The 268,579-nt window shown below is 38.6% G+C and overlaps 2 protein-coding genes and 1 pseudogene across 4 annotated transcripts; all 3 read right to left on the bottom strand.

Annotated features, from left to right (window-relative positions):
• Window positions 1-31,484: 31,484 nt before the first annotated feature.
• LOC150078381 (SNF2 related chromatin remodeling annealing helicase 1 pseudogene) lies at window positions 31,485-33,844 on the bottom strand (annotated as a pseudogene).
• Window positions 33,845-71,330: 37,486 nt separating this feature from the next.
• On the bottom strand, window positions 71,331-73,211 carry LOC150078380 (SNF2 related chromatin remodeling annealing helicase 1-like). Its single transcript, XM_090384856.1, has one exon. The coding sequence runs from the start codon at window positions 73,155-73,157 to the stop codon at window positions 71,373-71,375; it is 1,785 nt and encodes a 594-aa protein (XP_090240982.1). The 5' UTR covers window positions 73,158-73,211; the 3' UTR covers window positions 71,331-71,372.
• Window positions 73,212-120,271: 47,060 nt separating this feature from the next.
• LOC150078379 (alanine aminotransferase 2-like) lies at window positions 120,272-227,475 on the bottom strand. Of its 3 annotated transcripts, XM_090385398.1 has the most exons (13): window positions 227,333-227,475; window positions 207,579-207,671; window positions 200,800-200,908; window positions 188,064-188,194; window positions 184,256-184,369; window positions 183,366-183,495; window positions 180,949-181,028; window positions 175,137-175,270; window positions 166,197-166,305; window positions 158,439-158,504; window positions 155,425-155,580; window positions 141,873-141,985; window positions 120,272-120,447 (listed from the first exon to the last, which is right to left on the bottom strand). In XM_090385398.1, the coding sequence occupies exons 1-13, from the start codon at window positions 227,447-227,449 to the stop codon at window positions 120,357-120,359; spliced, it is 1,443 nt and encodes a 480-aa protein (XP_090241524.1). In that variant the 5' UTR covers window positions 227,450-227,475; the 3' UTR covers window positions 120,272-120,356. The 3 variants fall into 3 exon arrangements, with proteins under 3 accessions (XP_090241524.1, XP_090241523.1, XP_090241525.1); XM_090385397.1 differs by lacking the exons at window positions 120,272-120,447; window positions 141,873-141,985 and adding an exon at window positions 145,069-145,672; XM_090385399.1 differs by lacking the exons at window positions 120,272-120,447; window positions 141,873-141,985; window positions 184,256-184,369 and adding an exon at window positions 145,069-145,672.
• Window positions 227,476-268,579: the final 41,104 nt, after the last annotated feature.

Here is a 268,579-nt window from a genome sequence, read left to right as displayed (position 1 = left end):
CTATGATATCGTCACAAAGGAACTGGATGCAGGATATCTTTTATATCATATATTTGGATCTTAGAAAGGGTTTTGATACTGTTGCACATGGAAAACTGATGCACAAATTGGAGCAGTATGGCATTGGAGGCAAATTGCTGCTATGGATAAAGGGATGGTTGAGTGGGAGAAGACAGAGAGTGATAATCAATGGACACTGCTCTATGTGGACTAATTTTATAAGTGTTGGGTCCATTGCTGTTTTCTATATTTATTAATGATATTGATGATGGTATATCAGGCTTAATGTCCAAGTTAGTGTGAAAATTCTGTTTAACGTGGAAACTTTCAGAGACTTTTGGATTCCACCAGGCCTTTGAATACTCTGTGATGGTTAGTTTCTTCATTGCAGCATAGAAACAGTGGCTATCCATCTTGTCAGCAGGTCAATCCCGAGTTTGGGATCACATTCCCCGAGGACATCCCATGGGATTGCTTGAGCCGTATAAACACACTTTTCAGGATTAAGGTATTTGGGCGCTGTAATTGTTTTGGTTGTGACTTTCCTTCTTCCAGAAGTGATGGGCATTTCTATTTGCACAGAGAGAATGATGGGGTTATGATCAGATTGTATGTTGCTTGTAGGGTTTTGAATAGCCACACAATTTGCTGACACGAACGCAAGGTCTAATGTGCTTTCGCCCCTCGTTTGTGGTGTGCTAACCAGTTTGAGATCTAATATACCTAGACGCTGACTCAGTCTCCTCTTGAGGTTTCCCTGAGTATTCGGGAGATTGAAATCCCCACACACGACGTATTTCAGTGATGAATCGAAATGGTTAAGCAGCCAATTGAGGAGTTCATCAACTACTTGTGCTCCTGGAACCGGTGGGATATACACTGCGACAATGTCGAGAGAATTGTTCTGGCTGTTATTGTTTTTAGATTTTAGCGTAATTAGAACTGCCTCGAAAGAGTCAGACTGGCTCGATACTGAGTGGAAGATAGAAAATACCTGCTCATTGAAAAAAATCGCAACTCCTCCTCCCCTCCGGTTTTCTCTAGACGTGCACACCATCTGATACCTTGCAGGCCAAGTAGAGGAAAGTGTTTCTTCATTGGGGTCAAGCCAGGTTTCTGCAAAGCAAACCACGTCCATTGAACTGGACAGCAAGAGCTCCTCAACTTCATTCACTTTATTCCTCACGGATCGCACATTTTGGAATAGGAGTTGGAATGAAGCTGTTCTCTTTATCGTGGCGAGGGATGTACGCGGTGTGATCCGTCTGTGATGCGTCGCTGGTCTTTGATATGTTGAAACCATGAGAGGGATCGCAAAATTCGGGGAGAGAGATGACAGAGATTTTGGGTAACTTTCAATCTCATCATTTTCAATGACCGTTGGGAGCCCCTTTTCCGTGGGTATGTTAAGGGCGAAGCATGGATTTACCTTGTTTTTCATATGGCTATTCCCGTGAGGAGCAGTTGGGTTGTTAGTGGAGAATAGAGATACATCGCATAGTCAGAGTCTGGACTGTTGTGGACACATCTCAGGAGCGTTTATGGATATCACTTCTTTTCTACTTCGTGCTTCACAAAATGGCCTGATGATGGTGCTGAGGGGCCATTTGGTGCACGTTCCAATCATTTCAAACTGATTTCTATCACAATAGATGCGAAATGAAGCATATGCTGTGCTTCAAGTGTTCAATCTCTGAATCTTTAATTCTAATTGCAGTTCTTCAATCAGTACATCTGTTACGAGTTGCGCTGACGTGTCTGGGGCCAAACGTGAGACAAACGAACTGCTGGAGGGTGGGGGGGGAGTCTGGGTGGTGAACCATCCCGTTTGAAAGGCCGAAGCTTCGAGACTAGTGCGGTACCCGTCGAAGTGGTTTTCTTCCTGTTCAAACTGTTTCTACTGGCCGTCTTGCACTTGGTAGTCTGGTTATTTCCCGGTTCGGCACCCATCACCGAGTTGGCCGCAGGCCTGGCAGTGGTCCGGTCTTGTTTAGGACTACCTGATGAGTGACTTCCTGGGTGCAGTTGAAGGGCGTTTAATGTGCCATTTTTATTTATGTACTGATCGTAGCTAACTTCGTCGGGTGGCACATCACCACCTATTGTTTCCTTGGGCAGGTTTAGTTCGAGCGCGTTTAGATATGATTTATTTCTCTCAGAACAGTGTTCAATGAAATCTTCTGTTTCTCTATTACGTTCATAGAGAGTAATGGGCGGCTTGTTCTGGTCGGTTATCAGCTTTAATGCGAGAGCTAATCGTCAACACAACCTTTTTCAAATTGAGAAGATACGGTATCCAGATTTCTGGAAGCTGGTTTTGAGGTCTGAGGACCCCGCAGAGACGATTGATATGAGGATCCTCCGATAGTATAATATTGCTCTTCAGGTTTTTCAAAAAGCTCATTTCCTTTCTAATTCTGTGCACAAAGTTCTTGATTTATACTGAGTAGAGCAGATAAACATTCAAAAATTTTTGGAAATTTCTCCTCTAAATTGTGCATATACTCTTCATCCTACACAGTAACAGGGTAAACAAATTATGTGAATGTTTCCGCTATTATGCTGCTAAGGCTATTACTGAGGTTTCTGAGATGTAGGGCGTATGACTGTTCACTCACGGAGCTGCGACGACTGGCAGTTTGGCAGTTGTCAGGAGAGATCCAACAACACGATTTGTTTTCATTGATTGCATTGGGTTGCGTTTGTGAACTCCCAGCGGTTTCCCTTAACATCGTTTGGTGGGTCATTTGCCCGGTCTCGCTCATATTCCAAATGATGTGTAACTTCTTTATCAAAATTGCTTTCTTTATTCTCCAAGTCATTGTTTTGCATATCTGTGCAGCTGTGAGGGGTTACGGAATTGCCCTCTTCCAAAGTATGAAGTACTTCTACCGATGAATTTACTTCTTTTCATGGAGGGGGGGGGTATCACCTTTCCTAATCGCCGTTGCCGTGGTGCCTATTTGTTTACTCTTTAGACATTTCCCAAAGAACCTTTTCCTTTTGCTCAGTGACAAGCGAGAGAGGCTTGAATACCCTGAGCATAACAGGCATATTCTGTGCTTTGACTTGCTAGAGATTGTTTCGTCTGCCGAGGTGTGGCAAAGTTCGCATGTCCCAGCAGTTACTGCGAGTGCCGTGTTCTTAGTCTGAGTCATTATTGCCGTTAGCAAGCGGCTTTGTATTTTTGCTGAATTAAGAGATTAGAGTTCCAAGATGTGGGACAGCGGCCGTTTTTGACTCCTGAGGCTATCCAGTCAAATACCTCTCTTCATGGAGATTAACAATCACCTTGAAACGAGGTCAGGCGGTATTATGGCCCACATCCATAGTTCAATTACTATTAATAAAAATATTAATAAATAATTACCTGATTAACACACAGGTCAAAGATGAATGTCACCATGTACCTGGTATCCTAAGGATCATGCAGATACTACACATGGAACAGTTCATAGGGAATATCATTCACTATTAAACGTACACACGGAGCACATAGAATTTGCGTCCGCACTGACCTTTCTTGTTTGGGGTCTTCATAAAAAAAAATAACTACAGGGTTGTCTTGCTTTGCTCGCCAACCCCTGCTCACGCTTTTCTATGTAAAATGTAGAGGTATGATGTAGTAAGTCAAATCTAATCAGCTTATGTAATTATTTACATGTGCATTTGTAGTGAGGTAATTGGCCGCCAACTTGTACCACGTGACCTGCGTCCCTCTTCTCCCATTGGCTACCCCACCAAGCAACATTCTCAAGGTCGAATAAATATCACTATGTAATTATTTACCTGCGTTTACATAGGCCACTTAGGAAAAGGCCTTTTGTTCGGGTTCCATAATGCATGAATCCGAAAGAGCAGGACTAAAATATTTACAAACTATACAAATATTTAAAATATGAAGGGACCCATTGTCCTGATATAGTTTATATATTTGTAAACAGTTTGGGTCAATGAGAGGTCCATCATAAGTGGTTTGTTTAGGTGCCGAAGCAATTATAGCTAGTAGGCATCAACGCATTGTCTAAATTACACGTTCTATGTGGGTGTATGATAGCCATTAAGGGATGCAGATGGTCTGCAAGGATGGACACATAACCTGGACAGTTCAGAGATGCATCTAGATGTACCAGAGGTCCCATGTGCTGTGACGCCCCAGACCATTACCGACCTGCCTGCAGTTCCTTGTGGACATGACGGGTGCATAGCTTTGTGCAGTTTCTGCCAGATACGAACCCCCCACGTCCACTCGAAATAATTGAAAACGAGACTCATCGGACCAGGAGAACCATCTCCAATCATCCAAGTCCATTGCCGATGTTCTTTTGTCCAGTTGAGGCATAGAGTTCTGTGTTGTAGTATTAGCAATGGGACTCTGGTGGGTTGGCGACTCCCATAACCTATTGGGGCTAATGATTGCCTGATGGTCTTGGTGGAGACGTTTATGGCACCTCTCTTGTTGAAATCAGCAGTGATTTGTGCCACTGTCGCTCTCTGGTTGGCTGAAACAATGCGAAACAGATCGCATCGATGTCTGTCTGTCTGGTATTGTCTAGTGAGACAGACGTCGACGTTCATCCACGGTGCTGTCCACGATGACATGTTATTCTAGAAATGGTGTATTCCTGACACACTCTTGATACTGTGTGAAAGGGTATAGTGCAATTTCTGTACCACCTCCATGATAGTAACTCAAGCGTCAGGCACCCACTATCATCCCTCTTTCAAAGTCGGTTAACTCACGACATTTATCTATACTGACATCAAATTACCGTCTACGTGAATGCAGTGATGCAGCATACCTATATATCTCGCTAGTGGACAAACCAAGTGGTGGGTTTGTCCACTAGCGAGGTTGGTTGGTTGGGTGGTTTTTATTGGTGCATTAGCAACTAAGGCTATGCCACTAGTGAGAGGTGTGACCACGTCACGGTGCCTAGGAACCAGGTATCCCATGAATTCTGTCCTTTCCGTGTACATTGAATAGACATGAAATTTGAAAGTACCGATGTTTCACAAATTATAATACAAATTCTTATCGACATTCTGCGTTGAAAATAATGCACTCATTTTTGAATTAGCTGGCCAGTATTATACAAGGAGAGTATTTTCATTTTTAATAACTAGCCAGTGAGAATTTGGAGGAATCAAAGCATGCTTGAAATAAGCATTCTTGACTTGAGCTTTATTCAATTTGTCATTTCTTTCATTGTTAATTCTAATAGTTACAAAAAATGTCGTTAACAGCTAACCCAGGGGATCACATCTAGTGAGTATTGGCTTAGCACACCTAGTGTCCTGAGCTGGATATCATCATTCTTCTTTCATGGTGATTCCCTTCTACTTCTGACTCACTCACTCACTCACTCACTCTCTCTCTCTCTCTCTCTCTCTCTCAGGGTAACTCAATTTTTTTTTTGGCTGGTGCAGCAAAAGCCTCAAGCATCCTTGCACCGTATGGCTAATAATAATAACATTAAATTGTATTGTATTGTTATCACACCTAAAATTAATGACAAAAATAGCATATTGTCAGGTCTGCCACAACAGGAGAGGAAGGGCTGTACACCCAGGTGGATTGGCAGTTACATTGGTATGGCTGTTAAAGATCATGTGGGAATCACTTGGTAACCTTGCAGAGGGCCCAGATTTTATAGTTTCACTAGTGCCTAAATTAATCATGGAAAGTCACCTTCACGTTTATTTGTCGTATTGCCCAATTATGAACTCCACTTTTACCATCATTACAAAACTAGAGCAGTGTATGAAGGCCAGTTAATAAATATTTACTCTCATCTAGAAATTACTTTTCTAGATGTTTTGTAATGATGGTAAATCACTTTTACCATCATTACAAAACTAGAGCAGTGTATGAAGGCCAGTTAATAAATATTTACTCTCATCTAGAAATATTCCAGCTAGTGATTTGGTGTTATGTTTATATTCGTAAGCGTCATAAGTTAGTCTATGCCCTCGTGAGTAGCAGAGTTACTATAATCACAGCCCACCTCGCAGTAGGCAGAAAGACCTTAGCTCAATTCCCAAAACGCGAGGAATATTTATGGGTCTTTTTTTCACAATGCGGCTGAGATAGTCGGTCTGAGGTGAGGGGAGCATGGTTTCTTTCTCTACCTGAACTCGGTTGTTATTGTAGGGTTTTAGGAGCATCAGCGACTAAGGCCATGTTGCTCTGTGTATATTGTCAATAAATTGTGTGTTCTGTGGTCGATTTTGTTAATGGATGAAAAACGAGATTTCATCGAGTAAATGGAGAAAAACATACAGCACTTTCCTGAGATTGACTAACTCAGCCACGTTGTGAAAAAGTCCCATAAAAACTCATGTCACTGACGGGACTCGAACTCTGGTCTTTTCCTTCCGGTGTGGGGAGAACGGCTATTTTACCAATTGTGCTGCAGGCCTTTAAATTTGGATTTTTCGTACAGAAAACACAAAATCTACAGACATTATATGGCGCAGTATGGTCTGTTGATGATGCATCTAAAAAACTCTACAAGTTAGTGTACACTGAAAGTGTATATTTATTTTTGTAGATCCATCAGTCACTGAACTAGAGCCACGAATGCAGCGAGAGGTTGTATGCTGGAGAAGGTTGAAGTCTTTTCATCTAGTAAATGGAGTTTACTAGATAAAGTTTTTAGTTTTTCATCTAGTAAATAGAGGAAAAACATACAGCACTTGCCTGAGACTGACCAACTCGCCATGTGACTGCCCTTATCTGGGTGAAAGGTGGGCTTCCCCATTAGTAGGTAGGCATCCCATGATTTCTGTCCACTCCTGTGTATATTTATTTGTTTTTGTAGATCCATCAGTCACTGAACTAGAGCTATGAATACAGCGAGAGGTTGTATGCTGGAGAAGGTTGAAGTCTCTTCAGTTGGAAGGCAAAGCAGCAAAACAAATCCATGAAAGGAAAGTTGTATATGGGAGGATTTCCCATCATATGAGACTGAAATATTGGAAAAGACAGGTTCCGTGTGGGCGAAGCAGTGTTCACGATGACCCAGAGAAGTAAGACCTATTTGACCACCCTTGTGGGTAGCACAGTTGATAGGATTTCCGTCCTTCCCACAACAGGTGGAAAACAGCTGAGTTCAAATTCCGTCGATAACGGTAGGAATTTTATGGGTATTTGTCACCACGTGGCCGAGTAGCATGGTTTTTCTCATGAAATGTCCATTTTTTCGTACAGCAAACAGAAAATTGACCTCAGAACACATACATCCAATTTTTTACAGACAATATACAAGAAGCAACATGGCCTTAGTTGCTGATGTTCCTAAAACTCAACAACCACCAACCCATCTGATCCACAGACTATCATTGTGACTAACATGGAACAGCTACTCCTTGAAGACAGATGTGTGACTATAAATTTTATAGCAAATGAAGTGAAGATGACATGGGTGTGTTTGCACCATAATGTATGATTTCCTGCATGTTTATGGTTACAGTCTGATGGGTTCTGAGATTGTTGATACTTCCTGCACAATTGTTGAAGCTTGTGAGAGCGAGAGAGAGAGAGAGATTATGATGTTTTAACCAGATTGTGATGATGAATGAATGCTGGTACACTGCTATAATCCAGAAACAAAAATGACCAAACAACGGAAACGCTCATTTTCACCAATCTCCAAAAGAAAGCCAAGGACTAATTGTCTGCCAACAAGGTCAGATTGTCAGTCTTCCAAGACTCTAAGGCAGTGGTTTTCAATCAGGGTGCTGCAACAACATACCAGGGGGTGCCATGTAATTTGGGTTTAAGTTACTTAAACTTTTTTTTTTTTTTTAAATTTATATATTTATTTCATTATAAAAAGGTGTACAGTATCCATTGTACAGAATCTTTTTAATTTTGTAGTGATCTATAATTGATGTTTATTTAGTACCTCTATATAAAGAATAAATTATATAAGTATATATAATTTGTATTATGAATTGTAATTTTATTCATAATTATATCATTGTTATAACTATCATATAACTTTTTTTAATCTTATATATACACACACACACACACACACACACACAGAATCGGATTATTAAAAGGTCGTAAACCACTGTGTTAGGTATTTATTTTGGCTCAGGGGTGCTGTGAAAAAATTACCGGGACACTAAGGGCATCGTGAACTGAGAAAGTTTGGGAACCTCTGCTCTAACAGTATCATCCTTGCAGATTATCTCCCAAAAGACAACAGCATCACCATAGAGTATTACAAATACCGTACCTCCTGAGAAAGTTAAGAGAGGCTATTAAGTTGAAGAGACACAGGAAGTTATCCAAAGGTGTTTGCCTCGTAGCTGACAATGTTCCTGCTCTCAAGGCTGCTCCACAGTGGACTTTACAATCAGGTTTGGCTTTGAAAATCGGCAACACCCATCTTATTCTCCTGACCTCTCACCTTTAGACATCCTCTTCCCTAAAATGGAGAAATCATTATGGAGTCCCAGATTTCACTGATGAGGAGGCAATCAATGAAGTGGAAGCTTGGTTTTTTGTTCAAGAGACGTTGAAAGTGCTTATCCACAAGAGAACTTGAAGTTGTTGACAAATACTAAGTATGAAGAACATGGTTGGTTGATCTGTGTTGACTTTAAAGTGATAGGCATGCTACTTAGACAGCAATCTGGCTACACAAAAATGCCTTGCTTTTTGTAAGTGGGACAGTTGGGTAAGGAGTATGCATTGAAATGTCAAGGTCTGGCCAAAGAGGGCAAGTTTGTTGCCTGGATCAAAGAACATAGTTCATAAACCACTGGTAGACCCCAAAACACCCATACACATCGAACCGGGTTTGATGAAACAGTTTGTGAACGCTTTACCTCAGGAAGGTCTCTGTTTCAACTACATTTGTACTAAATTCCTGTCATTCACCCAGAGAAGCTAAAACAAGGTATTTTTGTTAGACCTCAAATTTGAAAACTGACGATGGACTGAGATTTTGAAGGAACTATAAAGAAAAGAGAAAAACAGGCATGGATTAGCTTCAGGTCTGTTGTTTGTTGAGAACTTCTTAGGGAATAACAAAGATTCAAATTACAAGAATATGGTAGCAAACTTAAAAGAAGCTGAGAGTGCACCATGAGTGTCAAGGTACATATTTTGAACTCCCACATCTACTACTTTCTAGAAAATCTAGGAAGTGTTAGTGAAGAACAGGGTAAGAGGTTTCATCAGTACATTAAAGACATGGAGATAAGGTAACGGGGAAGTGGAATTAACACAATCACTTACTATTGCTGGATGCTGAAGAGGGACTGTAAAGTAGAAGGATCTAGAAGAAAATCAAATAAATGAAAATTTGACGAATCATAGATCAGTTTTTAAAATGAGAGGTGCCATGTTTAATGGGTTATTTACCACACTGCCCTTTTTATAGTGTTTTCAACATATATTTTTAAATATAAAAGTCTGGTAAAAGTAGCATGTTGTTAGCCGACCGGGCTAGCCGGGTGGGTAAAGTGCCTGCCCGGCAACCCAAAGGTCGTGGGTTCGATTCCCGCCTTGGGCTTGGATCAAAGTACTGCAAAAACCTTGGGAGGTGCACTATGGCCACAGAAGCCTATGCGCCAACAACTACCAAAAAAAAAAAAAAAGCATGTTGTTATAATTTCAGTGCACAAATTCTGCCAAAATTAATAAAAATTTTTGAAAAATCAAATTTTCTTTTAATAGTTTTTGAAGAAACCTGATGTGATGGAAACAAACGGAAGTAATTTCTGAAATGAGCATTGGAAAATTATTCAGAAACACCCTTTTCTATGAATCATCAGTTTTCTAAGAAAGATCACTGGATTTTTTTAAAAATGCGGAGTACTGTTATTTATCAAACATGCTCTTGTAGAGATAGGGAAGTCGTCATCCCACCATATGAGCCAATTTGTAAGACTATTTGGAATATTGCATCCAAGTATGGCAACTGCATTAAAAAAAAACAAAAAAAAAAAACCCAACCCTTCTTGAAAAGGTCAATAGATATTCAACCCCAATTGATTAAAAGGGAAGAAAAGACTGAACTGGCTCTCGGGGCTGGAGCTTGGTAACCCAGGCACCTTAAAGGGCACCGGATGAAGATCTAAAGGCTCTTAGAGGAGATAAGTTAAATTAAAAATGAAAGTACATTAAATATAGTAAAACTTTCATTGTTATAAGTGATTCCTAAAGGGAGAGACATAAATGGATGGGATACACTTAAATAGAAAGGGTGCAACAATATTTGCTCATGCTATTGAAACAGTATTAGGTGGGTTGGAAAACTGCTAGCTTGAGGGGGATTCACAGACTAATAGATTAACAGTAGCTACAGGCAGAGGTGGAAAGTGATTCTTACACTACTTCTATTGGAATGAGCAGCAGCCTGGAAAGTAAGGTGCTCGGGATTTCAAAGACTGCTGGGAGTCATCATGTAACAAGTAAATACATGGATTGTGTTAGGGTAATTAAGAGTAAGAATAGGTGCATGTATACTTGCATGTACACCAGTGCTAGGAGTATACTAAATAAATTTAATGAATTTGAGGTGCTGGCGAAGACATGACATCAAAGGCGTATATTGTCGGGATATCAGAGACATGGTGTCACATAGAGATAAGGAATATAGAATTGGAATTTGGAGAGTACAATTTGTACAGAAAGGATAGACAGGAGAAGGGATCATGCTGTTAAGAAACACACAAAATCTAAGGAAGTACATCCAGTTGACATCGGTGGACAGTGAAGTGTTGAGTCATTTTGGTGTGCCCTAAGCACTGGGAAATGTGTTATATGCCTAATGACTCTGATAAGTACAAAGAACAACTCTAAAGAGAAATAGAGTGGGCCAGTAAATTAGATTGTCTTATAAAGGGGGATTTTCACTTCCCAGATATAAACTGGAACTTGTGCAGTCACTCACACATTAGCAAGGCTTTTCTGGATTTATTGGATGATTGTTTTCTACAGTAGCATGTCTGAGAGGCAACCAGAGGGAGTAATACACTTGATCTCATTATTAACAGTGATTATTCATGCATTAAGAATATGAGGTTTAAAGGAACTACTAGATGGCAGTTATCACAGTGTACTGATGTGGCATTAACTCAAAGATGTAACTACCATCGGGGTAAAGGGAAGGGTTTTTGCTTTCATAAAGGTAATCAACAGTGGGCCCAACTGATGATGTTACCAATAGCAAATTCTAAATGGGAAGCATTCAAGGAATTAATCTTGGAAGTACTAGGCTTTTCATACCATCTAAGAAATACTCTTCAAGTTTAGAATGGATGTCTAAACTTTGCAGAATGGATGTCTAGAATGGATGTCTAAAAGGCCTAAATGGATGTCAGATGAAGTAATGAGACTTGTGGCAGAGAAGAAAAATGCATGGGACATATTTAAATTTTTAGGAGACACAAATGCCTATGGTAGATATAAAATAGTCTGTAATCAAGTCACAAATTACATTTGGCAAGCAAAGGCACATTTCGAGAAATGTTTGGCAAAGGAGGGAAAGAAAAACAGTAAAGACTTTTTCACTTTTGTAAATTCTTGAAGGAAGGGGATGAATCAGATTGGTCCACTTGATATCAATGGTTTGACTGATGATGATTGTGCTCAGCTAGCTGACAAACTGAATGAGTATTTTGCATCTACATTCACACATGAGTAGGCCTGTAGGGAAATGGAGGCCAGAAGCTTATCAGACTCTGGTAGGGAGCTAAGTGATTTTATAATAACTGAGAGCAAAGCGAGGAGAAATTGCTAAAGTATTGAAATAAGAAATTGCTAAAATAAGGAAGGCACCTGGGAAGGATGGGATCTATCCAGTTATATTAAAGGAAGCAGCAAAGGAAGTAAGTAGGCCCTTAGGTATGATTATGAGGCCTTGGACTCAGGGGAAGTCCCTATGTACTGGAAATGTGCAAATGTGTCTCTAATTCACAAAGGGAGATCCAATAGGTGACATGAATTATAGACCTGTTAGTTTAACTTCTGTTGCAGGGAAAATAATAGAGTCCTGATTAAAGAAGAAATGCTGGATAATCTAGAAAAGACTGCAGTTATAGTTCAGATACAGTGTGGATTTGCTACGTGGAAATTCTGTCTGACCAATTTGATTGGATACTCTGATGGGGTCACAAAAGAACTGGTTGCAAAAAATAAATAATTTTCATCACATACTTGGATTTCAGGAAAGCTTTTGATACTGTTGCACATAAAAGACTGCTGTAAAAATTGGACCAGTGTCTTTAAGGGCAAGTTGCTGCTTTAGATAAAAGAGTAGTTGAGTGGGAGAAAACAGAGTGTGGTAATCAATGGATATTGCTCTTTGTGGACTAATTTTATTAGTGAAGTTCCCCAGGGGTCTGTGTTGGGCCCATTGTTGTTTTCTGTATTTATCAATGATACTGATGAAGGTATATCATGCTTAATGTCCAAGTTTGCTGATGATATGAAGGTTGGTAGGGTTGATAATGACTGTAAGGACAGTACAGTACTGCAACATGATCTGGAAAAGTTGAGCAGATGGGCTGAGATGTGGTAACTGAAGTTTAACATTGACAGATGCAAAGTACTGCATATCAGTAGCAGTAACTCCAGAGTAACATATCAACTTTGCAGTACTACACTCAGGGTAGTGGAGAATGAAAAAGACCTGGGGGTATTGTGCAGTCATATGAAGTTTTCTGAACAGTGCAGACAGGATGCAAGAGTAGCTCATGGTGTTTTGTCAATGATATACAGGAACTTTACTAGCAGGGATAAGGTGATTATTCCCTTGTATAAGGCAATGGCCATGCCACACGCCTTGAGTACTGCATACAGGTCTGGAGGCCTCATTTTGGGACAGATGTTGAGCTACTAGAACGAGTACAGAAGGGCAACAAGATCAGTTAGTGAAACAAAGGGTTGCTGTTACAAAGATAAGCTTAAGTTCTGCAAATTGCACCTGGAGACTAGGCACCTGCGAGGTGATCTAATTGAGGGTATAAGGCCTTGAATAGTTTGAGCAAGCTCAATGCTGATGGGATTCTCCCTCTTGCTGAGATTCCGCACCTGAGGGAGCATAAATTCAAATTGAGGAAAGATGGTTGTAGAATAGATGTGTGGAAATTTGCCTTTAGCTGATTTCTGGAACAAACTTACATCTTTCATTCATTGTGGATGTTGATAGTTTAAATAAATTCAAGGCTGAACTAGACAAACTTTTGGAGTGAACGGATGGGGGAAACGGGAAGGGTTTTTTTTTTTTTTTTTTTTTGGGTTATGCCAAAAATAAGCTTGCTTTCTTGCATCATATGCCAATGCTAATTCTCATGCTAAAAATACAGGGAAAGAGATTCAGAATGGATTTCATGGAAGATTTTTGTTCAGTGAATTGTTATTTACTGGAATAAATTACTTCTGTGAGCAGTTGAGACTGAGTTGAAAGCTTCGAGAAATTCAAAAATCATCTGGATAGTTACCTAAGTGCACAGGGGAAAGCATATAAGTAGGTTTTTTTTTTTTTTTTTTTTTAGTTTTTTTAATTTATTTTGTATATAATTTATTATTATTATTTATTATTTTTTTTTGGCTGGTACAGCAATACCTGGGGTTTCCTTTAACTATATGGCTAATACTAATTCAAATAATACAATACTACTGATTTGTAAGATTAGTAATACTCAAAAATCTGTGTTTGACCAAAACCTAAAGCAAAATAAAAAAAAATATATATATACACACTGGGGTTCAAAGAAAGTGCATTACCTAGGAATTTCATATTTCTAACCCTTTTTCATGATGGCATGTTACATCAATGACTAGCATCTGTTATTGTTGTTATTTGGATTTTAGGAGCATTAGCAACTAAGGCCATATTGCTCCGGGATATGCGGTGGTCATTCCCTGACCTTCCCGCATCCCCCCCTATTTGGTGGTGACGGGCTCGAACCCCGGTCTAATCAAGAAGCGTGTGCTGCGCACTGCTGCTCCTTCCCACCTGGCTACGGAGGTGCCAATGACTAGTATCACAAACAGAAATATAAACAAAAGATATTTATTAATAGTTAAGACAAAGTTAAGTAATATTTGACAGGTGCTCTCAAAATATTCCAAAATCAGCATTTGCAACCTTTATACAACAATTTTGGTAAACATGACAATTATGGCTCAAATGCTATCAGAAGCCCTCAATTTGCTTCAGTTTATCATTTTAAATGGAAAACAAAATGAAAAGTTTACCTGGTGCAAACTAATATTTAGTTGAACCGCCACTGGCCCTGACAACAGCACACCGTCAAGGCATTGACAAGATCAATTTCTGAAGATAATCAACTGATAGTTCGTGGTTCCAAACACAAATTATGGCTTCCTGAAGTTCACAAAGTATCTTTGGTTTCTTTCTGGCAACTGCAGATTCCACACGATGCCAACAGTTCTCGTAGGATTCACGTCCGGGCTGTTTCCTGGCCAGCTAACAGTCTGACAGTCTAACAGAAAAAATGGACCATTTTTTCACCTGTAACAAAAGTAATCACATTACTGTCGAACCTCTAATGCAGAAATGAAGCTAAAGTAACTAAAGAAGTGCCTACTTACACTTTTTGCCCGATAACAAGGAGCAGAGTTGTCCTGAAAGATGCAGTTACTTGACAGGTGAAATGGTCTCTAATGGTTGGCAGAAATTTGCCTTCCAATACAGCCTGGTATCCATTGGCATTTACAGAACCTTTTATAAACTGCAGGTGACCTACTCTGCAATACACCCCCATATCATTTGGCTGGTATGGAATTTCACTGTAGACACCATACAGTCTGGATGGTATTCTTCACCACGTCTACGGCGAATTGTTTGTCTCCCATTAGAGCCATGCAGGTTGAATTTCTTCTCATCCAAGGAAATAACTGAGTTCCACTGCTCGGGGATCCATTTGACATGCTTCTTACACCAAATTAATTGGGCCGTTTTCCTTTTTTGTGTGAGGAACGATGGGCTACAATTCCATTTTTGAAGAGGCATCTTCTGACTGTTACTGCACTTACTAACACTCATATATGTTCTTCCCATTATCTTTTCAGCTCAGACAAAGAAGCTTTATGGTTTTTAAGGTATAAGTGCTTCAAAACGTGGTCCTGTTTTGGCGTAGAGAGTGTTTGCATCTGGTACCTTTTTTCCTATCAGCAGAACCAGTATTCTTGAGTTTGGAAAGAAATCTACTCACTGTTGACTGATTACAAGACACTCTATAAGCAATATGACGGGAAGAACATCCCTCCTCACATAAAGCAACAATAGCACTTTTACTTCGTGGTATCAACTGCATGTAACTCGCCATCCTGACACAAGCAAGGAATGACTGCAACTGTTGCAGAACGTGTTTATATAGCTGAAAGTAACAGCTGATGCAATATTACGTCATTACCTGTGTGTATCAATCTTATCTGATGCAATCTGTAAGAAATATTGCCATATACTTATGTTATTATTATTATTATTATTATTAGCTTTATGGTGCAAGGAAGCCTGAGGCTTATGCTGCACCAGCCAAAAAAAAATTCCTGAGTTACCCTAAGAGAGAGAGAGAGAGAGAGAGAGAGAGAAAGTCAAAAGGGAATCACCAAGAAAGAGAAGAATTATGACATCCAGCTCAGGACCCTGAGCTGGATGTCGTCCGTGTTATTCGCACAACAATTACAGTTTTAAGGGGTGATGCACTTTCTTTGAACCCCAGTGTATGTATACAGTTGGACTCTCTTTAACGAAATTCTATATAGCAATTTTTTCTATTTAGGAAGTTTTTTTTATTTCCCCTTGGTCATTATGTTGAAAATATTTCCGTATAACAAAGAAAATTTACATATAACAAACTGATGCATTGTTTGCACCTCTGGCCTTTAGGCAATAGAGCTGATACGGTAGAAAGCATGAATTAAGGGCTAAAAGGATTGAGAATTAATCCCTTTAGCTTTTAAGAGCTAAAGGGATTAATTCTTAAGAGCACAAATTAAAAGTTAAAACATTCCACAATTTAGTGGTGCCTGTAAAACCTATACAACAGCATCTACTGTTCCTAGAAGTTGTGCTGGTCAACTGCTACCTATGTGTCCTCAGCCATTGGCAAAGATTAAGGCATATTAAGACATTGACTCTGGTCAACCTGTTTTCTACTGTAAGCACCTAATTAGAGAATTAGGAGAGAGCCATTTTCCTTTATCCGAGAAATTCATCTGTTGTATTACAGAAATGAGTCATCCACACTTTCACTAAATTTCACCTATCTGTTTACATGGTAGGTACAAGTGGTACTTAAATCAGTATTGTTTTAGCTGCTGTGCAAGTAACCTTAATATGTCTAAGAGGAAATCCTTGAGCGTAGTGGAAAAAGTGGTTAATAATACTTAATAGTGTAGACTGGGGCATTAAAAAAAAAAAGAAGAAATAACTTTAAAATTTGGTATCCCTGTCAGTAGTGTGTCAACCATTATGAAAAACTGTGTTTTGATTCTCAAACTTTGTGGAAATAGAACCCAGTCAGAAGCATGCAAAATTATGCCTTTATGAAGCAGTTTTTAAGTGGATGAAGTTGATTCTAGACCAAAACATGTCGATATCAGGGCCAACATTCCCTCTCATTTTTTTTACAGCTGCATGGACCTGCCAATGCTCTGAGTAAAAAATCTTTACACGACCTGACTTCTGGTTAAACACTTTAAAAGTTTTCTGTAATATATATAATAAGAATATTTACAATGAAAATTGAAAAACTTCATATTTTGTATTTTATTTATTAATTGAATGGTACAATAAAATCAGCACAACAAAGAAAATTATTACATGTTTTGAGAACTTTTTCTCATCTGTCTTTATTAGAAATCCATTGACTATAAACACTATGTAGATTAATTTCGCACCCAGATGAAAGATAAGTCTTAATCATCATCTGATCATCCAAATGTTCAACTTCCAGTCTATTTCTAGATTTACATTTGATGGAATTCATGACACTGAATCCACGTTTGCATTCAGCACTAGAAGCTTGAAATGTTCCAAAAATGTCAACAAGGATTGACAGTTCATTTCTGAGCATGTAGTTCAACATATCAGTGAATGACTTAATTGAATCACTCAACCTTCTCAAAAATGAAGCATTTCAAATCACAGTGCTGATATTATTGTAGCACGGCTTTCATTTATTGTAATGGTAGCTGAGTATTTTTTTTTATTAGTTGTTTAACATTCTTTTTTCCAAATTCAAAATTGGTTGCATTTGCCCTATCTATTGGGTCAAAAGCTTGCCATTCTCTTAACGCATCATCGGGAAATCTATTGTCCAAGCGATTACACACGTTTAATGAATAGAATAATAGGCGTAGAATGAACATCAGAACTTATAGATGAAAGCAAATCTTTTACTTTGTCACTCCAAAGTATGGCCAAGATACTGTGACCGTATCTTGTTAATTATTGCTTTTGCATACAGCAGTGCTTCAATTGTATTCAAACAACTTTTCTAAAGGAATTTACACAGAGATGCCAGGTCTTTTAAAATATCGTTAAGAACAGTTAATGCTACTCGATATTGTTGATTAGTCAAAATCTTCAGGCAGTACTTACTGATTGGATTGTTACATTCGTTAACATGCTCTTTACAATACTGAATTAAAACTTCGTAATTTCTCATTAAAGCGGTTACAGAAAAATGTCTTGACAGCCATCTCACTTTGTTTAGTGGTTGAAATGACAAAACAGCACATTCTGTGACATTGGCTAATTCTTCTAGCTTTCCTTTTTTAATAGATGATCACTGAACATTGTATATACTGTTCATAACAGTGTTTATATATCCCACATGACTGACACTTTTCCATGCATCATCTAATCCCAGGTCTTCTCTGTGGACAACGCAATGTTGTTCAGGCAGGTGCTTTATTTCTCGTCGAAGAATTGCTGCCACACCATTATTCTTTCCAAGCATAGCATGTGCTCCGTCTGATGTAAACATCACCATCTTTTGAAGATCAAGGTTGTTCTTGATATAAAATGTTCTAATTGCTTCAACAATAGTTATAATGTCACATGCAGTTAATTTCTACGCTTCTATGTTATTATCATCCATTTTTGTATGCATTCTTTGCGAATGTTGACGGTGCTTCCAGCAGCATTTTTAAAAGAAAATTTCAGCTGTGCAGCAACAATTTAGCATTGCATGGTAGCATTTCAGTAATTGTGTGCCACACACCCGGGCACACAACAGCTTAGAGGGAACATTGATCAGGGCCATTAATAAAAGAAAGGGCTATGGAATATGCATCTTTTTTGGGGCAAAAAACATTCCAAGCTAGTTCTGGCTGGCTGGACTAATTTAAAAAGCACCATGGATTACTCAAAAAAGTTATTTATAGTGAAAGTGGAGTTGTAATCAAAGAAGACTGTATCCATTGGAAAGAAACAGTTTTGAAAAAAATTATGGTGGATGACGAGACCAAAGACATATTCAACATTGATGAAACAGGTCTATTATTTAAATATTTGCTGAATGAGACAGACTTTTAAAGGTGATAAATGTTTAGGTGGTAAAAATATTAAGGAGAGAATTGCGGTCTTGGATGGTGCAAATATGTCTAGTAATGAAAAACTGAAGCATTAGTAGAGGCACATGATGCAAGAAAGCAAGTTTATACAGCATCAGCAAAAAAAAAAAAAAAAACCCTTCCCATTTCACTGATCCATTCATTCCAAATGTTTATCTAGTTCAGCCTTGAATTTATTTAAGCTATCAATTTCCACAACAACAGATGGAAGTTTGTTCCAGCAATCAACTACCCGCTGGCTAAAGGCAAACTTCCACACAATCTATTCTACAACTGTCTTTCCTCGATTTGAATCTATGTCCCCTCAGGTTTGTAATCTGGGCAAGAGGAAAAATCCCCTCAGCATTGAGCCTGCTCAATCCATTCAAGGCCTTATACACCTCAATCAGATCGCCTCGCAGGTGCCTAGTCTCCAGAAGCTGTAATTTGCATAACTTAAGTCTTTCTTCGTAAGAGCACCCCTTTGTTCCCTTCACCAGTCTTGTTGCCCTTCTCTGTACTTGTTCTAGCAACTCTACTTCCTTCCTAAAATGAGGCTTCCAGAACTGTATGTAGTTCTCAAGGTGTGGCTTGACCATGGCCTTATACAAGGGGATAATCTCCTTAGCCCTGCTTGCAAAATTCCTGTATATCATTGAAAAGACCCCATGACCTACTCCGGCAGCCTGTCTGCACTGCTCAGAAAACTTCATATTTGACTGCACAATTACCCCCAGGTCTCTTTCAATCCCCTGAGTGTAACATCACCCAGTTGGTACATTTCTCTGGGGTTACTGCTATTGGTTACAGGCAAAAGTAAACAACTCCGATGGTTCAAATTAGTAAAGCATTAGAGTTAGTCTACAACTACAACAAAAAAAGCTTGGATGACAAGTGAAATTTTTTAACGGTGCATTTTGATAGAAAAATGGCAAAACAAAACAGAAAAATCGCGTTGATTGTCGACAACTGCCCTGACCACCTTCACTGTAATTTCAAAACTTACAAGTGTGAAGCTTGAGGCAATATTAAACCTTCCAAACATGAAATGTTAGTAGCATTTGAAACTTTGCATTGAGGACTTCATTGTGAAGAAAATGTGCCAGAAAATATACTTGGGTGTTTAAAACAAAGGCAAACATTTTTATGAACAATGTACAGTAGAATCCAGTGTACAACAAAACATAACAAAATAATTCTTAAAAGTGTACTAATATATTGTGCACATCATGTAAGTGCCATTTTTAATATGTAGTAATAAATTAATTGTTTTAAGACGTTAGAAAATTTATTCATTCCCACTTATTTCTGATTTATTTCCAATCTACTATTTTTCTGAATGTTGAATTACAATCTTTTTAATTGCTGAAAAGGTCATATTTCTTATAATGAAATTTCTGTTTAATGAATTTTTTCAAGCGAATGATCAATTTCGTCATATAGAGGTCCGACTGTATATTCCTGGGGGGGGGGAAGGGGACTGCAACCTGCAGGCTGAGAACCTACCCCCCCCTGCATTAAGTAATGTCAGTAATCTACCAAGTAGCACTGCACAGTATCAGAGGCCCGGCCATTTCTTTGTATTGTATGATAGCAATATCTATTTATATTGGTTTACTCCTGTTTGGTCACCTCTAGAATACTTGGCATGGTATTTTGCCCTTGCACGTGGAGGATATATCCTAGTCTAATAATGGTCTGTAAGCATGAAGGTATAAGAAGATGGTCTGGCTGTTGTAGAACAACCAGACTGAAACAACCTTCTCTGTGTACTTGACTCAAAGTGGGATCTAAATAACAGCTCCATCAGTGTACTTCCAGTGATGGAAATATCTTTTTCCTTTTTTTTGTCTTAGCTATTAATACTGGAAGAATGTCCATAACATACCTCAGGGACTGAGCCATTGGTCAAATTCTGAAACACCAATTTTGACTTTCTTGCTATTAAGCAAGTGTGGTGTCTAACTTTGTTGCTGATGGAGTTTTTAGATGCTTACATTAATTTATATCATAAACTTCTCTAGATTTTTACTCATTGTAAACTTGGCGGAATCAATGACCAGTCAATATCATCATTCTTCTCTTTCTTGGTGATTCCCTTCTACTTCTGACTCTCTCTCTTTCTCAGGGTAACTTAGAAATTTTTTTTTAGATGGTGCAGCATAAGTCTCGGGCTTCCTTGGACTATATGGCTAATAATAATAATACGTTGTCTTGCGTGTTGTTCAGTATCATTGTTGATGCTGAGTAGGATGGATGTTATTGCTTATATCACTTCGTTTGCGTACTTCTTTATATGTATATATGTACATAAGTTAATATATTTTATATAATTATGGGTTCTAAAGAATTGAAAAGTGGAATAAAAAGAAAACGTGTACTTTAACTATCATTAACAAGCTCAAAGTGATAGAACAACATGAAAATGGTGTTCCTGGAAAAAAAAAATTGCTGAAGAATTTGGTATTAACCAATAGACTGCGTCAGATATTAAAAAACAAAAAGAATCTATAAAGGCATTTGCTTTAAAATTTGATGTGGGGAGTGTATTAAAAGCAGTGTATTAAGTAGACAGCCACTAAAAAAGTCAAAAGAAGTGTTGCTGGAAGAAGCTGTATTTAAGTGTTCACAGCAATGATCAAGTGGTGCTGGTGTGCAATGCCAACTGAAAAATGTATAAAAAAAGTCAACTGAAACGCCAACTGAAAAATGTATAAAAAGACAATATGATGGATAAATGTATTGTCTTTTTATAGTTTTTAAATAAAGGCTCTACAGTGATATATTTTTATTTATTTTCATCAGCACTACCTATATCATTAAATTTTCCATTTATTTGTGTTCTAAGTCTCTTTTTGTCTCTTGCTTCACTAATCCAGATTATTGCTTAATCCAGATGACTTCTCCCTCCAATTAATTCTGACTAGCAATGGTTTATTGTATATTGAAAAATGCAGCTGAAAGGCCAGTGATTGTAAACAGGACAATTATAATATATACATCATATAGCAATAAAAAGATCCCATATTATTTTCTTTATAGGGGAAACTATAGTTCCTTCAGCCCCTACTTTTCCTGTATTCTAGGAGCAAGGCCCCTAGAATACAGGAAACCGTGTTTCCCAGCAATGGTACATATGGGGAACAACCTTTCAAATTTAGGTTTTCCAAGAAAATACAGGAAGCTTCATAACCTTATTCTAGGAGCAAGGCTATGTAGTGGTAAAGTACCCAAGGGCTTCAACATTAAAAGGCCATCACATCTAAAAATCTGTCGCACTGTTATAACATAAAATGGTGTGGGGCTGGAGTTCCCAAAACAATCCGAGCAATTCCACCCCAGAGGCTCACATCTGGTGAGTATGGGCTTGGCAACAGGGTCCTGAGCTGGATATATAATCATTCTTCTCTTTCTTAGTGATTCCTCTTGCTCTCTCTCTCTCTCTGGAATTTTTTTTGGCTGGTACAACATAAGCCTCAGGCTTCCTTGCACCATATGGCTAATAATAATAAATAATAATGGAATCCAAAGATAACTTATCATCATTAGAGGAGGGCAGTGTTTTTTTTTTTTTTTGCTTATATCACTTTGTTTTGTTACTGAACAAAGGAACACACTGGCTAAGATGCTCTGTTAGCTAATGAAAATTATGGTTACAAGAACTTAAATAAAACTGATAAGGCATTTCCATCTTATTATCCCAAATTCATCTTCAACATGAATTGAAAAACAAACTGAACCAAATCACATACACATAAACAAGAATACACACAATTGAAGAGAACCTTCACTATATATATTAAATACTCAAAGAATACACAGGGCACCAAAATGAAGAGAAACTTTTGTTATCCTGTGCATTCTAGAATTAAATCTAGTGGATAACTATGTTTGTGTGATTAAGAAATTAAATACTTACTGCATAAGAACTATAAAGAATTTTAGGTATATTCATGATCAAAGATTTGACTAAAAGAATTTTTTAAAAATGAATGTAGTATTATCACATTTCATAACCATTAGACCTTTTAATAATTAATAACAACACCAAACATATTATTATTCAGTGAGCAATTCTTTTTTTTTTTTTTTTTTGGTAGTTGTTGGCGCATTGGCTTCTGTGGCCATAATGCGCCTCCCAAGGTTTTTGCAGTACTTTGATCCAAGCCCGAGGCGGGATTCGAACCCACGACCTTTGGGTTGCCAGGCAGGCACTTGACTCACCCAGCTAGCCCGGTCGGCAACTATTCTTTTGAAAATTTTTTTTTAATAAAAAGTACTGAATAAAAGAATTGTAAACTTCATTTTAATATTTCAATTTTTAAATTGTTTTATTGATTTTTTATATGGTAAATTACAGAATTTAGGATAGCACACTTTTAACGTTCAAAACCAAAGCTCACTCTTATTATGCCAATGAAAGCAGCATCCCAAAACAACTATTAAAAATCATAAATGCTATATTTAATTTTTATAACAATAAATCATAATGAAAAGAATAAAAATACATGGAATAAATGCAGCATCCAATTTTTTTAAGTAAATTACATTTTGTTTTATTGATAAATTGAAGATTATCTTGTCCCTCTATGTATTTCCTGGCCAGAAGGATTTCAGCTGTCATGAGTTAATGCTAATACTAAATCTTAATGCAACAGAACAAACTAATGCATCCACTTTTAAACAAATAATTTCACCAATTTGGCAGATTGTTTTAAAGACTTGGCAGTCTCTCATCAAATAGCAGGTTTTCTGAATTAGCAAATCTCTGACAGCTTAAGAATATTAAAGTAGTTCTATGTACCGATATTATAAAAAAAAAACAAAAAAAACAGAACTTCCAGAATGCCGAAGAAGTCTCCCTACAAAAGAGGGGTCTGGGGCCACGAGAAAACTTTAGAAAATCATGGTGCCACATATATATATATATTTTTAATGAAAACCCCATCACGAGAGATACTAGAACCTATAATACTTAGTACTGTGCTTGGGTTGGAGGTTGAGAAGATGAAAGAAGGTATTTCTTGACATTAGACTTGAACTTCTGTAGACTAATTTTCAGGAAATACGTATGAAGGAAGGTTGTTCCAGAAAATGGCAGTTGAATGAATAAACGAGGAAGATGAAAAGTTGGTTCTGTGAGTTTGAAGTTGGACAGTAAATGGATGTTGGTGGCACGTGTTCGGACTGTTTTGAAAGAGAGAGCGGGAATTATAGAAGCCAATTCAGAAGAACAGTGCCCATGGAAGTACTGTATCTGTAGAAAAGGCATGCCTCAGTACGTCTATGAGAAAGCGAGTGGAGAGACTCTGTTAGAGATGAATCATTAATTAACCTAACTGCCCTCTTCTGAATGGAATCAAGAAGACTAAGAGAGGTTTTAGGGGCACCACCCCAGATGTGGGAACAATATTCCATAGCAGAGCGGATTTGTGATTTATACAGAGTGAGCAGCTGTTTGGAAGAAAAGTAACGCCGAGAGCGAAAGAGAAAACCAAGTTTTTTAGATGCAGAGGAAGTAATATTTGTAATGTGCTTGTGCCAAGAGAGATTAGAAGTCATGGTAATCCCCAAAAGAGATATATCATTTTGCCTAGAAATTGGAGTGTCACTAAAGATAAGCATAGGAGCAGAAGAATCCTTTTTGCGAGATATAAGACAAGACTGAGTTTTAGAAGGGTTGAAATCTACTAAGTTTTTCTACTAAGTTTTCTTTGCCCCACTGGAGAATTACCTGAAGATCGGCATTTAAGGAATTGGTAGCGGCTTTTCGAGAAGTTGAAGCTGATTGAGCAGGACAAGGTTTCTCAAAATGAAAAGTGGAATACAATGTGCTATCATCGGCAAAACTATGGATAGGATTTCCAGTCAATGGAAGAAGGTCATTAATATACAAGAGGAAAAGAGTGGGGGAAAGAACTGAACCTTGGGGGACACCGGCATTAGTGGAGAAGTTAGAAGACAGAGAGCCATCTACCATCACCCTCAGTGAGCGATCAGAGAGAAAACTGGATAACCAATTACTAAAAACAGTTGGTAAACCATAAGATGGAAGCTTGTTTAGAAGACCTTTATGCCAAACACGATCAAAAGCCTTTGAGATGTCAAGAGCAACTGCTTGCGTTTCACCAAACCTTTCCATTGAATTTATCCATAAATGAGTAACATAAGCCAGAATATCACCAGTGAATCGACACTGACGGAATCCATACTGGCGATCGTTGATCAGACGGAAGGTTTCTAGGTAGTTTAAGAGTTGGCGGTTAATTGATTTCTCCATTACTTTAGAAAGAGTAGAAGTAATTTCAATAGGATGATAATTGGATGGGAGGGATTTGTCACCCTTTTTAGGAACTGGCTGAATATGAGCAAATTTCCAAGCAGAAGGAAAAACACCTTTGGAATAAGAAAGTGAAAAAAGGCGGCAAAGAACAGGAGTAAGTTCAGGAGCACAGGTTTTGAGAACAAGTGGAGAAATACCATCGGGACCTGGAGCTTTCTTAGCATCAAGATTTGTCAAAATCCTTCTGACATCCTTTTGACAGAAGACCACAGGAGGCATTGAATGGAGCGTGTTGGGAATGGTGGGAGGTGTTTTGCCAAGATCATTAATACATGAGTTGGAAGAAAAATGGGATGCTAGCAGGTCAGCTTTATCCTTGGCTGAAGTGACAGCAGAACCATCTAGTTTGGACTGAGGTGGGAGCAGAGATGGGCAAAAGTTGCGGCCAATAGCTTTGGCAAGAGACCAGAATGGTCTCTTGCCAAAGCTATTGGCAAGCGACCATTCTCTCGGCTACAATTCGGGCAAGAAGCAAGTTTTCTACTCTTAGTCTGTTCAAAATCTAGTTTGGACTGATCAATAACTGCTTTGCAATTGTTGTTGCGAGCTTTGGTGAAGGTAGAAAATGAAACTGAAGAATTGGAAACAAGCCAATTACGATATGCAACGTTCTTCTCTTGAACAGTCTTAGCACATTTAGAACAAAATTGGAAAACCAAGGTTTACATAAAGGATGAGATTTTAAAGTGGAGTGTGGAATAAAGGATTCCATTCTTACAAGAATAATTTCACTGACTCGATTTGAGCAAATGTTAACATCAGAAGTTTTGAAACAGTAATCCGACCAAGGAAAAGAAATCTAGCAGGTCATCGCATTTTGCATTCTTGTAATGCCAAACAATATGATGTTGGGAATAGCCATGAGATAATGGCTCCATTGGAGAAAAGACAATCACCAAGTTGTGATCTGAGGTGCCTAAAGGACCACTCACTTCGACCGTGTACTTAGAAGGGTTGTTTGTGAGAAAAAGATCAAGGGTGTTGGCTGTATGGTTAGGACTGTTCACTATCCTTGTAGGTAAATGAACAATCTGTGCAAGGTCATTAGTAATTGCCAGAGCCTCAGCATCTCTACCAGCTGGGTCAGTGTGACTAGAAAACGGAAGCCAGCTGGAGTGGTGAACATTAAAATCACCAAGGAAAATTACTTCACTGTTAGAAAAGTTGGACTGGAGAAAGTCAAGTTGCAAAGAGAGTAAGTCAAAGAGCTTCAAGTGATTAGTGGAGTTGGGAGAATGGTAGAGACAACAGATGAATTTGACACAATGAGGTAGAGGGATTTTAAGCCAGAGAAGATCGAAAAGAGGAGATTTGAAATTACCAAGTCTCTGACAGGGAATATCGGAACAGACATATGCAAAAGTACCACCTTTGAGGCGAAAGGAATTATACAGCAAATAATTTGGGCAACAGATAAGCGGTAGTTGAATCAACTGATAACTGAGATTCTGTCAGAAAAAGTACATGGGGTGAAAGTACAGACTACAAGTGAAAATGGACGTCGTTGAGATTAGAATTGAGACCATGTATATTTGTGAAATGAACTAGGAAGTGTTTCGGAGGTTTAGATCATTTCGCAGATAAGCTTACTCTATTAGTTTGACAATTCATAGTGTATTCAATAGTAAGAAAAAGTAGGGGGGGGGGGACATGCTGTATGAAGTAATACAATTTTTGGATATGGCCTACACATGATAAGAATATACCCAGATCCTTGACATAACGTGGCCTCGACAATGCCCCCACATACACACTACTCAGACTCCCTCCAGTCACTATCTAGCAGAGTAGAGGTAACAAGATTATACACTAGCTGATCTGGAGGCCTCCTAAAGAGTTACCAATAGGTTCGGTCTTGTGTACTAACTAGCGGCTGGCTTGCAAACACTGTTTTAGAGCTGTACTCTTGAAATGTAAGGAAGATTGGATCTCGCCACGATGTTCATCTTAACCTCAAAAGTCATCAGTCATACTGCATAATGGAAGAGGTGGGGAAGGGTTGACTAGAACTTAGCTCTGGAGACTAAACACGGGTTCGACCACTTCAAGCCTCCAATAAGCAAAGTGGTGGTACAGCACCGGTTCATGAGAGTCATCTACCATCTAGTATTGCCTGGTAACCCAGAGGGGTGGCATTCCTCCATGTGGTGTGGGTGCCACACCTCGACCCCTGCTTATGTTGGTTCACACCTGGGTGGTCACCCACAGTGTGCTTGTGTATGGAGGTTATACCCAGGATTACTAACAGTCCCACCATTGTGAAGGTACAAGCAGAGGATCTGGCTGTCACAGACCGTCCAGACTTCACCGAAATTGGGTCCCCTTGACTTGAATATCACCCGAATATCAGTTTTAGACTCCTGGGTAGCAAGTACAGCATGTCTGGCATATCTGAGAGAATGTTTGTGACAACCTCATAGAAAAATTTTCAAATTTGGAGGTTTTTACAAAGTCTTAAACAGTTAGTTTTGAATGATATTTTTTAAGATCTGAAGAAAAAAGTATTTTATCATTTTGGCTACTCACCATGCATTCTCACTTCTTTGTTGCAATGTGTTAATAAAGTCACCTTTTCCTTTGATACTTCAATAATATCACACTTACAAATGAACAGTACACATTCTCATTCCCCAGTGATGCTTTTAAATAATGCATCATAAGTGCTAATTTGGCATTTTAAATTACAAAATTATAGTAAACTGGACAAAAACAATTAATAAAACTAATTTAATAGGTATTCTTTTTTTATTTATTATTCAACATGTTTTTATAAAGATTTCTACAGTAAATGTTATCATATTTTATCATGTTATCATATTTCTTATTGTGATCTCTTTTTTTTTACTGTTTATATCTATCACTGCATGATGGCCGTGAACAAGCCACGGTTTAATTAAGTGTTTTAATTATTAATTAAGCATTGTGACTGGCAAATGTTTCAATAGATGAGTCACAGAGTCAAACTGTGCATATAGCTTAACTCTCTGCCAATGCACAAACAGCATTAGTAATAATAAAAACATTTTATTTAAAAATAACTTTTTTTTTTTGTTTTAAATATATGATTTAGATTTTATTAAACTTCTGGAACATGGTTCTGGTGTGTTCTGGCAGAAAAAAAAACTCCTGCATATATATATATATGCATAAATATAAACTGTAAAACTATAATGAAGAAGTGCGAAAATAAAGAAGTGACTGTGAATGTAAGCGGCTACATATGCAACCACCGTATTGTATCATATTTCAAATCTTTTTTGCCTCGGTATGGTCAGATGGGACAGGTTTAAATTTATTATTTATTGGATTATAAAGTTTGGCTATACATGTATTTGCTTTATATTACTATTTTCAAAAATTTTTTGATATTCCTTTGACTTGGCAGAAAAAAAAAAAACTTTGTTTTTTTGTTTCTTCACTCTTTTTTTCTGCACTTATTCCATATTGCCTCTATATTACCTATTATATTGTCTATATAATATTTGTGTAAATACACCATAGTTTACCCATAAGTTTAACTACATACATAGTGTAACAGCATCGTTTAGATTTTATCTCATATTGTGGCTACCTTCACGAGATACCAGGTATTGCACTACCTCAAATAAATAATGCTTCTCTAGTAGAGGAGACTACTGTTATTTAATCTCAGTAGGCACATCACCCAGATGCGTTTCGGAGCTTGTTGGCTCACTCATCAGTGGGCAGCCAGGTACCCTGGTAATGCATATATGCCATCACGGTTGCAAAGTTAATTCCACAATGAGAGATGCCAAATGGTGAAGATAATGATAATATTTAAGACTAAATGCTCAAGGTATATTAAGTTATGGGTTGAAATTAACTATATAATATCGGTGTATTATATAGTTAATAGTTTACCCATAAGTTTTTAACTACATATGTAGTGTAACGGCATCGTTTAGATTTTTATCTCATATTGTGGCTCCCTTCACGAGATACAAGATATTGCACTACTTCAAATAAATAACGCTTCTCTAGTAGAGGAGACTACTATTATTTATTCTCAGTGGGCACCACCACCCAGATGCGTTTTGGAGCTTATTGTATATGTGTGGGATAATAACTCTACTATCCACTTGTCCCTATTAGACTTAGAAAAGAAAAAAAGTAGAGGGAAATTAATAGTAGGAGAGGAAGAAGAAACAAAATGGTGTAGAAGAATGAAAGGGACTAACTACTTCAACTCACACCACTCGAAAACTCATAGACTCCTTGAATAGGCAACGCTTCCATAGTGGGGAAGACTTGTTACCTATTCTCGGATACTCCGGGCAGCATAAACTACTCCCATACAGCACTGTTTCGAAACTTACTGGCTCATCAGTGGGTGGGTGGGCAAGTACCCTGGTAAAGCAGACATGCCATCACAGTTGCGAAGTTAATTCCACAATATGAGAGATGCCAAATGGTGAAGATAATGATAATATTTTGAAGACTAAATACTCAAGGCATAATATGTTCTGGGTTGAAATTAACTATATAATATCAGTGAAATACACCACAGTTTGCCAATAAGTTTAACTACGCACTTTGCATTTGTAGTGTAATGGCATCGTTTAGATTTTATCTCGTATTGTGGCTACCTTCACAATGAGATACCAGGTATTGCACTACTTCAAATAAATAACACTTCTCTAGTAGAGGACACTACTGTTATTTATTCTCAGTGGGCACCACCACCCAGACGCTGTTTGTTGTTTGTTATTTGGTTTTTAGGAGCATTAGCAACTAAGGCCATATTGCTCTGGGATACGCGGTGGTCATTCCCTGACCTTTCCGCATCCTCCGTATTTGGTGGTGATGGGCTCGAACAAGCGTGTGCTACGCATGGCTGCTCCTTCCCACCTGGCTAAGAGGTGCTCCCACCAAGACGTGTTTCGGATCTTGTTGGCTCGCTCATCAGTGGGCGGGCTGGTACCCTGGTAATGCAGACATGCCATCACAGTTGCAAAGTTTATAGGTGTATTTACACCGATATTATATAGTTAATTTCAACCTATAATGCATTATGCCTTGAGCATTTAGTCTTCAAAATATTATAAGTATCAATGAAACAATAATAAAATTTGTCACTGATTAGGTTACCTATTAATAAATTATATAAACACATTGTTATTCATAACAATATTTTTAAAACCCGTCTAATAAGTAGCAATATTTTGTTATTTAAACATTTAATTTCATGGGTAGATAGTATATATTTCATTATACTGGTGCTAGATGTTTGTTTAACTGGAGTCCTGCTACAGAGCCTTTTTCAAAAAAATAACATTATGGCATTTACAGGTTATGTTCTCAGAATGCTGTAACCAGTCTTACTACTGAAATGATGCAAGAAAGCAAACTAATACAGTATCAGCCAAAAAAAAAAAAAAAAAAAAAAAATCACATTTCACCTATCCATCCCCTTCAATAGTTTGTCTAGTTCTTCCTTAAAGTCATTCAAAATATAAATTTCCACAACATATGGAAGTTTATTCCAGCAATCAACCACTTGCTCGCTAAAGGCAACCTTCACACATCTATCCTGTAACCGCAACCTTCACACATCTATTCTGTCCCCTCATGTGCATGGTTAGTCTGAGAAGAGAAAGAATCCTATCAGCATTGGGCTTGCTCAATCCATTCAAAGCCTTAATAAACACCACAAACACCACCTTAAGTAAGTAAAGTGCTGAAGGCATCAGTATATTGTGCCTATAAATTACGTGTGCTCTGCGACCAATTTGCCTGTTTGATGGACTAAAAAGCAGAGTTGACAAGAGAGCCGATGAGATCTGTAATGAATGGCAAAAAAATTTATGCTGATGAGATCTGTAATGAATGGCAAAAAAATTTATGCCGATAAGATCTGTAACAAATGGCAAAAAATTTATCTGAAATTCTTACTGAATATTTTAAAGTGAGTGCATAAGCTTACATTTATATTTTTGAATACAGTACGACACAATGCACAGTACAATTCTGTAGATGTAAAACTATATTTTTAAAATTGTTTTAAGAATTTAAATGGTAAACCAAAGCATCAATAAAGCCTTGCAGTTTTGCTTATACAGTAACTTAGTTTAGATAAAAAAAAAAAAAAAAAGGCACAAAAATTTAATAAGTTGAATTTTTGATAAATTGAAGTGTTTTTTGTCTCCAACTTCGAGCACCTACTGTATTAAGTTACTAATACTGTATCATAATATTAACAGGTAAAAAAATATACAAAACTTATCAATGAATTACAACTGCATCACACTCAATCTAATGCTAATATAATTTTATAAATAATGCCAATATTGTATGTTTTATAGTAAAAGAACCATGCCCTATGTCTTAATTTGTGATGATTTCTACATATGGCAGGAGAGGAAAAAGAATGAATGAAATTATATATGCAAACTATTTTTATTAGCAGAAATGAGTTCATATATCAATTATTAATACACAATTTTCGGCATGCCAGAAATATTAAAAATAAACCAGTAAATCCTTTCTATAAAACTTAACTATGAACAATAGGCAAGAATTTACAAAAAACAAAAAAGTTTTTAAAAATGATTTCTTAAAATATTATTAACCATCCTGTTTGTCTTCTTCAGACTTAACTCGTTTAATTCCTGGTTGTTCACATTCAAAATTTTGGATTTGATGCACCCAAAAATCATTGTCCTCATTTAAATCTTGAAAAAAATCAGCTATACTTAACTGAGTTGAATTCTTTACCGTAATTACATCTGCATCAGCAAAGTTATCTTTGCTAAGTCCAGCTTTGTTTAAGGTGTCTAATTTTTGTTGTATAAGTGGCCAGATATAATCATCAGCAGTATTTTTAGCCACAAGATACTGAATAACTACTGAATCCTGTTGTCCAATGCGATGGACTCTATCTTCAGCTTGAGTTAGAATTCCAGGATTCCAGAAAAGTTCAGCAAATATAACAAGCTGTGCTGCAGTTAACGTGATACCTGCATTAGCTGCAGTAATACTGAGCACAGCAACTCTGCAGTTGTCATTGAATTGAAATTTATCACATAAACGTTTTCTCATTTGAGAAGATGTGGATCCATCAATTCTCATGTATTCAGAGTTGTTCTGTTCCAGAATGTTACATACTGCATCTAAAACTATATGGTGATGTGCATAGCAAAGAAATTTTCTGTCTGCTTCAAGTAAATCTTTAATATAGGTGCATATTGCAGGCAGTTTGGAAAGCCCAGTTTCATGAAAGTATTCGAGCAGAACTCCTCTTCTTTCCATTCCCTTTAAACGGATATTAAGTAGTTTCTGAGACATGGTATGTAATACTTTGTTTTTGGTATTCACAAGAGAAGGATCAAGAAAAACTGCTTGTCGCTGCTTTGCTGGTAACTGAGTTATAACACTGGACTTCAAACGACGAATCATAACAGTTTCTTCTAACAACAATTGCAGTTCACTCATGTTAGATGATCCTGAAAAATCCCAGCCCCACGGTTGTTTTTTACCATTACAGTACCTAACTCCAAATTCTGTATATGCTGGAAAATATTTGGGCTTTAGTGAAGACACCTGTGTAAAAAGTTCAATAGGACGAGATAATGCTGGTGTACCAGTCAACAAAATTATTCGTTTTGCACATTTCATTACAGACTGAGCAGCTTTTGTTCGAGCTGACTTTGGATTTTTTAAAAAATGACTTTCATCCATTATAATAACTAGGAACCTTTTCTCTACCAAATCAGTAACAATTCTACTTAGCAAATCATAACTTAACAAAACAACATTCCCTGATACTCTATCTTTACTTGTGTTAAGGATATTAAGTTCTTGTGGGTCTAATGATGGTAACCATTTTAAAAATGCTTCTTGCCATGAGTATCTCACAGAAGAGGGTGTCACAACTAATAAGGGCCATTCTTTTCTGTAGAATGCAGCTATGGCAATTGCTTGAATTGTTTTTCCCAAACCCATATCATCTGCAATTAATATTCTTCCATTCCTGTTAATACCAAAACTAACACCCTCCTTCTGAAATGGCATAAGTGAATCTTGCATTACTGGATCCAGAAATGAAATATCAACATCAGGAATTTCTTTTTTCACTGTAGAATTTTTAAATATCTTTATCAAATATGCAGGAAGAGGTGCTATTGTAGGAGCAGATTTCAGAGATTTAAGATCACTAATTAATCTATCATGGTCTTCAATAGCAAAGCTCCACCTTTTCTCTTTGGCATCATACATTCGACTTGGAACAGACTGAAATACTTTAATCATTTCCTGGTGATAACCAACATTCACTTGAAATCTTTTACAAGAAATCATAAAACACATTCCATGTGTACTAGGATTACCACATGATTTAGAAGGGGAGTGTGTTTTCTGAAATGATGAACCAGTCTTTAGATTTAGACAAGTGGATTCATTCTTATTTTCCGCATTAATAGTAAAGTTAGGTTTTGAAAATGTAGTTGTAAATACAGAGGACGACTTTTTTTCCTCAATCCTATTTGAGGGCAAAACTGTGTTGTTCAGCGTACCACTGTTGAGTTCCACTACAGAACTAACATCACATAATACTTTGTGAGTCACAGGATTTATCCTCGTGGCACGCTTCTCCAAAGCTTTTTTTCTATTCTCTTCAATTCGGCGCCGTTGTTCTTCCGTTATGACTGATGACATTTTAGGGAAAAAAAATCAGCACTGCTTGGGCATACACAATATTAGTGTTTCACAAAAAATGTTAAATTTACATAATATGACATCCTCTCATTTTTAAAAGCTGAGAACTTTCTTTTCAATTCATCTAACTTTCAGATGATTCAAATTAACAATTGTTCTTTCAATTATGTGACCTCCATATGAATTTTCCTGTCTATAGAGGTGAGGGAAAAAAAAACTGATTGGAAAAACCAACCAGTATTCTGTTGGATCTACTGTATCATACTTCTGTTGAAAACAGTCCTGCAAAAAAAAAAAAAAAATAATAAATGACCTATGTATACACATTTCTGTGGAAATCAAAATGCATATTTTTAGAAAATTTCGATTTTGTGCATTCAAAATACTATAATATGGTAAGGGCGGAAAGGGATTTACTCATGATTCATATAAGACAAAACAATTATATATCTTATACTCCATTCTAAATGTTCGGTAGTTGACTAAGTAAAACAATTGGCACTTTTCTATCAGATCAGTTAACTGAAAGCAATTGATGATGGTAATGTTGCAAAAATAGGTCAAAAAATGTTTTCAATATTATATTAAGGAGTGTAAAAAGTGATTGCTTAATAGGCCATGTTAATAATCACAGCTCTACTGGAATGAGCAGTAGAGCAGTAGCCTGGAGAGCAAGGTACTGGGGATGTCATGAACTGCTGGGAATCATCATGGAACAAGTAAATACACAGGCTGTGTTAGGGTAACTACAAGTAAGAATAGGTGCATGTATACTTGCATGCACACCAATGCTGGGAGTATAATAAATAAATTTGATGAATTTGAAGTACTTGTCATGACATTAAAGATGGATATTGTTGAGATATCAGAGACATGGTGTCATACAGATATAAGGAATGCAGAATTGGAATTTGGAGAGTACAATGTGTACAGAAGGACAAACATGATAGGAAGGGAGGAGGGATTATGCTATTAGTTAAGAAACACAAAATCTAAGGCAGCGCATCCAGTTGACATGGGTGCACAGTGCAATGTTGAATCAGTTTGGTGTGACATAAGCACTGGGAAAGCAGAAAAAAAAAAAAAAAAAAAAAAAAGAGTAGGAGTGTGTTATAGGCCTAATGACTCTGATAAGTAGTAGCAGTAGTAGTAGTGGCACATGATGCAAGAAAGCAAGTGTAGGAGCTTATGCAGCATCAGCCAAAAAAAAAAAAAAAAAAAAAAAAATCACACCATTCCCTCCAAATGCCTGTCCAGTTCCTCCTTAAATTTATTTAACCTATCAAGTTCCACAACGACAGATGGAAGTTTGTTCCAGCAATTAACCACCCGCTGGCTAAAGGCAAATTTCCGCACATCTATTCTACATCTGTCCTTTCTTAATTTGAACCTATGTCCCCGGAGGTTGGTAATCTGAACAAGTGGAAGGATCCCATCAGAATTCAGCGTGCTCAACCCATTCAAGGCCTTATAGACCTCAATCAGATCACCGCGCAGGTGCCTAGTCTCCAGCCACTGCAATTTGCAGAACTTAAGCCTCTCTTGGTAAGAGAATCCCTTCATTCCCCTCACCAATCGTGTTGCTCTTCTCTGTACACGCTGAAGCAAATCTACATCCTTCCTAAAATGAGGCCTCCAGACCTGTACGCAGTACTCAAGGCGTGGCCTGACCATTGCCTTATACAGAGGGACAATCACCTCCTTTTCCCTGCTAGCAAAATTCCTATATATCATTGACAAAACCCCATGACCCGCCCTAGCAGCCTGTCTGCACTGCTCAGAAAACTTCATATCTGACTGCACAATTACTCCCAGGTCTTTTTCATTTTTTACCACCTTAAGTGTAGTACCACACAGTTGGTACGTTTCTCTGGGGTTACTTCTACCCATATGCAGTACTTTGCATTTGTCAAGGTTGAACTTCAGTTGCCACTTCTTAGCCCATCTGCCCAAATTATCTAGATCCTGTTGCAGTAGCACACTGCCATTACTGTCATTAACAACCCTGCCAACCTTCGTGTCATCTGCAAACTTCGACATTAAGCCTGATATACCTTCATCAATATCATTGATAAATACACAAAACAACAGTGGACCCAACACCGAACCCTGTGGGACTCCACTAATAACATTAGTCCACGAAGAGCAGCACCCATTGATTACCACCCTCTGTCTTCTCCCACTTAACCATCCTTTTATCCATTGTAGCAACTTACCCTTAATACCATTCTGCTCCAATTTGTACAGTAGTCTTCCATGCGCAACAGTGTCAAAAGCTTTCCTGAAATCCAAGTATATGATATCAAAATTATTTTTTGCATCCAGTTCCTTTGTGACCACATCATAATAACCAATCAAATTTGTCAGACAAGACTTTCCCTTAACAAACCCATGCTGTGTTTGAATTATTGCTGCAGTCTTGTCTAGATGATCCTGCAATGCATCTTTAACCAGTGACTCCATTATTTTACCCGGAACAGAAGTTAAACTAACTTGTCTGTAATTACTCGTGTCACCCTTCGATCCACCTTTGTGAATTGGGGACACATTTGCACATCTCCAGTCCGTGGGAACCTCCCCTGAGTCCAAGGATGCTCTCATAATTATGGCTAAGGGTTTGCTTAGTTGCTTTGCCGCCTCCTTTAAAATAACTGGATAGATCCCATCCACCCCAGGTGCCTTTCTTATGTTTAACTTCAACAATTTCTCCTCCACTTTGCTCTCAGTTATTACAAAATCATTAAGCACACTGCTACAATTTGATAACCTTCTTCCATTTTCAAACTGTAATAATTCCTCATGTGTGAATGTAGATAAGTAAAACAAACAACTGTACAAAGAAACAGAGTAGGCCAATAAATCAGAATGTCTTTTAATGGGGGGGGGGTCTTTTAACTCCCCAGCTATTGACCAGAACTTGTGGATCGATCAGTCGCACACTAGCAAAACTTTTGTGGACTTATTGGATGATGTGGATTTATTGATCTGATTATCAGCAGTGATTATTCATGCATTAAGTATCTGCAGATAAAAGAACAACTAGGTGGCAGTGATAACAGTGCATTGATTATGAATATACTTAAAGATGTAACTACCATCAAGGATAAAGGGAGGGGTTTATACTTTAGTAAAGATGACTAGAATGGTCTCAGACAGTTTTTAAATTCTATACAGTGGGACCAACTGATAATGTTACCAACAGCAAATTCTAAATGGGAGGGATTCAAAAAAGTAATCTTGGAAACTACTAGGCTTTTTGTCCCAAATAAGAAATATTGTTCATGGTTTAAGCCTAAATGGAGGTCAGATGAACTAATAAGACTCATGGCAAAGAAGAAAAATGCATGGGATGCACATAAATTATCAGGTAAAACAGAAGACTACGGCAAGTATAAGCTAGTCTGTAATCAAGTCACAAAGGAGATTAGGCAGGAAAAGGCAGATTATGAGAAATCTTTGGCAAAGGATGCAAAGAAAAACAGCAAAGACTTCTTTACTTATGTAAACTCTAGAAGGAAGTGGATGAATCAGATTGGTCCACTTGATATTGACGGTTTGATTGTTGATGAACCTGCTGAAGTAGCTGACAAATTGAATGAGTATTTTGCATCTACATTCACACACGAGGAACGTCTGTAGGGAAGTGGAGGCCAGACGTTTATCAAACTGTAGCAGGGAGCTAAATGATTTTGTAATACCTGAGAGCAAATTGGAGGAGAAATTGTTGAAGATAAACATAAGGAAGGCTCCTGGGGTGGATGGAATCTATCCAGTTATATTAAGGGAGGCATCAAAGGAAGAAAGAAAATCCTTAGCGATAATTATGAGAGCATCTTTGAATATAGGGGAGGTCTTTGTGGACTGAAGGTGTGCAAATGTATCCCCAACTCACAAAGGGAGAGCAATGGTTGACACGAATAATTACAGACCTGTTAGTTTAACCTCTGTTCCAGGGAAAATAATGGAGTCACTGGTTAAAGAAGCATTGCAGGATCATCTAGACAAGACTGCAGTTATAGTTTAAACACAGCATGGGTTTGTTAAGGGGAAGTCTTGTCTGACCAATTTGTTTGGATACTACAATGTGGTCAGGTAAAAAAGGAACTGGATGCAATAAATAATTTTGATATCATATTCTTGGGTTTCAAAAAAGACTTTCATACTATTGCACATAAGAGACTGCTGCACAAATTGGAGCCGTGTGGCATTAAAGGCAAATTGCTATGGATAAAGGGATGGTTCAGTCAGAAAAGACAGTGGTAATCAATCAGTGGACATTACTCTTTATGGTCTAATGTTATTAGTGGAGTCCCCCAAGATTCAGTGTGGGACCCATTGTTGTTTTCTATATTTATCAATGATATTGACAAAGGCATATCAGGCTTAATGTCCAATTTTGGAGATGATACAAAGGGTGGCCAGGTGGTTAACAGCATGCTACTGCAACAGTATTTAGAAGTGGTTCACAGATGGACTGAGAGGTGGCAACTGAAGTTTAACATTGACAAATGCAAAGTACTGCATATGGGTAGCACTAACCCTAGAGTGATATATCAATTTTAGGAATGAAAAACTTCTGGGGATAATTGTGCAGTCAGATATGAAGTTTTCTGAGCTGTGCAGACAAGCTGTCAAAGCAGCTCATGGGATCTTGTAAATAATAAGGAATTTTGCCAGCATTGATAAGGAGGTGATTATTCCTTTGTATAAGGCAATGGTCAGGCCACACCTTGAGTATTGCATACAGGTCTGCAGGCCTCATTTTAGGAAGAATGTACAGCTGCTGGAACAAGTACAGAGAGGGGGAATAAAGGTTTGTTTGTTTGTTATTTGGTTTTTAGGAGCATTAGCAACTAAGGCCATATTGCTCCGGGGATATGCAGTGGTCATTCCCTGACCTTTCTGCATCCTCCGTAATTGGTGGTCACGGGCTCGAATCCCGGTCTAATCAAGAAGCATGTGCTACGCACTGCTGCTCCTGTCCACCTGGCTACGGAAGTGCCAAGGAGGGAACAAAGGGTTGCTCTTATCAAATTGCAGCATCCGGAGACTAGGCGCTTCTGAGGTATCTGATTGAGGTGTGTAAGGCCTTGAATATTTTGAGCAAGCTCAATGCTGATGGGATTCTTCCTATTGCTGAGATTATACAGCTGTGGGGGCATAAATTCAAATTGAGGAAAGACAGTTGTAGAACAGATGTGCAGAAATTTGCCTTTAGCTAGCAGGTGGTTGATTGCTGGAACAAACTGCCATCTGTCGTTGTGGGAGTTGATAGCTTAAATAAATTCAAGGAAGAACTAGACAAATTTTGGAGTGAATAGATGGGTGAAATAGGAAGTTTTTTTTTTTTGTTTTTTTGGTTGATGCTGTATAAGCTTGCTTTTTTTTTTTTTTTTTTTGCATCAAATGTCTCTACTAATGCTAATGTGCTTTATGATATTACATTGTTGGGTAGTAATTATTCATGTTGATGTACAGCATTTAAATTCTGGTTAAAATTTCAAGATAAATTTTGTCAAATGCGTGCTTAATTTTGATTGCTTTCAACCATATATCATCATCATTATACTGTAATACCCACCACCCAACAAAAAATATATCACCATCATTATATTGCCTACTCTGGAAAAACAGTGTGGTTCTGACCCTGCTTTAAACAGTTAATTTAGAATACTGTATAAGCTACAACCACTATATCATTTTTTTATATGAAAAATAGCTTGAAATTTGTGGCTTCGAGCATCATTATCTGTAAGTTGACATACAAGTCAATCTTGTACTAAAATATAATCATTAAAATAAAAAAATAAACACTAAAAATAATGGTCAATTTTTGAGGTTGATGTATATTATACCCCAGGGGTTCACATCTGGTGAGTATGGGCTTGGCAAACCCAGAGTCCTGAGCTGGATATCACCATTCTTGGTGATTCCTTTCTACTTCTCTCTCTCTCTCTCTCTCTCTCAAGGTAACTTGTGAATTTTTTTTTGGTTGGTGCAGCATAAGCCTCAGGCTTCCTTGCATCACATGGCTAATAATAATGCCAGGTGTAAAATCCTAAACATGAATTTAAGGCATGTGTTCTGGGTTCGAAAGACATAAATTAAAACCAATATAGTTACAATTAATATGTATATGTGCATACATATATTTACACAAATGTTCATTGTACTCTTGCTCACTTTTTAAAACCCAAGAATCGGTTACTTCACCAGACGAAACAGTTAATTAAATTTGCCATGAATTCTGTATTCAAGTACACTTTCCGTTTTTTCCAATATATATATATATATATTGGAAAAAAAATATATATATATTCCAATATATATATATATATATATATATATATATATATATATATATATTGGAAAAACAAAAACAAAAGGAAAAACAAAACAGTCCAATACTGAACAAACTAAAGCCTAAATAAGAACTGGGTTACACCGTCAAGCATGTAGGTTTTGGTTTCTTAACCTCCTACAGGTACCGAATATGCAGATCAGTATAATATACCACTACACACAATACAAAAGATGACTTGTGAAAAAAAAAAAAAACAGAGTGGGGATTGATATACCCAGTGTAGGATTAATTAAACAAGGATCGACTTTAAGCTGGAAAAAAAAAAAACATATGAAAACGTTCTCGGTACCCGGATATTTTCTCCTATTTTTAATGAATTCGACCGGTTTTGGAACTTATTTTGATATGCTGTGATACTCACTTCATTATAAAAATCTTTCCATTATTTTTTTCGCATCTGCCTATACTTCTTACGTTTTCCTAAAACTAACTTAAACATGAAAATAAAAAAAAACAAGCTTGTTACATGACAACTCAAAACATATACAATTTCTTACTCACATGTTTAATGTATGCAGTATTTTGTTTACTACACAGAAAGTTTTTTTTAAATCTTTTTTTTTTTTTTTTTTGAAAGACACATGGTATTTATGAAGGGAGTTTACTTTACAAATAATAAAGAACTTTCTCTACGTTAACTAACGGGAGAGAAAATTCAGCCACATTGTTATCAGTGAGTTAGAGTTCACCAAAGAAAACTATGCTGGATACTACGCAAAAAACAAACCTGTCAAGTTATTCAAAAATTCGACTTACTCAATTTTACTAATTTTCCATTTAAAATCATCTACTCTACAAAAAATCTTGAAAAATGCCCTTGGACTTACTAATACAGTACATTGCTTTTATTTAAATTAATTTAATTTATTATTTAAAAATATCAAATACTCACCTCATTTAAAAGATTCAGTAAAAAAGTGTCGGGAATTTAATTCATCTCTTTCGTTTCCGTTCCACAATCTCAATACTACGATTTATTGCAAAGACCTCGTTTTCTATTACGGTTTGAAATCCTTCAATAAATCTTTACCAGACAATATGCCTTCAGAGCTTTCCGCCAGAAAGGCACATTAATTAATTTCACATCTTCTTCCGTTTTCTACTCTTGGCCTTTGTATTTCGGAAATTATCTCTAAATTAGTTAAACGTAATTCACGCCCTCATGGCTAGCACAGTTGGTTGACTCACCGTCCTCCTCCACACCGGGTGTGGGGAGGACGGTGATTAAAAATTTGTATGGCCTTTTCTCCCGGAAACTCGAGTTTTCGTCCAGAAAACACCCCAGAGCATACGCAATTTACAGATAATATACCCGGAGCAACATGGCCTTAGTTGCTGATGCGCCTAAAATCTCTCTACAAAAACAAAAAGATAATTCACCTTAAGTGCAGTGAGGAGGGTGAGGAGATCAGATCCGCGTCAACAAGAACCCTTTTTTACTATTATTGATAGTAGTTACATACACCGATGAGTCAAAACATTATGACCATCTACCTAATATGATGTTGGTCCTTCACGTGCAGCCAAAACAGCTCGTACCCGGCATGGACGCTACAAGATTTCTAAATGTGTCTTGTGGTACCTGGTACGGTGGTACCAAGATGTAACCAGCAGATCCTTTAATTCCTGTAAGGTCCGTGGTTGAGGCGCCGCAGATCGGAGTTGCTATTCCAACACAAACCACAGATGCTCGATAGGACTGATGTCTGAGGAATTTGGAGGCCAGTGCAATACCTGGAAGTCTTCCTCATGTTCCGCGAGCCAGTCTTGAACATTCCGGGCGGTGTGGCATAGCGCATTATCCTGCTGAAAGATGGCATCGCCAGAGGGGAAGACCGTTGCCATGAAAGGGTGTACCTGGTCAGCAATGATGTTTAGGTAAGTGTAAAGTGTGTTTAGGGTGTAACGGCACCAGGGGTTCCCCCCATCTCCGCATGATGTTTAGGTAAAATGTATTTAGGGTCAGACGGCACCAGGGGTTCCCCCCCATCTCCGTGTAGTTTACATTGTGGTGTGATACAGTTCGCTGTAAAGGCCAGAGATTTAAAAGTGTGTGGATCTTGGAATGTATGGTGTCATGTACCGTTATTCTGGCCATTTAGCCGCCAGACCTCTACTGAGGCCCGACGTTGCCCGCACTTCGCCCCGTGGAGGCAGACCAGGTACATAATAGTTTATATTTACTCTGGCAGGTCCTGTCAACTAATTTCCCGAGATTTCAGTGGCTAGGACCTTTAAAAAATAATAAAAAATAAAATAAACAAATAAATCTATATATATATATATAATGATTAATAATTGATCGATTGCGTGGGGAGAGCGCTTGAAGTCTGAGAGGCCAAAATGTGAACGAAAAGTAATTTGGACAAAGTTAAATTTTGACGTGTGGGGCGTACGCTAGCGTGAAGATAGACAGGAAAGGGAGCCTGAAGGCTGGGGGAAAAAGACAAAAAGATGGGGTCAATAGTGAAGACGACCCCAATCAGATGTCAGTGGGGCATGCCCATGTCCCACCAAAGGGAAAAAGAAGGGTGGCGAGGAGGGGACAGGAGGTCTGTCAACTTCCCCACCACCAGGGAAGCTAAAGTGGGCCAGGCAAGGTAGCTGGCACAGGAGCTGATGTTTAGGTGTGTGGGAGTTGGGTTGCCTGAGCAGAGCTCGTAGTTTCCCCCATTAGCTGCTTCATTTCTTCTTGTAATATGGCATCTCTCTTCCGGCCATTGTTCTGTTGTGTGTAGTGGCCGGATCAGCAACCTAGCAGGTGGGGGGGGGAAGAGACACAGAGTCATCGCCTTCACCTCTGCCACGTGAAGGCGTGCAGGGTTCTACTATCATCATGCTGAGCACTTCTAAAGAACTTTTTTATTAAAGAACTTTAGGAGTGCTCTAGGTAGAGGAAGGAGAAGAAAGGGGAAGGTCTAAGGAAAGATCGGCCCTAGTTAGAAGGAATAAGTGTTAAGCAAGTAGAAAGATTCCCCTACTCAGGATGGTGGGGGGAGTAGAGGAAAAGGTGAGATTTGGTGTTGTCGTCGTTTAATTATTGTCCATAGGCTTGCCGCATATTATTGTCATCATTCTGAACACTCCTAGAGAACTTTAGGAGGGCTCAAGGTAGAGGAAGGAGGAGGGGGGATAGAAAGGGGACAGGTATAAGGGAAGATCTGCCCTAGATAGAAGAAATAAGTGTTAAGCAAGTAGAAAGGTTCCCCCACTCAGGATGGTGGAGGAGTAGGGGAAAGGTGAGTTTTGATGTTGTCCTCGCTTAATTATTGTGCATGAGTTGGTGATTGTCAGGTCCAGTTCGGGCGTCTTCTCCTCTTTTGAAGGCCTTGGTGGCAAACGTGTTAAAGGCCTTGAAGTTACTTTCTGTTGCAATCAGGTTTTCTTTATTCATTGGCGGTGTGGCATCCTCGAAGGAAGAGAGTTCCTGTCTGAGGTCTTGATAGTAATAACATTCATTGAGGATATGGTCAGCTGTTTCTATTTCACCACAATGGCAGTGCAGTCCTTGAGCCAGTCCTAGTTGGTGGTTTGGCATTTATGCTACCATGTCCCGTCATAAGGAATGTATGTTGCATGCCATCCGTAGCTTTTCTTTCTTGGTCAATTCTCTTGGTTCTGGGATGTAGCGCCTAATATGTCCTCCACTTCAGCAGTGGGCCAGATTTCCTGCCATCTCTCCTTCAGTTTATTTCTTATCCTTGTTGGTTCCTCTTTCTTTTCTGTTTGTAGGTTGATGGTGATGTCATCCAAGGTGGTGGGTATATTCTTTCTTAGCCTGTATTTAAGATACCGATATTGTATTTCCAGATGGGCTGGCATCTCCCAAAGCAGTGCCTGTAGGGCTATAGTAGAAGTTGTCTGGCAAACTCTGGACATGGTTAGTAGAGCTAGCCGTTGCACTTGATTCAGCTGCTTAATCAGAGCCACCTTGTTCGCTCTATAACCCCAAGCCCACCGAAGGAGAGAGTTGTGAGAAAAATGCAGTTGTAATAGAGCCTTAGTGTGTGAGCTTTTAAGGGCCCCACTCTCGTCTGGTTATGTTTTATAGCAAACAAGAAAGTTTCGGTTTTTCTTTTATATATTTGATATGAGGGAGGAAGCTGAGTGTCTCATTTATTATTATTCCCAAGTATCTGTTTGTTTGAGTATACTTAACCCTTTGATCCATATATTTAATTGCTGGCGGTTGTCCCGTCAAGCTTTCCTTTGATGAGCATTTGTGCTGTCTTCTTTTCTGACACCTTTAGTTTGTTGTTTTCTGTCCATGTAGCGAGTTCCTTGAGAATTAAGTTTGTCCTCTTCTCAATTTCTCTCCTAGAGTTACCAGCCATGAGTATTGTGAGATCATTTGTGTAGGCAATGAAGGTAGATGATTGGTTTTTCCCTGCCAGGAGTCGAACACCAGGTTCCAGCATAAGGGGCCCAATATCGAACCCTGTGGGCAGCCCCTTGTGACTTTCCTCCTGATTTCATGAACTCCACTTCTCACGATAACTTCGCGGTCTTTAAAGTAGTCAGACAGCAGGGAGTAGAGATCTCGGCTGATGTTTAGGTGTGTGTGTGTGTGTTTGTGTTGCCTGAGCAAAGCCCGGAGTTTCCCCCATTAGCCGCTTCATGTCTTCTTGTTCTTGTTTATAAGACTTCTTTCTAACCGGCAACTTAGCAAGTGGGGGGCAGAGACACGAGGTATCTGCCCCCCACTCCTTCCACGAGGAGGCATACTGGATTCCACTATTCATCTGGCTGAGTGTCCCTGAGAGATTCAGGGGCACTCAATAGAAAGGGGCAAATCCAAGAGTAGGACCGCCCTAAGAAGTGAGGAGAGTTTTATTAACAGGGTCAAGGTTGGCAGTTATGTTGCCTGGAGTTTTCCCCATTAGCCGCTTCATGTCTTCTTGTTTATAGGACTCTTTTTTTTTTTTTTAACTGGCAACTTAGCGAGTGGGGGGAAGACTCGAGATCTCCGCCCCCCACAAGGAGGCGTGCCAGGTTCTACTCTCATCTGGCTGAGTGCCCTTGAAAGATTCAGGGGCACTCAATTTAGGGGGAAGCAAGGAAGAGTGATAGAAAGGGGGCAAATCCAAGAGTAGGATCGCCCTAAGAAGTGATGAGAGTTTTAGTAAGGATAAAATATCTCTCACTCAGGGTGGTGAGAGAGAGAGAGGAAAGTTTGTTGTCTTCAGTCAAGTTCAAGGTTGGTAGTTATTTGTCAAGTTCGGTTGTCCTCTCTCCTAATGTCCTTTCTTCTCTTAAAGACATTAGTCGTGAAGGTGTTGAATGCTTTGAAATTGTTCTCGCTTTTTGTGAGCTTTGCCTTGTCAATTGGTGGTGTGGAGTCTACTAAGGAGAGCTCCTGCCTTAGATCCTGGTAACAATGACAATTGTTGTTTCCCTAGGTCAGCAGTTTCAGGCTCGCCGCAGTGACATTGTGGTGTCTCTGTTAGGCCCAGTTGGTATAGTTTGGTGTTTATACTGCCATGGCCTGTCATTAGGAAGGAGGCATATAGGCCAGGCGCTAGCCATAATTTTTCCTTCTTGATTAGCACTTGTACATTCGGGATGTATTGTCTTGTTGCTCCCTTTTCCGTGGTTGTCCAAGTGTTGTACCATTTCTCCCTCATCACATTCCTTATTCTTGCTATTTCCGTTTTCTTTTCAGTCTGCAGGTCAACAGTGATGTCACCAATAGTCGTGGGTATTCCTTTGTCTATTCTGTACTTCAGGTATCTGAATTGTACTTCTAGATTTGCTAGCATTTTCCATAGATATTGTAATGCCATTGTTGAAGTTGTTCAACATGCCCTTGACATGGTTAAGAGTGCCAATCTTTGTGCCTGTTTCAGATGTTTGGTTATCACCTTGTTTGCTCTATATCCCCACGCACCCGTTCTGTAAGAATAGAAAGGAAAACACAGTTATAATATAACCTTAGCATGTTAGCTTTTAGGCCCCATTCTCTTCTGGTTATTTGCTTGAGGGCCATCAGGAAGGTCTTGGTCTTCTCTCTTAAGTATTTCGTGCGTGGGAGGAAGCTGAGAGTTTCATCCAACATGACGCCTAGGTATCTAGTTGTGTATATTTGATTTTTGATCTTTGTACTGGACGAGTGGTGCTCTCTATTGAGTTTCCCCTTGATCAGCATATGCATCATTTTTTTTGTGAATACATTCAATTTGTGTTTATCTGCCCATGTGGCAAGCTCTTCTAGGATTTGGTTTGCATTATTTTCTATCTCCCTCCTGGAGTTGCCGGCCGTGACAATAGTGAGGGCGTCTGCCAGAGCTATTCATTTTGTTGATTGGAAGGTCTTATATAACCAGATGTCAAAAACAAGGTTCCAACAGAGTGGGCCCAAGACCGAGCCTTGTGATTTTTCTTCTGATTTCCTGAACACCGCCCCCGAACCATCACCTCCCGGTCACAGAAATAATCAGATCAGAAAGCAAGGAGAAGAGTGGAGCAGAAATGGAGGCTTCCCTGAACCTCGCAAGGATGCTCTGCCCCCAGAGTGTCAAAGCCCCCACAAAGATGGCCAGGAGGTACTTGCTGTTAGTTATCTCTTGTGGCAATCAATTCTGAGACGGCGTCTTCTGTGCTGCCCGAGGGTGAATCCATACTGTTTTGATAAGTATAGGCCTTTTGTTTTATAGGTGTGAATCAATCTTGCTGCAATGATCTTTTCCGGAACTTTGTCCATGACTGGGAGGAGGGCGATCGGACGGTATGAAGTAGGGTCTTGCTGAGGTTTGCCGGGACTTTCCAGATGATTTTCCCCTTCCAGGTCCTGGGGAAGGTGCCAGTAGTTGAGGGCACTTTTGATGGTGCAGGGGCCACTTACCATGCCCTCCACCTCCAAGGCATCATGCCTCACGCATTTCTCATTCCTCATAGTGGCTATGGCTTGACCTATCTCCTCCAAGGTGAATGGCAGTTCCTCTGGGGGTCCTTGATATGCTGTTTTCTCGTCTCATTTCTTTTTGGTGTGATGTCTCTTCCAGTATGTTGTTCTGTGTTCAGTCTGTAGGGCAGCTACTTGTTCCTGTTCATTCCTCCTTTAGGGAGGTATAAAATTTTTCTGTTTGCTGTTTTTGCGTGGAATCTGTATTGATCTGTTCTTGTATGCCTTGTCTGCTGAAGTACAGAGGTTATGGCATTGTGGTCACTTGTTGAGATTGCCGGTTGTACCTTCCAGTTTTGCACCTTCTGTCCCACAGCTGGGGTAGCTAAGGAGACATCAATGTATTAGGTACCGAGTGACGTGACACAGATTGGGGGATGTCCTTGCATATTAAGTACCTGCAGTCTGTGCGTATGATTTTCTTCTATGGTCTGTCCTTTTTCATCCGTTTGCAGACTGTTCCAGAGGGTCGAGTTAGCATTGACATCAGCCAGGATAAGCATGCTTTTTTTTCCCTAAGCTTCTTGAGTACTACCTCCAAATAGTCAGCGTATGGCTGTATTGGATAAGCTGATTGTGAGCACTGACAGCAAAGGGATATTGACAAAGAGCTGGCCAAAACTGCCTTCCAGGCAGGCACAAGGAGCATGCGTCGTGAAGTGAGGTAACCTTCGTTACTGTGATGGTGGGATCTGCTGACAATGGCAGCCCAGATCCATCTTCTGGCATTGCCACCATGTCCCACTGTTATTGGATTAGTCGATACGACAGGGGTATCCCCTTGACCAGCCCTTTGTGTATGGCTCTTGAATTGCTGCAATGTGTATGGTTTGCTCTATGATGGTTTTTGTTAGATCATTAATGACAGCTATTGACTACTGGCAGTTTAGTTGAAGAATTTTTAGGTTTTTGAGATTGCTTTGGTTTCCTCTTCTTGTGTTATTTTTATTAATTGGCATGTTATTATTATCTATTTTTGATCTGATGAATTCAACTGCTTTGGTATATTCTGGGCATTTGGGATCTTTAAAGTGATTATTATTTCGTGATGTTTAGGTAGGTGGTAGATGTCAGAGTGCCTGGCACATGGATGACTGGACCCACAGTATCCCAACAGAACATTGCCCTAAGCATGATACCGCTACCACTGGCTTGTTTTCATCCCATGGTGCATCCAGGTGCATCACTTCCCCAGGTAAACGACACACACTGCTTTCGTAAAGGCGACTATGGTGGTCTAAGACAGTATTTAAATTCTATACAGTGGGACCAACTGATGATGTTATCAACAGCAAATCAAAATGGGAAGCATTCAAAGAACTTACCTTGGAAGCTACTAGGCTTTACATACCAACTAAGAAATGTTGTTCAAGGTTTAGGCCTAAATGGATGCCAGATGAACTAATGAGACATGGCAGAGAAGAAAAATGCATGGGATACATATAAATTAATGGGTGACATGGAAGCCTATGATAGATATAAGCTGGTCTGTAACCAAGTCACAAAGGAGATTAGGCAGGCAAAGGCAGATTATGAGAAATCCTTGGCAAAGGCTGCAAAGAAAAACAGAAAAGAGTTCTTTACCTATGTAAACTCTAGAAGGAAAGGGATGAATCAGATTGGTCCACTGGATATTGATGGTTCAACAGTTGAGGATCCTGCGTAGGATCCTAACAAACTAAACAAGTATTTTGCATCTACATTCACACATGAGGAGTTATTCAGGAAGGGGAATGCCAAAGGTGAAGTAAATGTGAGCTGGATGATTTTGTAATAACTGAGAGGAAAGTGGAGGAGAAATTGTTGAGGATAAACATAAAAATGGCACCTGGGGTGGATGGGATCTATCCAGTTATATTAAAGGAGGCAGCAAAGTAAGCAAGCAAACCCTTAGCCATAATTATGAGAGCTTCTTTGGACTCAGGGGGGGTATCCATAGACTGGAGATGCGCAAATGTGACCCCAATTCACAAAGGAGGATCGAAGGCTGACACAAGTAATTACAGACCTGTGAGTTTAACTTCTGTTCCAGGAAAATTAATGGAGGGACTGGTTAAAAAAGCACTGCAGGATCATCTAGACAAGACTTCAGTTATAGCTTGGACACAGCATGCTTTTGTTAAGGGAAAGTCTTGCCTGACCAATTTGATTGGATACTATGATGCAGTCACAAAAGAACTGGATGCAGGGAATAACTGATATTATATATTTGCATCTTAGAAAGGCTTTTCATACTGTTGCATATGGAAAACTGCTGCACAAATTGGAGGCAAATTTCTGATATGGATAAAGGGATGGTTGAGGGGGAGATGACAGAGAGTGATAATCAATGGACACTGCTTATCGTGGACTAATGTTATTAGGGGAGTCCCTCAGGGTTCAGTGTTGGGTCCACTATTGTTTTCTGTATTTATAAATGATATTGATGATGGTATATCAAGCTTAATGCCCAAGTTTGCAGACGGTACAAAGGTTGGCAGGGTTGTTAAGGACACTATTGACAGTATGCTGCTGCAACAGAATCTGTGAAGGTCAAGCAGATGGGCTGAGAGGTGGCAAATGAAGTTTAACATTGGCAAATGTAAAGTACTACATATGGGAAACAAACCCCAGAGCAATGTATCAACCTGTGGTACTACACTGACAGTGGTAGAGAATGAAAAGGACCTGCAGGTAATTGTGCAGGCAGATATGAAGTTCTCTGAGCAGTGCAGACAGGCTGCAAGGGTAGCTCATGGTGTCTTGTCAATGATATACAGGAATTTTTCTAGCCGGGATATGGAGGTGATTATTCCATTATTATACAGTACTCAAGGTGTGGCTTCACCATTGCTTTGTATAAGGCAATGGTGAAGCCACACCTTGAGTACTGTATACAGGTCTGGAAGCCTCATTTCAAGAAGGACGTAGAGCTGCTGGAATGAGTATAGAAGGGCAACAAGATTAGTGAATGGAACAAAGGGTTGCTCTTACGAAGTAAGGCTCAAGTTTTGCAAATTACAGTGTCTGGAGACTAGGCACTGACGAGGTGTATAAAGCCTTGAATAATTTGAGCATGCTCAATGCCGATGGGACTCTTCCTCTTGCTCAGAATAATCACCTGAGAGGGCATAAATTCAGATTGAGGAAAGACAGATGTAGGATAGATGTGCGGAAATTTGCCTTTAGCCAGCGGGTAGTTGTTTGGTGGAACAGACTTCCATCCCTTGTTGCGGAGGTTGATAGCCTAAACAAATCTAAGGCTCAGCTGGACAGGTATTTCGAACGAACGGAGGGGTGAAATGGAAGTGGTTTTTGTTTTGGGTGATGCTGCATAAGCTTGCTTTCTCTGCATCATATGCTTCCACTAATGCTAATGTTCCCAGCCGTCCATGTGGTGCAACATGAAACGTGATTCATCGGACCAGACGACCTTCTTCCAATCGTCCAAGGTCCAATTTCGATGCTCGCATGCCCACTGTAGGCAGTTGCTAGTGAAATGTGGTTAGTATGGGCACTCTGAGTGGGCTGCGGGTACGGAGCCCCATTTTCAGCAGGGTTCGATGTAGTGTGTTGTGACCCATTATTCCACTCACCAGCATTCTAATTTCCGGCCAGTTACACCAGTTACCCTTCTGTTGCCATGTGCCATCTTGGAGAGCCTTCGCTGACCGTGAGCTTTGATGAGCCATGTCATCCAACACCTTAGCGGGTTTGTGGGTTTTCCCTCCTCAGATCACTTTCGGTAGGTACTAATTACAGCTGACCATGAGCATCCCACAAGCCGTGCCATTTCAGATATGTTCTGAACCAGTCATTTGGCCATTGTCAAACTTGCTAAGTCCACTGCCATTCCCATCTGAAGAAGAAGAGCAACACTGATTAACAGGGATCAGTATCAGGTGTTTTTTATACTGTGTCCTGACTCGTGCCGTAATTCACCTGCAGTTGCTTTGATTTGCATAACGACTCGCTTTGGCTCATCAGTGTATAATTAATGAAAGTGACAGCAAGCTTATAAAGCTTTAGCAAAAAAAAACCCATTACCTATCTGCCCCATCAATAATTGGTCTAATTCATCCTTAAATTTATTCAGACTATCCACGTCCACAACAGAAGAAACTTGGTTCAACAATCGACAACCCAATGGCTAAATGCAAACCCTAAACATCTATCTTGCAACCATCCAGCCTCAATTTCAATTTAAGCCCCCTCATGTGTATAGTCTGAGAAAGAGGACAAAACCAATCAGCACTGAGTTTGTGCAAGCCATTCAAAGCCTTAACCACTTCAATCAGATCACTTCTCAGGTGTCTAGTCTCCAAATGTTGCAATCTGCAGACTTCAAGCCTTCTTGTGAAGCGCACTCCTTTCTTCCTCTCAACAGTTTCTTTGCCCTTTCTGTACCCGTTCCAGCAGATCAATATCCCTCCTATAATGAGGCCTCCAGACTTGTATGCAGTATTCAAGATGTGGCCTGACTATTGCTATTGGATTTTAGGAGCATCAGAAACTAAGACCATGTTACACCATGTATATTGTGTATTAACTATTATTTTTAGGCCACTCGAATTATGAAATTCATCTGCAGTGCCGTGTATCTTATGTCTGTTAATTGCATGTGTTCTATGGTCGATTTGTCTGTTTTGCTGGATAAAAAACCCCAGTTTGTGTATATTGTCTGTAAATTGTGTTTTTTCTGAGGTCGATTTTCTGTTTTTCTGGAAGAAAAAAACATGCTACCCTCGCCAGAGACTGATTAACTCAGCCACGTTGTGAAAAAGACCCATAAAAATTCCTCCCGTCACTGACGGGATTCGAACCTGAGCTCGATTCCCGTCAAAATGTGGTGTGGGGAGAGCTTGTTAGTTTGTTATTTGGTTTTTAGGAGCATTAGCAACTAAGGCCATATTGCTCCGGGAATATGCGGTGATCATTCCCTGATCTTTCCGCATCCCCGTATTTGGTGGTGACGGGATCGAACCCCGGTCTAATCAAGAAGCGTGCGTTACACACTGCTGCTTCTTCCCACCTGGCTACGGAGGCGCCAAGTGTGGGGAGAGCAGCGATCCTGCCAACGGTGCTTCCAATAAGGGCCTGACCATTACCTTATACAGTGGAATCATCACCTCCTTATCACTGCCAGCAAAATTCCTGTATATCATGGATGTTCGTGGGTCTTGTCAATATTTTGTCTATACAGTTGGTACATTATTCGGATTACAGCTACCCAAATGAGGTACCTTGAATTTGTCAATGTTCAACTTCAATAGCCATTTCTTAGCCCATCTGCCAACCTTTTGTACATCAGTATTCTTTAATTACAGTCATTTAACCACGCTGCTAACCATTGCATCAAAAAACCAAACTATTACAATAGGATCACCCGGAAAGTTACTTCATATTATTATTATTATTATTAGCTATATGGTGCAAGGAAGCCGAAGCTTTTGCTGCACAAGAAAAAAAAAAAAAAAAAAACAATTTACCTAGAGAGAGAAAAGTGGAAGGGAATCACCAAGAAAAAGAAGAATGATGATATCCAGCTTAGGACCCTGGGTGTGCCAAGCCCATACTCATACCCATGTGTATCGTGTCTTGTAAATTGCATGTATTCTCTGGTTGATTTTTCAGTTTTGATGGACAAAAAACTCAGTATCTGGGGAAAAAACTTTGTTATTTATGCCTGAGACTGACTAATTCAGCCAAGGAGTGAAAATTTCCCACAAACATTCCACACGTCATCGACAAGAATCAAACCCGCGCCTTTTTTCGCCCAGTGAGGATACCACTGTGCTACTGCGCAGACCAACCTTTGTATCATCTGCAAACTTAAATATTAAGCCTGATATACCGCATCAATATAACAAAATAAAAACAGAAAAGGATGGGCCCAGCACTGAACTCCTGGAGACTACACTAATAACATTAGTCAATGAACAACTATTCTCTGTCTTCTCCCACTTTACCAAGTCTTTATTCAGAGCAGTACCTTGCCCTTAATTGCGGACTGCTCCGATTTGTACAGCAGTCTTTTAAGTACAATATAAAAGTTTTCCTGAAATCCAAATAGTAGCAGTAATGGCAAATGATGCAAGGAAGCAAGCTTATATTGCGTCAGCCCCCCAAAAAAAAACAAAAAAGAGTACACTCATCCATACACTCAAAGAATTTGTCTAGTTCTCCGTCGAATTTCTTCAATCCATCCATTTTCACAACAGATGGAAGCCTGTTGCACAGGATCTGTGAAAGTTGAGCAGATGGGCTGAGAGGTGGCAACTGAAGTTTAACATCGACAAATGTAGGTGGTTGATAATTGGAACAAACTTCCATCTGTTGTAGTGGAGGTCAATGACTTAAATAAGTTCAAGGCAGAACTAGACAAACATTTGGAGTGAATGGATGGGTGAAATGGGAGGGTTTTTTTTTTTTTTTTTTGGCTGATGCTATATAAGCTTGCTTCCTTGCATCATATGCCTCTACTAATGCTAATCTGATGGCTTTGAAAATAAATACGAACTAGAAAACAAAAAAAAATAGGCAAGAAGTGTACAATTAGCCAATTTGCACTCAGATAAACTGTATAAGGTTCATAATACTCAGATAAACCATATAAGGCCTTGAAAAAGTCTATCATTGCATAATACATAATATATTAATTGAAAGTAAAAACCGAAAGTGCAGAGAGAATATAACGGCAATTGTATATTTGGCTGAAAATGCTGCAACTTGCCATCGTAATGTCCCCTAGGCATGTCAAATGCCAAAGATGACATCATTTATCTTGTTACAGTGCCATTAGTGCTGTATATGTTATGAGGATTAGTAGTGGCACATGATGAAAGAAAGACAGCTTATAGAGCATTAGCCAAAAAGAAAAAAAAAAGGAAAAAAAAAAAATTTTCCCCCCATTTCACCTATCCATTCTCTTCAGAAATTTGTCTATTTCTTCTATGAATTTATTTAAGCTATCAACTTCCACAACAACAAATGTTTGTTCCAGCAATCAACTACTTGCTGGCTAAAGGCATTTTTCCACTGATCTATTCTGCAACCATCTTTCCTCAATTTGAATTTATGCTCCCTCAAGTGTGTAATCTGAGCAAGAGAAAGAATCTCTTCAGCAGTGACCTTGCTCAAACCATTCAAATCCTTGAACAGCTCAATCAGCTACCTAGTCTCCAGATGGTACAATTGGCAGAAATGAAGCCTTTCTTGGAAAGAGCACCCTTTATCCCCCTCACCAATCCCAGAAATGAAGTTTTCTGAGCAGTGCAGACAGGTGCAAGAGTAGCTCATGGTAGTATTAGTTCCAGCAGCTCTACATCTTTCCTAAAATGAGGCCTCCAGAGTATATTCACTATTCAAGGTATACAGGTCTTCAGACCTGTATACCTTGAATACTGTATACAGGTTTTCAGACCTGTATACAGTACTCAAGGTGTGGCCTGACCATTGCCAATACAATGGGATAATCACCTCCTTATTCCTGCGAGCAAAATTCATCTATATCATTGACAAAACCCCATGAGCTGTCCTGTCAGCTTGTCTGCACTGCTCAACACAACTTTATATCTGACTGCACAATTATCCCCATGTCTTTTTCATTCTCTACTACCACATAGTTGGCATGTTACTCTGAGGTTACTGATGACCTGCAGTATTTTGCATTTGTCAATGTTAAATTTCAGTTGACACTTCTCAGCCAGTCTGCCTAACTTTTTTCATCCTGTTGCAGTAGCACACTGTCATTAACAACCCTGCCAACCTTTGTATCATCTGCAAACTTGGACATTAAGCCTTATATTACTTCATCAATATCATTGATAAATATAGAAAACGACGACGGGCCCAGCTCCAAACGCTGGGAGACTGCACTAACATGAGTCCATGAAGAGCAATATCCATTGATTACCACTCTGTCTTCTCCCACTCAACCACCCCTTTATCTAAAGCAGAAAGTTGCCCTTAATGCCACACTGCTCCAATTTGTACAGCAGTCTTTTATGTTCAACAGTATCAAAAGCATTCCTGAAATCTAAGTATGTAACATCGAAATTATTTTTTGCATCCAGTTCTTTTGTAACCACAGTGCAGTATCCAATCAAATTGGTCAGACAAGATTTCCATTTAACAAATCCATGCTGTATCTGAACTATAACTACAGTCTTCTCTAGATTATCCAGCATTTCTTCTTTAACCAGTGACTCCATTATTTTACCAGGAACAGAAGTTAAACTAACAGGTGTCTAATTACTCGTGTTACCCTTTGAATCCCTTTGTGAATAGAGGATACATTCGCACTCCTCCAGCCAGTGGGAACTTCCCCCGAATCCAAAGATGCTCTCATAATTATGGCAAAGAGTTTGCATACTTCCTTTGCTGCCTCCTTTAATATAATTGGATAGATCCCATCCACCCCAAGTGTCTTTCTTATGCATAACTTCAACAATTTCTCCTCCACTTTGCTCTCAATATTACAAAATCATTAAGCAATCCCTGTTAGAGAATAATAGGTTGACCTCCACTTCCCAACAGAATTCCTCATGTGTGAATGTACAAGCAAAATACTCATTCAGTTTGTCAGCTATCTGTGCAGGATCATCAACAGTTGCACTATCGATATAGTGGAACAACCTGATTCAGCCCCTTCCTTCTAGGGTTTATATAAGTAAAGCCTTTGCTGTTTCATTTGCATCATTTGCGAAAAGTTTCTCGTAATCTGCCTTTGCTTGCCTAACCTCCTTTGTGACATGATTACAGACTAATTTATATCTACCATAGGCTTCTGTTTCTTCTGATTATTTATATCCATCACATGCATTTTTCTTCTCTACCACGAGTCTCATTAGTTCATCTGACATCCATTTAGGCCTAAACCTTGAACGGTATTTCTTAGTTGGTATGAAAAGTCTAGTCACTTTCAAGGTTAATTGCTTCAATGCTTCTCATTTAGAATGCTGTTGGTAACATCATCAGTTGGTCCCACTGTACAGAATTGTAAAACTGTCTGAGACCACTGTAGTTACCTTTATGAAAGCAAAATCCCTTCACTTTACCCTTGATAGTAGTTACATCTTTAAGTAAATCCCACACATCAGTACACTGGGATCACTGCCACCTAGTGGTTCCTTTATCAGCAAATTCTTAATTCATGAATAATTCCCTTGTATAAGGCAATGGTCAGACCACACCTTGAGTACTGTATACAGGTCTGGAGGCCTCATTTTAAGAAGGATGTAGAGCTGTTGGAACGAGTACAGAGAAGGGCAACAAGATTAGTGAATGGAACAAAGGGTTGCTCTTACGAAGAAAGGCTTCCTAAGTTTTGCAAATTACAGTGTCTAGAGACTAGGCACCTGCGAGGTGATCTGATTGAGGTGTATAAAGCCTTGAATGGTTTGAGCATGCTCAATGCTGATGGGATTCTTCCTCTTGCTCAGAATAATTGCCTGAGAGGGCACAAATTCAAATTGAGGAAAGACGGTTGTAGCATAGATGTGTAGAAGTTTGCCTTTAGCCAGCGGGTGGTTGATTGCTGGAACAAACTTTCATCTGTCATTGTAGAAGTTGATAGCTTAAATAGATTCAAGGCAGAACTTGACAAACATTTGGAGCGAGTGGATGGGTGAAATAAGGTTTTTTTGGCCAATGCTATATAAGCTTCATTTCTTGCATCATGTGCCTTTGCTAATGCTAATCACTGCTGATAATCAGATCAATATTACTCCCTCTAGTTGCTTCTCAAATATGCTGCTAAAGAAAACAATCATCCAATAAATCCACAAACATCTTGCTAGTTTGCAAGTGACAAAACCCACAAGTTCCAGTCAATATCTGGGAAGTTAAAATCCCCTCCACCCTTATAAGACATTCTGATTTACTAGCTCACTCTATTTCTCTGTAGAATTCTTCATTGTATTTTTTATCAGAGTCACTAGACCTATAACACACTCCTACTCTTAGTTTTGCTTTCCCGGTGCTTATGTCACACCAAACTGACTCAACATTGCACTGACCATCTATGTCAACTGGATGCACTTCCTTAAATTTTGTGTTTCTTAACTAACAGCATAACCCCCCCTCCTGCCTTCCTATCATTTCTGTACTCTCCATATTCCAATTGTTCATTGCTTACAGTGGCGGACAAAAAAACTGCATCACCTTAAAAAAAGTAACATTTCTAGTGAAACGTATAAGATATTATTATTAGTCAATATGGTGGAAGGAAGGCTTATGCTGCACCAGCCAAAAAAAAAAAAAATTCTGTGTTACCCTGAGAGAGAGAGAGAGAGAGAGAGAGAGAGAGAGAGAGAGAGAGAGAGAGAGAGAGAGAGAGAGGAATCACCAAGAAAGAGAAGAATGATGATATCCAGCTCAGGTCAAGCCCATATTCACCAGATGTGAGCCCCTGGGTTATTATTTGATTGCAGTCATTTTGTTTGTCGTAAACAAAGGTATTACGCCAGATAACACTTCTATTGCATCAGACAGTAATTATAAGGTATTGCATCAGCAGTTTATATAAATACGGCAGTGTTTCTAAATTAACAGCATAACCCCATCCTACCTTCCTATCCTTTCTGTACATATTGTACTCCACATATTCCAATTGTTCATTGCTTACAGTGGCAGACAAAAAAACTGCATCAACTTAAAAAAAAGTAATTCGCCAGTCACTAGACCTATAACACAATCCTACTCTTAGTTTTGCTTTCCCAGTGCTTATGTCACTCCCAAACTGACTCAACGTTGCACTGACCATGTATGTCAACTGGATGAACTTCCTTAAATTTTGTGTTTCTTAACTAACAGCATAACCGCTCCTCCCTTCCCATCCTTTTTGTACACGTTGTACTCGCCATATTCCAATTGTTCATTGCCTACAGTGGCAGACAAAAAAACTGCATCAACTAAAAAAAAATAAGATTTGTAGTGAAACGTATAAGATATTGTTTGATTACAGTCATTTTGTTTGTCGCAAAGCAAAGGTATTGCATCAGATAACACTTCTATTCCATCAGACAGTAATTGCAAGGTATTGCATTAGCCATTTCTATAAATATGGCAGTGGAAGGATATACACGCTCATTAGTATCCTGTTTTGAGGAAGGTGTAAGCATGGCTACATGTGTTCAGTTGAACCCAAGACAAACAAGGGTAGCTGCTGCTCTGTTCCAGGAAGAGTTTTCTACACGTGCTATCACTGATAAAATAGGTTGCCACCAGTCAACAGTATCCCGGGTGCTGAAATTAAAGTGTGAAACCAGTAATGTGAAGAGAAGACCTGGATCAGGCCGAAGGAGAGTGGCTACACCTTCCCAAGGTCCACATTTGAAATGGCCATGCCTTCATAATCACCATGCTAGTGCTCCTGATCTAAAACTGGATTTTGAGATGGCATCTGGTGTTGAAACAAGTGCATGAACTATCCAAAGACAGCTTTCAGAATGTGCTCTGCATTCCTATCAGCCCAAGAAGAAGCTTTTGTTGACCCAACAAATGAGGAAGAAGTGAGTTGCTTGGGCTAAAACATTTTATGGACAGGAGAGCAATGGGACACTGTCATAATTTTCTGACGAATCGAAATTCAACCTGCATGGCTTGGATGGGAAGCGATATGTCAGAAGACAAAATTTGGAGGCATACCATCCTGACTGTAATGTTCATAGCCAGTCAGATGGTCTGGGGATGCATAACAAGCAAAGGGGTGAGGCAAATTAAGTTTATTAACGGAACAGTGAGTACAGAAACCTACTCTGCCATCTTGGAGGAGTGCCTGAAACCCGTTATTAGGGATCATCACACAGATGTTCAAAACTGCATTTTTCAACAGGACTCAGCACCTTGCCACAGCAAAACTGGCAAGTTTTATGCCAGTTAGATTTAATGATGAGTTTGTCTTCTTGTCTAACAAGTCTTAAAACATACTTACACCAATGTTTTCCCTTAAGGTGTAGTCATACCTCAGAAATGCTGGAATTAGTGCTGGACTGGCCTGGCAACAGTGCAGATTTGAACCCTACTGAAAATTGCTGATACATAATGTCATCTAAAATTGCTCAGGAGCCAACAAGTAAGATTCAGCTGCAAGAGAGCATTGTAAGGGAGTGGTATCACGAAATTGGGCAACCATATATCCAGAGTTGATTAACTCTATGCCAGATTGTTGCAAAGCTGTAATTGCAGCTTGACGAGGAACAACAAAACATTAACAACTTATTTTGCTGATTTATAGTACATAATACTATTATGTTAACTTGTAATTTCAGTTTGTACATGGAAATACAATAAAATGTATGTTTGGTTGACATGATTGGCATTTGCATGATTTCTCATATTTCCATTAATTACGCATTTTACCCTTTGGGAAGATATTTATGGCAATTAAGTATATCAGGTGGAGTCTTTTTATTGGATTTCATTCAGAGAGATATATATCCCATCTAACAAATGCATTTTGAATATTTTTGCAACCCACAATGCAGCACAAAACACATTATTTGAAAAATTCACAAGTGATACAGTGATTTTGTCTGCCGCTGTATTTCAGTGTGTAACTATGTCTCTCATATCCCAACGATATCTACCTTTGACGTCTTCACCAGCACTTCAAATTCATCTTTTATATTCCTGGTACTGGTGTACATGCACATGTTCTTACTCTTAGTTACCCTAACACAGCCCATCATGTATTTACTTGTTCCATGATAACTTCCACCAATCCCTGAAATTTAGACAAGACTTCAGTTATATTCAGACACAGTATGGGTGTGTTAAGGGGAAGTCTTGTCTGACCAATTTGATTGGTTACTATGATGTGGTCACAAAGGAACTGGATGCAAAGAATAGTTTTGATGTCTTATACTTAGATCTTAAGAAGGCTTTTGATACTGTTGCACATGGAAGACTGCTGTACAAATTTGAAAACAGTGTGGCATTGGGGACAAATTGCTGCTATGGATAAAGGGATGGTTGACTGGGAGAAGTCAGAGTTTGGTAATCAATGGACACTGCTTCTTCGTGGACTAATGTTATTAGTGGAGTATCCCAGGGTTCAGTGTTGGGTCCATTGTTGTTTTCTGTATTTATTAATGATATTGATGAAGGTATATTAGGCTTAACATCTAAGTTCGCAGATGATACGAAGGTTGGCAGGGTTGTTAATGACACTAATGACAGTACACTACTGCAACAGGATCTAGAAAAGATGAGCAGATGGGCTGAGAGGTGGCAACTGAAGTTTAATGTTGACAAATGTAAAGTACTGTATATGGGTAGCAGTAACGTATGAACTGTATGGTACTACCTATACTCAGGGTGGTAGAGAATGAAAAGGACCCAGGGGTAATTTTGCAGTCAGATATGAAGTTTTCTGAGCAGTGCAGACAGTCTGCAAGGGTAGCTCATGGTGTCTTGTCGATGATATACAGGAATTTTTCTAGCAGGGAAAAGGAGGTGATTATCCTGTTGTCTAATTAATGTACAAGTTAGTGCATTTGCATCATTTCTGTACATAGCCAACTACATAAGTAGTTATAAATTGGCATCATTAAGTATATCTCATATTGTGAATACCTTCACAACGAGCAACATATGACCTGTTGTCTAATGCAATGGTCAGACCACACCTTGAGTACTGTATACAGGTCTAGAGGCTTCATTTTAGGAAGGATGTAGAGCTGCTGGAACAAGTACAGACAAGGGCAGCAAGATTAATAAATGGAACAATGGGTTTCTCTTATGAAGAAAGGCTTAAGTTATGCAAATGACAGTGTCTGGAGAGAGGGCACCTGTGAAGTGATCTGATTGAGATGTATAAGGCTTTGAATGTTTCTATGCATCTACCACATTGTCCAATTCATTCCTACAAAGAGTGCAACAAACAATATTTGATTTGTATGGAGAGAAAAAAAAAAAAAAAAAAAGCTGAAAATTTCTATAGATACAATTAAATTTTAATGAAATTTGTAATGGCTTAATAGTCTTTCTAAAAAATCCCAATATAAAATTTTACAAATATCCATCCACTGGGAGTTGAGTTATTACAAGCGAGTGATGGACAGACATGGTGAAGACAATAGGCACTTCATGCATGTATGCTAATGGGCCTAAAAACGATATTGATCTGAACTCAAAAGCCATAGCAAAGTGTCTTTATGACTTCTGACTGCAGATCAACAGATTTCACTGCTGCCAAAACAAAACATATGCTTTAACTTGAAGATCTCAGTGGACTATGACTATTTTTGTGAGAAAAGGATCTCAGAAGGTTGGTGAAGGGAAGGAGAGTTTCCAAACTGGTGAAGAAATAATTCTTTCTCAACTAAAAATACACTATAGAAAAATATCACAAAAGTATTTAAAAATGATATTTGTAACTGAACATATGATAACGCTGAAAGTGTAGTGCATTTTAATGATTTGAATTGGTTTTTTGAAATTAAAGTGACTGATTTCACTAACCAATGATCATGTTAACCGGTGCTTACGATGGGATGGGATCACAATTATCTCTGACCAGCCAGACCACATGGTCCTTCCTCTCAGCCAATAGCAGCATTTGTGAACGTGTTGGCAGGGTGTTTTGTTTTTGCATCTTTGTTGTCCTTTTCTGCACCCATCCTGCAACTCTACATCCTTCCTAAAACGAAGCCTCCAGACCTGTATGCAGTACTCAAGATTCTGAAAATTTATTTGTTTTTTATATGACTGAAGATTTCAGTGAAGGGGAAACATTTCACCATAATAAAGTAAAACCCCACAAAATTCCAGCTATCGGTGCTATCGTAAATACAATAAGATTGAGTTTACTAGCTGTTTACAATATCAAGGTGTAGCCTGACCACTGCCTTAATTGCCTTATACAAGGGGATAATCACCTCCTTATCCCAGCTGGCAAAATCCCTGTATATCATTGACAAGACCCCCATGACCTGCTCTGGCAGCCTGTCTTCATATCTGACTGCACAATTACACAGTTAGTTGTGAAAAATAGGGGGAAATCAAAGCTGCAACCAAGTATTAATGGAAAGGGGTTAAAAAAATTAAAAACCTTAATATATGATTTGTGAATGGCCTCTTAGTAATTAATTGAACAGCAAAAAGTTCACTTTCAACATTATGGAAAACAATCTGTAATCTTTTTATTGGTCTGTAATGTAAACAGGAGGGGGCCTGGCCCAGGCAACAATCATCCTTGGGAGCAAACAGCTAAATTGGGTTATCAACCAATAGTCATGACATAAGTGATTCAGATGGGTCCAAAATTTGCCAGTTTGACCCTAGGCATGAAAATATATAAGTAGGGAGACTAAATATCTGTCACCACTCTCAGTATGGCATTAAGGGCAAGTTGCTACAATGGATAAAAGGGTGATTGAGTGGTAGAAGACAGAGAGTGATAATCAATGTACTAATGTTATTAGTGGAGTTCCCCAGGGTTTGGTGTTAGACTCGTTGTTTTGTATATTTATCAATGATATTGATGAAGGTATATCAGACATAATGTCTAAATTTGCAGATGATACAAAGGTTGGCTGGGTTAGTAATGACAGTATGCTACTGCAATAGGATCTAGAAAAGTTGGGCAGATGGGCTGAGAAGTGGCAACTTCTCAGCTTATCTGCCCAACATATGATACATATGCAGCACTTTGCATTGACAAATGCAAAGTGCTGCATATATTAACCCCGGGGGCTCACATCTAGTGAGTATGGGCTTGGCACACCCAGGGTCCTGAGCTGGATATCATCATTCTTCTCTTTCTTGGTGATTCCTTTTTGACTCTCTCTCTCTCTCTCTCTCTCTCTATCTCTATTAGGGTAACTCGGGAATTTTTTTTTTGGCTGGTGCAGCATAAGCCTCTGGCTTCCTTGCACTATATGGCTAATAATAATAATAATAATAATAATAATAATAATATGGGTAGAAGTAACCCCAGGGAAACATACAAACTGTGTGGTACTACTCTCATGGTGGTAGAGAGTGAAAGAGACCTAGGGGTAATTGTGCAGTCAGATATGAAGTTTTCTGAGCACTGCAGATGGGTTGCCAGAGCATGGGGTATTGTCAATGATATACAGGAATTTTGTTAGCATTGATAAGGAGTTGATTATTCCTTTGTATAAACAATGATCAGGCCATGCCTTGAGTACTGCTTACAGGTCTGGAGGCCTCATTTTAGGAAGGATGTAAAGTTGCTTGAGCGAGTACAGAGAAGGGCAACAAGATTGGTGAAGGGAATGAAGGAGTGGTCTTACTAAGAAAGGCTTAAGTTCTGCAAATTGCAACATCTGGAGACTAGGCACGTGCAAGGTGATCTGATTGAGGTGTATAAGGCTTTAATTGGGTTGAGCAGGCTCATTTCTGATGGGATTCTTCCTCTGGCTCAGATTACGAACCTGAGGGGGCATAAATTCAAATTGAGGAAGGACAGTTGTAGAATAGACATTTGGAAATTTTTCTTTAGCCAGCAGGTAGCTGATTGCTGAAACAAACTTCCATCTGTCGTGGAAGTTCATAGCTTAAATAAATTCAAGGAAAAACTGGACAAACTTTTAGAGTGAATGGTTTTGTGAAATGGGAATTTTTTTTTGGCTGATGCTGCATAAGCTTGCTTTCTTGGATCATTGCCTCTGCTAATGCTAAGAAGAATATAAGTGATCTCCTATAACAACACAAGTACACCAGATATATGGGTGCCAAAATCACCAGCAAATTAAATAACTTTTTGTTTTTAAGAATTATAGGTAAAACATCTGAAATCTGGTTGTCCAAAAACCAGAATGATGCAAAATCGAGAAATTAATTGTGTCCCCCCAAATCTGAGTCATTTCAGTTTGATGCAAACGTATTCTTTGAATCTGACAAACTGGTTCTTCAAATTTAATTTTATTAAAGTAAAGAATATTTAACTTAATTTCTAAAACTCTATTAGTAGCTTTGAATCTATACATTTATTTTCAATGATCAACACTTTTAATTTCTATAAGTAAACAGGTCTGCTGGCCACCAAATAAAGTCTGCAATTTACCAAATTTATTTATTTATTTTATTTTTTTGAAAAATTACATTTGCATATAAACACAACTGTACCTTTACTTTACATAAAAGTACATGTGAAATGTGCTATGATCAGTACTGTCATCTATGAACCTAAATGATGTTCTGATGTTTCTTTGCACTCCTCACAGGTCTTTAATAAATGTTGTTCACAGAGAGGGCAATCTTTACTAAACTGATAACAAGGGAGGGTGGCGGTTTGTTTCATATTTTTGAACTCTGATTCTTTTGGCAGTGCAAGTTAGAGTTGTCATTCTTTGTATTTACTTGCTTTGAAAATTAATCATTAAATTTTTACTGCTTTCTAAAGTGAGAGAGTTTACCATCTCTGAGACATACAGTTTATGCTGCACGGAAATAAAAAACCTGTAGAACAAAATTTGCTTGATAGCTTATGGCAAGCTATTTCCAGTTATAGCCATATTTGTTATGCTTGACTCTCTAATTATGTACTTGTATTAAAGGTATTTGAACACAGCTAAGGTGAATTTTTTCAGCATTCCCACTTTCACCCAATGTTCAAGAGCAGCCAGACAATACTGTATACGTGTATCATTCAGAAAACTGGAAACTCTGCAAGATGACTCATCTCTTATCTGAATTTGCAAGATAAACTGACACTTACATTACCCGCTGAAAGATTATCATCCAGAATTCACATTTCTTCTCTGAAGTGATTGTGTTTTTTTTGCATTGATTTCAAGGCAATTGAAGACGTTACAACAGTTGCAGGAGAACTTGCCTGCAGCTGCCAAAGCTGTAGGAAAGTGTTCAATGTCAATCGCATGAAGGGAGGGGAGTTCAGAAACTTTATGGCACCAACTTTCTCATTTCCAAATTTTGATTAATGGCTCAAGAGATAAAAGAATGAAATGTTAATAAAAATAGTTAATCATGGAGAAAAATTATCAAAAAAGTAGATAAATGTGCTGCCAATGCATTCTATGTTCATTCATGTTTAGTTAGATTTATTACCCAAAAAAGCTGACAAATTTCCAGGTCATGAGGTTACTGGATTTTAGACACTCCACCTATATAAGGACACAAAGATGTAAAATAAATAGGAACATACGCCCAGTCTCAGTCTCTCTCTTATTTTGTCAAATGTAGCAGTCCCCGTTTTTTTTCATATAATAACTGTTTGGCCTAAAGGCAGGATTCCACATAGGATCCAGAAATAGTGTTCCATAATTTGGTTATTTATTTGAAGGATAGCACTTAGTACTGAGATCCAGAACCAATGCATTTGTACCTAACATACCTTGTCAAAAAACTGAATACTGATTTATATTAGTAAATGTGGCATAAAGAGTGTTATATACAAGGTGTGATTTTAGTTTGTGGACTAGGTTTGTGGGCTGTAAATAACTAATGAGGATATGTGGTATAGCAGATGTCACCCTCAAAGCATCCCCCCCCCCTCCAGTCCTCAATATGATCCAGTAAATTTTCCACTTGCAGAAACATTCCTGGAAGTCTTTTTTTTCAAGGTCTACAGAACATTTTGTGCACTTCAAAAGTGTCAAATTTTCCCCATTTTAGCAGCAATCTCATTTTTAAGAATAAACAGAAATCACAAGGAGATAGATCTAAAAAATGGGAGGGGGGGTTGTAGAAGCATGAGGACCTAACATTTAGTCAAAAATTTGGCCTTTGGCCACCCGAGTGCATAGAGGACTATCACAGTACAGAATCCATTTCTCGTCATGCCAAAGTTCAGGCCATTTTTCAGTCATTTTTTAGGAGGTCACACCAACAAACCTATGTAGAACTGCTGATTCACTGGCTGAAGTGGATGAGCAAATTCATAGTGAATGATGCCTGCGGAATCAGAGAAAATGATAAACACTATTTTAACATTCCCTTTTTGATGTGAAAACATCTTTAGCGGCACCTACTAATTTTTCGGACTGAAGTAAAACCGTTTGGTCACAAAAATGTGACAAGGAAATGACGCCCCTTCCTAAATGACGCCAAAATGCAAAATGGAAAAGAAATTGTTGACAAATAATTGTATTGTTGCAATCATACTATTCAACAAATGGCTACAATCAAATGGGTAATTAGGCCATTGGCTTGGATTTCGCTAACCTCTTCCAAGCCAAGGATATTTTCACATAAATTTATTTATGTGAAAATAAATAAATACCTTGTATACCATGCATACAAAGGTATGCACAGTTTTTTTTTTTTTTTTTTTTTTGACTGTGGTGAATGTAGATGAAATTGGGCCTTTGTTTCAAGATCATAATCACAGACCCCACGTCTTTTCACCTGTATGACTCTATTCATGAAATTAAAATCATTTTCAGCTCACTACAGCAGTTCCTGATTTGCATCAGCACAGGCTCTTCTGGTTCTCAGAAGAAATTTGGCAGATATACACCACACTTGCAAATCTTCATTTAAGATGAACCAAACTGCATAAAATGCCAATTGAAGGCATTGGCTATCTCCTTATTTGCCTTATTGCTATACAGTCTGTCCTCGTATAGCACGATAGTTGTGTTCCTAGAAACCCTCGTGCAATGTGGATTTATTGGATGATTGTTTTCTACATCAGCATGTTCGGGAGGCAACTAGAGGGAGTAATATTCTTGATTTGATTATCAGCAGTGATTCTTCATGCATTAAGAATCTGCAGATAAATGAACCACTAGGTGGCAGTGATCACAGTGTGCTGAAGTGGGATTTACTCAAAGAGGTAACTACCATTAGGGGTAAAGGGAAGGGTTATTGCTTCCGTAAAGGCGACTACGATGGACTGAGACAGTATTTAAATTCTATACAGTGGGACCAACTGATGATGTTACCAACAGCAAATTCAAAATGGGAAGCATTCAAAGAACTTATCTTGGAAGCTACTAGGCTTTACATACCAACTAAGAAATATTGTTCAAGGTTTAGGCCAAAATGGATGTCAGATGAACTAATGAGGCATATGGCAGAGAAGAAAAATGCATGAGATACATACAAATTAACACATGACACAGAAGCCTATGATAGATACAAGTTGATATGCAACCAAGTTACAAAGGAGGTCAGGCAGGCGAAGGCAGATTACGAGAAATCCTTGGCAAGGGATGCAAAGAAAAACAGCAAAGAGTTCTTTACTTATGTAAACTCTAGAAGGAAGGGGATGAATCAGATTGGTCCACTTGATATTGATGGGTCAAGTGTTGATGATCCTGCTCAGGTAGCTAACAAACTAAATGAATATTTTGCATCGACATTCACACGAGGAGTTATTCAGTGAGGGGAATGCCAGAGGTGTATTCAACTCTAGCAGTAAGCTACAGAATCTTGAAATAACTGGGAGTAAAGTGGAGGAGAAACTGTTGAAGATAAACACAAGAAAGGCACCCGGGGTGGATGGGATCTATCCAGTTATATTAAAGGAGGCAGCAAAGGAAGTAAGCAAACCCTTAGCCATAATTATGAGAGCTTCCTTGGACTCAGGGGAGGTACCCATAGACTGGAAATGTGCAAATGTGACCCCAATTCACAAAGGAGGATCAAAGGCTGACACAAGTAATTATAGACCTGTGAGCTTAACTTCTGTTCCAGGAAAATTAATGGAGGCACTGGTTAAAGAAGCACTGCAGGATCATTTAGACAAGACTTCAGTTATAGCTCAGACACAGCATGGTTTTGTTAAGGGGAAGTCTTGCCTGACCAACTTGATTGGATACTATGATGCAGTCACAAAAGAACTGGATGCAGGGAATAACTTTGATATTATATACTTGGATCTTAGAAAGGCTTTTGATACTGTTGCACATGGAAGACTGCTACACAAATTGGAGCAGTGTGACATTAGAGGCAAATTGCTGCTATGGATAAAGGGGTGGTTGAGGGGGAGAAGACAGAGAGTGGTAATCAATGGACACTGCTCATCGTGGACTGATGTTATTAGTGGAGTCCCTCAGGGCTCAGTGTTGGGTCCATTATTGTTTTCTGTATTTATAAATGATACTGATGATGGTATATCGGGCTTAATGTCCAAGTTTGCAGACGATACAAAGGTTGGCAGGGTTGTCAAGGACACTACTGACACTATGCTGCTGCAACAGGATCTGGAAAGGTTGAGCAGATGGGCTGAGAGGTGGCAAATGACGTTTAATATTGACAAATGTAAAGTACTACACATGGGAAACAGCAACCCCAGAGCAACGTATCAACTCTGTGGTACTACACTGACAGTGGTAGAGAATGAAAGGGACTTGGGGGTGGTTGTGCAGGCAGATATGAAGTTCTCTGAGCAGTGCAGACGGGCTGCAACAGAAGCTCATGGAGTATTGTCAATGATATACAGGAATTTTTCCAGCAGGGATAAGGAGGTGATTATTACATTGTATAAGGCGATGGTCAGGCCACACCTAGAGTACTGTATACAGGTCTGGAGGCCTCATTACAAGAAGGATGTAGAGCTGCTGGAACGAGTACAGAGAAGGGCAGCAAGATTAGTGAATGGAACAAAGGGGTGCTCTTACGAAGAAAGGCTTAAGTTTTGCAAATTACAGTGTCTGGAGACTAGGCACCAGCGAGGTGATCTGATAGAGGTGTATAAAGCCTTGAATGGTTTAAGCATGCTCAATGCTGATGGGATTCTTCCTCTAGCTCAGAAAAATCACCTGAGAGGGCATAAATTCAAATTGAGGAAAGACAGATGTAGGATAGACGTGCGGAAATTTGCCTTTAGCCAGCGGGTGGTTGGTTGGTGGAACAGACTTCCATCCCTTGTGGTGGAGGTTGATAGCCTAAATAAGTTTAAGGCTCAGCTGGACAGGTATTTTGAACGAACAGAGGGGTGAAGTGGAAGTGGGTTTTTTTTTTTTTTTTTTTTTTGGCTGATGCTGCATAAGCTTGCTTTCTTGCATCAAATGCCTCTACTAATGCTAATGCTAATGCAAAATTGTGCAATATAAACAACAGGCCCTATGGGAAAAGTGGGGTTAGGTGCCGACCTCCCAAGATTGAACACACATTTGGAACCAAAACATTACCAAACACAATAAATAATCGGGTAATTTTAATCGTATACTTACGTATTTTATAACGATTAAAATACGTAATAAAAAATATAATATATTTTTTATTATAATATAATAAAAAATAAATATTTTTTTTATTTATTATATTATAATAAAGTATTTTTAGTATTTTTTACGAATAAAATACGTATTTTATTAGTAAAAAATTTATATTAAATAAAATAGTCGTAATAAAATGCTTACGTATTTTATTACGACTATTACGTAATAAAATATTGCTAATGCTTTTGCTTCTATCGTAAGCAAACTTGTTTTTTGTTTGATTTTCTATCCAAACAGATGACAGCCGTTCCATCTCTTCCAATTCTTGTGTTTTAATCTAATGGATTTTAATTACACTTTGAGTTGTTCCCGCTATGAAAGTTGTTTTTATTTTCTCCGCATTCTTTGTAATTCTCGGCGTTGCCTCATTTAGGTCTGTAGCACGTGCAATATCACATGGTCTTTCATTTCGCTCAAAGCGTTTCACAATTTCATATTTTTTTCTCTATCGACAGAGGCGGACTGGCCATAAGCCTTACCCGGGAAATCCCGGTGGGCCGGAGGCCGGTGTGATTTTGGCAATAAACCGTAGTATGGGGCCACTATAAATTTTCCCGGGTAAGAATTTTTGATCCAGTCCGCCTCTGTTTATCGATGTTTTGCTTTTATTTTTCTCTCGGAATATGCAGTGTCTTCACCAGGACGCTTCCTTTTCACACCTTTTAAGTATTTTACTGATTTTTAGGGAATAAAGCGCAATTACAAAACGAGGAGGCACGCTTGATACACATAAACAAAGCTGAGCGCATGTAGCAACTGAATAAACAACACCGTAAAGGCCGAGATACATTAACACCCCACATTTTACTAAAGCACATTTCTGGGGGTTACTACCATAAAACAATAAAAACAATTTCCAGTTTCGTTTCTGCTAGTGGAATCTGTTATAAACTGGTAGTAAACTCCATCTAATTGCATTTGCGATTATATCGATAGCTGGAATTGTGTTGGTTTTCACGTTATTATGGTGAAATGTGTTTCCCCTTCACGGATATAAATCACATAAATACATTTTCAGAATCTTCTTCATTCCTATCGTGTTGCGTTCATTTGGGGTGATTCCGCGTTCGACTGTCATTTCTTGTAAACACAAAGGCGAATCGTGCATAAGCGAATTCGGTTCGTGTTATATAAGATAACGTTCCCCTATTTATAAATCGTGTATGATCGAATTCGTGTAATGTAAACACGTGTTATACGAGGACCGACTGTACTTAGCTCCGTATTGCTATACATGAGATCTTTCACTTGTGCAATGCTGTTGGCAATTCTTAAAGTGGATGGACATCCAGCACACGGGTCACCTTGGACCAATTCCCAGTCATCCCTGAATTTTGCATACCATTTACAAATTTTATTTTTGCCAAAGCAAGATCCTCAGATACTTCTTTTGAAGCCTCTGAGGCTGCATAAACAATTGAATTGTTAAGCAATAATAAACAAATAAGCAACGTAAACAAATGAATTGAAGTGCCATAAATTACTGAACTGTTAGAAAAGAGCTCAACAGTTTATATATTTCCAAATTTCCCAACAATCAATGCAAATTCTTTGATCATTTTTTTTCTGTCAAAAAAAAAAAAAAAAAAAAAAATCAGCACTCTATAATTGACTAAGCAACATTTGGAGATGGGATAAGGGGAATGGAGTGCAAGATTAAACAGGCACGTGTGGTGGTTCAAATGTTTTTCAATCCCACCTCACATTTTCACCATTTTCAGCTTCTTAAATTCTTAATTGAAAGTTTCCAAGTAATGTCCTTCTCACATAGTGTACTCACAATAAATTAAGTGATTTAAATTCTCCAAAGCAAAATATAGTATATATAGGCTTTATTCAATACATTAATTTAGGCAAATTTCCAAACCTGGCCACACTTCCATGCATAGATGAGGAGTCTAAACAGTCTTGTTATGCTATTTATATGAAAGTGCTTTATTGTTGTTAGTATTAGTGTTCAATATTCCCTACATCTTGATACAACAAATGTATTAAAATTATCACAAGCAACTGGCATCAGATTGTCATTTTGAACAGTGATTACCTAAATATATCTTATATTCATTGGTAAACCTTTTGATTATTTGTAATGATAAGAATAGAGGAAAAATAATTTAAATACAATTTATAAGAAATGAATACAAATCTCCTGAATAAAAATGATTAAAAAAAAAAAATAAATAAATAATAATAGTGATATATCAATTCAATGATATCTAATAACATCAAAAATGAACTCTTCTTGTTAAATAAAAAAAAATACAATACAAATGCTGAATGAAGGTATTATAAAACTGCCTAAAACGTTTCGTATAAGTATTAACCATTCTGTTTAATTCCAACATGTTGCCTGTCTGGTTGCTGGTCATTCATTATTTATCATTATTTTGAAGTTGTTACTCCCCAAAATCATCATCATCACTTAAATCTTGAAATAAATCAACTATCTTTAACTGGCTCAAATCCTTTACCATTATTACATCAGCCTCAGCAAAGTTATCCTTGCTAAGTCCAGCTTTGTTTAGAAAATCTAATTTTTTCTGAATAAGTGGCCAGATATAATCATCAGCAGTACCTTCACCTACAAGATACTGAATAAGCACTGAATCCTGCTGTCCAATGCGATGGACTCTATCTTCACCTTGTGTCAGAGTTCCAGGATTCCAGAAAAGTTCAGCAAACACAACAAGATGTGCTGCAGTTAATGTAATACCTGTATTAGCTGCAGTAATGCTAAGCACTGCAACTCTACACTTGTCACTGTATTGAAATTTATCACATAAATCTTTCCTTGCTTGAGAAGATGTGGACCCATCAATTCTTATATATTCACAGCCTTTCTGTTCCAAAGTGTTGCAGATTCCATCCATAACCACATGGTGATGGGCATAACAGAGAAATTTTCTGTCTGCCTCAAGTAAATCCTTAATATAGACACAAACTGCTGGCAGTTTAGATATGCCACTTTCATGAAAATAATGCAACAACACTCCTCTTCTTTCTGTTGCTGTTAAATTTCCATTAATTAATTTCTTAGACATAGCTTGTAACACTTTCTTTTTGCTATCAACAAGAGAAGGATCAAGAAAAATTGCTTGTCGTTGTTTAGCCGGTAACTGAGTTATTACTTCTGATTTCAGTCTACGAATCATCACAGTTTCTTCCAAGAGTAGCTGTAGTTCAGTCAAGTTAGAAGATCCTGTAAAATCCCAGCCCCAAGGTTGCTCTTTCCCATTACAGTACCTAATTCCAAACTCTATGTATGTAGGAAAAGATTTCATCAGTGAAGATATTTGGGTGTAAAGTTCAATAGGACGAGACAACACTGGTGTGCCCGTTAGCATAATTATTCGTTTTGCAGATTTCATCACAGACTTGGCAGCTTTTGTTCGGGCTGTCTTCGGATTCTTTAGAAAGTGGCTTTCGTCCATTATAACAACTTTGAACTTTTTCTTTATCACATCACAAACTTTTCTACTCAACAAATCATAACTTAAAACAACAACATCTCCCAACAGAGCATCTTTACTCTTGTTGAGTACATTAATTTCCTGTGGATCTAGTGATGGAAACCATTTGGAAAAAGCTGCTTTCCATGAGTATCTCACAGAGGAGGGTGTGACAACTAATAAAGGCCATTCTCCTTTGTAGAATGCTGCTATAGCTATTGCCTGGATGGTTTTACCCAACCCCATATCATCTGCAATTAATACCCTTCCACTATTATTAATACCAAAATTAACACCTTCCTTCTGGAATGGCATAAGTGAGTCTTGCAGTACCGAATCTAGACATGATATATCAACATCGGGAATTTCTCTATTTCCTTTTGACTTTTTAAATGGCTTTATCACATAGGCAGGAAGAGGAGTTATTGTAAGAGTAGGCTGAAGAGGTTTAACGGCTTTAACTAACTTATCATGGTCTTCAACAGCAAAATTCCACCTTTTCTCTTTGGCATCATATATTCCACTAGGAATAGACTGAAATATCTTAATCATTTCTTGGTGATAACCAATATTTACTTTAAATCTTTTGTGAGATATCAGAACACACATTCCTTGCGTGTTAAATTTACCAGATGGTTTATATGCACAAGGAATGTTTTGAAATGATGCACTGGCATTTACGTTTGCATACCAGCGTTTATTCTCCTTCCCACATTTCAAAGACTTCTCCATATCTGCAGCTATATAGTTTTTAGTAGTTGAGCACAGTTTTAATATTTCATAAGTCAAGAAATGGGAATTTATAATACCTGTTTAACACTGATTTTAAGAACTGTAAACAGCCTTCATTCAGTAGGTTTTGCATATGGTTTAAATAAATGGCCTCAAAGATGGACTTGCATCCCTATGGAAGAAACAAAAAATTAATTTTAGAAATCACACGTTATATTCTGCAGCATTGGCCAAACATCTCACTCCTCATATTTTTATGTTTTGTTATTTTTTCGTTTGGCAAATGAATTAGTCAAATGATACAAGGAAACAAGCTTATACAACATCAGAAAAAAAAAAAAAAAGCCCCACCACCTACCTTATTTCTGTATTTCTTCTAACAATTTGACTAATTCTTCCTTAAACTTATTCAAACTACCCACCTCCATAACACTGGATGGAAGTTTGCTCCAACAATCAATCATCCTCTAGCTAAAACAAATTTTCTCAACTCAAAATTATCCTCACATATTTTCCAACAGGCTAAAAGCAAACATTTATGCATGCTCTGGAAAAGCCATGAATTATCAGTTGCCTAATGAGACAACTGATTAAACATTAAAATCAAACAAATTTTAATAAGATATAAAAGAATGAAGAATAATGCATATATAAATTATAAAATAATTACACCAACTAACAATGAATTAATAAAAATAAATAAACAAGAGTATTAAAGTAAATAAACAAAGTAGCTTTCAGGCAAGGCACATCTTCATCAACTTAAGTAGTAGTAGAAGACATGTGATGCAAAACAGCAAGCTTATGTAGCATCAGGGGAAAAAAAAAAAAAACACCCATTTCACACATCCAATCCCTCTACATATTTGACCAGTTCCTTCTTGAATTTATTTAAGGTATCAACTTCGACAGATGGAAGTTTGTTCCAGCAATCAACTACCTGCTGGCTAAAGGCAAATTTCTGCACATCTATTCTATAACCGTCTTAAAATTTCTCCTCCACTTTCCTCTCAGTTATTACAAAATAATTTACCTCTCTGTTAGAGTTTGATAAATATCTGCCTACACTTCCTAACAGAATTCCTAATGTGTGAATGCAGATGCAAAATATTCATTCAGTTTTTCAGCCACCTGAGCAGGATCATAAACAGCAGAACCATTGATATCAAGTGGACCAATCTGATTCTTTCTCTTCCTTCTAGAGTTTACATAAGTAAAGAAGTCTTTTTTTTGCATCTGTTGGCAAAGGTTTCTTGAAATTTGCCTTCGCTTGACTAACCCCTTTTGTGACTTGATTACACAATAACTTATATCTAACATAGGCTTCTGTGTCATCTGATAATTTATATACATCTTATGCATTTTTTTTCGCTGCCACAAGTCTCATTAGTTAATCTGACATTCATGTAGGCCTAAGCCTAAACACTATTTCTTAGGTGGTATGAAATATCTAGTAGCTTCCAAGATTAATTCCTTGAATGCTTCCCATTTAGAATTTGCTGTTGGTAACATCATCAGTTGGTCCCACTGCACACAATATAAAAATTGTCTGAGACCACCAATGTCACCTTTACAAAAGCAAAAACCCTTCCATTTACCCCTGATGGTAGTTACATCTTCAAATAAATCCCACATCAGTACACTGTGATCACTGCCACCTAGTGGTTCCTTTATCTGTAGATTCTTAATGCATGAATAATCACTGCTGGTTTGTTTTGTTTGTTATTTGGTTTTTAGAAGCATTAGCCACTAAGGCCATATTGCTCAGGGGATATGCAGTGGTCATTCCCTGACCTTTCTGCATCCTCTGTATTTGGTGGTCACGGGCTCGAACCCCGGTCTAATCAAGAAGTGTGTGCTACACACTGCTGCTCCTGCCCACCTGGCTACAGGAGGCGCCCCTCACTGGTGGTAATTAGATCAAGAGTATTTTCCCTCTTGTTGCCTCTCTAACATGGTGTAGAAATCAGTCATCCAAGAAATACACAAAAATCTTGCTAGTGTGCAACCAACCAACCTATAGGTTCCAGTCAATATCTGGAAAATTAAAATCCCCTATTAAGATATCATTATTATTATTAGCAATATGGTGCAAGGAAGCCATAATATAATATAACTTAAGAGAAATTTTTGACATTTACATATTTTTGGCATTTATAGTGGTGGACAAAAAAACTGCGTCATCTTAAAAAAAGTAACATTTGTAGTGAAACATATAAGATATTGTTTGATTACAGTAATTTTGTTTGTCACAAAGCAGAGGTAATGCATCAGATAATGCTTCTTTTGCATCAGCCATTTCTATAAATACGGTGTTGGAAGGGTATACACGTTCATTAGTATCCTGTTTTGCGGACATGTAAGAATGGCTCCATATGTTCAGGTGACACCAAGAAAAAAGTGTAGCTGTTGCCAGTGGCGGATTCAAGGTAGGTACTGCATCAGCCATATGTTCAGTTGGCACCAAGGAAAAAATTGCAGCTGTTGCCAGTGGTGGATTCAGGATAGGGGCATGTCCCCCCCCCCCCCCGTCGTTTTTCAGAGAATATTAGCATTAGCATTAGTAGAGACATTTGATGCAAGAAAGCAAGCTTATGCAGCATCAGCCAAAAAAAAAAAAAAAAAAACCCACTTCCACTTCACCCCTCTGTTCGTTCAAAATACCTGTCCAGCTGAGCTGGACAGGTATTTTGAATATACACCAATAGTTTAAATTCCCCTTCGCTACAAAAAATTTTGTTCATTGTTAACATAGGATTTTTATCTACTTTTGCATTCTGGCTCAATTATTTTCAACTGACTACTGTAAGATGAAAAATCTTACATGTTAATATTTTAGAAATGAGTGAGATTTATTTAAAATAAAGCTTAGGAAATAGCAAAATAGGACAGTAAACATTTCCAGTCACTAATATTATTCTAGGTCACTCACACAAGGAATTGAAAATTAGACAAGGTTGAATTAGAGAAGGGAGCGGTAAGCTATTAGCAATTAGGGATACATTTCAGTTCCCACCATGGCACAGAACAAACAATAACAACGGGAATGGTGGCAGGGACTAATGACGTGCAGGCGTGAATATCTATGGCTCTGAGGAACAAAAGGGCTGTAGACTGAACATTGTGGGACATCCCTTTGTCCGGTGACACCGAGATATCGGCCAGGTATTTCAGTCTGACTGTCGGCGATGGCAAGGTCGTTAGAGCATGTAAAATAAATCTGCTACGTTTAACGAGGGGTGGCGAAGGTGACGGCGTACTTCAAAGCAGCGGATTGCCTGGGAAAAATTTGGAAATTTATTAAAATGAGCTCTGAATATACAGCTTGAGAAATTTTAAAGGACGAATAGGAAATGATGAAAGTTTGACAAAATGAGAAGATTGGGTAAATCTGAGAAAAAAGGCAGGCCCGACATAAGGAGGCGGTACGTAATTGAGATGACAAAAGTGAGTGAACGGGGAGAGACAAGAGACACACAGTTGAGATTTCGTTGGTGTTTGTGGAAATGGGTTAGTAAAAACAGAGTTGAGTTTTTGACGGTGTTAGGGAAAGAATGAGTTAAAAGTTACTGAGTTGAGTTTTTGTTAGTGTTTTGTGAAAATGGGTTAAAAAGAACACAGAGTTGGGCTTTTGTTGGCGGTTTGTGGAGATGAGTTAGGAAAGACAGACGTGAGTTTTTTGACAGTGTTAGTGGGAAAATTGAGTAATAAGTTGTGTGGGGTTAGATAAGTCCTGTCCTGTCCTGTCAGTCAGCTGGGAAAGATCTGACAAAGTTAAGATGGAGTAGTGAAGGGTTAGATAAGTTTAGTGCAGTCAGTAAGTTAAGAAAAGTTAGTGGAGTTTAATAATAGAAGAGAACAGTCGAGTAGTCCATTATCGGAAGGCAAGGGTAGTGGCCCGTATGCAGATGAATGAAGTGTAAGGAGAATAAGCCTGTCCGTTGTCTAAAGGCAAGGGTAGTGGTCCATATGCAAATAAGTCTGTCCGTTATAAGAAGGCAAGGGTAGTGGCCCGTATGCAAATAAGTCTGTCCGTTATAGGAAGGCAAGGGTAGTGGCCCGTATGCAAATAAGTCAGTCCGTCGTCAGAAGGCAAGGGTAGTGGCCCGTATGCAGATGAATGAAGTGTAAGGAGAATAAGCCTGTCCGTCGTCTAAAGGCAAGGGTAGTAGCCCGTATGCAAACGACTGAAAAGTGTATGGAGAAATAAACCTGTCCGTTATAGGAAGGTAGTGAAAGTGGCCAGCGTGAAAATAAGTAGTGTAAGGAGAAAAATAACCCTAGTCGACCATCTGAAGGCAGTGATAAAGGCAAGGCGCAGATAAGTGAGCTGAGAAGATAAAGTTGTAATTCCTAGTCCACCAGAATAGCTGAACCGAAGGTTAAGTAGCAGTATCGAAGACGAGCCCATAAATTCCTAAAAGACACAATGATGCCCTATCCAGACGTAGACTACAGACCATGGAGAAACTTGAAGTTCTGAGATGAATGCAGTTGGTAAACGATGATGCCATTCCCAGACAAGGAGCTGAAGGCACCAAAACGGAGAAATCCGATTCGTAAAATTAAGTAAGTGACTAGTTATATAGTATTCTCCCTCACAAATAAAGGACTGTTGGAACTCTAATATCAGATTAGTATAATGTTTAGAAAGATGTTAAGGGAAGGATGTATAAAGGTATAATTATATATACATAATTATAGAGATAAATCAGATAGTGGTTTTGATTAATGTATAATTAGACATATGTAGAAAGGCAAAGGAGAGAAATTTGATATTTGTTATTAGTTATTGTTTAACATATAGGTATGATATATTTTGGAAGGCAAGGGTAGAGAATAGAGAGAAAGAAATAGCCTTATGAATGTAGCTAACACTTGGGACCAGCATTAGCCCAGAAATTGATGTCAAATGTACTATCTGTCTTGATTAGAGAAAGTTGTGAAATTATATTCTCCAAGACAAAATGGGGTACTAATTAAACGGAAGTAGAGAGTGAAATTCCTAAATCAATACATAAGGTACGAATCTGATTTAGAGTGGAGAAAGGGTGTACCTAATCCTCTTAAGTAATTATTGTTCATGTGTGAAGAAGAAGCTATAGCAGTTTTGTAAAGATATTAAGTTTGTTGTGTATAAAGAAATAATCTTTCTAGTGTAAAACCAATGTATTTAATTGCCATATATAACTGATAATACATAGGCAAATTTGAGTAATAATAATATGTGCTTGAGAATTGTTAATTTTTATATTGTGTATATAAGTGTAAATAAAATGTTATGTTATATATTAATGAGTGTGTTGTTTGTCATTCTTGAACACTCAGCCTGTCCGAGGGGAATTATAAATAATTAAGAAGTTCCCTCGAATTTGGAATTCTCCTGTAAAGTAAAGTCAGATGTGTAAGTGGGGAAATTAAAATAAGGTGGACAACACCATATAAGGGAACAACAAATAATAAATAATAATAAAATTAAATAAAAAAATATATAAAGAATCATTCATTTTTTCCACCCCCCACACTACATTTGGCAACACTGATGCTGATGTGATCGCCATTACAGTTTGAGGTGTCATGCAGTTTGGTCATGTGCAATGTTTACTTCAAAGTAATTCAGCCTTTAGCTGTGTGCCAGTGTCTGCTAGTCGCATTATATTTGAGTGTCATATTTGTTTTGTTCTGTTCATTATTTGTGCACAAATGGTGTCACCCTGTCACAAATGGTGCCCCTGCAGTCATTTTTTTCTGGATCCACCACTGGCTGTTACTCTGTGCCAGGAAGGGCTTTCTATGCATGCTACTGCTAAAATAGGCTATCACCAGTCAACAGTAATTATGTCACACCAAACTGACTCAACATTGCACTGACCATCTATGTCATCAACTGGATGCACTTCCTTAAATTTTCTGTTTCTTAACTAACAGCATAACCTCTCCTTTCTGTACACATTGTACTCTCCATATTCCAATTGTTCACTGCTTACACTGGCGGACAAAAAAACTGCATCATCTTTAAAAAAGTAACATTTGTAGTAAAACAAGAGATATTATTTGTCACAAAGCAAAAGGTATTGGGTTAGATAACGCTTCTATTGCAGCAGACAGTAATTGCATCAGCCATTTCTATAAATATGGCGTTGGAAGGGTATACATGCTAATTAGTATCCTGTTTTGCAGAGGTGTAAGCATGGCTCCATATATTCAGTTGACCCCAAGAAAAAAAGAGGTGTAGCTGTTGCTCTCTCCCAGGAAGGGACAGAGCAACAGCTAACACTACACATGCTAACACTGATAAAATAGTTCGCCACTAGGCAACAGTAAAATTAAAATTAATTTTACTGTTGTCTAAACTTAAAGTGTGAAACTGGTGATGTGAAGAGAAGACCTGGATCAGGCCGAAAGAGAGTGACTACTCCTTCCCAAGATTGATATATGAAACAGCCATGCCTTCGTAATCACCATGCTAGTGCTCCTGATCTAAAACTGCTTGTTTTAGATCAGGATGCACTTGTTTCAACACCTCTGTTGTTAAAACAAGTGCATTGACCCAACAAATGAGGAAAAAGCAACTTGCTTAGGCTAAAACACGTTTCATGGACAAAAGAGCAATGGGATACTGTCATCTTTTCTGACGAATTGAAATTAGTATTAGTAGTATTAGTAACGGCCGTATGGTGCAAGAAAGCCTATGGCTTATGCTGCACCAGCCAGAAAAAAAAAAAAAAAAAAATTCCGAACAAAACAATGATAAAAACAAAAATTAAATAAATAAATAATAATAATAATTAATAAATAATTAAAAATAATAAAATGAAATTAAAAATTAAATAAAAAGGAAATTAATCCTATCATCCTATGCGCTTCCCTTACCCGAAAGTACTATCCAGATGACCTTTGAATTTCCCCAAACTGTCGGCCTCTACCACCCATGAAGGCAACTTATTCCAGTAATTTATAACTCGCTGGCTAAAATAAAACTTCCTGCAGTCCAATCTAAACATTTCCCCGCGTAACTTGAATTTATGTCCCCTAGTTCTAGCATCATTTATAATCTTGAAAATTTTGTCCTCATTCATTTTACTGATGCCTCTCAGAGCCTTAAACACCTCAATCAAATCTCCTCTAAGGTGTCTAGTTTCCAAACTCTGCAACCCACATATTCGAAGTCTTTCTTCATAAGGACGCCCTTTTGCCGATCTCACCAGGCGAGTTACCCTTCTTTGCACCCTTTCAAGAAGCTCGATGTCTTTCTTTAGGTGCGGTCTCCATACTTGAACACAGTATTCCAAGTGTGGTCTAACATAGGCCTTATATAATGGGATTATCACGTCCCTATCTCTACTTGCAAAAGTTCGATAGATCATCGATAGGACACCATGGGCCTTCCTTGCAACCTGTTTACAATGCTCAGAGAATTTCATGTCTGACCGTATCGTAACACCCAAGTCCCTTTCCTCCAGTACTGGGTTTAGTTGAACTCCACCAAGTGAATAAGTTATTTTGGGATTACTGTTTCCCAGGTGTAATACCTTACACTTTGTTGGATTAAAGCACAGCTGCCATTTTTCTGACCATTCTTGAAGTCTATCTAGGTCTCTCTGAAGAAGCTCAGCTTGACAGTGATCATTAACTACTCTACCAATTTTAACATCATCTGCAAATTTAGACATCACGCCCTCTATCCCTTCATCAATGTCGTTTATGAAAATTAAAAACAACAGTGGTCCTAATACTGATCCTTGGGGAACCCCACTTCTTACATCAACCCAATCTGAGGAATAGCCATTTATCACAACCCTCTGCCTCCTGCCCTGAAGCCATCCTTCTAAGGATTTTCCCAGTGATTCCAACCTGTTCCAGCTTATAAAGCAACCGCTCATGTGGGACTGAGTCAAAAGCTTTGCTGAAATCTAAATAAACAATGTCGAAATTATTCCCTAAATACAGCTCGTGAGTGACCCTTTCGAAATAGCGAACCAGATTTGTTAAACATGATTTTCCCTTTACAAAACCATGCTGAGTATCCTTGAGAATTTCAATTCGATCCAAATGATCCTGAATTCCACCCTTGATCAATGCCTCCATGATTTTCCCTACTACTGAAGTCAGACTGACAGGTCGATAATTTCCCACTTCACTTTTAGAGTCACCCTTATGTATGGGAGATACATTTGCACTTTTCCAATCCAAGGGAATCTCCCCAGAGTCTAGTGGTGCTCGCATAACCAGCCTCAGTGGTTCAATGCACTCGCTTGCCGCCTCTCTCAAGAATATAGGGTATATTCCATCAACTCCAGGAGCCTTACTAGTCTGTAGGCTTGAAAGTTTTTTCATTAAATAATCTTGCGAAATTTCAATATCATTAATTACATATTTTTTAACTTCGCTCCCACAATTTCCCATTGCCACAAAAGGCTTTTCATTTGTAAATATCGATGCAAAATAACTGTTGAGTTCATCTGCAACGGCAGCTGGTGTATTTATTACTATCCCCTTTCCCTTACGTAAAGGTCCGATCTGGTTTGTCCTGCTCTTCTTGGCATTTATATATGTGAAGAATTCTTTATCCCCCCTCTTTGCTCTGTTTGCTAGTGATTTCTCATAAACTGCCTTTGCCTGTCGAACCTTTTCTGTGGCTCTATTACACATCACCTTGTAGCTGTTATAGGCTTCAGTACTTTTTATTGCTCTGTAACGTTTCCATGCCACCTTTTTCTGCTCAAGTAATGTGGCAACTTCACTATTCATCCAACTTGGAACCCTTCTCGTGGAGTATTTTTTTAATGGTATATACGCATTCAAGGCATCTGTGATTAATGTTTTAAAAGCGTACCACAGTTCAATTGTATTCATTCTCTGCGCGATATCTACCCAGTTAATAGAGGCCATGTAGTACCTTAAGGCATCGTAATTTCCTTTTCTGAAATTAAAACCCATTCCTTTGCCTTTTACTTCTGCTGTCTCTCTCGTCATCATCCACCGTAGAACTCCGTGATCACTTCCTGCTACTGGTTCCTCTACTGTCAGCCCTGTTATGTCATCTGATTCATGTGTGATGATGAGGTCTAGGATATTCTTTTCTCTAGTACTTTCCCTGACATGTTGATACAAATAACAGTCATCTAGTTGATTTAAAAATTTTGTTCCCCATGTTGAGTTTCCTTCCCATTTACTCCAATCAATTAGAGGCAAATTGAAATCACCCATAATAAGGCATTGACGCTTACTTGCCCATTCCATTTGCATGCAGAGGCTTTTGTCATAGTCTTCACAATCACCTGGTCTGTAGATTACGCCTACTCGCATTGTACCTTTGTTTCCAACTATCTCACACCATACAGACTCTATACTAGCATGTGAAATGTCTGAATCTGGGAAAGCTATCGTCGCACTCAGGCTGCTTCTGATAAGAAGCATTACCCCACCACCCCTTCTATCTACTCTATCCTTCCTAAATACATTATACAAGCCGTACTGAAACTCATCACCCCCAATTTCCGGGTGGCACCACGTCTCCGTAAGCCCTATTATGTCCGCGTTACTTGTTTTAACCAGCAGTTCGAATTCGCTCATTTTATTGACGACACTTCTAACGTTACTGTATAAACAATTAAGATTTACTGTTCTTGTATATTTAACCTGCATAGTTCGGATGGGAAGCAATATGTCAGAAGGCAAAAATCAGAGGCATACCATCCTGACTGCATAACACAGACTGTAAAGTTCCCCGCCAATCAGATTGCCTGGGGACACAAAACAAGCAAAGGGGTGGGGCAAATTAAGTTTATTAAGGGAATGGTGAATGCAGAAACCTACACTGCTATCTTGGAAGAGTGCTTGAAACTCATTATTAGGGATCATCACACAGACGTCCAAAACTGCATTTTTCAACAGGACTCAGCACCTTGCCACATTGGTAAGTTTTATGCTATTTAGATTTAATGACGAGTTTACCTTTTATCTCACATTATGTCTCACAAGGCTTAAAACATACCTACACCAATGTTTTCCCTCGTTTTTCTCCCTTAAGGTGTAGTCATACCTCAGAAATGCTGGAATTAGTGCTGGACTGGCCTGGCAACAGTGCAGATTTGAACCCTATTGAAAATTGTAAGGGAGTGGTATCACAAAATTGGGCAACCGTATATCCAGGAGTTAACCCTATGCCAGATCGTTGCAAGGCTGTAATTGCAGCTCGAGGAGGAACAACAAAATATTAACAACTTATTTTGCTGATTTACAGTACATGATACTATTACGTTAACTTGTAATTTCAGTTTGTACATGGAAATGCAATAAAATGTATGTTTGGTTGTCATGATTGACATTTGCATGATTTCTCATATTTCCATTAATCACGTATTTTACTCTTTGGGAAGATATTTATGGCAATTAAGTATATCAGGTGGAGTCTTTTTTTATTGGATTTCATTCACAGAGACATATATCCCATCTAACAAATGCATTTCGAGTATTTCTGCAACCCACAATGCCGCGCAAAACACATTTGCGCTGCATTGTGGATTGCAGAAATACAGATGCAGTTTTTTTTGTAACTTATCGTTGTGAAAACAGATTATGTATTAGTATAAGCAGTGGAAAATGATGCAAGTATAACTGAAGCTTATACAGCATTGGTCAAAAAAAAAAAAACTTTTAATTTTACATAATCTGCTCCAATAGTTTATCTAGCTCTCCCTTAAATTTATTCAAACTAACCACCTCTACAATCACAGATGGAAGCTTGTTCCAACAATCAACCACATGATGCCTGAATGCAAATTTCCAAACATCTGTTCTGAAACCATACTTCAATTTGAATTTGCTCCTCATGTGCACAGTAAGAGCAAGAGGAAGAATCTCACCAGCATTATTTGCTCAAGCCATTCAAACAAGCCTTAAACACCTCAATCAGATCACCTTGCAGATTCCTAGTGTCCAGATGATGCAATTTGCAGAACTGAAGCTTTTCTTGGTATGAATCCCCCTCACCAATCTCATTTCCTTCTCTCTGTACTCGTTCCAGACACTCCATATTCTTCCAAAAATAAGGCCTCAAGTCCTATATGCAGTACTCAAGATGTGGCTTGACCATTGCCTTATACAATGGGATAATTACCTCCTTATCTCTTCTTGTAAAATTCCTCTATATCATTAACAAATTATCATGAGCTGTCTTGAAGGCCTGTCTGCACTGCTCAGAGAACTTCACATCAGACTGCAGAATTATCTCCAGGTCTTTTTCATTTTCCACTACCCCGATTGTAGTACAACATAGTTGGTACATTACTCTGGGATTACTGCTACTCCATGTGCAGTATCTTGTATTTGTCAATGTTAAATCTCAATTGCCTAATTTTTCTAGATCTTGTTGCAGCAGCATATCTTTATTACAGTCATTAACCACCCTGCCATGCTTTTCATCATCTGCAAACTTAGACATTAAGCCTGACATACCTTCATAAATATCATTAATAAATACAGAAACCAATGGGCCCAACATCCTGAAGAATTCCATTAATAACATTAGACCACAAAGAGCAGTGGACATTGATAACCATCCTGTCTTCTCCAACTCAACTATTTCTTTGTCTAAAGCAGTAATTTTCCTTAATGCCACACTCTTCCAATTTGTAGAGCAGTATTTCATGTGGAACAGTATAAAAACCTTTTCTGAAATCCAAGTATAGTATACGATATCAAAATTATTTTTTGCATCTAGTTATTTTGTTACTGCATCATTGTATCCAATCAAATTGGTCAGACATGATCTCCAGTTAACAAACCCATGCTGTGACTGAAGTATAACTGTACTCCTGTCAAGATGGTCCTGCATTACTTCTTTAACCAGTGACTCCATTTATTTACACTGGAACAGAAGTTAAGCCAATGGACCTGTAATTACTCATGTCACCTTTTGATCCCCCTTTGTGAAACGGGGATACATTTGCACATCTCTAGTCCACAGGAACCTCCAATGAATCCAAGGATGCTCTCATAATTATTGCAAAGGGTTTGCTTACTTCCTTTGTGCCTCCCTTAATATAACTGGATAGTTCCATCCACCCCAGGTGACTTTCTATGTTTAACTTCAACAATTTCTCTTCCAATTTGCTCTCAGTTATTACAAAATCATTTTGCTCCCTGTTAGAGATGATAAACGTCTGGCATTCACTTCCCTAAAGAATTCCTCACATATGAATGCAGATGTAGAATACCTATTTGGGTTGTCAGTAACCTGAGCAGGATTAACATTAGATAAACCATTGTTATCAAGTGGACCAATGCAGTTCACCCCCTTCCTTCTAATATTCAGGTAAGTAAAGAACTCTTTGCATTCTTTGCTAAAGATTTCTCATAATCTTCCTTGGTTTTCCTAACCTTGTTTGTGACTCAACTGCAAATGTCTATATCACCTGATAATTTATGTACATCCCATGCATTTTTTTTTTCTCCGCCACATCTCATTATTTCATCTGACAACCGTTTGGGTATCATCATCAGTTGGTCCCACTGTACAGAATTTAAAAACTGAGACCACTGTAGTCTCCTTTACGAAAGCAAAAACCTTTCCCTTTATCCTTGACGGTACTTACATCTTTAAGTAAATCCCACATCAATACACTGTGACCACTGCCATTACTGCTGATAATCAGATCAAGAGTACTGCTCTCTCTAATGTAGTGCTTTAGGAAACAGTTATCCAATAAATCAAGAAAAGTCTTGCTAGCATGTGAGCGACCAATGTACAAATTCTGAACATCATCTGGAAAGTTAAAATCCCCTGTTATAAGATATTTTGATTTACTGGCATACTATTTCTTTGTATAGCTATTTGTTGTACTCAATTGTATTTAAGCCTATAACACACTCCTACTATCATTTTTGTTTGTCCAATGTTTACATCCCGCCAAACTGTCTCATCATTGCACTGGCTATCCATGTCAACTGGATGCACTGCTTAGAGTTTATGCTGTTTTTAACTAAGAGCATAATCCGCCCCCTCCTGCCCAGTCTGTACACATTGTACTCCCCATATTCAAATTCTGCATCTTTATATCTAAGTAATACCACATGTCTGATATCCCCAAAATGCCTGCTTTTGATTAGTTGACAAGCACCTCAGATTCATCAATAGGCCTTGAAATCGTCTTTATCTCGCTTTCCGATATGCTGCATATCGTTAATATATTTGTACGTGTATCCCCCAACTTGGCAGTTTTCCTAACACTGCCTCGATAGCATCAGCATATGTCATGGAAAAAAATATATAATAATAAACATCGCAGAAATAGTGGAAGTTTTTTTTTTTTTTTTTTGGACCTTACACTCTCAAGAGCAATATTTTACAAAACTAGCAGTGTTGAATATACACAAATATCGTTATTATGCACGTTTGTAATATTATTAAAACTTGGTTTATCAGCGCGTTATCTTTTTTGTCCTCATTCTCCGCTGATAAATACTCTTTTTGTCGTTTTTTAATCCGATTTTTGGAAATGTCACTTTTATAGTAAGGTTTTATAGTAGATAGGCAAACGAACAGTACTCCGAATTCGTTTAGAAAATTTTCGCTCTGGTATGAACAAAACACATTGGTCACAATCAATAAAACTGAGTTTGTCAAAGAAAAACGCTCAGAACAAAACAGTCCTGCTATTATAACTTTACGAATTTTTAAAAAACCTTAAAAGAAAAACTACAGAAAACTGCTGACTCACCTTCTAATTACCGATCTCACACAATTTTATTTCTCCCGCTCTCAACAATTTGACCAATAAGCGCCACTTTAATATTAAACTACTTGTTTCGATCAAATACGAAAACCGCCAATTATTATTATTGCTCGTATATTATTTCTCCCTGATTGGGGTTTTCACCTCGTAACGGGTATTGCTACCAAGTACACAGAATGGTTGTTATTATGTCAGGTGTTACTGTTGGTCGAGGAACTCTCTGACTATCCTACATGTGTTCAAGATTGCGACATTTTGGAGTTCCTTGTAGGTGTTCGCTGGGAGACCTATTGCTGTAGGCTGTTATGCAAGGTCTTTGGCACTATACCTGTGATTGACACGATGATCGGGATGGTCCTTACTTATTCCATATGCCACATCTCTTTGATCTCCTGTCTTAGGTTCGTGTACTTCCTGATTTTTTCCTCATGGGTTTCCTGCAGGTTGCCAGTGTTGGGTACCGCTATGCCAATCAGATAGGTAGCCTTTTCCTTCTTGCCACAAGGGTTATGTCCGGTCTGTTGTGCGGGATTGTCCTATCCGTTTTTATGGCGCGGTCAAGGCACAGATTGTGGGTTCGGGTCTCTAGTACTGCCTGCGGTTCGTACTTGTAGTATGGTACACTTTCTTTGATCAACTGGTATTTCCTTGCTAGCTTCTGATATATTATTCTGGCTACCTGGTCGTGTCTATGGGTGTACTCAGTCTGGGTGATCACCTTGCATCCCGCGGTAATGTGTTGGATCGTTTCTGAGGCCAGGAGGCATCGAATACTCCGGGCTTCTTGACGACGTATTTTCTATCGTTCTTGGTATTGATTACCTTGTCTTGGATGGCGAGCATGAATCCTTTAGTCTCGGGGAAAAACGTCCCGCTCGTGAGCCATGCATTGGAAGAAATTTTATCTATGTGATCTTGATGGAGATCATTGTAGTGTCTGCAAGGAAATGTCTTCTCTGCCAATCTTTCTAGCTTCATTTGTGCCCCCTGGTTGGGGGAGGAGTCCTCGCTTAGGTTGAGTGGGGTATACCACTTCCACTTGTTTATCTTCCATATGGCCTGATGGCCTGCTGGAGTCCTACTATGTGTTCCTGGAAGTAATCCTTTAGGTTAACTATTGATGTTTTCTGTTGCTCAATGAGGCCTATCAGGCCAATTCCTCCTTCTTTTCGGGCAATTGTCAGTCCCTGCACGGCAGATTTCGGGTTATGTCGGCGGCTCATGATCATCATTGTCTTCCTGATGATATCTTCCAGCTCGGTATTAGTCCCATCTATGAAACCGGAGGAGTATGTTAGCACTGGGACTGCATAGGTGTTTATGTCTTTAACTGTGTTCCTTCTGTTCAGCTTTGCTTTCAGCAGGCTCCTGAGTCTCTGATGGTATTTTCGGTCAGGCAGGCCTTAATTTCCTTGTGCTGTAACTGCTGAACCTGCATCGATGTACGCTGTGTACGTGTTGCGGCACTTCTTGTAGGCTTGCTCCATAGCTTCTGCATCTAAGGTTAATTGCTCCTTGCAGCCTTTGCTCAGCCGTTGCATTCTTTCTGCTGTTCGGCCATTACGTTCTGGCTCTCCAAATGGTCTCATATCTTCCCGGTTATGCACCTGTAAGGATCTTGTACATTGTTGGGAGGAAGGTGATTGGCCTATATTTTGCGGGGTTTCTTGTATCTTCGTCTTTAGGCTTCAGATATGTGATTCTTTGAGTAAGGAACTTCGGGAGTGTCTCTGGGTGCCTTATCATGATCTTCCAGGTGCTTGTGTGTGCAAGTGAGTTTCTTGTACAAGTAGTTGTGGACGTTATCTATTCCTGGAGTTCGCCAGTTGTGAGATTTCTTGATCGTCTGTTTTACTTAATGATTTTGTAATAACTGAGAGCAAAGTGGAGGAGAAATTGTTCAAGTTAAACATAAGAAAAGCACCTGGGGTGGATGGGATCTATCCAGTTATATTAAAGGAGACGGCAAAGAAACTAAGCAAACCCTTAGCCATAATTATGAGAGCATCATTTGACTCAGGGGAGGTTCCCACGAACTGGAGATGTGCAAATGTATCCCCAATTCACAAAGGGGGATCGAAGGGTGACACGAGTAATTACAGACAAGTTAGTTTAACCTCTGTTCCGGATAAAATAATGGAGTCACTAGTTAAAGATGCATTGCAGGATCATCTAGACAAGACTGCAGCAATAATTCAGACACAGCATGGGTTCGTTAAGGGAAAGTCTTGTCTGACAAATTTGATAGGATATTATGATGTGGTTACAAAGGAACTGGATGCAAAAAATAATTTTGATATCATATATTGGGATTTCAGGAAAGCTTTTGACACTGTTGCGCATGGAAGACTATTGTACAAATTGGAGCAGAATGGTATTAAGGGTAAGTTGCTACAATGGATAAAAGGATGGTTAAGTGGGAGAAGACAGAGGGTGGTAATCAACGGGTGCTGCTCTTCGTGGACTAATGATATTAGTGGAGTCCCACAGGGTTCGGTGTTGGATCCACTGTTGTTTTGTATATATATCAATGATATTGATGAAGGTATATCAGGCTTAATGTCGAAGTTTGCAGATGATACAAAGGTTGGCAGGGTTGTTAATGACAGTAATGGCAGTGTGCTACTGTAACAGGGATCTAGATAATTTGGGCAGATGGGCTAAGAAGTGGCAACTGAAGTTTAACCTTGACAAATGCAAAATACTGCATATGGGTAGAAGTAACCCCAGAGAAACGTACCAACTGTGTGGTTACTACACTTAAGGTGGTAGAAAATGAAAAAAACCTGGGAGTAGTTGTGCAGTCAGATATGAAGTTTTCTGAGTAATGCAGACAGGCTGCCAGGGCAAGTCATGGGGTTTTGTCAATGATATACAGGAATTTTGCTAGCAGGAAGAAGGAGGTGATTGTCCCTGTGTATAAGGCAATGGTCAGGCCACGCCTTGAGTACTGCATACAGGTCTGCAGGCCTTTTTTTAGGAATGATGTAGATTTACTTGAGGTGTACAGAGAAGGGCAACAAGATTGGTGAGGGGAATGAAGGGATCCTCTTACCAAGAGAGGCTTAAGTTCTGCAAATTGCAGTGGCTGGAGACTAGGCACCTATGCGGTGATCTGATTGAGGTGTATAAGGCCTTGAATGGGTTGAGCACGCTGAATTCTGATGGGATCCTTCCACTTGTTCAGATTACGAATCTAAGGGGGCATAAATTCAAATTGAGAAAAGACAGATGTAGAATACATGTGCGGAAATTTGCCTTTAGCCAGCGGGTGATTAATTGCTATAACAAACTTCCATCTGTCATTGTGGAAATTGATAGGTTGAATAAATTTAAAGAGGAACTGGACAGGCATTTGGAGGGAATGGTGTGATTTTTTTTTTTTTTTTTTTTTTTTGGCTAATGCTGCATAAGCTCATACACTTGCTTTCTTGCATCACATGCCACTACTACTATTACTACTACTACTTCGTCTTCCCGAATATCCCACTCTCTCATTTATGGTGTGTCCTTCGTTTTCTTGCATTCTAATTCTATCCAGGAAGCTTGGCTGTTATGTCTTACTTCCCTGCTCCATATGTTTCCCCAGTACTCTTCAATCGTCTTGTCCTCGGGTCGTCCGTTCCCTTCTTTCACGTCTTCTCCGAGATTCCTGTAGAAACCTCTTTGGTCCTCATCGAAGATTCGGTTGTTTATTTTCCTCTGGCAGCTCTCTTTGTATCGATGTAGTCTCTTGCTGAGTGCAAGGAGGTTCTGCTTCAATGTGTCCAAGTACGCTGCTATTCTCTGATTTTTTTCTCATGTTTTCTGTGGACGCTGTCTCTCTTGAGGATGCTCTTTACTTTTCCAATTAATTTCTTACCCCTATTGCCCCGTTGGGTATTGGATCAATTGGCCTATCTTGACGCTTAATTCTTCTATCTTCTGCTGAAGTCTTCTTTCCCAAAAATATGTAAAAGATATGTCAATGAGCATTCCTCCCTCATTGTAATTTTATTTTTTTTATTTTCAGTCAATAAAAATTTTTCTTTTTTGCAAATATTATCTGTCTGTGTGATTCCTTAGTATTATAGAGAAAAATTACCTTTTAAGTGTTTAACAACTGCTTAATATTAAATTTTGCCTTGGAATAGTTTTACACATCAAGTATACACAGAGGTTTGAGGAAAAAACATAATCATTGCAGATAAACGTGATAAGACTTCAAGCACACACACACACACACACACACACACACACACACACACAGGTTTAATTTTCAGCTTTTCAAGAACTGGTGGAGCTTTGGTCAAGAAAAAACTAAGAATAGAGATAATTTAATTAATGTGGATAGAGATATGTGTAAAAATAAACTGTTGACAATAGAAATATATATTCTGTATAGCTGTTTCAAGGCGAAAATATCCATTTTAATTCCGAAAAATTGTCTAGTTCTCGATATTCACAAATTACAGTTTTTGAGAAAATAACATAACCATTGCAGATAAACTTGATAAGACTTCAAGCACACACACAGGTTTAATTTTTCAGGTTTTCAAGAACAGGTGGAACTTTGGTCAAGAAAAACTAATACAATTTTATTTTCAGGTCTCAGCAAACAGATGGATACAGTAAGGACTTTAAGGGCAGCCCTGCCCACATAAAAAACACTCCAAAATAAACTTCCCAGAAGACGACCCTCCCCCACAGCATAACCCCCCCCCCCCAAAATACACCTTCATAATTAAGACCCACAATGCACTGCAACAAAATTAACGTTAAAATTATTCACAAAAATTCACTATGACGTCACAATCAATACATTCATGTATTGACTATATATATACAAGGCTCGACGTAGCCGAATGGTTAGGAGCGCGAGTGCAGTAGCATACGCTCTTTGAGTGGACGGGGTTCAAGCCCGTGACCGTTGAATACGGTGCTGTTTCTTGTATTCTGGCTATCTTGTGAACTCCTCCGACCGTTTGGTTGTCCCGGAGTATAAACAGAAAATTCATTTATATCTAATTTAAATGTATAAGTCAATCCATAAGTGTATGTAGGAAAGGCCCAATCGGATTAAATTTAAACGTTCTTGACCTATATAGAAACAGTAGGGAATCTCACGGACACTAATTCTGTTTTTAATTTTCGCACATTAGTTTGAAAAAAAAAAAAAATAAAATAATAAATAAATAATAAGTTAGTGAGGAAATACCAGTTAACCAAACAAAGTGTACCATACTACAAGTACGAACCCCAGGCAGTACTAGAACTCGAACCCACAAGCTGTACTGGGACCGCGCCATAATAATGCATAAGACCATCCCGCACAACAGACCGGACTTAACCCTTGTGGACAAGATGGAAAAGGCTACCTACCTGATTGACATAGCGGTACCAACACTGGCAACCTGCAGAAAACCCATGAGGAAAAAATCAAGAAGTACACGAACCCAAGACATGAAGTCAAGGAGATGTGGCATATGCAAGAAGTATCGACCATCCCGATCATAGTGTCAACCACCGGTATGGTTATTGTTATTGTTGTTATTGTTATTTGGTTTTTAGGAGCATTAGCAACTAAGGCCATGTTGCTGCGGGGATATGAAGTGGTCATTCCCTGACCTTTCCGCATCCTCCGTATTTGGTGGTCACTGGCTTGAATCCCGGTCTAATCAAGAAGCGTATGCTACGCACTGCTGCTCCTGCTCACCTGGCTACGGAGGCGCCATCGGTATGGTGCCAAAGACCTTATATAGCAGCCTAGCAGCAATAGGTATCCCAAAGAACACCTACAAGGAACTCCAGAAAGTCGCAATCCTGAACACCTGTAGGATCGTCAGAGATTTCCTCGACCAACAGTAACACCAGACATTACAACCACCCTGTGTATTTTGTAGCAGTACCTATCACGGAGTGGAATTCCCCAATCAGGGAGAAATAATATAAGAGCAATAATAATAATAATAATAATAATGGATAAGACAAGCCCGCACAACAGACGGGACATAAACTTTGTGGACAAGAAGGAAAAGGCTACCTATCTGATTGACATTGCGGGACCCAACACTGGCAACCTGCAGAAAACCCATAGCGAAAAAATCAGAAAGTACACGAACCTAAGACAGGAGATCAAAGAGATATGGCATATGCAACGTTACGACCATCCCGATCGTGTCAGCGACAGACATAACAAACACCCTGTGCACTTGGTAAAAAAAAAAAAAAAAAACAATAATAATAATGGTATGTGTAAGCCCTTAATTCTGGCACTTTATTCGTTTTAATTGGTTTATGTGCACAGCAACCTACCGATTTCTCCCAAAAATACTCTGTAGGCTTTTTTTTTTTTTTTTAACAGGACTATTTTTTCTGAGTTCCGTTATCTCGATTAGTACCTTTTCAAAGACTTTTCAGACTTTTTATTGTCTTGACTGCTAAATCTAATATCAATTAAAAATAAATATTCATAATATACTTCTTTATCACAAGCGCCAATGCAAGTGCTGAATAAACTAATTTCATAATGTAACAAAATAGCAATTTTATTATGATAACATGCAAAAACTGAGAGCATATCCATCAGTAACAAATTAACATTTTGAGAGAATCTTTTTATATCAATTATTATTTATTATTTTTTTTCCTGATAGGCAAAGAAATTTTTTTCATAATCAACGTATTCAGCTAATTCTTCGTTCTCGAAAAACTGTTCTTCGATTTCTGCAATCAGAAATATAAATTTAATCGAGAAACTTGCATTACTTGAATGTACGCATATATGAATACGATATTCATAAAATATTGCAATATTTAATATTTATTATAAAATTCTAAACATACTACATAATATTTATCTCATAAAACAATAGAAATTATATGAAAACATTTCTGTACAATTTCTGACTGCATCATATACAATTACTATAAGAGGTGGGGTTATTAGGCATTTTTATTATTATTATTATTATTATTATTATTAGCGACATGGTACAAGGAAGCCTGAGGCTTATGCTGCACCAGCCAAAAAAAAAAAATTCCCCAGTTACCCTGAGAGAGAGAGAGAGAGAGAGAGAGAGAGAGAGAGAGAGAGAGAGAAAAGTAGAAAAGAATCACCAAGAAAGAGAAGAATGATGATATCCAGCTCAGGACCCTGGGTTTGCCAAGCCCATACTCACCAGATGTGAGCTTACCGTTTATCATGCTGCAACCCCTAAAATCAAAGAAAGGGAGGGTTTTACGAGCATCGGCAACTAAGGCCATGTTACTCTGTGTATATTGTTGTGTAAATTGCGTGTGCTCTGAGGTCGATTTTCTGTTTGCTGGAAGAAAAACCATGCTACCCTCGCGTGAGACCGACTAACTCAGCTACCTTGTGAAAAAAAACCCATAAAAATTCCTCCCTTCATCGATGGGATTCGAACTCAGGTCTTTTCCATCCGGTGTGGAGAGGACAGCGATCCTACCAACTGTGCTACCCACGAAGGCATAGAAGGGGTGTAAGAATATTTGTTGATACTATCGAGGTAGTGTCAGGTGAGTTGGAAACTGCTAGCCTTATGGGGGAAGGTATATTCAGACTACTAGATTAGCAGTAGCCGCAGGTAGAGGTGAAAGTGGTTCTCGCACTCTTCTGTTGGAGCGAGCACGACTTGGTGGGTGGGATGTCGGGTTTTTGCAGCCTGATGAGGGCCCTCGTGGGACGTGAGGCTGTGTTGGGGTTGCTATCAGTAAAAGCGATTGCCGTTATAGTTGTAAGTACGTTAATGCTGGGTGCATGGACAGGAGGGGCAATTAAGCTCTTAGTTAAGAGGCACATAAAACACAGGCATTTTATTCTCACATAGGCATTGTGAGAATAAAAATGAGGATAGGAGAGAGTGTAGCTTTAGACTATAGTAACGAGCAACAGCGAATGTGACTATAGTGAGTAAACTTAATTACTGCAATAAATGTAACAAATAACTTTGGAGACGTGTTAAGTGGGCCACTAAATCAAAATGTCTTATAATGGGGGACTTTAAAACTTTCCAGATGTTGACTGGACTTTGCTGATGGGTCACTCAGACAGTAGAAAAACTTTGACGGGTTTATTGGATGATTGTTTCCTACACCAGCATGTTAGGGAGGAAACAAGAGAAAACAATACCCTTGCTCTGATCATCAGCAGTAACCCATCATGCATTAACATTTACTAGGTGGTGGTAGATGACGATCGTCAACTGGTGCAATACTACCACTTTGCTTATTGAAGGCATGAAGTGGAAAAACCCATGTTTAATCTCCACAACAAAGCTTCGGCACCACACTCACTCTTCCATTATGGATTACGACTGATGTCTTTCGAGGTCATGGTGGGCATCGTGCCGAGTTTCAATGTTCCTTACATTTCGAGGGTACGGCTCTAAAACGTTCTTTGCAGACTGGCCACTAGAAAGTCCACCAGAGCGAAACCTATTGGTAACGCTCTAGTAGGCATCCAATCAGCTGGTGTATAACCTCACTGCATCTACTCTGCCAAGTAGTGACTGTAGTGTGTCCGAGTAGTGTGGAAGCGGTTGAGGGGAGCATTGTCGAAGCCGCGTTATATCAAGGAGCTCGGTATATTCTTGCTGTGTGACGCAATACCCCAAAATTTAATTACTTCATGTAACGTGTTCTACCTACTACTTTTTATAAAAATACTGAAAATATTTAAACCTACCAAACACTTCCCTTTCATTTCACATATATATGTGGTGTCAGTTCCAATCTCCATGGTAGTAGTAGTAGTAGTAGTAGTAGTAGTAGTGGCACTTGATGCAAGAAAGCAAGTGTAGGAGCTTATGCAGCATCAGCCAAAAAAAAAAAAAATAAATAAATAAAAAAAAATAAATAAATAAAAATAAATAAAAAAAAAAAAATAAAATAAAAAAAAAATCAAAAAAAAAAAAAAAAATCACACCATTCCCTCGAAATGCCTGTCCAGTTCCTCCTTAAATTTATTTAATCTATCAACTTCCACAACGACAGATGGAAGTTTGTTCCAGCAATTAACCACCCGCTGGCTAAAGGCAAATTTCCGCACATCTATTCTACATCTATCCTTTCTTAATTTGAACTTATGTCCCCGTAGGTTCGTATTCTGAACAAGTGGGAGGATCCCATCAGAATTCAGCGTGCTCAACCCATTCAAGGCCTTATAGACCTCAATCAGATCACCGCCCAGGTGCCTAGTCTCCAGCCACTGCAATTTGCAGAACTTAAGCCTCTCTTGGTAAGAGGATCCCTTCATTCCCCTCACCAATCGTGTTGCTCTTCTCTGTACACGCTCAAGCAAATCTACATCCTTCCTAAAATGAGGCCTCCAGACCTGTACGCAGTACTCAAGGCGTGACCTGACCATTGCCTTATACAGAGGGACAATCACCTCCTTTTCCCTGCTAGCAAAATTCCTATATATCATTGACAAAACCCCATGACCTGCCCTAGCAGCCTGTCTACATTGCTCAGAAAACTTCATATCTGACTGCACAATTACTCCAGGTCTTTTTCATTTTCTACCACCTTAAGTGTAGTACCACACAGTTGGTACGTTTCTCTGGGGTTACTTCTACCCATATGCAGTACTTTGCATTTGTCAAGGTTAAACTTCAGTTGCCACTTCTTAGCCCATCTGCCCAAATTATCTAGATCCTGTTGCAGTAGCACACTGCCATTACTGTCATTAACAACCCTGCCAACCTTCGTGTCATCTGCAAACTTCGACATTAAGCCTGATATACCTTTATCAATATCATTGATAAATATACAAAACAACAGTGGACCCAACACCGAACCCTGTGGGACTCCACTAATAACATTAGTCCACGAAGAGCAGCACCCATTGATTACCACCCTCTGTCTTCTCCCACTTAACCATCCTTTTATCTATTGTAGCAACTTACCCTTAATACCATTCTGCTCCAATTTGTACAGTAGTCTTCCATGCGCAACAGTGTCAAAAGCTTTCCTGAAATCCAAGTATATGATATCAAAATTATTTTTTGCATCCAGTTCCTTTGTGACCACATCATAATAACCAATCAAATTTGTCAGACAAGACTTTCCCTTAACAAACCCATGCTGTGTCTGAATTATTGCTGCAGTCTTGTCTAGATGATCCTGCAATGCATCTTTAACCAGTGACTCCATTATTTTACCCGGAACAGAAGTTAAACTAACTGGTCTGTAATTATTCGTGTCACCCTTCGAACCTCCTTTGTGAATTGGGGATACATTTGCACATCTGCAGTCCGTGGGAACCTCCCCTGAATCCAAGGATGCTCTCATAATTATGGCTAAGGGTTTGCTTAGTTGCTTTGCCGCCTCCTTTAATATAACTGGATAGATCCCATCCGCACCCAGGTGCCTTTCTTATGTTTAACTTCAACAATTTCTCCTCCACTTTGCTCTCAGTTATTACAAAATCATTAAGCACACTGCTACAATTTGATAACCTTCTTCCATTTTCAAACTGTAATGATTCCTCACGTGTGAATGTAGATGCAAAATACTCATTCAGTTTGTTTGCTATCTGAGCAGGATCATCAACAGTCGAACCATCGATGTCAAGTGGACCAATCATATTCAGCCCCTTCCTTTTAGAGTTGATATAAGTAAAGAAATCCTTGCTGTTTTTCTTAGCATCTTTTGCCAAAGATTTCTCGTAATCCGCCTTTGCCTGCCGAACCTCCTTTGTGACCTGATTACAGACTAACTTATATCTGCTACAGGCTTCTGAGTCGCCTGATAATTTATATGCATCCCATGCATTTTTCTTCTCTGTCACGAGTCTCATTAGTTCATTTGATAACCATTTAGGCCTAAACCTTGAACAATATTTCTTCATCGGTATGAAAAGTCTAGTAGCTTCCACGATTAATTCCTTGAATGCTTCCCACTTAGCATTTACTGTTTGTAACATCGTCAGTCGATCCCACTGTACAGAATTTAAAAACTGTCTGAGACCACTGTACTCACCTTTACGGAAGCAAAAACCCTTTCCTTTACCCCTGACGGTAGTTACCTCTTTGAGTAAATCCCACTTCAGCACACTGTGATCACTGCCACCTAGTGGTTCCTTTATCTGCAAATTCTTAATACACGAATGATCACTGCTGATAACCAGATCAAGAGTATTACTTTCTCTGGTTGCCTCTCGAACATGCTGCTGCAGAAAACAATCATCCAATAAATCCACAAAAGTCTGACTAGTGTGTGAGTGACCAACCCACAAGTTCCAGTCAATATCTGGGAAGTTAAAATCCCCCATTATAAGACATTCTGATTTACTGGCCCACTCTATTTCTCTGTACAATTGTTCATTGTACTCATTCGAGTCATTAGGCCTATAACACACTCCTACTCTTATTTTTGCTTTTGCAGTGCTTATGTCACACCAAACTGACTCAACAGTGCACTGTCCATCTATATCAACTGGATGCACTTCTTTTGATTTTATGTTTTTCTTAATTAACAGCATAACACCTCCTCCCTTTCTGTCCTGTCTATCCTTTCTGTACACATTGTACTCCCCAAATTCCAGTTCTGCATTCCTTATATCTTTGTGACACCACGTCTCTGCTATCCCAACAATATCCGCCTTTGATGTCTTGACCAACACTTCAAATTCATCAAATTTATTTACTATACTTCTAGCATTGGTATACATGCAAGCATACATGCTCCAATGCCTATTCCTTGTTACCCTAACACATCCCATATACCCAACTATTCCAGGATGACTGCCATCCGTCCCTGAAACCCCCAACACCCCTCGCTCCAGGTCGCTTCTTATTCTAATAGAAGTTGTGCAAGAATCACCTTCACCTCTGCCTGCGGTTACTGTTAAACTATTAGTCTTTGTATCCCCCAAGCTAGCAGTTTTCCGACCCACCTAACACTGCCTCGATAGCATCAGCAAATATTCTTGCACCCTTTCTATTTAAGTGTATCCCATCCCTGTAGAAGCAATCTCTCCTGTTAACAAGTACAGTCCAGGCTGAAAAAAATTCTACCCCTTGAGCCTTGCACAATCTTTCCAGGGCCGAACTGATCGACAAGGCTCTCATCATATACTCCCTCCTATCGTGTCTGGGCAGAATTGCAGACACTTTCAAATTCAACCCTAATTCTCGGCTTTTTTTCAACAGTGACCTGTACTTGTTGAGTAATTCTGCCGGTCTCCTACTCTTAATATCATTAGTGCCAACGTGTACAACTATATCACCTTTTGTGCCCTTGAAAGATGATATCCGCTCTACAACGTCATCAACCTTTGCCCCTGGCAGACATACCCTGGTCCTGTTCCACCTATCCTTTTTACATAGCATGTTCCCCGTTTCCCTGACAATAGAGTCACCAACAACTAATAGTTCCTGTGGGACCAGCGCATTCTGCCTTGGGGGTTGCCGCTGTGTTGCGTGATGACCAAGTGCAAGCTCTGGCGTTGATGTGGGCAGCTGAGAGCTTGATGGGCCCCTCAATTTATTTCCTTCGAGGGCATCCACCCTGTCCTTCAAACTCTCATATAGGCCCATAACAACGCTGAGTTGTCGCCTGATTTCCTTACACTCCTTACATCGCGCACACACAAAGACATCCCCCATGGCAATATCATGTTCCGTTCCAGAGAGTTCGGCAAACATTTCACAAGTTGCACATTTTTTTAGGCTGTGACGCGTTGGAGAATCGCCCCCCTCAGTTCTCCCCCGAGTCACAACACTCCTGCCACTTTGTGCCCGTTGCTTTGCTGCTCTAGTTCGGGGCATGGTAGTTTAAATTAATAAAATCAATAAATTAAATGTCAGTAGTATTTGAATAGAAACTATGAAATAGAAACAGTGAAGCGTATTACTATATAATTATGCGTTAGAGCTACCTCAATTAAAAATTTGAATTCCCTACAAAAACTTTGAATTCCCTATATACAAAAACAATGGCTACAAAAATCGAACAAAAAATAACGGTTTTACCTATCGTAAGTAAAATCCACAAAAACTCTTTATCTAAATTAAAATAAGAAATAACCAGCGTAACTATAACTATATGACTACGTATTAAGTACAATATAAAACAACACTACAATCTACTTCCACTTACAGTCCACCAAGCCCACTTACTTTTTCTGACAGAATCCAAATTATCGGTTAATTCAGCCACTGCTCATCTCAGTTGTGCTAATTATTTGCTGCAATTCCTTTAGTTTCAAGGTGGTATTTGTGCACATGTCTGCTCTGATATTCTCTGTCTATGAATTATTAATTTGAAACCTCCAATTTTCGATCTTCTCTGGCTTAACATCTCTCTGTCCCATTCTGTAAAATTCATCCGTTGCCACTATTGTTCTCCCAAATCCACTAATCACAGGAAATATTTTACTTTCTTTGAATCTTGACTTTTTCCAGTCTACCTTTCCCAGTAGCAAGATAATTTCGATGTTCACAACTCTAGCTGGCTTGAGTTTTTTATTAGAGCCAATTTTTAGTCTCGTGTGCATTTGTTGGTTTTTAATAAATTTTCTTATTCAAAACGAATAAGAGAATTTATTAAAATGATAAAAGAAAAACTTTTCCGCGCTCTTATAAGATAATTAGCTTAAAATTAAATTATTACGCGTCTCTACCTGATTGTCGAAAAGCAATGTTCTAATGATTATTATTATTATTTATTTATTATTTTTTTTTTACTTTGACTTTAGTTGAAATCACCAGTGGCCGCTACCGAAGTACTGATCGTATGTTGACAGTCTTCCACAGTGTTTGTGTAGAACTAGAATAGTTCAAATGTATCACCTTTTGTGAGTATGTACATGTACTTTGTATTTAGTGTAATTGTTACCTATAGAATTGCCTTACGATAAGGATAGCAAAACGGTTTAAGGCGAGGAAAACTTCATTATTTACAAGAAGCTGGATTCCAAAATTGGCTGTATCATAACATCTGTACAAAAAATCTGAGTAAAACTTACCTCCGTCGAAATAGAAGTCTGACTGGAGCATCCACTTGCTTTGCGTGTCACAATGTTCAATGGCTCCCCGGTAGGTGGTAATTGTTCGCGAGGCAGCATGAAGTTGCTATCCTATTAAACAGATTTGTAAATTACCAGATATAACAGTAACAGCATTCCAATTTTTTTGGTTAGGCTTCTCAATCTGGTACCCCTTCCGATTGATCGTTGTGAGTAGCAGTGATTGAATGGTCCGCTAAGATTAGTCTTAGTTAGGATGTTTATCTCCTCCCCCTATTTTAAATTTGGGAACTCATTTTCCGATTTTAAAACAGCGGCATGGGGGGAGGGGGATAAACAACCTAAGACTAACCATACCGGGCCAGGCACGTCAATCACTGCAACTCGCAAAAGGGATACCAGATTGTAAAGACTAACCATTTTTTTTTTCTAGACTGTTATTTTTGTTCTTTTCCAACAAGGTTATCAGATTTTTAACTGAATTATACAAAAATATTCTTATTTATATATGGTTACTTGGACTGCAATTTCTGCTGTTTAATATAATTAATATTAGTAAAATATAAAATATTAAGTGGTTAGATAGACAAGGATATTGGAGAACAGATGTCCTTAATTTGGAACAATTGATCAGCTGGACGGTAACCAACCACTGGCCACTGCTTTGCAGCGCATATTTCTTGGTTTTGTACGGACGCAAAAAGGGAAGGGAAAAGTTATTTCGAATTTAGGTTTGAATTAAGCGCCAAAGCAATTAAGGCTATGAGAAGTCGGTATATGGCGTCTAATTGCTTGATTCTTCAGTCGGCTCGCAGTTTGTTAAAAAAAACCGAGTTTCAAACAAGAAATCAGTAACCCTCGCCGGAGGCCGACTAAATCAGCCACTTTGTAAAAAACCCATAAAAACTCTTCGCCATTAATAGAATTTGAATTCAAGCATCTTCCACTCTATTGGGGAATGAAGGACACTGATTATAATCAGAGTGCTACGCACAAGCGCTTTATGCCTTTGAACAGTAAGGTGGCGCACTAAAATGTGGTCACATCATTCATCATGACGGTTTCCCAGACGTTCGAGGAATGGAAGAGTGTTTCATGCTCTTTGCAGTGAACATGTTTAGCATCAGTTTGAAGACTGATTCTTGACTCATCCGTAAAGAGAACTTTGGGTCCATTGGTCTTGGCCCCAGAGACACTTATTGAAGAAACCTGCAAGAGGTCAAATGGCTCAGCTATAGAAGGGGGGTTGGAAAACGTCAGTCATTCATGGAGTTTCCTTTTATGAAGCGTAATACTGCTTTAGTTTACTGAGCTTTTAATTTTCTACTGCTTTTCATTTGCTTTTGATTTGTCATTTCCGTGGCCTCCAAGATGTTAGAGAGAGAGCTGTTTGGACAGGATAACAATTATACTGAGATATTTTAAATCTCCCCTGACCCTGAATAACGAGCTACCTCTTTAACAAATTGCCTACCGTTAAGCTGCAAATGCAGATAACACTCCAAATATCCCAAAAGTCTCTGTTACATACCACAGGAGAAAATATAATCAGATGCCTTCTCAAGTGTATTAGATGAGAAATGAGGTGGTGTTGTTGTGAGCGCTTTTAACGTTCTTCTGCCCCATCCAGATATTGCGCTTTCTAGAGCTCAAAATCAAAATTTTTATTTTTATTTTATTACAGTTTGCCTCACCTCTAAATTTTAACGCCATATTTCCATTTGTAACCTTAAATTATACACTGAGTGGACAGAAATCATGGGATACCTATCTAGTAACGGGTATTCCCACCTTTTGCAAGGATAAGGGCAGTCACATGGCGAGGCATTGAGTCCTCTAGTTCACAAAAGCGTTCCTCAGGTATTTCCATCCATGCTTGCTGCACCGCTGTCCTTAATTCCTTCGCATTCCTGGTTGGAGGATCCAAAGCTTGAACGGATTTTTCCATTGCATACCAAAGATGCTCCACAGGGTTCATGTCTGGTGGATGGGAAGGCCATTCCATGGTGGTAAAATCTGCGGAATGCTCTTCAAACCATGTTTTAGTCACCACGGCTCTGTGAGGAAGCGTATTCCTGCTCAAAGAGTCCATTGCCCTGTGGGTGCATGATGATCATGAAGGGATGCATATGGTCCGCAAGGATGGACACGTAACCTGGACCGTTCAGAGATGCATCTAGACGTACCAGAGGTCCTAACATGTGCCAGTTGAACACTCCCCAGACCATTACTGACTGTCCACCTGCCTGAACAGTTCCTTGTTGACATGACGAGTGCATAGCTTTGTGCGGTTTCCTCCAGATACATACACTGCCGTCCGCTGGAAATAACTAGAAACGGGACTCATCGGACCAGGAGACTGGTCTCCAATCACCCAAGATCCAATGCCGATGTTCTTTCGGCCAGTTGAGGCATTATAGAGTCCTGTGTTGCGGTGTTAGCAATGGGACTCTGGTGGATCGGCGGCTGTCATAACCTATTACGGTTAATGATCGCCTGATGGTATTGGTGGAGACGTTTCTGGCACCTCCCTCGTTGAAGTCGGCGGTGATTTATTCCACTGTCGACAGCTCTCTGGTTGGCTGAAACAATGCTAGACAGACGTCGACGGCCACGTTCATCCACCATCTTTCTCCGTCCACAGCACTGTCCACGATTAGATGTTATTCCGGAAATGGCGTATTCCCGATAAACTCTTGATACTGTCGAACAGGGATAGTGCAATTTCTGTACCACCTCCGCGATAGAGTGACCCATTCCTTGGGCACCCACTATCATCCCTCTTTCAAAGTCGGTTAACTCACGACGTTTATCCAAACTGACATCGAATTACCGTCTACGTGAATGCAGTGATGCAGCATGCCTATATATCTCGCTAGTGGACAAACCAAGTGGTGGGTTTGTCCACTAGCGAGGTTGGTTGGTTGGTTGGTTGGTTGTTGGGTTTTATTGGCGCATTAGCAACTAAGGCTATGCCACTAGTGAGAGGTGTGACCACGTCACAGTGCCTAGGAACCAGGTATCCCATGAATTCTGTCCTTTCCGTGTACATTGAATAGACATGAAATTTGAAAGTACCGATGTTTCACAAATTATATACCTGCCAAACGGTGGGTTCATCCATTGGTAAGAGGGGTTACAGCGTCACGTTGCCCATCAATCAGATAACCCATAAATTTTATCCTTTTAGTGTATTAGCACGTGTGATTTATTGTAAAAATTGTCGCATTTAGAAAAAAGAAAAGGAAAAAAAAAAAAAAACATGCAGATAGACTGGACAATATTTTAGCAGCTTGCAGAATTTTGAAAATTATTTGTTCACTAATGAAATGAAAACTAAAAATGGCATGAAAACAACCATACAGAACTGAATAAACTTTTCATAACTTCGTTTTATATTTCAAATAAAAATAATCAGAATGACCTGATTCTCAATTTTTGACTTGTCTGACTTCAGAATATTAATTAGCCCTCAATTAAAAAGGTTTCTACCTAGTGATATTTATTCGAGCGAATGGGAGAAGAGAGCGGGGCAATTACGTCACTAGAAATGCGCAGGTAAAGAATTACATTGATGTGCCATTGAAAGACAACTGCCTCCATAACGTTCACCAACCTCGTGCACATGCTTCACTGTCTAATACATGACCACGCCCGGCATCATTTTATGTTCCATTGTAATGTCAGCTGATGGGACTCGATATAGTTTGTATATTTGTAAATAGTTTAGTATTTTGTAAATATTTTAAATATTTGTATAGCTTGTAAATATTTTAAATATTTGTATAGCTTGTAAATATTTTAAATATTTGTATAGCTTGTAAATATTTTAATTAAATATTTTAGTCCTGCTCTTTCGGATGTAACAGTAATCCTCATGCATTATGGAACCTGAAGCAAAAGGCCTTTTCCTAAGTGATCTATGTAAGTGCAGGTAAATAATTACATAGTGGTATTTATTCTATCTTGAGAATGCTGCTTGGTGGGAGGGTGGGGTAGGCAATGGGAGAAGAGGGATGAGGATCACGTGGTACAAGTGAGCGGGGAAATTACGTCACTACAAATGCACAAGTCAATAAATACATAGGTCATTTCCTGATTAGATATCGATCAGTGCATTTCGACAGTTGTGTCTTTTACATAGAAAAGATTCGACTTACTCCATTGTACCTTTACATTTTACGTAGAAAAGCGTGAGTGGGGGGGGGGGGTTGGAGAGCAAAGCGAGCAGGGGTCGAAGCCCCCTGGCGCAAGGAAGTCTGAGGATTATGATGCACCAGCCAAAAAAATTTTGAGTGCCCTGAGAGAGAGAGAGAGAGAGAGAGAGAGAGAGAGAGAGAGAGAGAGAAAAGTAAGAGGGAATCGCCAAAAAAGAGAAGGATGATATCCGGCTCAGGACCCTGGGTGTGCCAAGCCCATACTCATAAGATGTGAGTCCCTGGGGTACTTAATTCTAACGGCTCCACAAACCTCAGCCTTCTTTGTTAGGTAGGAAAGGCTTTCGCTCTTGTTAAGTATGTTCCTTCGTGGCCTTCGTTCGGGAGATTCATCGCTGTCGAAAACTGTTGGAATATAACGAAGAGTGGACCTTTCGATTGGTGATTCATCAATTGTTATAAGGCGAGACGACTCCCCAGCTTCTTTAAAATCATTAGTAACATGGGAACAAACATATGCAGGGATCCGTAGAGAGGCATGTCCTGTTGATCTGTCTTCTTCAGTTAATGGTACAGTTACCCTTGATGGCCTTTTGTGACGGACGATATCTGCAATGCTAAAGAACGAAAATCTGATTATAATGAAAGTATACGGACTGCTTGGCACAAGTAGATGTTCATTTTAAAAGTCCGTAAAGAGAAAAACAAATACCTAATTAGATCTGATACATTACACCTACTAAAATATTTTGTAGATAATTTTTTTTTTTTTTTGAGAAAATCCTTCTAATGGTCATGTGGCTACAACGAGGAGTTGCTACAAAAAGGTGTTATCACAAAAATATATTTCAGAAACACCTGCAAATATTTCAGGAAACCGACACAGAACTTACATGTATTCTGGCAAGGTCTAACAGAACAAATCAGAAGGGCAGTGTGGCTTTCTATTTATTGTTCTTGCTGTTGAGTAAGAATGGCATATTTAGTTAAATGAAGTTGCCTTCTTTCGTAAGATATATAATTACCATTTCTAGTCTGCTGGTGATTTTGTCTAAAGAATTGTCTCCACATTGTTAAGAGCCGTACAACTAACGGCTGGAACAAATACCAATTAACCATTTGATTTTATTTTTTAAACTTACAGCATTTTGATAAAAACAAGCCAAGGTAAAGAAACTTACTGGTCTAATGAGATTAAGGCGTGCAAGGGAACGGCACTTAAACATACTTTATATTGCCTTCGTTTGCATCTCTTATCCCACTTAACTTTCCTTAAAATTTCAAATTTTTTAAGCTGAGAATGAAATTCTGATAAAAGAATTATACATGTATCTAATAGAAGAAAGTAATTTGGCCTTCGGCAACAGTTTACACACACACACACCTAACTTTAACAGATAATGTAATAAATGGAACAGATGCTGGACTAGGAGTTGTCACGCATCTTGCCATATAATGAGACCCTAGACAAATACCATGTTTTTGGTCAGGCATAAATTCAGTCCTTGAAGGGAGGAGTCTGGGTTTGAGCAAAGGCAAACCGTGAAGTATCCTTTAACCTTTTCGAAATAAAAGTGAGTAGTACTCCTTTTGTTCTTTCAAAGAGTATCCAAATTTAAGGTTTGTTTGGGGATCGCCCAACAATCACAGTGAATAAAACTGAAGGAAAGGTTAATCACGAACTAAATCTCAGCACATCTACTTAACAACTTACAGTAAAAAAGGCCGACATATGTCTCTGTCAAATTGTAATGCGTAGCTCGAAATTTTAGCCTCATTCTTGTACTTCATTGTGGCCTATCGGAACACTCGTTAGACCTTTCTTCACAGAAAAAAGTCAGGTTGGGCCAGATCTACAAAACTTGCATTAAGGAGCTGTTTCCAACCACAGAAAAGCCATTGGATGGATGAATTGTATTTGTTATTGTGCCAATTTCTAAACATTCGAGAAACAGTTGTAAGTGAAACCCCAGCTTGGTTGCAGTTTCCAATCCATTCATATCGGCGTGTCCGGCGTTGCAGTCACTTAAATCTTTGTTTTGCCCATTTTGGCAGACTCACACACACATACAAAATCACTGCGTATCTGCCAACCTGCTCTGTATTGCATGAACGAATACGTGATGCCCTACCTAAGGTGCATTCCAGTTCTTGAAAAGGACAGCTGTACCTATAGAGCGGGCCAGCGACTCACCCAATGACAGAACGTATCTCGATTTGTTGGATAGCTGTTTTCTACACCACGATGTTAGAGAGAGCGACAAGAGAAAGCAGTATTCTTGAGCTGGTTATCAGAAGCGATTCACCATGTATTAAGAATAGCCAAATAAAGGAACCTTTAAGATGCTCTCGTAGGTAGCGCAGTTGGTATAATCATCACCTCCCTACACCGGATGGAAAGGGCTCGAGTTCGAATCTGAGGTCTTTCAATGACGCAAGGAATTTTTATAGGTGTTTTTCACAACGTGGTTGAGTTACGTCAGACTCAGGCGAGAGTAGCATGGCTTTTTTCTTCCGGAAAATCGGGTTTTTCGTCCAGCAAACAGCAAATCGGCAACAGAACACACGCAGTTTACAAACATATCGTATACGGCGCAATATGGTCTAAGTTGCTGATGGACCTAAAACCCTACAACAACACCAATCATCAAGACACCTGGATCTACAGGTTGTGGTAGATGTGTGCTACATGAAATTTAAAGCTCAGTTTTGAGTCAAAATTTCCATTGCATTCTTCTTCCTTTCTCTCTGATTTATAGTACCTGCACCATTTTTCATCCAAAGTTCCTTTGCGATTTAGCCTTGTCTTCCTTCCTTCCTTCCTCGCCATATCATATCATGCTGTTATCGTATCATTCACTAACAGTTGTTCTCTTGAGGCAATTGGAAATCCATTTCGCGCAGACCTTCCTGCACTGCAATTTTAATTGCATTCACAGGAAGTCTCATAGGAAAGGCATAGATTTGAAGACGGGAGGAATTTTTATGGGCTTTCTCACTCGGTGACCGAGTTAGTTATCTGGCGAGGATAACATATTTTCTTTTCGGAAACTCCAGTTTTATGTCTAGAAAAACAGGCGAGCTGACCATAGAATAAAATTTACAGACACAATTAAGAGTGTAGGATCTTCGGCTCAAGTAATCCCTAACGTGACAATATCTTTCTCTTGTATTGCATTTTGACACAGCTGGTATGGGCAAACTGATATCCAGCACCCTTGCATCAGGATAGATCGTTGCACGACAACGATCTATCCTGATGATATTTCTATCCAGACGTCTGTCCTGGATAATCTCTAGTGGTTTCTTCAGCCACGGTAATGATTTGTTCATTCGTATGCTAGAAAGAATGGGTCTCGTAGGTAGCACAGTTCGTAGAATCGCCGTCCTACATACACCGAGCGGAAGAGACCTGAGTTTGAGTCCTGTCGATGACGTGAGGAATTTTTATGAGCCATTTTCACAGCGTGGCTGAGTTAGTCGGTCTCAGAGGAGGGTAGAATGGTTATTTTTTCCTGGAAACTCGGTTTTTTCGTCCAGTAAACAGAAAACACGCAATTTACAGACACCATATACGGAGCAATATGTCCTTAGTCGCTAATGCTCCTAAAACCCAACTACAACAACAACGACTGATAAGAATGACATAGAGTTGTTACCGCACACCCTTTCATGTACATGTACTGATTAATTTCTGCTGGACAGGCCTCCTGCCGTGTAAGAAACTGACAGCGCATTATCGTATTTGGATGCATCTATCACTGTAAATGCCATATTGCCTCTGCTGCTGCTGCTCATCTCTCCACCCGCATATACAGTAGCCAAATTACCCTGTTGTTCAGTTTAAGCATTAGTATCAATTTCTAATTTTTTACACTCATAGCGGTGAGTAGTTTAAATTTAGAGAATCGAAAAATCGTTTTCATTTGATTCATCTTCGTATTTGAAATTGAATGCAAATGAATGAGAAGTATTCGTTACTTTCAGTTTAAGAGAGAAATTTACCTTGGGAGCTCCTCAGCTGATGGCTCTTCCATTAATGGCATTTGTGAAAGCACTGCTATTTTTGGTGGAGTTCGAACCTTGTATCCTGGGCTATTGGGTTGTTTGTTGGATGTATGGTCCATGCCGAACGAATGAGAATTAGCTAAAAATAAGAAATTATTTTCACATTTCAAAAGCATTTTAAAATAGTATAAGCTTCTTCTGTGCTATTTAATTGTGCTAACGGGTGATCTCCCCCTCCTAAATTAATCTCAGTATCAAAAGTAAATTGAATTTTTTTTTGTTCGGAAATTTATGGAAAAAAATAAATCACATTTTAATGATGTGATTCTATTTCGTAATTGCTTTCTTTCAAATATAAATTTGAATTAACAAAATTCAGTTTTGTTTTAAAAATTAATTATACAAAAATTTGTATAAGTGTGAATTTGGTAAACTTTATATTAATGACTCCACCTTCAACCTGTTTAGATACTTTCAAAACAAATAAAGCATCTTAAAATTTAAACTGTGTTAAAGTTACTTGTTAGTGCTTCGTGGCCTATTCAGTTTAAGACGCGAGAAATTTTTATGGGCCTTTTTTTTACAATGTGACTAGATTAGTCGGTCTCATGCGAGAGAACCGTAGTTTGTTCCTCCCGGGTGCACGTGTTTTTTGTCCAGCATGTAGCAAACAACCAGAGAAATACAGACACAATACAGTGATGCTCCACAGTCTTAGTTGCTTTGGCAGTTAACGCACACACTTTGAACAGTAAACCCATTAGTCCATGAGGCGCCAGCATATCGTGTCTGTAAAGTGTGTTTGTTCTAAGATCAGAATGTGTGTTTTGTGAGATTAAATCTCTTTCTCATAAAATGAAACCTGCTAACTTAGCTCTCCTTCCCTTGAAAAGGATTCAATAAGCTTCTCGCATCATCAGGAACGTTTACAATCTAATGGCAAATGACTTATCCATAGCCCTTTTCTTACATATCACATGTATTCGGATAGACAAATGTACGAAATTAAGTCCAATGATAACAATATTTAGATAGCCAAAATATAAATTGCGTTCTGCCACTAATTTAAAATTTCGGATTGATGTTAATGGATTTACAGAACAATAAGGCAGGTTGGTTGTCGTGGATGTGCAGGGAATGATGCACTGCAGCGGATTCAATTTGGTTCAAAGCAACATGCATGTTAAAACATAGCTCAATGGATTTAATAGATCATATAAGTCATCGCATTTTCGTCCACAGCAGCAGCACTTCTTGCTCAGTAATGTAAGAATGGACAAATTTTTACCATGGAGGAATAACTGCGGAAAAAAAAGAAGAAAAAACTGAAAAAGAAAAAAATAAATATATAAAACAAGCTCAAACAACTGTCAAAGAAAAAAAAATATATATCTTGGCGGACATCATTAGGCCAACGGTGTAAAACAGCTGATGTGGTGAGGAAGCTGAATATTAGTCATGGGTTTGCCATTGCCAAAACAATAAATTTTTTGTTTATACTCCGTCTTTCTAAATGTCTTTCTTTCTGTCCCAGAAAGAAAGACATTTAGCTTTCTTTCTGGGAGAGAAAGCTTTCTATTTAGCTTTCTGTCCCAGTTTCTTGCTTTATTTTTTATATGCTTTATTTACTTTCCGTATGAACTGCTTCTGGCGTTTTATTCCCGCACATTTTATCTGAAATCTATTTCAGAACAAGTAAAATCTTTTTAGTTCCCCAGTTTTTTGGTCAGTCTCCTTTAAATCTTTCCAAACTGAGAATTTAACCACGCAGATATCGGAGGTGAGTTACAGTATAGAAGCTATTTATTTTATTTATGTCCAATATAGAATGATCTTTGCATTTTTTTCTAAATTTGTTCCTGACCAACATTACAAGATCGATAAACTGTCGATCTTGAAAATGTACAAGTAGGCTGTGGCATTCAAAACGCTGATCCAGAAATATCAGGGGAACCTGATACTTGTGGATCAGACAGACAGCTTTTAAATTCTGTACAGTGGGGTCACTGATGATGTTACCAACAGCAAATTTTAAGTGGGAAGCATTCAAGGAATTAATCATGGAAGCTACTAAAAGTTTCCTACCCATTAAGAAATATTGTTCAAGATTTACGCCTAAATGGTTGTCAATGAACTAATGAGACTCGTGGCAGAGAAATAAAATGCATGGAATGCATATAAATTATCAGGCGACACAGAAGCCTATGGCAGATATAAGCTAGTCTGTAATCAAGTCACAAAGGAGGTTAGGCAAGCGAAGTCAGATTACGAAAAATCTTTGGCAAAGGATGCTAAGAAAAACAGCAAGGATTTCTTTACTTATACAAATTCTAAAAGGAAGGGGATGAATCTGATTGGTCCATTTCGTATCGATGGTTCGACTGTTAATGATCCTGCTCAGATAGCAAACAAACTGAATGGGCATTTTGCATCTACATTCACACATGATTTATTAAGGACTGAAAATACCAGAAGATTATCAAATTGTAGCAGGGCACTTAATGATTTTGTAATAACTCAGAGCAAAGTGGAGGAGAAAATGTTGAAGCTAAACATAAGAAAGGCACCTGGGGTGGATGGGATCTATCCAGTTATATTAAAGGAGGCAGCAAAGGAAGCAAGCAAACCCTTAGCCATAATTATGAGAGCATCCTTGGACTCAGGGGAGGTCCCCATGAAGATGTGCAAATGTCTCCCCAATTGACAAAGGGGGATCGAATTGTGTCACGAGTAATTACAGACCAGTTAGTTTAACTTCAGTTCCGGGTAAAATAATGGAGTCACTGGTTAAAGATGCATTGCAGGATCATCTAGACAAGACTGCAGCAATAATTCCGACACTTCATGGGTTTGTTAAGGGAAAGTCTTGTCTGACAAATTTGATAGGATATTATGATGTGGTTACAAAGGAACTGGATGCAAAAAATAATTTTGATATTATATATTTGGATTTCAGGAAAGCTTTTGACACTGTGCGCATGGAAGACTATTGTACAAATTGGAGCAGAATGGTATTAAGGGTAAGTTGCTACAGTGGATAAAAGGATGGTTGAGTCGGAGAAGACAGAGGGTGTAATTAATGGGTGCTGCTCTTCGTGGACTAATGTTATTAGTGGAGTCTCACAGGGTTCAGTGTTGGGTCCTCTGTTGTTTTGTATATTTATCGATGATATTGATAAAGGTATATCAGGCTTAGTGTCGAAGTTTGCAGATGATACAAAGATTGGCAGGATTGTTAATGACAATAATGGCAGTGTGCTACTGCAACAGGATCTAGAAAATTTGGGAAGATGAGCTGAGAAGTGGCAACTGAAGTTTAACATTGACAAATGCAAAGTACTGCATATGGGTAGAAGTGTGTGGTACTACACTTAGGGTGGTAGAAAATGAAAAAGACCTGGGAGTATTTGTGCAATCAGATATGAAGTTTTCTGCGCAATGAACACAGGCTTCCAGGGCAGATCATGGGGTTTTGTCAATGACATACAGCTGGAGACTAGGCACCTGCGCGGTGATCTGATTGAGGTGTACAAGGCCTTGAATGGGTCGAGCACGCTGAATCTGAGCTGGATATCATCATTCTTCTCTTCCTTGGTGATTCCCTTTAATCTCTCTCTCTCTCTCTCTCGGGTAGTTCAGAAATTTTTTTTTGGCTGGTGCAGCATAAGCCTCAGGCTTCCTTGCACCATATGGCTAATAATAATAATAATAATTCTGATGGGATTCTTCCACTTGTTCAGATTACGAACCTAAGGGGGCATAAATTGATATTGAGGAAAGACAGATGTAGAATAGATGTGCGGATATTTGCCTTTAGCCAGCGGGTGGTTAATTGCTGGAACAAACTTCCATCCGTCGTTGTGGAAATTGATAGGTTAAATAAATTTAAGGAGAATTGGACAAACATTTAGAGGGAATGGTTGTTTGAATTTTTTTTTTTTTTTTTGGCTGATGCTGCCTAAGCTCACACACTTGCTTTCTTGCATCCCATGCCACTATTACTACTACTGCCTAACGAAAAAAAAAAAAAAAAAAAAAACTATTATTTTTAGGCCACCCGAATAATTAAATTCATCTGCCGTGCATTTTGTATTATGTCTGTAAATTGCGTGTATTATCTGGTCGATTTGCATGTTTTGCTGGAAGAAAAATCGGAGTTGCCGAGGGGAAAAAGCTTTGCTATCTACGTCTGAGTCCGACTAACTCAGCCACGGAGTGAAAAAAGCCCATTAAAGTTCCTCGCGTCATCGACGGGATTCGAAACCGGGCCTTTTCCACCCGGTGTGAGGAGAACGGTGACGATACCACTGTGTTACCCGCGCAGACAAATATAACGAAAACATCCTTCACACCATGACACTTTCACCAATAGCCTACAGTGATTACACACCTGGTATGATAGATCCATTGATAATTAACTGTTGCCAAATCCTGATTCTGCTTGGAACGCAAAAAAAAATTCTTATTGGTGCCACTTGAATCCTAACTTATAAGTCTATTCGTATTATGTCCGCAAATTGGGTGTTCTATGTTGATTAGTTTGTTTTTCTGGAAAAAAACTTTGCAATCCACACCTGAGACAGACTAACTCAGCCATTGAGTAAAAACAGCCCATAACAGTTCTTGTGTCATTGACAGGATTCGAACTCCAGCGTTTTCCAACCAGTGCGAGGTGAACGATGATTATAACCACTGTACCACTTTACAGACCTTCAGCGTGAAACAAATGGAAGCAACATTCATCAGATAACACTACCCTTTCTCACCTCCCAAATGTCTAGTGTATGTTCATGTGCCTACTGTACATATAGTGGTCTGCGAACGTAGCAAAGTGGTATTGTCACCGTCCTCTCCACACCGGGTGGAAAAGACCCGGGTTCGAATCCCGTCGATGACGTGAGGATTCCCAGGGGCTCACATCTGGTGAGTATGGGCTTGGCACACTCAGGGTCCCCAGCTGGATATCACCATTCTTCTCTTTCTTGTTGATTCCCCTCTCTCTCTCTCTATCAGGGTAATTCAGAATTTTTTTTTTTTTTTTTTTTTTTGGCTGGTGCAGCATAAGCCTCAGGCTACCTTGCACCATATGGCTAATAATAATAATAACTTTAATGGGCTCTTTTCACTCCGCGGCTGAGTTAGTCAGTCTGAGGCGTAGCTAGCAAGGTTTTATCCCAAGAAACTGGGGTTTTTCGTCCAGGAAAACAGGCAAATTGACCAGAGAACACAAGCAATTTACAGACACAAAACACATCGGTAGATGTAATCAATTACGGGTCACCCTAATAAACATTTTGATTTTGTACATATAGTGACAAAGTGTTTTTTGACAAGCGGCATCTGTGCTTTCGCACAACTCCGCATTTGTATCTCTTGTGAAGTAAGACAGTACTGTCAAGAGAGACAGCATATGTTAGTGTATGTTCATGTTTGCTTAGTGTGGGTTATGTTGTTCGTCTGGCCGCTTACGTAGTCCACGGAGTACCACAGACCGCTAGTTACCGTCAGTGGCTTTGTTATGTTGTTATTTGGTTTTTTAGGAGCATTAGCAACTAAGGCCATATTGCTCCAGGGATATTAAGGTGGTCATTCCCTGACCTTTCCGCATCCTCCGTATTTGGTGGTCACGGGCTCGAACCCTGGTCTAATCAAGAAGCGTGTGCTATGCACTGCTGCTCCTGCTCACCTGGCTACGGAGACGCCATCGTCAGTGGCACTGGGAGCGGGACCACGTAAGTAGGAAGAGAACTCTGGTTGGCCAACCCTGGGGTAAGCCTGAGCTTCCCAGGAAGAGCCCAAAAAATTTATTTTTTTTGAAATAGGATCCATTTTTGCAGTATCTACTGTACATAGTAGCATAGTGTTTAGGGTAAGGCGCCACCTGCGGTCTCCCATAACTGCACCATCTGTACTCTTGTGACGCTGTGATACAGGACGCTGTAAATGCCAGCAATGTGTGTGTGGCATGCTGTATGTATATAGATGGTATTGTGTTAGGTTCTGTCGTTTCTCTGGCTTCTTGGCCGTAGGGCCCCTACGTTGCCCACCACCACTGGGAGGTGAGACAGGCGGCTCATCATACTCTGGCTGGCCTCTGCCAGAGTCGCTTGAGCTTCCTAACAGAGACCACAAAAAAAAAAAATAATAATAATAATATTTTGTTGAAGAGAGTTCACAGGTAATAGAGGAGGTGGTCAGAGTGCAGTGTGAAAGAAAGTTGGACTAATAGTGAAGACAGTCCATCATGGATTTAGGCGAAGTAAGGGGATTAAAAGTTGCAGGAGCATGTGCCCCTGTGTATTGATTTAGCACCCAGTTGAATGCCAGCAGTGATCCCATACCCTAAATTGGGTGCCAGCATGAATCCTACCCATAAAAGGGTTTGCAGTAGTTTCTGTAGCACAGATTTACATTTATCCTACCCCCGAAGGGGTTAGTAGGGAGGTGGGAGTATTCTGGACTGTCCTAGCAGTGGTGCGCTTGGCATGCCTTGTGGCAAAGACAGCCTGGGCAAATTGAGTGAACTTAATATGGTATTTATTTCCGTCATTTAGTAGATTTTGCTCCTGATCGTAGGGAGATCTTCGGATTACTGCAAACAGTTGTAACCGGTGGTTTTCATAGGAGGGGCACTCATACATAACGTGGGCCCAACACTCCTCATCTCCATATTTCCTCACTCACCTTTGAGCTACTTATCATCACAATTAAAACTTTACTGTTCCTCTGCCAACATTGTATTTCAACGTAGATTATTGTTGTACTGTGTTGTCATTTGACCGACTTCGGCCAGTCTGTTTGACTACATTGATTCTTTTCATCCTGTCATACCAACAAGCTGTTTGTCCATAGAACCGCCACTGGCTGAATGTTTTCTTGTTGTTAGACCATTTCCGGTGCATTACAAGATGGCAGCATCCATGACATTTCCACCTACTACCATTTGGGGAGGTATGGGTTTGATTTCCGTTGACTGGAGGAATTCAAAAGTCTTGAAAAGAGGCTGTGGTTAGCCAATCTCAGGTGGAGTGGGTAGTGTATCCCCCCTCCGTGAGTATTACGGGTTTTTCATTCTGCAAAACACGTACTCGGCTTGTGAATACCAGCTTCTACACACATAATACACTTATACGAATATCAGTTACATTAACCCCGGGGGCTCACATCTGGTGAGTATGGGCTTGGCACACCCAGGGTCCTGAGCTGGATATCATCATTCTTCTCTTTCTTGGTGATTCCCTTCTAATTTTGACACACACAAACACTCACTCTCTCTCTCTCTCTCTCAGGGTTACTCGGGAACTGTTTTTTTTTTTTTTTTTTTTTCCTGGTGCAGCATAAGCCTCAGGCTTCCTTGCATCATATGGATATTAATAATAAAAATAACTTGGGGAGCCGTCGAACAACATAAACAAAATAATAATAATAATAATTTTATATCTAGGTTGTGAGTTGCTTTTATTTTGGTTATAAGAGTAAATAGTCGGAAAAACAGGATTTGATAAATATTGCCGTGATTTTGTCAAATATAAATTTTTGAATATTCTCATATGATCAGAGGGGAAATTTGTTTATTATTTTTAAGATTCCTAGTACGACTCGCTTCCACTTACCTTTTTCTCGAAAAGGGGGATACGCAGAAGAAGTCCCTCTAGAACAGGAAGCGATGTGGTGACTTGAATGAATTGGTGGCAGTGAACGACACCGACCTTTGTTATTTTCAAATATTTCCTCACTCACCATGTGCGCGAAACAGTGATGGAATGTTACCATCCGTGTGGTTTTAAAAATAGGATGATTAAATTAAATTGTATGCAACTGCCTAACCTATTCTAAAGTCATAAACCCAAAAATAAAATCTCTAATTTAGATTCCCTAACAGTCCCTAATTTGTTGAAAGTGGCTTGGTTAATGAGAAGAGAGAACTGGCCCATATACATTGTCAGCTGCAGCAAGTACATTGTAATGTTGCTAAGAATCTGTTTCACTGGTTATTCAAGTGAAACAATAAATTGATTGTCATTTAGGAAGTTTGTGCTTCACATACCTAGCCCCTATATCCTGATAACAATGCAGGAACATATGCAGAAATGTGATTCTCGAGGAAAGGGAATAATAACCCAGTAAAAATTCTCTTTCAATTTTGGAGAGGAGATATTTACATTGATTTCCTCTGTGTTGGCTCCTATACGAATATAATGCTACTATTTCATATTAGGAATGTTATATCAAAGCTGATTTAACTGAAGGTAACAACTCATTTTAAGAATTAGAATCAGAGGGAAGGCAGCTGGCTATTATAGTTAGTCTTGGTGCCAAGAGACGCGTGTTTCGTGTCCATAAATGCGCGTTCTAAGGCTAATGTGTTTGGCCAAGGGACCAAAAAACTTGGGGAAGTCTCGCATATCCGCTTGCAATAATAATTTATTACTATTATTTTTACAGTAAAGTTTGGTTTTAGTGTTAGTATTAATAGTGGCAAACGATACAAGAAAGCAAGCTTATACAGCATCAGCCAAAAAAAAAAAAAAAACATTTCACCTATCCATCTCCTCCATTAGTTTGTCTAATTCTTCCTTGAATTTATTCAGACTATCCACTTCCACAACGTATACTATCCCAACAATCAACCACCACCGGTTGGCCGAAGGAAAATTTCTACACATCTATTCTGCAATCATCCTGCCTCAAAATGAATTTATGTCCCCTCATGTGCATAGTCTGAGAAAGAGGAAGCATCCCATCAGCACTGAGTTTACTTAAACTATTCAAGGCCTTAAACGCCTCAATCAGATCACCTCTCAGGTGACTAGTCTCCAGATGCTGCAATTTGCAGACTCGAAGCCTTTCTTGGCAAGAACATCCCTTTTCTGTACACGTTCCAACAACTCACCAGAACAAGAAAAAGTCAGCCACAGGAAACTTACAAACCTACGTTGGCACCGAATAAAACTGCGGAAAAGTTTCAGGAAATTAACTCAAATTTTTTTTTTTTTTTCATACTTACCAACGGCAGTGCATGTGAGCAGAGGCGGATTTAACGGCAGCGCACCGGGCCCCGACTTCTGAAGGGCCCACGCAAAACTCCAACAAATTAGTTGAACATATTAGTTCAAAACTTTGTGATTATTATTATGCTATTATTAATTATATTATACATATATTATGTTCAAATTTTATTGGAAATAAAACATTAATAGTACATAATATTTTTTTATTTATTTAAAAAATTGGTTAACATGTATTTTTATTTTCCCTGTCTCTCTCTTTTTTTTAAGGGGCCCAATATTTTCTTCCGCGCCCAGGGCCTCAACCGACCTTAATCCGCTCTTGCATGTGAGTGCTTATGGTGATCATCCTATTTTGTAATATCATATCAGGGCGTATGACAGCTTTGAGGATCAGCCGCTATCCACATGCCTAAGGGTGTCGGAATATAATTTCACCTCTGCCTTCACCAATCCCTGGCTCAGAGTTTGTTTTCATTATCTTTCATATTGAAATGACACGGCAAAAGAGTAAGTAAATGTTTTCATTCAATAAATACGACTTCAGGGAATCAACCCCTGGCTTGCAGCCGTGAAAGGAGTTATATACAGCAATGTGCCTTCTGTATATAATAAAGAGTTCTTCATATGAAAGTACTTATATATATATATTAACCCCAGGGGCTCACATCTGGTGAGTATGGGCTTGGCACACCCAGGGTCCGGAGCTGGTTATCATCATTCTTCTCTTTCTTGGTTATTCCCTTCTCTCTCTGTCTGTCTGTCTGTCTGGGTAACAATTTTTTTTTTGGCTGGTGCAGAATAAGCCTCAAGCTTCCTTGCACCATATGGCTAATAATAATACTAATAATAATAATATACGGTGTAGTAAGACAACAGAAATTATTGAGCATAAATAGTCTAAATGGACTACACTGGACAGTGTAGTCCATTTACACTATTTCATTTATTCCACTTGAAGCATGGCTACGGTTACAATATATTGGAATCTGGCATCGTTGTGCAAATAGCTATTTGCACAACTGGCATCGCACAACTGGAATCTGGCATCACTGTGCAAATAGCTATTTGCACAGCGATGCCAGATTCCAATTATTTTCTGTGCAAATAGATATTTGCACGGAAAAGTTCGCTGTCTTCAAGAGCTTATGGCACTTGCAGCTTTGAATATGATCAGAATCGATTAGCAACTTGTTCTGTCAAATGGATATGCCGAAATGGTTTACTATGTAAATAATAATGAACAACAAGCTACAGTACTTACCGTAAACCAGTTTATTGAACACTACAGAACATCCGAGATTTTTTGAAATCCCTTAGCCTAGTTGTTGATTTTACGGCATATCCATCGGCGAGCACTTGACCCAAGATCATGTTGAATGGTCGCAGAAGTGGAATACACGCCTATCTCACATAAATTAAATACCAAATCTATTTCTTATTAAAATTATAACAAAATAGTTATTCTGATGTTATCCAGCACATAAAGGAATTAATGGCCGCGTCTAATTTCATTTGAAAGTCTGAAACGATTTAAATTAAAGTGAAAAAAGATCCTTTTCATAAAAGTGAGTTTTTCTTGTTAAGCCGGCAGGCAGTCAAAACCGACTTTAGAGTGTAAAACTCGCTAAGTCTTATTTTCTTTTTTAGTAATTTTTATTTGTAAGTAAGGATCCCCCCCCCTTTCGTTTTAAATATCGTGTATCGTGAAAATGATTAATTTCTATAAGAAAAATGCATTAATGTCATAAATATCTTCCACTTCACTGTTTCATTTTTGAAGAAACAACGTAATTTGTTGTTTCTCTCAGTTAAAATTGATCACCCGAGGAAGTAATTGATTCGCTTTTACTGCTGAAAAGTGAAACTAAATTTCTACTAACCCGGGTTGAATTCATTAGCTGAAATCTCTCCATAATCGGTGAGACGGATGAGAAACTACCCAAACAGTGTCAAAAATTCTTTACACCAACGATTCAATCATTTTTATAATCAAATTTAATGTTCTGACGTGGGTGACCCAATTTGCAGCTTACAATCTCGGAAAGCGCGTCATGACATTCCTTGAGTTTGTTGGCGTATGTCTCGAAGTAGCAGCCATAAATGCTAACAGCTATTCCAATAAGGAAGATTTCGGTTGGTGAGTTGTTAGATTAAAAAAAAAAGTTATATAGAGAAACTGGTTATGGCTGCTGCAAACGTATTTCGATATTTCAATTTTTTTTTTTTTTTTTGTTTTAGTACTGATTCATGCTCTACCGAATTCTTTATCTCATTCTAGTTTTAAAGAGCTAGGAGGTTTTTCACTGTATTCATTATTTGTATTTCTCCATGAACTGGATCTGAAACTGTTTGATACGGTCCAAAATTATTTTCAATTTGTCCATCTGAGGTAAGAAGGTCAACCTGCAAAATATCATTGACATGTGAGTAAAAATCATTTGCAAAGAATATTTTATATTAACATTAATTAGAGGCATAAATATAATTAAAGGATACCCATATTGTACTGGAAGAAGGGATACAAAATGAGAAGAATACGAAAACACACACACACAATTTTCGTTTCGATCGGGGAAGTACAGAAAATCTTTTGTCATTAGAAACTTGGGGCCATTTTAATTGGAAAATATAGGCACTCCCCGGTAATACTCGACTTACGGAAATTCCACTTTACATTAGCATTAGTAGAGGCATATGATGCAAGAAAGCAAGCTTATGCAGCATCAGCCAAAAAAAAAAAAAAATAAAAAAAACCACTCCCATTTCACCCCTCCATTCGTTCGAAATACCTGTCCAGCTGAGCCTTAAATTTATTTAGGCTATCAACTTCCACAACAAGGGGAATTCTGTTCCATCAACCAACTACCCGCTGGTTAAAGGCAAATTTCTGCACATCTATCCTACATCTGTCTTTCCTCAATTTGAATTTATGCCCTCTCAGGTGATTATTCTGAGCAAGAGAAAGAATCCCATCGGCATTGAGCATGCTCAAACCATTCAAGGCTTTATACACCTCTATCAGATCACCTCGCCGGCAGAGCAGATTCCCTCTGAATGCAGCATATTTACTGCAGAGCTGCACGCTGTAGAGTTAGCCTTGGATCACATTAGTGAATGCCAATTCCAACGGTTCATTTTCTATTCCGACTCTCTTAGCATGTTACAGGCTTTAATTTCTGTGAGATATAATCCTCATCCAGTTCTGTCTAGCATTCAGCAGAAGATTCACGTTCTCCATGAACGCGAATATGACATCCGCTTCTGCTGGATTCCCAGCCACATTGGGATTAGGGGAAATGATTTGGCTGATGCCGCAGCCAAATCAGCAATTCCCAATAATAACCGCTGCCTGTTAGTCCCCTATACAGACTACAGGCAAATAGTACATCAAAAGGTACATTCCCAATGGCAGGATTCGTGGAATAGACAGACTGCGAATAAATTATATCGTATAAAGCCTGTAATTGAACCGTGGCAGTCTAGTCTGCGCAGGAATCGTAAGGAGGAAGTTGTTCTTGCCCGGACCCGCATAGGACACAGTCATTTGACTCATTCGTTTTTGCTGAGGGCTGATGACCCTCCTATGTGTGTGTCCTGTGGCATAGTTTTAACTATCAGACACCTTTTAATTGACTGTCCAGATTTTAGCAATATCCGTTTTACCGCTTTTAACCATCTGACTGAGCTCTATACACTCCGTCAGATTTTATCTGACAATGACAATGTGTCTGCTGTTTTTAGCTTTTTTAAATCAATAAAGGTTTTTACACGTATTTAAAATTTATACGTTATTGTTATCTCTTTTATTGATAAGCTTTTATTATATATCTGGACATGGTGACCTAATTACTTAGGTCACTGAAAGGATAAATGTTTAAATTTTTATATGTTACCTGGTCTTGGCGCATTATAGCCTTAGATGCTAATGCGCCAATAAAATCTAAACAAACCAAACAAACCAAACCAAACCTCGCCGGTGCCTAGTCTCCAGACACTGTAATTAGCAAAACTTAAGCCTTTCTTCGTAAGAGCAACCCTTTGTTAAATTCACTAATCTCGTTGCTCTTCTCTGTACTCATTCCAGCAGCTCTACATCCTTCTTGAAATGAGGCCTCCAGACCTGTATACAAAGTGTCTCAAAAATATTGGTACAATCATTTAGGGGTGGTAGCTAACATCTAAAGGAATGTGAATTGCATAGGTATCCATAACTGGAAAAGTCACCGTAAGTCGGTACACGGCGCTGTACATCACTTCGCGAGAGGCAAAATTTCTGGTTTATTCATTCATTCAAGCAGTAGTCGCTGCACGAAGAGCATGCATCAATATATGCGAACTGTGAGCTGGCAGACATGCACCTAGTGTATGGATTAGCAGAGGGCCCACATGGTGTGTGCCCCCATGCGGCACAACATCGCTTCGCAATAAATGTGTGGGCAGGCAAGGTCGGTGACTGCTTAGTCGGCCCATACTTGTTACCACCCCGCATGAACTCCGCTAAATATCGGGTCTTTCTTGATTATGTTCTACCAGGGTTACTTGACGATGTTCCAGCAAATGTGAGATGCAACATTTGGTTTCAACATGACGGGGTGCCTGCCCATTATGGAAGGGGTGTTTGTGACAATTTGAACAGGCGTTTTTGGCGTCGATGGATTGGCCGTTGTGGACCCGTTGACTGGCCCCCACACTCGCCTGATTTATCGAGACTTGATTTCTTTCTGTGGGGGGGGGGGTTACCAGTCTATCGTGTATGAATCGCCTGTAGAGATGGAAAGGGATCTCTTGGCAAGACTCGTTTGCGTTGCTGCTACTGTCAAAGAAACTCCAGGTGTCCGCCAATCCATGCTGCGTCTCGTGGTGGAACCTTCAAGCATCTGTTGTAATATCATGAAATGCATCCATTTCATACTCCATTGTTAATATTATGTCAAATAAATGTTTGCCACTAATTACTGTCTTGTATCACTGCTACTACTACTTTTTTGACGTTTCCGGTTATGCGTTCCTATGCGATTCACATTCCTTTAGATGTTACCTACCTCCCCTAAACATTTGTACCAATATTTTTAAGACACCCTGTACAGTACTCAATGTGTGGCCTGACCATTGCCTTATACAAGGGAATAATCACCTCCTTATCCCTGCTAGAAAAATTCCTGTATATCATTGACAAGACACCATGAGCTACTCTTGCAGCCCGTCTACACTGCTCAGAGAACTTCATATCTGCCTGCAAAATTAACCCCAGGTCCTTTTCATTCTCTACCACTGTCAGTGTAGTACCACAGAGTTGATACGTTGCTCTGGGGTTACTGTTTCCCATATGTAGTACTTTACATTTGTCAATGTTAAACTTCATTTGCAACTTCTCAACCCATCTACTCAACCTTTCCAGATCCTGTTGCAGCAGCATAGCGTCAGTAGTGGCCTTAACAACCCTGCCAACCTTTGTATCATCTGCAAAGTTGGACATTAAGCTTGATATATCAATATCATTTATAAATACAGAAAACAACAATGGACCCAACACTGAACCCTGAGGAACTCCACTAACAACATTAGTCCACGATGAGCAGTGTCCATTGATTACCACTCTCTGTCTACTCCCCCGCAACCATCCCTTTATCCATAGCAGCAATTTGCCTCCAATGCCACACTGCTCCAATTTGTGCAGCAGTCTTCCGTATGCAACAGTATCAAAAGCCTTTCTAAGATCCAAATATATAATATCAAAATTATTCCCTGCATCCAGTTCTTTTTGTGACTGCATCATAGTATCCCACCATATTGGTCAGGCAAGATTTTCTCTTAACAAAACGATGCTGTGTCTGAGCTATAACTGAAGTCTTGTCTAAATGATCCTGCAGTGCTTCTTTAACCAGTACCTCCAATAATTTTCCTGGAACAGAGGTTAAACTCACAGGTCTATAATTACTTGTGTCAGCCTTTGATCCTCCTTTGTGAATCGGGGTCACATTTGCACATTTCCAGTCTATGGGTGTCTCCCCTGAGTCCAAAGAAGCTCTCATAATTATGGCTAAGGGTTTGCTTAATTCCTTTGCTGCCTCCTTTACTATAACTGGATAGATCCCATCAACGCTGGGTGCCTTTTTTATGTTTATCCTCAACAATGTCTCCACTTTACTCTCAGTTATTACAAGATTCTCTAGCTCACTGCCAGAGTTTGCTTCACCTCTGGCATTCCCCTTCCTGAATAACTCCTCACGTGTGAATGTAGATGCAAAACACCCGTTTAGTTTGTTAGCCACCTGAGCAGGATCCTCAACTGTTGAATCATCAATATCCAGTGTACCAATCTGATTCATCCCGTTCCTTCTAGAGTTTAAGTAGGAAGAACTCTTTTCTGTTTTTCTTTGCATCCTTTGCCAAGGATTTCTCATAATCTGCCTTTGCATGCCTAATCTCCTTTGTGACTTTGTTACAGACCAGCTTATATCTATCATAGGTTTCCATGTCACCCATTAATTTATATGTATCGCATGCATTTTTCTTCTCTGCCATATGTCTGATTAGTTCATCTGACATCCATTTAGGCCTAAACCTTGAACAATATTTCTTAGTTGGTATGTAAAGCCTAGTAGCTTCCAAGATAAGTTCTTTGAATGCTTCCCATTTTGAATTTGCTGTTGGTAACATCATCAGTTGGTCCCACTGTATAGAATTTAAATACTGTCTCAGACCATCATAGTCGCCTTTATGAAACCAAAACCCTTCCCTTTACCCCTGATGGTAGTTACTTCTTTGAGTAAATCCTACTTCAGCACACTGTGATCACTGCCACCTAGTGGTTCCTTTATCTGCAGATTCTTAATGCATGAAGAATCATTACTGATAATATAATCAAGAGTATTACTCCCTCTAGTTGCCTTCTGAACATGCTGATGTAGAAAACAATCATCCAATAAATCCACAAAAGTCTTGCTAGTGTGTGAATGACCAACCCACAAATTCCCGTCAATATCTAGGAAATTAAAATCCCCCATTATAAGACTCTCTACTTTACTGGCCCACTCTATTTCCCTGTACAGTTTCTTATTATACTCATCAGAGTCATTAGGCCTATAGCACACTCCTACTCTCAATTTTGTTTTACCTATGCTTATGTCATACCAAACTGACTTGACACTGCCCTGTCCATCGATGTCGACTGGCTTCACTTCCTTGGATTTTATATGTCTCTTAACTAATAGCATAACCCCTCCTCCCTTCCTGTCCTGTCTATCCTTTCTGTAGACGTTGTACTCCCCAAATTGCAGTTCTGCATCCCTTATATCTGTGTGACACCACGTCTCTGATATCCCAACAATATCTGCCTTTGATGTTTTGAGCAATACCTCAAATTCATCAAATTTATTTACTAAACTCCTAGCATTGGTGTACACGCAAGTATACCTGCACCTGTTTCTATTCTTAGCTACCCTAACACAACCCATGTGTTTACTTGTACCGCAATTAGCATTAGCATTAGTAGAGGCATTTGATGCAAGAAAGCAAGCTTATGCAGCATCAGCCAAAAAAAAAAAAAAAAAAAAAAAAACCCACTTCCACTTGACCCCTCTGTTCGTTCAAAATACCTGTCCAGCTGAGCCTTAAACTTATTTAGGCTATCAACCTCCACCAGAAGGGATGGAAGTCTGTTCCACCAACCAACCCACCCGCTGGCTAAAGGCAAATTTCCACACGTCTATCCTACATCTGTCTTTTCTCAATTTGAATTTATGCCCTCTCAGGTGATTTTTCTGAGCTAGAGGAAGAATCCCATCAGCATTGAGCATGCTTAAACCATTCAAGGCTTTATACACCTCTATCAGATCACCTCGCTGGTGCCTAGTCTCCAGACACTGTAATTTGCAAAACTTAAGCCTTTCTTCGTAAGAGCACCCCTTTGTTCCATTCACTAATCTTGTTGCCCTTCTCTGTACTCGTTCCAGCAGCTCTACATCCTTCTTGAATTGAGGCCTCCAGACCTGTATACAGTACTCTAGGTGTGGCCTGACCATCGCCTTATACAATGGAATAATCACCTCCTTATCCCTGCTGGAAAAAGTCCTGTATATCATTGACAATACTCCATGAGCTACTCTTGCAGCCCGTCTGCACTGCTCAGAGAACTTCATATCTGCCTGCACAACCACCGCCAAGTCCCTTTCATTCTCTACCACTGTCAGTGTAGTACCACAGAGTTGATACGTTGCTCTGGGGTTGCTGTTTCCCATGTGTAGTACTTTACATTTGTCAATGTTAAACTTCATTTGCCACCTCTCAGCCCATCTGCTCAACCTTTCCAGATCCTGTTGCAGCAGCATAGTGTCAGTAGTGTCCTTGACAACCCTGCCAACCTTTGTATCGTCTGCAAACTTGGACATTAAGCCCGATATACCATCATCAATATCATTTATAAATACAGAAAACAATAATGGACCCAACACTGAGCCCTGAGGGACTCCACTAATAACATCAGTCCACGATGAGCAGTGTCCATTGATTACCACTCTCTGTCTTCTCCCCCTCAACCACCCCTTTATCCATAGCAGCAATTTGCCTCCAATGTCACACTGCTCCAATTTGTGTAGCAGTCTTCCATGTGCAACAGTATCAAAAGCCTTTCTAAGATCCAAGTATATAATATCAAAGTTATTCCCTGCATCCAGTTCTTTTGTGACTGCATCATAGTATCCAATCAAGTTGGTCAGGCAAGACTTCCCCTTAACAAAACCATGCTGTGTCTGAGCTATAACTGAAGTCTTGTCTAAATGATCCTGCAGTGCTTCTTTAACCAGTGCCTCCATTAATTTTCCTGGAACAGAAGTTAAGCTCACAGGTCTATAATTTCTTGTATCAGCCTTTGATCCTCCTTTGTGAATTGGGGTCACATTTGCACATTTCCAGTCTATGGGGGTTTCCATAGACTGCTGGGAGCAATGGCTCCCAGCAGTCTCTGAAATACCATGCATCTTGTTTTCCAGGCTTTTGCTCATTCTAATAGAAGCAGTGCAAGAATCTCTTTCACCTCTGCCAGTGGCTACTGTCAATCTATTGGTCTTTGTCTCCCCGCAAGCTAGCAGTTTTCCGACCCACCTAACACTGCCTCGATAGCATCAGCAAATATTCTTGCACCCTTTCTATTTAAGTGTATCCCATCCCTGTAGAAGCAATCTCTACTGTTAACAAGTACAGTCCAGGCTGAAAAAAATTCTATCCCTTGAGCCTTGCACAATCTTTCCAGGGCCGAATTGATCGACAAGGCTCTCATCATATACTCCCTCCTATCGTGTCTGGGCAGAATTGCAGACACTTTCAAATTCATCCCTAATTCACGGCTTTTTTTCAACAGTGACCTGTACTTGTTAAGTAATTCTGCCGGTCTCCTACTCTTAATATCATTAGTGTCAACGTGTACAACTATATCACCTTTTGTGCCCTTAAAAGATGATAGCTCTATAGCATCATCAGCCTTTGCTCCTGGCAAACATATCCTGGTCCTGTTCCACCTATCCTTTTTACAAAGCATGTTCCCCGCTTCCCTGATAATAGAGTCACCAACAACTACTAGTTCCTGTGAAACCAGTGCATTCTGCCTTGGGGGTGGCCGCTGTGTCGCATGATGACCAAGTGCAAGCTCTGATGTTGATATGGGCAGCTGAGAGCTTGATGGGCCCCTCAATTTAGATCCTTCGAAGGCATCCACCCTGTCCTTCAAACTCATATAGGCCCATAACAATGATGAGTTGTCGCCTGATTTCCTTACATCGCGCACACACAAAGACATCCTGCATGGCAATATCATGTCCCGTACCCGATTGCTCCACAAACATCAAGCAAACAATTTTACGTAAGCTTTTGCTGGCCGATGCAAACTAAAAAAAAATTGTGGAGACGTATTTTGCATCCCGTAGGAATATATGGAAGTAACGTGAAAATATCGTAATGTGAACCGAATAACAATGTGTTATTGGGTTCATATTACGATATGTTAAGTGTTGTGTTCCGTGCAATAGATAACAAACTTTGTCCTGCTTCGTACTTCTTAATTAATCATCTTCATTTCTAAATCAATTTTATTATTGTAGATTATTCTGTGACACAGAGCAAAATGGAAGATAGAATAAATAATTACAAATTTAATACTAATTGTAAAACACATATATTAAATACATACAAAAACTTTCAGTTATTATGGTAACCTTCATCAGTCAAACTGACAGTTAAGAGTGGAACACGAGGGTGTATACTGCCATCATGTATATGAAACTGCGTGATGCAATAGTTAATTGCTTGATGTTGAAGCCTGCAGTTGTGATGTGTGTGAACGTTGCTAACGTTTGTTATTCATCAGAATGGTTGCTTCAATAATAGGGTGGACACGACATCCACTGCTTCTGTTGACTGAGGTAGTAGAGCATGTGATGTTCAACGACTCTAACCAGGTGCGTCGCCTGTAGTGGCGGGACCTATTTACAATCACGACATTGCTGTGTGGGTCAACATCGTGGTGGGTTGACCAGAAGTGTTCGGCAATGGCCAAGCTCCGCCTTGACCTTAGCAATCTTGGTGCACCTCACATCTACAGAACTAGAGTGGGTCCGGGCACGGGCTAAGGTCACTCCAGTGCCAAGATGGCTGCGTGTGTGTGCCGACCAAAAGTTAGTAAATTTAGGCCAGCACACATTGGTTTACAGTAGACAGTTGTCTTCGAGCACGTGCCCTCGTGTCGGACAAGGATGTCTAAGTATGGCAGGACATTGTCCAAATCTAGTTCAGTAGTGATTTTATGAAAGGCAACAGAGAATTGAGGTAGTCTAAGGGTCGGTCACCCGAATCTCTGGGGATAACCACAAACACATCATCCACGTAGCGACACCAAAAGGTAATGGGATTCAGTACATTCATAAATGCACGACCCTCTAATTCTTTCATCGCGATATTTGCCGTGATTGAACTAACTGGGGAACCCATGGCTGTGCGTACACCTGTTGGTAAATGGAGTTGTTGAACATAATTGTGCCGCCTGATAAGCACAGCCTGGGGTGGTGGAGATATCATCTGGTATCAGTTCGGTCCTGCTGCTAAGGGTCTGGTCATTATCCAAGAGTTCCTTTGCACATGTGATGGCAAGTTCCACTGGGATTGAGGTGAAAAGTGACACTACATCAAATGATGCCATGATTTGATCTTCTGAGATAGATAGGGTTCAGATCTGTTCTATAAACTCACTACTGTTGGAGACTGTATTGGTGGTCTTGCCTACTAGAGGAAAAAGGAGCCCCAAGACAAACTTCGCCAACTCATAACTCGGTGAGCCACAACAGGAGATACTTTGGAAATTTCGGTAGTCTGTAGAAATCTGGGTGCTTCCGTGCCGGAAGCACGGAAGTGGCTATGTGTGGATTCTGTTTAAACCAACTGCTAACAGTATACCAAAGAAGGTATGCTGTTAAACCAACTCCCATCGTTCCAAGGCTTTGATGGGAGGAACGGTTAAGGATTGATAAACAGAAGTGTCCTGGAGGAGCAACAGGGCTTTTGTCACGTAATCTGTGCGGTTCAATGTCCTTTATCCATTGGCAGGATGACGATGGGTGAGTCTTGTTCAAAGGTTTTGAGGACGAGAGTTTCCTGTGTGGACGTGCCTTTCTGCCGCTACTGGAACAGAGAAGTTTTTCTGATTTATTTTCTGCTTTATTAGTTTAAATTGACATATTAACTTATTTCTAGAGTAGCTTTATATTCCTATTTACGGTACTTAAAGTTAAAGTAACTTAGATAGAGATTTATAGGTATTACTTAGTATCGGAAAGGGTATCAAATACACGTGTTTACCGTTCATAAACAGCCGCCATTGTTACGTGAAAATTAATCAGTAAATCTATTAATCTTGTCGAACTTCATTGGCAATTAAATTGTACTTTTAATTATACATATAACCACTTAGGTTACGGAACATAAATAATTAGTAAAAATAAATAATTAATACATAACTTGATACGGAAGTTATATAAAGGGATTTCGTAGATAACACTCGTTACTGAAACGCGATACAGCATATCCGGAATTCGATAGCATTAGCTTTGTATAGTATAGTCAATTAATCAGTAGATCTATTAATCTTGTTAAACTTCATTGTCAATTAAATTGTTCTTTTAACTATATATATATAACGACTTAGAGTACAAACGTAACAAATAATTAATACATACTTGATACGGAAGTTATATAAAGGGAACTCGTAGATAACACTCGATACTGAAAAATAAATATAGCGTTATAACTGTGTTAAGATACAAGTTTAAGGTTTTAATTTTGTTCTGAAATTGTAATTTTACTGACATTTATATCGAAATCATGACTCTGACCAGAGCAGCAAAGCAAAAGGCTCAAGCTAATGGGAGTGCTGTGACTCAGGGGAGAACTGAGGGGGGTAGTTGCCCTCTGAATCACAGCCTTTTAAGATGCACTGTTTGCTTGATGTTTGCGGAGCAATCGGGTACGGGACATGATACTGCCATGGGAGATGTCTTTGTGTGTGCACGATGCAAGGAGTGCAAGGAAATTAGGCGACAACTCGGCGTTGTTATGGGCCTATATGAGACCTTGAAGGACAGGATGGATGCCCTCGAAGGAAATAAATTGAGGGGCCCATCAAGCTCTCAGCTGCCCACATCAACGCCAGAGCTTGCACTTGGTCATCTTGCAACACAGAGGCAGCCCCCAAGGCAGAATGCGCTGGTCCCACAGGAACTAGTAGTTGTTGGTGACTCTATTGTCAGGAAAATGGGGAACATGCTTTGTAAAAAGGATAGGTGGAACAGGACCAGGGTATGTCTGCCAGGGGCAAGGGTTGATGACGTTGTAGAGCAGATATCATCTTTTAAGGGCACAAAAGGTGATATAGTTGTACACGTTGGCACTAATGACATTAAGAGTAGGAGACCAGAGGAATTACTTAACAAGTACAGGTCACTGTTGAAAAAAAGCCGTGAAGTAGGGTTAAATTTGAAAGTGTCTGCAATTCTGCCCAGACACGATAGGAGGGAGTATATGATGAGAGCCTTGTGGACAATTCGGCCCTGGAAAGATTGTGTAAGGCTCAAGGGGTAGAATTTTTTTCAGCCTGGAATGTACTTGTTAACAGGAGAGATTGCTTCTACAGGAATGGGATACACTTAAATAGAAAGGGTGCAAGAATATTTGCTGATGCTATCGAGGCAGTGTTAGGTGGGTCGGAAAACTGCTAGCTTGGGGGGAGACAAAGACTAATGGATTAACAGTAGCCACTGGCAGAGGTGAAAGAGATTCTTGCACTGCTTCTATTGGAATGAGCAGAAGCCTGAAAAACAAGATGCAGGATATTTCAGAGACTGCTGGAAGTCATTGTGATACAAGTAAACACATGGGTTGTGTTAGGGTAGCTAAGAATAGAAACAGGTGCAGGTATACTTGCGTGTACACCAATGCTAGGAGTTTAGTAAATAAATTTGATGAATTTGAGGTATTGCTCAAAACATCAAAGGCAGATATTGTTGGGATATCAGAGACGTGGTGTCACACAGATATAAGGAATGCAGAACTGGAATTTGGGGAGTACAATGTGTATAGAAAGGATAGACAGGACAGGCGGGGAGGAGGGGTTATGCTATTAGTTAAAAAACACATAAAATCCAAGGAAGTGAAGCCAGTCGACATTGATGGACAGGGCAGTGTCGAGTCAGTTTGGTGTGACATAAGCATAGGTAAATCAAAATTGAGAGTAGGAGTGTGCTATAGGCCTAATGACTCTGATGAGTATAATAAGATATTGTACAGGGAAATAGAATGGGCCAGTAAATTAGAGAGTCTTATAATGGGGGATTTTAATTTCCCAGATATTGACTGGAATTTGTGGGTTGGTCACTCACACACTAGCAGGGCTTTTGTGGATTTATTGGATGATTGTTTTCTACACCAGCATGTTCGGGAGGCAACTAGAGGGAGTAATACTCTTGATCTGATTATCAGTAGTGATTCTTCATGCATTAGGAATCTGCAGATAAAGGAACCACTGGGTGGCAGTGATCACAGTGTGCTGAAGTGGGATTTACTCAAGGAGGTAACTACCATCAGAGGCAAAGGGAAGGGTTTTTGCTTTCGTAAATGATTTTTTGATTTTTTGATTTGGTAGTTGTTGGCGCATCGGCTTCTGTGGCCATATTGCACCTCCCAAGGTTTTTGCAGTACTTTGATCCAAGCCCGAGGCGGGAATCGAACCCGCGACCTTTGGGTTGCCGGGCAGGCACTTTACCCACTCGGCTAGCCCGGTCGGCCTTTGCTTTCGTAAAGGCGACTATGATGGTCTGAGACAGTATTTAAATTCTATACAGTGGGACCAACTGATGATGTTACCAACAGCAAATTCAAAATGGGAAGCATTCAAGGAACTAATCTTGGAAGCTACCAGGCTTTACATACCAACCAAGAAATATTGTTCAAGGTTCAGGCCTAAATGGTTGTCAGATGAACTAATGAGACATATGGCAGAGAAGAAAAATGCAATGGATACATACAAATTAATGGGTGACATGGAAGCCTATGATAGATATAAGTTGGTCTGTAACCAAGTCACAAAGGAGATTAGGCAGGCAAAGGCAGATTATGAGAAATCCTTGGCAAAGGACGCAAAGAAAAACAGAAAAGAGTTCTTTACCTATTTAAACTCAAGAAGGAAAGGGACGAATCAGATTGGTCCACTGGATGTTGATGGTTTAACAGTTGAGAATTCTGCTCAGGTGGCTAACAATCTAAACGAGTATTTTGCATCTACATTCACACATGAGGAGTTATTCAGGAAGGGGAATGTCGTAGGTGAAGTAAACATTGGCAGTGAGCTAGATTATTTTCTAATAACTGAGAGGAAAGTGGAGGAGAAATTGCTGAGGGTAAACATAAAAAAGGCACCAGGGGTGGATGGGATCTATCCAGTTATATTAAAGGAGGCAGCAAAGGAAGTAAGCAAACCCCCTAGCCATAATTATGAGAGCTTCTTTGGACTCAGGGGAGGTACCCATGGACTGGAGATGTGCAAATGTAACCCCAATTCACAAAGGAGGATCAAAGGCCGACACAAGTAATTATAGACTTGTTAGTTTAACTTCAGTTCCAGGAAAATTAATGGAGGCACTGGTTAAAGAAGCACTGCAGGATCATCTGGACAAGAATTCAGTTATAGCTCAGACACAGCATGGTTTTGTTAAGGGCAGGTCTTGTCTGACCAATTTGATTGGATACTATGATGTAGTCACAAAAGAACTGGATGCAGGGAATAACTTTGATATTATATACTTGGATCTTAGAAAGGCTTTTGATACTGTTGCACATGGAAGACTGCTGCACAAATTGGAGCAGTGTGGCATTGGAGGCAAATTGCTGCTATGGATAAAGGGATGGTTGAGTGGCAGAAGACAGAGAGTGGTAATCAATGGACACTGCTCAACGTGGACTAATGTTATTAGTGGAGTTCCTCAGGGTTCAGTGTTGGGTCCATTGTTGTTTTCTGTATTTATAAATGATATTGATGATGGTGTATCAGGCTTAATGTCCAAGTTTGCAGACGATACCAAGGTTGGCAGGGTTGTTAAGGACACTACTGATACTATGCTGCTGCAACAGGATCTGGAAAGGTTGAGCAGATGGGCTGAGAGGTGGCAAATGAAGTTTAACATTGACAAATGTAAAGTACTACATATGGGAAACAGTAACCCCAGATCAGGGGTTACTGTTTCCCATATGTAGTAACTTAAGAAAGGCTTAAGTTTTGCAAATTACAGAGCCTGGAGACTAGGCATCGGCGAGGTGATCTGATAGAGGTGTATAAGGCTTTGAATGGCTTGAGCATGCTCAATGCCGATGGGATTCTTCCTCTTGCTCAGAATAATCACATGAGAGGGCATAAAATCAAATTGAGGAAGGACGGATGTCGGATAGATGTGCGGAAATTTGCCTTTAGCCAGCGGGAAGTTGATTTGTGGAATAGACTCCCATCGCTTGTTGTTGAAGTTGATAGCCTAAATAAATTTAAGGCTCAGCTGGACAGGTATTTCGAACGAACGGAGGGGTGAAATGGGAGTAGTGGTGGTTTTTTTTATTTTTTTTGGCTGATGCTGAATAAGCTTGCTTTCTTGCATCATATGCCTCTACTAATGCTAAATGCTAATGCTAATGCTTTAAGGGCAGAGATTGGAAGAAGCAGGGCGAGCATGATGCAAAGTCGCTGCAGTTTTTAAGGTGAATTGTTTTTGCCACTTCTTCAGGGAAATGTGTTAATCATGCTTCTACACCTAAAGCAATATCAGTGATTGGTGGCTTTTGTGGGAGAACAGCAAATTTCATACCCAGAGTCAACAGATCTATTTGTTCTGTAGATAACCGTTTCTTGCTTATGTGCAATTTGTGGAAGTGGTACTATGCCGATGACAAAATTCAAGGGACTCACCAATTAAAACTGCAAACTGACATTTTTGGCATGTACAGTAGCGTTCAGATTCTCTGACAGCCTGGGAGCACAAAGTATGGTGATATTGGAATAAACAGGATCAGGAACCAAACTTCTGAGTTTGACTAGCAGGGCTGCTTTACCTGTTGAAGCATTTTGTAAATCCTGATGAAGGCAGCTGATTCAAATGTTGAGGGTCTTGCAGCTGAAGTTTTGACAGGCACATTGCATACATTCGCGAGGTGTGGCTATCCCATCAGTACCCTTGACAGGTGTGATCTACAGACACATAACCACATAGCGACCGACAGGAACATCAAAGGTAATGACTCAACCGCGAATGCCTTTATCTTGTACTACCCAAACCTATCACAACAGGTTTCTAGGGTCCTAAAATCGTATGGGATAAAATGTGTACAACTCCCAGGCAGAAAGTTGTGATCCCTCATCTCTAGAGTTAACACGCCAGTTCTCACCTTACTACACAATAGCCTGGTCTACCGTATCTCTTGCCACGACTGCACTAGCTGCTATATCGAAGAAACTGGGAACGGCTTGGCAAATGTCTTTCGGAGTAAGAAAGAGCCATTCGCTTAGCGGACATAGAACACTTGGCCATCACTGAACATGTCTGGTCAACCCACCACGACATTGACCCACACCGCGATGTCGTGATTGTAGATAGGTCCCGCCACTACCGGCGACACGACTGGTTGGAGTCATTGAACATCACATGCTCTACTACCTCAGTCAACAAAAGCAATGGATGTCGTGTCCACCCTATTACTGAAGCAACAATTTTGTTGAATGGAAAATGTTGGCAACGTTTACACATGTCACAACTGCAGGCTTCAACATCAAGCAATTAACTATTGCATGATGCAGTTTCATATACGTGACTGGCAGTACACGCCCTCATGTTCCACTCTTAACTGTCAGTTTGACCGATGAAGGTTACCATAATAACCGAAAGCTTTTGTATGTATTTAATATATGTGTGTTTTACAATTAGTACTGCTGTTGTTGTTGTTGTTTGTTATTTTAGGAGCATTAGCAACTAAGGCCATATTGCTCCGGGATATGCGGTGGTCATTCCCTGACCTTTCCGTATCCTCCGTATTTGGCGGTGACGGGCTCGAACCCCGGTCTAATCAAGAAGCGTGTGCTACGCACTACTGCTCCTTCCCACCTGGCTACGGAGGCGCCTACAATTAGTATTAAACTTGTCATTATTTATTCTGTCTTCCGTTTTGCTCTGTGTTGCACAATAATGCACAGTAATAATGAATCCAGAGCGCACAGGCCTCTTTAATTATAAATCAGAGAAGTTTTTTCTGATTTATTTTCTGCTTTATTAGTTTAAATTGGCATATTAACTTATTTTCTAGAGTAGCTTTATATTCCTATTTACGGTACTTAAGTTTAAAGTAACTTAGATAGAGATTTTGTAGGTATTACTTAGTATCGGAAAGGGTATCAAATCCACGTGTTTACCGTTCGTAAATAGCCGCCATTGTTACGGGAAAATTAATCAGTAAAATCTATTAATCTTGTCGAACTTCACTGGCAATTAAATTGTACTTTTAACTATAACATATAACCACTTAGGTTACGTAACATAAATAATTAGTAAAAATAAATAATTAATACATAACTTGATACGGAAGCTATGTAAAGGGATTTCGTAGATAACACCCGTTACTGAAACAAATATTTCGTAGATAACACTCGTTATTGAAACATAAATATTTCGTAGATAACACTCGTAGATTTCGTAGATAACACTCGTTACTAAAACATAAATATAGCATTATAACTGTGTTGGGATACAAGTTTAGGATTTAATTTTATACTGAAATTGAAATTTTATTGAAAGTAAATTGAAATCATGACTCAAACCAGAGCAGCAAAGCAAAAGGCTCAAGCTAATGGGAATGCTGTGGCTCAGGGGAGAACTGAGGGGGGACAGTTGCCCTCTGAATCACAGCCTTTTAAGATGCAATATTTGCTTGATGTTTGCGGACAGTCAGGTATGGGACATGATACTGCCATGGGGGATGTCTTTGTATGTGTGCGATGCAAGGAGTGTAAGGAAATCAGGCGACAACTCAGCGTTGTTATGGGCCTATATGAGAGTTTGAAGGACAGGGTGGATGCCCTCGAAGGATTACAAGTGAGGGCCCATCAAGCTCTCAGCTGCCCACACCAATGCCAGAGCTTGCACTTGGTCATCGCGCAACACAGCGACAACCCCCAAGGCAGAATGTGCTGGTCCCAAAGGAACTAGTAGTTGTTGGTGACTCTATTGTCAGGGAAACGGGAAACATGCTTTGTAAAAAGGATAGGTGGAACAGGACCAGGGTATGTCTGCCAGGGGCAAAGGTTGATGATGTTGTAGAGCGGATATCATCTTTTAAGAGCACAAAAGGTGATATAGTTGTACACGTTGGCACTAATGATATTAAGAGTAGGAGACCGGCGGAATAACTTAACAAGTACAGGTCACTGTTGAAAAAAAGCCGTGAATTAGGGTTGAATTTGAAAGTGTCTGCAATTCTGCCCAGACACGATAGGAGGGAGTATATGATGAGAGCCCTGTCGATCAATTCGGCCCTGGAAAGATTGTGCAGAGTTCAAGGGGTAGAATTTTTTTCAGCTGGTCTGTACTTGTTAACAGGAGAGACTGCTTCTACAGGGATGGGATACACTTAAATAGAAAGGGTGCAAGAATGTTTGCTGATGCTATCGAGGCAGTGTTAGGTGGGTCGGAAAACTGCTAGATTGGGGGATACAAGGACTAATAGATTAACAGTAGCCACTGGCAGAGGAGAAAGTGATTCTTGCACTGCTTCTATTTGAATGAGCAGCAGCCGGGAAAACAAGATGCAGGATATTTCAGAGACTGCTGGAAATCATGGGGGTACAAGTAAACACATGGGTTGTGTTAAGGTGGCTAAGAGGAAGAGCAGGTGCATGTATACTTGCGTGTACACCAATGCTAGGAGTTTAGTAAATAATGATGAATTTGAGGTATTGCTCAAAACATCAAAGGCAGATATTGTTGGGATTGCAGAGACGTGGTGTCACACAGATATAAGGAATGCAGAACTGGAATTTTGGGAGTACAATGTCTACAGAAAGGATAGACAGGATAGGAAGGGAGGAGGGGTTATGCTATTAGTTCAGAAACACATAAAATCCAAGGAAGTGAAGCCAGTCGACATCGCTGGACAGTGCAGTTTCGAGTCAGTTTGGTGTGACATAAGTATTGGGAGATCAAAATTGAGAGGTGTGTGTGTATAGGCTTAATGACTCTGATGAATATAATAAGAAACTGTACAGGGAAATAGAGTGGGCCAGTAAATCGGAGAGTCTTACAACGGGGCTTTTTTAATTTCCCAGATATTGACTGGAATTTGGGGGCTGGTCACTCAGACACTAGCAAGGCTTTTGTGGATTTATTGGATGATTGTTTTCTACATCAGCATGTTCGGGAGGCAACTAGAGGGAGTAATACTCTTGATTTGATTATCAGTAGTGATTCTTCATGGATTAAGAATCTGCAGATAAATGAACCACTAGGTGGCAGTGATCACAGTGTGCTGAAGTGGGATTTACTCAAAGAGGTAACTACCAATAGGGGTAAAGGGAAGGGGTATTGCTTACGTAAAGGCGACTACGATGGACTGAGAAAGTATTTAAATTCTATACAGTGGGATCAACTGATGATGTTACCAACAGCAAATTCAAAATGGGAAGCATTCAAAGAACTTATCTTGGAAGCTACTAGGCTTTACATACCAACTAAGAAATATTGTTCAAGGTTTAGGCCTAAATGGATGTTAGATGAACTAATGAGACATATGGCAGAGAAGAAAAATGCATGGGATACATACAAATTAACACGTGACACAGAAGCCTATGATAGATACAAGTTGATATGTAACCAAGTTACAAAGGAGGTTAGGCAGGCGAAGGCAGTTTACGAGAGATCCTTGGCAAGGGATGCGAAGAAAAACAGCAAAGAGTTCTTTACTTATGTAAACTCTAGAAGGAAGGGGATGAATCAGATTGGTCCACTTGATATCGATGGGTTGATGACCTGTTGGTGGGAACTGTTGATGACCCTGCTCAGGTAGCTAACAAACTAAATGAATATTTTGCATTGAAATTCACACATGAGGAGTTATTCAGAGAGGGGAATGCCAGAGGTGTATTCAACTCTAGCAGTAAGCTAGAGAATCTTGTAATAACTGAGAGTAAAGTGGAGGAGAAATTGTTGAAGATAAACACAAGAAAGGCACCTGGGGTGGATGGGATCTATCCAGTTATATTAAAGGAGACAGCAAAGGAAGTAAGCAAACCCTTAGCCATAATTATGAGAGCTTCCTTGGACTCAGGGGAGATACCCATGGACTGGTGATGTGCAAATGTGACCCCAATTTACAAGGGAGGATCAAAGGCTGACACAAGTAATTATAGACCTGTGAGTTTAACTTCTGTTCCCGGAAAATTAATGGAGGCACTGGTTAAAGAAGCACTGAAGGATCATCTAGACAAGACTTCAGTTATAGCTCAGACACAGCATGGTTTTGTTAAGGGGACGTCTTGCCTGACCAATTTGATTGGATACTATGATGCGGTCACAAAAGAACTGGATGCAGGGAATAACTTTGATATTATATACTTGGATCTTAGAAAGGCTTTTGATACTGTTGCACAAATTGGAGCAGTGTGGCACTGGAGGCAAATTGCTGCTATGGATAAAGGGGTGGTTGAGTGGGAGAAGACAGAGAGTGATAATCAATGGACACTGCTCTATGTGGACTAATTTTATTAGTGGAGTCCCTCAGGGTTCAGTATTGGGTCCTTTATTGTTCTCTGTTTATGAATGATATTGATGATGGTATATCAAGCTTAATGTCCAAGTTTGCAGACGATACGAAGGTTGGCAGGGTTGTCAAGGGCACTACTGACACTATGCTGCTGCAACAGGATCTGGAAAGGTTGAGCAGATGGGCTGAGAGGTGGCAAATGAAGTTTAACATTGACAAATGTAAAGTACTACATATGGGAAACAGCAACCCCAGAGCAACGTATCAACTCTGTGGTACTACACTGACAGTGGTAGAGAATGAAAGGGACCTGGGGGTAGTTGTGCAGGCAGATATGAAGTTCTCTGAGCAGTGCAGACGGGCTGCAAGAGTAGCTCATGGTGTATTGTCAATGATATATAGGGAGGCAATGGTCAGGCCACAACTAGAGTACTGTATACAGGTCTGGAGGCCTCATTTCAAGAAGGATGTAGAGCTGCTGGAACGAGTACAGAGAAGGGCAACAAGATTAGTGAATGGAACAAAGGGGTGCTCTTACGAAGAAAGCTTAGGTTTTGCGAATTACAGTGTCTGGAGGCGCCTCGGTAGCCAGGTGGGAAGGAGCAGCAGTGCGTAGCACACGCTTCTTGATTAGACCGGGGTTCGAGCCCGTCACCACCAAATATGGAGGATGCGGAAAGGTCAGGAAATGACCACCGCATATCCCGGAGCAATATGGCCTTAGTTGCTAATGCTCCCAAATAACAAACAAACAAACAAACAAACAATGTGTCTGGAGACTAGGCACCAGCGAGGTGATCTGATAGAGGTGTACAAAGCCTTGAATGGTTTGAGCATGCTCAATGCTGATGGGATTTTTCCTCTTGCTCAGAATAATCACCTGAGAGGGCATAAATTCAAAGTGAGGAAAGATAGATGTAGGATAGATGTGCGGAAATTTGCCTTTAGCCAGCGAGTGGTTGGTAGGTGGAACAGACTTCCATCCCTTGTCGTGGAAGTTGATAGCCTAAATAAGTTGAAGGCTCAGCTGGACAGGTATTTCGAATGAACTGAGGGGTGGAAGTGGTTATTTTTTATTTATTTTTTTTACTTTATTTATTTTTTTTTTTTGGCTGATGCTGCATCAGCTTGCTTTCTTGCATCAAATGCCTCTACTAATGCTAATGCTAAATCAATTTTGTTTCGTTTCCTAGCACTGCCAGCACTTGCACTTTCAGTTGGTCCCTTCACCATGTAATAAGTAAATAGGAATGAAGAGAAGATTCTGAAAATTTGTTTGTTATATGATTGAAGATTTCAGTGATGGGGAGCCATAATACCGTAACGTAAAAACCCACAGAATTCCAGTTATCGATATTATTGCAAATGCAATAAGATCAGAAAGTGCAAATTGTTTTATGGTAGTGACCTGCAGAAATGTGTTTTAGAAAAATATCACAAAGGTGTTCAAAAATTGATTCTTATAACAGAACATAAGATAATAATGAAAGTGTAGCACAATTTCCATCATAAAAGTGATATTTTAGAGAGATAAATGGCTTAGTTATATAGCGAAAATTTCAACTTTCAAGGTCTTGGGAATGAATTACCAAAAAAAAACACCAATGTATTATTGGTTTCACATTTTGATATTTTCACAATACCTCCATTTGTTCCAAGGGATGCAAATTACATTTCCACGTTTTTTTAAGATTGCACCGGCCTGGTAAAAAATTATGTAAAGTTGAATTTCCGTAAGTCAAGTATTACATAAGCCAGGAAGTGGCTGTAATTAAAGTGCTCAGCGTGAGTGGAAAGTGAGTGGCGTTATGTTGGTTAAAGGCCTGATTTTTAATTAAATAACAGAAATTTTATTGTGCATATAAAAGCATATCCAGCTTTTTTAAAATAATGAATAATGCTTACTTACAGAACAAAAAACAATGTTTATGAATGTAGCCATTCATAAACATTGTTTGTGAATGTAGTTTTACCTATTTCATAACACACCAGCGATACTAAATTTAAAAGTAACCGTTACCGTTTTCTTCACATGTTATGCAAAATATGTGATGTAAAATTGATTTTCTTAAAGTTAATATAACTGAGTTGCTAAAGTTTGTTTAATTTTTTATATATCGTATTTCCATATACAGCATTTTTTAAAAATTTTACAGCATATATCTATAGGAGAAGTACTTGACAATTTTAAAGAAAATATAAGATGATAATTTAATATTTTAATATATTTTTGACATTAAACTGATCAAAATAATTTACTGTTCAAGCACAAATCAATCCATTGCATTCACAAAGAATAAAAAAAACACAGTTTGCGAAGGGCAAAATCAAAAAGTAAAAGGAAAATGGGAATAAGGAAGACCGCAGTCGTAACGGAAACTTGTATTATATTTTAATTTTTCATCAATTACCAAATAAATTCATAATGTAGCAAGCAAACATGCAGTTCTTTCATCAATTACCAAATAAATTCATAATGTAGCAAGCAAACATGCAGTTCTTACCGGAAGTGATAGGTATCCGGTCTCTGTCCGAAAAGACATCCTGGAACAACACATATTCCAACGGACTCTAGGAGTTCCATAGCATAGAACTCATCTGGTTCTTCATCCCGAGCCTGATTAAGATCATACTTCATTAATTTGGTTGGCAACGTCATTAAAGTTTCATTCAAATATGCCATTCAAAAATACAAGGTATGTGCAAGTGTATGTTTTAAGAGCCAGTATGCAGACAATAATAATGCTGGCCCGCCCTCCAAAATATGGAAAGGTCTGAGAGCTGGCTGTTTGAATGTGTCTGCTTTCAAACACGGCTATGTATAGGCACAATTACTGTTGTACTAATATGCAGGGCACCTCCGCAGCCAGGTGGGCAGGAGCAGCAGTGCATAGCACACACTTCTTGATTAGGCCGGGATTCGAGCCCATGACCATTAAATACGGAGGATGCGGAAAGGTCAGGGAATGACCACCGCATATCCCCGGAGCAATATGGCCTTAGTTGCTTATGCTCCTAAAAACCAAATAACAACTAATGCACAGATATTTCTGGGAAAGAAAATAGTTCCGCATTACACTATTATACCACAAATTTTTGTGAGAGGAGTTCGCTTTTGCTAATTTTTTGAAAACAGTAGTTTTCTATATCTATATAATATATAGGGTTGTTCTGAAGTCTGACAATTTTTAAATAATAATAACTAAAAAGTGAAGTCCCATATAAAAATAATTTTCACATACCATATATTTCTATGGTGCTTACCATTCACCAAACTGTAATGGAACTTTTTGAAATAAAAAAAAAAATAGTAGTCTGCAAAGCAAAGAAATGTTTTCATCATAACGTGGTGCTTGGAACTTACACTTTCACGTTGAGAAGTTTCTACAACACAAGGCAGGGCCATGCAAATGGGGATGCATTTGATGTGCTGCACCTGGTTCCCTAATCTAGGGGGTCACAACCTAGGGAGCCATCAAAGTCTCAATATAAATAAACTAGGCCCCTTAACCCCTTTTGCATCTGGGTTCCCAAGTATCTTTGCACAGCCTTGAAACAAAGCATAACTAGTTTGTCTAAACTATGAAAACAATCATATAATAACAATTGTGCATTCACCTTGTCAGCTGGGGGATAGGAAACTATGGATTCCACCCCTATGTGACTGCGACATGGCACTCTGATCAAGTCAATTTTTCTTGTGTCTATGAAAAGCATCAGTTGTGTGCCATTTCCATGTTGTGCGTGCTGAAAAATCCTACTCCCTCCGCCTGAGGTCAGCTAACTGCAGCCTTGACTGAAGAGGAATTTATATTTTCCTCCAGTCATTGATGGGAATCGAACCAAGATGCCAACTTATCATGTTGACTAAGTTGCCACGGAGGACAAAACATAGTCACTAGTATCCAATGTGCTCCGTATGACATTCGCAGAAGAAAAGATAACTGCCAGATTTTTGTTTCATTTTTTTAAAAGGGCACATTTATAGAATAGCCCTGTTTCTTTGCATTCTGAAATCAAACATTCAACGCGAGGTTTATGCAATCACTTCTGGTGTAATTCAGGTGAAAACAGAATTTCACCCAAGAAAGAGGCACTGGAAATTATCTCCAACACAAAGGAGATTTGATAAAAAAAAAACAAAAAAAAAAAAAAACTGAAGAGTCTATTATCAGTGGTTCTCAACCTTTTTTGCCCCATGCACCCTGTTCACCATATGTTAGAATGTCATTCCCCTCCCTTTCCAAGATTGTCTGACTCAAAAGGTGCATTCCAAATAATATGCATATAATATTGAAAAAGTCTTATTTTTTCTATATTAGTACATATACATTTATTGTATTAATTTTATAGTGGAGTTTTACAAATTCAATAGCAATAGAAAATGTTGATGGATTTTAAAACTTGAATAAAAGCAGTTTTTTTATATTCATAACTAATTACTTAACAGACTAAAAACAAAAGGTTCAATAGAATGCTGTGGTATTGTAATTCAGTTTATTCAGATGAAGATTACAGTCAATGAGAAACCTGTGATTGTTTTTTCTTCGCCAATTCTTGGATACGCAGAGGAGTGCTTGAAAGGGCACAACACAGGTAATTTTCAACCTCCAATCTACTTTGCTGCTTCATTTTCATTTGCAACAGAGTTGAAAAGCCTGACTCACAAAGCTATGTCGACACAAATAGAAGCAATGCATAGATAGCTCTTTCTGCCACCTTTTGGTAGGAATCGCACATCAAGGGCCAAAATTTTGTGATTGATTTCTCATCTCTTGTTCCTGAATCAGTCTTCAGCTCCAGAAATTCATCTTCACAATCAGGAACTTTTTCAACTGACAATTTGAATGGATTTCGCACTAAATCCAACTCCTCATCACTGAGTTCAGGAAAATATCAGTTGAATTCATTTTCCAGTGCTGTCAAATGCTGCAAAATTTTATTTTTTGCAAATTCTGGAGGCACTTGGTCATCACCACTAGCAACAAGAACTGACGAGTTTCTCAAACATTGCAACATTTTTTATCTTGACCTGTCTCTTACAATTTTCCAGCTTGCTCATGAAGGTGTTCAAGGAATCAATGAATTTTATGATGTTTGTATTCCTTCCTTGCATCTGAAGATTCAGTTTATTCAGCTGATCAAAAATGTCAAACAAATAGGCAATGCGCATGATCCATTCCTCATCATCCACCAATGAGGCAAAAAATTCCATCTTACCCTGAACTTCAAAAAATAATTTGAGCTCATCTCTAAGCTCAGATACTTGCTCAGTTACATTTCCTCTTGAAAGCCATCTAACATTTGTGTGGAAAATAAGCAAATGGCCTGCATCCATGTCAATACATAACTGCTTGAAAAGTTGAGAGCTCCTCCTTTGACAAAATTCACAATTTGAATTGTTTGATCCAAAACCTTTCCTAGTGGAGCTGGAAGTGTTTTTGAGGCCAGTGCATGACATTAGATCATACAATGAATGTCTTTCGTTTTTGGAGCTTGCTTTTTCATACTAACTTGAAATCCAGATTTTGTCCCCAACATAGCTGGTGCTCCATCTGTACAGCACCCACAGACATTATCCCACAAAAGATTTTCTGATTCAAAGAAAGATGAAACCTTTTCCAAAATATATGAGGCCTTGGTTGTTGTTTCAAGAGGAGAACAAAAAAGAAACTCCTCTTAAATTATGAACCTGAGTGAACATATCCTGCAAACACCAGCAACTTTGAGCACGATGCCACATCAATTGATTCATCAAGTTGAATTGAAAATAAGCCAAATGCTGCAGACTTGATCTCCTGCACAACTTGATCCTTGATGTCAGTGGCCATGTTGCTGATTCTCCTTTGAACAGTACTGTTTGATAGTGAAACTGCTGCAAGTTTTTTCTCCAATCCATTTCCCAACACAATTTCCACCATTTCGAGATTGCAAGGTTTGATCAAAGTTTCCCCAATTGTATGTGGTTTTTTCTGTTTTGCTATCTCTAGTGCTACAACATAAGAAGCTTCACCAACCTTGTGGTTCACTTCTTGGAATGGCCCTGTTGAATCCAGCTTCATCTCATTTTGAGAGCATTCCCATGATGTTCAAAAAAGCATTTGTCCTTGTCTTTGTGTTGAGGATGAACATTCTGCAAATGTTGCTTCAACTTCGTTGGTTTCATAGAATCATTTGACAAAGCTTTGCTACAAATAACACTTTGAGGCCTTTCTGCTCTATTAATGATGATGGATGTGAATCCATATTGAATATATGAATCATCATACCCTCTTTTTTTGACACTCATGATAGGCTTCAAAATCTGTGCATAAAAAACAAGAAAAAGTCAAATATAACTATAAATGGAATATTTCCACAGATAAAAAAGTGAAATATTTATCTTTATTTTTAATTTAATATATGACATCCAATAAAGTGTGATGTCCTGTAGATTATGTACAATCTGTAGAATTGTAGTTTGTAGAAAGATCAATTAAATGAACCCAACAGTTTGAGTCTGTCAATCTGTGGTCCCAATCCCCCCCCCCCCCCCCCCCCCCGAAACCCTAAAATTCTCCCCTAGCTGAGAATCCCTTATCTAGATCAACGCAGCAGTTCCTCAGCCCCTAACCCCACTTTCTTCAAAAAAAAAAATTCTTGAGGCGCTACTGATCTCAACAATGTTATGCCAGTCTTATAATAGTTATAGACTGGCATATGGGCACACTGAACACTTTAAAATGCCAAAAGGTGTATCAGATTTAATAAATAAAAATAATTTTGGCCTGTGATGATGAAAGCAATAACAACTGTTTTTTTTTTGTCTTCAAAAAAAAAAAAAAAAAAAAATCCATTACAGATTATACTGGTCTGCATCAATTTCTCCCCTGAAAAAATTTCTGACAGATTCTCGTAGGAAATATATTCAAAAATTCAGATATGTGCTTGAAAGGTTCTCATCACCCTCAGTTTTCAAATATCATAGGTTTATGACTGAAAACCAAGACCAGTAGTTGGTTTAATCATCTTTTCCATCTATTTTATCTATTTTTTTTCTAGAACATTTGGGAGATTTCTACAACATTCAAGAATGTTCTAGAATATTGTTATGTATGGAAGAAAAGTCAGGATGTTTCTGAAAGGCTCTAGGGCAGTGCTACTCCAAGTGTGGTCCCCGAACTGTCTGTTACCGGTCTGCAACTAATTGGAAATTGGTCGTGTATGTTACCAGTCCCCAATGATTCATCTGTTACTGGTCCATGACAGTTTGTATTTTACAAAAGTACTGGCCCATGACAGATTGGAAATAAAAGAAACTGATCCTTCACCACAGATAGTTTGAGAAGCACTGTTCCAGAGGTTCTAGAAACTTCTCTACTGGTGTTAGTAGTTTGGCCAAAATGTTTTATGTGCATGCACACACAATTTGTACATAGTTTATACAAGTTTATATATGTAGTCCATGCAAGTACTGGATATATAGTTTATTATATACAAGTGTCAGCCCATAAATTATTCTAAAGTGGGCGACAAATTTTTTAGTATTGAATTAACATCATAAAGCTTTATATTGTTAATGTAGATATTAAGGTGTAAACATGCTAAAATAAAAGTTTGTCGATTGCAGTCTGGGGTTATGAACATCAGGTGGAAATGGACATTAGATTGACGTCCATTTCTGCCAAAGGTCAGTGAAAGAGTTCCTTTTCAAGTCAGGAAAAAACTCAGATGTCCAGATTCTGAAAACTCGAGGAAGGAATATTCAATAAGAAACTATTGATATTAGCAATGTTTGTAGATGGCTTGCATGTTTTACTATAGGAGTTACTGACATTTGTGACCAGCAGAGAAACAGACGACCAAAGTCTGTATGCACTGAAGAAAATACTTAAGATTTTGGATGAAATGACTCAAAAAAGAAAGAACAATACCACATATGCAATACAAGCAGTAGTGTGTTCAAGGAGAAGTGTATTAACAATTTTTGACACTTTAAATTATATGAAAATATGCTGCAAATGGGTACCGAGCTATTAACAAGAGAAATGAAATTCTCCAGGCAAGAAGGAAGGAAGACCTGTTGCAAGAATGCAATAATTTTCAAGGAGATTTTTTAAAGTCTGATGAGAAGGTGATTTGAAGGTGATCAGACCTGGATCTGTTATTTCAGATGTCTATTTCTCCTCCCACTGGGCATGGCCCAAACATCCTCAATGGGAGGAGAAATGCAAGGACCTGGCTGGCCAAGACAGTATGTGCACAACACTCAGAGGAAACCCCTGCTGTATGTGTTTGGGTGTTGTCCTGCTGAAAAATGGTATTAGGCAGCCCAGTAAGAAAGGGGAGACAGATAGGTTCCAGAATCTTGGCGACACAGTTGCAAGCAGTCAGACTGTTGTTGACAAACACCAATGATGACCATCAAAACTGATCACTCCCAATGCCATAACATCAGAAGGGCATGCAATATGGCATTCAACAATGACTTTAGGATCATTGTGTTCGTGACATCATTGCCACACATGTATACAGCAATCATCGGACCCCAAGAAGAAGTGGGATTCGATCCTGATGATCACTCGATGCCATTCTCTATCCCAGTGGCCCATGCACAGTACCATTCCACATGTTGTTGATGGTGGGCAGCAGTCAGGGGTAATCAGTGCAAAGGGAGGTATGCACAGTGGTCCATTCTGCCAGTCAGCATGTAGTGATTTAATGGGTGATGGGGAGTGACAGCCAGCTGATGTCACAGCTCATTGGATGGTAGCCATTGTGGCTGTAGGTGCGGTGTAAACCAGTTTACAGATAACACGATTTTCCCATTTGTAGTCCTCTGTCGTGCTCCACTACCCATTCGACTAGTGGCCGTACCTTCCTGCAGCTACTGTTGCCAACATCTGGGCCCTGTGGTACTGTTGTGGCCCACATGTTCCACTACATACATAACAAGGTGACCACTCAGCCTGTCAAAGGCTGATAATCTGCCCTATGCCGAAGTCGTTGTGTTTCTGATATTGGTGCCGAACGTGTTGTCTCATCATTCTCTATAATCTCCTTTCACTATAAAGGTGATTTCTGCAAGAAAGAAGTGTATTAACTGTGTCACATCAGTGCCTGATTAAGGTATGGACTAGCAGGGCTCTTATTCTGGGTGCCATTCTTTAAGGGAAGCCAAATTGTACAAATCATTAAAAAAAAAAAAGAGTGCCAAAAAATCTGCTCGGGGTGCTGAAATACTTTGATCCAGCCCTGCATCACAAGCATTGTTTTGAACTCCATGATCTTTACATTTTTATATCAACCAATGCTTGAGCCTGATCGGTTCCACATTTTAATTATTTGTATATCTCAGCACAACTCATCTGCCTGCCGATTTGCATGGACTTCCAATCATTCCTTCTGGGTGCAGCAATTTCAAGCTCACAGAGTATATTTCCAAACACTTGATAAGCTTAATAAGGCTATAAAACAAAAGAGAACAATCTAACAGAAGACCAGATCACACTACATCATGATAATGCCACACACACTGCCTATATGACTCAGATGAAAATCACAGACCCAGTGAAGAGAATCTTGCCTCATTCTTCAAAACGTTCAGACTTGGCTCCATCTGATTTTTTTCCTATTTGGACATACAAAGAGATATCTTCACGGAAAAACACTTTTTTGAGTGATGAGGAGCTGAAAGAAACACTGATAAGTTGATTTTCCTTTTACCAACATGCATATGTGAGTTGGAAAGAACGATGGCAAAAATGTATTGATAAACAAATGATATACACTGAGTGATCACTGAATTATGACCACTTATCTAATATTTCATAGGTCCTTCTTTTGCCCTCGGTACAGCAACTATCTGATGTGGCATCGATTCAACAAGATGTTGGAAGTGTTTGGCCAACCGAGCTGTGTGTAATGCAGTCAGCAATGAAGGTATGGAGGTGATTGGTATATCCAGACGCCTGATATGTCTTTCAATAGTGTCCCACAAGTGCTCTATGGGATTGATATCGGGGGGAGTTCGGAGGCCAATCGATATGCTGGAAGTCAGAACTGTGTTCCTCAAACCATTCCTGCACAACAAGTTGTTGTTGTTGTTGTTATTTGGTTTTTTAGGAGCATTAGCAACTAAGGCCATATTGCTCCAGGGATATGTGGTGGTCATTCCCTGACCTTTCCGCATCCTCTGTATTTGGTGGTCATGGGCTCGAACCCCGGTCTAATCAAGAAGCGTGTGCTACGCACTGCTGTGCACAACAAGTGCCAAAATACCATCGCCATTCAGGAAAAAGTGTAACATAGCAAGGTGTACACAGTCAGCAAGCAGCTGATGATAGCGGAGACCAGTGATACGTTGTTCCACATGCACCAGGGGTCCAAGTTCCTGCCAGTGAAACATGCCCCACACCATACAACCGCCTCCACCAGCCTGCACTTTTGATACCATGCATGATGGATCAAGAGCCTCATGCTGTTGATGCCAAATCCATACATGACCATCCACGGTGTGGAGTAAATAATGTGACATATCCGACCAGCACACCTTCTTCCAGTCTTCTAATGTGTAACTTGCATGCTCTTTGCACCAGGTGAGTCTTTTATGCCAATGAACCTTGGTTAGGAGAGGATGCCGCAGGGGTCATCTGCTGGTATAGCCCATACATATGAGTGTGCAATGCATGGTCATGCCAGATATTGTTTCGGGTTGGCACATGTTGTATTGGGTAGTCAACTCTTTAACAGTGCTGCGCCTGTACGAGTTGTTGGACCCGGCGCTCACCTCTAACCCTTTATTGATCTTTGCAGTTTTGCTGGCGGGTCGTTGTTTGGCCATTTTGACGTCAGTCCCGGTACACTTTAACTACAGTGGCTCTCAAACACTCCACCAGTTCAGCGATTTGGGGAATCAAGGCGCCAGCTCGTCGAGCACCCACAATTTATCCTTTATCAAAGTCTGATAAATCCTTCCTTTTACCCATCATGCTCAGAATTTTACTACCTACCGAACCACTGACACGTTATCTATGCTATGTAGATTGACTAACTCTGCACTCTTGTATCTTACATGGTCAACAGGTCGCATTCAGTTTTCATAGGGGTGGTCATAATTCAGTGATCACTCAATGTAAATTTTAACTTTATTATTATTATTATTATTAGCCATATGGTGCATGGAAGCCCGAGGGTTTAGCTGCATCATAAAAAAGAATAAATTTTAGTTATCCTGAGAGAGAGAGGGAGATTGGGTGTGCCAAGCTCATACTCACCAGATGTGAGTCCCTGTATCTGTTCTCTTTATAGTTTTATGAACAAAGAGGCATTATGTATGGGTAGATGCTTGTATGTATGTGTATATCTACAGGGTGTTTCAAAAACAGCTTTACAACTTTGAAAGCATATATAAATTTATTTAGAGGATGTACACAATATTTTGGTATGACAGAATGTAGCAAAACACTTCAAGTTTTACCTTGGATAGTTATGGTTCAATGTGACTTCCATTTGTAATGGAAGTCACATTGAAATTTGTAATTTGAAAATTACAGAGTCCAGAAATCCCTCATTGTCTTCTATCCGATGTAACATTTGCATACAGAATTCTATATGAACCAGCTTATCTGCATTCATAAGGTGTTGCATGATGGATAATTTGTACGCCTTTAAGTGTAAACGTTTTCGTAACACTCGCCACACAGTCACATGTGAAATACCACTTTCCCGAGACGCACGTCGCATTGACTTTGAATGAAGCTATCCCTAACCCTTTCCACGATATCGTCAGGAACACGTGGCTGACCAGGTGACTTGGCATGGTGCACAGAACATCTGTTCTCAAAAAAATTCTTGTGCCACGTGTACATTGTAGGCCTACTGGGAGGTTCCTTGTGATACTGTGTGCGAAACTTCCTTTGAACTTGCATTGCAGACTTGGTTTCTTCAGACCAAAATGCACAATGAGCCCACTCTGCACCTGTGAAAGTTGCCATCCTGATCTCAACTGTCCTGGAGCGCTTGTGATGGTGGTAGTAGTAGTAGGTTCTACAGTCAATGTGCATTACACTTGAAGTGTATTGCTACATTCTGACATTTCAAAATATTATGTATGTCCTCTGAATAAATTTATATACTCTTTCAAAGTTGTAAAGCTGTTTCTGAAACACCCTGTACGTGTGTGTACACACACACGTACAACACACGTTCTGTACACACACACACACAGTATTTATAAGATTTTTCTGCATACATATATATACACTGCCCTACCATTAATATCCGGACACCACTCCATGAATGGGGAAACAGATCCTATGCATGTAACACGTCACAGAACCTGCTATAAATATGCACACTGGGCTTTGAACAGACAATTGCAAATGTGGGCATGCAAGATGACACGTTCAACAGAATTAATAGACTTCCAATGTGGAATGATAGTAGGATGCCACATAAGCAAGTGTTCTGTACGAGACATCGCAGTCACTCTGGGGATCCCTACGCTCGAGCCTGATCGGTTCAAGGGAACCGATCAGGCTCAAGGTTAGTGAGGTCATATGCAAATGGAAGAGAAATGGGACCGAATCTGCCAAAAAACAGACTGGTAAACCCCGAAAACTAATGGGACAAGAGAATTCTGCGAAGAACTGTGCACCAAATCGTAATTTGCCATTGTCTCAAGTCACACAAATCCTCTGTAAGAGTATTGGGACTAATGTCAGCACTAGTACAATACGAAGGACACTCCATGATATGGGTTACAATGGCCATGCAGCTTTTCACAAGCCATTGATCACCTTAACAAATGCTAGATTCCAATTAACAGGTTCGCACTCTACCAGTCTGATGGGTGTTCCTGGGTGTAGCAAATGCCAGGGGAACAGTTCCTTCCTGATTGTATCCTCCCAGCAATGAAGTTTGGTGGAGGCAGTGTCATGGTATGGGGCGCCTTTCATGGTTTGGCTTAGGCCCATTAGTCATTATCGACAAAAGTATGAATGCTGTGTAATACCAGAACATCCTGGACAATTATACACTTCCAACATTATGGCAATACTTCTGGGAAGGCCCATACCTGTATCGGCAAGACAACATGCCATGCCATACTGCTCGAGTCGTAACAGAGTGATTTGAGGACATGGGTGTGAAAATGTGGGGTTGGCAAGCCCAGAGTCCCACTCTGAACCCTATTGAGCATCTTTGGGATGTATTGGATTCTCGGATATGTACATGTTGAAATCGCCAAAAGAACAAGGCCGAACTAGTGGCTGCATTAAGGGCGAAGTGGAGGAACATATCACCTGACATTTATAAAAAGCTAATTGAGAGTATGCCGCGAAGATTGAAGGCCGTCATAAAAGTAAAAAGGTTTTCGCACAAAATATTAAATGACACAATAAAAGCTTTTTTTTTGTCTAAAGGTAAGAAGTGTCCGGATGTTAATGGTAGGGCAGTGTGCATGTGTGCACATGCACACAGTAGAGCATCGAAAATCCAAACATTAATTCGAAACATCAATAATCCAAACGAGCCAGCATTTGTTTATTTTTAATGCTGGTGCCACAAAATAATTGCAGTAAGTGCTGGTTATTGTGATGATGCAAACTGAATTTTCATTCTATTAAATGGCAATGCTAATAAGCAAAAATCAGAGGAATATTATCCACAGGCTACAAAAATGACGATATAAAGCACAAACATACACATTTATTACCTTATGAATTAACGAAATTAAATGATACATGAAAATCAGAAGAATATTATCCAGAGTTTAGCAAAATAAGAATAAATTTACGCTTACATACATAGCTTAATTAATATAGATACTAACTAAACATAACACTTTGTAAACTGATATTATTATTATTTCACACACTTTGTAATCTAATATGGTTTACCAACGATTTTATTCCGAATGTCAAGAAGTATAAAAGGAAAGACATGAATAGATGTGCAGAAGTTTGCCTTTAGCCAGCGGGTAGTTGATTGTTGGAACAGACCTCCATCTGTTGTTGTGGAAGTTGATAGTTTAAATAAATTTAAGGCTGAACTAGACAAACATTTAGAGTGACTGGATGGATGAAATGGGAAGGTTTTTTTTTTTGGCTGATGCTCTATAAGCTTGCTTTCTTGCATCATATGCCTCAACCTTGCAAAATGGGCAAGGTCTTGCTTATCCTAGACAATGTGCCATCACATTCTTCAGTAGAAACATTAAACAAAATAGAAGAGAGATTGGAGGTCATGTTTCTTCCATCAAACATTACAGTACTCCTCCAACTGATGGACCAGGGAGTCATCGAAAAGTTGAAGAGAATCTACAAAAAAATGAAGTCTTGCATCATTTACTTTTAACAGAAAGCATCGTAGCTTTTTTGAAAACGCTCAGTCTCAAGGACAGTTGCTATATGTTAGCAGAAAAGTGGGAATCACTCACTGTGCAGAATTTAAAAAATTCTTGAAAAAACTGTGGCCTACTGCAAAAGAAACTGTAGAAGTTAAGCAGAATCGAACTGAAGGAAATGAGGGACAAGTACTGAATGAGATGATCAACTTGTTTCAGTCAACCCCTGGGTTTGAAGATTGCAATGAAGGTGATGCAAGGGCATGGATGGAAAATGATACTGGTGCTACAGGGTTTCCTGTTTTAAAGGAAAACAAAACTGCGAATGTAAAAGAAACTAGAACTCCTGAAAATGATATGGACGAAGAAGACTATGAAGAAAATGACATGAATACTGGGCCTAAGCATGCTGAGGCATTTGCCGCACTAGAGACTGCAATGGTTTGGTATGAGCAATAAACTGAATGCTGTCCAACTCAACTACTCTTGCTGAACAGGGTGAGAGAGCAAAGAAACAAAGTTCGAAAATGGTGCAACAAAAAATAAGTAATTATTTTCATTAAAGCCTATATATATTATATGTTATTGTGGCTGAAAGTTCCATTTGTTTTGTTATCTATGAAAAAAAATACATAAGTACAACTTGGTGATTTTATTTCTAAACTCACTAAACCTTTTTTTTTTTTTTTTAGTTTCCAGAACAGTATTTTTGATAAGTTTGAAAATCCAAATGAATCAGAAGTCTGAACTACTCCCGGTCCCAATTAGTTCAGATTACCAACACTACTGTATGTGGCTTTTGTTATTGAGCAGATCTACTCGTCTATTTTGCATCATGATGCAAAGATAACTTGTTAGTATTAATCTTATACAAGTATACTCATTTTGTGTACATGTTCATTGTGGTCACAGGTGATGGGTACAGCAGTTTTGCTAACAGGAGGCAAAATCAGGTAAGGAATTAGGGTTGAAATAGACACTCCTACCCTTGTATAACCTAATATACCAGAGTGTGGAAAAAAATTATGTGGAGGAAAGTAAAAAGTGTATGAATAAAGAATATAAAGTTAGTGCTCGGATTATTCAGGGGTGCAATTTCCTGTTCATGCTAATTACAGGCCCTGGACATTGGAGATATATGGATCTGTAAATGGTTGCATGTTTACCAATATTTTTAGTTGTTCGATTAATAAACTTAATATTAATTTATAATAATCTTTTACTTTAATATCATCTTGTAATTATCTTACAATTACAGTTTTATATATAATTATCTTAATATTATCCTATAATTATCTAACAATCATAGGTAACTGGCTGATATATGGGAAATGGTATCTCATCAGGATGCCATACCATTTGACTATTTCAGAATATTATATACTGAGATAGTCCATATATGCAGCCAATAAAGGTTCAATAGTTTCCTGTGTATATATCATTACTGAATTCTCATGGGTCACATGCACAGGTAACTCTGGTATCTACATTATGTTACCTTTAAATTACCTTTGTATTTATAATTATGTTACCACATACCTTTTCATTAACTCTAAAAATATCATGGAGATATTTTATGTAACCATGGTCAGTTAGCATTAAAATGTTAAGTAATTATGATACAATATATTAAGTTATGTTGCCTTTAAATTACCTTTAAATTTATAATTATGTTATGATGTATCATATATTAACTCTATATATATAACAAAATATGGTAGAAAACTTACTTTGGCTGCCTCAATAGCTTTTGGAGGAAGTAGGATCTCTGGATATACGTACATTGCACCTACAACTCTATTGCATTTCAGGCCTGATACACTGTTTAGCACTTCATAGCACACGTCTGCTCTCTCCTTTAGGGACTGAAGGATTGCTGTTTTCTCCTTTAAATAAAAAAATATAGAGAATGCATGTGTTGTGAACATCATTCGGTACTTGACAAATTTGGAGAATAACCAAGTTTTTGATAATTTAATTATGTTAACATTTATTAATATTAAGAGGAGGAAAGTCCTAATACGTAGATTCCAAGATCAAGCAGAAACATAATTGTGCATAAAAGTAACTTTTACAAAACAATGCCTTCTCATGTAACTTTTTTGAAAAATTCTTAAAAATATATATTTCACAACAGATCATCTCAAATTCTTGTTTATCCTCCAGCACAACCACCAAGTCAGAGGAGTTTATAATAAATCACAAATACAATAATTAAGCATATTTAGCAATCACGGGCTTGAACCATGGCCCATCAGAGAGTGGGTGCTACTGCACTGATGCCAATGACCACAGCTACGTCAGGCCTAAAATTTTCTGTTTATATCCCAAAATGAACATGGCTCAGGAGTTCACAAGATAGAGAAAATACAAGAAATTTAGTAATCATGAAAGCTCAAACCAGTCACTCAAATCACGTGTACTTATGTACCCTTGTGCCTGACTACGGTGGCCTTAAGTATTTTTATTAATAAAAAAAAAAAAAAAATACTCATTAGAGGCCTCTTCGGTTTTCAGAATCAAGAAAAAAAAAAAAAATGTGCATTTTGTAACCAGCTCTGACCAAAGCCATATTTACACTATCGGAATATCACCACCTGGAAAAAAAAATGAAAAGATGTCCAGAATGATACATGTAGGCTTAAAATTAAGGGAAACAAATGTACATTTTATTTACATATAATTAATTGCAGAATTCAAAACCCATTTTTATAAAAATCATCAATTAAAGGCTTTTGTTTTTTTTTCCCTTCCCTATGCAAGCCTGATACAGTACTCCTTTTTTAGTATTAAAAGAAACTATACACTTTGAACCACCTATGACTGCTGACAAATTTCCCCAGCTTTTGGGAATACAGTATACCCAGTGTTTTTAACCTACAAAATTATAGGGGTAGGTCTATATACCAAGTAAAAAAAGTTCATATAAATGTGTCAAGAAATTCATTCTGTTCAAATTACAGCCATTTATATGGGTTTAAAAAGTGAAATACATATTTCTTTTAATAATTTATTTTCAAACTCCTAAGAAGGCAAAACTGTATGCTTTGGCAGTTGAGTTACAATTTCAACAGACTGCCAAAGAATAATGTATGACCTACAAACTTCACTCATTTAAGCTTAATTTGACTTGTGTTCAACATGCAAGTAAAAACATTTTCTTTTGCATAATATTCATCTTGTTTAATTTAATGAACCAGATGATTTTAAACAGACATGCATTCAGGATTCTTCTTTGGGGGTTGAAGCAGCTGAATCCTGGCAATTCCCATGGATGCTTCCCTCCCTAGTTGTAAACTTAACTCATTAAAATCCTTAGTAATTATTTATTTTCTTTCCCAATAAACTTTAAAAGATAATAAGTCTTATTCCTCTTTATGTGTACTTTTCATTGTGTTTACTGCTATGGTTTTATGTGTTGGCACAAAAAAGTCATTTGGTCAGTTTGCTTTTTTGCAGGAAACAACAAACCTGAGTATCTGAAAGAAACCTGCCCAACCCTTGCATGAGAAACTCAGCCAAATTACAGAGACCTTAAAAATTCCTTGCATCACTGACAGGATTCGGACCTTTTTCACCCAGTGTGAGAGGACAGTGATTATAACCACTGTGCTAGCACAAGGGCATTTATTGATATGTACCCTTTATTGATGTCTTTTTTTTTGTGGTACAGATTATGCACATACATGAGTAGTAGTAGTTCAGCCTGTGTATTGTATAAAATCGATTATAAAGAAATGATATTGACAAGGATGTTCAAGGTAAGTAGTCAAAGTTTGCTGATGATTGAAGAGGAGAAGGGTGGTTAAAAATTCAAGCCAGGCCATGATGCTCTGGACAGGCTTAGATCGGTTGCATATACGGTCTGAAATGTGGCAACTAAAATGTAAGGTTTGAGGCAAAAAAGACTTAGGCATTACGATTCGATCTGGCACAAAATTTTCGATGCAATGTAAATTTTCGATGCAAGGTGGCTAGCAAAAGGAAGTTGTTATCCCTCTCTACAAGGTGATGGTTAGACAACACTTTAAATATTATATTCAGATCTAGAGGCTGCACATAAAAGCCATAAAACTTCTGGAGATGATCAGAGAATGGCAACCAGATTGGAGACAAGTGCAGTCTGCAAGGAGCAGCAGTGCGTAGCACGCGCTTCTTGATTAGACCGGGCTTCAATACGGAGGATGCGGAAAGGTCAGGCAATGACCACCGCATATCTGGAACAATATGGCCTTAGTTGCTAATGCTCCTAAAAACCAAATAAACAAACAAACAAACAAGCAGTCTGCAAAATGACAAGATGAGCGAGAAGGTGTGGGCTGCAAAGTTTGACAATAAGGAATATAAAGGGGAAATATAATTCATGTAATTGTAAATGCAAAAATTAATGTTTGTGCCTCACACACAAGGATGAGGCATGCACCAGGGGACACATGTATAACATATCAGAGAATAAAAGAAAGCTGTATCTCACGAGGTTCACCTACAGGCAGTGGGTTGTCAAACAATGAGTTGCCTCCCAACAGAGTGGAAGCAGTGAGTCTGACTAAGTTTAAAAAAGATTTGGATGATTACCCGAGGGAATGGGAACAGTATGAATATTCTGTTTTATTTTAATTATTATTTTATTCATTTATTCATTTTTGGCTGTTGCAGAAAAAGGTTGCATCATTCAGTGTTACTAATACTAAATAAGATAATAACATATTACAGTAAGAAAAAAATAAAAACAGTTTTCACTTACCTTTATAAAGAGCTCATATGAAGGTTCAGATGGCTGAGGGGGATTTGTTATGCAGTACGTTACCACCTGAAATGGAAAGTATAGGCAATTAGATAGGATTTGTCAGAAATCGGTTAGAAATATATATTTGGAGGTTTGGATATAGAGAAAAAACGTTTCTTCAATATAATTTGCTCATTACCTGTCAGTATACAGTGTCTGTAACTTAAATGCTTTCTATGCTGTTCTTCTGTTTTATTGATGAACAACCGGTGATTCCGGGAAACAAATTACGCAACCCTTGTTCAAGACAAGTAAAAGGTCAACATCCAAAAAAAAAAAAATCTAGTATAGCTATCAAAGTATATAGTACAGCTATCGAAATATATAGTATAGCTGTCTAGCATAGCTACGTAACCACTGTACCAGCCACAAAAGTGACCTAAGAATGAGATTTCTTGGTTTCTAATTGTTTTGTTACCCTTGTCAACTAAATAAGCACTTGACAACACCACTACATATTTCATATTAGGTTTACCCAAGAGAACAAACTCATCCACCCACGTGTATAATGTCCATAAATTGCATGCATTCTCTAGTCAATTTTGCTGAACAAAAAACTCAGTTTTTCACGGGGCACCTTGATATTCTTGCCCGAGACCAACTAACTCAGCCACAGTGTGAAAAAGCTCATAGGTTCCTCCATCATTGACAGGATTTGGCAATACCACAAGAAAAAGTTTATTTCTTTTAGTTTATTCTCAATGTCAACAAGTGGGAGAATATGCAGCTGCTTTAGCTGAGCGTATAGTAATAGTAATCGTAGCATGCGATGCAAAAAAGCAAGGGTATGAGCTTATGTAGCATCAGCCAAAAGGAAAAAAAAAAAAAAAAAAATTACAAAACAATTCCCTCTAAATGTTTGTCCAGTTCCCCCTTAAATTTATTTAACCTCAACTTCCACAATGACAGATGAAAGTTTGTTCCAGCAATTAACCACACGCTGGCTAAAGGCAAATTTCTGTACATCTATTCTATAGCTGTCTTTCCTCAATTTGAATTTATGTCCGCTTAGGTTTGTAATTTGAACAAGTGGAAGAATCCCATCAGAATTCTCCTTATACACCTCAATCAGATCACCTCACAGGTGCCTAGTCTCCAGCCGCTGCAATTTGCAGAACTTAAACCTTCCTTGATAAGAGGATCCCTTCATTCCCCTCACCAATCTTGTTGCCTTTCTCTGTACACGCTCAAGCAAATCTACATCCTTCCTAAAATGAGGCCTCCAGACCTGTACTGTACTGTACGCAGTACTCAAGGCATGGCCTGACCATTAACTTATACACAGGGACAATCACCTCCTTTTCCCTGCTAGAAAATTCCTGTATATTATTGACAAAACTCCATGATCTGCTCTGGCAGCCTGTCTGCATTACTCAGAAAACTTCATATCTGACTGCACAATTACTTCTGGGCCTTTTTCATTTTCTACCACCCTAAGTGTAGTACCACACAGTTGGTACGTTCCTCTGGGGTTACTTCTACCCATATGCAGTACTTTGCGTTTGTCAATGTTAAACTTCAGTTGCCACTTCTCAGCCCATTTTCCCAAATTTTCTAGATCCTGTTGCAGTAGCACACTGCCATTAATGTCATTAACAACCCTGCCAGCCTTTGTATCATCTGCAAACTTTGACACTTACCCTTACCCTTAATACCATTCTGCTCCAATCTGTACAGTAGTCTTCCATTATCTATATAATATTGGTGTAGATACACCATAGACAATCTTAAGAAACTACGAAGTAGTTGTTGTAGTAGGCATCATTTGCTCTGTTTCTCATATTGTGCTCTTCCTTCACGATAAGTTGCCACGATATTGCACTACCTCGAATAAGTAACACTTCACTAACAGAGAAGACTATGCAGATAATAAACTCTTAACTCTTAACGTGTTATGCCTTGTGCATGTAGTTATTTTTAAATATTGTCATATAGACCTTTTGGCATCTCTCATACTGTGTGATTATCTTCACAACTGGGTCATCATGTTTGCAATACCACGGTACCTGCCCATCCACTGATGATAGGTCAATAGCCTTGAAACGGTGCCGTCTGGGTGGTGGTACTCACTGAGAATAAGTAATAATAGTCTTCTCTATTAGTGAAGCGTTACTTATTCGAGGTAGTGCAATATCATGGCAACTCATCGTGAAGGAAGAGCACAATATGAGAAACAGAGCAAATGATGCCTACTACAACAACTACTTTGCAGTTTCTTAAGAGTTGTCTATGGTGTATCTACACCGATATTATATATATAATAAACTCTTAACGTATTATGCCTTGTGCATTTAGTTATTTTTAAGTAGTCTTCCATGCGCAACAGTGTCAAAAGCTTTCCTAATATCCAAGTATATGATATTAAAATTATTTTTTGCATCCAGTTCCTTTGTAACCACATCATAATATCCAATCAAATTTGTCAGACAAGATTTTCCCACAACAAACCTATGCTGTGTATGAATTATTGCTGCAGTCTTGTCTAGATGATCCTGCAATGCATCTTTAACCAATGACTCCATTATTTTACCTGGAATTGAAGTTAAACTAACTGGTCTGTAATTACTCGTGTCACCCTTCGATCACCCCTTTGTGAATTGGGGAGACATTTGCAATCTCCAGTCCATGGGGACCTCCCCTAAGTCCAAGGATGCTCTCATAATCATGGCTAAGGGTTTGCTTACTTCCTTTGCTGCCTCCTTTAATATAAGGAGGCAGCAAAGCCTCCTTATCTTCAACAATTTCTCCTCCACTTTGCTCTCAGTTATGACAAAATCATTAAGCGCCCTGCTACAATTTGATAACCTTCTGGTATTTTCAATCCTTAATAAATCGTGTGTGAATGTAGATGCAAAATGCTCATTCAGTTTGTTTGCTATTCGAGCAGGATCATCAACAGTCGAACCATTGATATCAAGTGGACCAATCTGATTCATTCCCTTCCTTTTAGAGTTTATATAAGTAAAGAAATCCTTGCTGTTTTTCTTAGCATCCTTTGCCAAAGATTTCTCGTAATCTGCCCTTGCCTGCCTAACCTTCTTTGTGACATGATTTCAGATTAGCTTATATCTGCCATAGGCTTCTGTGTCGCCTGATAATTTATATGCATCGCATGCATTTTTCTTCTCTTCCACAAGTCTCATTAGTTCATTTGACAACCATTTAGGCCTAAACCTTGAACAGTTTCTTAATAGGTATGAAACATTTAGCAGCTTCCACGATTAATTCCTTGAATGCTTCCCACTTAGAATTTGCTGTTGGTAACAATGTTAGTTGATCCCACTGTACAGAATTTAAAAACTGTCTGAGACCACTGTAGTTATCTTTACAGAAGCAAAAGCCCTTTCTTTTACCCCTGATGGTAATTATATCTTTCCACATCAGTACACTGTGATCACTGCCACCTAGTCGTTCCTTTATCTGCAAATTCTTAATACACGAATGATCACTGCTGATAACCGGATCAAGAGTGTTACCCTCTCTGGTTGCCTCTCGAACATGCTGCTGCAGAAAACAATCCTCCAATAAATCCACAAAAGTCTTACTAGTGTGCAAGTGACCAATCCACAAGTTTCAGTCAATATCTGGGAAGTTAAAATCCCCATTATAAGACATTCTGATTTACTAGCCTACTATTTCTCTGTACAATTGTTCATTGTACTCATTTGAGTCATTAAGCCTATAACACACTCCTCTTATTTTTGCTTTCGCAGTGTTTATGTCACACCAAATTGACTCAACAGTGCACTTTCCATCTATATCAACTGGATGCACTTCTTTTGATTTTATGTTTTTTTTAATTAACAGCATAACCCCTCCTCCCTTCCTATCCTTTCTGTACACATTGTACTCCCCAAATTCCAATTCTGCATTCCTAATATCTGTGTGACACCACATCTCCGATATCCCAACAATATCTGCCTCTGATGTCTTGACCAACACTTCAAATTCATCAAATTTATTTACTATACTTCTAGCATTGGCATACATGCACCTATTCTTATTTACCCTAACACATCCCATATACCCACATGTTTCACGATGACTGCCATCAGCCCCTGAAACCGCCAGCATCCCTCGCTCCAGTCCTCTGCTGCCTAACATGCACTGCCCCTGTATGTTAGGCCATACTGATTTTTTAATTTTGTTGTGTGTACACTCCTAAGTGTGAACTACAACAATTTTGTTGTGAGCTGATGGTGAATTAAAACAGCATTCTAATTGTTTTTTCAAAGTTTCAGTTGCAATGCCGAGAAGATATTGATGTATATCTATAAACTGTGCATATTTTATGATTGGTTTTCCTGTTTTTGCTGGATGGAAACCCGAATTAAAGAAAAGAAATCTTGACACCCTGAGACTAACTTAACTTAGTGACCATGTTAAAAAAAATTCCCCTCCGTCTCAATGCGATTTGAACCCAGTTCTTTTCCACATGATGAAGGCCAGCAGTATTAACTATTGCATTAATTGCAAGGACACTGCTAGGCAGCAGGATAATTTCAACAGGTGTGTTGATAAGTGCAGTGCACATTGCCTAAGGTGATAATGACTTCTCAGTGATTGTTTGTTAATGATTAGCTTTGAAGATGGTCGTATTAAATTTAAGTTCTATACAATGATTGATATTTTTAAAACTTGAGATGACACTAACAATCCATCTGGATCCAAATCCAAAAATCCAAAATGAAAACTTAGTTTGCTGCTGCTATGCAAAATGCATTAAGTACCCACAGAGCCTACAACAGAGTTTTTAGTGAAGTTAGAAGAAAATTATTATGCATGATTTTCTATTTTACTGGAGACGTTCCAAGTGATTGAATGGTCAAAAAATATATGGACTGGTCTTCTTTTCATCGATAATTTACATTTTGTCACATGAATCAAGCAAAAATGTAAAATAAATTATTCCTCTATATCATGGAAAGTATGCAAACGAGTACTACTGGTTCAGAGTTGCAATGGAGGAAGGTGTTATCCTATATGCATATAGTGTTACTGGTCAAGTAACACTGGGATTTCTCCCAACTTCATGCTATATGCTTATACTTTAGTGTTACAGGTCAAGCAGCACCGGAGATTCCCCCAACTCCATGTTTGTATAACTCTGTGTCACAGTACAAATTCTGTAAACACCATACATAGTGTGAGTTTTGGTGATGGTCTGCATAGTGTGGTTTGTTTGTTATTTGGTTTTTAGGAGCATTAGCAACTAAGGCCATATTGCTCCGGGATATGCGGTGGTCATTCCCTGACCTTTCCGCATCCTCTGTATTTGGTGGTGACGGGCTCAAACCCCGGTTTAATCAAGAAGCGTGTGCTATGCACTGCTGCTCGTTCCCACCTGGCTACGGAGGCGCCCATAGTGTGGTGTTGGTCCGTTGTTCCTCTGGCATTTAGCCCTAGGGCCCCTAGTGGGACACCACATTGTCTGTCCACTGCCATGAGGAGACAGCTGTATGATAGGGAGTATGTATATGGTTTGGCAGGGACGAACCCTGGTCTGCACCTCAGCTTGCCAGGAAGGAGCCTTCCCCCCCACAAAAAAATGGAAATTTTTTTTTGTGTTGGGGAAAGAAAGGGAAAGCAAAGATAAAAAGAGGTGGATGAAAGGAAGACTTCTCCCCAGAAATTAGATGCTACAGGGATAGAGGGGCACCCCTGTGGAGGAGCTGTTAAGAGTAATAAAAGGTTGGTGGTGGTAGGGTCTACTAGGCAAAGAAGTTGGGATGAGAGGCAGGGGAGGAGAAGCAGGAATTGTAGGGAAGAAAAGTCATAGGACCAAGGCACCTTATGTGGGAAGAGAAGAACAGCACAAGAGCTAATCGAAGAAAAAAAATAGCGTAAAATATTTAATCACTTAAGTTTTAAGTGAATTTAATTTTATTATTAATAAATAAAGGTACTTTTACTGAGCAGTTTTAAATCAAAACCTGTAAATAAAACTAAGATTTTCTTAGGATTTTACCGATGGGAGTAAAAATTACTCCATGCTACTAGTAACACAAAACAAGCTAAGGCAGTTTACAAGACTTTTCTGTCATAGAATATCAAGAAAAGCAGCAAGGATTTCTTTACTTACATTAACAGTGAAAGGATGGGGTGAATCGCATTGGTTCACTTGATGTCAATGATTTAACTGTTGATCCTGCTCAGGTTGCCAACAAACTGAACAGCTATTTTGCATCTACATTCACGCTTGAGGAGTTCTTTAGGGAGGGGAATGGCAGAAGTTCATCAAAATTTAATGGGGAACTAAATGAGTTTGTGATAACTAAGAGAAAAGTGGAAGAGAAATTATTGGAGAACATAAAAAAGGCATCTGATGTGGATGGGACCTAACAAACTTTATTAAGGAAGGCAGCCAAAGTAGTAAGCAAACCTTTAGCCATGATTATGAGAGCATACTTGGATTCAGGGGAGGTTCCTGAGGACTGGAGATATGTGAATGTATGCCGAATTCGTGAACAAGGAGCAAAGAGTGACACGAATAATTACAGACCTGTTAGCTTGACTTCTGTTCTGAGGAAAATAATGGAGTCACTGGTTAAAGAAGTAATGCAGGATCATCTAGAAAGGAGTCACAGCATGGATTAGTTAAGGGACAATCCTGTCTGATCACTCTGATTGGATTTTATGATACAGTAATAAAGGAACTGGATACAAAAAGTAATTTTGACATTGTATACTTAGTTTTCAGAAACGTTTTTGATAGCGTTGCACATAAAAGACTGCTATACAAATTGAAGCAGTGTGGCATTAAGGGCAAGTTACTACTATGATTAAAGTGGTGGTTGAGTGAAAGAAGACAGAGAGTGATTATCAATGGGCACTGTTCTTCTTTAACTAATGTTATTGAGCAAAGTCTCCCAGGGTTCAGTGGGCTCACTGTCATTTTCTATATGGGCTTATTATTATTTTCTATATTTACTAATGATACTGATGAAAGCATATCAGGCTTAATGTCTAAGCTTGCAGATGATACAAAGGTTGATACAGTGATTAATCACAGTAATCAGGGTATGTCACTGCAACAAGTATAGAGAAATCAGGCAGATGTGCTGAGACGTGGCAACTGAAGTGTAATATCAACAAATGTGTGAATGTAAAGTACTTCAGAAGGGGCACAGTAATCGCAGATTAATGTACCGATATGGTACTGCACTCAGGGAAGTGAAGAATGAAAAAGTCCTGGAAGTAATTGTGCAATCAGATATGAAGTTCTCTGAGCAGTGCAGACATGCCATCGACAGGACAGCTCATGGGGTTTTGTCAATGATATACAGAAATTTTGCTAGCAGAGATAAGGAAGTGATTAACCCATTGTATAAGGCAATGGTCAGGCCACATCTTGAGTACTGAATACGGGTCTTGAGGCCTCATTTTAGGAAGGGTATGGATCTGTTGTAATGGATGTAGACCTGCAAGGTCTGATTGAAATGTTTAAGGCCTTGAATAGATTGAGTTAGCTCAGTGCTGATATAATCCTTCCCCTTTCTCAGATCACCAAGAAAGAGAAGAATGATGATATCTGGCTCAGGACCCTGAGTGTGGGTCCTGACCATCTGGCTCAGGACCCTCAGGCCTATACTCATCAGATGTGAGCCACTGGTTTAATTTGTCCATTTAAAAGCAGTATCATTCTAATTATTAAAATAAAAGAAGTTCATGAAACATTGGTAAAAGTTTTATAAATCTGGTGTCTCTATTACGTACCTGGCCAAGCAGAGTTGGACAGAGTTTATTTGATAGACATTTCATCAACATCTCTCTAACATTTGGATCAAGATTTATAATTTCACAGTAACCACTTCTAGCTCCACACCTAAAAGTAAAGATGAAAATCATTATAAACAATCTCAAATTTCTATCCTCAGCATTGTTTACCTTACCTCAATTTTCAAACATATATCAATATAACGACTGTTTAACGGGCCTTAAACGGCATATGGTGATAGCATTCCTACTACCATAGGATGCCATAGTAAAATAGCAAGAGGTACTGCAAATTTCTGAAGAATGATCTGAAGTTAGCATCAGAAGAAAAGAACACAGAATGCTGACCAAGAGACCAGGTTTGCAACATGACAATGCACTGTCTCATTCTTCATATGTCATAGTATCTGTTTAATGGAAGGTGTACTTTGCACTAAGGGCAGCGGTGAGCTGTAGTGGGCTCGCGAGAGCCCATTGTTGAGACGATCATTTATTTTACAAACGAAATCCTGAATGCAATTATCGAGTATACAGAGCCGAAACTATGGTGGGGTGAGCTGGCCCCATTCCCAGCATTTTAATGGTGCAATTGATCAGTTTATGTATTTTAAAATTGTTTCATTTCTGATTTAATTACAGTCAGACCTCTGTTTAACGAACTTCTTTATAGCGAATTTTTTGAATCCCCTTGCATTTAAATAATTACATTTAAAATAGTTAACTGTAATTACATTTAAAATAGTTTCCATTGAACAAAGAAAATTTCCATGTAACGAACGGATTAGTAGAGACAACCTTATATGCATTGTTTAGGCAATTTAGGTAATTAGAAAGTGCAAATTAAGGGTGAAAAGGATTACCGTTTCACAATGTTAGTGGTATCCGTAAAACCTCTGCAGTCACATACCGAGAAGTCGCGCTAGTCAATATGCTTTCCATAGCCAGTCAGAGGATTAAGAAGATTCTCAACATGGCTTATACTCTGTGGTCAACCTGTGTTGTGATTCCCCTTTACTCCGACAAACGGGCATATGTTTTTCGGAGAAGTGAGTGATCCATGCCTTCCAGTAAATTTCTCCTGTCTATGTTTACATGGTCACAGTAGCTGAATATCCGTGTGATTCCAACATTTTGCACCATATTCAAAGAACTAGTGAGAGTAGCAATGTAGAGGGGGAAGGACTCAGGCAACTAAGATATATATATATAAACTTTACGAAGATGAAATGTTGGCAGATTTTGAAACTTTGTCGACCCTTTCACTGTGTAGAAAATGTTCTAAAATATAATGGCATACAGGCAATAATTAAATAAAAAAAAACTGTATTACCAATCTCCAAAAAACTAGTGCGAATTAAGGATGATTGCTAAAGAACTTGATGTGGAAACTATAAAGATCGGTCATGTGTTCGGGGTCATGATGAGCAGCTTGTAGCTTGCGGACGGCAATTGTAGGTTGAAGGAATTATTTTGCTTTGTGCAAACATTTTGAATCAGAAGTTAAATATTCCAGATTATTAAACGACTTTTAAATTTGGAATATCTTAACCATTCAGCACTTATGATCGACATCTTGCAGGAGCTCTCTTACCGTTCAGAAGCTTTTCAGAATGACAATCGTAAAGCATATAAATTAATTATTCGAACTATCAATGCTATTGCTAATTTGAAAAATTCTGAAGGAAATTATGAAGCTAAAATTGAGAGCATGTTGAAGTGGAAAGAAGTTAAAGGAATCAAAATCGAAAGTAAAAAAAATTACCTCGCAACAAGTTATTAAATGCATTGTTTTATCCTTAAAGGATAAGTTATTAATGCAGCAGGGTGATTTTTAATTAAATAAAGAAAATAACGATACCATTGAAAGAAATTTTAAACATATGCTACCTGAAATCGTGGAATGTGAAAGAACTTTCGTCTGGGTTACAAGACGGTGAAAACCGAATAAGAAATTTAAGTTTTCTGATAAAATATGAAATAAAAATTAATGATCTTGGAGATTTTGTTGAAGACAGTTTATCTTTAAAATCAAGTGAAATTACATTTTCAATTAAGAAAGCCAGAAAATATCTTTGAAACCATTGTGCTGAATAGCAGTGCTGAATCTGAGTTAAGCTTTCAGCATAATGAATAATATTGTGACAATTAAGCACATTGCAGATTATGATGACCATACATCTAAATGGAAAACCACTGCTTCAATTTGATCCAGATCATTATGTCAACTCATTCCTCTGAAATCGCCGCTCAGCTATTGAGCAAAGCAGAAGATTGACAACAAATATTAATAAAGAAGTAAATTGTATATGGCAATTTTTGGAATAAATTTTTCTTGAATATTTGTGAAATAATTTTTTTTCATGTAATCTGTGGTTTTTTTGTGTACTTTTTCTAGAAAGTTTATTTTTTATGTAATATTTGTTTTTATATTGTGGAATGATTTTTGATAGTTTTTATGTTATTTGTGATATGAGAAATATTTCTTGTTATTTTTTATTCCCAATATTAAAATTTTATCATGAAAAAAAATGTATCGTTATATTTCCCTAGTTGACTAAAAAATGAATAGCAAATGCTTAGAAAACGGTACTTACCTTGTATAAATCTGCAATAAATTTTTTTGATAGATGGTGGTTAAATTTAGGTTGGAAGAAGCATTAAAAAGAACTAAGGCGGGGAATGGGGTGAAAATATTTTAAACAGATTTTAAAATGAGCGCAAGGAAGTAGAAATGCAGATCTCCAATCCTTGGTTGTCATAAAGAGGTTAAAAGACATAAATGAAAAAAAAAAGAGAAGACAGGTGGTGCCAATAGTCGTTACGAAGGACTTTTGTGAGTAAACCGTCATCAGTTGGCAAATGGAAGAGAAGTGAGTGCGTGTTGTATTTAAAGTTTATCTAAACTCCCATGATGCTCTTTTTGACATGTGGGAACTTTAGCCGCGAGAGGTTCCAAGCTGGTGAAAGGTTGAAGGGAAGTTTAGCGTTAATAACATTGAGATCAGAATGGTGTCGGTACCATTGAATGGTGAGGCCTTCATATTGAAGAATTCTGTAGCTCGATCTAAGTTTAATAATAGTGATGGCAGAGTCAACAAGGGGGGGTGTGGTTGTGGGTTTGAGCACGGGTTGTTAACTCAGTGCAGGATTGACTTGTCTTGAAACTGTTGAAGTGGTAGTATGCGCGGGTATTGGAAGTTGTGGAGGAACCGAATTTGGTGGTAGTGTTGCCGATGTAACAGGTGTTGCAGTTCGGTTGGCATTTTATGAGATATATTAAGTTATTGAGATCATTGATGGGATATTTGTGTGTATCTTTGTAGGAATTAAATAGGGAACCTAGTTTATTATAAGTGGAGAAGGTGAGGGAGATGTCGGTATCTTTGAATGTACGTCGGAATTGTGCTGCGAGTTCACTATGGTAAGGGAGAACTATACGAGTATTTGTCTTGTGACTGTGTCTTGTGGGGTTATTAATACTGTTTTTAACAGTGGATATTGTGTGTTGGATGAGTTGAGGGGGGGGGTAGCTCCTGGCTATGAATTTATCAGTAAGGTATTGAAGTTCATTGTGTAGATCGTTTTGTGAAGAGGTGAATTTGATAGTGTTGTAGATTTGGTTGTGTAGGACGGCTTTTTTGGTACTAAGAGGATGATGTGAAGTGAAATGTAGATATTTACCGGTGTGCGTGTTTTTTCTGAAAATCTTGGTATTTAAATTTGTGCCTGTTGTATAAATAGTGAGATTAAGAAAATTAATCTGGTTGTCTGTTGCGATTTCGAGGGTAAGGTTTAGCCTGTCATGTATTATATTGAATTTTAAAAAAAGATTGTCTATGGTTCTTCTGTTGCCTATTATTAGGATATCATTGGCGCAGCGGATGTATAATTTAATTTCAGAAAGTAGAAATTATCGGGAAAGGTTGTAAAATTTGGTTTTCAATAGTGGCGAGATAAATTTCAGAAAGGGGGGCAGAAATGCCTAAACCCATTGGTAAACCAAATGTTTGTCGATAAATTTTATTGTTGAATCTAAAATATCTAGCATCTAGTAAAAGAGTGGCAAGTTCAAGGATGTGGTCAACTGAAAGAGAGGTACGTTTCGTTAAAGTGTCATCAACTGTTAGAAGTACGCGTAATGCTTGTAGAGCGAAAGGGATATGCACATTAGTGTATAGGGATATGACATCAAACGAAGCTAATACGTCTTCGTCGGATATGGTGGTGTTGCTGATTTTTTGGAATGCTTGGTTGGTATTATTAATTTTGAATGTAGAGAATCGAGTAGGTGGGGATATAATTTTGACAAGGAAGGTGGATAAATTAGCAAAAGCTGATTTACTAAAAGAAACGATAGGTCTTAGTGGGTGGCCAGGTTTGTGTAACTTGGTTATTCCGAACATGTGGGGTAGAATGTTGTTGCGAATACCTATCTGTTGTGATGTAAAGAGTTGATTTCTTTGTTCTGTCTGAGTTTTCTGAGAATTGTGTCAAGTTTATTTTTAAGTTTTGTAATGTTGTGGTTGCTGTCATTTGTATATGTATCTTGGTCGGCTAAAATTAACTACATTTTTTCTGTGTAGGTGTTCTTGTCCAGGATAACAATTGTGTCTCCTTTGTCAACTTTTTGGATGATGATATTTGGGGTTTTGGTTAGTCTTTGTAAATCCGAGAGTTGTTGTTTTTTTTATGTTAGGGAGAGATGTGAGTTTAGAATTTATTATCCTATTAGACTGGTGTATAAGTCGCCACTTATCAGGATGTTGATCAACAGCAACCACAACAAATAATAGTTGTGGTTGCTGTTGCAACAAATAACAACAACTAATAATAGGCAACAGAAGAACCATAGACAATCTTTTTTTAAAATTTAATACAATACATGACAGGCTAAACCTTACCCTCGAAATCGCAATGGACAACCAGATTAATTTTCTTAATCTCACTATTTATACAACAGACACAAATTTAAATACCAAGATTTTCAGAAAAAACACGCACACCGGTAAATATCTACATTTCACTTCACATTATCCTCTTAATACCAAAAAAGCCATCCTACACAACCAAATCTACAATGCTATCAAATTCACCTCTTCACAAAACGATCTACATAATGAACTTCAATACCTTACTGATAAATTCACAGCCAGGAGCTACTCCCCCCCCCCAAATCATCCAATACACAATATCCACCGTTAAAAACAGTATTAATAACCCTACAAGACACAGTCACAAGACAAATACTCACATAGTTCTCCCTTACCATAGTGAACTCTCAGCACAATTCCGACGTACATTCAAAGATACCGACATCTCCCTCACCTTCTCCATTTACAATAAACTAGGTTCCCTATTTAATTCTTATAAAGATACACACAAATATCCCATCAATGATCTCAATAACTTAATATATCTCATAAAATGCCAACCGAACTGCGATACCTGTTACATCGGCAGCACTACTACCAAATTCGGTTCCTCCACAACTTCCAATAGCCGCGCATACTACCACTTCAACAGTTTCAAGACAAGTCAATCCTGCACTGAGTTAACAATCCGTGCTCAAACCCACAACCACACCCCCCTTGTTAACTCTACCATCACTATTATTAAACTTAGATCAAGCTACAGAATTCTTCAATATGAAGCCCTCACCATCGAATGGTACCGACACCATTCTGATCTCAACATTATTAACGCTAAACTTCCTTTCAACCTTTCACCGGCTTGGAACCACTCGCGGCTAAAGTTCCCACGTGTCAAAAAGAGCATCATGGGAGTTTAGATAAACTTTAAATACAACACGCGCTCACTTCTCTTCCATTTGCCAACTGATGACGGTTTACTCACGAAAGTCCTTTGTAATGACTATTGGCACCACCGGTCTTCTCTCTTTTTTTCATTTACGTCTTTTAACCTCTTTATGACAACCAAGGATTGGAGATCTGCATGTCTACTTCCTTGCGTTCATTTTAAAATCTGTTTAAAATATTTTCACCCCATTCCCCATCTTAGTTCTTTTTAATGCTTCTTCCAACCTAAATTTAACCACCATCTATCAAAAAAATTTATTGCAGATTTATACAAGGTGAGTACCGTTTTCTAAGCATTTGCTATTCATTTTTTAGTCAGATTTATCATGGTATTATAAGGTTACTATAATTTCACTATTTCCCTAGTTGCTAAAAAAAAGACAAATAAAAAAAAAAGTTGCGCGCGTGCCACGTAGTAGAAGGTTTATGCGAAACATCCTTCGTGTTTGTTTTAGGCATTTTGATTTGTATATATCGATTATGAAATAAAAGAGTTTTTTTATTGTAAATATTTTATTGATCATTCACAGATTTTCATAATTTTTGGGAGACAAGATACAATGGATTTATAACTAAAGTAAGAGATGTATACTTGCGAGTGCAACGTATCTAAATATCTCTGTAAAACGACACCGATTGATGTACCGATCTTGTAGCAATGAAATGTAATGAAAATATATGAGACAAAAAAAAGAAATTGTTGACAAATATTTGTATTGTTGCAATCATACTTACTGCAGCAGTAACTTCAGGGGAAGACATCATACTATTCAGAAATTCTAAACAGTTAGAATTCCAGACACTGTTGTATCCAGTTATCATTGTAAGGCGAGGCATGACGACCAGGTTTTTAAGGTTTTTTTTTTTTTTTTTTTTAGATAGACCAAGGAACGTTTTACACATTCACTTAGACGTTGCACGTCATGCACGGTGAATAAGTGAAGCAACTTAAAATGTGTCGCGCTCTAATCACACTACTAGTACTGCGAGTGTGGAAAGCGCCTCTAGTGGAAGCCGCAGATGATGTCACTTCCGTGACTGATCAAGTTACTTATCATATTAATTAAATAGTCACAAAATGATAAGTAATTTGATCAGTCACAGAAGTGACGTCATATTGTGATTATTAGTTAAATTTGATGACCTAAATTTACTGTTTAGGTCATCAAACTACAACCCTTTCCTCAAAAATCATTACCCAGCCATCTGGACCAGTCTGCCCCTGCACACTGCATTAGCATAGGCACATGATGCAAGTAAGATTATATAGCATCAGCCAAAAAAAAAAAAAAAAAAACCCCTTCTCATTTCACCCATCCACTCGCTCCAAATGTTTGTCTAGAATCTATTTATGCTATCGACTTCTACAATAGCAGATGGAAGTTTGTTCCAGCAATCAACCACCTGCTGGCTAAAGGCAAACTTCCGCACATCTTTCCTCAATTTGAATTTATGCCCTCTTAGGTGATTATTCTGAGAAAGAGGAAGAATCCCATCAGCATTGAGCATGCTCAAACCATTCAAGGCATTATACACCTCAATCAGATCACCTTGCAGGTGCGTAGTCTCCAGACACTGTAATTTGCAAAACTTAAGCTTTCTTCGTAAGAGCAACCCGTTGTTCTATTCACTAATCTTGTTACCCTTCTCTGTACCCATTCCAGCAGCTCTACATCCTTCTTAAAATGAGACCTCCAGACCTGTATACAGCTCAAGATGTGGCCTGACCATTGCCTTATACAAGGGGATAATCACTTCCTTATCACGGCTAGAAAAATTCCTGTATATCATTGATAAGACACCATGAGCTATTCTTGCAGACCGTCTGCACTGCTCAGAAAACTTCATATCTGCCTACACAATTATCCCCAGGTCCTCTTCATTCTCTACCACTGTCAGTGTAGTACCACACAGATTCTCTCTAAGGTGCCTGTTTGCCAAGCTCTGAAGCCTACATAAGCAAAGTCTTTTCTCATGTGGTCACCCTTTTGCTGATCTCACTATGCAAGTTTCTCTCAATTTTTTTTTTCAGATGAGGTTTCCATACTTGGACACAGTATTCGAAATGCAGTCTTACAATTGCCTTGTACAGTGGAACTATGACCTATCTCTATAGGATATTGTTTGATAAATCATTGATAGGACACAGTGGGCTTTCCTGGCCGCCTGTTTATACTGCTCAGAAAACTTCATATCTGCCCATATCTTAACTCCCAATCCCTTTCTCTCTACTGTTTTTAATTCAACCCCACCAAGTGTATAAGTTATTTTGGGATTGCTATTTCCCAAGTGTAAGACCTTGCATTTTGTTGCATTAAAACATAGCTGCCACTTTTCTGACCATTCTTGAAGCCTGTTCAAGTCATCCTGAATGAGCACCACTTGACACTGATCATTAATGACTTTCCCAATCTTTACATTGTCTGCAATTTTGATCATTCACAGATTTTCATAATATTTGGGAGACAAGATACAATGGATTTATAACTAAAGTTACAGATGTATACTTGCGAGTGCAACGTATCTAAATATCTCGGTAAAATAGCACTGATTGATGTACTGATCTTGTAGCAATGGAATGTAACGAAAATGCGAGACAAAAAAAGAAACTGTTGTTTCTGATTTTCTTGGACCACTGTTTCATTGATGAAAATTAGAAACAACAGTGGTCCAAGAACTGATCCTTGGGGTACCCCACTTCTGATGTTACACCAATCTGAAGAATATCCATTAATCACAACCCTCTGCCTTCTGCCCTGCAATCCATCTTTGGATCTTTCCAGTAATCTTAACATTTCAGCTTAATACAGTAACTTCTCATACAAATGCCTTGTTAAAATCCAAATAAACTATATTGAAATTGTTCCCTACATCTAGCTCATGAGTGATTGTGTCAAAATATTTCCCTTTTCAAATTTCTTCACTTGGATGAAGTTTTTATGCAAAGGTGGCTTTGAACCTCTAGTACTTTAATAAAATAAATAAATTTGTCAAATAATACAAAATGTTATATCACAGAACATGGTACTGTAAACAGGAAAGTAGCAAGTAAGCAAGCAGTAGAAAGATTAAGTTAATAGTCATCATGCCTCCATTAAGAAATAAACAGCAAAATGCAACTTACTCTCCCATATAGCCTTTAGATCCTGACATGAAAGAAGCCAGTTCCATCTCGCTGTAAGGAGGTCCCATTTCTGACATGACTTTTTTGAATGAGTAGAACTGGAGATTTTTAGCATATACATTGTACTGGTAAACCTGTGAACCAGAAATCAAAAAATTTACTTAAAAAAAACAAAAAACCAACAAGCTGCAGTTAAAGTCCTTTACTAAGTAAATATAAGGTGAAAAAAAATATATAAAACATATCTCATGTACAAATATATACACTTCCCTCAACCATTTAGGTTACTTCATCCCTGGGAAGTAATGATTAATTCCCGAGATAACATGACAGGTAGATGGTAATACCACTTCAAAGATATGCATACAACAAGGAATTATAACAAGATTCTAGTTATAAAAATTTGCTGATATGACTTAAATGGTTCAGGACTGCTTCTTTATTAGTAATCTACCTCAGTAATTTATGCCGAGTTTAAATGAAGTACAGGAATGCCTCGCATAGCGCGGTTAATTCGTGCCAAAAAAATACCTTGCATAAGGCAGGTAATTCGTGCCAAAAAAATACCTCGCATAAGGCGGGTAATTTGTGCCAAAAAAATACCGTGCTATGCGAAACTGCACTGATCGAGGTATTATTAGTATGTATTTTAATGTAATGCATTCCGAAAATTTGATTATATGGGTTGAGTTGTAAAAATATATATGTGTTTGTTTACTATAAATTGATGCACACAAAGTTCTTGCAAAAAAAAAGAAACTAAAATGATAAAAATGAAAAATACTAGTAAGTACAGTAGAAATGATTTTTATTGCAGTATGTACATACCAAAAGAATATAAGTGAAGTATGTACTGTATTTTTATTTTGAAAAATAACTGATCGGCTTAGTTTGCACAGTTTTTTTTCTTCTTTTTATCTGCATACATCTCTTTATAACATCAAATGTCATTTTGCAATGCCTGCCTTACTTTCATACCCTGTTCGACGTTTGGATCTAGAAGAACACTCGGTGATTACATTTCTTCTTTCCACTCATATTTGCATATAAAGGTATAACATTTTAAAAAAATAATCTTTAATAAAAATACACAGCAAAAAATATTTGTACAGCTTATGCACAATTAACGACCTCACCGCTCAGAATCTAGAGTGTTTACTTATGTATGAATGCTAGCAGAGTCCGTATATAATGGGAGTTTCGACAACAGTCAGAATGGCCTTGAATCCATAACGCATTGGACTACATGCTGGCATTATAATACATACATATATATATATATATATATATATATCAAATGTATTGGTGCGTAATGTACTTAATTTTTTTTCAATTTGTAAACCGAGCTGTAGCGAAACCTGCGCTGTTTGAAACCGTGCTATGCGAGGTATTATCAAATAAAAACTCTTATCTAAAAAATATAAGACCATTTAAAAGGACTGTCAAATAAAAACAAAAGAAATCAACGGAATTCTGATAACAGTTACATATCAAAAAGGTACAGAAGCAACCAAGTGCAATGAAAAGGATTCATCTCTCACTGAACAACAAAAAAATGAGCATTTGTTAGGGAACTTCCCTCAACTAACAAATGTTAGGAACATTTGTTAGTTGAGGGAAGTGTATATATTGGTTCTCTAGCACTGGCTGTTAAGAAATATAAAGATAAGTTAATAATAGACAAATATTACTGAATCATTTAATCCTTGGCATGCATACTCAATGACAGGTAGATGGAACAGAATATGACAAGAAAAGGACCTAGATCCTTCCCCTGCACTTTTGCAAGAGGTGTAATAGGCTTTTCTTACAGCAGGAATGTCCATTCACCAGGTAGCATGAAGAGTGGGACACCAAAATGAACTGACCAAATGCCAATGGAAGACAGAAGGTAATGTAATCATTCATTCTTTGGGGTACCCCAAAGCTGGTAGACCACAATTAACAAGCCCTAGGGGCATTATTATTATCTATTTATTGTTCCACCTGAGCTACTCCTGGACAGCTTTAGGCTAGGCGGGTAACATCTACAAATTGAAATTAAAGCAAAACATGTGTCCTAAGTTGTGAGGAAATGTGTCATAGATCAGAGGAGTTCACAAGTAAGATAGAATACAAGAAAATCACTGTAATTACATGATTAATAATAGTACACAATCTGATTACAAATCGTGTGCTATTACTAATATATACTTATATGCAATTAGCAAATATAAACCTAGTATATACCTATGTGCAATTAACAAATATAAACCTAGTATATACTTATATGCAATTAGCAAATTGCAAATAATTCAGGATTAAATGCAGAGCTAGCTCCTATGCATTTGATGATTCAAAAACAGGTGCAAACAATATGGGGGTAATAGTATTTTAGCACATACTTTGATGTAAGGTTCAGTTGTGTAATGTTATTTGTATTTTTGTTTGTTTGCATTTTTTTAAATTTTGTTGTTGCTATTTTTTTGTTTTGTACTGATGTGATGGTAATGTATTTCTTATAGCGGGTAAGAGGTTTTGGGATGAAGTAGGAAAATTTGTAGCATATATCAGGTATTTGGGGCGATTTTTTTTTTTTATCATGCTAAGTAGTTATAGTGGGAATTAATTTATTACTTGCTGTACCAGTTATTCTCTAGAATAGCTGGGTGTGTCCAGATAAAATGCATTTTATGCAAGTTTGAAAATTCCAACAAAAGTGTTAAATGCATCTTCAGAATTATCGAATCTGTAAAAACTTTACAGGTTAGTTTACTATTTGTTAGAGTTTTGTTCACCTTATGCATATGAGCTTTGTCAGCTTAATCATTAATGTTAATTAAAATAACTAACCTTTGATTAAATAGGGTGTAGGAGAAAGAGGAAATGCAGCTCACCAGAAAAAGGTTGAGTGAAGGCTTCAGTTTATTCAAGAAAGGGATAACCATTCTTGTTAAAGATGAGCTATTGTTATTGTTGTTATTGTTATTTGGTTTTTAGGAGCATTAGCAACTAAGGCCATATTGCTCCGGGATATGCGGTGGTCATTCCTTGACCTTTCCGCATCCTCCGTATTTGGTGGTGACGGGCTGGAACCCCGGTCTAATCAAGAAGCGTGTGCTACGCACTGCTGCTGCTGCTCCTTCCCACCTGGCTACGGAGGCACCTAAAGATGAGCCAAACACGAAATAAAGTCAGACTTGTTCAATTGAGAATTGAGTGATCATTTAGTACTGCTGCTGCAAACTATTATGAGACCAAAGAATTCTGTTGAGACTTCTATCTTTGGCTTCTTTAAAAGAGAATAATTTGGTACAGTTAATATGATATGTAAATAATCAATGCATACAGCATATGTGTGTATTTTTATTGCTTTACGTTTTTAATGAGTACTTAAGTAAAGCAAATGAAATTAACTTGGCAAATCAAAAAATATGACCACAGGAACACATCGCTCCTTAATAATATAAAAATGTATATACACATATAAAAAAAATCACTGATTCATGTCATGTCATTTTGATATATGTTGCCACTGACAAGATGCACATCTCTGATGTAAATTGGAGACCATCTGCCTGAAAATTTGGTGCTGATTGGCATAGGCGCCTCCGTAGCCGGGTGGGAAGGAGCAGCAGTACGTAGCACATGCTTCTTGATTAGACGGGGGTTTGAGCCCGTGACCACCAAATACGGAGGATGCAGAAAGGTCAGGGAATGACCACCGCATATTCCCGGAGCAATATGGCCTTAGTTGCTAATGCTCTAAAAACCAAATAACAAACAAGCTGATTGGCATTTTGTATTGTGGTAAATGCCAAGATATTAAGAACATTTATGGGGATCATGTTGTTACACATTAATGGGTGTACGTGCTGAAGAACAGGTGTTTTAAGCATTTGCAGATGCACCTAAAAAGGCAGAGTTTCTGACGTTAAAGGTGGAAGTATAAATGAAGCTTTAGACAAAGGAGTGTATATTTTAGTAAGAAATCTTCCTTAATGAAGGTCTACCTCAGAATAGTGAACAAAGTGCCATGCTCTCACTGCAGCTGTGTGTAAGTATGAAGTGCAATTCAAAATTTCACTCCTCAACTTGACTTTACCTCTAGTTCTGCAGGCCAACTCAACCTTTAGAACTGCATAATATAATAATTAATGTGGAAATTTAATAAATGACAAATTTACAATTATGCACTTTACACTTATTTATAAATTTGTCTGTGATTAGAAGTTGTATGTAAGGTGCTCTGTGCAAACACACACAGTACTTGCTAATTTATTGGACCATGGGGATGTAAGCTGTCTGCAACAATATATGCAAAAGTATGTAACAAGAAGAGGAGGTAGCATGGTATGTGACATATGCTGGACAGCCACACATGTCATATCATGTTGTGTTAAGTTGGGTAAAATAAGAATCTTAATCAGTTTCCGGCTACTTCCCACTCGAATCAGTTCACCAGTAGTGAGGAACAGAGTGGATTTCACGGAATTGCAAAAAGGTATGAATGTCAGTGTGCACTTAGCAGGTGCTACAACAGAAAGATGGATTGCACTTGTCGAGTGTTCAAAAGCTACTGTCATTTGAGTTTTTAACAAATGGAAAAAAGCCCAAAAAACATATGTGAACAGATGCAGCTGTGGCCAAAAATAAAGTGAGAGAGCGGTACTCAATATTGAAATGTATTAACAAATATAATCATCAACATGATGGAAAAATTAACTTCTACATTTAAAGTGGGAACATGCAAAGAATCCTACAGGAGTTTAAGATTTTTACAGAAGCAACTAATCTCTGACACTGCCACAAAATACGCTGCACTGGTGGCAGGACCTCAAACAGCAGATGAAAGGCAAGTTGTGTGGTCCAATTAGTCCACCCCAATTTATGCTTTTCAGATGGAGGAAAACCATTGGCAAAGTCACACATATGGAGGAAACCATGCGAGGCAATGAAACTATCCTGTTGTGTGGCGCAATACAGCAGGAAAAGAAGGTATAGTGTTGCAGGGAATGATTTTGTCATATGCCTTTAATCCCACTGGAAAATACTGTGAACAACAAAACACATCTGAACCTTTATTGCGGATCAGGTGCACCCAGCAATGTTGCATGTCTATTCCCTAGAGAGAAATTAAATTTGTGTGTATGTTAAGTGCCAAAGCAACTAAGGCCACGAGGCAACAGTATATTATGTCTGGAAACTGTGTTCATTTTGTGGTTGATTTGCCTGTTTGCTGGATGAAAACCCAATGTTTCTGGGAGATAAAACCATTGAACCCTTGCCTAAGCCTGACTGATTCAACCATGTGTAAAAAGGCTGTAAAAATTCCTTGTGTCTCACAGGAAGTGAATCCAGGCATTTTCCACCCAGTATGGGGTGGATGGTGATTATATTCCCTGTGCTGCCTGCTAGGGCCTACTTATGAAGAGGGTTTTCTTTCAAGGTTATGCAACCATACAGCATATCAAATGTGTGAAAGAGTGGTTTGAGCATCACGAGAAAGACTTCAAACATTTGCCCTGGCCAGCCCAATGGTTGAATCTAAACTCTGATGAGTATCTGTAATAATTCTCTGCCCAGTTAAACCAGGAAATGAGTTAGTGTGGGCAGAGAATTGCACTGTACATGGATGATGCAATATTCCTCATGTAACTTTTCAATACATTGTGACTCCATGTTAAGTGGTATCAGAGCAGGGATCTGGCCATCACACTTCAGCTCATGTTCCTAATAAGGTTGCTATGCTTCTACTGACATTTAAAGGTGAACACTGTTAACAAAGAAATACTGGGAAAAAAAAAAAATTGTCTATACTCCTAATATTTACCTCATCAGCCATGATAAAAAGGCCTTCTTCATAGGCAAATTTTATGATATCTTCTATATCTTGTCGAGACAGCACAAATCCTGCAGGAATAAGTATGGGTATGCTAAAAATATAACTTAAATTCTAATTAAACATGAAGCAATGAAAAGTTGTATTAAAGATATGAAAGTATTTGGGTATCACCACTCAAAATTTGTGCTAAAATAAATTTTTCGTGGCTATTGGGGAGCATGCTAAACTATTGTTGTTTGTTTTAACACCAAAGCAACTAAAGCCATAAAGTCATTATACTGCATGTGTAAATTGTGTGTATCATATGGTACCTTCACCAAGACTTCACATTGGGCCATGGTATGGAAAAAGAAGAAGAAAAAAATTAGTACATCCATATTATTCAATGAACTAAGTTTATTAGGCATTTCTCAAAAAAAAAAAAAAAAAAAATTAAACTGATTTCCATTTAACTTCCCCAAAATCTCTGACTCTCCCACTTTGAAAAATAATTTATTTCAATAACATATATAGTTTAAGATTTGTGATCCACAGTTTCTTAGTCATTTGTTGCAGGGGCACTGCTTAGTGCTTTTCACCACTCTAGTTGTCCTTTGTTGAACTTTCTCTGGCAGCCTTTTTTTTTTAGATGTAATCTCCAGACCTAAACAAAATGTTTTGGATGCCATCTCACCATGGTTTCATACAGAGGAAAATTGACTTCCTTCTTCCTATTTGCAAAGTCTGATAAATTATTGATAGGACCATGTGCCTTCCTGGCCACTTGTTTATAACAACATAAAATTCGTAGACCCTTAGTCTACAAATTTTCTCAGAGTTGCTGTTCCCCTCACCACCACCACTATCACTCAGCCAGCATGGTTACAATCACTTTTCTTTTCATACCATGTAAAAAAAGGTTTTGGGTTATAGTCTCATCTAGATGGAAGAAACTTTTATGGACTTTTTTTCATACCATGGCAGAGTTCAATCTCTATGGGAGGAATCAGGGGTGTTGAGAGCGAGCTCAGATCCTGGATATAACAAGAAAAAAGGATTAATTCTAAGTATCATAGCAAGGTTAATCTATTGGAAAACTCAAGTTTTTTTGGAGTAAAACAGAGAAACTGACCTTTATAACACAAGTTTCCAGTTAGTAGACATATTCATCCACAGTTTGAGATGTTTTAAGTTGAAGTAGCATTAACAATCCAACTCCACCAAAATATGTGGATTCCATAATGATCGATAAACTAGAGATTATCAGTTTTCTATATTGATGGCAACCATGTAAGTTAACAATTTCTGTTTGTATTTAGTACAGCCATCATCACCGGGGATGGGGAATTTATAACTTAAACAGCAGACTGATTTTATTGCAGCTAATGTATCGGCACACAGTAATAAAAATAACAGTACACTGGTCAGACATTAGGGATGAACAAAGCAGAGGATAATCCTGTGTGCAGAAATGTATTGGTTCTATTTTGAGGCATTTAGAGATGTCTCTCAGCATAAGCTCCACTTAAGGAATAAATTTTGCCTGTATAAGGGCAAATGTTAGATTCCAATTGCTGGAGTCCAAAGCAACTCACAAACTGGGTTCAACAGCAAACAATAAAAAATTTGATATCAATTATCTACTGCTTCTAGCTTGTGCCTTACTATACATATATGAAATTGTTTCAATATGACAACTTGATGTAGCCAAGTGTAACCCAGAATACAACAGTACACATGTTTGAAATGACTGTGGCTTGAGCCCATATGACTGCTGAGTATTGTAATGTTTTTTGCATTCTTTATTTCTTAAACTCCTTTTTATCTTATGTGGCCCTTCCAGAGTATAAGTTTATTTATATTAGCCTGAAATACTGAATTAGAATTTTAGGTTATTTCTGACTGATTCACACCTCTTGCTTTGTTGCATATTGTTGATGTGTTGGTTATTATGATCAGTGCTTAAATCATACCATTCTAACTGCTGTTTAAAATAATACACATATTTGCATCGACAGAACATTGAGTTGCAAAAAAGACTTTTGCGTTTTTTTTATTTTAAGATGTCATAAAATTTACCATTGTTGAATAGAAGCAACAAAAAAAAGGTGTAGGGATGTACAGTATCAAAAAATAAATAAATTCACTTCTTAACAGCCTATAGTACAAATTCCAATTTAACTTGAATAAATGTATGGCACACAGTATATAAATAGCAAGGTCATTCAAGTTCTTATTTCTAGATTGTAAATGGACAAGTTGCTTGTGTTTTCATAAGACTGGCCACAGCAGTTTTTGATGTTAATATCTAACCTTTATGATAAGGATTTGAGATAAAAACAAATAAAATGTTTTACTAGTAAGCAGTGGCATAGCTGCAAATTCCTGTGCTGACTGAGCCCTAAAATTTGAAATGTTCAACTTACCACTTGGGTTGCCAGGATTAATTACAATGAGTACTCGTGGTTCACAATGGGGTTTCGCTTCTCGAACAGCACGGCGTAGTTCACCAACATTAAGGCACCATTCATTTTCTTCATCCAGATAATAACTTATCTGAAAGAAAGAAAGAAAACATTTTCCCCAATTTTTCCCAATATTTATTGGCATCAGAAAATAAAATATAGATTCCTACAGATAATCAGTAAATTTTACAGATTCCCTCAGATAATCAGTAAATTTTACACTGCAGAAGCGTATGTCACAATGGCAGTTTGTGGTACAACTTGCGTTTTATTTTAAAAACTTTAAAAGTCATTACATATAACTGTTATGTAATCTTCTAAATTTAAACCTAAATTATATGAACAGTTTTTCACTTGTCTTGTGAAGGCACAAATAAATGTAACAAAGCCTGCACCAGTGGCATAGCCAGGGTAGTGTCAGCAGGTACACTGTACCCCCTGATGCCAAAATCTGGTATTGTGGCACTTTTTAATCATTAGGCAACTGGCACCTTTTTTTTTTTTTTTTTTTTTTGTGAATGTACTTGTTGACAAACAATCCTGGCTATGCTACTGGCCTTCACCAAGCTACTGGGTTGGTTGCAGATGTCCTGCAATAATTTCAGCAACAAAATGTCTACAACTCAGTATATACTCATCAAAGGCTGTGTGGCTACGATGATATTATGCCTGGAATCCTTCTCATGCACAGAAATACTATTTAACATACACACTCATGCTGGCTACTTGCAACCCATTCACAAGCCACTACTGGCAAGCTGAGATATAATGTCCACTTCTATTTGCTGTGATGGTAGGATATAGTGAGTCCCAAATTTTTCAAACAGATAAGCCATACAAAAATTTCTTACCTGATGCATACCATACTCTGTTACTGTAGAGGAGAAAAGTGGATACTGGGGAATTGGAATCATCACACCTGGTGGTTTGTTACTTGTAGAATAGTTAAGTAGATATAAGACTGACTGAAACAGTAAGAAAAAGGCATTTAATTTCTCTGAAATTCTTTTTAAATGCTAAAAAATAAATTAACAAAATGCAGAAGTTTAAAATTATCAGAGGAAAAAACCACATAAAAATAAATTGCATAACCAAACATGAAACTGTCAATAAACTAAAGAATGTGCCATTGATAGTAACATTAACTTATAGAACAAAAAACTTTTCATAGTAGGGCTGCCCGAGAGTTACCTCATCTACCCATGTGTATTATGTCCATAAATTGCGTGTTCTCTGATTGGTTTGCCCATTTTGTTGAACAAAAAATCCAAGTTTCTGGGTAGAGGATCCTTGCTATCCTTGCCTGAGACTAACTAATTCAGATATGGAATGAAAAAAGCCCACTAACAGGATTTGAACCCGGACCTTTTCCATCTATTGTGTGGAGGATGGTAATTATAACCATGTGCTACCTGCAGAGACAGTAAATCCGGACAGGAAACAATCTGACATGGTTGCTTGTTCTTTATATTTAATCCATGTGCCCATTCTTTGATCTTTTAGCCAGTGATTCATATCCAGCCTTTGCAAGCCTAAAATAGTATTACAGACCAACCTGCTATTATATATGCTTCTTTAATCACTCAATAACTACCCCATATTTCACATTTTTCTCTAATAAACTAGTCAGTTCTATATTTGCCCACTTTGACATCCTTCTTGTGCTAAATTTTCTCAATGGTAAATGTAATCATATGTGCATTTGTAGCATCCATGATGGAAGATTTAAAGTTATTACCATACTTTACCTGTATTCGCCCTCCAAATATATCTTCCCAATTGAGAGAGTCCATATTACATTTTAGACAGTTGTAGCCCACTTCTGGCCTCGGCCCATTATGTGATTTTCTGGCACAACAAGTAAACGGATATTTATTTAACAGCCAAGATGCTACTAGTCATCATCCACCATTGCACTCTGTGATCCTCGCAGTCTGTGGATTCCTGTACTGTCAATTCTATGGGTTGTGAGTGATATTCACATCCAGAATGTTCTTGCCCATAGTACTTCTCAACAATCATCTAGTTGATTTAAAAATTTTGATCAACATTGTGAGATTCCTTTCTTTGGTCCAGCTGGCTTGGACCATTTCTGCTTATGCTGTGTGGCCCCTTCGCCTAGCAGGAAATTTCCTAGCCTTCTTGGTTAGAGGTAATACTTGCTGACCAAGAAGCTTCCCTTGTGTGGAATCTCCATTGGATCACTGTCCATGGCTGTCCCCCTTCTATCTTCCTTCCACTGCTGATGCTGGCTGTTTCACCAGTGTGGGATTCCCAGACCTCTTCAGATGGAGCTATTCTTTGGAGATTCTTCTCTCTTCCATACAGTTCTCTCCATTGTTATATTATTTTTTTTAATTTGTTTTTTTTAGGAGCATTAGCAACTAAGGCCATATTGCTCCGGGAATATGCAGTAGTCATTTCCTGACCTTTCCACATCCTCCGTATTTGGTGGTGACGGGCTCGAACCCCGGTCTAATCAAGAAGTGTGCTATGCACTGCTGCTCCTTCCCACCTGGCTACGGAGTTACCCAATTCTCTCCAATGGATCACTATATTAACTGGATGCTCTCAGGAGTAGGATTACTGATGACATCAAGAACCTGCTTCGTGTGGGATTCTTCTCCTAGTGGCATCTTCACATTGCCTACTAGCTTTTGTACTTTCTGCCTTTTCCCCACACAACTGTATCCATCCCTACCCTTCTTTAGGGTTCCCCCTACTATAGATTTTTATTCTATTTTTGCCTTGGGATGTCTTATATCCCTTCTTTACATTCCCTTTTAACCCAACACTCTATGTCAAACCCTACTTTCTTTTGTCTAGGCAAGAGCAGCCCAGCCAGTGTTTTGTTGTGATATTGCCGGTGTATTAAACACTTGTCCTCCAAAGTCCTAGGGTGATAAAAATACGTGGTTGGTTCACTTGTAGCAGGAATGAGAACTAGCCAGCAGATCTCCTGGTGACTGCTGCTGGATAGTTGCTAAGGGGCAGTCATACAGCACTACACTGTACCCAAACCCTACATAAAACTCATGACTGGCTTAGCAATGTCATGCTTCTTCACAGTGGCATTTGGCACGTTTATGGGAAATGCCTGGCACCAGCCAAACAAGTAAAATTATATCTCTATATCCTTGTATCCTAATGTGAATATCCTTCCCAGTTGCTCAAATTAATAAGGGACAGATTAAAGCCTTCCATAACAAGAGGCACACTTTCGCCTAAGTTGCTCTTATGCCTCTAAACATCAACATCAACCAATCAATCCATAACAAGACACTCACACTTATTCATATTTTTAAGCAAATCATAAAATAATTTTTTATAGCCATAAGCTTTAAATTTTGTGGCAATGATAATGAAATCCTAGTTCAACCAATGCTACATATATTTTACAAAACTGACCTCTTGCTGTTTGGTTTATTATGGATAAGATATGGAAAAATAAAAAAATTTAATACTAAAAACTTACCTCATGAAAGTGCACCTTTGCATGGTGAATTGTCATTCCACTTAAAAGTTAAGACATTTATAAGAAGTTTTTTTTTCTTCTTTCAATGTTTTATTTAACTTTTAGTGGAACAACAGTCCATACGAAGGTGTAGATTTATAGGGAATGTAAGTTCTTATTATAGTACTTAGTTTCTACTTTCTCATATTTTTGCATTAAGCCAACGGGATAAGGATCAGTTTGTATGTATTGTAACGTGTATATATATGGAAGGTTGGCTGAATTAGGAATTTGATTATAAAAATGAAATAATAATTATTAAATTACTGTCCAAAACTCTTATGGCTTTTACATAAAACTAGAGGGTCTTATAGTAATAACTGATTTAGATAACAACAATTAGCCATGTTTTTTTTAAAAAATTATCAATTTAGTTATTCTCAGGCTTCACTTTAACTCTGTTTGGCACTTATGAGGAATTGGCACCCATGGCCAGGACCATACTTGCAAAACCCTACTTAAACCTCTGGGTCAGTTGTTACCTCAGAAAATGCACATCCTCACAATAATGCCTCTAGCTTATCCTTTTAACACAGGAAAATAACAAGATTCTGATAGTTTAGGAAGAAATGGTTACCTGCCTGTTGAGGTGTTAACAGCAGAACTTAATGAGTGGATGGGCCAGTAAGGTGTGTTTGCTTTTCCATTGTTTGGAAATGAAGAAGCAAAATGGTGACTTTCAATTGCTAAATCTTGAGTAATGAAACACTTAATTTCATATTAATCATTAATTTCAAGGTTTTTTTTTGCATTCTCTGAATATATATAATTAGTTAACAGCAATTAGAACTGTTTTTACAGAAAAAATTCACTGAAAAAATACACACAAATATAAAATAAAATTTATTTTATTTTATATTTGTGTGTATTTTTTTTTTATTAACTTTTCTATGATAAAGTACTATTGTTCATTTTTTTCAGAATATTTGGGATATGAACTCAATAGCAGTAGCCTGTTGTATTGTAATGACATTTCTAAGATTAGCTTAAAAATTTATTTAAATGCTTAAAAATATGAAATTATTTAAAGATCAGATCTGTCTACAAATGTAACAGTTGTCTTCACTTTGATTTAATTACATTTCCTTGAAGTGTAATCAAATGCTGTATAGCAAGAGTGAAAACAAAACAGCTGAAGATCTCACCCTAACAGCATCTGTAGCACCACTTGAGAGAAAGATGTCTTGGTAGTTGGAAGGTACACCGTCCCTTTCCTCAATGAAGCATGCAACCTGCCTTCGGATTACTTCCATTCCAGCACTATCGCTATATGCACCTGGAAATAAACTATATATTAAGCTAAACTAGGACAGTAATATTGGAGAAAGATCATATACTGTAAGATAAATTTCAGACAGTCAGAGGAAATGGTTATCCAGAGAAACAAGAAAATCACAATACACATCAGTATGATGATTACTTTTGAAGGGAAATTAAATGCTACAATTACTTGATAAAATTCCATCGAAAGTACAAAATTAACATGTCAGGATTAATTAACAAATACAAATGTTGGCCAGTGCCATTTGAACAGTTCCTTTAATGATCTTCTACTTCTTTAATCCATAGCAGCCACAAAAGAGATTCTAGCAACTAATTTGGATTTTGTTGCTTATATGTTTGAACATCACATAGATGTAAATAAATTGTTTTATTGAAATTTCAAAGTTGTGTTGACTTTTGGTTCATTCTATATATTAGGAACTAGTAGAATAACAATAATGTAATAAGTGGGGAGGGGGGAGAGATGTAAAGAACTAACAGTGTCAGTTAAGAGCACTTCTAATGCAGTACGACAGATGCTGTCATTACATGTTTTGGAAAAAAAATAGGAGTTTAATAGCCTACCTAAGTGGCATTCATATTAAAGGGCAGGATCAGAGAGCTAGGTTGGAATTTCTTTGGGTTAGTTTGTCTAATAAGAGAGTGTGAATGAGCCAAAAGTGCTAAGTGTAAATGTTTTGAATTATTTTGACTAGAATCTGATCTCATCAAAAGATATTCTCTCATCCTATAAAGACAAATCCTTTCAAAAGAGTGAACTGAACAAAAACTGGCCATGAATCCAATACTCCAAGCACAGAAACTGGACCTTACTTATTGTAAAGAAACACAATTTAAACCATGAAACTAGTGTAATGTACTAATGCAACAGTTAAGGGTATAAGTGGCAAGGTGCAATTCTGCTGCCTGAGTACCAATAAAACCTGAATAAAATGAAATCATAAAATTAGAGAAGAAACCAAAGTGACATGATCTCATACACAAAAAAGGAAAAGTGCCACATCCATGATACATAAACTAAAACAGGGAACCCATAAAGTCTACTTCTTCAGGGAAACAATAGCCTTTGAATTCCAAAGGATCATATTTTACTGGCTGACTGCTATTCTCCAAAGCAACAACAGATGTTAAATGATCTGGGTACAGAGAATAAAAATAAGGAAAAATTAATTTAGAAACATAAATGTAACATATGTCACGGCCACTATCCTCAAAGGTTAAAATTGAACATACAGTTCCCTCAAAAAGGTAGTTCTTTACACTAGCTTCGCCTTAATAATGATTAAATTTACAAGAGTCTTTAAAACAATCACATTCTATCTTTGTAAGTTAGGATCCTGATTGTTTCGGAACAAGTGAACTATACTCTAAAGCAGTTAAAGAAATTCCTCTAACCAGTTTTTATTCAGGATACCTGTTAATTGTGAAAAAAATATATAATTAAATAAAGCTCTAATAGAACATTGCCATATTGGGTAAAGGTTAGTCAAGGTTGTTTTTTGGATGCCATGTCTGTAAACTCTACATACCATATGGTGAGTTGTGTGTTTGAGAACCAAAGCACAGCATTATCACTATGAAAAAACCACTCAAAATCTAATAAAATTTCTTTCTATGTTGAAGAGGAATTGACCTCAAGCTTTTTCCAAATAGTGTGGAACAACAGGGTACAGGGCAGACTGGCCATAAGACATACCTTGCTTAGCACATGTACAACGATGGTGATTTCACATGACAATGCTTCCTTGGATGTTTTGAGAAGTTTTTCAGAGTTTTGCCGTGTGTCCCAGTTTTGGAATTTCAAAACGCAATAACCTTATTTTTAATTTTCATATAAAGACAAACATGGTTATTAGAGTTAGAACTAATGGCATATGATGCAAGAAAGCAAACTTATAACACATCAGCCAAAAAAAAAAAAAAAAACTACTCTCATCTCCTGTCCATCCCCCTCTAACAATTTGTTTAGTTCTTCCTTGAATTTAGCCAAACTAAAACTACCATTTCCACATTAAGAGGTGAAAGTTTGTTCCAACAATCAACCACAGGTGAAAGTTTGTTCCCACAATCAACCACTGTTGACTGAGGGCAAACTTCTGCACATCTATGTTGTAATCATCCTTCCTCAATTTGAATTATGTCCCTTCATGTGTGTAGTTTGAACAAGAGAAAGAATACCATTAGCATTAAGCTTGCTCAATCCATTCAAAGCCTTAAACACCTCAATCAGATCACCTCGCAGGCACCTAGTCTCCAGATGCTGAAATTTGAAGAATAGAAGCCTTTCTTGGTAAGACCATCCTTTCATTCCCTTCTCCAATCTCTCTGCCCTTCTCTGCATCCATTCCAGTAGATCTACATCCTTCCTAAAATGAGGCCTCCAAACCTGTATGCAGTACACAAGATGTAGCCAAATTATTGCCTTGCAGAATGGGATACACACTTCCTTATAAATAAAATAAAAATAAATTGCAGCCATTATCAACCCACTGCAGGATGGAAGCCTCCTCAACAATTCATGCTGAGGGAAATGGACCATAATCTGCCACGCTGGTCTAGTGCGGGTTGGCAGAGCAACCGTATTTAGCGGTCAGGAACTTGAACCCTGGTCTACTCAAAGAGCGTGTGCCACTGCACTCCCGCTCCTGACCACTCGGCTATGGAGCCCTTATATCTGGTAGCAAAGTAAGTATTAGTATTAATATTAGCCAAACAGTGCAAGAAAGTCGCAGGGTTTTGCTGCACTGGCAAAAAAAAAAAAAATAAAAAAAATAAGAAATGTAGATAAAAAATACAAATTATGCATTTCCCTCCTTACATAGGTAACTATCTAGTTGACCCTTGAATTTCTTCAAAACTATCAGCCTCAAATACATGTGGAGGCAATCTGTTCAATTAAACCTTCATTCATTTTACTAACTCCTCTCAGAGCCTTATAAACCTCAATCAGGTTTCCTCTCCGGTGCTGGATTGCCAAGCTCTGTAGCCCATATAACCACATAATCAGGGTCTTTCCTTACATGGTCGCTCTTTTGCCAATCTCGGCATGCAAGTTGACCATCTCTGGCCCTTTCAATTTTTTTTTTTTTCAGATGAGGTCTCCATCCTTGGACACAGTATTCCAAATGCAGTCTTACAATTGCCTTATACAATGGGATTATTACCTATGGGCTCGTGGGTTATGGGCTAATGTTCAATAAATCAGCAGGACATGAGTTTTCCTGGCTGCCTGTTTACATAGCTCAGAAAACTTCATATCTGCCTGTATCATAACTCCCAGATTCCTTTCTTCCTCTACTGCTTTTAATTCAACCTTACCAAGTGTATAATTTATTTTGATGTTGCTATTCCCCAAGTGCATTTTGCTGCATTAAAACATAGCTGCCACTTTTCTGATCATTCTTGAATGCCTGTTCAAGTAATTTATGAAAATAAGAAACAACAATGGCCCAAGAACTGATCCTTAGGGGACTCCACTTCTGACTTTACACCAATCTGAAGAATATCCATTAATCAAAACCCACTCTCTGCCTTCTACTTTGCAGCCAATCTGCAATCCATCTTAGATAAGTTGGAACTTATACAGTAAAATTTCAAGAGAGACTGAGTCAAATGCTTTCCTAAAATCAAAATAAACTACATTGAAATTGTGTTCTACATCCAGCTCATGACTGTGTCAAAATAGCTTACTAATGTAGTTAAACATATTTTCTCTTAACAAAACCATGTTGTGTGTCCTTCAGAATGCCATTTCTTTTTAAATGTCCCTGGATTGCTCTCTTAATCATTATTTCAGAGATTTTCTTTACTGCTGACATCAGGCTACCAATCTATAGTTACTGACTTCACTCTTATAACTGCCTTTATGCATTGGTGATACACTGGCACTTCTCCAATTGAAGGGAATCCTGCCAGTGGCGTAGCTACCATGTAGGCAGGCAAGGCAATTGACAAGTTGACAAGGAAACAAATGTAAATTTGACCTAGCAAATTGACAGGTCTAAACCAAATGCAAATATATAGATTAGCATTAAATACTAAATCATAGCAAATGGAATTAACATAAATAAATCAAATACAATCAAATAATTAATCCAAACTAAATTACATGAAACATTAAAATGAAGAATCAGCGATAGTCATGAACATTCAACTACAGGGAAAAGCATGGGTCAGAAGGAACATACAATCAGTGGGGGGGAAGAAAATGTAATGAACCGTGTTAATGTCTCTGGATTGCTCTCTTAATCATTATTTCAGAGATTTTCTTTACTGCTGACATCAGGCTACCAGTCTATAGTTACTGACTTCACTCTTATAACTGCCTTTATGCATTGGTGCATAAAGGCAGTGTATGCCTTTATGCATTCTTATCAAAAGTAACTTTGCTATAAATACAAATATGGTGGTTATGTTTCTAAGATTATTAAGGAAAAAGAAACACAAACTACCATAATTAGGGTTACACTTGGCAAGTTGCGATTTTGCTCCTGGGTCACAAGAGCACCCTGCCAAGTATAATTTTAATTCTAGTATTAATTTGCCGCATTTGTTTTTTGGTAATTACTGTTTTTTTCCTACTTTTAATTGGTTCATGACCTGAGAAACTTCATTACTATTTATGTTTTAATTGAAAATTTAAAAGCACCACTGATTAAATACATCTGTTTAGAGCACAAAACTGTTTTCAGTCCCCTGCAGAATGCATGGGACTGAAAGCAGTTTTGTGAAGTTGTGTCTTCATAGTTAGCACACAGATGTTATAATCGCCATCCTCCCCACACTACGTGGAAGAGATCCGAGTTTGAATCCCATCAATAATGCAAGAAATTTTTATGGGCCTTTTTTCAACATGGCTGAATTAGTTGGTCTCAATTTATGGTTTTAATTCTCCCAGAAACTCAGGTTTTTTTGTCCAGTCAACAGAAAATTGACCACAGAACACATGCAATTTTACAGAGATAATATATATATGGTGCAATATGTCTAAATTGCTGATGTATCTAAAAGTCTACAACAACCAACCAGCTTACTGAAGTTGGAATGTAAAATTCTTATTTCCATCATTAATGCACATTAAGAATCTGCATATAAAAAAAAAACCACTTAGTTGTAGTGATCATTAAGCTATTGTTGTGAAATTTACTTAAAGATATACCTACTGCCAAAGGTAAATGGAAGGGATTTTGTTTTCATAAAAGTGACTACAATAATCTTAGTTTTTAAATTCTTTCCAGTGGGACCAACTGATGACACCACCGACTGCAAACTAAATGGGAAGCATTCAGTGAAACAACCATAGAAGCTAGCAATCTTTTCATACCAACAAAGAGATACTGTTAAAAGTTCAGACTTAACTGGAAGTCTGCAATCATGTCACAAAGGGAGTTAAGCAAGCTAAGGCAGATTGGGCGAGTCTCTTGCTAAGAATGCAAAGAAAAGTAGAAACAAATACGAGAGAGAGAGGTGAACCACATTGTTCCATTAGATATCAATGGCATAACTTATGATGATCCTGTTCAGGCTGCTGACAAACTGAATAAAAATTTTTCATCTACAGTGATGTATGAGAAAGTTTTTATGGACTGGGATACCAGAGGAATATTAAATTATAACTGTCAACTAAATTAGTTGTTGTTTCACATCTCTATCACAAATGTTTTTTGTGATAACCAAGAGGAAAGTTGAACATAAATTATTAAAGATAAAGTAAAGAAATCATTGATGGAATCTATCCAATTGATGAAATCTATCCAATTATATGAAAAGTTTGACATAAGCACTGGGAAAGCAAAACTGAGAGTAGGAGTGTGTTATAGGCTTAATGACTCTGATGAGTATAATAAACAGCTGTACAGAGAAATAGATTTGGCCAGTAAATCAGATTGTCTTATATTAGGGGATTTTAACTTCCCAGATACTGACTGGAACTTTTGAGTTGGTCACTTGCACACTAGCAAGGCTTTTGTGGATTTATTGAACGATTGTTTTCTATGGCAGCAAGTTCGGGAGGCAACCAGAGGGAGTAATACTCTTGATCTGATTATCAGTAGTGATTCTTCATGCATTAAGAATCTGCATATAAAGAAACCACTAGGTGGCAGTGATCAAAGTGTGCTGATGTGGGATTTACTCAAAGAGGTAACTACTTTACCATCAGGGGTAAAGGGAAGGGTTTTTGCTTTCGTAAAGGTGACTACAGTGGTCTGAGATAGTTGTAAATTCTGTACAGTGGGATTAACTGATGATGTTACCAACAGCAAATTCTAAATGGGAAGCATTCAAAGAATTAATCTTGGAAGCTACTAGGCTTTTCACATCAACTAAGAAATATTGTTCAAGGTTTAGGCCTAAATGGATGTTAGATAAACTAATGAGACATGTGGCAGAGAACAAAAATGCATGGGAAATATATAAATTAACAGGTGACACAGAAGCCTATAGTAGATATAAGCTGCTCTGTAATCAAGTCACAAAGGAGATTAAGGCAGGCAAAGGCAGATTACAAGAAATATTTGGCAGAGGATGCAAAGAAAAAAAACAAAGAATTCTTTACTTATGTAAACTCTAGAAGGAAGGGGATGAATCAGATTGGTTCAATTGATACCAATAGTTCAACTGTTGATGATCCTTCTCAGGTAGCTAACAAACTGCATGTATTGTGCATCTAAATTTACACATCAGGAGTTATATAGGGAGAGGAATGCCCGAGGTGTATTAAACTCTGGCAGTAAGCTACATGATTTTGTAATAGCTGAGAGCAAAGTGGAGCAAAAATTGCAGCAGCTAAACATAAGATTGACACCTGGGATGGATGGGATCTATCCAGTTATATTAAAGGAGGCAGCAAAGGAAGTAAGCAAACCCTTAGCCATAATTATGAGAGCTTCCTTGGACTCAGGGAAGGTACCCATGGACTGGAGATGTGAAAATGTGACCCCCAATTCACAAAGGAGGATCAAACGGTGACATAAGTAATTACAGACCTGTCAGTTTAACTTCTGTTCCGGGGAAATTAATGGAGGCACTGGTTAAAGAACCACTGCAGGATCATCTAGACAAGGCTTCAGTTATAGTTCGGACACAGCAAGGGTTTGTTAAGGGGAAGTCTTGTCTGACGAATTTGATTGGATGCTATGATGCGATCACAAAGGAACTGGATGCAAAAAAAAATATTTTGATATCATATACTTAGATCTTAGGAAAGCTTTTGATACCGTTGCACATGGAGGACTACTGTACAAATTGGAGCAGTGTGGCATTAAGGGCAAATTGCTGCTATGGATAAAGGGATGGGTGAATGGGAGAAGACAGTGTGGTAATTAACGGATACTGCTCTCTGTGGACTAATGTTATTAATGGGGTCCCTCATGGTTCTGTGGTGCCTCCGTAGCCAGGTGGGAAGGAGCAACAGTGCGTAGCACACGCTTCTTGATTAGACCGGGGTTCGAGCCCATCACCACCAAATACGGAGGATGTGGAAAGGTCAGGGAATGACCACTGCATATTCCCGGAGCAATATGGCCTTAGTTGCTAATGCTCCTAAAAACCAAGCAACAACAACACACAGGGTTCTGTGTTGTTGTTTTCTGTATTTATCAATGATATTGATGAAGATATATCAGGCTTAATGTCCAAGTTTCCAAATGATACGAAGGTTGGTAGGTTTGAAAATAATGACAGTATGCTACTGCAAGAGGATCTAGAAAAGTTGAGCAAATGAGCTGAGAGGTGGCAACTGAAGTTTATCATTGACAAATGAAAAATACTGCATATGGGTAGCAGTAACCCCAGAGAAATGTACCAACTGGGTGGGTTACACTCAGGGTAGTGGATAAAGAAAGCGACCTCAGGGTAATTTTGCAATCATATGAAGTTTTCTGAGCAGTGCAGACAGGCTGCCAGAGTAGGTCATGGTGTCTTGTCAATGATATACAGGAATTTTGCGAGCAAGGATAAGGAGGTGATTATCTCCTTGTATAAGGCAATGGTCAGGCCACACCTTGAGTACTGCATATAAGTCTGGAGGCCTCATTTTAGGAAAGATGTAGAGCTGATGGGACGAGCACAGAGAGGGACACCAAGATTGGTGAGTGGAACAAACGGTTGCTCTTACCAAGAATGGTTTAAGTTCTGCAAATTGTAGTGTCTGTCGACTAGGCACCTGCAAGGTGATCTGATTGAGGTGTATAAGGCCTTGAATGGTTTTAGCAAGCTCAATGGTGATGGGATTCTTCCTCTTGCCCAGCAGATTAATTGCCTGAGGGGACATAAATTCAAACAGAGGAAAGACAGTTGTAGAACAGATGTGCAGAAATTTGCCTTTAGCCAGCAGGTGGTTGATTATTGGAACAAACTTCCATCTGTCGTTGTAGGAGCTGACAGCTTAAATAAATTCAAGGCAGAACTAGACAAACATTTGGAGCGAGTGGATGGGTGAAATAAAAAGGTTTTTTTTTTTTTTGACTGATGCTACATAAGCTTGCTTTCTTACATCATATACCTTCCCTTGTTATTACCTTGTTATACCTTCCCTGATTATTCCCTTGTATAAGGCATTGGTCAGGCCACACCTTGAGTACTGTATACAGGTCTGGAGGCTTCATTTCAAGAAGGATGTAGAGCTGCTGGAACGAGTACAGAGAAGGGCAACAAGATTAGTGAATGGAACAAAGGGTTACTCTTACGAAGAAAGGCTTAAGTTTTGCAAATTACAGAGTCTGGAGACTAGGCATCGGCGAGGTGATCTGATAGAGGTGTATAAGGCTTTGAATGGCTTGAGCATGCTCAATGCCAATGGGATTCTTCCTCTTGCTCAGAATAATCACCTGAGAGGGCACAAATTCAAATTGAGGAAGGATGGATGTTGGATAGATGTGCGGAAATTTGCCTTTAGCCAGCGGGCAGTTGGTTTGTGGAACAGACTTCCATCACTTGTTGTTGAAGTTGGTAGCCTAAACAAATTTAAGGCTCAGCTGAACAGGTATTTCGAATGAACGGAGGGGTGAAAGGGGAGTAGTGGTTGTGTTTTTTTTTTTTTTTTTTTTTTGGCTGATGCTGAATAAGCTTGCTTTCTTGCATCATATGCCTCTACTAATGCTAATGCTACCTCTACTAATGCTAAAAGAAGCACATTTATGGAGTTTTTAGTTCTCTGATTGGTAATTTGTGTGCAGCACATTAAATTCACACACCTTTTGTCATCTCTCATATTGAGAAAATATTTCACTTCTAGTTTGTCTACTTAGGGGTAGACAATCATGACGCCTACCTCCCCCCCCATATTGAAGAGGGAATGAAAATTCCCAAAACAGTGCTGTATGGGAGGTGGGTAAACTGAGAAAAAGTAACAATAATTTCTTCTATCGAGGAAGCATTGCTTATTTGAAAGTGCAAGTCTATGTGAATAACTCAATGTGAAGGGTTTGGATGTCAGCAGGTATTTTTTCAAATTATTAAATAGGTGAACATCTGACGGTGTTAGATCTGATGAATATGGGGGATGGTCCAAGATTTCAAAGCTGCACTCATGCAGTGCAGCCATGGCAATGACAGACAAACAAATGCTTGTCCTTGTGGAACAAGACTCCTTTGCTGAGCTTTCCTTGGCATTTGTCTAGGGTTTTCACACAAATGGCTCACAAGGTCTATGTAATATACCCCATGACTGTCTGGCTTTTCTGAAGGTAATGCACTAGCAACACTCCATTCACATCCCCCAAAAAAAAACAATGGTGTCACCCTGCCAGCAGAAGAAATCGACTTGGCTTTCTTTGGAGGGTAGGGGAGAAGAGCTGTGTTTCCACTGTTTGGACTACTCCTTTTTCTCTGGTTGAAAATGATGGACCCATACTTCATCCATGACATAAACCTTGCAAGAAAATTTGCTGAATCTGCTTGAAAACAATGCAAATGTTCATTTGACTTGACAACTCTTGTGCGTTTTTGACCTTCTATCAACAACATTGGGAACCATCGGGCTGACACCATTTTTATAGGAAGAACCTGTTATTATGTGGCACACACGTCCAGATGAGATACCCAAGATGGTGGCAATTAGTGAACTGTCACTTAATCATTCATCATCAGATCCTGCACACTACAACAACTTCTGGAATGATGGATATTGCAGATCTTCAACAGTGTGGGTCATTTTCTAGGCTTTCCCTTATTTAAATTCTGCTGCCACTTCTTAACTATGGAATGGGAAGGCGCATCCTCCCCCAATGTTGTAACCATATCCTTATGAATTGCCTTTGGTGTTAGTCAATTTTTTTCCCAAATACTAGATGCCTGTGCATGGTGAATGATTTTATCCCTCTTTCCTCATTCACACATCCTTGTTGATCAGGACCTAATTAAAAAGAGACTTTACTGAAACCACATGAAACTTGGCGGTTTACTATTTGAAGTGCAATACATTAAGTACAGAAATTTTTAACACTGTACCATTATCTTTTCATACTCAGCCACAAACTTTTCAAATGTCCCTCGTAGTAATGATGTGGTACTTCAAACTTTGTTTGCTTTCTTCACGAGTTTACTGCATATTAAAATAATGTCTTCGAGCATTACGCAATATGTATTATTAAAAGAAGCAGCAAAAAAGTAAGTAAATCTTTAGCCATAATAATAAGCACATACTCGAATTCATGGGAGGCCCTATGGATTGCAGATGCACAAATATATCCCAATTCAAAAAAAGGGGGGGGGGTCACCAAAAGGTGAAGTGGACAATTACAGACATGTTAGCTTGATTTCTTGATTCCAAGGAGATTCCATGTATCTCCTTGATTCCAAGGAGATACATGGAGTCACAGGTTAAAGAAGTAATACAGGAGCATCTGGACAGGAATGCAGTTATATGGAAATCACAGCATAAATTTATTAAGGAGTGAACTTGTTTGACCAATCTTATTAGATACTATGACACAGTAATAAAGGAAATGGATGCAAAAAATAATTTTGATATCTCATACTTAGATTTTGGTTAAGCTTCTTGAAAGAATGCTGCACAAATTGAAGCAGTGTTGCATTAGGATTGCTATTGAGAATGAGTGAGTAGCAGAAGGCAATGGTTATTAACGGACACTGCTCTTCTTGGACTGATATTATTACTGGAGTTTCTCAGTGTGTTCAATGCTGGATCGCTTATTGTTTTCGATGTTTATTAACGATATTGAAGAAGGCATAGCATGCTCAATATCTGTTTGTTGATGATATAAAGGTTGGCAGGGTGGTTAATGACAGTAATCAGGGTATGCTGCTGCAACAAGAGCTAGAAAAATTAGGTAGTAAGGGTTGGGAAGTGCTAAATGATGTTTAACATTGATAAATGTGCGGTACTGTGCAGCACTAATCCCATAATAAGATACCATTTAGGTGGTATCACACTTAAGGTAATAGAGAATGAAAAAAACTGGAGTTAAATGTACAGAGAGACATGAAATTCTCCAAGCAGTGCAGGAAGGATGCACTGTGGGGGTTCTGTCCATGATATACAGGAATTTTGCCAGCTGGGAAAAGGAGGTGATTATCCCATTGTATAAGTCAACCATTAGGCACATCTTTAGTACTGCATACAAATTTGGAAGCCCCATGCTAAGAGTGTGTGGATCTGTTGGAATAGGTGCAGAGAAGAACAACAAGATTAAGCAAGGGCAGAAATGCATGCCATTACAAAGGAAGACTTCAGTTCCAAAAATTGCAGCATCTGAAAACTAGCCACTTTGGAGGAGATCTGAATGAAGTGTTTAATGGTTTAAATGGATTGCATAAACTAAATGCTGATGGCATCCTTATCATTTCTCAGATGGTGCACATGGGGGAAGATATATAAATTGAAAAGGGATGATAGCAGGATAGATGTGCAAAAATTTGCTTTCAGCTAGAAGATATGATTGTTGGAACAAAATTACCATCTGACATTGTGGAGTTGGGTAATTTGTATAAATTTAAGGAAGGATTTGACAAATTATTAGAGAAGATAGGCAGGTGATATGGAGAGTTTTTTATTTATTTTTATTCTGGCAGATACTGCAAACTTGCTTCCTTACATCATTTGCCACTACTACTACTACTAATAAAAAAAAAAAAAAAAAAAGGTAAACATCAACCCACTGCAGGATGGAAGCCTCCTCAACGATTCATGCTGAGGGAAATGGACCATAATCTGCCACGCTGGTCCAGTGCGGGTTGGCAGATCAACCGTATTTAGCAGTCAGGGGCTTGAACCTCGGTCTACTCAAAGAGTGGGTGCTACTGCACTCCCACTCCTGACCACTTGGCGATGGAGGCCATGCCACTACTAATATTAATACCTAATTAAAAACATATGAGGATTAGAAAGTGCTAAATGTGTGCATGAGGAACAGTAGTGTAACTGTTCCACATGCACAAGGTACAACTGGACCTTGCTAAAATTCACTAGACTCGATTCACAGATATGACCTAAATATCAGAGTTTTAGATTTCCAAGTAGTTTTATCTATCATCACTAATATTTTGTTCACGGCATACTTTGAAACTGTGATAAAAAGACAGCAGAACTTTACTTATGACTATACTAATGACATATGACAAAAATTATGCAATTACCGATACTGTGACCTCCACAGTTATCCAGTAGAATCCTTGCTCTTTTTTTAGCATCTTCAGGAAAGCGTTCATCCTTCAGTAAACAAGGATTTAAGCAAAGTGACAGAGTCTATAATTTAAAACATAATAAATATATTTCATCAAAATTTCTTTTCGAAATTTTCTTAATGAAAACAGCAAATTATTTATTTTAGCACTGAAACGTCCTCTTTCATAGTAATAATATTATTTTATTGATGCAGCATGTTTGGTCACAAAAATATTTTTATATTCTTCTGCCCAAAACTTGCAAAACTGGAACATGTTTGAACACATTTTAGTGGAGTCAGATACAGAGATGATAGGGTAACAGAAAAAATATCAGGGGAAAAAATATCTCTTTTGTTATGTAATAAAAAGGTGTAACTTTATATTTATTACTCAACCAATTTTTACATAACTATTCTAGTTTAAAAATGTTCTTTTTACTTGTTAAGTGCTTATTTTTTTCACCATGTCCATCCATCTGTCTGTCTGACTATCCACTCACATGTAATAACTCAATTCCCAGTGGCTGTAATTTCATAAAATATGACATGTAGCTCTTTCAGAAAGATTTGTTGGGCTATCCAAACTTTCAACAAAACTGGATTAACAGAAATCTGACAACTACATTTTTATTTATTTATTTATTATTTTTTTTAAAATTTTGTATTTATTTATTTTCGATTATTTTTCACTGACTGGAGAAATGAATGGGTCACGATTTTCACATAAAAGTACTTGCCTTTTGCTCGTTTTTTTTATCATCAATTTACTAAATATATAAATCATGAATTATTTCTCAGTGAGCTTTTCTAATGCAGTTGGAAGCCTTGATCCCAGCAAGCACTGACACAGTGCAGTATTAAAATGGCAACAGTGCAGGAGAAAGCATTGTGTGTGTTGCGACTGTGGGATACCAAATCTCCATTGAATGTAAAGAGGTGTTTTTAATGGGAATTTCAGAAAGATCCACCTATAGAACAATCAATGAAGCAATGGTTGATACAGTTTCAAGAAACTAGCAATGTACTGCACCAGAAAGGTGCAAATAGGCCTAGTATATTTGCAGATAAAGTTTCAGAGATCCTACAAAATCTATTCACTGGGAAAGACTGCAGTTGAAAATAGCACAAGCAGCATTGCACAGGGTGGTTCACAAGAGATCAAAACTTTATGCTTACAAAGTGCGAATTGTCCAGAAAATTAAGCCTCACTACAAATCACAATGAGAGGAATTCGCTGTTCTCATTCTCAACTGTATAGACAAAGATGAGCACTTTCTGGACAAAGCCATTTCCAGTGATGAAGTGACATGCTACCTGTCTGACAAAGTTAGCAACACAGTTATTGCATATGGGTATTGCATAAAGTTCAATGTATCGAAGAATGTGTTTTGTCGTATTTTATATTAACAAATAATGAATTTTAAATTTAAAACTTTTGTTTTCTATATTTCTCAGATGTCTGAGTAAGGAAACGACTTTCAGGTTATGAATACAGAAAAAAAAGAAGAAAAAAAAAGAAAAGAAAAAAGTACGATTACCAGGTTTCTGGATATCCGGCCACAGCCAGGTCCATCGACTTCGATTTCCTCTAGCTTTATTACTATTGATGAAGAAACTGAAACATGTGAATTATCACCTGTCCAAGATGTTGACATTCCAATTCAGCAAGAAACACCAAGTGCAAATGAAGCCAATTCGGATGAAGAGGGAAGTGAAGATCACAACAGTGGTATACAAGATCAACTAATTTCACTTAGTGATCCTGGTAAACAGCCACAACTTTTAAATAATAAAATATAAGAATGATATTAGTTGAAAACAAAACAGAACAATTAAAAAAATTTGATTTTCCAAAAGACAAAGGTAATAATAGAAGAAACTTGTCTATTGAATATTACACTAAAAAATGGCAAATCACTTTTGTGTAATTGGTTACTGCATTCGATTTTGCAAAATGCTGTCTTTTGTTATAATTGTAAATTATTTTTAAATAATACTGTTCCACTTGTAAATGGTGGATTCAAAGATTGGCAACATTTAACAAGACAGATGAATATTCACGAAAAAAGCAATATGCATGCTGAATGCACTAACAAATTAATTAATTTGTGTAAAAACTTACAAAATACAGTAGATGCACATCATCAAAGTCTGATAAATCAAGAAAAAATAAGATTGCAATCAGTATTAAAGAGAACTGTTCTTTGAATTCAATATTTGGCAAAACCAAATTTGGCTTTAAGGGGTACTAAATCAAAATTATTCGATAACAATAACGGAAACTTTTCGCAATTAATACAAATGATTGCCATATTTGATTCCACTTTATTGGAACACATACAATGTATTCAGACTGATAAACTTCACATGCCACATTATTTAGGAGACAAAATTCAAAACGATATTTTAAATATAACAGGAAATAATATTCAGTTGCTTTATTAAGTACAGCAAACCATTTAACAATACTTATTACAATACAATTTTAATTGAGCTTCATAATCAGGTGAATAATTTATGGATAATACCCCATATTAATCACAGCAAAAAAATTAAATGAGTGTTATATTTCAACTGTTATCAAAATCAAAGAAGAAGAAATAAGTAAAATAATATCAAGACAATAATTTTAGATAAGTTACAGGAACCTAAATATTCTTTGATTCTAGATTGTACACCTGATGCCAGTCATCAGAAACAATTGACAATTATTTTAAGATTTGTAATTTATAATGATCAAACACAAAAAATTGAAATTAGGGAACATTTTTTAGGTTTCTGTGGAATTGAAAATAAGACTGGTAGTGGGCTAACTACATTCATTTTAGAATTTTTGGAAAAATATAACATCAATATTCAAAATATGCATGGGCAAAATATGCTACAGCAATGGGGCAATATGAAAGGAAAACATATTGGTCTTCAGGAAATAAATTTAGATATAAACCCCTGAGCCTTTTTCGTACCTTGCACTACACATACTTTGAATTTAGTAGTGAATGATGCGGCAAAAATATCTTTTGAGACAATTGATTTTTTTGGAATTATACAGGAACTTTATAATTTTTTTTCTAGTAGTACTAAATGGTGGGCAATATTAAAAAACAAAGTTTCAAATCTTTCTCTGAATTTTTAATTGTCTGCAGCTAAAGCAAATTAATGTATTTTCGTTATTTTATTTTTAACATATTTACTTCATGTATCATAACATATGTTTTGTGTTTAAAAAATAAAAGTTATATATTATTTTGGAAATATATATATTTTTTAAATTCCCCCACAAACAACTGATATAAGAAAAATGACTGTGGGGCGGGGCGTATGGACAGAAATAAGAAGTTTGCACCAGAGTGGCTGTACAGCCTGGCACAGCCCTGATCACAGAGTTAATAAAACTGAATTGAACAGTGACTTCCATTTCTCAAAAGATGCTTCTTGACATTTTACATGCTACCTAAGATGCCCACGTGGAGGTTTACTGAAGTGCAGTTGTGTAATAAGAAATTCATTCAGTTGCTTTATTAAGTACAGCAAACCATTTTACAATACTTATTACAATACAATTTTAATTGAGCTTCATAATCAGGTGAATAATTTATGGATAATACCCCATATTAATCACAGCAGAAATATTAAATGATTGTTATATTTCAACTGTTATCAAAATCAAAGAAGAAGAAATAAGTAAAATAATATCAATTGTTGATGATCCTGCCCAAGTTGCTGATAAACTGAGTAGGTATTTTGCATCTACAAAGAGGAACTGTTTAGGGATGCCAGAAATGCATCAAATTCTAACAGGATTTTGATATAACCAACAGGAAAGTGGAAGAGAAATTGTTGAAGCTAAACATAAAAAATGCACCTGGGATGGATATGATCTATTTAATTATGCTAAGGGATGCAGGAAAAGAGGTAAACAAGCCTTCAACTATAATTATGACAGTATCCTTGGATTCAGGTCCATATTGACTAGAGATGTGAGAATGTTCTCTTCAATTTACAAAAGAGGATCAAATGATGATATTATTATTAGCCATATGGTGCAAAGAAGCCTGAGGCTTTTGCTGCACCAGCCCTGTGTGTGTGTGTGTGTGTGTGTGTGTGTGTGTGTGTGTGTGTGTGTGTGTGTGTGTGTGTGTGTGTGTGTGTGTGTGTGTGTGTGTGTGTGTGTGTGTGTGTGTGTGTCAGAAGTAGAAGGGAATCACTAAGAAGAGAAGAATGATGATATCCAGCTCAGGACCCTGGCTGTGCCAAGCTCATACTCACCAGATGTGAGCCCCTGAGGTTCTATGGTTAATTACAGAGCTGTTATCTTGAATTCTGTTTCAGGGAAAATTATAATCATTGGTTGAAGAAGTAATGTAGTTGTATTGTAGTCACAGCATGGATTTGTTAAGGGACATTCTTGTCTGGCAATTTCATTGGATATATGATGCAGTAACAAATGAAGTGGATGCAAAAAATAATTTTGACATTGTATACTTAGATTTCAAAAGAGCCTTTGACACTGGTTCACTTAAATGATTGCTGTTCAATTTGGAGAACTTTGGTATTTGGGGAAAGTTACTGCTATGGATAAAGTGATGATTAAGTGGGAGAAGACAGAGTGGAGATCAACAGGCACAGCTCTTCTTGGATTACTGTTATTAGTGGAGTTCCCAGGGTTCAGTGCTGGGGGCTATTGTTGTTTTATGTATTTATTAATGATATTGATGATTTATAAAATGATATTTATATTTATTAATGATACTGATTAAGCATTTAAGGCTTAATTCCTAAGTTTGCAGACAATACAACAATTGGCACCACTGTTAATGAAGGTAATCAGAGTATGATACTGCAACAAGATCTGAAAAAAAATGAGATGTGCTGAGAAGTGGCAATTAAATGTTGAAATTAAAATCTCGCACAGTATTGCTTTGTCTCATGTGAAGACTCTGCTTGACTATGCAGAGCCTTCACATGATGCAAAGAAACAAACTTCTTTACTTTCCTTTTTCAATAAATAATAGAACATACACTGATGAGCCAAAACATTATGACCATCTACATAATATGATGTTGGTCCTCCACATGCAGCCAAAACAGCTCGTATCCGGTGAAGCATGGACACTACAAGATTTATAAATGCTGAAAGACGGCACCGCCAGAGGGGAAGACTGTTGCCATGAAAGGGTGTACCTGTTCAGCAATGATGTTTAGGTGTGTGTGTGTTTGGCTTGCCTGAGTGGAGCCTGGAGTTTCCCCCATTAGTCGCTTCATGTCTTCTTGTTTATAAGACTTCTTTCAGGCTGTTTGTTATTTATTTGGTTTTTAGGAGCATTAGCAACTAAGGCCATATTGCTCTGGGGATATGTGGTGGTCATTCCCTGACCTTTCTGCATCCTCTGTATTTGGTGGTCACGGGCTCGAACCCTGGCCTAATCAAGAAGCGTGTGCTATGCACTGCTGCTCCTGCCCACCTGGCTACGGAGGCACCTTCTAACCGGCAACTTAGCAAGTGGGGGAAGAGACATGAGGTATCTGCCCCCACTCCTGCCATGAGGAGGCATGCCGGGTTCTACTATCATCTGGCTGAGTGTCCCTGAGAGATGCAGAGGCACTCGATTTAGGGGGAAGTAAGGAAGAGTGATAGAAAGGGGCAAATCCAAGAGTAGGACTGACCTAAGAAGAAGTGATGAGAGTTTTAGTAAGGATAAAATATCTCTCACTCAGGGTGGTGAGAGAAAGAGAGAGAGAGAGAGGAAAGTTTGTTGTCTTCAGTCAGGTTCAAGGTTGGTAGTTATTTGTCAAATCCGGTTGTCCTCTCTCCTAATGGCCTTAGTCGCGATGATGTTTAGGTAGGTGGTAGATGTCAGAATGCCTGGCTGGACACAGGGTATCCCAGCAAGAATGTCACCCAATGCATGACACTACCGCCATCAGTTTGTTTTCGTCCCATGGTGCATCCAGGTGCCATCACTTCCCCAGGTAAACGACGCACACGTACACGGCCATGCACATGGGGCAACAGGAAATGTGATTCATTGGACCAGATGACCTTCTTCCAATCACTCAAGGTTCAGTTTCGATGCTCGCATGCCTATTGTAGGCACTGTTGCCAGTGAACCATGGTTAGCATAGGCACTTAAAGTAGCCTGCAGCTACGCAGCCCCATTTTCAGCATGGTTCAATGTACTGTGTGTTGTGACACATTACTCCCGTCGCCAGCATTCCAATTACCAGCAAGTTGCACCACAGTCACCCTTCAGTACAGCTGGTAGGTACTAACCACAGCTGACCATGGTTAGCTGTGGTTAGTACCTACCAGCTGTACTGTTTCAGATATGCTCTGACCCAGTTGTCTGGCCATTACAATTTGGTCTTTGTCAAACTCGCTTAAGTCAGCTGCCTTTCCCATCTGAAGAGCAAGAGTAACACTGATTAATGGAGCTCAGTATCAGGTGTTTTTTATACCGTGTCCTGACCAGTGCAGTAGTTCACCTGAAGTTGCTTCAATTTGCATAACGACTCTCTGGTCATAATGTTTTGGCTTATCGGTGTGTGTGTGTGTGTGTGTGTGTGTGTGTGTGTGTGTGTGTATACGATGTTTTTTTTTTATATTAAATGCATATTATTCATAATCTCGATTTTTTGCTTATTTTGTGGATTAGCTGGGAAATTAATTTCCTGACCTCCCTGGTTAATCAGGAGTCTACTGCATGTACTTATCCTAAATTAACGACAAAGTTTGTTTTATTATCTTACCTGTTGAAAGAAGGTGATTGGTTTTTGGCCCATCCCTTGGGGATCACCAGCATGAGCATGAATAACATCAGGGAATGGAAATGTCTTTTTACCCTAACAAGAACAAGAAAATTAATTTTAATTTGGTTTTAAATTCAAAACTACCAAACAGATTAGATTAATTAAAAACAAATTAGGTTAATATTTGCATTGAGTCATATTTGCTTTTGACTTTACTGGCGATAGTCTTTTAACATTCCAAATCTCAAGTAATTTTTCTTGGTAATTTTAATGTCTTCAGATGAATTTTTCAATTTTTTTGTTGTGCAGTCCCAGCTTGTACAGAATAATGAAATATTTACTATTACCAAAGACCTCATATTTGTTCATTTACCTACTAGAATACAAAGCAATCTACCATGTACTTAACACTTGATCTTTTCCTCTACTTATCACAGATCACAGCTGGGTAATAGTATCTCCTCCAATGATGCTATTATTGTATGCCCACTCTCAGCCTCATGTCATTTTGACATTGCAGGAGTGCTAAATGGGATTGCCTGCTTGTTTTTTTTTTCTCTTTAGGTTGTTGGACTGCTGTTTAAAATCTTCTGATCTTAATATTAGCTCAGATCTTGTAAGAAAATTAAAATCCCTGATCTTAATATTAGCTCAGATCTTGTAAGAAAAAACTTTCCTGCAGGGATGAAATCCTTCATTCTTAATATTGCCATAAACTTTCAGTATACTGCCATATTATGGTAGTATTAGGAATTTATTCCCAATAAATATGTTAAAGTTGTTCAGGATAATAATTACCTTGTATCCAAATCTCCGGCTTCATTTTTTGCCTACATCAAAGCTCACAACAGCTATAAACTAATCACTGCATTAATAAATTCAAACCAGATGGTTGAAAAGACTAAGCATAGGACATTTGCTTCTTGCCAAAACTACTGGCCACAACTTCTCACCCATACTTCCACCTCGGTTATATCTTGACAGTTCTATTGCATTCTCTTCACAAGATAACGCTGACATATAAGTATCACACTTATTCTCTAATCTTGCATTGATGATCTTGGCAATTTTGGCCAAGATCAGTAGGAATTGCCAAGATCAATGATGATCTTGGCAATTCCTACCATCCAATGTCTGTCTCCCTTGGCCTCTCAACAAAGACAAGTCCTGATGGAATTTCTCACTTGTTCCTAAAACCTGTGCTCCACAGTTAGTTCCTGTCCGCTTTTTACATATGTATATTCCACTAGTGTTGTCTTGCATTGATATATATATTTTTTTATTATTACTCCAAAACAGTCGAAGCCTTACAGAGGAGGAATATAACAGTAGCAATACAGTAATAATTTTATTTACAGTCAGTATACAGTGTCAGATCTCAATATACAATGTCAAATATACAAGGTCAATATACAACATATACAATGAATATCTTATGTTACAAGCGATTTGCATTTGAGCAAAGCTGGGATGACAGAGAATTTTGTATTTCTAAACATTTTTGTTGTTATCTTTTGTTGTTTGTTCACAATGAATAGTTACATTGATTGATTTGTATTATTATTCTTATAGTTATCCAATTTTTTTTAAAATTATTTCTTATTATTATATTTGTTATTTATTATCTTTGTTTATTGAAAAAATTATAGATAATATATACCTATTTTTTATTATTTGATTACTATTATTAAGTTAATCATTTATTCTCATTTTCTAGTTACTTGATTATAAAACCTTTGCAACTCTTTTCTGATATTGATGTCTTCAGCTAGAGTATCAATGTTGGATTCATTTAGCAATTTTGCAGTTCTGTTGAAATAGTGGAATCTAAGTTGATCAGTTCTGAATGGCTCTAGTGCCAGCATATTGTGTCTTCTCAAGGCTTTTGGAGGACAGCTGAAATTGATGAGGTACAGCAGCTCGGGAGCATCCAACTTTCCAGCCACAAGATGCATTAGGAATTTGCAGTCTGTCTCAGCCCTTTTTTGCTAGAGTGGTACCATTCATCATAGGATTTTGTGTTCATTTCCAACATAGATTTGTACACTAGGAATCTGACTATGGATTTCTGAATATGTTCCAGTTGTTTTTTAAGAATTTTGGTGCGAGGATTCCAGATTTGTGAGGCATATTCTACAATTGGGTTGATTATCATTATGTAAGCTTTTTTTATGAGCTGTATGTTGGTAAAGTCGAAGCAGATTCTTTTAAGCAGTCCACGGGATTTGCAGGCCTTTGCTGTAGTTTTATTTACATGTGTATTATTATTATTATTAAGCTATATGGTGCAAGGAAGCCTAAAGCTTATGCTGCACCAGCCAAAAAAAAAAAAAAAATTCCCCGATTACCCTGAGAGAGAGAGAGAGAGAGAGAGAGAGAGAGAGAGAAGTAGAAGGGAATCACCAAGAAAGAGAAGGATTAGCATTAGCATTAGCATTAGCATTAGTAGAGGCATTTGATGCAAGAAAGCAAGCTTATGCAGCATCAGCCAAAAAAAAAAAAAAAAAAAAAAAAAAAAGTAACATAAATAAATAAAAATAACCACTTCCACTTCACCCCTCTGTTCGTTCGAAATACCTGTCCAGCTGAGCCTTAAACTTATTTAGGCTATCAACTTCCACGACAAGGGATGGAATTCTGTTCCACCCACCAACCACCCGCTGGCTAAAGGCAAATTTCCGCACATCTATCCTACATCTGTCTTTCCTCAATTTGAATTTATGCCCTCTCAGGTGATTTTTCTGAGCTAGAGGAAGAATCCCATCAGCATTGAGCATGCTCAAACCATTCAAGGCTTTGTACACCTCTATCAGATCACCCCGCTGGTGCCTAGTTTCCAGTCACTGTAATTTGCAAAACTTAAGCCTTTCTTCGTAAGAGAACCCCTTTGTCCCATTCACCAATCTAGTTGCCCTTCTCTGTACTCGTTCCAGCAGCTCTACATCCTTCCTGAAATGAGGCCTCCAGGCCTGTATACAGTACTCTAGGTGTGGCCTGACCATTGCCTTATACAAGGGAATAATCACCTCCTTATCCCTGCTAGAAAAATTCCTATATATCATTGACAATACACCATGAGCTACTCTTGCAGCTCGTCTGCACTGCTCAGAGAACTTCATATCTGCCTGCACCACCACCCCCAGGTCCCTTTCATTCTCTACCACTGTCAGTGTAGTACCACAGAGTTGATACGTTGCTCTGGGGTTGCTGTTTCCCATATGTAGTACTTTACATTTGTCAATGTTAAACTTCATTTGCCACCTCGAAGCCCATCTGCTCAACCTTTCCAAATCCTGTTGCAGCAGCATAGTGTCAGTAGTGTCCTTGACAACCCTGCCAACCTTCGTATCGTCTGCAAACTTGGACATTAAGCCTGATATACCATCATCAATATCATTTATAAATACAGAAAACAATAAAGGCCCCAATACTGAACCCTGAGGGACTCCACTAATAACATTAGTCCACGATGAGCAGTGTCCATTGATTACCACTCTCTGTCTTCTCCCCCTCAACCACCCCTTTATCCATAGCAGCAACTTGCCTCCAATGCCACACTGCTCCAATTTGTGCAGCAGTCTTCCATGTGCAACAGTATCAAAAGCCTTTCTAAGATCCAAGTATATAATATCAAAGTTATTCCCTGCATCCAGTTCTTTTGTGACTGCATCATAGTATCCAATCAAATTGGTCAGGCAAGACTTCCCCTTAACAAAACCATGCTGTGTCCTAGCTATAACTGAAGTCTTGTCTAGATGATCCTGCAGTGCTTCTTTCACCAGTGCCTCCATTAATTTTCCGGGAACAGAAGTTAAACTCACAGGTCTATAATTACTTGTGTCAGCCTTTGATCCCCCTTTGTGAATTGGGGTCACATTTGCACATCTCCAGTCAATGGGTACCTCCCCTGAGTCCAAGGAAGCTCTCATAATTATGGCTAAGGGTTTGCTTACCTCCTTTGCTGCCTCCTTTAATATAACTGGATAGATCCCATCCACCCCAGGTGCCTTTCTTGTGTTTATCTTCAACAATTTCTCCTCCACTTTGCTCTCAGTTATTACAAGATTCTCTAGCTTACTGCTAGAGTTGAATACACCTCTGGCATTCCCCTCGCTGAATAACTCCTCATGTGTGAATGTCGATGCAAAATATTCATTTAGTTTGTTAGCTACCCGAGCAGGGTCATCAACAGTTGACCCATCGATCTCAAGTGGACCAATCTGATTCATCCCCTTCCTTCTAGAGTTTACATAAGTAAAGAACTCTTTGCTGTTTTTCTTCGCATCCCTTGCCAAGGATCTCTCGTAATCTGCCTTCGCCTGCCTAACCTCCTTTGTAACTTGGTTACAGATCAACTTGTATCTATCATAGGCATCCGTGTCACGTGTTAATTTGTATGTATCCCATGCATTTTTCTTCTCTGCCATATGCCTCATTAGTTCATCTGACAACCATTTAGGCCTAAACCTTGAACAATATTTCTTAGTTGGTATGTAAAGCCTAGTAGCTTCCACGATAAGCTCTTTGAATGCCTCCCATTTTGAACCCGCTGTTGGCAACATCACCAGTTGATCCCACTGTATAGAATTTAAATACTGTCTCAGTCCATTGTAGTCGCCTTTACGAAAGCAATACCCCTTCCCTTTACCCCTAATGGTAGTTACCTCTTTGAGTAACTCCCACTTCAGCACACTGTGATCACTGCCACCAAGTGGTTCATTTATCTGCAGATTCTTAATGCATGAAGAATCACTACTGATAATCAAATCAAGAGTATTACTCCCTCTAGTTGCCTCCCGAACATGCTGATGTAGAAAACAATCATCCAATAAATCCACAAAAGCCTTGCTACTGTGTGAGTGACCAGCCCCCAAATTCCAGTCAATATCTGGGAAATTAAAATCCCCCATTATAAGACTCTCTGATTTACTGGCCCACTCTATTTCTCCGAACAGTTTCTTATTATACTCATCAGAGTCATTAGGCCTATAGCACACTCCTACTCTCAATTTTGATCTCCCAATGCTTATGTCACACCAAACTGACTCGACACTGCACTGTCCAGCGATGTCGACTGGCTTCACTTCCTTGGATTTTATGTGTTTCTTAATTAATAGCATAACCCCTCCTCCCTTCCTATCCTGTCTATCCTTTCTGTACACATTGTACTCCCCAAATTCCAGTTCTGCATTTCTTACATCTGTGTGACACCACGTCTCTGAAATCCCCACAATATCTGCCTTTGATGTTTTGAGCAATACCTCAAATTCATCAAATTTATTTACTAAACTCCTAGCATTGGTGTACACACAAGTATACATGCACCTGGGATGATGATATCCGCTCAGGATCCTGGGTGTGCCAAGCCCAAACTCCCCAGATGTGAGCCCCTGGGATAGCTGAAGTTTCCCTTGTCAGAAAACCATACTCCCAAATCTGAAACCTCTTGTATTCTCAATAGCTCATGGTTATTAGTTTTATAGAGATAATTAATCTTGTGTTTTTTGCGATAGTCTGCAACAGGCATGGCGCAGCATTTGTTTAAGTTTAGTGTTAGGCCATTGTTTGTAATCCATTGGGTGATAGTGTCTAGTCCATTTTCCAGTGATTCAGTCTTGTGTTGTTTTGATGGTTTTGTATATTTTCCAAGTCATCTGTGTATGAGAGCACTTTGATATCTACCTGTTGCATACAATCTTGTATGTCGTTAATATATATAGCAAAAAATAGTGGCCCGAGAGAACTCTGCTTTTTCTGTTGTCAAAGAAGTTAGACATAAGTGATAAGGCATTATTTGATAAACCTATGTGCTTTAATTTGAGGGAAAGCAACTTGTGTGGTACCGAATCAAAGGCTTTTTGTAGGTCCAGATATATAATGTCTATCTGATTGTTATTATCAAGGCTATGTTTGATGTCATGTTCTGTGGAGAGTAGGTTGGTCACTGTTGATCTGCCCATAAGGAAGACATGATGAATGTGGCTGAATTTGTTTTTTATAAAGCAGCAGAGCTGAGAGTATAGGAGGTTCTCAATGATCTTGCTTAGGGGGTTAGCTTTGTGTATGGGTCGAAATGAGGCAGGTGTGTCTTTTGCACCCTTTTTAAAAAGTGGGGTAATGGTGGTTTCCTTTAATCTTGCGGGGAGTGATCCCTTTTTGAAAATGGCTTTTATCAGATGTAGAAGTTGTTGCTGCAGGACAACAAAGTACTACATATGGGAAACAGTAACCCCAGAGCAACGTATCAACTCTGCGGTACTACACTGACAGTGGTGCAGAATGAAAAGGACCTGGGGGTAATTGTGCAGGCAGATATGAAGTTCTCTGAGCAGTGCAGACGAGCTGCAAGAGTAGCTCATGGTGTCTTGTCAATGATATACAGGAATTTTTCTAGCAGGGATAAGGAGGTGATTATTCCCTTGTATAAGGCAATGGTTAGGCCACATCTTGAGTACTGTATACAGGTCTGGAGGCCTCATTTCAAGAAGGATGTAGAGCTGCTGGAACGGGTACAGCGAAGGGCAACAAGATTAGTGAATGGAACAAAGGGTTGCTCTTACGAAGAAAGGCTTAAGTTTTGCAAATTACAGAGTCTGGAGACTAGGCACCGGCGAGGTGATCTGATAGAGGTGTATAAGGCTTTGAATGGTTTGAGCATGCTCAATGCCAATGGGATTCTTCATCTTGCTCAGAATAATCAGCTCAGAGGGCATAAATTCAAATTGAGGAAGGACGGATGTCGGATAGATGTGCGGAAATTTGCCTTTGGCCAGCGGGTGGTTGGTTGGTGGAACCGACTTCCATCACTTGTTGTTGAAGTTGATAGCCTAAACAAATTTAAGGCCCAACTGGACAGGTATTTCGAGCGAATGGAGGGGTGAAATGGGAGTAGTGTTTTTTTTTTTTTTTTTTTTTGGCTGATGCTGAATAAGCTTGCTTTCTTGCATCATATGCCTCTGCTAATGCTAATGCTAAAGTAGTGTTTCCAGAGGGCCATGGGGAGACTGTCAGTGTTTGTGTCATAGCTTAATTTGAATTTGTTAAGGATATTCACTCATATTCAGCCAATTGCTATAATGAAAAGAAATTCCAGATGCAGATGAAGGTCATTCACTAGCTGCCCCATTCTCTATGATTCTGTATACCTGTCATCCAAATAATTCATGGTATATAAATTTATTACTCATGTAGGGGGTGCATTTCTTAGATAATCTGTTAATGAGAAGGGGTGTAATTGTCGCATGAATGCATTGCAGAATAACTAGTGAATAACCTAGACCCACCTCTAAAATTATCTATACTACAGAAGGATGAAATCATATTGGCTCATAGAGAGAGTCAGTGAGATCCTGTTCTCAGGCAAAAAGAAGTGTAAAAATAAATAAATAAAAAAGAATATGCTTCATATTTGCTTATCATTTTATACTGAGTTGTCTTTACATTAGCAATACCCCCTTGTGAAGGAATGGATTGGTCTCTGATGCTGAAACAGATCATATCCTGTTTTAGAAAGTTCAGCAATGGTGGGTCTCATTTGAGACCCAACGGCTAAAAGACCAGATGAGCAATGGTACAAAACATTACACACCATAATAGCCATACACTTTTAAACCTCTGGCCTCTACAGTGTTCTGTATCACACCACAATGTATATTACGCAGAGATGGGGGAAACCCCTGGTGCCATTAGACCCTAAACACACTATACACAATCATTTCACATATTTTTTGAGACTGTGATGCATTGGAGAATCGCCCCCTTCTTTTCTCCCCTGAGTCATAGCACCCTCGCTAGTCTGTGATCTTTGCTTCACAGCTCTAGTCTGGGTCATGATTTCTGTTTAAATACAGTTTAATTAACAATGGAATTTAATAAGATTAATAAATATTTTTGATATTAATTGATAATACTATACTAAGCTAACAGATTCCTAATACACTGCTTCATATTACATTATCTAGTTTTACATTATACCTTACACTATCAGTTCGAGATATATATACGTTGCACTATTTGTTCAACAATATTGGCACGAACACCAGGAGTCATAACTTCCAAAAATCACTAGTTAAATTCAAAATAAGAAGCTAATGAATGCTACTAAACCTATTTAATATCTTTGTAAAACACAATGTAGCATGTTAATTAACAAAGAATACGGTAAAACTATCTAAATACTTATCCCTTTACAGCAGCCAAAAATCCACCGACCTTCACTATGAGTTGCCATGGTATTGCACTGCATGGAATAAGTAACGCTTCACCTATGGAGAAGACAATTGGCTTCTCCATAGGTGAAGTGTTACTTACTACTGTATCTCTAACACACAACTGTCAGGGTGACGAGCAGTGTTGAATACAGGGGGGGGGGTGACAAGGGCGAGTTCACCACTAGTGGAATAAAATTCATCCCCCCCAGTGAAAAATAGTAATTTTTATTTTATAAAACATGAATTTAATAAATTTGTGTCAAACACAACACGAAAAATCACATCAACTAAGTGTGGTACTTGTTAGGTGATACACGGCGAAAAAAAAACACTAAAATGCAAAAAGACAAATTTTCAAAATAATTAAATGGGCAATATTTCTGATTGCAAAAATTGTAACTAAAAGCCACTATTTCAAGTGTCTGCATTTATGTTTTATGGTTTCCTTTATTTTCATACAAACCATCTCTTGATAGTCTTTCACACAAGTGGCCTATTTGCGACTAATTCTTTGTTTGTATATCACAAACAAGATGGCAGGCCGTGAAGAGGTTCGCCTGAGTTGGTTCCTGACAGATGCTATTGTAATTATAATATTGTAATATTGTAATTGTAATTGTAATTTCTATTGTAATAATATTGTAATCACAGTGTGCTTTTTTTTTTTTTGTTTGTTTTTTTTTGTTTTGATTTGGTAGTTGTTGGCGCATCGGCTTCTGTGGCCATATTGCACCTCCCAAGGTTTTTGTAGTACTTTGATCCAAGCCCGAGGCGGGAATCGAACCCGCGACCTTTGGGTTGCCGGGCAGGTACTTTACCCACTCGGCTAGCCCGGTCGGCCACAGTGTGCTGAAGTGGGAGTTACTCAAAGAGGTAACTACCATTAGGGGTAAAGGGAAGGGGTATTGCTTTCGTAAAGGCGACTACAATGGACTGAGACAGTATTTAAATTCTATACAGTGGGATCAACTGATGATATTGCCAACAGCAAATTCAAAATGGGAAGCATTCAAAGAACTTATCGTGGAAGCTACTAGGCTTTACATACCAACTAAGAAATATTGTTCAAGGTTTAGGCCTAAATGGTTGTCAGATGAACTAATGAGGCATATGGCAGAGAAGAAAAATGCATGGGATACATACAAATTAACACGTGACACGGACGCCTATGATAGATACAAGTTGATCTGTAACCAAGTTACAAAGGAGGTTAGGCAGGCGAAGGCAGATTACGAGAGATCCTTGGCAAGGGATGCGAAGAAAAACAGCAAAGAGTTCTTTACTTATGTAAACTCTAGAAGGAAGGGGATGAATCAGATTGGTCCACTTGAGATCGATGGGTCAACTGTTGATGACCCTGCTCGGGTAGCTAACAAACTAAATGAATATTTTGCATCGACATTCACACATGAGGAGTTATTCAGCGAGGGGAATGCCAGAGGTGTATTCAACTCTAGCAGTAAGCTAGAGAATCTTGTAATAACTGAGAGCAAAGTGGAGGAGAAATTGTTGAAGATAAACACAAGAAAGGCACCTGGGGTGGATGGGATCTATCCAGTTATATTAAAGGAGGCAGCAAAGGAGGTAAGCAAACCCTTAGCCATAATTATGAGAGCTTCCTTGGACTCAGGGGAGGTACCCATTGACTGGAGATGTGCAAATGTGACCCCAATTCACAAAGGGGGATCAAAGGCTGACACAAGTAATTATAGACCTGTGAGTTTAACTTCTGTTCCCGGAAAATTAATGGAGGCACTGGTGAAAGAAGCACTGCAGGATCATCTAGACAAGACTTCAGTTATAGCTAGGACACAGCATGGTTTTGTTAAGGGGAAGTCTTGCCTGACCAATTTGATTGGATACTATGATGCAGTCACAAAAGAACTGGATGCAGGGAATAACTTTGATATTATATACTTGGATCTTAGAAAGGCTTTTGATACTGTTGCACATGGAAGACTGCTGCACAAATTGGAGCAGTGTGGCATTGGAGGCAAGTTGCTGCTATGGATAAAGGGGTGGTTGAGGGGGAGAAGACAGAGAGTGGTAATCAATGGACACTGCTCATCGTGGACTAATGTTATTAGTGGAGTCCCTCAGGGTTCAGTATTGGGGCCTTTATTGTTTTCTGTATTTATAAATGATATTGATGATGGTATATCAGGCTTAATGTCCAAGTTTGCAGATGATACGAAGGTTGGCAGGGTTGTCAAGGACACTACTGACACTATGCTGCTGCAACAGGATTTGGAAAGGTTGAGCAGATGGGCTTCGAGGTGGCAAATGAAGTTTAACATTGACAAATGTAAAGTACTACATATGGGAAACAGCAACCCCAGAGCAACGTATCAACTCTGTGGTACTACACTGACAGTGGTAGAGAATGAAAGGGACCTGGGGGTGGTGGTGCAGGCAGATATGAAGTTCTCTGAGCAGTGCAGACGAGCTGCAAGAGTAGCTCATGGTGTATTGTCAATGATATATAGGAATTTTTCTAGCAGGGATAAGGAGGTGATTATTCCCTTGTATAAGGCAATGGTCAGGCCACACCTAGAGTACTGTATACAGGCCTGGAGGCCTCATTTCAGGAAGGATGTAGAGCTGCTGGAACGAGTACAGAGAAGGGCAACTAGATTGGTGAATGGGACAAAGGGGTTCTCTTACGAAGAAAGGCTTAAGTTTTGCAAATTACAGTGTCTGGAAACTAGGCACCAGCGGGGTGATCTGATAGAGGTGTACAAAGCCTTGAATGGTTTGAGCATGCTCAATGCTGATGGGATTCTTCCTCTAGCTCAGAAAAATCACCTGAGAGGGCATAAATTCAAATTGAGGAAAGACAGATGTAGGATAGATGTGCGGAAATTTGCCTTTAGCCAGCGGGTGGTTGGTGGGTGGAACAGACTTCCATCCCTTGTTGTGGAAGTTGATAGCCTAAATAAGTTTAAGGCTCAGCTGGACAGGTATTTCGAACGAACAGAGGGGTGAAGTGGAAGTGGTTATTTTTATTTATTTATGTTACTTTTTTTTTTTTTTTTTTTTTTTTTTTTTGGCTGATGCTGCATAAGCTTGCTTTCTTGCATCAAATGCCTCTACTAATGCTAATGCTAATGCTATAAAGTGTTCCGCAGCTTTCAGGGGAGTCTACTGCAGCCACTAATTCAATTGTTGGCAGTTTTGCTTTATAGTTCTCACAGCAAGAGTCTACTTGTGGCTAATTCTTTCTTTGTATACTGCAAACAAGATGGATTGTTCGCAGCCTATAAACAATACATTTTATAACCTTTTTATTATATATGCATCTGTACTATAACATTGCAAGAAAATAAGCTTAGAGGGCTCTATAATGAATTTATTGGAAAAATTAATAAATGAAGTGATTGATACATATATATGCAAAGAAGAATAAGATTGTTACAATACAGTAATTCATGTTTGATTATAATTTGTATAATTTTTTTTTTGCAAATTTTAATAGGTGATTTTCATATTAAACAGTGATTACTGTCAGTAATGTAGTTTTTGTGAACTACCTATTAATATTCAGATGTTAAATAATAAATACAGTATTTCTGTTTGTTACCTATTTTGTTTTCTCATATTCTCTTATTATAACATTCATGAATATGCATAATTTGTATATTTATATTTATGCATATTTTAAATTTATATTTATGTATATAGTTGGAGAAGATAGAGAGTGGTAATCAATGGACACTGCTCTTCGTTGACTAATGTTATTAGTAGATTAGTGGATTCCCCCAGGATTCAGTGTTGGGTCCATTGTTGTTTTCTGTATTTATTAATGATATTGATGATGGTATATCAGGCTTAATGTTCAAGTTTACAGATGATAAAAAGGTCAGCAGGGTTGTTAATGACACTAATGACAGTACGCTGCTGCAACAGGATCCAGAAAAGTTGAGCAGATGGCTGAGAGGTGGCAACTGAAGTTTAACATTGACAAATGTAAAGTACTGCATATGGGAAGCAGTAACCTCAGAGTAACGTATCAATTGTGTGGTACTACACTAACATGTGCACAGTGTGCATAGGATTAGGGTCAGGCACCACCTGTGGTTTCCCACATCTGCGCCATATGTACGCTGTGAAGAAGTACAGAACACTGTAAATGCCAGAAAAGTGTTGTGTGTTGAAGACGTCCTATTATGTTGGGTTCTGTTGTGTGTCCTGGCATTTGGCCGCAGGGCCCCTGCTGGGACTCCACGTTACCGGCACACACCAGACTGTCCATTATTCTCTGGCTTGTCTCCACCAGGATCGCCAGAGCTTCCTGGATGGAGACAAAAAAAAAAAAAAAAAGTAGAGTCAGGAAAGCACAGAGTGTACGCAAGAAAGGAGGATATAGCTAAAAATATGGAGGATGTAGGCGAACCCATCCTCCAAGTTATCAATGGACCAATAAGCGCCATCAGGTGAAAGGGGAACCCAGGAAAAAGGATAAATAAGACGCGGCAAGAGAGCTCTGTGTAAGTCGCCACTGGTGAATCAGATGGTCTGTGGGCCAGTATCCTATCCAGGTTAAGACTGGTTGGCCAGTTGTGTTAGGATCAGATGTTTGGAGTGTTCCTATTCTGCATTGGCAATAAAGTGCTCCATATTGTGAAGAGGGCTGGTGCAAACTTGGTAAACTCATAGTAGTAGTTTTCTTCTTTGATTAATAAGAATGAAGTATTTGAGTATACAAGAATGAATGAATGGTACTACACTGACAGTGGTAGAGAATGAAAAGGACCTGGGGTAATCGTGCAGGCAGATATGAAGTTTTCTGAGCAGAGCAGATGGTCTGCATAGCTCATGGTGTCTTCTCAATGATATACAGGATTTTTCTAGCAGGGATAAGGAGGTGATTATCCCCTTGTATAAAGCAATGGTCAGGCCACACCTTGAGTACTGTATACAGGTCTGGAGACCTCATTTTAAGAAGGATATAGAGCTGCTGGAATGAGTACAGAGAAGGGCAACAAGATTAGTGAACAGAACAAAGGGTTGCTCTTACAAAGAAAGGCTTAAGTTTTTCAAATTACAGTGTCTGGAGACTAGGCACCTGCGAGGTGATTGAGGTACATAAAGTCTTGAATGGTTTGAGCATGCTCAATGCTGATGGGATTCTTCCTCTTGCTCAGAATAATCGCCTGAGAGGACATATATTCAAATCGGGGAAAGGCAGTTGTAGGATAAATGTGCAGAAGTTTGCCTTTAGCTAGTGTGTGGTTGATTGCTGCAACAAACTTCCATCTGTTGTTGTAGAAGTTGATAGCTTAAATAGATTCAAGGCAGAACTAGACAAACATATGGAGCGATGGAAGGGTAAAATGAGAAGATTTTTTTTGGCTAATGCTATACAAGCTTGCTTTCTTGCATCACGTGCCATTACTAATGCTAATATTATGCATAAATATATAGATTTGTTTGTAACGTATACATATGTTGTAAATATTAAATAATAATAAAAAATATACTACATGTAATCCCGAAGTTTACATTCTCTCCCCTACCTTTGTAAACGCTCTGGATTCAACACTGGTGACGAGGTTCCAAACAAAACATTATGCAGACCATGATGTGCAAGTACTCTCAGTTCTAATGCCTTTGATGTTTGGGGTTTTATAAAAAACAACAAGTCATAATAGAGGCATATCACATTTAAGTGGTCATACTTCTGAGTTAATAAAGTATTTGAGTATATAAGAATAACTTTAGGTCTTCAGTTTAGCTTAACGACTTTGGAGTTGTGAATAGATAGCTGTTATTTCTGAATAATTTAATAATAAGCAATTGCAGAAGTAAACACTTTTCTAGCTCATGGTTACAATTCGATAGTCACAGCTCCCTTGCAGAAGCAAGTCAAGTTGCAGCATAATTAGCTTTAATGGAGAGTCTTTGCATCTTAATATACAGCTGCAATAAAATTATAAATAGCTGCTTATTTATAACTGGAAACGTTAAGTGGTTTTGGAAAGAACAGCAATAAATTAATTCTACAGGCAATGGAATAAATTATTCTAATCAGAAATTACTTAATCAAACAGGAGGTACTCTCGGTAATCTGCATTTTCATCATGCGTACTTCATTGTACATTTCATCAAAAATACTTGTACACATTAAAAAAATAGTGTGCTATATATTACTGCATGCACAGTACATGTACGGTATATATAGTAAATATGAGACAGTACAGGGTTGTTAAAATTAAAGTATTCCTATGTAGAGGGCTCTGGAGCGAGTTCAAAAGCTCGTACTGAAAATAAATTTGGACAACAGGTACAATAAAGAATGTGCTTGCCATTTATTGGAAAAATTAGTTACAAAATTTGTCACTGTATGGCGCTGTGTCACTGTATGGTGCGTAACTATCTTAGTTATGATTATGCATAATCATAAGTTATTGTCACAGTGCCACCACTCAGCTCTACTGTACTGTATAAAAGCAAAGCAGTCTCTTCAAAATCATACAGTAGATGTCTGCCTGCACTACAGCAGCAATACCAACAATGTTGCAGGAAAAGGCACTATTAGTGAAACTTTACTATCAGAACAGCTGCAGCTATTAGAGAATTCTGGTGTCAGAAGCGCATAAGTGGACCTATAACTGTTTATGCTGTCCGCAAAATGATTGCAAAATTTGAAGCGACAGTACATATTGGTGTTCAACCAGGTAGAGGTCGAGTGGACTCCTCTCATGTTGAAGATTTGGCTATGGCTGCCGTGGATTTATCAAGTCAATTGCCACGTGGTAGTGCAAGTGTGCCAGCTGTTTCCCTTGAAGTGGACATGCCGTATTCCACTGTAATGCTAGTAATGAGTCAGGTGTTGCTGTGCTATCCTTACAAGACGCACATGATACAGCAGCTAAAGAATGGTGATGCAGATATTCGTTTCGCCTACTCACTTTAGTTTCTGGCATGAATGACAGTGGATATCACTTGGCCATAGAACATCCTTTGGAGTGATGAAGTCCACTTCTGCTTAAATGGACAAGTGAATACGCACAACTGTCGCATTTTGGCAATAGAAAACCCTCGAGTTATCCAAGAGGTCACGTTGCATTCTCCAAAAGTGACAGTGTGGTGTGGATTTACAGCCACATTCATGATTGGGCCATATTTTTTTGAAAAGGTAACATTGACTGAATCCCCCACCTGTTCCATCAATGGACAGCGATATTATGAAATATTGGTAAATTTCGCAATACCAGAGCTGCAACAACGTGGGTGCCTTCAGGATACCCATATTCATGCAAGATGGTGTGCCACCCCACATTCACCGTTATGTCCAAAGATTGCTAAGGCAACACTTTACAGACGAATGGGTCACCAGCCATTGTTTCCAGACATCTTGGCCACTCCGATTACCGGACCTCATCCCATGCGACTTCTGGTTGTGGAGTTTTTTGAAGAACCAGCTGTATTGGGAAGGATGTCAAACTCTGGCAGGTCTGAAGGACAGCATTAGACATCATGTGCTGGCTATTCCAGTTGACATGTAATGTTCTGCTGTAGAAAATGCTGTTCTTCGAATGGAAACTGTTGTTGATCAAAATGGAGGGCACATTGAACAATTGTAGCGCTGTTCAAGTGATTTGTATTACTACAGTGCCACATAGTGACAAATTTTGTAACTATTTTTGTTTCCCAATAAATGGCGAGCGCATTCTTTATTGTACCTTTTGTCCAAATTTCTCTTCAGTATGAGCCTTAGAACTCGCTACATAGGGATACTTTAATTTTAACAACCCTGTACATTATATAAAAGCTGAAAACATTATGAAGTCATGGGAAAGTTCTTAATAATTCGTACATGTTTCTTCGGTATAATGAGCTTCCAGATTACGAATATGCGATTTACGGATGTTCGTAATCTGAGAGCTCTGTATTGAAGAAACTCCTTGGAAAGGTGTTGCGATGAGAGACCAGGGTCATTACAGCATCAACCGCCATATACAACTAGGGATTCCAGATCCAAAACACAAACAACCAGTCTTGAAAAAAAATATATATACCATAAAAAAACTCGGTAAAACTCCAGATCTTGGGTACTAGTCCATATTTCAACAAACGGACAGGAAAAAAGGGTTGATTTTTTATTGACAGGTGCCACACTGCGTTCCCCGCCAACTGTCCTCTTAGGTTGATATGCCTAGGGTGTTTCCCTCCCACCGTTTTTAAATTGGGAACTCGTTTTCCGATTTTAAAACAGCGGGATGGGGAGGGAATAAACACCCTACCTACGCTAAACAATCCCCCCCTCCTCGACGACACAAAATCATTAAGAAAACTCCTTCACAATAATCACCAAATCACAGAACTCGACTGTACAATCACTCCGTTCTGCGACCACGCCCACTACGCGAAGACAAGTGGCACCCAAATAATGGAGCCAAAAACTCATGTATTACGATGTATATGAAATAAATATAGTATATTTATAAGTATAAATATAAATACTATATTTATATTACTTTTCTCTTAATTATTATTTTAAAATTTTATATTAAAGGAACTATGTAAAAGAGTGGTTTGTTTGTTATTTGGTTTTTAGGAGCATTAGCAACTAAGGCCATATTGCTCCGGGAATATGCGGTGATCATTCCCTGATCTTTCCGCATCCCCGTATTTGGTGGTGACGGGATCGAACCCCGGTCTAATCAAGAAGCGTGCGTTACACACTGCTGCTTCTTCCCACCTGGCTACGGAGGCGCCAAAAGAGTGGTTATGACATCGATGTAATAATACTTCATTTTTATAATTTTCATTATTGACTTATTCCAAATTTAAACTTTGTATATATATATATATATATTGCTAAAAAGGAATTACACATAAACAGAAATAGATCAAAATGCAGTTAAGCGGCGGTCTTGACGACTAAACGTGAAACCACGTGACTTGCAGTTTGTGTTGCCGAGGAGGGGAGATGCTTAGCTTAGTTAAGGTGTGTATCCCCCGCTCCTATCCGCTGTTTTAAAATCGGAAAACGAGATCCAGATTTTAAAACAGCGGCAAGTGGGGGATTAACACCCCAGGCATCAGGGGCTGGCGACCACCCGAGGGTGAAAGGGGTGCACTGCACTCGGGCGTCAATTCAAGGGGCGCCTGAAAACCTGTAACTTACATACATATATGAAGAAAATTTTAAAGGGGGCGCCAGATTTAAATTGGCACTCGGGCGCCACATACCACAGAACGCCCTTGCCAGGCATGTCAACCACTGCTACTCGCAATGATCCACCACGCAAGTAAATCACGTAGTTTCCCTTTTAGGTCTTAATGCCCGCTTAACTGCATTTTTACCCAGAAATATTTTAAAAATGTGATAAATTTACAAAATCAAAAGTTTTAAACAAAACAAAAACTGAATGCATACTACATACTTCTAATAAACGTGCTTCTCTAAGAATAATAGAAAAGATGAAATGAGTCCACCTATGGTTGCCAGATTTTTTGATAGACACACATTTATTAAACAAAATATTTATTTCGATTTCAATATATTGACTTGTAGCAAAATGATCAGCATAAAATAAATATTTTCTTTCAAACAAGCAAAATCAGGTGAAAGATGTTTTTTAACAAATAATTAAAAATAAATATCTAGTTATATTTGTTAAAGAAATATAAAAGAAACACATCGACTCTTTCTTCTGGATATGACATTCCCTATTGTCTTTTTTATTAATGTATTATTATTATAGTTTTGCCATATGGTGCAAGGAAGCCTGAGGCTTATGCTACATCAGCCAAAAAAAAAAAAAAAAAAAAAAAAATCCTTCCCGAGTTACCCTGAGAGAGAGAGAGAGAGAGAGAGAAGTAGAAAGGAATCACCAAGAAAGAGAAGAATGATGATATCCAGCTCATGACCCTGGGTGTGCCAAGCCCATACTCACCAGATGTGTCTTCGTTATGTAATCCAACATTTCCAAAAATTGTAATCAAAATTAACAAAACAACTCTGTACATTGACGGTGTCGATGGCACGGTGATTCTTTTCATCGAACTCTGTATTTCCATTAAAAGAAAACATTCTTTCGTTGGCATTTCCAATGTGGCTGGGAATAGTAAACAGATATTCACATATTTGCATAATATTTGCACATGCATAAGCTTGCTTTCTTGCATCATATGCCTCTACTAATGCCAATGCTAATGCCATTGTAAAATTGTTTTTATACTGTTCAAAAAATTCCGTTTTCATTTTTGAAAAATACTTAAACGCACTTTCCGATGATATTTTCCAGTTCCAGTAGGTTCATGTTCACTTATGAGTTCGTAATCTCCGTTATGTTTCAAGTGAATTTCTTTCTTTTTCTTTGTGAAACCGGTACGTGGGTAGAAAGACCTTTCGGGATCATCGACATTGGAAGGTCCCGAAAAGTCTTTTCTTAGGTTGCTTAATGACTACGGGTCAAGCAACCTAAGCGCATCTTATAAAAGATCTATCCCCTTACAGAATAACGCATTTCCATTTATCTTCTCTAATAAAAAGGATGGTTTGTACCCTTACATTAGGAAATGGATTGGAATGAATGCAACTATTACCGTTTGAAGGTCAAACTATAACCGTTGCACAACGGTTATAGTTTGACGTTAAAGTTCTTTTAAGTCTGTGGCCCAGGCCACAGACTTAAAAGAACCCCAAGTCCCAACAAAATGATGGCTCCCATTAATCTAAGCAAGCGATCGTCCTTGCTGTTCCTTTCTCCTAGCACTGATTCTCGCATCCAGGTCCCCTCCCCCAAAACTGTAAGACTAGCCTTGTACACAAAATTTCTCTACTGAAATAAGATAGTGCTAGTGTATTTATTTGAAGTAGTGCACTATTAAGACAACTCATTGTGAATATTTAGAGCGTTCGACTGGGGTATACTCACACAGACTTGGTCGAATTCTGCGTAAGCCTATCGTTAGATGGTTTGCTTTGCTTTGCCGACCGGGTTAGTCAGGTGGGTAAAGTGACTGCCTAGCAACCCGAAGGTCGCGGGTTCGAATCCCGCCTCGGGCTTGGATCACAGTAAAATGCAAAAACTTTGGGAGGTGCATTATGGCCATAGAAGCTGATGCTCTAACAAGGAAAAAAAAAAAAAAAAGATGGTTTGTTTTGTTAAAACAATTATTTTTCTGTGATGAGCGAGTAGTCTCACTCGAGGAATCCTTCGTTGATTATATAGCGAGCCCATTATTAAATGATTGATAGCATTATAAATTGTTCCGCTCCAAGGATGCAGATTGAGAGTTTGATTATGGATCTTAATAATAGTAAATCATAACGAAATCCGAATTTTTAATGGATATGGTTTAACAGACGAAACTGATCACAAAAATTAAGACGAAAAAAAAAAAAAAAAAGCAGACCGGTTAAAAACTACAAGCTGGCAATTCGGTTTTCATCTTGCTCTTATTAATGTGTGCATTTAACATATTAAGTTATACAGGTATAGGATATCAATTATAATATAATATCTATTACGCACACTGGTTGTGTTTTACACACACATATACCCATCAAAACTGGCAACATTCACCCACCATTCTTATTTCCAATTCCAAATCGTTACCCCTGGAGACCACAGGACTAGGCCACGGGAATTCCATGTTCTTCAAATTCTGGTTAACGTTATCAGCTGTTACAGCCGATGTAGCCATTAGTGATTAGCAAGAACTATCGGGAATATACGCATCAAAAATGTCGCAGTCAGCGACCTTAATCGGTGACACCTTATGTGATAGGGAAAGACAACGCGTGTCTCTTATAGAGAAAAACTGAATGAACAACGTTCCTTTGAGATGAAAGTACAACTTTGCCGCAGTGAGTTGATCACTGTCTAAAAATAACGAAGGTTACCTTGCAAATTTAGACTGACGCTGCTGTAAGGGTGAGAGAGTAGTGACGTCAAATTAATATACAGTATAAATAAAAGGCATCTTCGAGGGTTATTAGACTTTTGAAGAGTCTGACCAGCACCAGAACTGAATTGGAAGTATGAAAGAAAAGATGCTTTAAATAACAGTGACTCTCAAATTCTGATGGGCAGTTAAGTTTCTTACCAAGAAAAATTCTGTGTGCCAGCCACCCTGGCATATATACAGCGCAGAGAGAAGCTAATCTCGGTTTGTCACCTTTCGTGTAACTGTGTTCGTTTTGACTTTTATTCGTGCTTCAAATGTAAGCAAGCAAGCAAGCAAAGGTGTTACGGCTGATATTAAATTAAAGTTTATTTAGTCAAATAAATGGATGGATGCACAATTTTTAGAGATATTTTAATATCGAGGTTGTTGCAATATTGTATGAAAGAGAGAAAAAAATAAAAAGGCTGGTATACTGAGAGAACCTCCATTTAACTTCTTGAAAATGATATGGCTAAAGTACTGTATTTTAAAAAATCAAGAAACTTGAGAAAAAAGAGAGTGAAAGAAATGGTTATTTTTGTAATTACACCAGCTCACTAGCACAACTTTCGCGATCTCAGTAACCCTCTATCGGTTTCGCCACTTGTCATTCGTTTGTCGGATTTCGCTTTGAATCTCCGGCGCGACTGAAGTTGGCTGATCTCAGACAGAGGGGGTAGGCTTTTTCTTCATGAGTTATTCAAGTTTTTTAGTCCACAAAACGTGCATATCGGTAGTGAACACAGTTAATTTTCAGGTGAACAATACAAAAAAAGTTGCTATTTGCGTATTTATTGTTGTTGTTATTGGGGTTTAACGACACACGGGCTACTAAGGCCAAATTGTGTCTATTCGTAGTTTATTTGGAAGCAGCATTTATTTTACAGTATAGTATTAAGTTGAGCAAATATTATGTTGTGAGGTATGAGGCAGTGAAAGTTAAAATAATTACTTTTATTTAGTATTGGTTATCAGTTACTGGCATTGTTATTGGTATTATTAGTTAATAAATTAGTAATTAATTGATAAGATTATTAGTTATTTTTCACTTCTATTAATGAAAAATAAAATTCAATTAATTTAACAAATAAAAAAAAATTGAATGAGCCTGAAATGTAACGTACTGCATACATCACCTAACATTTATGCAGCTTAAATTTTCTACTGCACTATTAATAATTTTACAGTAAAGCGCTTTTTTCTTTATTAATTACTGTTCAGTTATTCTTCTATCAAAGTAATACAAAATCATGTGAAATAATAAACTAATATTTGCAAAGTGGAAAAGGTTTAAATAAATGAATAATCTTTATTGTATTCTAAGCAGAGTTCTGTAAGGACCCGTCCTTACATTAATTAATAAAAATTGTTAAATATTATGAGAATTTAACTGTAATACGAATAGTGGTTTTCTGATAAAAACAACATGGGTTAAGAAGCTCTGGAATTCAAAAATACCTTCCAGTCACTCCCTGTTTAGTTGTAGTTTGTTTGTATGGAAATTCTTTGACGAGTCAGTAAAAGTAAATAACCGTGACAAATCCCCATTAAGACAGAGGCAGATGCACCATAGTAAGGGCCAAGAGCACTTAAGTTGGCTCTCTTAGAAATTTCACGGTGAAACGCCATTAGAGGTGGGCGACGTCACCAGGTGTGCGCGCGTGAGGTCACGGGAAGAGCTGTGACGTTTCTCAGTTAACCTGAACTTCCGCCTCTCGTTCTAGATGGTTCTCGTATATTCTAGGCCACGGAAGTTGGGAAGAAGACCCGCCCACGGAAGATGAGAGGAGACAAATGAGAGCACAGGAAAAGGGATGCGCAGATCTCCTATTGGCCAGGAAGAAAGTGGAGGGAATTTTGAGAGGGAGATTAGGAAGAAGTTTTCGTGGCATTCAGTGAGAAGCTTTCGTGGCATTCGGAAGAAGTTTTCGGAGGAGTCGGAAGAAGTTCTCGAAGCGGTCTGGAGAATGATTTGAATGAGTTGGAGAACGATACAAAGCAGAGCAGTAGTCTAATTTGGGTGATAGCTGCAGCCCTGAGGTAGATGGAAGCAATGATAGAAATTCTGCGTATCCCGACAGCCCGTAGGAATGTTCACCTGTAAGCATGGAAGCCGTAGCAAGGAAGAATCACATCCTGAAAATTATATAGGCAAAGCCAGTCTAATGAGTGGTCGAACCATTGACCTACTAGACAACTCCTCTATCCACGGAAGAAGAAATGCTGACCGGTAAAGAATATACGACCCTGATTGATTCCAGCCACGCAGTATCCGGTAGGGAGACACCATAAATCACCGAGATCCCCAAATGAGCGCCCCCGCATTCCAGTACCTGAATGACCGATATGAAAGGAAGCCGAGCAGAGAGGAAAGTTCCAGGCCAAACACGTAAGTGCTAGAGAGTTTACCGAAATAGGTGTACCTAATTTATTAAGGAGAGGACTTTAGGAGAAATAAGTATATATAGTTAAGGAGGGAGATTTAAGCAATGAATATATGTATAAAAGTGTAATGTATTTAAGACGGACGTAGCCTATAATTTGAAGTGAAGCTCCTCATAATAATGCTTGCTGGAAGGAGAGGTTATAATAGATAATTGAGAATTGTTTAGGGTTGGGAAAGTTTTTTTTATATTATATATGAAGTTAAAGGTTGGAATTTTGAATTATTTATGAGTTGATTTGTGGAGAGTATTTCTGATTTGAGTAGGGGCTAATTAAAAGTGATATATATATAAAGGTATAGAGGATTAACGGTCCTGAAGGGTAATGTTAAATTGAATTGATTAATATTTCCTGTTAACCTGATTGCAGTAAGGGTGTCTAATTGAATAAATGAAATTTTCGTACAAATTGAGACACGAACTCTGAAGGGTTTTGTGAGCCAGTTCATTGGCTGGTAGTTGTTGGTTTGTTATACAGACTGTTCAGAAGAAGAGTTGGAAGAATCTATGTAAAGTGAATACCACGACCTATTGAAGTCCCTGTAAAGAACATGAAGAGACACCATAGCATAATGAATAATAATGTGTATTAGAATAGGATATCGGATGATGAAACATTTGAGTTTGAACAAGATATTTACACATATAAAGGTTAATGAAATAACAAGTCACTATTATTAGTTTCTGTATGATATGTTAATAAACATTGTTTTATTTTACATTCATGTGTTGGAGTCTGTCATTCCGAAACTCAGCCAATCCTGTGGAGAAATACTTAAAATAATTAAGGTCCCCTACGAGTCAGGTAATCTTCTGAGATCAAACAAGTCAGATGCAAAGTGGGGAATATAAATAACAAATAATAACAAAATAAAAGGTAATATAAAAATATATATAAGATAGAAACCCCACCCCCACAATTGGCGACCCAGCCAGGGATAAATAGAGATAGATTGTTTCATCATTAAAACGACCCCCACAATTGGCGAGCGAAAGCCAGGATAATTCTGCACAATGGAAGGCTGAGTTCAGAACGACAGGAAAATATACATACATGTATATATATATGTAATCAGTTGCTGAAACTGTAAAATTTAGCTGGCGAGCCAGAAAGCGTAAGTTAGAATTATATATGTATTACTGAGTTGATTATTGTTGAATGAATTTTAGATGGAACAGGTAAATAACGGTGGATTTTAGAGACAAGTATTGATTTAGCGTTGAACTGGAAATTATTATTTATGTACAATTGAATTAATTAGTGAGACCGGACAGGGAAACTTCAAGGATAGATAGGTAAAAAATTAATAAGTTTTATAATTATTGGGTGTTGAAATTTCACTAATTGAGTTAATGGTAAATTGAATTAGATTATCTAATATAGTTAAAGAATTGTAGAAAGATTATTCGGCAGACATATTGATTAGTTAAAGTTGATAGCTAGAGATTAATAGATATAAAATAAAAATGCCAAGAAAGGGTAGGAAACGCGGCGAGGACTGCGAAAATTTTGGGGGCCACAGTGACGAACATGAAGGCCAAGAAAAACCAGAGGTGAGAATGGTAAGCGGGGTAGCAAAGGGGTCAGGACAAATCAAATACAGCAAGTATTTGAAACCATTCAAGGGGGAATCAGGTGAAAGAGTGGAAAAATTTATTAATAAGTTAAAGCTAATTAAGGATAAGGAAGAGTTAAGCGATATGGATGTCATAACTATAAGGGAAATAAACGCAATGACCGACAGAAAGCAGTCTGAAATAGGAAAGGAATCGAGGGAATGGGGAAGCGAAATCGAAGGGTTAGCTAAACATTTAAATAGCATCGAAAGAAAGATGGAGTGGATGATGGAAAGGCTCTCTTTAAGCAATGATGCTAGAGAAATTCAGCAACAAACGGAAGTGAAACAAAGATTGGGTATAGTTTCACGAACAAACGAGGGGGGAGAAAATGGCTGTGATGAGAAGGATCGCAAATTAAATGGAGCAACAGAAATTAAAGGAATCGAAGGATTGGGAAGTTACAGAACTGAAGCTTCCAGTGAGGAGAAGGCATACAAACTGAAGGAAATAAACAGGATGCAGCAAATGTATCTAGGAGCAGTATTCGACGAAAATATGGGATGGGAGTAAGTAATGAAGCTTAATATAAGTTTAAGTAATGTCTGGTATATGAGTGTAATTAGAAAGTATAGAAAGGCAATTAGAGGAGATTGGCTGTCAATTAAGTGGATCTGGGATAAAGGCATATCCGTCTGAGGAAAGAAAAGAAAGAAAAAAATTTACATATGGAATATAAATTTTTTTAGGGGAAGAGGAATGCTATGTAAGGACCCGTCCTTACATTAATTAATAAAAATTGTTAAATATTATGAGAATTTAACTGTAATACGAATAGTGGTTTTCTGATAAAAACAACATGGGTTAAGAAGCTCTGGAATTCAAAAATACCTTCCAGTCACTCCCTGTTTAGTTGTAGTTTGTTTGTATGGAAATTCTTTGACGAGTCAGTAAAAGTAAATAACCGTGACAAATCCCCATTAAGACAGAGGCAGATGCACCATAGTAAGGGCCAAGAGCACTTAAGTTGGCTCTCTTAGAAATTTCACGGTGAAACGCCATTAGAGGTGGGCGACGTCACCAGGTGTGCGCGCGTGAGGTCACGGGAAGAGCTGTGACGTTTCTCAGTTAACCTGAACTTCCGCCTCTCGTTCTAGATGGTTCTCGTATATTCTAGGCCACGGAAGTTGGGAAGAAGACCCGCCCACGGAAGATGAGAGGAGACAAATGAGAGCACAGGAAAAGGGATGCGCAGATCTCCTATTGGCCAGGAAGAAAGTGGAGGGAATTTTGAGAGGGAGATTAGGAAGAAGTTTTCGTGGCATTCAGTGAGAAGCTTTCGTGGCATTCGGAAGAAGTTTTCGGAGGAGTCGGAAGAAGTTCTCGAAGCGGTCTGGAGAATGATTTGAATGAGTTGGAGAACGATACAAAGCAGAGCAGTAGTCTAATTTGGGTGATAGCTGCAGCCCTGAGGTAGATGGAAGCAATGATAGAAATTCTGCGTATCCCGACAGCCCGTAGGAATGTTCACCTGTAAGCATGGAAGCCGTAGCAAGGAAGAATCACATCCTGAAAATTATATAGGCAAAGCCAGTCTAATGAGTGGTCGAACCATTGACCTACTAGACAACTCCTCTATCCACGGAAGAAGAAATGCTGACCGGTAAAGAATATACGACCCTGATTGATTCCAGCCACGCAGTATCCGGTAGGGAGACACCATAAATCACCGAGATCCCCAAATGAGCGCCCCCGCATTCCAGTACCTGAATGACCGATATGAAAGGAAGCCGAGCAGAGAGGAAAGTTCCAGGCCAAACACGTAAGTGCTAGAGAGTTTACCGAAATAGGTGTACCTAATTTATTAAGGAGAGGACTTTAGGAGAAATAAGTATATATAGTTAAGGAGGGAGATTTAAGCAATGAATATATGTATAAAAGTGTAATGTATTTAAGACGGACGTAGCCTATAATTTGAAGTGAAGCTCCTCATAATAATGCTTGCTGGAAGGAGAGGTTATAATAGATAATTGAGAATTGTTTAGGGTTGGGAAAGTTTTTTTTATATTATATATGAAGTTAAAGGTTGGAATTTTGAATTATTTATGAGTTGATTTGTGGAGAGTATTTCTGATTTGAGTAGGGGCTAATTAAAAGTGATATATATATAAAGGTATAGAGGATTAACGGTCCTGAAGGGTAATGTTAAATTGAATTGATTAATATTTCCTGTTAACCTGATTGCAGTAAGGGTGTCTAATTGAATAAATGAAATTTTCGTACAAATTGAGACACGAACTCTGAAGGGTTTTGTGAGCCAGTTCATTGGCTGGTAGTTGTTGGTTTGTTATACAGACTGTTCAGAAGAAGAGTTGGAAGAATCTATGTAAAGTGAATACCACGACCTATTGAAGTCCCTGTAAAGAACATGAAGAGACACCATAGCATAATGAATAATAATGTGTATTAGAATAGGATATCGGATGATGAAACATTTGAGTTTGAACAAGATATTTACACATATAAAGGTTAATGAAATAACAAGTCACTATTATTAGTTTCTGTATGATATGTTAATAAACATTGTTTTATTTTACATTCATGTGTTGGAGTCTGTCATTCCGAAACTCAGCCAATCCTGTGGAGAAATACTTAAAATAATTAAGGTCCCCTACGAGTCAGGTAATCTTCTGAGATCAAACAAGTCAGATGCAAAGTGGGGAATATAAATAACAAATAATAACAAAATAAAAGGTAATATAAAAATATATATAAGATAGAAACCCCACCCCCACAATTGGCGACCCAGCCAGGGATAAATAGAGATAGATTGTTTCATCATTAAAACGACCCCCACAGTTCCCACTCACAAATTTTAAAAAAACTTAGATTGCAACTTAAATAAACCCCCCAAAAAAAACACCTAGTTTTCATCATATAGTATAGCAACACAAATAAGATAAAACTTACCATGCAAAAATATCTTTTATTTAATTGTAATCAGAATTTTCATCCCACTCAGTTCCCTCCACATTTATTTTTTGAAGTTCTTTCATTTTTTTTCAAACATTCTTCGTATCTTTTATGACAAGTTCTTTGCCTTGTATGACTTCTTTTACCAATTCTGATTTAGGTTTCCATGTATAGCAATTTTGATTACATATATTTATCACCTGTTTTGCCATTAGTCGATTTTTCACAGTTTCTGGTTTAAGGGAGTTTGTGGCTTTTGTTTTTATATGGTTTACTTGGGAGAAGATTCTTTCTACTCTTGCCGAAGAGTGAGGTAAAATAGCTAGACTGGTCATAACTCAGGGATGGTTTTGTAAGAGAAATCTAAATCTTGATTTAAACGAAATGATCTCCATTCATCATCTAGAAGATCTAGTTTGTCTTCAGAAACAAGGTGAGAGAACTGCATTGCTAAATGGAAAATGGAGGATGGCGAATTGGCACGATCATGTATCACTGCTGGGTCAAGAACATTGAGACTGGCGATAATTCCATCATCATTTAGAGGAAATCTTTTTCTGATTTCCATACAAAGTTCAACAAGAAATTTTAAGCAATCATTTTTAAACCTGCTTTCACTGTCACCAAGTGGTGTTGAATTTAATAAGGCCATACAACAGCTTCCCAAATATATTTTATTCAGAGGCTTATGATTTATTGTATTGCTTGGATCAATTTCAACCAGCTTGCACGAAGTAATGACTTCTTCTTTTATGAAAAAACTAAGAATATTTTTATACTCAATTGAAACCATTGAATGAAGTAAGTGCAATCTGAAATGCTCAGATTGAAATTCAATATTCAGGCAGTTTATTTTCTCCAGTACATATCCTAAAAACAACAACATATGCTTAGTTCCTTTGGTGATCATAGTATTGTAAATATTTCCTGCACCATCGATTTCGTCAATTTTTGATTGAGACTGAAAATAAAGAACTAACGCATCCCACTGCTCAATAATAATTTTTATTACATTGCCATGGGATAACCAACGAGTTTGTGCTAATTTGGGGATTTTATGCTTAGCAGTATCTACAACATCTTGAATCATTTTGAACTCGTTTAATCTTTTACTACTACGGGAAAAATAACAGATATCTTTTATAAATATTTCTAGATATGATGGCAGTACCTTGACTGAATGACTAGCACATAATGCAAAAGAATGGCAAACACATGCCATTATAAATACTGATGGTACATACTTTTTTAGCAATGACTGGAACCCACTCTTAGTACCCATCATAGTGGCACAATTATCACTTACAGAGCCAACGAGATTACTTATTTGAATGTTTTTTTCTATGAAAAGATCTTTTACAGCTTGATAAAGCCCTTCTGAAGTACCATTTTCGACACAAACAGTGTCAAGTAACACATCTACAACATCAAGTTTTTGAATATCAAAATATCTAACAAACAACAGCTAGAACTTGCGATAAAGTTAAATCTGTACTTTCATCTATTATCATTGAAAACTTGTTGTTTCTGCATATGTTAGAAATGTATATATTTTCATGATAGGCTATACCATCTTGTATAAGATAAGAGACTTTAGTCGCCTTCATCTGAACTTGTTTTGCAATATTGCTATCATGAAATGCTTTCTTACATGCTTCTATAAGGTGATCACATTGCGCAAATGGAATATTATGCTCAGAAATGAGTGCAGCAATTGTTAACTCTGCCTTTGCTACTTCTTCATTCTCCGTAGGTTTACGTTTTGTGAAGAACGTGTCTAACGTTGAACTTGTCTTAGCAATATCTGCACTTTTTTTTTTTTAACTGTATTTTTATGCACTAGTAACATCGATTTATTGGCATTCTTTAATTTCATTTCACAACAAATACAGTAAGACGCACCTTTTTCATTAGTCTTCTTTCAACCAATCTTTAATTCGGGATCTTCTAACCATTCATGTCTAAAATTTTGAGTATACCACCGTTTACTCATCTTTCTCTGTGGGGAACAAGTTTCAGACATTGTGGGCAATTTGTGGGTATGGCTAATTAGTAATTATCTTATTTAAAATGTTCTATAAAATAAAAAATAAATCACTAACCCATTAACATAAAATAGAAATAGTCACTACAATTTCAATTTATTATATCACTGTATGTAGTACACGCATAAATGTAAAAATCACACCAAATAATGCAATAATACCACGAACGATCACGAAAGACTGTGCAGTAAAGACCGCCTTCCGCCTGCTCAATAGGCTGTGCATACATGTTAGTAACACGAACATATATGCTTACATGTATGAAGCGTAATTTCATAGTGTAGAACCCTGCGAAAACTTTGAAATCCTTTTACATTTGTAGTATTTTGTACAAGCACTTGAGATATTACAAATTATGATCAGTATTGTTAGAATATAAAATTAAGAAAATTGTAAACTGTTATTAAATGTATTAAATTTTATTGTATTTACAAGAAATAAAAATAAATTTTGACTTAAAATTAAAAATTACCGAAAAAACCCAGATAATGAGATATTTTTGTGAAAAAAACCTATCAACCCAGATGACAATCAAAATACCTGATTCTAAGGTAATGTAATATAAGATAATTAGTTTAAAAATTGAGGAATTGCCTCTATGATGTCTTGTAGAACTCTTCAGTGCTGATACTCTCCGTTGTTGAATAACTATACAAATATATTACATCCCTACCCTGGTAGACAAAATCAATGATCCAATGCATCACGGAATCGGGGGCCCGCGGACCCCAAAATACATCGAATCACCAACCCTAATCTTTGAGCGAGAGAATACAATACGTCCGTATTTTAAAAACAATTTAAATGCTTTGAAGCCAAATAATACTTTTAATACTTTAAAAACTAATATTAAAACATTAAGACTCCTTTGAAACATTAAGAATCTAAAGAATTTTGTTGTTCTGTTATCTATTAATTAAATGGAAGATAAAGAGTGACTGAGGAGTCAGGCGCGAGGATACATAAGTATACGTGCTTTGAGTGACCGGAGTTGAAGCCCGTGACAGAAAATGTATTTATTTATTTATATAAGATAATAATGAATAAGATAATGCAAGAGCCCTTTACAGTGATATTTATATTACTGAGCTCAGCAGAGGTGGAAATAATATCAGTTGCATTTAACCAAGAACCACTGAATTATTATTATTATTAGCCAATCATATGGTGCAAGGATTTTTCTTCAAGCACAGATATAATTATCAAAGTTAGGTGATGTAAGAAGTGCCATACGTTTCAAGCGCTTCGTTTGATTTCTTAAATTAATTGGATTTTTTGTTTTTTCTGTGATTAACAGGGGTAAAAAGTAAATAGCTAATTAACTTATTACACATTATCTTGTTACTATTTAAAGAGGGGGAAAAGTTTCCAGACGAGATTGAGGCTTACAAGAAAAACTCTCAATATGTAATGTACGACTCTTTTCATTCCTATGGCAATATATGGGGGCTGCCCTTGCGTTCAAGATTGCTCACACTGCAAAAGTTCATTCTCCTAGCCATTTCCGGACCTGTAGGACTGTGTAACTGCTGCCTTACAAATTATAGCGGGGTGGGGGATGGACCGCTTGACCTTAAGTAGCGTATAGAGGTCTCTGCATGCTAGCTTAAGGTCAATTTATAGTAAGCAACTTTATATTATACAATTTATATGTAGGAATGCTGTGCTCATATTAAATACAACAGTTTTTGTTTTGGGAAACGGATGATAGAGACTGCAATCTAGGAATCGTTTAGGGTGCAGTTTGTTTACTCCACAGAAATCGTTTCGAGTGCAGGTGGCAATTAATTTCACACTTAATTTGAAGGTAGAAAGAGCGCTCTTTATAACTCAGTGTCTTCCAGTTGGTGCGCTCGCACGCTCGTTTTTTTTTTTTTTTTTTTTTCTACCATTGTCTGCTTTCCTCACTGATACAGTATAATTTGCATCTTACGTATGTGTGTGTGTGTTCAATATAGCATCAATTAATTTAATTTACGACATCTTTATTATTATTATTATTGTTGTTACTGTTGGGCCATCTGGATGATCGCCTGCATCCTGCAGTGATGTGCTGGTTCATTCTGGGCCAGGACGTCATGTGTCATCTGTTATTCCGGGGTTCTTGCAATGTATTTCTTGTAGTTACTAGCGTTTGTTACCTGATCTTAGATGGTGATCATGAATCCTTTAGTCTCGGGGAAGAGCCTTCGGTTCGTGAGCCAAGTGTTGAAAGCCATCTTATCTATGTAGTTTTGGTGGAGGTCATTGTAGTGTCTGCCTGGAGAGTCTTCTTCGCCCATTTTTCTGTTTTTGTTGGTTCAGCCGTTTGTATATCTTTCTTATGGCTTCGTAAATTGGCTCTGTGTTTTCCTGGAAGTCATCGCGCAGGTTCTTAATCGCCTTCTTCTCTTGGTCAATCAATCCCCTCTCTTATTTACGGGCCATGGCCAGTCTCTCGATGGCCGAATACTGGTGGTGTTGGCGACTTTGGTCATCATTAGCCTGTTTGATCTCATAATCTCCTCCAGCTCGCTGTTGGTCCAAGCTATGATCCCGAAGGAATACGGGTGGCAACATGATTACAGCCATAAACATAACTGTTTATGGCTGTAATCATGTTGCCACCATTCAGATTTGATTTTAGCAGGCTTCTCAGTCTCAGATAGTATTTCTCAGTCAGATGGGCTTTGATCTCATTGTGTTCTAACTGGTTGAACTGCATCATCCACTGATATTTGTATGTCCCTCCCGCTGTCATGGCTTCAACCTTTTCACCGGTCTTTAGCTCGTAGTTTCGTCCGACTCGATGTCCTTGAGGCACTCCACAGATCTTATCTAGACCAAATTGCATCTTGATGTCAGTGCTGAACCCTTCGGCGATCCGGAGTGAGTGGCTGTTGGAGTTGCTTCTCAATTGCAGCATAGAGTTTGATGTCATCCATATACATCAGGCAAGAGAGGGTGTACAAATTATTCCTCCCTTCTTTTAAGGTATACCTGTACTTGCTGTTATTGAGCATGGTGGACAGCAGGTTGAGTGCTAGATTGAACCACAGTGGGCTCAGGGCATCTCCCTGGAAGAATCCTCTTCTGATGGTATCGGACTGGTCGTGATTCTCGACCTTCATGGTGGTCCTCCATTTTTCATGGTTTACAGGAAGTGTGTCAGGTTCGGGTTGACTTTGTAGATCTTCAGTGTCTCTATCAGCCAGCTGTGGGACACGGTGTCGAAGGCCTTGTGGTAGTCGATGTACAGGTTGCTGTGCTTCTTGTAGGCTTGCTCCATAATTTGCTTCCGTAAAGGCGACTACGATGGACTGAGACAGTATTTAAATTCTATACAGTGGGACCAACTGATGATGTTACCAACAGTAAATTCAAAATGGGAAGCATTCAAAGAACTTATCTTGGAAGCTACTAGGCTTTACATACCAACTAAGAAATATTGTTCAAGGTTTAGGCCAAAATGGATGTCAGATGAACTAATGAGGCATATGGCAGAGAAGAAAAATGCATGGGATACTTACAAATTAACACGACACAGAAGCCTATGATAGATACAAGTTGATATGCAACCAAGTTACAAAGGAGGTTAGGCAGGCAAAGGCAGATTACGAGAAATCCTTGGCAAGGGATGCAAAGAAAAACAGCAAAGAGTTCTTTACTTATGTAAACTCTAGAAGGAAGGGGATGAATCAGATTGGTCCACTTGATATTGATGGGTCAACTGTTGACGATCCTGCTCAGGTAGCTAACAAACTAAATGAATATTTTGCATCGACATTCACACATGAGGAGTTATTCAGCAAGGGGAATGCCAGAGGTATATTCAACTCTAGCAGTAAGCTACAGAATCTTGAAATAACTGGGAGTAAAGTGGAGGAGAAACTGTTGAAGATAAACACAAGAAAGGCACCCGGGGTGGATGGGATCTATCCAGTTATTTTAAAGGAGGCAGCAAAGGAAGTAAGCAAACCCTTAGCCATAATTATGAGAGCTTCCTTGGACTCAGGGGAGGTACCCATAGACTGGAAATGTGCAAATGTGACCCCAATTCACAAAGGAGGATCAAAGGCTGACACAAGTAATTATAGACCTGTGAGCTTAACTTCTGTTCCAGGAAAATTAATGGAGGCACTGGTTAAAGAAGCACTGCAGGATCATTTAGACAAGACTTCAGTTATAGCTCAGACACAGCATGGTTTTGTTAAGGGGAAGTCTTTCCTGACCAACTTGATTGGATATTATGATGCAGTCACAAAAGAACTGGATGCGGGGAATAACTTTGATATTATATACTTGGATCTTAGAAAGGCTTTTGATACTGTTGCACATGGAAGACTGCTACACAAATTGGAGCAGTGTGACATTGGAGGCAAATTGCTGCTATGGATAAAGGGGTGGTTGAGGGGGAGAAGACAGAGAGTAGTAATCAATGGACACCGCTCATCGTGGACTAATGTTATTAGTGGAGTCCCTCAGGGTTCAGTGTTGGGTCCATTATTGTTTTCTGTATTTATAAATGATATTGATGATGGTATATCAAGCTTAATGTCCAAGTTTGCAGATGATACAAAGGTTGGCAGGGTTGTCAAGGACACTACTGACACTATGCTGCTGCAACAGGATCTGGAAAGGTTGAGCAGATGGGCTTCGAGGTGGCAAATGAAGTTTAACATTGACAAATGTAAAGTATTACACATGGGAAACAGCAACCCCAGAGCAACGTATCAACTCTGTGGTACTACACTGACAGTGGTAGAGAATGAAAGGGACTTGGGGGTGGTTGTGCAGGCAGATATGAAGTTCTCTGAGCAGTGCAGACGGGCTGCAAGAGTAGCTCATGGAGTATTGTCAATGATATACAGGAATTTTTCCAGCAGGGATAAGGAGGTGATTATGCCATTGTATAAGGCAATGGTCAGGCCACACCTAGAATACTGTATACAGGTCTGGAGGCCTCATTTCAAGAAGGATGTAGAGCTGCTGGAACGAGTACAGAGAAGGGCAACAGGATTAGTGAATGGAACAAAGGGGTGCTCTTACGAAGAAAGGCTTAAGTTTTGCAAATTACAGTGTCTGGAGACTAGGCACCAGCGAGGTGATCTGATAGAGGTGTATAAAGCTTTGAATGGTTTAAGCATGCTCAATGCTGATGGGATTCTTCCTCTAGCTCAGAAAAATCACCTGAGAGGGCATAAATTCAAATTGAGGAAAGACAGATGTAGGATAGACGTGAGGAAATTTGCCTTTAGCCAGCGGATGGTTGGTTGGTGGAACAGACTTCCATCCCTTGTGGTGGAGGTTGATAGCCTAAATAAGTTTAAGGCTCAGCTGGACAGGTATTTGGAACGAACAGAGGGGTGAAGTGGAAGTGGTTTTTTTTTTTTTGGCTGATGCTGCATAAGCTTGCTTTCTTGCATCAAATGCCTCTACTAATGCTAACCCTTAGCCATAATTGCATAATCAATGATCAATTTCTCTTCCTTGCACTCTCTGCTGATCTATCTGTACCCTTTCTGCTGCTTGGCCATGATGTTCTGGCTCTCCAAATAGTTTGATATCTTCTTAGTTATGCAGCTGATCAGTAATTTGTACATTGTTGGGAGATAGGTGATTGGTCTGTACTTTGCCACGTTAGTGGTGTCTTTGTCCTTAGCCTTCAAGTTGGTGATTCCTTGAGTCAGATCCTCTGTGATTGTGTCAGGATGCCTTATTACCTGGGTGAAGTGGTCTGCAAATGTAAAGAAATGGTGTGTGCAACTCCATTTCTTGTACCAGTAGTTGTGGATGTTATCTATTCCTGGAGTTTGCCGGTTGTGAGGCTTCCTGATCGACTGTTGTACTTCTTACTACCGAATTTTCCATTCTGTCATCTCTTGTACATTCTTGGTCTTCTTTCATTTCTAAATCTATCCAGGAGGTACAGCCGTTATGACTAACTTCGCTTCTCTGCAGGTTAACCCAGAACTCTTCGAGTGCCTTCTGGTTGGGGACCCGTTGCCTGCCTTCTCCTGTTGTCCGATTTTCCTGTAGAAAGCTCGCTGGTTTTAATCAAATATTTTGTTGTCTGTTTTCTTCTGGGCACTCTCCCCGAATTCTCATGCTGAGTGCCAGGAGTTTCTGCTTGTGAGGGACGAGGTATTTTCGATCCTCTGATTATAGGTCTCGCGTTTGCTGTGGATGTCGTCTTGCCTTCACTTTTCCAATCAGCTTTTTACTTCTGTTACCCTGTTGGTACCGAGCCAGTTGGCCTATCTTATCTCTTCAATCTTTTGCTGTAGCCTTCCTTCCCAGAATGGTAGTTCCTTGTTTTCGCGTTGTTGTTTTCTGGTTTCCATTCTATTCATTCTAGTGGCTGCTACAGCGGTACAGTAAATGGCTGCGTGGATGGTGTCTAGTGTTATTTCGTTGTTGTTGAGATAATGCAGTATTATTCTTGTATTGAGGTGGCCTGTGACTCGCCAAAGAATTCTGTTGGGTCTGTGCTTCGGTATGCTGCGGGTCTTTGTCGGGTCCATTCCCTCGAATTCTGCTAGCACTTTCTTCCACTCTTTCTTTGCGCTTCGGCTGCTCTAGATTGTAGTTCTTGTTCTTGCTGTTCCTCCTCCAGTTCTGGTTCCGGTATGTCCGTATTCGTTTTTGTTTGTAGTTGGTTGCTTGCATCCTGCTTGATTTTTTACAAAATTATTATTATTAATATGTCAATACTACATTTATTCACGTTTATATAGTAATACTGGTGATAATATTTAATTTAATAAATTTTCTTTAAAATTTATCATTCTTTTTAACAGAATGCAAAGAAATGTAGAAGGCGCCAAAAATCAAACATGCTATATTAAAGGGTGTAGGTTTCAGACTTCCCCTTAAACCATTGCTTCATAAACACATTGCATGCAAACGAAACTTAAAAAATCACTGTTGTCTACCAGAATAGCGATTTAATTGAAAAACAGCCTCCGAAAAGGAGATTACCGCTTATGAAGCTTTCTCGCTTAAAGTGCTTTTTGGGGGTCAGTCCCTTCAAAAGCACTGTAACGTGAGTTTACTGCAGATCCTCTGGACTGTTACTAATAGAAAATTTTGAGTCGTATACCAAGAATCTCATCTTCTACAAAAATACCATCATATGTTTTGTCCACTGGACCTGACCACTAATTTTAGCTTACTCTTTAATCTACTCAATTTGAAATGTGACAGTCTGGATGAGAAAACAGGAACAACCGTGTGTCCACTTAGATGTCACTACCCGGGGAGGATTAAAATATGAGATCGATGAGTTATGTAATAAACTTACTTTGCACAAGGCTATGTACAGAAGAGTTATGCCCTTCATTTATGACTTTTTTTGTATTTTATACCTCCATTAATTACTTGGATTTGACACTGCACTGACGGGATTACAGGCGTTGACCTCTACTGTATACCTTTTTCGGTCTTGTTTAAGAGGCAGAATTTGCTAGCCTCTTTTCAGGGAGGATATGTTGCTGGTACTACTAGTTTGGGTTCCTGGTGGTATAAGGTATGTTCGTGTTAGACGGCACCTGGGATTTTTCCTATGGGACTAATGGCGTACGGATTTTAGATTTGATCCTCCTGTGGATGAGGGATTCATTCCATCCTATCATAGGACTCCTATCGCCTCCTCGTGGAAGGGACAGATACCAGGAAGTAGCTCTCCAGGTGATCGCTGCTGGTAGCCATGTGGCCAGAAAGAACCCACAGAACACGAACAAATTTCGCACTCGCATCTTGCCTTTCTACAGAGTTCTTGTATAATCGCAGAGTAACATGGCCGAGTGGAAATGACATAAAATATACATGCCATTACCAATTAATTAACTAGTAATAACTCGTAATTAATTTAATGTGTTGTAATACTGTGCGGTACTACAATTAGGGTGGTACAAAATGAAAAAGATCTGGGAGTAATTGTGCAGTCAGATATGAAGTTTTCTGAGCAATGCAGACAGGCTACCAGAGCAGGTCATGGAGTATTGTCAATGATACAGAGGAATTTTGCTAGTAGGGAAAAGGAGGTGATTATCCCTTTGTAAAACATATTTTGTTGTGTATTAAAAGTGTTTGAAGACCTGCAGCTTGATTGGGAATTGTTGACAGCAATTACGACCGATGGTGCAAAGAATATGGTTGGAAAAAATATTGGTTTCATCGGCCATGTCAATAAATATTTTGATTCCAAAAACATCGAAAGACCTATGCATTAGCATAGGCATATGATGCAAGAAAGCAACCTTATGCAGCATCAGCCAAAAAAAAAAAAAAAAAAAAAAATCAAATTGAACAAAATAATTTTCCCATTTTTTTGTGTTCTGAAAGTTTATATAATAATATACCCAATTGTGATTTTTATACCGACAATTTTGTCCGAAATCTTGAATTATTCATGGAAGCATTTGTTGATTTCGAAAACAATAGAAAATTATTTACATTATTTCAGAATCCATTTGATGTAAATGTTTCACAAATAGATAAAGATCTACAATTAGAAATCATAGATCTTCAAAGTAACGATAACCTGAAAACATAATTGAAAAATTAATTCAATTTTATAAAACTTTGACAGAAAATGAATTTCCAGAATTAAAAAAATTAGCAAGAAGAATAATTTCTATTTTTGGTAGCACTTACCTATGTGAACAAACATATTCAAAAATGAAATACATAAAATCCAAACATCGATCAAGAATGACAGATGAACATTTGCAAGACTGGGAACTTCTACTAATTAAACCTAACATTTCAATTATTGCAAAATCAAAACAACTACAAACATCTCATTGATTTGCTATTTCTGTAATATCAAATGTGATTATAATAATAAAAATTGTGATTTTTAATATGACTATGTCTTTATTTGCAATAAATATCCTTTGTTTATAATTTTTTATAGTTTTTCTATCTTGTACACCCCGTTTGACCTGGTGAAGTCGCCAAAATTGCGTTTTTTGGTTTACAGTGTTTTTAATCGTCAAAATTGCACCGACTCCGGCTCGCCATTTGTTATGAATTTTCTATGTGGCCCTCCGACGAAAAAGGTTGGGGACCCCTGATTTACACCACGAAGTCTGCCCATATTCACAAAATTTGTGGGCAACTTTCAGATCGCTTAGAATAGCGTTAGTCAAGTCACTATTATAAAATTAATCGCCAGGATGCCACATCTGTGTAAGGCAGTGATAAAATCTTGTGAATTATATTTTGATGAAAAAGCAGTATACAGTTGGTCGTCGGCTTACGACCGACTTCTGTTCTGACTGACAGGTCGTAAGTCGATCTGGTCTTATGTCGGCCATATATTTATTAACAGTATTTTTTAATCTTTTTATGATCTTTATAATTTATTTTTATAATCTTTTAAATTTTTATCATCTTTTATTTTTCATTTTAAATACAGTAATGTTTTTATCTTTTACTTAGCATACTAGACATACCTTCGTCTCTACGCCTAGGCTGTCCCTCTCTATGAGGTTAAATTCAAACGTTCTCTACATTTTAATTGGTTTATTATTCATACTATTTATAAAAAAAAACAGAACTACAATCTATAATTACATTGTACATACTGTGAAAAATAATACTGTACATAATGTACCGTAAACACAAAAATACAATCTAAAATTAATGTAAAAATTAATACAAATGAAATTTACAAAATCAATTTTTAATCTTTGCTTGTGCTGGGTTGTGCATCGTCAGGGTCATGTTCTTGGGTTGAGGTAGGAGATGTTTATTTATAGAGCCATTATGCAAAGCAAATCTTTTTTTTTAACTCTTAAACCACCCAGTACTGAAAATCTGCGTAATCGTCTCCGGCGCGTGACTTTAAACTCTGAAACAAACTTCTAGCCTTTGCTTACTTTGGGTGTAGTTTTCTGTATTAAATCTTCCATCCACATAAACAATTTCTCCATTTCATGGATGGGTTCCTGTCGTTGTTTGGTTAAAATTGTAGACTTAATAGGTGCAGAACCTTTCACAGCTTCCCGAATTCTTTCTTTGTCCTTAAGTATCGTCGATACCGTGGAATGTGATAACTTCAAGTCACGTGCTATTGTATTCATTTTCTTTCCGCCTTCATACCGCTGGATAATTTTCATTTTACACTCTAAATCAATAGTTTTCCTTGACTTCTTCGCTGGCGGTAGATGAAGGCATTTTCCTTTTACTAAACATTTTATGCATATTTCAGTAGAATTTTAATTAATACACCACACGCAACAGATGCTTGAAAGCGACTGGGTGTATGTGAGAGAGAGCGACTGAGTGTATGTGCCTCAGGCCTCCCGTCATCGATGTGCCTCCTCACCCGGGTTATGGGTGTCCTCAGTAGTGACTTTCTGATTTATTATTTATTTTTTTTGTGGTCGTAAGTCGACGACCAAGTGTAGTACTCTTTACTGAGGAGAGTTGTTAATATTAATCATTTCAATATTTTTTTTGCTGTAAATTTCTTAATGATTTAATAACAGATCTTAAAATCCTTTGTAGGGTGTTTTTTTTTATATTAAACCTTACATTGTCATACACTGGTGTGCAAAACTTAAGTACCAACACTATTTCTAAAGGTTACAATCACAAAATCAAACGAAACAGCCTGTGGCGATTTGCATAACTGTGGCCGTTCACTAGAAAGCTGGTGCACATGCAAAAATTTGAATCGTCGCAAGAGGGCTCACATAAACAGATAAAAGCAGCAGTTATGTGCAAATTACCGAATGGTGAGCACCATTGTTACAGACGTTCGATTGGTTTTATGCAGTGCTACAGACAAGGAAATGGCCAGCAGACAACATTTGGACAACTTTACCCAAGATTGAATAATTGGAAAGCCCAAAGTGTGAGGAGTCTGACTGCAGAGTTTGGTATCACCCATAGCATCGTATCACGTGCGTGGTTAGCCTTCAGAAAGACAGGTACAGATGTTCAAAGGACCAGTGGTGGCCATCCACGAAAAACAATGCCCAATGATGACTGCTGTATACTCCTACAGGCCAAGAGGGACCGACACCAGACAGCGGGATCCATTGCAAACCAGCTGCGGCCAGGCAACTCCACAAAGGTGGACTGTTTGCCTGGCAGCCAGTACGCTGTGTTCCTTTAACACCTGCCCAATCAGAGTCATAATTTACAGTGGTGCATCGAACACAAAGACTGGACAGCAGCACAACGGGGTAAGGTACTCTTTACTAATGAGAGTAGATTCAGTCTCAGCAGCGATTCTGGACATCAGCTAATCTGGCGAGAGGTTGGCACACGGTATCACCCTGCAAACATCACTGAAAGGGATCGATATGGCGGTCGAAGTGCTCTCGTCTGGGGAGGCATTATCTTGGATGAATGTACAAAATTCCAGAAACTAGAAGGCAGTACTGTAACTGGTGCACGCTACTGTACTGAGGTAATCCTTCCCCATGTGCATCTGTACCGAGGTGCCATTAGCCCCGAGTTCGTGTTTATGGATGATAACGCCACACCTCATCGCACTGCAGCTGTTGATATGCTTTTTGAAAGTGAGGACATTGTTCGTATGGATTGGCCTGCCAGTTCCACTGATCTAAATCCCATTGAACACATATGGGGCGCTTTGGGGAGATGCCTAGTGGCACAACCACACCCACCAGAAAATGTTCACCAGCTGAAGATGGTGCTGACAAAGGAATGGACGATGTTACCGCAAGAACTTAACAACAACATTGTTCTAAGTATGGACAGGCAGTGCAAAGCCTTCATCAACATTAGTGGTGGCCATATCCCCTACTGAGAACCACCTCTTCCCTTTGTTCCATCTTTGGCTGTTTGTTTGTTTGTTATTTGGTTTTTTAAGAGCATTAGCAACTAAGGCCATATTGCTCCGGGGATATGCGGTGGTCATTCCCTGACCTTTCTGCATCCTCCATATTTGGTGGTCATGGGCTCGAACCCCAGTCTAATCAAGAAGTGTGTGCTACGAACTGCTGCTCCTGCCTATGGAGGCGGCCATCTTTGGCAGTGTTGCATCTGTATCAGGGCAGCCAGTGCTATGTTGCCATTTTTGAATAGTCTCTCTGCACAGTTTTGTTTCCATTGTTGTTGGTGTTGTTTCCTTCATCATTTCTGTACCTCACAAGGCTCCTTTGGTATACCTTGGTCATATCCAGGCCACTCATATGAGAAGATACAGGTTAAGGACCTGACTGATCCTTAAGTTTTGCACACCAGTGTAGTTAATTTTTTAAAAAAATTAACAAAACCTCTTGTCATATGCTGATTCTAAACTTTTAGGAGGGAGTATAGCTACGGTCTGAATGAAGCTTATGAGCATCTCTTATGATTGCCCCAATTATGACTACAACAGATGTTACCTAATTCCAAAATTAGACATCTTCCAAGAGGTGATGAACACCTGTTATTCAGGAGGAGCACAACAAAGCACTGACCTCATTTGCACAGGTGGTTTGAGGAACATCACATTACATTGCACAAACAGGTCCCAGGCATGTGAGCCCTCTATTCCTGTCTAATATAAACTTTACAAGAAGACTGTGGGATGGCAATTTATTGCCTGTAATGGACTTCTAATCTACAAATGACAACTGCTGCCACCTGCTGTTGTAGGTATAGGATTAGTAACCTCTAAGGATATCCTTAAAACTCCTTGCTAGATCTAACTGAAGACATCTGCCTTAGATATTATGGAATACATGACCTCTCTGCTCAGGGGAACCTATGGTGCAAGGGGCCTCTAAAACTCCATCCAGGCCATTGATTATACTACTGACAAGACCTGCTGATGTCACCCTATTGGCGTGACTTGGGATCTACACTGGTCTTTTGAGAGGTGCGAGGCTTCCAGCTAGTAAGTGGTACTTGATAGGTGAAAATAAGACTAGGCTTGTCCTATATAGGATGTCTATAAATGCCTGCTAATATACCAGAATTCGACCACTAAGGATGGACAGTTGACACAAGTGACAAGCATTACATTCCTAATGGACTGACTCCTGACCATGCCTTGAATCACAGTGCTGATTGCTGACAGGTGTGTAAAGCGAGCATAAGCTGACATTGGATTTCTGTATGACCCACAGACTTTCGAGTGCCTAGTGTTTTGATGCAGGATGTCAATAAACTCCAGAATTAAGATATAGAGACAGACTAGCTGGCACTTGTCCTAGACAAGTGTGGGATTGCCACTGCAGCCATTCCTGGCTCGGCACATTTTCCTTCCCTGGATTCTTGCAAGAGTAGGCAACATGGACTTAACTTACTGACACTCTTTTGGACAGTATGGGATCTTCCACTGCAGCCATGCTTGGCTAGGGAAGGCAACTCACAAGATTGGACCTTGCTGACACTGTCTTCAGAGAGTGTGGGACACAGCTTGCCAGGACTATTTCTGCTGCAGGATGTTTTCTTTCCTTGGGCTCAGGCATGTACTGGTGCAACGTGCAGCAGATGCCTTGAGGCCTGTGATTCCTGCAGGCACCTTATACGTGTGCAGTGTTGGGTCAACGTATTTCTGCACAGAGTGATTTTTTGGTGCAGTTTACTGAGGATATATATATATTTTTTGCCTCATTGTTCTTGTTTTTGGCACCCTTAAAGAATGGCATCCCAGGCAGGAGCCCTGCTAGCACTTACCTTAATCCAGGACTGTACATGTGGGATGACCTGCAGGTGCTGGGCAATAGTACCTAGTGTAGATATTGCTTTATAAAGTAACAGGGAACTCTGACCACTTGACTTTATCTTTCTTTCCCCTGGAGGGATGGGCATCCACATGTCCTTCTAGTAGCTCCCTTTTCTCTGGCAAGAGCCTCCAACTAACATCTGGCACTTTATTCTTCATCTGTTCCAACCCTGCACTCACTTTTAATTTTTTTTTTTACTACAGGGCCCTTTCCAGAAGTTCAGGCAACTCTAGGTTTGGCCATGGCAGTTACTACCCTACTTCCCTGGCCTGGCTCCTCGTACTGCTGGATGATAACTAGTAACTAGGGGTCGGTGGTGTTCCACATACCCAATAGACCAGATGAACAACATAACAAAAAAAAAAAACACACGTTACTCACATTGACCTTTACACAGTACCGCATGGATCACAGCAATACTATTGCGGATGTGCAGTGGCATTCCTAGGGTGTGGTGTCCAGTTGTCAACTGAAATTTTAGCACTCCCTTTAAAATTTTCTTCCTATGCGTAAGTTTCAGGTTTTCAGGTGCCCCTTGAACGTTGGCACTCGGAGAAGTGCACCCTCGGGACAATGCACTTCCCTGGGTGCACCATCACCCTTGTGGATGTGTGTGGGGAGGCCCAGTGCCATCAGACAAATTACATTATATCAGAGGTTCTCAAAGCGTGTAGCACTCTTCCTGGGGCACACTGTTTTTATTTTTTATTTTTGGGGTGCGGGGGACTATTGTTTTCATGGTGCACTTTTTAAAACGAAATATGGACAAACCATCCCCTAATCCAGGTATGAGGTGTTTTCTTATATTTATTTGTATTATTCATATTTTATTTTCTTTGAGATTAAATGTATTTAGGTATATATTAATTTATAAAAGTATGTACATTCATAGCTAAACTTTATGTGAAATCTGTTTATCAGTGTTCTTGACCAAAAAAGCTCTCAGTATAGTGCTACAAAGTTTAACACAAACTTCATCTTTGCATCTGAACAAACCAAGGATTTTGGCACAAAACAATAGAAACAGCTACATACTGAACGAAGAGATAAGGTAGTGGGGGTTGGATGCAAGAGCAAAATTAAATTCATATATTTTGTATTTTTGGGATTAACCGTTGCACTTAGCAAATAGACTATATTAAGTTAATCAATAGGCACTTGAATGAATGAAGAAGAAATCGCTTGAAATTTAAGCTGTGGTGGAAGAAAGTACACAGGATTGCGGAAAAATAACAAGGCTAATCAAGAATACAGTCTGTTTTCTGCAAGTGCTCAACCTTGCAGAAGACAGACTGTATTCACAATAGTGGATGAATCTGCAAAAAAACACCAATTTCCACTGTTGTACAATTTTTAAGAGAAGTTTTTGTGCAATTTTTCTAGCTGTTGTACAATTTTTAAGAGAAGGGCCAGAGATGAACTAAGTTTGAAGAAACAGCGGGAAGAAAACAACAGATAATCTAAGAACACACAACGAAGTATTGAATTTGTTTCCAGGCTTAATAGACAGTAGAAGCCACAACGAGTAAACTTTCTGCAATATATTAACATATTGACTGAGCTTGGGTGATGTAGTAGTAGTAGTAATGGCATGTGATGCAAGGAAGCAAGTGTATGAGCTTATGCAGCATCAGCCAAAAAAAAAGGGGGAAAAAAAAAACAATCCCCTCTAAATATTTGTCCAGTTCCTCCTTAAATTTATTTAACCTATCAACTTCCACGACAGATGGAAGTTTGGATAAAGACAAATTTCCACACATCTATTCTACAATGTAATGGCAAACAGATTCAAATGCGGTGGAAGTTGGTCAGGATGGTAGAATAACAATATTTTTGGACAGGTAATATTGCATTTGACAGAATTTTATATGGGGAGGAAAAAAGGTCATTTCAAGATTAATTATATAAAGATGGAATAAGACTAATAAAATAATAATGAATAATAAAAATAAACTTATAAAGTTTATTTTTATAAGTTTTTTTATTTTCCTGCAACAATTTGATTTTTTTTTTTAATATTATAAATATAATTATTTGAAAGTTTCCATTATTAATAATTAGTAAATTTTATAATGGTTATTACAAGATCTGCCTTGAACACTTTGTCAGAGGGTACCGTGACTCATATGGAAATAGCCGATGGCGATTCCTGGGTGAGTCATGGTTTTATCCCTTGCAGAACCTGCGGCATATATTCCAAGGTTGACCTAGTAGATATTCTTAGCTCACTTGGAGATTCTTTTCTTTGTCACCGTTGTAAGGAGTTTGGTTTGGTTTTATTGGCGCATTAGCATCTAAGGCTATAATGCGCCAAGACCAGGTAATATATAAAAATTTAACATCTCAGTGACCTAATTAATTAGGCCACCGTGTCCAGATCTAATTACAAAGATAAATCAATAAACGATATAATAATAACATAAATTTTAAATACGATTAAAAACGTTTATTGCTTTCAAAAAGCTAAAAATAGCAGACACATTGTCATTGTCGGATAAAATCTGAGTGTATACGGCTCAGTCAGATGGTTAAAAGCGGTAAAACGGATATTGCTAAAATCTGGACAGTCAACTAAAATGTGTCTAATAGATAAAATTGTGCCACAGGACTCACACATAGGAGGGTCATCAGCCCTCAGCAAAAACGAATGAGTCAAATGACTATGTCCTATGCGGGTCCGGGCGAGAACAACTTCCTCTTTACGATTCCTGCGCCACGGTTCAATTAAAGGCTTTATAAGATATAATTTATTCGCAGTCTGTCTATTCCACGAATCCTGCCACTGGGAGTGTATCTTTTCGTGTATTATTCGCCTGCAGTCTGTATAAGGGACTGACAGGCAGCGATTATTATTGGGAACTGCTGATTTGGCTGCGGTGTCAGCCAAATCATTTCCCTTAATCCCAATGTGGCTGGGAATCCAGCAGAAGCGGATATCATATTCACGTTCTCGGAGGAAGTGAATCTTCTGCTGAATGCTAGACAGAACTGGATGAGAATTATATCTCACAGATATTAAAGCCTGTAACACGCTGAGAGCGTCGGTATACAAAATGAACCGTTGGTATTCGCATTTACCAATGTGATCCAAGGCTAACTCTATAGCGAGCAGCTCTGCAGTAAATATGCTGCATTCAGAGGGAATCTGCTCTGATGTAATGCTGTCTGTAAAGACAGCAGCAGATCCCACATATGATTCCGACTTCGAGCCGTCTGTGTAAACTGGCGCGAAGTCAGAATATTCAGCTCGGTGTGCTGAATAAAGCTGCAGGTAGACAGACGATGGAGTGTCCGACTTTCCCCAATTTCTAAGTGACAAGTCACATGCTGGGAAATGAGCATGCCAGGGTGGAAGGGGTTGCTTCGGTGTTTGGGCAACCTTGTCTACCTTGATATTAAATTCTTTGAGTAGCTCTTGGACACGAATACCAAAAGGTCGGTTGGCAGTCTTACGGGTGTTATACAAATTTTCCCATCGTGGCTCAAAAACGGATAGCCACGTAGGATGGTCTGGCAGGGATTTCAGTTTGAAAAGGTAGTTTAGAGACAACTGCTTACGACGAAGCGATAACGGCGGTTCATTTGCTTCGACGTATAAGCTCTGGACTGGAGATGTTCGATATGCTCCAATAGCGGTACGGAGTGCCAGATGATGGACAGGATCCAGCCAACGAAGTACACTGTCTCTGGCCGAATTGTATACCAGGGACCCGTAATCTAGTCTGGATCGCACAAGTGCACGATAAAGCCGAAGGAGGGTACATCGGTCTGCTCCCCAAGATGTAGACGAGAGAGAGCGGAGGATATTTAGCCCTCTTGTGCACTTTGTGCGGAGTTGACGAATGTGATCCAGAAAGGTCAACTTTTTATCAAATACGAGTCCCAAAAATTTTGTATCCGCCGCTACTGGAATAGCATTTTGTCCGAGCCTTAATTCAGGTTCAGGATGAAGATTACGCTTACGACAAAAGTGTACGCAAACGGTCTTCTCCGGCGAGAACCTGAAACCATTTTCAAGTGCCCAGGAGTTGAGGCGATCAATGGCTTTCTGCAGTTGTCTTTCAATAACCCTCATGTTGCATGACTGACAAAATATGCTAAAGTCATCAACATAGAGGGCACCGTTTACGGATGGAGGAAGTTGTTCTGTGATGGAATTTACTTTGATGGCGAAAAGCGTGACACTTAAAACTGATCCCTGTGGTACTCCCTCCTCTTGGCTAAAGGAACGAGAGAGCGAGGATCCCACACGAACTTGGAAAGATCGATTGGCTAAAAAGTTTTTAATAAAAATGGGGAGTCGTCCCCTAAGACCAAGGCTATGCAGATCTTTTAAGATGCCAAATCTCCAAGTTGTGTCATACGCTTTCTCCATGTCAAAGAACACCGACACCAAGTGTTCGCGTTTTAGGAAAGCATCCCGGATGGATGTTTCCAATCTAATAAGATGGTCCAAAGTGGATCGGTTCCTTCGGAAGCCGCACTGGATGTTGGAGAGAAGGTCATTTGATTCTAAGTACCATATTAAACGAGAATTAACCATTCTCTCCAGGATTTTGCACACACAGCTAGTCAGAGCTATAGGACGATAATTGGTGGTGACTTTTGGATCCTTTCCTGGCTTAGGAAAAGCAAGGACGATTGCCTTCCGCCAGGAGTCCGGAAACTGCCCTTCAATAAAGATTCTGTTATATAGAAGGAGCAGATAATCCATAGATTTTGGTGAAAGACGTTTAATCATTTCATAATGGATGCCATCTGGTCCAACAGCACTTGCATTAGAAAGAGTGAGGGCTCTCTTCAGTTCCTGCATAGTGAATGCCCCGTTGTAGGGATAGAAGCCCTTGGACTTGAAATTAAGTGCCTGCTTTTCGATTTTATGTTTCAGGACCAGGAACTCTGGGGAATACGAAGATGTTGCGGAGATGTTAGAGAATGTTTCCCCAAGAGCATTGGCTATTGCAGTTGGATCTGCAATAGCGCATCCATTATAATCTAGGATTGAAGAAGGGTGGGATGTATATTTTCCCTTCATTTTCTGGATTTTATCCCAGACTACCTTAGAATTGGTAGCCTGGTTAATAGATGATGTAAAACGGATCCATGATTCCTTTTGACTCTGACGGCGAATGTAGCGTGCTTTGGCTCGTGCACGCTTGAAGGCTATTAGATTACCAGTGGTAGGATATCGACGGAATATCCCCCACGCTTTGTTTTGAGCCTTTTTTGCTGCTGTGCATTGTGAATTCCACCAAGGTTTGGGAAATGGTGGAAACCGGGCCGATGTTTTTGGAACAGCATTCGCAGCTGCTTGGACAATGATTTCTGTGATGTACATTACTGCGTCATTGATAGGCTCCTGACTGACTGTACTGAGGTCAAAATTTGCCTGATATTGGAAGGCATTCCAGTCAGCCTGATCAAACTTCCACCGTGGTAACCTAAAAGGAAGACATGGTCTCCCACTGTGTAACAAGGTTATCACAGGGAAGTGATCACTTCCGTATGGATTCTCCTCCACTTCCCAAGTGAGTGAAGGGAGTAGAGAAGGGGAGCAGATAGAGAGATCAATGGCAGAAAAAGTACGGGTAGGCATGTGGAAGAAGGTGTTTGTTCCAGTATTTAGAGTGGAAAGGTCATTGTCATTGAGCATATGCTCTATGACCCGTCCCCTTCCAGTGATGTTAGCACTACCCCACAGGGTGTTATGTCCATTAAAATCCCCGAGAAGTAAGAAAGGGGGAGGCAACTGCGTTACAAGATTATCAAGGTCTTCCTGGGAGATGTCAGTCCCAGATGGCAAATAAATAGAACAGACGGTTAATAATAATCCCACTGTAAGGCGAATTGCAACAGCCTCTATGCTGGTTGTAATTAGCAAGGGCTGAACTGGGGTCTGATTATTCACAAGGATAGCCACTCCTCCATGAGCAGGACCATCCGCAATTCTATCCTTACGAAAGATTGTGATGTTATGCATGGTGGGATCATCATTTGCCTTTAGATATGTCTCCTGCAAGCAAAAGCAAACTGGCTCGTGCTTTTGCAGGAGGGCCTTGATGTCATCTGTATTTCGCCGGAATCCACGACAATTCCATTGTAGGAATTTAGCCATTATTTTGGCTTGGTGGGTCCATCAGGCGGCTTCCGAGGTGCTGAGGGCTTACTTTTATCAGTCTTGGCTTTATCTTTTTTGGGGAAGAATGGACGCTGTCCCGTGTCCATTTCTTCCTCCGCAAAGAGTTCCAAGACTGATTCATCCTGTACCTCCTTGTTCTCTACATCCATTCTTTCTGTTGTTACTTGAGGCTCTTTACCACTTGGTTTTGGTAGTGGTGGAGCACTAGGAGGTACGGATATAGGAGTGGCAACTGACTGTGTTTTTTTGGTGGGCTTTTGAGAACTCAATAAATAGCGTGCAATCGGGGTGAATGACTCTCTTGGTGGTATAGTCATCTCAGTTTGTGTCCCGATAGTGCACTTAGCAGAAACCTTCTGGGCATATGAAGGTTTCCCGCTATTTACTGGTTGGATACGTTTTCTGGCCTCTGGGTAGGAGATATTCAGCTCTGTTTTCAGTTTTTGTATTTCTTTTTCATCCTTCCACCGCTGGCATGCTCTAGAGTAGGCGGGATGCTCTTCTTGGCAATTGACACAGATAGGTTTTGGAGCTGAGCATTCCTTGCTCTCGTGGTCTTTAACACCACATCGAGCACAGGCAGGATTACCACGACAAGATGTTTGTGAGTGGCCGTATTTTTGGCATCTAAAGCACCGCAGTGGGTTTGGGATATAAATCCTCACTGGGCAGTTTAGATAGCCTGCCTTGATGGAACGTGGAGGCCGTGGGGTGTTAAACGTTAGGATGAGAACTCGGGTAGGGACGAGATTCCCATCCTTTCTCATTGATATTCTTTTGACAGCTGTCACTCCTTGTTCTTTTAATTCAGAGCAGATCTCTTCTTCAGAAACATGAAGAAGGTCCCACTCTGATATGACACCACGTGAAGAATTTAGAGTTTTGTGAGGGGTTACGATGATAGGTATTCCCCCTATGGATGTAGATTTTATGATTTTTTTCCGCTTGCTTGGTGGTAGAAGCTTCGACCAAAAGGTCACCAGAACGCAGTCTTTTTACAGTTTTAGGTGAACCTGCCAACCCTTCTAATCCTTTCTGGATAAAGAAGGGTGACATCTTCCCAATGGACTGCTCTCCGGTTGAATGGAGAATGAGGAAAAGCGGTGTCACTGATGATGATGGTGTATCCTCAGTCCTGGCTCTTTTTGCAGAGGTGTTTTCTGCGTCTTCATTTCGATTAGGTAGGGGCCTTGTTGGGGCCCCAGAAGAAAGGGGATTTAAATTACTCATATGAGTAAAGAGAAAATGTCTGATGCCTAAGTACCTCATCCACCACGGAGCCCTACAAGGGGGCGCCCACTCGTGAACTAGCAGGTACTGCGTACACGAATGGGACGCCGAGTTCGCTTAGAACACCATACCCACGTTACCAATAAGTCTTTATCCCGTCCCAGGACCATAGGGAGGGAGGCTTATTGGAACGCAGTTGACCCTAGCAGTATAATACCACCCGCCGATTGATCCCAGTCGAGCCGGTCCGGGACCACCCGTCTTGTCGAAGCAGGGGCCAAAGTGGTGTATTAAGGCTGGGCCCCTCAACCACCAGGATCCCCCTTTCCGCTTCCACGGGTCGCGGCGCACGGCTGCACACGCCGGATTCCAAAGATGTAACCCTGGAACCAAGGTATGGGCGTTAGATCCCAGTGATGCTAATCTGGAAAACCAGCAGCATCATTGGGAGGTCCCCTCACCACGTACAGGTGCCCACGTCGAGGGGTTGTAAGGAGTGCACCGATCTTAAGGTACAATTTGGTGTACTGCAAGAACAATTTGAGTCACTGAAAAAAAGGGTGCTTGCCCTTGAAAATAATATAACTGGGAGCTCGTCAGGGACTTAAGACTCTAGCAACATACCAAGTGATGCACTCCTGATTCAGGCCCCAGAACAGAATAACCAGGCACAAACTACTCTGGTTCGAAAGGACTTAGTTTTATTAGGGGACTCCATTGTCAGGGAAATGGAAATATTTTTTGTAATAAGGATAAATGGACTAGAATCAGGGTTTGTCTGCCGGGAGCAACTATTAATGATGTCACCAACAGATTGTCAGATTTTAAGGGGTGTAAAGAGAATATTGTTCATGTGGGGACTAATGATATTAAGCATACGTGATCTGACAATTTGTTACACAAATATAGGACCATGCTGAAGAAATTCCGCAAGTTAGGTCACAATGTCTATGTGTCTGCAATTCTGCCCAGGCATGATAGGATGTTTGCATATGGGCTTTACAGCGCAGGGCAGCAAGGCCATAATGCAGGGCATGATAGAAGAGATTATATGCTGAAAGCCTTGTGGATTAACTCAAGACTTGAAGGACTCTGCAAGGCTTTTGGGGGAAAATCAGCTTGGCCTGCACTTATATGTAGAGACAGGATACATTTAAACAAAAGTGGTGCAAGAGTTTTTGCCAGTATTATTGAGGATACATTAAAGGTTCAGGGAAACTGCTAGTTTAGGGGGGAGGGGGACAAGGGTAATATAGATACGCATTTATCTGATAATATTGGTCAAATTAACGCTTGCACATACCTCATTCTTGTTTGTTACCGCAACAGAACATATTAGCAAGATGTTCTGAGGGTAGAAACGTTTCAAATGAGCGGGCAGCAAATACCAGGGAATCGAGCTTAAATAACTTTAAGGGATGTATCAGGGTAGTTAACTATACAAGAACACTAAGTCTTAATTGTTTATACAGTAATGTCAGAAGTGTCGTTAATAAAATGAGTGAATTTGAACTGCTCGTTAGGGCAAGTAATGCTGACATAACAGCGCTTACAGAAACATGGTGCCACATGGAGATAGGGATGACGAGTTTCAGTACAGCATGTATAATGTATTTAGGAAGGATACGGAAGATAGAAGGGGTGGTGGGGTCATGCTTCTCACCAAAAGAAGCCTGAGCTCGATGAAAGCCTTCTCGGTTTCAGATGTTTCGCATGCTAATATAGAATCTGTATGGTGTGAGATATTTGGAAGCAAAGGTATAATGAGAGTGGGAGTAATCTACAGGCCAGGTGATTGTGAAGATTATGATGAGAGCCTCTACATGCAAATGGAATGGGCAAGTAAGCATGAATGTCTTATTATGGGTGATTTCAATTTGCCTCTAATTGATTGGAGCAAATGGGAGGGAAACTCCACGAGGGACAAAATTTTTAAATGAACTAGATGATTGCTATTTGTATCAACATGTCAGGGAAAGTACTAGGGAAAAGAATACTCAAGACCTCATCTCACCACCCATGAACCAGATGACATAATAAGGTTGACAGTACAGAAACCAGTAGCAGGAAGTGATCATGGAGTTCTACAGTGGATGATGAAGAGAGAGGTAGCAATAGTTAAAGGCAAAGGAATGGGTTATAACTTCAGGAAAGGAAATTACAACAGCTTAAGGTGCTACATGGCCTCTATTAACTGGGAAGATATCTTACAGGGAGCGAATACAATTGAACTATGGTATACCTTTAAAACATTAATTACAGAAGCCTTGAATAGGTATATATCATTAAAAAAAAAATACACCGTGAGAAGGATTCCAAGTTGGATGAATAATGAAGTTGCCAGATTACTTAAGCAGAAAAAGATGGCATGGAAAAGTTACAGAGCAATAAAAAGTACAAAAGCATATAACAGCTACAAATTGATCTGTAATAGCCCACAGAAAAGGTTAGGCTGGCAAAGGCAGATTATGAGAAATCACTGGCAAAGAGGAGGAATAGGGAATTCTTCACATATATTAATGCAAAGAAAAAAAGGACCCTTATGTAATGGATGTGGGATAGTATCAGATACCGCAGCTGAAGTTGCAGATGAACTCAACAGTTACTTTGCATCGATATTCACAGAAGAATAACCTTGTGTCAATGAGATATTATGGGAATGAAGTTACAATTTCATATGTTTATTTCATGAAAAAACTGTTGAGCCTTTAGGCCAGTAAGGCTCCTAGGGTTGGTGGAATATGCCCTATAACCTTAAGGGAGGCAGCAAGTGAGGGCATTGAGCCATTGAGGCTAATTATGAGAGCATCACTGGACTCGGGAGTGATTCTGTTGGATTGGAAAAGTGCCAATGTATCTCCAATACATAAGGCTGGTAATTTCCTCTTTCTAAGGGTGAAGTGGGAAATTACTGGCCGGTTAGTCTAACTTCAGTAGTTTGGAAAATCATGGAGACAATGATCAAGGGTGGAATTCAGGATTATTTAGATAGAAATGGAATTCTGAAGGATACTCAGCATGGTTTTGTAAAGGGAAAATCATGTTTAATTAATCTGGTTAGCTATTTTGACAGGGTCACTCAAGAGCTGGACTTGGGGAATAATTTCGACATTGGGTCATTCCATGTCAAGTGGCCTAGGGGTCCGTGCTCGACCATCTTCAATTTTATTGAAACTTGGTGTGGATGTTTAAACAGGTTTCAAATGAAGCTGTGCAAAATTTCAGTTCAAAATACAGTATGCTTGAGGCAGCAGCACCTTTTTTGTGGAGGTCACTTGTGTTAATGCAGAATAAATCACAAAAATTTTCAAAGTTTTAAGTGTTACTATTGCACAATGGTGAGAGGTAGTGCTCTGAAACTTGGTATACCTAGTTAAATTTTGGCAGACAATGCAAAACATTTGGTGTCCAGGCTCAAAATCCTTCAGTTTTACAATGTAGTCTTCTTATTTGGACACTCCACTTACCAACTGCATGAATTCAGCCTAACTAATATGAGCTCTTATACTTGTTTGTTGGCTGAGATATTTTCCTTCTAAGATTGACTCAAAATTTGGAAGTCAAATTTGACCTATCTTAAGGGGAAAATATCTTAATGTGGTACACCTTCAATTCTCTCGTTTTTGCCACCATTGGAAAGAGTAGAGTTTCAGCTATAAGAATGATGGTTTATCTGTTTTGTGTCTTTACACTTAAGACCTTAAAATTAATCCTAAACATCAAATAGTTTTTATGTGCCATATTGTTATTTTGTGAGATCTTTTTTCTTGCAGAACACTTCCTTAATCTTGCCTAATGGTTAGACTAATCTAGAAATGGAGTATATTCCAGAATTCTGGAATATTCTAGAAGAATACTCAAGAATTATAGAATATTCTAGAACTCTGGAATATTCCTGAATTCCAAAAAAAAACCTGATGAACATTCTAGAATTCTGGAATATTCCTGAATTCCAAAAAAACCTGATGAACATTCTAGAACTCTGGAATATTCTAGAATCACACAAAAAAAAGTATAAATAGCTCATATTTGAACCATGCTGTTATTAATGTGTTTTATCTTCATGGTGAACAGTTTGTTTATTTTGTTCCTCTATTTTTTATTGTTTGACTGTAATAAAGTTTATTAAGTTTTCATTGCTTACAGAAACATCCACTTATTAGTCAGCATGAAAGCCATGGAATCAGAAGATTTTTCTGGAGATAAGCTGGACTCATGCACCATCAGTCATATGCTATCATATCCCCGCAAAACTGGGTTAAAATTATTTAAAGAATTTGAATTTGAAGAACAATACCACCAAAAATCGAGAGTAGGTGCGAGAGTACATGTGAACAGGCGAAGTTTTTATGGCTCCAGCAAATAGAAGTTTTTGCTTTTTTATTGACTTAAATTGGCATATTAATTTATTTTTTAGAGTTGCTTTATATTCCTAGTAACAATACTTTAGTTTAAATTGAATTTAGATAGAGATTTTGTAAGTTATTACTTACTGTGTTTCCCCATGTATAAGATGCTTCCAAAAAAACCTGATGAACATTCTAGAATTCTGGAATATTCCTGAATTCCAAAAAAACCTGATGAACATTCTAGAACTCTGGAATATTCTAGAATCACACAAAAAAAAGTATAAATAGCTCATATTTGAACCATGCTGTTATTAATGTGTTTTTAGATATAACGGCACCTTAATTTTGGGGCCCGAAATTTGAAAAAAAAATGTATTACATAAAGTTATTGAATTCAAGTTTTATTCATAATAAAATTCATACAACTCCTCATTACTTGAATTCAGCACTGTACGAAAATCTTTTCTGAGCCTTTTCTGGGCAGAATGTGGCAAAACATAACCTAATATACCAGTAACAGGTGCGAAACAATGAGCGCAACGGCAACAAGTGCGAAAAAGCGGGAAATGCAAGTAAAAAAATCTACAACCATTGTATAAGACGCACCCAGTTTTTAGACCCCAAATTTTTCGAAAAAAGGTGCGTCTTATATATGCGGAAATATGGTAGTATTGGTAAGGGTATCAAATCCACGTGTGGACAGGTTTTGCAGCTCCCACGAATGAAAAGTTTTTAATTATACTTAGCCGCTTTATTGACTTAATTATTAGATTAAATTATTTTCTATAAATAGCTTATAGACCTAGTCAAGCTCCGTGGTTTATTTTGAATTTAGATAGCGCGAATTGGAAAGTAAATAATACCTCATGTCCATAGATTAACAGTTCGTATCTTGCTGCCATTGTTATACGATACATGTGCTAGTGTAAGGTTTAACGGAAAACTAGATAGCGAGTATAGTAGTATAATTATTCAGTATAATTTATTAATCTTATTAAATTTCATTGTCAATTGAATTGTATTTGTTTAACTAAATAAATATAGCGACCTAGTTATTACAAACGTAACATCATTAATTAATACATATAAGTTGACAGGGGATAAGAAAGTCATATAACATAACTCAGAGATAATATTCGATACCGAAATACATATATACAGTGTTATAACTGCATTGCATAGGGTTATATTTTGTACTGGAATTTTATTGAACTTGAATAGAAATCATGACTCAGACCAGAGCAGCAAAGCAAAAGGTTCGAACTAGTGGAAGTGCTGTGGCTCAGGGGAGAACTGAAGGGGGCATTTGTCCTCTGAATCACAGTCTATTGAAATGCACTGCTTGTTTGATGTTTGTGGAGCAATCAGGAACGTAACATGATATCGCCAAGGGGAATGTCTTTGTGTGTGTGCGTGATGTAAGGAGTGCAAGGAAATCAGGCGCCAACTCAGCATTGTTATGGGCTTATACGAGAGCGTGAAGGATAAGGGTGGATGCCCTCGAAGGATTTAAATTGAGGGTCCCATCAAGCTGTCAGCTGCCCAAAATCAATGCCAGAGCTTGCACTTGATCATCACGCAACACAGTGCTTGTTTGATGTTTGTGGAGCAATCAGGAACGTAACATGATATCACCAAGGGGAATGTCTTTGTGTGTGTGCGTGACGTAAGGAGTTTATTCATCATAAAATTCATACAACCTTTGGGACCAGCGCATTCCCCAAGGGAGAATGCACTGGTCCCAAAGGAACTAGTTGTTGTAGGTGACTCTATTTCAGGGAAATGGGGAACATATTGTGCAAAAAGGATAGATGGAACAGGACCAGGGTATGTCTGCCAGGGGCAAACATTGGTGACGTTGTAGGGCAGATATCATCCTTTAAGGGCATAAAGGGCGATATTGTTGTACACATTAGCACTAATGATATTAAGAGTAGGAGACCGGCAGAATTACTTAACAACTACAAGACAATGCTGAAAAAAGGCAGTGAGTTAGGGTTGAATTTGAAAGTGTGTGCAATTCTGCCCAGACACAATAGGAGGGAGTACATGATGATAGCCTTGTCGATCAATTTGGCCCTGGAGAGACTGTGCAAGGCTCAAGGGGTAGAAATTTTTCTCAGCCTGGTCTGTGCTTGTTAACAGGAGAGACTGCTTCTACAGGGATGGGATACACTTAAACAGAAAGGGTGCAAGAATTTTTGCTGATGCTATCGAGGCAGTGTTAGGTGAGTCGGACAACTGCTAGCTTGGGGGGGATACAAGGAATAATAGATTAAAAGTAGCCGCTGGCAGAGGTAAAAGTGATTCTTGCACTACTTCTATTGAAATGCAATTGAGCAGCAGCCTGGAAAGCAAGGCAATGGGAATTTCCAGGACTGCTGGGAGTCATATTAGAGCAAATAAATACATGGGCTGTGTTAGGGTAACTAAGAGTAGAAACAGGTGCATGTATACTTGCATGTACACCAATGCTAGGAGTATAGTTAATAAATTCGATGAGCTTGAAGTGCTAGTCAAGACATCAAAGGCAGATATTGTTGGGATATCAGAGACACGGTGTCACACAGACATAAGTAATGCAGAACTGGAATTTGGGGAGTACAATGTGTACAGAAAGGATAGACAGGACAGGAAGGGAGGAGGGGTTATGCTGTTAGTTAAGAAACACACAAAATCTAAGGAAGTGCATCCAATTGATGTTGGTGAACAATGCAATGTTGAGTCTGTTTTGTGTGACATAAGTCTCATTAGTTTTGTGTCAAATTTTTCCTTTCCCAGTAAGCACTGGGAAAGGAAAAATGAGAGTAGGTGTGTGTGTTATAGGCCTAATGAATCTGAGGAGTATAATGAGCAATTGTGCAGAGAAATAGAGTGGGCCAGTAAATTAGAGTGTCTTATAATGGGGGATTTTAATTTCCCAGATATTGAATGGAATTTGTGGGTTGGTCACACACACACTAGAAAGGCTTTTGTGGATTTATTGGATGATTGTTTCCTACAGCACATGTTCGGGAGGCAACTAGAGGGAGTAATACTCTTGATCTATTTATCAGTAATGATTCTTCATGCATCAAGAATCTGCAGATAAAGGAACCACTAGGTGGCAGTGATCACAGTATACTGAAGTGGGATTTACTCAAAGAGGCAACTACCATCAAGGGTAAAGTGAAGGCTTTTTGCTTTCGTAAAGGTGACTACGGTGGTCTGAGACGGTATTTAAATTCTATACGGTGGAACCAACTGATGATGTTACCAACAGCAAATTCAAAATGGGAAGCATTCAAAGAATTAATCTTGGAAGCTACTAGGCTTCTCATACCAACAAAGAAATAGTGTTCAAGTTTTAGGCCTAAACGAAGGTCAGATGAATTAATTAGACATGTGACAGAGAAGAAAAATGCATGGGATACATATAAATTAACATGCGACACAGAAGCCTATGATAGATATAAACTGGTCTGTAACCAAGTTATAAAGGAGGTTGGGCAGGCGAAGGCAGATTACGAGAAATCTTTGGCAAAGGATGCAAAGAAAAACAGCAAAGACTTCTTTACTTATGTAAACTCTAGAAGGAAGGGGATAAATCAGATTGGTCCACTTGATATCGATGGTTCAACTGTTGATGATCCTGCTCAGGTAGATAACAAACTAAATGAATATTTTGCATCTACATTCACACATGAGGAGTTATTCAGGGAGGGGAATGCCAGAGGTTTATTCAACTCTGGCAATAAGCTAGATAATCTTATAATAACTGAGAGTAAAGTGGAGGAGAAATTGTTGAAGATAAACACAAGAAAGACACCAGGGGTGGATGGAATCTATCCAGTTATATTAAAGGAGGTGGCAAAGGAAGTAAGCAAACCCTTAGCTTCCCTGGACTCAGGGGAGGTACCCACGGACTGGAGATGTGCAAATGCGACCCCAATCCACAAAGGAGGATCAAAGGGAGACACAGGTAATTACAGATCTGTTAGTTTAACTTCTCTTAGCCATTCACTGAAATTTCAGTGAATGGCTAAGAGAGACTCGCAAGACTATGCCAAAAGGAAGGCATGTCAAGTACAAGATGTAATTATCTATTGGTGGCTTGGATCCAAATGAAGTGATGGAGCCAAGTGCAAGTCATCAGTGTGGAAATTGCTTAGATTACAATGGCTGCTGAAAGAATTGAAAGAAAAGTTGATGGTATCAAGTCATTCAGAAAAACTTCAAACATTAACACTATCCCCAGGTAGTTGGTCCATAAAGAAAACAATGGAAGAGTTTAGTGTCTCAGAAAGAATGGTCAAGAAAGCTAGAAACTTATATCAGAAGAAGGAATCATGGCCATACCTGGAAAAAAGCAAGGAAAAAAGCTTTTTGGGCAGGTAAAGCAAAGCAAAAGGTGATGGAATTTTTTGAAGACGATGAATTTAGTCAGATATGCTCTGGAAAGAAAGATTACATTGCCATTAGAAATGCAGATGGAATAAAAATGCAAATGTAAAAGCAACTACTACTCAGCAACTTTAAGGAAATGTTTATAACTTATCGAGATAGAAATGGATCTGGCATTGGATTTTCTAAATTTTGTAAACTTCGACCCAAGTGGTGTGTCACATTCTGTATGTGTACACACAATCCATCAAAATGTCAAGTTAATGGGAAATTAATGGAGGCACTGGTTAAAGAAGCATTGCAGGATCATCTAGACAAGACTTCAATTATAGCTCGGACACAGCATGGTTTTGTTAAGGGGAAGTCTTGTCTGACTAATTTGATTGGATACTATGATGTAGTCACAAAGGAACTGGATACAAAGAATAATTTTGATATCATATATAATCTTAGAAAAGCCTTTGATACTGTTGTACATGGAAGACTGCTGCACAAATTGGAGCAGTGTGGCATTGGAGGCAAATTGCTGCTATGGATAAAGGGATGATTGAGTGGGAGAAGACAGAGAGAGTGGTAATCAATGGACACTGCTTATTGTGGACTAATGTTATTAGTGGAGTCCTTCAGGGTTCCGTTTTGGGTCCATTGTTGTTTTCTGTATTTATAAATGATATTGATGGTATATCAGGCTTAATGTCCAAGTTTGCAGATGATATTAAGGTTGGCAGGGTTGTTAATGACACTAATGACAGTACACTGCTGCAACAGGATCTAGAAAAGTTGAGCAGATAGGCTAAGAGGTGGCAAATGAAGTTTAACATTGACAAATGTAAAGTACTACATATGGGAAGCAGTTATCCCAGAGTAACATATCAACTCTGTGGTACCACACTGACAGTGGTAGAGAATGAAAAGGACCTGGGGGTAATTGTGGAGGCAGATATGAAGTTTTCTGAGCAGTGCAGATGGTCTGCAAGAGTAGGTCATGGTGTCTTGTCAATGATATACAGGAATATTTCTAGCAGGGATAAGGAGGTGATTATCCCTTTGTATAAGGCAATGGTCAGACCACATCTAGATACTGTATACAGGTCTGGAGGCCTCTTTTTAAGAAGGATGTAGAGCTGCTGGAACGAGTACAGAGAAGGGCAACAAGATTAGTGAATGGAACAAAGGGTTGCTCTTACGAAGAAAGGCTTAAGTTTTGTGAATTACAGTGTCCGGAGACTAGGCACCTGCGAGGTGATCTGATTGAGGTATATAAAGACTTGAATGGTTTGAGCATGCTCAATGCTGATGGGATTCTTGCTCTTGCTGAGAATAATCGCCTGAGAGGGCATAAATTCAATTTGAGGAAAGACGGTTGCAGGATAGATGTGCGGAAATTTGCCTTTAGCCAGCGGGTGGTTGGTTGCTGGAACAAACTTCCATCTGTCATTGTAGAAGTTGATAGCTTAAATAGATTCAAGGCAGAACTTAACAAACATTTGGAGCAAGTGGATGGGTGAAATAAGGGTTTTTTTTTTTTTTTTTTTGGCTGATGCTATATAAGCTTGCTTTCTTGCATCATCTGCCTTTGCTAATGCTAATAGCTGATACGTCGATGTTGTGGATTAAAACTGGGTAAAGAAGACAATTTATCTACATCATGAGGCTTTGCTTTTGACAAAATTTGAATTTTTGTAGTGTTCATTCTCTTTCCAGAAGAAAAATCATATGGTGAAAAAAAGTTTACAACCAATTGATTTGTCAATGGCAGATTACCTGAAAGACCTAACAAAGGTAGACATAAAATCAGGCCAGAAGCTGTGCCCAACCATGCCAAAAAGAATCTAACAGCCGAAAAGCAGCAACAGGAACATCAGCTTCATCCGGATCAAACCATGAAGACAAAATGCACGTGACTGAAAGCTTGAACAGAAGTTTGATGGCTATTGGTATTTCTCCACTGAAATTTCAGTGAATGGCTAAGAGAGACTCACAAGACTATGCCAAAAGGAAGGCATGTCAAGTACAAGATGTAATTATCTATTGGTGGCTTGGTTTTTTTTTTTTTTTTTTTTTTGATTTGGTAGTTATTGGCACATC

This window comes from Mastigoproctus giganteus, chromosome 11 (genome assembly GCF_048544385.1).
Source record: "Mastigoproctus giganteus isolate SK-2022 chromosome 11, ASM4854438v1, whole genome shotgun sequence".
NCBI lineage: Eukaryota > Metazoa > Arthropoda > Arachnida > Uropygi > Thelyphonidae > Mastigoproctus > Mastigoproctus giganteus.
The sequence above is the reverse complement of the archived record's forward strand: the minus strand, read 5'-3'. Positions and strand labels throughout refer to the sequence as shown.

Coding starts and splice junctions, on each gene's coding strand:
- LOC150078380 (XM_090384856.1), bottom strand. CDS start 73,157: ATGGAGAAGTCTTTGAAATGTGGGAAGGAGAATAAACGCTGGTATGCA.
- LOC150078379 (XM_090385397.1), bottom strand. CDS start 227,449: ATGGCTACATCGGCTGTAACAGCTGATAACGTTAACCAGAATTTGAAG. Junction 188,195..200,799: donor CTGTGGAGGTCACAGTATCG/GTAATTGCATAA, acceptor GTTTATTTCCAG/GTGCATATAGCGATAGTGCT. Junction 181,029..183,365: donor TAATCCTGGCAACCCAAGTG/GTAAGTTGAACA, acceptor TTATTCCTGCAG/GATTTGTGCTGTCTCGACAA.